General features: G+C 49.6%; 7 protein-coding genes and 1 pseudogene across 29 annotated transcripts in view; 3 read left to right on the forward strand and 5 right to left on the reverse strand.

Annotated features, from left to right (window-relative positions):
• Positions 1-117,777: 117,777 nt before the first annotated feature.
• Positions 117,778-123,733, reverse strand: MRM1 (mitochondrial rRNA methyltransferase 1). 2 transcript variants are annotated; one of them, XM_045986635.1, is made up of 5 exons: positions 123,009-123,733; positions 122,728-122,821; positions 121,001-121,133; positions 120,779-120,898; positions 117,778-120,541 (listed from the first exon to the last, which is right to left on the reverse strand). In XM_045986635.1, the coding sequence occupies exons 1-5, from the start codon at positions 123,575-123,577 to the stop codon at positions 120,405-120,407; spliced, it is 1,053 nt and encodes a 350-aa protein (XP_045842591.1). In that variant the 5' UTR covers positions 123,578-123,733; the 3' UTR covers positions 117,778-120,404. The 2 variants fall into 2 exon arrangements, with proteins under 2 accessions (XP_045842591.1, XP_045842590.1); XM_045986634.1 differs by having other exon boundaries at positions 117,780-120,566; positions 123,009-123,731.
• An 822-nt stretch (positions 123,734-124,555) lies between these two features.
• Positions 124,556-132,399, reverse strand: DHRS11 (dehydrogenase/reductase 11). 6 transcript variants are annotated; one of them, XM_045986322.1, is made up of 8 exons: positions 132,020-132,389; positions 129,738-129,803; positions 129,008-129,217; positions 126,786-126,880; positions 126,256-126,337; positions 125,581-125,673; positions 125,313-125,378; positions 124,556-125,189 (listed from the first exon to the last, which is right to left on the reverse strand). In XM_045986322.1, the coding sequence occupies exons 1-8, from the start codon at positions 132,206-132,208 to the stop codon at positions 125,148-125,150; spliced, it is 843 nt and encodes a 280-aa protein (XP_045842278.1). In that variant the 5' UTR covers positions 132,209-132,389; the 3' UTR covers positions 124,556-125,147. The 6 variants fall into 6 exon arrangements, with proteins under 6 accessions (XP_045842278.1, XP_045842277.1, XP_045842282.1 ...); XM_045986321.1 differs by having other exon boundaries at positions 126,256-126,385; positions 132,020-132,385; XM_045986326.1 differs by lacking the exon at positions 125,581-125,673 and having other exon boundaries at positions 132,020-132,399.
• A 1,885-nt stretch (positions 132,400-134,284) lies between these two features.
• On the reverse strand, positions 134,285-167,376 carry GGNBP2 (gametogenetin binding protein 2). 6 transcript variants are annotated; one of them, XM_045984759.1, is made up of 14 exons: positions 167,052-167,376; positions 165,683-165,881; positions 158,726-158,806; positions 156,998-157,251; positions 154,575-154,673; positions 150,368-150,481; positions 143,659-143,868; positions 142,436-142,610; positions 141,116-141,310; positions 138,953-139,100; positions 137,849-137,974; positions 137,618-137,766; positions 136,221-136,469; positions 134,285-134,930 (listed from the first exon to the last, which is right to left on the reverse strand). In XM_045984759.1, exons 2-14 carry the CDS (start codon positions 165,773-165,775, stop codon positions 134,727-134,729), a joined length of 2,097 nt encoding a protein of 698 aa, XP_045840715.1. In that variant the 5' UTR covers positions 165,776-165,881; positions 167,052-167,376; the 3' UTR covers positions 134,285-134,726. The 6 variants fall into 6 exon arrangements, with proteins under 6 accessions (XP_045840715.1, XP_045840714.1, XP_045840711.1 ...); XM_045984758.1 differs by lacking the exon at positions 167,052-167,376 and adding an exon at positions 166,478-166,569; XM_045984755.1 differs by lacking the exon at positions 167,052-167,376 and adding an exon at positions 166,426-166,554.
• Positions 167,377-173,139: 5,763 nt separating this feature from the next.
• Positions 173,140-196,186, reverse strand: PIGW (phosphatidylinositol glycan anchor biosynthesis class W). Of its 8 annotated transcripts, XM_045984766.1 has the most exons (4): positions 196,049-196,186; positions 186,441-186,568; positions 183,740-183,932; positions 173,140-174,966 (listed from the first exon to the last, which is right to left on the reverse strand). In XM_045984766.1, exon 4 carries the CDS (start codon positions 174,952-174,954, stop codon positions 173,446-173,448), a length of 1,509 nt encoding a protein of 502 aa, XP_045840722.1. In that variant the 5' UTR covers positions 174,955-174,966; positions 183,740-183,932; positions 186,441-186,568; positions 196,049-196,186; the 3' UTR covers positions 173,140-173,445. The 8 variants fall into 8 exon arrangements, with proteins under 8 accessions (XP_045840722.1, XP_045840725.1, XP_045840724.1 ...); XM_045984769.1 differs by lacking the exon at positions 183,740-183,932 and having other exon boundaries at positions 196,049-196,160; XM_045984768.1 differs by lacking the exons at positions 183,740-183,932; positions 186,441-186,568 and having other exon boundaries at positions 196,049-196,175.
• MYO19 (myosin XIX) lies at positions 177,318-209,389 on the forward strand. Of its 4 annotated transcripts, XM_045984750.1 has the most exons (26): positions 177,318-177,455; positions 178,142-178,298; positions 179,529-179,680; positions 183,030-183,168; positions 183,632-183,780; positions 185,525-185,638; positions 191,443-191,575; positions 192,264-192,333; positions 192,867-192,969; positions 193,615-193,711; positions 193,849-193,925; positions 195,644-195,734; positions 196,160-196,331; positions 197,978-198,051; positions 198,744-198,865; positions 199,019-199,132; positions 199,387-199,563; positions 199,868-200,020; positions 201,063-201,170; positions 202,078-202,148; positions 203,915-204,018; positions 205,653-205,825; positions 205,960-206,089; positions 207,231-207,316; positions 207,753-208,055; positions 208,960-209,389. In XM_045984750.1, the coding sequence occupies exons 3-26, from the start codon at positions 179,669-179,671 to the stop codon at positions 209,086-209,088; spliced, it is 2,901 nt and encodes a 966-aa protein (XP_045840706.1). In that variant the 5' UTR covers positions 177,318-177,455; positions 178,142-178,298; positions 179,529-179,668; the 3' UTR covers positions 209,089-209,389. The 4 variants fall into 4 exon arrangements, with proteins under 4 accessions (XP_045840706.1, XP_045840707.1, XP_045840709.1 ...); XM_045984751.1 differs by lacking the exon at positions 178,142-178,298; XM_045984753.1 differs by lacking the exons at positions 183,030-183,168; positions 183,632-183,780.
• Positions 209,390-209,522: 133 nt separating this feature from the next.
• ZNHIT3 (zinc finger HIT-type containing 3) lies at positions 209,523-216,913 on the reverse strand. 2 transcript variants are annotated; one of them, XM_045984771.1, is made up of 6 exons: positions 216,370-216,913; positions 214,046-214,289; positions 213,908-213,939; positions 212,533-212,619; positions 211,474-211,551; positions 209,523-210,090 (listed from the first exon to the last, which is right to left on the reverse strand). In XM_045984771.1, exons 2-6 carry the CDS (start codon positions 214,129-214,131, stop codon positions 209,909-209,911), a joined length of 465 nt encoding a protein of 154 aa, XP_045840727.1. In that variant the 5' UTR covers positions 214,132-214,289; positions 216,370-216,913; the 3' UTR covers positions 209,523-209,908. The 2 variants fall into 2 exon arrangements, with proteins under 2 accessions (XP_045840727.1, XP_045840726.1); XM_045984770.1 differs by having other exon boundaries at positions 214,046-214,353.
• Positions 216,914-226,287: 9,374 nt separating this feature from the next.
• Positions 226,288-227,357, forward strand: LOC123930160 (annotated as a pseudogene).
• A 21,267-nt stretch (positions 227,358-248,624) lies between these two features.
• Positions 248,625-255,005, forward strand: part of CA4 (carbonic anhydrase 4) — an 8,557-nt gene continuing 2,176 nt past the window's right edge. The window contains exons 1-4 of the mRNA XM_045985978.1: positions 248,625-248,818; positions 253,233-253,286; positions 254,054-254,209; positions 254,868-255,005. The exon at positions 254,868-255,005 is cut by the window's right edge and continues 8 nt beyond it. Of these exons, the coding sequence (XP_045841934.1) occupies positions 248,761-248,818; positions 253,233-253,286; positions 254,054-254,209; positions 254,868-255,005 (406 nt within the window). The 5' untranslated portion in view covers positions 248,625-248,760. The remainder of the gene's footprint in view (positions 248,819-253,232; positions 253,287-254,053; positions 254,210-254,867) is intronic.

A 255,005-nucleotide genomic window follows, 5' to 3' on the forward strand; every position in this document is an offset into this window, starting at 1 on the left:
CACATGTGTACATGTGTACATGCACGTGTGTGTGCATGTGTACGCGCATGTGTGCCAGCTCCAACAGTCCTCTCCTGCGCACAGAAAGCCCCGCGACTGCCCAGCCTGGGTTCAGCAAGTAAACCTGGCTTCCCGGTAAACCTGCAGCCGCTAAAATTAGTATGAAAATGGCGGTGTTCGGTTAAAAGGAAAGGGGGGTGGTGGGAAGAGATGAGGGTGCCCGTGAGTGCTATTTTATTTCTCAGTGAGAGGATAAAGTGATTTTTCCTACATAATTTTTGATGTAGAGGCTAAATTAGGCCGGAGGAGAGGGACAAAGCAACTTTTGCCCTCATTAGTATTCTGGCCGCGTTGGCCCAGCCACGGCAGTTATGTATTTTTGCAAGTATGCATATAATTTATTGTGGAGAACACAATTTACATGGTAGTCGATGCCTGTTTTATAGCCTCACAAATAGATGTATGAACTCAAGCATATAATGGCCCAACCAGCAGGCGCAAATACGTTCTAAATCTTCTAAATGTGCTTCACAAAAATGTAACTGAGGAATATAAAACAGATCAATTCTTGCATGTTATATATTGGTTTTTGATTTACAAATCTAATCTGGGACATTTCTTCAGAAATGAGGGGATTTTTCCCCCTCCTCCTCCTCCTCCTCTTCTTCCACCAACGACTCCGCGCACAGACCTCGCCTGCTGGTCAGGTGCCTGCTGGCGCTGCCCCCTCCGGAAAGTGCGTGCGCGCCCACGCGTGTGTCTGTCCCTTGCCCAGCTTCTGCAGGCGCGCCCCCGCTCCGCTGGGAAGTTGCACGTCTCAGGTGGAAGGGACAGAATCATCTTGGCTCCATCTGTGTGACTTCCCCCATTTGAAACTGAAAATCGGGGAGGAGGGCTCCTGAGAGGACCCCACGGGCACGTGGTATCTCTCGGATCTTGTCCCCCTGGGCTCCTCCCTAAGTGGCCTCTTTTCTCCGGTTCCCACACTGGCTTCATGACTGATTAGAGCAGACAAAGAAACCAAGAATCTCATAAATGACAATTAAACTCACGTTCGTGGAGTTCCATTTTTAATTTGTATTTTATTGAAAATATATTTGTCGATTTATCTTCATGTATGTGGTTTTTCTGTTTGTTTGTTTTAAAGCCCATTCCATTAGTAGTTGAATGGACACATTAATTGTGACATACTCCTGAAATGGAATGCAACACGGCAAAGAAAAGGAACACACTACTGCATGCGATGACCGGGGGAAATCTCAGACACACCACGTTAAATGCAAGAAGCCAGATCCAAAAGAGGTCCTGCTGTGTAGTTTGATTTACATAAATCCCAAAGCATGAACTGACCCAAACTATACTGTTTAGACCCAAACTAACTATCCATTATACCATTATACTATGTCAAAACTATCAGGGAAAGCAAGGAAGAACTTTCCATAAAACACAAGATGGTGGCGATCTTTAAGGGATGTGGGGTTGGATGAGGATAGGAGGAAGGCATCTGGGCAGAAGGCAATGTTCTAATTCTTGGCTGGGTGGTGGTTCCATGGGTGTTGCACTGGTGATAAATTTCTGAACTGAGCACTTCTCTTCTTACTCATTTTTCTGTACATAAATCATTTAACAGAAACAGCCCAGGAGGGCTTATAATGAAAAGTAAATGCCATTCCTCCCCCTCCTGCCCCCCTGAAGGCAACTACCGATGACCATTCTTGGTCGTTTTCTCTGTATCTCTAGAAAGGGCATACAGCTTCTTTTGAAGCTCTTTGTCCATAACATTTGGTCATCTTTTTGAGTTCTGTATGGTCAGTAGTAATGTCTCTACATCCATTCCTGATTTAAATAATTTGGGTCTTCTCACTTTCTTTCTTCTCCAGTCTTGCTAAAGGTTTGTCAATCTTGTCGATCTTTTCAGAGAACCAACATTTGGTTTGGTTGATTTTCACGATTTTTTCTTATTCCCTATATCATTTATCACCACTCCAATCTTTATGATTTTCATCCTTCTGCTTGCTTTGGATTTGGTTTGCTCTTCTTCTAGTAGAGTGGAAAGTTGGACCATTGATTGGAGATTATCTCTTTTAATGTAGGTGTTTACAGCTATAAATTTCCCTCTTAGGACTGCTTTCCTAGCATCTCATAAACTTTGGAATGCTATATTTTTGTTTCTGTTCATCTCAAAGTGTTTTCTCTTCTCCCTTGTGATTTCTTCTTTGATCTGTTGGTTGTTTAGGACTGTGTTGTTTCTTTTCCACACATTCATGAATTTTCCAAATTTCCTTCAGTTTTTGATTTCTGATTCTATTCCACTGTTGTCCGAAAATGTACTCTGTATGATTTCAATCATCTTTTTTTTTAATATTTTTATTTTATTTGACAGAGAGAAATCACAACTAAGGCAGAGAGGCAGGCAGAGAGAGAGGAGGAAGCAGGCTCCCTGCGGAGCAGAGAGCCCCGATGTGGGGCTTGATCCCAGGACCTTAGGATCATGACCTGAGCCGAAGGCAGAGGCTTTAACCCTCTGAGCCACCCAGGCGCCCCTGATTTCAATCATCTTAAACTTATTGAGACTTGATGTGTGACCTAAGATATGCTCTTTCCTGGAAAACATTCCATGGGCACTTGGGAATATGTATTCTGCAGTTGTTGGGTGGAATATTCTAGCAGATCACTATTTGAAAATAGTGTCTGTTAGGCCTGGTTGGTTTCAAGTATTTTCCAAATCTTCTGTTTCCTTGCTGATCTTTTATCTAGTTCTTTCCATTATACCAGTATATCTCACCTACATGGTACTTAAAATGGGCAAGTCACAGACTCAGTTTCAGGAGTCCACAACCCAGAAAGTGGGGAGAATTTCAATTTCAACTTCAAGCTGAGACATCCCATTTCTGCTCCCCAATATAGAATGTTCTCCCTCGCTACCCCCCACAGTCCTGCACGTAGGTCTTGAACTGCTGTGAATGCTTCCATCAATCTCAAATATCCCCCACATTCCCAGGGTTACTAATGCTGGTGGGGGTGAAGTAGAACTGAAAGACCTCTTGGAGACCATGCAGAAGTCAGTACCCTCCTGGTACAGATGGGAAAACTGAGACTCGGGGAGGGGAAGGGTCTTGTTCTTGGAGTCTTAGAGCTAGGTCAACTGGCATCCCTTGACTAGCTTGGCTTACACCACCATGACTAACCCACTGGTTCAAGAAAAAAAAGGGACCTGTCGAAATCACCCCCTGTGTTATTTCCATATGTAGTGTGGGCTGGTAATGAGCAGGGGTGGGGTCAGAGTGGGGTGAGAGGAGCCTGTGTTGAATGAACATCCTAACATACTTAGATCTATGCTTCCATGCCAGACTCACTACTCTGAGCTGTGTGACCTTGGGCAAGTCACTCTGAACTTCAGTTTCCTCTAGAAGCACCACGATCCCTGCCATCATTTACCGAGTTCCCACTGTCTGCCCCCTACCATATACATATAATCTCATTTGATCCTCCCAATAGCCTTGGGAGAGGCAAGTTCTTCTGCCATAGGAGAAACTGAGGCGCCATAAAGCAAAATAACCCGCCTGCCAAAGCCACAGCCATTCATTCACCCATCACTCTCTTGGGACTCCACAGCTAGAGCCCAGAGCCACCCCTGCCGCAGGTCTCCATTCTCCGGCGGAGCCTGGGTCCACATATTTAATGATGGACCTGCGGTTAGACTAAGATTCAGATAGTCATCACTGTGGTTACTGTTCATTTTGTTAGATGTGATTGTGGCATGGTCAGTTGTCAGTGAGAAGTACATTCTGAAGTATTTCCACATGAAACAGCCAGCTCTCCAGCATTTGCTTTCAACTACCCCGGGGGGGGGGGGGGGGGCGGTGGGGAAAAAAAAAAAAAGAAGGGGCAGCTGAAACAAGATGGGCAAACAGGCAAAGCTGATAACTGTTGTAACTGAATGATGGGCACTTAGGATTCGTGAAACTTCTCTCTGGTTTTTACTGTTCGAAATTAAAAACATTAACAATCCCCTCCCCCCAGTGTTTCTTATTCCATACCCCATGATGGGAGAGTTGGTGGCTATCAGAGAAACTGGGACAAGTCCCACGCCCCTCAGGGTCTCTGGGGCGAGCAGGGGTCTGGGCTCCAGGTGGAGTTGGCAGTGTTGTCTGGAAGGCACGTGTAGCTGTGTGACCACATGTGTTTCTCTCCCTACCTGCCAGACCTGAGGAAACAGGAACCCCAAATCTTGAGGCCCCCTGCTCCCCAGGAAGTCAGAGAAAGTCTTTTTCTTCCTTGACCTGGGGAGAGCTCTTATGGAGAGGAGAAGGGAGAAGGAATGGAGGCCTTTGCTTTAAATAACAGAGGGGGTAGATGGGATGGCCCTCCAGGCCCCTTCCCAGACAAACACACCCCAGCGGGGGGTCTCCACCTGCTAGAGAGGAGAGGGGAGGAGTTGGAAGGCTCAAGCTGGACTTCCAGGCCTGTATTCATAGCCAGTGTCCCCATGGCAACAAGCTAGTTAGAGGGTCCTCAGCACAGCCCCCTGGGGCCACTTATCTGCTCCCCCCACCAGGAGGGCAGCATTAATGGGCTACCCTGCCTTCCTCTCCACTCCCAGCGCTCGAGCCTTCCCAGGTGGCCCCACGCCCCCCCCCCCCCAGTCTCCCAGGGGTACAGAGCCCAGGAGACAAAGACCCCCATCCCTGGCCAAACACACACACACACACACACACGCACACACACACACACACACACACACACACACACACACACACACAGCCTGGCTCTGCTCCCCTCAGACTGCTCAGAGCTGAGCAGAGCTGCTCTGGGGTCAGTAGGAAGAAGGAGGCAAACATTTTCTCCCACACTCATGCACATACTCACATACCCACGGATTCACACAACAGGGCAGGTGTGAGCAGCCAGATCCTAGCCCCACATACACTTACAGGGAAAGTAGCTCCAGTCTGGGAAGGTTCTGGCTCTGCTGGTGTAATCTCGCCAGTGTAGCAGGCCTGCCCTACCAGGTGCAGTAAGGACACTGATGATCCTCTCTGAAATCCCCGTTCCTACATCGGGAATAATCAGACCAGCCACTTTGGCCAGCTCTAAAGGTTAAATCTGATCCCAGGATCGCAGCAGGTGCTCACTTCCTGCTTCCTTCTTCCTCCCACTGCACCTGGACGGCTCTGCCTTTGCAAAGCTGTGCAGGGTTCAGGTTAGGTTGGGGAGTCAGGCGGCCTGGAATGTGGCTCTGGGCTCGACCATGGACGGACCACCTGACCTAAGCGGTCACGTGACCTCTGGGAGCCTGGGTCTTCCCGTCCTCTGGCTGCTGTGTGGATTGAATGAGATAATAAAGCATTGCTTGGTTTGCCGTCGATGTTGTAATAGTAGGAGTAATAATAATAACAACGACAGCAAAACCATGACGCTGATGAAGGCCAACGCTGCCTGATGAGAGAACTTACTGTGTCCCCAGCTCTTCTGATGCATGAGCTCAGCTAGTCCTCACAGAGTCTGTGAGGGAGACAGAGCTCTCATTCCCGTTTCACAGATGGGAAAATGGAGGAAGCTTTGCAAAACTCACTCAAGCCACAGAGCTAGAAAGTGGGGAATCAAACCCCAGCAGCTGGGCTCTGCTTTAACCCCTAGGCCATGATGTAGTCACTCACCTGCCGAGAGGCAGGGAAAGGGGAAACAGGAAGCAATGACAGGGGCCTGTAAAGAATAGGTAAGGTGTGGTGCAGGGAGGGGAGATGAGAAAGCTTGGGGGCTCAGCAGAGACAAAGGCCTCGAGTTAAAGTCATTGCCAAGCACCGCCCATCCCTCCAGCCCATAGATACTGAGGCAGCTCTCTGCAGTGTCCCTGCCTCCCGCTCACCTAATGAAGCAACCGCAGAAATGGCATCAGGACGGGGTTTCCCGTGGGCTTGGAATGGACTGTAGGGTTTCAGAGGCTCCCTGGTCACAGTCTGGATTACAGAGATGAGGCAGAGCACAGAACCACCATTAGGAAAGGGTCTGGTACCCACCCCACACTACCGCCCCCCTCCAATTTCTGGAAACAGAAAAGGTTGAACATTAAAAAAAAAAAAGGATTGACTTCCATATTCTTGGGCTCTAAAAGCTAGAAAGTGTCTTAGAAATCAGCTTGTCCAATTCCCCATCAGATGGGGAAACTGAGGCCCAGAGACATGCACGCTGGGAGCGGCCAGCATCTGGGTGGGCAGTGCTGCTTGTGAGATTTCCCTGCAGCCCCTGCGTTGAAGGGCAAGGGTAGGTGATGACCTCTCTTTGTCCTAAGAGGGTGCCAGAAAATCGTGCTGGAGGCAGGCGGAGCGAGATTGGGGAAGGGGCCATATTAGCATCCTTGTGCTGTCACAACAAATCCCCACTGGCTTGGTGGCTCAAACAGCAGTCATGCATGTCTTCTCTCACAGTTCGAGATCCAGGAATCTGAAATACAGGTGTCAGCAGGGTTGGTTCCTTCTGGAAGCTCTGAAGGAGCCTCTATACCATGCCTCTCTCCTTACTTTCTGGTGGCAGTCAGCAATTCTTGGTTTCCAGAAGCTTCGATCCAACCTCTGCCTCCTTCTTTCTCTGTGTCTCACATCTCTCTCTCTCTTTTTTTAAAGATTTTATTTATTTATTTGACAGAGAGAGATAGATCACAAGTAGGCAGAGAGGCAGGCAGAGAGAGAGGGGGAGAAGCAGGCTTCCCGCTGAGCAGAGAGCCCGATGTGGAGCTTGATCCCTGGGAGCATGATCCCAGGACCCCTGGGATCATGACCTGAGCCAAAGGCAGAGGCTTAACCCACTGAACCACCCAGGCACCCCTCTGTCTCCCATCTCTTTCTTTTTCTTGTAAGGACACGAGTCACTGGCTGGGGGGCCAACCCTATGGGTGACCACATCTCAAGATCCTTAAATTCGTTACATCATGAAGATTCTATTTCCAAAGAAGGCCACCGTCTCGGGTGCTGGGGGTTAGGTTTTGGACACATCCTTTTGGGGTAACACAATTCAGCCTACTGTTGGGGCTCTCTGGGTCACCAGAGAAGAGGGGAGACCAGTAGCATCCCCAGATCTGACCCTCCCAGCTCCAGCCTATCCTCCTGGGCCTAGCCACTTGGAGTTTACACCCTGTAACCAGTAACCTGAGACCAATGCCAGCTGCTGGCCAGCGGAGGCTGAGCCCAGCTGTGCACCCAAGCGCTATGTGCTGGAGAGAGCAGGACATCATCTGTGTGCTTCCCACATGCTGGGGATTATGCTGGGCTCTGGCAAGAAGCCCAAAATGGAGCCCTGTTCCTGTTCACAGACTCTCGCAGTCTTGTTGGGGGAGGAGCCAGACTCACCCACAGGGAGGCCTGAGGGGGCCTGACTTAGGTTGACAGGACACTGGGGGCGTAGGGAGAGTGCCTGGGGCTGCCCAGGGACAACAAGGAGATGAGGGACAGTCAGAAGGAGAACAGGATTTGCCTTAAAGGATGAGACAGACTTCAAAGGAGAGAACTTTGCCTCCACCAACTTTGCCTACAATACATGCGACCATCATTACCATCTGTGATTGACTCATGGGGTCCTTTATGGACCACAGCCAACACATAGACACACACACACACACACACACACACACACACACACACACTCCAAACAAGGATCTGAGGCAGCTTGTAAGAAACCCACAATAAGGTAAAACAAAACTGACATAAGTGGAGATGAAATTGAGACCGAGGGAAAATGTGCATAGAGATATCAGCATGGGTACCCTCCACTGAGCACCTACTGTATGCAAGACAGACAGGTAATTGGCATTTCTCAAGGGAAAAGGGAGCCTGGCCAGAGAGGGACCCCCTCATTTTAGAATTCTCGAGTTTGCGATTTGGAAAAGCTCCTAGAAGTGCCTGAATTCAATCTTCTACACAAAGCCGAATGCCCTGTACTTCAGTCACTCATTTGTGGTTTATTTAACAAAATTCTTATTGAACACCTACTGTGTGCCTGCTGGGAAGAGCTGACAAGGCATCCAGGCCGGACAGAACCGTCACCACCCAGGACTGCTCCCTCAGTCTCCGCTGTGTACAAGGCACTCTCCAAAAGTTGCCTCCCCACTGGCTCCTGGCTGTGACCCTGACCAGAGGAGGATGTGGATGCTGAGACTGGGAACCAGCCTTTCCCAGCGCCATTTTGTGAGAGAGCTTGGAGCCCAGGACCAACCCAGTGTTTCTGGAATGGGGGAGGGTCGTCAGGAACCCTCTGTACTATCTTTGCAATGTTCCTGTAAATATATAATTACTCCAAAATAAAAACTGGATTTTAAAAAATTAGAAGGCCATCGTATGAATTTGTTGCAAGAAAGACATAGTCAGCACATTACAAGTATTGGCGATTATGACTTAATTGTCCCAGAATATTGGGATGGAGATGTAGTACTCTCATTTTTCACACCAGCCTCAGAGAAGCTCAGTGATTTGTCTGAGACCATACAGATAGCGTTAGGTGATGTTGGATTCGAACCCGGGTCTGAAACACGCCCAAAGCCACCCTCCTTCTATCACACTCTGCTTTCTCCAGTATTTTCAGACTTTTTGGGAGAAAGAAATGACCACCTGGCCAGGGGCAATTCTGCTTGTTAGGGTCTGAGTGTTATAATGACAAATGATCAAACCAGGCTGCCCTGGGCTTTCATGGGTTGATCTTCTTGTACCATTGGGATCGCCTCCCACAGCACAGCCAGCAACTCACGGCTCAGGCCTCGATTCCAAAGACCAAGCAGACGTCCACCTTCCCCTCCCCCATTCCGGTCTCCTGAGCTGACCCATCTCATCTGGCCACTGTCCCTCTTTACCATATGTTAGGGGCTCAGAATGGGTGGGAGGCTCTGGGTGGTGCCTTAGTGCTCAGCCATTCTATTCCTCTGCGATCTGGACCCCGAGGTGCTGCTCATGCACTAGGTGTCAGCTTTGGAGCAGATTCATCTGGCTGCTTGAAGGGGACAGGGAGAGCCTGGCCCAGGCCGCTGGGATGTCCCCAAATCAGAAGACACAGCATTCAGTCCTGGCTGCTCTGCAGGAGTGGGGTCGTGGGCAATCCTTTGGCCTTCGTATGCCTCAGTTTCTTTGCTTGTCACACAGGGAGACTGAAGACAATACTTCCTGTCCCAATCTACCTCGCAAGCAGAGTCACAGATGAGACAAGATGTCACAGCTCTGACCCGCCACAGTCCCTTATATGTCCCTATGATACAGCACATCCCACACAGGACTGTAACACCAATTTTCTGGTATCTCCTATCCCCATGAGTGACTGATTTTCTTCTAGGGCAGCAACTATGTTTTGTTCACCTTTAGACCTCCAGTGCCTAATGAGATTAATAGTAGAAAACACTTACATAGCATTTATTCTGGGCCAGGATCAACCCTGTGAGGTAGATGCTATTATTATCCCTATTTTATCGGGGAGGAATCTGAGGCACAGAGAAATGTCTGGAGCTTTACCTGGCACATAAAAAGTGTCCAATATCTGTTTTTGTTAGAGACATGGAAGGAAGGATAGGCGAGTTAATGAATGGATTAGTGGATGGATGGGCAGACAGATGGGTAGAGGGATGAGTATATGATGGTGGCTGAATGGGTGGGAATGGCTGGGCATGCGGAAGGATGAATGAATAAGTGGAAGGGTGGATAGATGGATAGACGGAAGGATGGATGGACAGACCAATGGATGGATGGATGGATAGGTAGGTAGATGGATGGGTGGATGAGTAAACTGATGAGTGGATAGAGAGATGGATGAATGGATCGATGATAGGATGGATGGTTGGATGGGTGGGTGGATGGATGGATGGATGGATGGATGGATGGATGGATGGGTGGGTGGATGGATGGATGGATGGATGGATGGATGGATAGATAGGTAGGTGGGTGGATGAGTGAATTGATGAGTGGATGGATGGATGAATGGATTGATGGAAGGATGAATGGATTGATGGAAGGATGAATGGGCAGGTAAATAAAATGATGAGTGGATAAATACATAGGAGTGGGCAGACAGATTGGTAGATGGGTAAGTGTAGGGTGAGTGGGTAGGGGTAGGTGGGCATGTGGAAGGATGGATGGGTGAGTGGTAAGGGTGGATGGATGGATGGCTGGGTGGATGAGTGGGTGGGTAGACGGATGGGTAGATGATGGATATGTGGATGAGTGAGGGAATGGATGCACGAGGGAGTGGATGAGTGGATGATGGCATGGATAATGGTTAAGAAAATGTTTAGGTTATCAAGTCCTGAGAGTGGGGAACTAACCCAGCAAGCGATGAAAGGGTGTAGGCATTTAGAAATAGCAAAGAAACCTCCTCACACTAATGGTGGGAGGACACTGGAAGCAGGAGTATCCCCACCCCGGATCCTTGGGCAGGTGCCATCTCCTCCCCTCCCCCACCCCCGCCCCAGACACCGCCCAGGGGCAGCCCCTCACTCTGCCAGCGGATGAAAGGTTGGCAGAAGCAGCGAGTGGGCGGCGCCTTGTTCCCTCTTTGTAGGCAGCGGTAACCTTCCTCCCGGCTGCTTGTTCTGTGTAATGTTACACTTGTCTTCCCGCAACACTTGGATACCCGAGCCAATTTTGTCATGCAAATGAATTCAGCCCATTGTAAATCCCGCGGAGGGAGCGGTCTCCCGAGCCAGCAGGGGCGGGCTGAGCTGGGGGCCCCGGTGGATTCCCCGCTGCCCCCTGCACTGCCCCAGAGGAAGGGGCTTGCGACTTTTGCTGTGGGCTCTGGCCTTTCCCCCATAGAATCCCAGACCCTTAGAGCCAGACCAGGCTTTAGAGATGGATCATCTCCAATTACAGGTTAATAATCTGAGGCCCAGAGAGAGTCGGTGATTTAACACAGACACACAGCCAGTTAGTGGGGGCTCCATCAAGCCTCCTGATTCGTCGTTAGAATTTTCTCCTCTGGGTTGAACTGCCCACCCATTTGCCTCATTCAGAACCCACTGGCCACCAGGATGGCCTAAATCTACCCCCTATCTAAGCTGCAGGATTCCTCTAAGGTGTTCCAGGCGCCAGGACCGCCCAGAAGCTAGCTCTGTCACAAGGAGCAAAACTGAAATGTGGACAAGGGACGGTCTGGTCTGAAGAGGCAGGAGCGTCGAGGGAACAGTCCATAGGTCCAGGCAGGTGACATCGGCCACAGCAGAGCTGGGCTGACAGGTGTTTGTGCTGGGAAGCAGGGATGGGTGCAAATGCCAGGTGTCCTGGGGGATGGGGTAAGCAGGTGATGGGCACGGAGAAGGGCACGTGATATAATCAGCACTGGGTGTTACATCTAACTGATGAATCACTGACCTCTACCTCTGAAACTAATGATATACTATATGGTAATTAATTGAATTTAAATAAAATAAAATTATTTTTAAAATGCCAGGTGTCCTGCCAAGGAGGGCAGGCTGGGATGATGCCAGGATGTCATCGCCAGCAAAAGCAAGAAAGGGCAGTAGGAGTGCTTGGACACAGGGGAACAATGAGTGATCAACACCATAGAGCTTCCTGGGGACTCAAAGAAGGGGAGCCCTGCAGTGTGAGCTCCCCTGAGAAGGACAAGGACCGAGGCACCACAGTACCCGGCCCCGGCCAGAACGCTAGCAGCATGTGGGGTTGGGGGAGAGGGAGGGAGAAATGGCTGGTGTTCCAAGGCTGCCACATGCCAGGCCCATTAGGCTATCCTCAGGTAATTCTTGCAGTACTTCTGTGACGTAGACGTTGTCCCCACTTTATAGATTAGAAAACTAAGTCCAGAGAGATTACATTCCTGGCTCCCAGGGCCGCGAAGCTTGAACTGGAGGTCTGAATCTGTGTCGGTGAGATCCAGGCATTCCAGGGTCTATCTTCTTTCCGCTGGGCATTCTGTCCCTCCTGCCAAATTCTGCTGTCAGTCAGTCTTTCACTGAACCAGTGACAGTTGAGGAAGGCATGGTTGATGAGGGTAGGAGTCAATGGCCGAGCCTGACTTTCCAGGTGGTGAGAGTTTCAAGCTATTTGGAACCTATGGGGACTCCCAGCGACATACTGGATAAGGCCCTGTCCCCTTCCCCTGACATTTAAGGCCCAGCCCAACCTGCCCACCGCCCACACCCAGCTCCCGGCTCAATGCCCATTCAACGCTCCTCTTTGCCTCCAGGTCTTTGTATAGGCTGTTTCCTCTGCTTGAAATGCTCTTACCACCTTGTCTACCTTCTGATCTTGAAGGCTTGATTCAGTTGTCCCCTGGACGCCCCTTTCCCTACCCCGACAATGTTGGCTCCCTCTCCTGACACTGGCAATCTTCCCCGCTAGTCCTAGAGTGCCAGGCAGTGTATGATCTACCCAACAGCGTGCCTCAGGAGTGATGGGAGCTTGGCAAGTGTTGCCTAACAGCAGGAAGAGGGAGGGAAGGGAGGACGGAAGGGTGTGTGAACCCACTGGCTCTAGAAGGAAGATATGGGGTGCGTAGAGAGTGATAAATCCTGACTCTGGAGTCAGGGAGTCCCGGGTTCAAGTTCTGGTTCTGATTTAAGAACCAGATTTAAGCCTGCTCTATGCCTCTCTGGGTCTTGGTTTTCTCACTGTAAACTGGGGGTGATGACGCCCTCCTCTTAGGGCGTTAAGGAGGCCCAAAGCTAGTAAGGATGACAGAGGACAGGTAGGACATGTGGCATGTATGGAGTGCTCGAAGGATGCTGAGTCCCTTAACCTACCCTCTGCCCCATCCTGACTCTGGCCAAGTGCCCAGGAGGGGTGAGTGGGGCAATGTTGGGGCTCCATTATACCAGGAGAAGCCATGTCTGGTGGTTCCCCATTGTCCACACTGCAGACTCTGTGACCAGCGCCCCTGAGGTGAGCATATTCCCCTGTAAGTATACCCCACCTGGGACCCCTCCTCCTGACCTGACAGCATCCTCCCCCTGCCCCCCATCACCAAATCCCTGTGCTGCTAACCCTTCTCAATTGGCCTGAGCCAACCAAACTCAGGAGATCAATCAACTGCTAAAAGTGTTCACATTCCTGGGCCAGGCCCACATCATTGCACACAAGCTGCAGACCCAAATGGCCTCAGCTATGGGTTCAGGGCCCCTGGGGCCAGGGCCTTGTGTCCTCTCTGCCCCCCCATGGCTACAAGCACCAGGACTCTCTCCTCCCTGGCCAGCCTCCCAGGCAGAAACAGAAGCCACTCCCCAGGAGCTGTGAGCTGCTGTCCTTTGTTCAGCTTTGCCTGGGACCTGCTGTGTGCCCTGGGCCGGTCCCTTCCTTCTCTAGGCCTGTTTCAAATCAGCCAACTGAGAAGAGTGGGGTCAGGAAACACTAGGGCCTCACCTTTTTGGGAGCAGGAGACAAGGATAAAGCATTCGCTTACAGCCAAGACACCTCCCCCCAGAGCTCCCTAAGGCTTGGCCAGATGCCTGAGGAAGCTCCAGGCCTGAGAGACACAGAGGGACAGCAACTGTGAAGGAAATATCAGGTTTACTGAGCACTGAGTATATCCAGGCATTGTGATAACAAACTTTCTTAAATAAGTATTCTCGGGGCGCCTGGGTGGCTCAATGGGTTAAAACCTATGCCTTCGGCTCAGGTCATGATCTCAGGGTCCTGGGATCCAGCCCCCCATTAGGCTCTCTGCTCAGCAGGGATCCTGCTTCCCCCTCTCTCTCTGCCTGCCTCTCTGCCTACCTGTGATCTCTCTCTGTCAAATAAATAAATAAAATCTTAAAAAAAAAAGTATTCTCATCAGTTCTTACAACCAACTCATAAGGCAGGTGACATTATTATCCACAATTTCACAGATGGGAGAAGGGCCAGAGAGAGAGCTCCTCCCACCATCCCAGGCTATGAAAAGCCCTCTTCCACCGACCCCAGCCTCCATCTCAGTATATGGCTTGATCCCAGCCTGGCTTTAGGACTTGGCTTAAGGACATATGGGAGCCTCTCTGCCTAAATGTGTCTGTTCCCCTTCACTGGCTTTTTTGGGAAAGAGGGAGGTAGAAGGAGGGCAGTTCCGTGGTAGATACGGGAAGAAGATGGCCAGTGGGTTTACACACAAAACACTCCAGCATCATTCCACAGCCCCTGACTCCTCAAGGGCGCTCCAAAAGAGTGTGCTAGAGGCAGGGAGGAGAGGAGAGCGAGAGGCCCACAGGTCCTAGGTGCTAAGAGAGTATAAGCACCCACTACCCCCCTGCATGGACAGTGGTCTGGGTTATGGGAAGCTTGCCTCTCACAGACTCCCTGTGTGAGGCATGGACCAAGGTAGAAGCTGCCAGAGTCAGAACTGCTCTGCCCTCCCTCCCTGGGAAGCCTCAAGCTCACAGCTTCCCTTCTCTGGACCTCATCTGAACCACACAGCACTGCCTCCACCCTCCCCCACCCCCACAACGAACACATACACACACACACTGTGGTACCACAAACCCCTACAGCTCGGGAGCCCTGGGCCACCCCCTCTTGCTGAGGGTGCCCTCCGAGTGCCCGGGGCAGCTGGGGCCCTGGGGACAGAGCCCCTCTAGGCTGCGCACACTGGGCTGCCCGCGGTCCTGCCGCCGCCTTTCGCTTTGGCTGGCATAATGTATGCCCTGAGCTACCGCCCCAGTCACTCAATCCCAGCCGGTCTGTGGAGGCAGAGATAGTCCTTAATGAGAAGGGCCCAGGCTTTATCTGCTTTCTACTTCAGCCATTATCTCCCCCAGTCTATAGACACGCAGTTACCTCTGACAATAATGCTCAGAGGCAACAAATGCTGATGAGTTTTCTATGCAGTCCGCACAATAAGTCTATCAAAACAACCTCGGAAAATTATGAACCCCCGTGACAGACAAATACAACCAGCTTCGGCGTGAATTTAGAGCCCCCAATGCTACGTTTCTTCTAATTCTTCAGGCCTCCCTTATCTCTGCTGTTCCTCTTCTGGTGGGGAGATAACAGTAATTCTTCTCCATGCTGGGGTTTTTTTTTTTTTTCTCTCTCTCCCCCCCCTTTTTGCTTTTTTTTTTTTTTTCCACCCACTGAGTGAGATGTTTTCCGTGTCTTTCTGCTTGCTAAAGATAAAGGGTTAAAGACCAACTTATGTTGGGTGCTGGGGAAGGGGGGAGGGGGCACGGGAGAGGGGGGGAAAAAGTAATCAGCATTCAAGAGATTGCTATCGGAGAATCCGCGCAGAGAACAGTAATTTTGCTGGCTTCGGCGAGGGCTCTCTCCACTCTCCCCCCCCTTTTTTATGAATGCACATAATGCCTGGAGTGTTGGGGGCAGATAAAAGAATTAGCAGCAGCCAGGGGGACGGAGGCCCGGAGAACAGGGGAGAATTAGAATGTCTATCTTTGTCTCTTCCGGCTCATCCAGCCAGCCGAGGCTCCCGGCTCGTAAACAATTTAATCTTTTTGCTACAGTTAAAATACAAAGACAGCAAGCCTCCTTCTTCCAAATGGAAAAGGGAGGAGGAGCAGGACAGGAGGAGGATTGGGGTGGGGGCTGGTGGGGGGGTGTGCGCAGGACGGGAGAGAGGCTGATAGGAAAGGGCTGACACCACAAACTTTTCTGCTGCCGGCTTAACCCCCTGGCCTTGAGACCTCAGAACTCCCCCCACACCCATGCAGGCCGATGGGGGACACAGCCTCGACCTGGTTTGGTTCTGCTAACCTCTAGAACTGGAGATGCAGCCATTGGGGGGAGGGGGGTGGAGTCTTTCTCTTGCCAAAGGTCCCTGGTCCTTGTCTTCCAAGGAGGTGACGGCCCTTGGCCTTGTATCCCGTGCTTCCACCTTAGGTCTTCCCACGGTCAAGGCCTTTCTTTATCCCTCCACCTCTCCTTGCCTCACCTCCCCCAGGCTCCTTCTAGGCTCTGAGGGGAGCTCTCAAGGCAAGCAAAATGAGCATGTCTTCCCTTGCCCATGGGGCTGCAAGCTTCCTGATGGAGAAAGGATCTACTGTTGGGGCTGGGCCGTTGTGCTCCTGCACAGGGCAGGGATGGGCTCTCTGACTAGAACGGGGGCTCCAGCTCTCTCCATCGATTCCCTAAGACCAGCGATGGAGAGAAGCAGAGATGGGATATAGAAGATGCTCCCTCTCTCTCCCTCCTGCTCTCTCTCCCTCACTCTCTCTCTCCCTCACTCTCTCTCTCTCTCACACACACATCTGCATGTACACCGGAAGGACAGAATTCTAGGGAAGAATACAGCCTACAAGGAGAAGAAGTCCTTCTCAAAGGACAGATCATTTCGAGGGGCCCAAAAAGAATCCTTCTGAAAGGCACTAGGGATAGATTGGGGGAGTGAGGGTCCCTGCAACCCAGGGCGGCCAGCGGTCCAGGCCACTGACCAGATGGCATCCTCAAGGAAATCCAGACAGCCCATGTCCCCCAAGTGCTACACTGTGGCCACTTCTAGCCATTCCAGCTGGACCCTTGTCCGGTGCAACATGAAAAGACCAATTTTCATAGGGCCTCGCTGGAAGCTGCTTCCTCCTCCTCTGTCCTTGTGTCTCCTGCAGGGTGCCAACCCCAGTGTGTTGGCATTGAATTCACTGCCCTTTTTTGCTTAAGAGTGCCGCCAGAGCCAGGTCCGGGGCCGCCAGGTCTTCCCTAGTCCTGGATGCCCATGCCAGCACAGAGCCTAGTCAAGCTGGGTGAATGTTTACTGAGAGATTTTGTGGGTGGAGAGATGAATGAATGATTTAAGTCAAATGGAATAGGGCAGTGGAAGAGAGTAGGGGAGAGGAGATCTTTTGTGGGCACCAGGCACACACTTGAAGAGGGACCACTCAGGAGAAGGATGGGGGTATGAGGTCCCAGAAGAGGAATGGGGTTGGCCCAAGGGTGGGTCCTCTCTCCCTAGCTTCCACCAGCCAGAGCCACTGGTCAGTGAAGGGAACCAAGGCAGTGATCCAGACTCAGCCAGTTGTATCCCTGCTGGAGCTTAGCCCACCTTGAGAGAATTCCCCGATCCCTTGGCTTGGGTCCTTTCTAGGAAGGCATGAGGCAAAAGCACAGGCCTTGGGATCAGAAGATCTGGGGTCACCTCTCAGTTCTACCTCTTGTTAGCTATGTAAACTCAAGTAGGTCAATGTCTCTGAGCCTCGGTCCCTATCTGTTTAATGGAAACAATTATGATCTGTACCTTACAGGGTCGAGTTAGCACACGGTAGGGACCCATTATGTACTGATCACTCCGAGTAGAAGCAGCAAAGCTTTGTAATGACAAGTGTAACAGACACAGTAAACCAGCAATGCCCAAAACAAAAACATCTCAAATCTCCACAAAGAAGCTTTCACTCATTCTTTTTTTTTTTTTGTTACTCATCCTACCTTTGCCGTTTACCTTAGTCCAGCCAAGTTGTGGGGGATAAAGCTGCCTTTTCCAACTCCTGTGTCCCCTGCCAAGGCTGGCGAGAGGGTGCTCTGGAAAAGCTCTTTGGGGGCTCTAGGAGGTGGGGGCTAGTAACTTGCTCCAAGGTCTACAGCTCTGCTGAGAACCCCCAGCCTGCTCACTTTCCCCATCACACTCTTCATGCCTGTGACCCAGACTAAATTCTCCCTCTAGTTCCAATACCAAGCCTCACTTCAATACTCATCCTTCCTTACCCTGACCCCAGTGTTACCCTGAAAATGACCCCCACTGTAGCTAAGGAGACATGGAAGTGAACTCAGGGTGTGCACGTATGTTTTTGCAAACAATGTTCAGATGATAAGATTTAGTGTTTATATCTTAAAGCAGATAACAGTTATTTTCTAATGTACATTAAATATACATAACCTTGGTCATGTCCTAGGCCAGGGTATCCCAAACTGTCCATGTCAGAATCATTTTGGGAAACTTTTTTTTAAAAGATTTTATTTATTTATTTGTCGGAGAGAGAGAGAGAGAGCATGTGCACAAGCAGGCCGAGTGGCAGGCAGACGTGGAGAGAGAAGCAGGCTCCCCGAGAAGGAGAAGGAGCCTGATGCGCGACTCGATCCCAGGACCCTGGGATCATGACCTGAGCGGAAGGAAAGCAGTGGCTTAACCGACTGAGCCACCCAGGCATCCCTTGGGCAACTTTAAAAAATACTGAATTCTGAACCCAAGCCTGGAGATTCTAAATCAATTTGTTGGCGGGGGGTTGCTGTGGTGGGATCCCCACCCCCACTGCCGCCCAGCCTCCAGCCAAAAACCCATCCAGCACTGATTTCTCTCCTACTGATATCTGTGGGGTTAGTGTCCCTTCTCCACTTAGGAAAAGAGCAAGAACATGCATGCACTAAGTGCCAACCACTGCATCAGGGAGTTAACTATACACACAAGTTCATCTAACCCTCATAAAACCTTTGTGTGGTAGCCATTATTACTTGTCTATTATTAATGAAGAAATAGAGGCACAAAGAAGCTGCGGAATTCAGTTCAGTTCACAAAGCTAGCACAGGTGGGGTGTGTCCCCCCCCCCATCACCCAGCTGTGAGCGACTTAAGTGCAGGGTCTTGGAATTCTATTTCTTTGTCATTAATCACAGAGCTTCTCACGCAATCATTCGGTCACCCACTCAGAACACTGATAAACCACCCACTGGGTGCAAGGCACTTAACTGTGGGGGATAGGGAGCGCAGAGAAGTGCGGAGTTTTGGAGGGGAACTCGGGCAACCGCACAAATCATTCAGAGACAAGGCTGGAGTCTCTTCCAAGAGAGGGACAGCAGCAAGTTACCAGAGTTCAGGGGAGACAGATTCCTTCCAGCTTCAGAGACTCAGAATGCCAGAAATCCAGAGGTCCTTGGCAAACACTGAGGTCTTATTTCATCAGAGAGGTGAAGCACCTTGCCCAAGGTCACACAGCTGGGTGCACCATAAATATGGGATGAATCGAATGAGATTATTCACTAACTCCAATTACATCTTAACCACTAATAACTTGGCTCTGGCTCCCTTAATGGGATTTCCTCCTTGGACATCAGCCTTCCCTTCCCCCTTCCGCTGACATGGGCCAATTAGAGGAGGGCAGGTGCTGTGATTGGGGTCATGGTGAGAGGAGATAGAGAGGAGCCCAGCTCGCCCCATGCACGGCTGAGAGGGAGGTGAGCAGTTTCAGGTGGTCACAGTTTCTTGTGATAAAGAGCCTGAGAGAAGCTCACTCAGGTGGAGAGAGGGGCAGACTTGGAAGTCCAGTTCACCAATGGGAATGCCCAGGGAGGACACCTGTTTTGCACACAGCACCCTTCGGGCTCCGTGTCAGCAAACAGCAGGCATGGGGCAGAGAGACATTTAGGCACACCAGCAGACCTGAGGACAAGGACCAGGAGAGGGGAAATACCCCCAAAGAAAACACATAGGCCTGAGAAACGGAGCCACAAAACTAACTTTGCAGCGATGCGCAGAGATGCAGAAGGGGGCAAGCATACACGAAAGGATTCTTGGGCAGAGTCCAATACCCACCCACTTATTCCGCAGAAATGTATGAGATGCCTACTATGCATAAGCACAGGGAGATAAAAGACCATCTTTGCCCCCACAGAGCTCATGGTCTGGTGGGAGAGAGCCAGCATGAAAATGGCGATGACAAGACGGTGAGCAAAAAACACCAAGATGAGGGGAGGGGGCTATGGACATTGGGGAGGGTAAGTGCTATCGTGAGTGCTGTGAAGTGTGTAAACCTGGCGATTCACAGACCTGTACCCCTGGGGATAAAAATACATTATATGTTTATTAAAAAAAAAAAATTTGGAAGGGGAGGCGAACCATAAGAGACTATGGACTCTGAAAAACAACCTGAGGGTTTTGAAGGGTCAGGGGTGGGAGGTTGGGGGAACAGGTGGTGGGTAATGGGGAGGGCACGTTTTGCATGGAGCACTGTGTGTTGTGCAAAAAGAATGAATACTGTTACGCTGAAAAAATAAATAAAATGGGAAAAAAAAAACAAAACACCAAGATGAAAAGAAGCCCAGAAAAGCACAAAAAGACAGCCGGAGAGAAAATGACACAAAGAGAAACCCAGAGGTGCTGAGGAGGAAGGCAGAAGCGGAGACACACAGAAGTGCTCCGAGAGAGCACAAGAAGCAGGCGGCCGCACATGGGCACGCGCACACACACCCCTGCGTGCACACGCCACCGCCCTTGCCTTGCAGGAGTGCAGACTGCAGACCCAAAGCTTTCTCCTGCAAGGAGGTGGGATTGGGGCTTAAGAAGAGCTAAGCTTTCTCCTTCATGGGTGCATCAGGCTCAGTTTGGGGGGGTGGGGAGGTGGAGCCAGGCCCTCCTGAAGGCAAACAAGGTCTGCAGATATGTGGGCAGATGATAGGGAGATGGCAGCTGCTGGGGCTGCCTCCCATCCCCCCAACCATCCTGGGAGCCAAGGCTGAGGGTCCAGTTCCTGCAGAGTCTCCGTGATCACCGTGCTTGAGTCAGCAACCCCCCTTCCCCAAATGGAGAGCCCCTCAGCGGACCCAGTGCAGAGTCTGGAGCTCTCCTGACCTTCGGAAAGTCCCCAGTCACCTGATCTCGAACCACGGAGTCCTTAGAGCCCACACTCTTTGGGTCTAACTTAAATCCCTCCTCCTGCAGCTTAGGTCCAAGTCCAGTGATACAGAGCAGAGTTCAAGGCCATGGGGTAGGTGTGTGCAGGCTTTCTACCTCATTCCCACGCTGGCTTAGAAGCCTGGCCCACTGGCACTCACCTGAAGTAGCAACCCATCCCTCCCCCCACTCCCAGCACCTGGCCCATAGTTCCTAGTAGGAGCTGGTTGTCCCTGGCAGACATGGACACAGCCCACACACATGGGACTGGAACTGGTTTGGGTGCGGTCTTAGGAGTGAGAAGGAGGACATGAGCCTGCTCCAGCCACCCCACACAACCCCACCTTACAGCACGGGTCAGACACCCAACAAGCAATCTTGCCCCTTGCTCGCCCCCTCCCACCGCCTAAGTCCTCCCTCCCCACATTTGCTTGGACTCCTCCTGGGCACCCAGTTGCCCTGTCCATTCAACAAATGTCTGTTGACGACCTCCTTACTGGGATGCATTGGTGACAAAAACCCACAAAACTCCAGCAAGGAGCTGGTAGGTGGGTGAAGGAGACCCACCCAGGGTAAAAAAAAAAAAAACCACAGAGGGCTTCATCAGGGCACCGCGAGAGGAGGCAGGCGGGCGACAGACACACCCTGCAGCTCTCCTCCATCCCCCACACCCCACACCCCCCACCCCCGGACCCTGCCCTCTGCGCTGCCCTCTCCTACCAGCCACCGCCCTACTGGGGCATCCTTCCCCCACAGCCCTTCCGACGGCGTGATTCCCTGGGCAGCCCGTGGGCTTCTAGCCCACCCCAACCCCAACCCTGACCCAGACCCTGGCCCTGACACCTGGACCCCCGCGCGGATCCAGCGCAGCTGGCCTCCACCAGGTCTCTCTCCAGCCCTGGGGGCGGCTCAGCTCCGCCTGACCAGAGCGCGTGCGCACGGGGTTGTTGGGTGGGGGGGCGCGCTGCGGCCTCCCGATGTGCTGGGGCGCGCAGGGCCTGCCCGGCGGATGTTAAGTGCGGGCCCAGACTTAAGTAGCGATTAAGGCTGCATAGGAAGAAAGGGAAGGCCAAACAGCCTGTTTATTTCCTTCCCTCCACTATCCCCATCACACACACAGACACAGACACCCTCCTACTTGGAAAGCATCAGAGAGAAAGAGAGAAGGGGGGGGGGGCAGGGGACACAAAAACTAAACCAAACCTCTCTGCAATTAGGAGAGCGGACTGGGGGAAAAAGATATGTATTAAATGGATGTTTCTGCACAAAAACCCCAGGCTGACAACATCTCTGGCCTTGTAAGGGGGAAATGACCGTGCCTCGGTGTTTACATAGCCGAAATCAGGGGGAATTATGCTGTCATACTGACAACCGTAGGAGGACAATTTTAAAATTACACCGTTCAACACCTTTAATGATTTGTAACAGAAGAGGTGTGGCTACTCCTATTAAATGTGTTGCCAAATCAATAAAAGGGATAATTGGAGTTGTTAGAGCAAATTATAGCAGCGTCTCTTCTGTTGCTGTACAATGTTCCCTTGTAAACTGCTATTACAGGCCGCGCAGTATTTCTCTCTTATTTGGCCGCTTTGTAATGAGGTGGCATTTTGCGGCATAATAGTTCCACTTTCTTTTATGGAGCTCTCACTTTAACTTTTTCTCCTTTGTGCAGCCTATAATTTCCTCGCCCTCCCAGCCTCCCTGCCTGTTTTCAGAGGTGGCCGCGCTGCCTGTCAGCAGCCTCTGGGCGATAAACTATATTATTTCACATTATTTTCAGGCCTTTTCCATTGGCAGTCGGATGGGGTTGGGGGTAGATGGGTCTGAGGGGTTGGGGCTGTGGAAGGGGGGGGGAGGTGAGAGAAAAGACAGGACCAGGAGGAGAACTGTAAATGCACAGAAATCGAAAGGAAGGGGGATGGAGGGGGCACAAGGCTGACCTCGTTCCCAGGGGCAGGCAGGGCCCTGGGCCTTTAAACACGGGATTTTCTGGAGGGTCCGGAGCTGAGCAGGGATTCTGGCTGGTGGCTCAGCTGCTGGCGTGAGGGGGTATGCAGTTCCCTGTCAGACCCCAGCGTCACCCTCAGCACCGCAGAACCCGTGCCTCCTCTCCCTGCTCCTAAAAACAAGACAGCTCAGGACTAAGGAGCTCTTGTTTCTCCCTGCCATCTGCCTGGGTGGAGGCCAGCACCCAGAGCTTGGGCCAGACCACAGCAGGAGCAGGGGGACTGCGCGGCTGGAAGCATGTTAGGACTCCCAGCTGGGCAGTTCTTAGAGGCTGGAGAAGCCATTGCTATGGCAGACAAAGACCAAAGCCCCCGGGAACTGGGAATTCGAAGGACCATGGTCGTGGCAGAGGCAGGGAGATGGGAACTATTCCAGACCTGTTCCTGGGGATGCGTCTGGAGTCCAGAAGCCTGGTTCCACTGTCTCCTCACATCGCCCACATGCAGGTCTTGGCCCCTGGCTGGAAAGGACAGGGTCCCTGGGGAGCTGAAGACCACCCTTCTTGTGTGAATCACTCCGATCCTGAGACAGTGATAGAAATCCTGGCCCGGACAAACCTCACTCAGTTAGTCCCTGTGTGGGACTACAGGGCGATCAATCCGAATTAGTGAGAGGTCTCAATGAGAGACAATTGGAAACGAAACGCCACTTTATTACTTGCACGGAGCTGCCATCCCCAGAACCCATCTGCTGCCAAGCAGCACGGCAGCAAGACCCGCTTAGATGAGCGGATAAGACTTGATGGTGAGCAAATAAGATCCATTTGCCATGAGCAGCATCCATTTGCTTGCCAACAATGAGCAAAGTCCTAATTCTCTTTGGTAAGTACCTTGTGGCCTTAGGAGCGCCCTCCTGTCTCCGGCTTCCTGGTACAAGCCAACTCTTTTCCCAAGTGGCCAAATGAAAGCGGACTTGCCTGGGTGCAGCCGGAGGAAGCCGTAGATGATTGAGGGTCGCGTGAACGCTGTTTTAGCCAGTGACTGATTCCCAGATACCTGCCACCGAGTTTCCTGATTTGAGCAAGAATCAGTCCCATAAAATCCCAACGAAATGAAAACACGAAGACAGTCCCAAAACGTCTGCTTTTAGCAGGTGCTGACATCTTTCTCTGTGCTGGTCCTTACTAACCATGCTTCAAGGACAGCTGCTGTCCTTGAACCATCATTCTAACTGATGTTAACCATCTCTGATACTCCAGGCACTGTACTGGGTGCTGAGGATCCAGCGGTGAACGAAACGGACCCCATCACCACCTCCTGGGAGCTGCCCTGGGGAGCTGATAACAATAGCAACAACAAAAATCATAACATAGTACTCCTTCCACTAGAATTGTGCAGAAGTGACCGGAAAGTGCTTTGTTTCATCAGAGGCGGTGGGGCATGGCAGCGGATAGAGCAGGGACTCTTCAGGAAACATGGCTCCTAGTCTCAGGTGTGTAACCCGAGGCCACCTTTCCTCTCAGAGCCTCAGCCGCTTCGTCTATAAGCTAAGAGTATATTTATTCACTCAAAAATTATAAATTGAGGACTTACTATATATCGGGCACTGCATTAAGCACCAGAGATACAATAATGAGCAAGACAAGTGCCAGGCTTCCTCCTATGAAGCTTCCAGTCTTGTAGCGGAGACAGCCATCAATCACATAGTCACACCAGTATATAATTATAGAATGTGTTGAATGCAGAGAAGAAAGACATGAGCTTATTTGTAATAGCCAAAAACTGGGAACAATGCACATGCCCAAAGGAGGCCAGGGTGGCTGGAGTGTAAGGGGAAGAATGGTCTAGATGAAGCGGGAGAGATGAGCAGGGGTTCTGGGCAGGTGCAGACAGGTGGAGGCTTGGCCTGCCTTGATCCAAAAGGCAAGAGAATGTCACAGATGGGCTTTAAGCAAGGGAGAAACATGATCCAGCTTACATGTTAGGAACACCACTCACTGCAGATGTACTGGGCAGGTGAGATTAGAGAGGTCCCAAGTAAAAACAGGAAGGTCTGTTAGGAGTCCTTCCCAGTGCTCTGTGACGTGTTAACTGTGGCTTGCAATGAACAAATGAATGGAGGCCCAACATCTTTAACCATTGGAGAAACACAAAGTAAAACCACCATGAGAGGCTACTACATAGCCATCAGAATGGCCAGTGTAGAACAGAGTGACAGTTCCAAGGTCAGGGAGGATGTCAAGTGACTGGAACTCTGACACATTGCTGGTAAGAATGTAAATTAGTACAACCATTTTGGAAAAAAAATATTTGGTGATAGGTATTACAGTTAAGTGTAAGTACACCTTATGGCCTGGAACAAGGCCCACCCAAAGACATGGGCTTTATTTTTAATAGCAAAAAGCGGAGAACGGCCCAGATATCCAACAACTGCAGAAAGGTTGCTTCCCCACAAGCAAACTGTGGGGAAGCCACACGCTAGAACATTATACAGCCATGAAAAAGAACCATCCACTGACACAACCATATGGACAAATCTCACAACGGAAGACAGACTGTCCACGTCTATTTATATGAAGCTCAAAAACAGGCAAAGGAATTCTATATGAAGAACAGTCAGAATCCTTGTCATCCTTGGGTAGGGGATAATGACTATGAGGGAGAAGGGAACCTGCTGTAAAGCTGGGAATGTTCTTCTTCTTCTTCTTCTTATTTTAAAGGAGACTCCACATCCAGCGGGGAGCCCAACACAGGGCTAGACCTCACCACCCTGAGATCAGGACCTGGGCTGAACTCCCATCAGTCGCTTAATCTACTGAACCACCCAGGTGCCCCAAAGCTGGGAATATTCTCTAGCTCATCTGGATGATCGTCACACTTGTGGAAAAATCATCTGACTGCACATTTAGGGTTTTTACACTTTACTAAATATGTTATACCTCAAAAAAAAAAACCTCGATAAACAAGTTGGACAGTGGCTGGAACTAGGAAGGTAGCAGAGGCACTGGAGAGAAGTGGGGGAGACAGAGAGATGTTTAAAAGGTAAAATAATGCTCACCTAGCTTACCTTATCAGAGCATCCTGAGGATCAAAAGAGACAACATACAGGAAAGGCTGTCACCCCAGTGGCTTTCTTGTGAAAATTCCAACTAAAACAAGAGATTCCCAGGCTCAAAGCCAATTTGTTTTGAATAGCCCTACAGCTAAGGCCAACCTCCCCACACCCTAGGGGAAGAGCATAATAGAAGTGTTTGCCTGAAATATGGGATACCTAGCTTTGTAGAAGTTGTATGTTCAAGCAGAAGACTTAGCACCAGCCTGGGAAGCAGCCAGGCTGGGAGACACCCAGGGCTTCTTGGTCGTAAAGAGGCCACTTGCTTGCCCCCTGCAGCATAACCACTAGTGGCCACCCCCAAGTCTGTCCTTACCCTAATTGAATCACACCATTTTCATGCGATAACGGGATTTCCACATGTGACATGGGGTCGCCACTAAGACTGGATGAAGCAGCCGTAATCGAAGAGGTTGAGAGATCTTTAGGGGAAGCCAAGGAGAGCTTCCCGAGTGCCCTCCCCACAGCCACGTGAGGGAGGCCTTTCTAACAGATGAGGGCACCAAAGCTCGGAAAGGGGAAGAGGGTTGCCTCACCCAAGCCGGCAGGAGCAGAGTTCAAACTTGAATTAGACCTTCCAGGGAAGCGACATCTCGCCACACGGCAGCCACCCTGTGGGCCCACTGGTGGTGTTCCTCCTCCCCACCTCCCCCCCCGCCCCCAGCCCAAGCTCTGGAAGCATCAACCATGGCAAGCCCAAATTCATCCTTCTTGTTAGGTGTAGGCTCAAATGCAAAGAGGTCACTGGTAAGTAACTTCATTCCACAGCATACCCCTCAACTTTTTTAATCCCTGGGTGGCCATTTCATGGCTCACTCATCTTGAGGGTTCCCCAGAGAGCAGTGCTGCTCAGAAGGAGACAGTCCACCAGGGCACTAATGATGCAGATATGGGCAACCAGTCATATCTGCTCTGAAAGTTTTTCAGGCCAAGATCATTCTTATCATGGTCGATGGTGTGGAATTGCAGGTCTAAATCAAGTTCTTGTTTGTAAGCATGATGGGTACAAGAAAGATCTATCTGAGGGAAAACCCTGAGTTTTCCCACAAGGGGGCCCTCTGGTCCACCTGCACACGAGGGAAGGGAGACTCTTCCTGGTGGGGAGAACATTTACCAATCTCCTTAACTTTTGTCCTAGGATGTCTTTCACTCTTCTGGGTTCCAAAGCCTGAGAACCTCCCCACCCTCAGCGGGTGATTTGAAACTTCAGGCTTCCCTCTGCAGGTTCAGAGAATAGTACACACTTGGGATGTGTTTCTCCAGCCCCAAGCAGATACCCAGCTGAGGGCAGTCCATAGCATCTCAGTCCCAAGACTCAGCCTAAAGTGTAAGATAAAAATGGGGTGGCTGGGGGCACCTGCGTGGCTCAGTTGGTTAAGTGGCTGACTTTTGATTTCAGCTCAGGTTATGATCTCAGGGTCCTGGGATCGAGCCCCACCTCAGGCTCTGTGCTCAGCAGGTAGCCTGCTTGAGGATTCTCTCTCTCCCTCTCCTTCTGCCCCTCCCCCTGCTCTCATGCACATGCACTCTTTCATTCTCTCTAAAATAAATAAATCTTTTTAAAAAATTTTTAAATGGGGTGCCTGGCTGGCTCGGTCAGTAGAGCATACAACTCTTAATCTTGGGGGCACGAGTTCATGCCCCATGTGTGGCATGGAGTTTATTTAAAAAAATAAATAAAGTGTAAGATAAAACTCTATTTTTCTTTAATGCAATTTAATTTCCATTCTGAGTCCTCATTCCACGGGCAGTGGAAAAAAATTCAGTCTCAGGCATTTCTGGGTTTTCTCCCGCTCTTGCCCTCATCCTGGACTTACTTCTGAGTCACTGGGGCTTTCTGTAGTGCTGAGGCAGAGGGGGTGCCCCCCACCCCACCATGGTATCTGTCCACCCAGACACCCCCAAAGAGGACACTCTTTCTTGTCCAAGAAGCGCCTTCAGTTCTGTGCTCTTCCAGGCCATGATGGAAGGCATATGAGCGATCCCACTCCTTTTATCTGGGCATGGGATTCTCCGTGACATCTTTTAGATGCCAACTTCCCAGACCCACCTCTCAGCCAAGCACTTTTAGCTCTCAGGATTCTGCCTGGGCTCGGGCTTCATCTTCTGAGGCAAAGCAAAGCCTAAACTCTTAACCAGGAAATGCTGTCCATTCCCTTGAGGGTTTGAAGACCAAAGGCCAAAGCCTCATGACTTCCACTCTCTGCCCTGCCCCAGCCCTCCATGGAGGCAATGGTCCAGAGGGATGGAGGGAAGGGCGGTTATGAGGGAGAAAAAAAAAAAAAAATCAATAAACATTTCAAAAATATCTTACCATAGAAATGATATTTAGGAAGTACGTTTATCTCATAATAGACCTTTATTAAACACCTAGAATATGCCAAGTACTACACGAGGGTAAGAACACTTACTACACGAAGAAAGAAAAGTGATGTAAAGGAAAACTCGGACTCTGGCTTCATGCTGCCTGGGGTTCTAATCACACTTTGTCGCTCCCACCGGTGACCCCACAAAAGTTCTGTAATTCTAACTATAACTTCTTCATCCATGGACTGGACCCAACACCTGGTAATGCAGTAATTCTGTATTTTTCTAAAGTGCCTAGCACAGTGCTTAGCACACAGTAGGTGCCTAATAAATGTAGTTTCTATGCAAAGGAAGCTCTGAGAGCTCAAAGGAGATGTGGGCACCAGGCAACGTGAAAGCGTTCACGACTTTTTTCTTTACTTTAAAAACGCACTTAAGTATAGAGAACAAAGAAAACAATCATAGTCCCCCCACCCAACCCAGAATTAACAATTAGAATCTTGGCACATCTGGGCATCTTGATCCAGACTTTTTTTTCTATTGTTTTTGTGAGCATTATCCGCACTCGTTATAAAGAATTCAAAAAGTGACTACAAAGTCCAAGCTGAGAACAAACAAATTCACCCCAAATGCCACCGCTTGGGTCACTGATGGATTTTAAACCTGTGGAGTATGGGGGTGATGATGGGGTCTGTGTATTAAAAAGAGGACAGGCTGCCAGGTGGAGGAGAGTCTGGAGGCAGACCAGGGAGGAGGCAGGAAATGACGAGGATCCACCCCAAGAAAATAGGATGGACTGGATTTGACAGACAGGCGGGGCATACGCTCCAGTGCGCTTTCTAACCCTTTCCTTCTTCCAGCTAAATCCCTAGGAAACCACATACCTGGACCACATTAGGTTACCCTCTTGGAGGATCACCTTCATTGAGTCTGAGCTTTCACGCTGTGCCCTCGGCTTTTATTGAGGGCAGATACAAGAAACAGCCACATGAAGATCAGGACCGCACCTGCTGTAAATCAGCAAGGGAAGGCTTTGTTCATTATGCTGCTCCAAGTCCCTGAGCAGGGCCTCGGGTGATGCCTGCCTGTTTAAATGTAATACCAGGGAACAGTCTGTTTCTCTTGAAAAACAGTGGCACACTTTTTTCGCCCTGACGAAACTGGCTCAGCCGATTGTTTTCTCCAGAATTCCAACCTCCCAGATTGGAAATGATGCAATCCAATATATTTCCCTTTTTGCACTGGTTGCCAAGAAGCTCAGAGCATGATTTCAGGTTACAGTGGCTCTATACCTAAATGCATTTACCTCATTGTTTTTCCATGTTCATTTCAATAACTTTGTTTGCAAATGTACCTCTTGAGAAAATCTTTTGTGAAATAAGAGCTCCCACCTCAGAAGCTGGTAGACAATAGGTATTCAATAAATGTCTGATGAATGAATGAAGTAGTAAGTCTTCAAAAGCCAAATTTTAACTCTGCTTGGATACCAAGTAGGGTGACTCGGAGACGGATAGCTCCGGTGACTCCGGGCAGAGCCTACAGGAAATGGTGGGGAATTGAAGGAATTAATAAGAAATGAATGGAATAATCTCTCCCGGATTGGGTGAGTGTAAGTGTTGCCCTCTTGGGGCCCAGGTACTATATTCAGGAGACACTGAGCCAGCGAAGGGAAGAAATAAAATTGGGAGGGTGTGTGTGTTTGGGGATGGGGTCGATCATCTGAACGGTCCTCAGCAACAACTACCTTCACTGGGTATCAAATTCCTACCCATCCTGTGGCAAGTAAGATAAATCATCCTAGAATCCCCCCCAGTGCATGATTAAATCAGCACCCATCCCATGTGTGTAGTGCCTAGCAAACTGCACACACATACAGCCTTTCATTCAAGTCCTGCGACATGCATGATATTAGCATTGTCTGCTTCACAAATGGAAAAGACACTGGGCTCTCGGGCTCTGCTGTCCCACGTGGTGAGCTACTAGTCATCGGTAGGTGCCGAACACTCGAAATCTGGCTAGTCCGCACTGAGATGCGTTCTAAGTGCAAAATACGTAACAGATTCCAAAGATAGTAGAAAAAACATCTCATTAATCATTTTGATGTTGATTACATGTCGAAGTGATAATATCTTGGTTAGAATGAGTTAAGTAAAATATACTCAACATCGTTTCAGCTGTTTCTTTTTTAAAATGCGGCTATTCCTAAACGTGGCATACAACGCTGCTTAGATCAGGGGTCGTCAGCAAACATTTTCTGTGAAATACTTCTGTAAAACCAGATAGTAAATATTTTAGTCTTTGTGGGCCACGTGGTCTTGTTGCAACTATCAGACACTGCCGTTGTAGTATAACAGCAGCCATCGATGAGAGGACATAAATGGGCATGGCCGGGCTCCAATAATTTCATTTACAAAAACAGCAGACTTTGTCTAAAAAATGGGGAGGGGCTCTTGGGTAGCTCAGTCAGCTAAGCGTCTGCCTTTGGTTCAGGTCATGATCCTCCGGTCCTGGGATCCAGCCCCCTATAGGGCTCCCTACTCAGGCAGGGAGACTGCTTCTCCCTCTCCCTCTGCCACTCCCCCCGCTCATTCTCCTTCTCTCTCTCTTTCTCTCTCAAATAAATAAAACGTTTAAACAAATAAATAAATAAATAATGAAGATAGATAGTCCAGTAGAAAGTGGACAAAGCATATAGATATGGCTGAATACAAATGGCTGAGAGGTGTAGAAAATATGTTTAACGTCACCGCAAGAGACAATGATGATTAAGACAATAATGAGATATGATTACTTCCCAATTGAAAAGTTTGTTTTTTAATTATAAAGTGTGCACTTAAATGAATGTCTCTTACATGGTTAGGGGGATGTAAATCGATACAACCCTTCTAGAAAGCAATTTGGCAATATGGATCAAAAATCTTTAAAAATTTATACCCTTTGACCCAGTAATTCCACTTCAAGGAATCTATCCTAAGGAAATAATCAGAGCTGTGGACAGAGATTTATGTATAAAGATGTTCACTGTAGCATTATTTATAACAGTGAAGAACTGGAAGCAACTTCTATAGCAATTAGAATAATGGCTCAATAAGTTTTGACATGTCAACATGATCAGTACCCGCAAACATAAAAATTGTGTTTAAAATATTTAGTAACATAGGGCACCTGGGTGGCTCAGTGGGTTAAAACCTCTGCCTTCAGCACAGGTCATGATCTCAGGGTGCTGGGATAGAGCCCCGCATCGCATCCGCATCGGGCTCTCTGCTCCGCAGGGAGCCTGCTTCCTCCTCTCTCTCTCTGCCTGCCTCTCTGCCTACTTGTGATCTCTGTCTGTCAAATAAATAAATAAAATCTTCTCAAAAATAAAATAAAATAAAATATTTAGTAACACAGAAAAATGTATCCTTTATAACGTCAGGTAGGAAAAAGAGTATAAGACTGTATATACTATGCTATGCAAAGAGTGGGGGTAGGAAGCACATATATTTGCTTAGGGGAAAAAGGGCAAAAATGCATCAAAAATGGATCTCAGGGTGGTAAGATGATGTGTGATATCTAGTTGTTGTTTTTTTTTTTATGATTGTCTGTTTCCAATGTTCTTCATTTAGAATGTGTTACATTTATACTCAGAAAAATAATGTTATAAAAAAACTTAAGGGGCACCTGAATGGCTCAGTTGGTTGAGTGTGGGACACTTGATTTCGGCTCGGGTCGTGATCTCAGGGTCATGAAACAGAGCTCCACGTGGGACTCTGTGCTCAGCGTGGCGTCTACTTGTCCCTCTCCCTCTGCTCCTCCCCCATTCGTGCATGCTCTGTCTCTAAAAAAAATGGATAAATAAAATCTTTTGTTTAGGGGCACCTGGGTGACTCAGTCCGTAGGTGTCTGCCTTTGGCTTGGGTCACGATTTCCTGGTCCTGGGATCAAGTCCCACATCGGGCTCCTTGCTCAGTGGGAAGCCTGCTTCTCCCTCTCCCACTCCCCCTACTTGTGTTCCCTCTCTGTGTCTCTGTCAAATAAATAAAAATAATCTAAAAAAAAATCTTTTTTAAAAAAAAAACCCACAACTTTAAGTCCTCAATCCAATAAAAAAAAAAAAAAATGGGTAAAGCATAGCCATAGATGAGATGTAAAAAGTAAAGATGCAAAGAAGATAGAAAAAATAGCAAATAAATACAAAGTTCCCCAGTCTCTGCTGTAGTCAAGGAAATTAAAACAACAAAGAGATTTTTTTTCATATATCAACTAAGCAAAAATGAAAAAAAAAAAAGATGTATGATAGCCATTTATGCCAAGGAGATCAGGTAATGGGAGTCCTCTCATGCTTGGGATGGGAAGCATACAGCCTTTTTGGAGGACAGTTTGGCAACAGCTATAAACATTTTAAAGACACATTCTGTTCCATTCAGCAGTTCCACATTAGGAATCGAGCACATGGACACAAAAGGCCTGTATTAGAATGCTCAGAGAAGCACTGCCAATTGCATTCAATATTTAAAAATTGGAAACAACCCACATGTTCATCAATGGAAGAATTTGGGTGAATCCATTTTGTCTAACATTAGGCAGAAGTTAAAAGAAAAATATAGATCTATATACATGACATCAAATGGGGGGGGGAAGCAAGCAAGCTATTGCACTGTACAACAAAATGATCACATTCACAGGGAAAAAATCTGTACAAATATAGATGGTGCTGGGAAAATCCTACCTCATAGCTCTTTGAGGAGAAGAGAGGGAGTGGGGGAGTGTGTGATGGGGATGGAGGGAGGCAACAGGGGGCTGACTTATCCCTTTGACTCCACAAGCTTCTTTCTCATTATTAAGAGCTTTGGATTAATAGCTCAGGTCCTGGAGGCAGACAGACTGGGCTTAAATACTGGGTCCACCACATACTGTGTAACTTTGGGCAAATAACTTAACCTCTCCCAAACATCAGTTTCCCTATCTGTAAAATGGGTATAATCATAGTACCCACCTCCTGAGGTTGTTGAGAAAACTAAATGAGGTTATGTAGCTAAAGCCCTTAACACAGAACCTGGCACATAGTAAGCCCTCAAATGTTAACTACCATTTTTAGAACCATTATGATCAGAAACACAGCACTTAAAATACCTTCATTAAATTTGCACCCAGATTTAAAAAAAAATTAAGGGCCAAAAATGTACATACACTTAAATGGGAATGAGGATCCCAAACTGGTGAGGGAGCCATGAAAAGGCAGGTCTTTGACACACACAACAGGTTACAAGCTTAAGAGCTTCGCCTCTAGGGTCAGTTCCAGAACTTTCCATGTGCTAGTTGGTCCAGTTCTCTGCGCTTTTACTTCTCTGCCCCTCAGTTTCTTTCATCTACAGATCAGTAGGTAATAACAGTACCTATCGTGTGAGGTTATAAGGATAAAATGAGCTTATGTGGGATAATGTTCTGGGGAAAGTGCCTGACGCATTGTAAGCACAAACTATTCTGGGTTGTTTCTAACAGTGCTCTGAGTAGCACTGTAGTAGCTGGGACACCTCAGCGACCTGGATTACTAAATGTCTTATCTCCCCCAAGTCCTCCGGACTCCACTGGGGCAGCAACATCTCATTCCTGGGAGCCCCTCCCCAGTGCCTGCCAGATAGAAGGCGCATGGATTTGCCAGATTGTTATCGCTGCTTTCGTTTGATGTATCATTTTAAAACAGAGGGAGAGGCAGCCTGAGGGAATAGGAAGAACACAAGCTTCAGAGTAGGGGGGCCTTGAATCCTGACCCTGGTTCTCACCACCTGGGTGACCTGAGGCTGGCTTGTCATTGACCGAATGTCCCTGATCCGCAGGCTCCTCAGTGAGATGGTTTAATATTAGACACCTCAGCTGGTCCTTGGGAAAAATAAACCAGGTGATGCACGTGACCTGCGGTGCTCACTAGGAGCCCGTGATGGTGGCTCTCTCCATGATGCTCCCTAGGCTGGCTAATAAGATGAAAAAGGCACACGCATGCTAAGCCTGCTTGGATGTTTGGACCTTAACTAGACATCACCACACACCTCCTCACAATATGCCACAATTCAGACCAACTGCCTAAGTGGAAATAGCCACTTGGAATGCAGAATTTGCAAACCTGTGGAGGGCTAGGCACCTCACAGAGGTTGGGTTGTGGAAAACAGGGGTAAGAAGGAATGAGGAGAATCTAAATCATAATCACGAGGACAGCAAGAGGGTCTGTACTAAGCACAGAACTAAGTGCCTTACATGTATTAACTTCTTTGTTTATAACATTCCCATAAGGCTTCATTCCCAATATAACTACCCCCAATAACCATAAGGAAAACAGAGGTCTGAGAGCAATGAAGAAACTCTCTCCAGATCACACAGCAAGAAGTGGCAGAGCAAGGACCCAAACTCAGCCCTGTGTTTCTCGGTCTCAAACTCCTCCCTTCTCCCTTTCGAAAGGGATAGGGCTCCTTCATACACATACACACATACACACACAGACACACAAATGCACTGGCCTCAGTGCCACCCATGGGCAAGGATGGATAAGCCTCTGCGAGGCCTCAGAGGTATTTGCTGCCTTCTTTGGTAAAGGGAAAAGAGGGCATCAGACGATATATCCAAACAGAGCTGAGGCCCTGAACCCCAACACCTGGGCTCCTGGTTCGGCAGGTACAGCCCTTGCGCTGCCTTGACCCACAAATTATCTACACCAATAAAATAATAATAATATAGAAACAAATCTATATCTAAACAAAACAACATTTTTATAGAAAAAATATACAAAGGTGGGGCGCCTGGGTGGCTCAGTGGGTTAAAGCCTCTGCCTTTCGCTTAGGTCATGATCCCAGGGTCCTGGGATCGAGCCCCGCATCGGGCTCTCTGCTTGGCAGGGAGCCTGTGCTTCCTCCTCTCTCTCTCTCTGCCTGCCTCTCTCCCTACTTGTGATCTCTATCTGTCAAATAAATAAATAAAATCTTTAAAAAAAAAAAAGATTTAAAAAAAATATATATATATATACAAAGGTAAGAATAGAGGCTCCAAAGGTTGGGGGACCAGGAGTCAGGCACTCAGGATCACAGACTAGTAAAAGCAGAGAAGACCCAGCTGTGCTGCCCTCTTGGGGCTGGCAGATGGAGGGGCAGGGGCAAGAAACCAGGGACAGAGCGGTTCCCTTTTGGTCCAAGCAGCAACCTTCACCTTCTCAAGACCCAGAACACACACACAGGCTCGAGGAGAACCTTGGCACTTGGCCTCATGGACAGCCCGTCGCCCTGACAGTGATGAGCTAGCTGGCTGACTGGTGGTTTTCCTTTCTTGCAGGGGGGATAGGGTCACAACTCCAGACACGAGGCGGTTGGGGCCATGACAGAGATGAGAAACCATGACCAGTGGGACCCATTTCTTCCCTTTATTAAATGGACAGAAGCTGTGCTTTGTGAATGGGCAAGAGCTCTACATAACAATTGGATGCGAGAACGCAGGAGGGACGACGAGAGCCACAGGACAAAGGCAGCCTGCCCGTGTGCGCGAGTCCACATGGCATGTGCAAGTGTCTGGGTACACGTACCCAACTGAGAGCTGCAAATGCAAGTCAGCCAGGCACTCTCCATGTACCTTTTGGTTTTTTCCAGGCCCCAGATCCGGAGTTTGGGTTTCAGAGAGTGGGGAGGAGTTAAGCAGTGAAACTGAGCCCACATCCTCGTGTGCAAGATGCAGAGAGGGAGCACTCAGAAGTGTCACCGGGGATGTGTGTTGTTGGGAGACAGAACCAGCCAGGAGAGGCCACCGCTCCTTTCCTCCCGAATCAAACCTCCTGGCATTGACAGAGGTGAATTGGGGGTGGAGAGATCTGCCTCACCATTATCTCTGCTCTCCTGGCACCTTCTCCTCCCTCCCCTCCTCTCCCTCTCCCTCCCTCCCTCCATCCCAGCTTTGCTCCCGCCTATGAAAAATCAGCAAATAAAAAGTTACATTAACCCCACCCTGACCTCGCCGACATAATACACTGCAGGCTGATGCGCTGCCTTTGGAGGCTCACTGAGAACCTGTCACTCTCCAATGTCCCGAGCACAGCCTGGGGAGCATTTACCGGATAATTAATATATTAAATGCATGAAAAATAGTTACACAGACTTCCCCTCCCCACCCAGGGAAGGGGGGTGGGATGCAAAAAAGACAGATTCAGGCTGTATACCATCAATATAAAAGCATCCCCCGAATAGCCGTCATAAAAACTGTTCATAATTTTATAGCTTCATTCCTGTTGGAGCACCATAAAGGCAAGTCATATTTTTTACACTCAGGATGCCCCATAAAAAAAAAATAAAAAAAAAAAAAGGAGCAAGCGAGAAAACGAGAACTTGGCAGGAGGCTCTTTTACTCTCACCTGAGGGTGAGGAACAAGAAGGTGCCCCCCACGTTTGTCCTCCCTGACCCCCTTCTTCTACCCTTTCCTTGGCCGAGCTGCAAATTCTGATGAGTCCATCAGAATAATTATTAATTGGATTACTTTATTACTTTTTGGGGTTTTTTTTCCCTTTTTGCTGATTCTATATTTGCCTTTTATGAGGATGGAGGCAGAGTGGAGAAGGGGTGTCTCTATGTGTCCAGGTCCTTCAAACTTTTCCTTTCTTCTGAGAGGCTGGGGAGGAGTAAAATAATAGGGGTCTGGTTGGACCACCTGGTCCAAGGTTCAGATGCAGAAAGGAGCAGGGGCCATGAACAGGTCTTTTGCAGAAGATGGTAAGGGCCATGTAGTGGAGAGAAAATGAAGGGGAAGGGCTGGGCACAGAGTAACTGATTTTAGATTGGCACACAATGAGCCCCTCAAGGTCCCTCACAGAAGCCAAGTGTCCTGCACAAGATTCTCCTAAGAATCTCCCCCCACCCACACACAATTCCTGATTGGGGGAGGGGAGCATTTGAGACCAGAGGCAGACCCAGGCTTGACATCCACCCTGTGAGCAGGGCAAGCAGAACTTAAAAGGAGACTATTCCTCTCCTAGTGGGCAGTGCAGTGTCCCCAAAACACGTGAATAGTAAGATGACCCCTTCAAAGTGACATCACTTCCACACACACCTAGACCTTCAGAGAAAACTGTCCTGCTCCTCTTGACCCCCAAAGGAAGCCTTGACCCTTATCCCAACCCTGGAGTGGCAGAGGAGGTGGGGAAAATGTCCCCCTCCTCTTCACAGGATCAGAAGCTGGCCCAGCTGCGCAGGAGGGAGACGCTGACACACACTCCCGACACCTCTGTAAGGAGCTGCGGACGCATGGGGGAGACAGATACTCACGGAGAGACGCGCGAGGGAGGTGCCCCATTGCCTCTCACTCACCCTGGCAGCCTGCCCCTCAAGCCCAGGGTCCCTGTGGATGGAGAGACATGCAGATGGGGCCGGTTACAGCTACCAAGCCCGGCTAGCAAGAGAATAATTGTGAGAACGAGCGCAGTGTGGTCGCTGGCCGTGGTGCTGAATTGGGAGAGATACTGGCAGTAGGAAGGGGGTCTGCCAGCCAGGCCCAGCATCCCAGCGTATCTGCCATGTTGATGGGGTTTCCCCAACTGAACCGAAAGGTGTGTATCTCCCTTTCTTTGGAGTTTCTGCAGTTTGCCTGCATTTACTCGCCTTACCCTCCCTGTCAGGGTAAAGCTGTCCCAGAGTGGGTTTTATGTCTCCTCAATAAGACTGGGAGATCTGTCACTGCAGGAAAAAACCTCTTCTTGATCATACTGGCACTCCCTGAAGCCAAGAGGTCTGTGTCCCCCAGTAGTCTGGGAGCTCCCTGAGGATGGTCTCTGCTACTCCCATCAGAGGTGCCTTCTTTGGGCTGTTACTCTCATCAGACTAAAATCTCTCCAAAACATGCTTTGTTTCCACCATTAGATTGGGGTTTTACTAAGCCAGGATTAGACATCTCTCACCAGATTTAGAGGTCCGCTGAAGTAAGAATTGTCTCCACCAGCAAACTGGGAGCCCCCACCCAGAGGCTATTTCTCCTCTATTAGACTAGGGTTTCCCTCAAGGGTAGGAGCTCAGCTTCCCTAACTAGGTTAGAAGCCCTCCACCTTAATCAGAAGCCGGGTTTCTCTGTTCCCCTAGTACCAGAGGCTGGAACTGTCTCATAAGACTGCCCCCCACCAAAATAGGCACTATGATACTTTCCTCCATTATGATTCCTTGAAAGCACCTCAAGATCAGGGGCTTCTTTCTCTGTCAACAAACCTGAAGTCTCTCAGATCAGAGGCTGAGTCTCCCATAAGACTAGGGACAACCAAGGTAGGGACTATGACTTCTTCATAGGAGTATGGGGACTCCTCAAGGGCAGAAGTTCTCCCACTGCACTGGAAGTTTCCACTCATCAATCTTTCTCAGGGCAAGAAGCGTGTATCCTTTATTCACCCCTGCACCAAGGAGAGGTGCTCAGTTCCTGCCTGGCTGAGCTTGACTGCACCATCTGTGAAGTGGACAAAAGAAACTAATATTATCAGCCCCCTTCATGTGCCAGCCAGAGCCCCGGGCCCTTCATACCCATTATCTCATGGCATCACCACCATCCTGCATGACAGATATTCTTATCCCCTCTCTGCACATGAGATGAGACTGACACTCAAGTCTCTCACTCTCAGTCCTGGCCTCCCCCACTCCCCTCCCCCACACTCCTGCCCAACCCTGCTGATCCATTCCTATAAAAGCAGCCATGTGGACCAACTCAGGGCCATAATCTCAAGACTTGAAAGAAATCAGGCTTCAAGCAAAGAAGAAGTGGTACAACAAGGGACATCTTTCCCTTTCCTTGAGTATTCAGGACTTGGGCAGTGGGGGGGGGGGGCAGATGGTGCAGTGGGAGGGAGGGTCTAGGCCTGCAGGTAACCAGGGGACTCACATTCTGTCTCTGTGATTCTGAATGTACTGGGAAATGGGGAGCTGAATGAAGGAAAGGAGGGTCACTGGGGTACCCTTTGTAAATCAGATTTTCTGATTTTACTTTTCTTTTTGTTTCCCCTAAACGAAAACCTAAGCCCTCCTTCTCTCTCTCATACCCAATAGTCTCTCAACATGTTGAGGTGAGAACAGCTATTAGCATCTTTGTATTTTACATTGTTTTTTTCTGTGTGTGTATATGTGTGTTTAATAAAAACAGGTCCACCCCCTTTTCTATACCAGAATTTAAAATGGGGCGGGGGGGGCGGATACGAACCCTCCTCCCCAAAAGGAAAAGCATCAACTAATTTGAAAAATATTTAAGAAACTCTGGGTCGTCATCCACTCGCCTCTCCCTGCTCCATAATTACACTGCAGTGCCTGATATTTTCATGGGACATTAAACCAGGAGTCAGGTGATGGGTTCCTTCCGTCTACGCCTATCCGTTAGCCGCCAGGCCCCCGCGGACCTTGACATTATTAATAGTCCTATTCATTAAGTATTACTCTTGTAGAATGAGTAGCATAATATTGGCCTGGAGATAGGAACAGGCAGAAGGAATAAGTCAAATTAATTTTCCGGAGCAAACGCCCCGGTTCTGTAAATGACATTCTGTACTGTTAGCATTTTAAATGTGGCACAAATGGCAGGAGACACAATTTGAAAGCAAAATACTAGAAGACATGGCTCAGGGTGGAACGTGGCAGCAGGAAAATCTAAGAGCGTCAGGGACCTGGGGGTGGGAGGGTCTGGCTCGTGTAGTGATGGGAAGAGGAGGATATTTTTTTTTAATGGCCATTTATTTAAAATGCAGTTGAGGGAGGAAAAAAGGTAGGAAGGCAGGTAGTGAGGTCTGTGTGTGTGACAATGTGTGAGTGTGTGGAGGAGTGTCTGTGGAATAGGAAGGAGGAATCAATCAGTTTTCCCTTCCCCTTCCCTCCCCCAAAAGGGAGAGTCTAGGGTTGGAACAGAGGGCTTTCTAACGCTCACTCCCCCAACAGGATGTTTTCCACCCCTTTCAAGCCTTTCTGACCAGGTCTAGGAAAGTTTACTTGTGCACTCTTACTTAATGTGAGGTTTGATAGGTAAGAACACTTACTCATTCACTCAATTCTCCATACATCTGTTCAACAATACATGCCAATTCTGAGATAAATCCTGCATTCGATTTTAGAGAGTGAGGTACACACAGACTGGTTAGACAAGGCCCCATGCCCTCCAGAACCATAGAGTACAGGGGTTGAGCTAGGAGGAGCCCAGGTAAATATGGTACAATGCAGTTTTTAATAAGGGCAATGAGAGAGGGAACTATAAAAGCTGTAAAGTGGTTAAGAGAGAAAGCCCATTCTATTAGAGGACACTTGCTAGAGGTGACGGTATTCGAGCCTTGCTAGAGGCTTTGTGGGGTAGGAAGAATTTGGACATGAAATAATTCAGATGAAAGGCACAGGATGAACCAAGATGGGAGGTATCTAAGGGCAACGTGAATGAGGGTCAGTGCTCTGTTTTTCTGGACAAAAGCCTTGGAAAGTGTCATTGTTAGTGATGAGATTGGAAAAGCCACTTTAAGAGAATCCTGTATATCACACATCTAAAACTACAGAAGATAGTTGGAGAAGATGGTATCTTCCCTGCAGTCCATACTCCTGCCTCATTCTTCCCAACACACAAGAGCAGGTGCTTGCCAGGAGCAGGTGAAGAGCACTGGGGACTATAGCCCATGCCTTGGATAGTTTCTGGGTCCATACCACTACATCCTAGTCAGTGGCTAGGCAAACCAGTAGCCTGTGGAGATAATATTGCACTTCAACAAAGTTACCCTATAGGCAAGTAAAAGATGAATGTACACTCATGTACCTTCCAACCCCATATGACCACAAGAAGCCAGAAGCAGAGCTCTATTTAATACTCACTCACCAGTGAGATTTTCTGAATGTAGCCACCATCAAATGAGAGTACCCATCTACTTAGGTGCTCTCTCTCAAGTGTTTCAAATATTCCAAGAAGACAGGCAGAGCTTTCATCCTGGAATCTGGCTGGCAAATGGGTTTCTACACAATTATATTCCTGTCCTTCTTACCCTATCCTCATCCAAGCTTCAAAGTTTTTCTTTTTCTTTTTGGGGAAGGCAATATCTGAACTTATCTGGGTCCCAAACTGGACCTGAGCCATTCAAGAACTAAGAGAAAAAAATCCCTGAGGTACAGACCCTAGAATCCATCCTTAAGGCACTTGAATAACATATATAAATACACAAATAACTTAATGAATTGCAGTCTATGATAGGAGCCTCAAGGGAGGCACATTTAAAATGTTAAATCAATGTAGCTATCACTTACATAGCAATTACTATATACCAGACACTGTTCTAAGTACTTCAACATGTATTAACTTATTTAATCCTTACATCAACCTTAGGAAGTCAGTACTATTACATCCCCATTTTGTAGGTAAGAAAACTGAAGCACATAGAGATTAGCTTGCCCAAAGTTACACTAGTCATAAATAGCAGGTTCAGGATTTAAATCAAAGTAGCTTGGTTCCGGGGCACCTGGGTGGCTCAGTGGGTTAAAGCCTCTGCCTTCGGGTCAGGTCATGATCCCAGGGTCCTGGGATCGAGCCCCACATCGGGCTCTCTGCTCTGCGGTGAGCCTGCTTCCTCCTCTCTCTCTGCCTGCCTCTCTGCCTGCCTCTCTGCCTAGTTGTGATTTCTCTCTGTCAAATAATAAAAAAAAAAGTAGCTTGGTTCCAAAATCCATGTTCTTCATGCCAATGGGTTGGCCAGGAATCACCTGGATAGGTTTCATAAAACACCAACTGTTGGGCTGCATCAGGGCCAACTGAGTCAGAATCTCTTGAGATATAACCACAAGACACTGGCATTTTAAAAACATCCCCAAGTGATTCTAATGCATGTTCATGGTCTATAGAACCCAGGTGCACTGGAGAACTAAAGCTGCATTCTCACTGTAGCCTAATCAGAGAGCTTAGAAACTGGTGATCTTGGTTGCAATGTTGTGGGGAAATGGTTTACAGGTAAAGATTCCACCCTGGTGGACTCAAGAATCCCAGAGTATTCCCAGGACCTACTAACAAAGCAGCCTCTCAAAAATGACTGGTTTGAATCAAACCACATCTCGTGGACAAGTGTCCCACATGAGGTCTCTTGAGATGGTGGCTCACCCCTCTTACTCCTGGCATTCCAGACCCTTGATGACTAATATCTCCCCCCATTTTTGAAGGTGTCTCCATAAGCTCCTCCCAGAGTACCGAGATTTTTCCTACCCCGGGATCCCACTGGGGCACCATCTTTTAAGAAGTAGTTTAGGTAGGAGGACCTCTTTCATCCAACACCAGAGGAGTCACATTTTTCCCTCACAGAACGGAATAAATACATTTAGCACCGCCTCTGCCTTTTTTTTTTCCCAATTTAGTATTGTTTAATATGCATTTAATCAGGCCATTCGGTATTACAGCGGCTATGTAGCGTGACTCCCCCCACGGGCACGGGGGGAGGGCGTTATAGGCCATTAGGCTAAAGTAATATGTATGAGGAGTCACTTTTCCCCAGGGCGCAGTAACTATTTTTGCTCCCCAGTCGTCCCCATTAAATCATTAAACCTCATGACTATACTTTCTGAACTCTACCATGATCTTTAAAAAGCCAAGCATTAAAGGGCAGCTGTCACCCTCCACCGCCCAAGCCTCGGCCGCTTTATGTATTCACAGCATTAAGTCCTTTGTCAGTCTATACATCATTGGTGCAGAAGTGGGGGGTGCAGGGGGTGGTTACAACGCTTGAGGAGTCCACATCCAGCACCCCCCCAGCTCTTCCCTGGGGGAGGGCCAAAGGGGTCTGGCGATAGACCCCTCCCCGGAAGAATGTCGGGGTTATGGAAAAGTGACCGGTGAGAGGGGTCTTGGGTTTGGAACTGTCTGTGGTGCTGAAGTCCCATCCCGCAGACGGACTTTACCTCTCCCCCATCTCTAACCAATTAAATTACATTTGGTTTTCCCAACTGGCAAGAGACATTTCATAACCAAATATTTCCTCAAAATCCCTCTTTCTCCCCCTCTATAGTGGATGTGATACTGCCCAAGGAAAGTTGTGGAGTGGTGGAAAGACCGAGGATTAGGATTTGAAAAGCTGCTAACTGACATAATTTGGGTAATTCCAAGCATCAGTATCTTCAGTGGCAAACAGTACTGATAAGGCCAATCACACACATTTAAATCATGTTATGTTTGTTAAAGTTAGTGGAAACCATAAACACTGCACATATAACAACATATTAATGGGCTCATGATAAATACTATTTGATAGTAATTTTGTTTTTATGATATAGTACAGCAAATATTTATTTTGTAATGCTAATACTATTTATTATTGTTGCTGTTATTGTTGATAGGTGTTACTCAACAGCCATTTTCCACTAATTTCCTTCTCCCCTAGAAAACCTGCCCCTACGGGAATGCAAAAGAGAACTATTACTAGTAGAAAAAGAGAACTGGTATGTTTTTATTTTCTTCCTATGAATTGAGGTGGAGAGAACCCTTGAGTCCCTTCTCCCAAGATTGAGTCCCAAACCTGTGGGGTCTTTGTCCAAACCTAATTCCAGCCCCCCAAACTTCACCCCTGATACACAGGTGCTTTTCTCACTCTGCATCCCCAAGCCAGCCTCACCATCAAAACCTGGGCAGGGAAGGGTTAAGCATCCTAGCAACCCCCAACAGGGTCCTCCTCACAGGCTGGGAAACAATGGAGCCATCAGTCTATATTTGACCTTTGCTCCCACAGCATTTATGACTTATTCCTCTCCTCCACAGCCTGCTGCGATTCAGCCTTCAATCTCCCACCCCTTGCCAGAGCTGTGCTGGCCCTCCCCCAACACCCTCTCAGCCTCTCAGGCCTCAATCCTTCCCCATTTCTCCCCTTCCTTCCTCATGTCTCCCAGATTCCTTTCTGCCTTATTCCCCATTCTCTTGTATTTTCTCCCTCCCCTTAGTCCCTCTTCATGCTCTCCAACCCAACTTCCATTTCCCTCTCCCTTTCTTTCTTGCCTTTTCTTTCCTTCCTCCTTCTCTCAGCACTCTCCTCCCCTTACCATACAAATGTAGCAGTTGGCATGTTAGATTTGGATGAGGGCTTTTAGAAAATCTCAGCTTGCCCTCCCCTCCCCCTCTAACACTCTCAAACCTACAGATCCCTCTTTGTTCCTCCCCCATTCCCTGGCACAGCTGTGTCCAAAAGTGGTCATAAGTTGGCACAATGGAAGTGTAGGAAATGGGGAAGATGCTACATCCATTCTTGGAAGGAGGGTCTTACAGGGTAGGGGTAATGCCACCCGGAATGGAGCAGAGATGAATGGAGGTTGTTACCAAACAGGAGAAACCTTGGTGTGTAGAAACAGGGAAAGAGCACAAAGTCCTGAGTATCAGATATAACCAGATTCCACCTACCAAGTGAGTGACCTTGGGCAAGCCTTTTATCCTCTTTGAGCTTCTTCCTGCCCTGCAAAATGAGTTAATAATACCTGCCTTGACCTGACTTGGAAGGTTTTTGTAAGGATCAAGAAATATAAGAGTGTAAAACTGTGTTGTAAACTGTAGAGGGTTGTATAAATACAAGGGGGTATTGTATTATTTTTTCTTGTAGTCTCTTCTGGCTTCCCTGCACCTCCCTCCTACCCCTCCCCACGCCCACCACCATCCTGGTAGCAGAATGGTAGAAGAAATGATCTCACATATCTATACAGCACCTTCCAATTTAAAAAATACTTTGATAGCATTTTCATTTTTAAAACAGCCTTATGGATGGAGGACTTATCATTGGCCCCATTTTAGAGATGTAGGCACAAAAGCTTAAGCATTAACATTATTTTATAGCACGTTTGAAGTGATTTATCTAAGCCCATAACACTAGTAAAGTAATAGAGCCAAGACTCAGGCCTAAGTTTTCATTCTCCAAGTTCAGTGTCCTTTCCACCATCCCCTGTGGCTTCTCCCTTGGCCTCAGGTCCCACAGGCTGGAGGACACCTGTCTAAGCAGACTGCTACCCTCCTTACACTATCTGTTTACATTCCCGCCTTCCTTTAGAAATGGTGTGTTCCTTGAAGGTCTGGTGGGCACCTAGTGAAATTGTTTGCCACGTGAATGAATGAATGAATGAATGAGCACCCCTCTCCCCCATCACACCGTGTTACCTGAGTGCAGAGGTAGGTACAACTGAGAAGGGGAACTGCAACTTGTTCCTTTTCTTCACAACTTCAGAGCACTGCTGCATGGCCACAGAGAGGGCTCTGGTTTCTGGCAGAGGCTCTCTGGGAGAGGGGTCCAACCCCCCCAACATCCACACATTGCTCAGCCCCTGCCCCCAGCCCTGTGACAGCGGCCTCTGTAATGAATGACTCTGCAGTGGGGCCCAGCAAAAGGACAGGAGGGCATGAGACAAATCATAGCTGCCAGGCGCTAATCTTCCCCTGGGAAAGTCACCTCCACCCCCCTCATCCATCACTGGGCACTGGGCTGCCACCACACGCTCCCCCCACATACAAACCCAAGACAACTGCCCAGGCTCTGTGGATGCATGTGGAGAGTGCACAGAGAGGCAGGTTGCCGCGTACACATGGGAGCTTCTGCACACAGGCAAAAACAAAACAAAACTCAAAAAGGCTGTTATTTCTCCCCAAAAGGCCCCTGCCTCAGATCTCCTACCCCCAGAAAGAGTAAAGTCTGATGATGCTAAATAAATCTGCTGAGCCATACATTTGTTTAATTGCCTAAGAAATGTTCGTTGGCAATCTATTTCAAGTAAAGCGATGTGGTACAGAGGACACAGAGATGAACAGAACAGGGTCTCACCCTGAAGGAGTTCACACCCCACCAAGGAACAGAAACAAGTCAAGGGACATTGGGGAGGAAAGGGACACAAGCCATGGAAAGGAGGAAGATGGAGAGTCAAGGAAGGGACACCTCCCAGTTGACAACGCAGGGACAACTTCATGAAGGAGGACCTGGAAGGATGGGTGGAGTCTGTAGAGTCAGGAAGAAAGTGGTCTGGGTGTAGGGAACAGGGCCAGCCAGAGCATGGAAGGTGAAGTGTGCATATGAGAGAGGGCAGTAGTTGTGCATGAAAGGGGGGGGGGGGCAGGGAGAGCAAGCTAAAATAAGACAGAACTGTTCACTGAATGGCACACATTCCCCCATACCCACTCATTCCCAAAATACACACATACAAAGAATCCCAGCCTCATGAAAGAGAGGAGCAAGTCCATCTCCCATCACAGGTCAATTACAGGGAGATGAACCAGCCACGTGTACCTCTTCTCGCAGACAAAGAGGAGATGTGCACCTAGATCTGCAAACCATGTCACCACAGAACCACTCCATACACAGCCACCTTCCTGGCCAGCACTCCCTGAGCCCCGTTCCAAGAGTTTCACATGCATTATTCCCACTAGACTGTAAGCCCCATGGGGCCGCGGATTCTTTCTCACGGCTGAATCACCAAAGCTCAGAACAGTGCTTGGCATATATAGAAGTTGTTCAATAAGCTTTCGTTCAATAAATGATTGATCTCATGGCCTCATTTAATAAGGTTGTTATGCCATAAGATAGACATAAATATTTCCCCCTCCACAGCTCACAGAAGAGAAAAGTTAGTCCTGGAGAGATTCGGAAACTTGCCCACTGGTCACGCAACTACTAAGTGAAGGACCCCGGGTCTCTGTCAGTGCAAATTCTCCACCAGCCACACTCTGGAGCCACAGCCCTGGGTCTGACTTTTATATCTCTGCAGGCATGGTGATGCTTCCAGGAGGCATGATTCGAGCCTGTTCTCTCAGAATCTGCATAATCATGAATTATAGTAACAAGGTACTAATACATACATGTATATGTTTCTATAGTTATACACACTCAGTTGGCCCACTTTAAGAAAGCCCAATACAGACAAAAACACCCAATTTCCTAAGTAGATAAATCTAGGAGGGTTCATTTGCTTTACAGAAAAATTCTTTGTGCTATTAAAAAAAAAAAAAGTCGTCAAAGTTCTTAAAGTACCAGAACTTCTCTACGCACTGCAAGGCTTACCCAAGGAGGGTAGGCGGGTGGAGGGAGAGCCCTGACATTTGCAGGTCACTTGCTGTGTATGAGACAATTCACTGCCCTGTAGAGGAGACATTGTCATCCCCATTTTATAGATAAGGAAACGGAAGATCAGGTTCAAAAGGACTGAGTCCTGCTCTGTGCTAGGAACCAAGGCAGGCCCCAGGGATTCAGATACCGATAGACCTGTCTTTGCCACTCCCACCCTGATGGCTTGCATTCTGATGGGGAGAGAAGTAATAAACAGGTAAGTGAAGAAGTGAGCAAATCTTGGAGAGAATTTCCTGTGATGATAAGTGCTTTGAAGGAAAAACACAGGGTGATGGGACAGCGGTGTCTGATGCAGACAGGGAGTCTCCTTGGCTAGAAACTGGCTGAATTCATCTTTAGCTCCTTAGGTCCAGCACAGAAAAGGAAGGAAAGGAGGATGGAAGGAAGAAAGGGAGGGAGGGAGGAGGAAGGAGGGAGAGGGGAAGAGAAGCAGTCAACCTGCTCCTTCCACCACACTCCCTTGGCAGGAACCCAAGTGGGAAGAGTTGCTAGAGAGGCAAAATGTATTAGAAGCCATTGTCCATTACAAACCCATCTGAAGTTAGCTCTGAACTACTGGCACCAACTCTGGGAAAACAGGAATGTGATTTGTAAAATTTCAGCTCCACCAGCTCGGTGGGAGCCCTAGAGCAAGGAGGACGGGGGCTGTGGATGGACAGGGCGATGCAGACCAAGGAAAGTGTGCCTTGGTGAGGGATGAAAGGCCAGGCTGTCCACACTCGGCTTCTGGCTTGGCCACTTCAGGGCGTGGAGCTTCGGAGGGGCTGTCCCACCTCTCTGCATTTTAGTCCCCTTGCCTAGCAAATGGGGATAATGGCTGTATCTGGTTCCAAGGGCCACAGGGAGGATTGATGGAATCGGCGTGTGCCACTGCCTCACTGGAGGGGCATCAAAAGGTCTCAGCATTTAGCCCAGTGGAGGAGTCAGAGGAGCTCTGCGGATGCAGATGGTGAAAGAGGGCGGGAGAAGAAGAGGCAGAAAGAAGAACTAAAGAAAGGTAGAAGGAAGAGGCACAGAGGGAGAAAAGAAAGCAAGTTGGCACGTGGTTACAAAGTTTCCCTTCAACTACCCTCAAAGCTTAATAGATTTTTAAATGGCTTATTATCACCACCTATGAATTCTTTTAAAGGACCTAATTATAAAACACCAAACTAGCTAATTGGGTGGCCTCGACACAGGTGCAAACGGGCTCTCTGGATGGTAGTCCTGGCAAAGCCTGCAGAGCCAGATCAATGGGGCAGGGGGTGGGGGGTAGGTCCTGGGGCCACAATCAAGCCCGCAATCACAGCCCCCTCCCGCCACTTCCAGGCCCCCGGAGATGCTCACTGCCTGACCTCTCTCACCTGGTGGTGGGAGCAAAGGGCTTGCAGGACAGGGCCCAGCTTCCCTTGGGCCCCTCTGGGCTTGGGGCTGGGGATGAAGCAAGAGTGTGTCCTCAGAATCCATTTAGGAGGGTCTCCAACTAGGGGCATTGGTCAGAGAATCGAGCCCTTGGCATTCTGCCATTGCTCTCTGGAACAGAAGTGCTTGGGTAGGGGCCATGGAAATGCAGAAGAAATGCATTTGTCTTACACATCGCTGGAGGGAAGGGTAGGCTTGGGGAGTGCAAAATGTCAGAGCTGGCTATATCCCTCCCGCATTTGCTCAGAAGGTCCCTGGGCTGGGGGAAGCTCAGGGTTCTCAGGTGCTGTGATAGTGGAGACACCACCTAGCGATTCCCAAAGTGTGTTCCCCAGGCCTGTGACAACAGCGTTACCTGGGACCCTGTTAGAAATGCAAATGATGGGGACGCCTGGGTGGCTCAGTAGGTTAAAGCCTCTGCCTTTCGCTCAGGTCATGATCCCAGGGTCCTGGGATCGATCTCTGCATCGGGCTCTCTGCTTGGCAGGGAGCCTGCTTCCTCCTCTCTCTCTCTCTCTGCCTGCCTCTCTCCCTACTTGTGATCTCTATCGTCAAATAAGTAAATAAAATCTTAAAAAAAAAAAAAAAGAAATGCAAATGATGGCACACACCCTTGCAGTGGGTCTGAGCAAACCATGCTTAATGAACCCTCCAAGAGATTTCGAGGCAAGCTCCAGTTTGAGAACCACCGTTCTCCTGTATCCAGGAGGCCATGAATCAATGAGGCCGCCATTGGTGGTGCTGCTGGCTAAAAGGGTGAGGGGAGAGGCCAGTTTCTTAAACTAAATGATGGCCACAAAGGGGGCACCCCCTGTGCATAATTATTTCTCCTTTTGCTAAAAGGGGCAGGTGAGAACTGGACAACTAATGATGATCACGGCGTGCCTCGCCCTCACTGCCCTGCAACCCTTAGCATCTTGCAGGGTCCTTCTCTTTGGGCCCCCCCGACTCAAGTGGGATTCCCTTTCCACGCGGAACCCCGCCAGAGTCCTATTTGCGAGCTGCATAGCGCTCGGGTCCCCAGGCTCTATCCCACTGTTCCTTCCTCCACTAACTCTGTCCTCGTCATCCAACTGCTCGGCGGTCATACAGGGTCCCAGGATCCCTCTCTCACTAGAGCATTTCTCCTTTTACTAGCTTGATATATGGAACCTGCGGGTAGAATTTTGTTTGCTGTTTAAGCCACAGGTGCCATGACTTGAAAGGGTGTAGAAACCCATGCCGCAGGCCTTTCCAGCCCTAAGACAGACCAGAGTCATGGGGCTCTGGCCTTCAGCACCTCAGGTCATCCTTTACTAGCTGGATGACCCCAAACAGGTCCCCTCCCATCTCTGAGCCTCACTTCTACAGCTCTCGGATGCGGGTGACGCCACCTATCTCTTAAGGTCATGGTGAGGATGAACAGAAACTCTACACGGGAAGAACTCTGCGCCTGTTATATGGCAGGGCTGGAGATGCCATCCCTCCTGGGGGTTCCGGATGGGCTCCAATGGGATTAGTTCTCACTGATCTGGGGATGTCTCCAGGTTGCACCCAGCCCACCCTTTTCATTCCATTAACAAATCCTGGAGTTCTGGTGCACAGCCAAGTTCAAGGCAGTTCAACAAACCTCTCGTGGGCACCTGTTGTGTGCCAGAGGCTGAAGATGCAGAGACAGGCTAAGAAAGTTCCCTGTCCGCTGCAAGCTCCAGTGCTGGGGTGGGTGGTGGGGGAGACAGGTGTATAATGCATCCTAAAGAAGAAGGAAGGGGGCACCTACGTGACTCAGTGGGTTGAGCCTCTGCCTTTGGCTCAGGTCTTGGTCTCGGGGTCCTGGGATCAAGCCCCGCATCAGGCTCTCTGCTCAGCAGGGAGCCTGCTTCCTCCTCTCTCTCTGCCTGCCTCTCTGCCTACTTGTCATCTCTCTCTCTGTCAAATAAATAAAATCTTAAAAAAAAAGAAGAAAAAGAAGAAGAAGAAGGGAGAGAAGATGAGGAGGCACAGAGGTGTCAGATAACAGGGTAACTTTGGAGACAGACATGGATTCCGATGCTGACCTCGCCATTAACTCACAAGGTAACCTTGTGCAAATCATTTAACCTCTCCGCATCCCCTCTGCCTCCTTTATAAGATGAAGAGAGAAAAAAAAAGAACTTTAAGGGAGGAGGCTTACAGATGTTGTGGATAAGCACCTCCACGTGCGGAGGCTCAGAAAGTGGTGTTATTATCAAGGCAGTGGACTTCCTTGTCCTCCAGGAGCCCACCCTGCCTCTGCAGGGTCAGGGTCCGAACGCTTCTGGTGGCCCTGGGCTTTGGGGTTAACCAGATGATCCGTGAATACACAAAGAAACCCCAAACAGCTTAACCTCAGCTGAGGCACAGAGGGCCCAGCCGCCCGGCGAATGCTGGGCCCGAATCCTGTGCTCCATTATTGCGCCTGAAAATCCGTTAAAATTTCACACAATTTCCCGCACAGCAGTGTGCTTCATAACGCTGGGAGCCAAGGCGGCCCAGTAATTGGGACTGGAGTGGGGCAGAGTCCAAAGCAATTAATCCAGCCTCCTTCCTTGTTTGCGCCAGGATAAGCCTGACGGGGTGGAGAGTAATTGGAAAGGAGCGGCCTCCATCCCCAACTCCAAATTAATATTTTCCTGTCCTGATTTAATTCCGCCCGGGAACACTGACACAGAGACACGCCGTGTCAAGCGCTAAGTAATCCGCCACAAGCCACCTGAGGGGGAGGAAAGGACTTTTCCTTTTCTTTGTGGTTGGTGGGGGGCCGAGGGGGATGGCAGCTAACAAGACAGGACCTCAGAGGTTGGAGGACCTTCCAAGGACATCTGTGGTCTGATTTCCCTCCCTGTGCAGGAACATGTCACAAAGGAGGGAAAAAATCAGGCACTTAAAAGGCAGACAAACCTGAGTTCAAATCCTGACTCTGCCACTTAGATGTCTGGCCGTGAGCAAGTCATTTAACCCCATTGTGCCTCAGTTTCCTCATCTGTAACATGGGAATAATAGTACCTACCACGAGTGATTTTTCATAAGGATTCAGTACAATGAATGTAAGGCACTTAGTACCTAGTAGGTGAATGGCAGCTATTTTTACTGTTATTCCAGATTTTCTAACTAAAAGCCAAGCACAATGCTGAGCATTGAGAATATAAAGGGAAATAAGACATGGGCCCTAGGCTTTAAGGAGCTTGCATTCTAACCCCGTATATCCAGGGTTGGTACACAGTAGGTGTCTAATGCATGCTAGCTCCTTGCCTTCTGCAGATGGCATCTCTGAGTAGGTGATCATTCAAACTCCTCTTGGTCACTGTTAATCATCCTATTGCTGACGCACTTGCCTATATGTCGGCCTCCCCTTGTCCCCCTTGCCTCCCTGCCCCCCCACCCCACGGGTTCCAGCTCAGGCCGGCTGGACAGAGGGGTTAGAACCCAGGAATCTGCAGATTTCTGTTGAAGATCACGCTGTCCTGCCTGGCCCTTTCTCAGCTCAACAGCCTTCTAGTGGGTCACCTGGGGACCCCTCCCTCATCCCCTGCAGTCAGGTGTGTTGGACAACCTGGAAAAACTGGGGTGGGATTGAAGTCAGCTCCCTACGGGGGTACCCTTCTCTGTCCCACATATCCCCCAACTCCCCAATACCTGAATCCTTGTCTTGAGATCTGCTTCCGGGAGAGAGCAAATTAAGACAACCAGGTATTCCCTAAACCCCGAGGCAGAGCAGCGCTGCTGGGGGACCCCTGCTGGCAAAAGGGACCTCACCGCTGGGCATCTCTAGCACCCTGAGGGTTTCGAGGCATTGGCAGAGGTACCTGGTGGGAGAGGCAGAGGGCACCCAGTGCCGGGGCAGGGGTGCAGATTATTTATAAGCATGCTTAACGCCCCCCGCCCCTCTCCCCCACCAACATTCAAACACTCAAAGCCTGCTAGGCAGCGGGAATCCTGGCAAGAACTAGAGAAATCCAGTTTTTTTATGTGCCCCTCCCCACAGCAGGTGGAAGGAAAAAGTTCAGGGTAGTGAAGCAAGAGGCCTCAGTGGGCTCCAAACTCCCCAGAATAAAACCATTCAAGCCAAAGGAGGGAGTTACCAGAAAAAACATGTGTTCGACAAAACTGCAGGGAAACCGTATGCAAATGTCAAACTGACGAGGAGAGGAGGGGGGCAGGGACAAGAATAAACCAAACACTAAATCAAATCAGTAGGAGAATAATAGCTAAACTCCTTCTTACTTGTAGCACTCAATTCTGTAGTCGATACGGTCGGGAATGAATGAACAGCCTCTCAGAGCCACATCTAAATTCCGTGTATCACCCCAAAGAGCAGGACAGGAGCCATCCAGGAGCAATTCTGCCCTCCCACACAGCACCCCCACACATGGGAGCCAATAGGCATGGGAGGGAGCCAAACCTAGACCCCCTCAAAAAAATGGAGCCTGGGGCACAGAGGGAGGAACCCTGCATAAGGTCCGGGTGACATGGGGCAAGTCACGTCCCCTCTCTGAGCCTCAGGGAATCAACACGGGGGACAGCTTGAGAGGCCGTTGGGCACACAGGGACACAGAAGCCTGTGGTCTGCACCCACAGTGCAAACAAGGGGGTGAAGCAGGTTGAATGAAGCCAGGTGACCTGTTCTTTTGCTGCCGCATACGAAAAGAGGTTTTGAATATTTGATGGTTTTTTGTTGTTGTTGTTGTTGTTTAAAGAAACAGAAGTGGAGAAGAGGGGAAGAGTGGTATCTGGAAGAGAAGAGAGAAGCCCTGTGAATGATGTGATTAGTTTGGGGTGTGGTATGTGATGTCACCTGCTCCCCTGTCTTCCCATGAACACCGTAGCATAATCCACGCTGCTCGCCCGTACGCCGGGAACGGGACGTACACGTGGTGCACGGGGCAGTGCCAGTAGAGGGGTAGAGCGGAGGCTGATGGGGCCCAGCTGCATTCAGGCTCCACCCGTGGAAGATCGCCCAATGAGACGCTCCGCATTGACTCTGCCCCATGGCCATTCCTTTTCGAGATCATGAGCCAGGCCCAGCGCCAAGGCTGGCAACAAGCACGAATGTGAGAGGGTCCTGCCCTCCGTCAAAGACCAGAGAGGACAACACAGCAGACAAACCAACTGAGAACCCCGGCAGGAATTCTGCACGCAAGGTCTAAGGCTGGAGGACAATCGAGTCTTACCTGAGCGGCTTCTAGGAGCCAGGGTGGGGCCAGCACATAACATTTTCTTGCTGGATCCTCCGAAACCGGGCTCCAAGAGTCAGGGAATGATTGGCTCAGGGTCGCAGGTGGGAAGAAGTCAAGTTGGAGGTGAACCCAGGTGTCGATCCTTAGAGCCCCGCATTGTTCACAATGCACCAACCATGCTTTCAAAGAAATGAGGATGCTAATGGTAAAAATGGGGCACTTTCGCCCTTTGCCCCAGACAGCCCCCATGCTCTTCTGCTGTCTCCAAGCTGCCCCTGACATGTGACAAGCCCAGCCTCGGGCTTGATCCTAGCTGTCTCCAAAGTTCCAGACGTGACTTAGCCCCAGAAGAGCCTCACCTATTCTGCCCTCACCCTGCCCACCACTACTGCCCCCGACCTCAGGGACTTTGGGGGACATCTATGGCATTTATCTGCCCAGAATCTCTGTTTTGAAACTGTACTTCAGATTTCTTTGGGAGCCTGCATTCGTCTCCCACACTGAGTCCATATGGTTCTACGGGGGCAGAACCCACTCCCTGGCCCCAGGGATAGCCATGGGCCTGAAATCCTCCCTCTGCCCCCAGCTGTCGTGACTGGTATATAAGTGCGCATGTAACCTAAGCTGGGCTAATGAAACTGAGTCTTGAGAATTATACCGTTACTATTAAGAAAAAGATACTCTCTTTGTTGAATCACAAGGATGTGGGCCCGGTGCTACTGGCAGCCATTTTGTCACCATGAGTAGAAAATATGACTGAGAAAGAAACCAGTCTAAAGAAAGATAAGAAGATCTGAGAGAAGAACAGATCTTTGATAATGTGGTCTGAACTTCTGGATCATACTGCATTAGTAACCATATTGCTTAAGCCAGTTTGAGTTTCTATCAGCTTCTTTCCCCAAACTGAAATGAGCTGGGACTAATACAGGTATCAATATCTTGTGGAATTTGTGCCAGTGTGCTAACCTCTGCCCATTCTAATCTTCTGAAAGGAATCTCAGATGGATTAAGCAAATCTACCTTTGACAGTGGAGGAAACTGAATCATGGATTAAAAAAAAAAAAAAAAGTCATTTTTCCAAAGCCTCTGAGATGGGCAGAACTGAGATTTGAACTCAAACCTTGAGATTCTTACTCCCATGTCCTTTCTGGATGATGGTGTGATCCATTTTGTCTAATTCTTAAAAGGTCTGTATGCAGAGTGTATACATACTGAGTGTGAGGGGGGGGGGAGGGTGTCCTCAGAGAGATACTGAGGTCCCCAAGGGCCAAACTTGTACCACTCACATCCCTGACAGTTCCTGGACCCAAGTCAATGCAGTGGGGTCTCCCCACCCCACCCCAAGTGATCTCTGCACAGCAAGTATAGATGGGTTTCATGAGAAGGTCACTCAGGACATGCCCAGAGCTGGGCAATAATATGATCCTGTCCATAACCCACTGTGTGTCCAGGGCAAGAGTTCAACCTTGCTGAGACTCGGGCTGATATGCAGTTTAGCCATACTAAGAACAGTACTAGTAAAAGGATAACTTCCATGAGTATCTCTTGTGAAAAAGTCAGACGCGGGTGAAAAAGAAAGCTACTGTGTGTTCCACTTTAAGAAAAATCCAATACGTAAAATCTAAATTTACATCCTGAACTTAGAGGTTAAAGGACATTTTTATAAGAGGATTTTAATTGTTAGAGCAGTTCCATCGAGGAGCCAGGGCCAGTGTGTACAGGCCTCTCCAGCAGGGGGGGCAGATACGAAGGAAACAAAGAGAGAGACAAAAGGCTGAAGCCAGGTCCACTGAGGACCCCCACGAGGAAGGCCAGGATCGCAGTGGGCAGAAGAAGAAGTCCACGGACAGTGTCCTGGAGACACGTGATTGTGCAGAATGAGCACACTTTGTAAAGCAGTGGTTTCAGTCCTAATTGCACTGGGCAAAACCCTACAGCTCCATCCGAGTAAGACCCGGGACCCCAGACCAAGCCAGGAGGGTATGGTATAACATATTACCGTCTCCACAGCCTCCTCTCCCAACCTGTCCCTCTGGGGACTTTCCCTGGTGCCCAGCCTCCCGTGAAAGAAGTGTGCTTTCTGCTACATTGACACTGGGCTTGAGGATATGACTCCTTTCCGCAAATGGAATAGAAACAGTAGTGACATATACCACATCCAAGCAAAGACTTCGAGAACATCACGGGTCTCTCTGCCACTGGCATAACCTGTCTTTGATTGGGACTGCTTTTTCAGTCTGAACCCCAGAACGAAGATATATAAACCTGAGCCACAAATGACCCACAGATGTACTGTCAAAAAATTAACTTTGTTCCGTAAGCCATTGAGATTTGGGGATTGTTTCTTACTGCATCATAAACTAGCAAAAACTGTCTAATACAGAGGGCACCTTTCACAATTTTAAGGCCACTTCTGACAAACCAAAGGGATGAGTGGGTCAGACACGTTGCTTCAGATCGATGGGTACTCGGTTTACATCAAACATGCATGGGAATCCCATGGGATACTTAGTGAAAGGCAGATTCCCAGATCCCCCTCCCAAGGTTCAGAGCCAATGCATCTAAGGAGGAGCCCAGCAATTCGTAATTTTGACAAGACCTGATGAAGACGTGTGGACGGTCAATGCTTCATACTTTGAGAAACCCAATCTAAGGAGTCCAATCTTTTTTGTATCCAGAGAGGTGCAGTGGCATGCCCAAGGTCACACAGCAAGATGCCCACAAGACCTTCAACTCTTCTCCCTGAAGCCTACCGTCCTCCCCCAGAGACACAAAGGGAAGGCAGAAGGGAAAAAGAAAAAACTCATAGTTTGGAAACGCAGCTCCAAAGAAAAAGACCAGTCGGGGGCCAGGAATTCAAGTTGAGCCAGAGTACGGGTTCCAAGCTGAGACGGAGGCTGGGGGGTGGCTACGTGACCCCCATCAGTCTCCCTGGAAGAATGGGGGTGGGGAGAAAGGAGTCAGATTTCAGAGCAGGGTGAGTAGAGGAAGGAGAAAGAAAAAAATAAATAAATAAAAACAGGAAAAAAAAATTTAAAAAAAGGTCTTCCAGCCCCGGTTAGCCCAAACATCCCCAGCTTCACTGCGGGAGCTGCCCCAGCCCTCTTCGATTTTGATGTACAGTTTGAAACAAATCAATAGCGGTATAATAATACTCAGCACGCTGTGTAATTTTTATATCATTAGTTTTCATTTTCCGCTCCCCATGCATCAAAAAACTTACAACGGGCTCGTAAAGTTTATTTAGTATTCCATGAATTCCTAATCAGTTTCATTTCATAATGATTCAGGAGCCGCCCGCTGCCTAGGCCCCCGTGTCAAAAAATCGATAAAACCAACACAGTTTTCCTGATGGTGGCTGCAAAAGGATCTATTGTAGGGGAATTATGATTTATGCCCTGGCCTGAACCGTGAGCAGCCGCCTCCACCCGGCGGCTCAGGGCTGAGGTCTTCGCCGATAATGATTTATGCACCTTCTGCTGGCCCCACCCGAGATCTCTCCCTGCCCCAGCTGGCCCCTGACACTGCCCAGAGGGGGCAGGGTCCGCCAGGAGGGAACGAGCAAGGAAGGAGGCACCAGGGGGAGGCCCACCAGATGTCTGAGCATCCCTGCGTGGGCCCAGCACCTGCCTCTAAGTCCACCCACCCCCAGGACAGCCTAGCAGAGAGGCGAGGTGTTGGGGGAGGCCCACCTGGCCCCAAGGGGTTGCAGAGGGAACAGGGCTGGGACAGAGGTATATGGGTGGAGAGGGGAGAACCCTGTCTCTCCAGTGGGAACTCTCACTCCCGTCCAGCCTTTCTTCCCAACCTCCAGAAATGAGCTTTGTCCCCACCCTGAACCCATGCAGTCACGGCCACTCTCAATACCCTTGCCCCAAAGGCTCCAGGGAAGCCGAATGGTAAAATCCCAAAGGTCATCGCAACCAAAAGGCCTCAGCTGGACCTCACAAGATGCAGAAGCAGCAGGCTTCTGGGAATTCAGAGGCTGGAACGAAGCTTCCAAGACTCCCAAGAGGGAAAAGGGCTTGAGTATCAGGCCCCTTCACTTCCTAAGGCTGCTTGGCTCTGTTTTCAGGATCCTCCCTCTGATCCCCCCACACACCTCCCATCCCCTTCCTCCACTGGTGGGTGATTAATGGGTCTAGGAGACATGTTAATGGGATGGGCATTAAGTCCAACAATTGGTTTAATTAACAGAAACTAACCCAGCGCAGAAAGAGAGATCTCAGGGTGACTTCGCAGGGAAGGGGATGCCGTAGGGTGACAAGCAGCCACCAGCAGTGGGGCCGCCGGTGTGTACCCCACCTACCGCCCAACTGCTAGGTCTCTTGGCCTCCCTCTGACGTGCAGAGAGGGCTGGGGGGCCCCGATTTAGCTGGGTTGAGAGGGACAGAGATTCAGAGATGGGATCCCTGCAGGGACTCTGTCCCCACTCGAAGGTGGCATTCCAGCCTTTGAACCAAGTGAGAATAAATGGGCTTCCTCCTCATACCTTCAGTTGCTTTCTCATTCACTCACTTACCAAACATCTGGGAGACACCTCACAGACACTCCCTCTACTTTCGAGCAGCTCAGAAAGGAGAAGGGTGCCACCCCACCAAACACAGGTAAGGGGGGGCAGAGCCAGGATTCTAGCGGAGGCTCTCCAGGTCTGAGACCACAAAGTACCTCCCTGCCCCCCTCCCCGCCCTGTTGCATGCTGGCAACCCCCCCATGCCCGGCCGGAGTCCCAGTTTGAGGATAGCTGCGCCCCAGCTCCCCCGCATGTCCACTCCGAATCCCATGCACAAGACAGCGTGGGAAGAGCCCAGGTTTGGAGCCAGACTTGGATTCGAATCCTGCTTTCTATCACTCACTGGTTGAGTGACCCTGGGCCATTTAATTAACCTTTCCGAGTCTGGCTTGCCTCTGGTAAAAAAAATGGGAGCAATAATTTCTGCCCCGCAGATGGTGATGAACCAAAAAGGCAGGTACGTAAAATGCCCGCCCCCAGATGGCCTCTGATAAATGCATCCTGCCCTTCCTCCACTCTCCCATTGCCTCTTAGCCTTGCTCACTGCCCCCCCCAGAAAGTCCCCTATGTGGTGTTGGGGTGAAAAGGGGGCTTGGATATGGCCCCCTCCTCCAAGAAGGATAACTAGGACCACAGCCCATCCAGGACTTGGCATCGGAGGATCCCAGGCCATGTCACTACTCAATCGCAGTTCAGATGAGCCCAACCTAAACCCACCAGGGCCTCAGTTTCCCCATCTGTATGTCAAGCCAAACTCTGGCAGCCCGTTGTCCTGGGAATCCTGTTCTTGGAACCCGAGGCTTCTCTGAGGTGCGAGCCAGAAGGTGGGAGTGGCTGGACTAAGTGAGTGAAAGCGCTTGGATCTGGACTAGGAGAAGGGGAGGGTCCCCAGCCTGGCCCCCTCCATCCCCAAAAGGGATTCGAGAGAAAGTTGGGCCTTCTCCCTGCAGCAGAGTCTAAATCTTCCCCACAAAAATGGAGACCCTGGATCCTCGCCTGGTCAGGCTGCCGCTGGGCCTCCCTGGTCTCTTTCCTTCTATCCCTGGGTTTCTCCAAGTTTCCACTCCTCCTGCCTCTTCTCCTTACACCGTCCCTCACCTGCTTCACCCACTGGGGAAATAAACCCTCCGTTCTGTAAAGGCTGAAGGGCACCGAACACCTCCCCCCCCGCCCCCACCCCCCGCCACAGGCAGTGCTAAAAGCCCACAGACTTCAAGAGAACAGCCTCTCTCCCCTGTTCCCCTTCTCCTGTTAGGTCTCCCTTGTCCCCGAGGTGGCTCTCTCACCTCTGGGCTCAGGGACAGTCCTGCTAGGAAGGTAGCAAAGTGGCTGGGGAGGCTGATCAGCGGCCGATACCACTGGTGCTGAGCAGGGAACACCAGCTTGACTCCAGCAGCTGAGAGCACTGGAAAGACCAGCAGATCTCTCCGTCCCCTCCTCAGACACCTACAAACACGCAGAGGGTCCTGCAGCCCCTGAGGGCCAGCTCCGCTTTGAGCTTCACTTGTTCCAGGCCCTCTCCCCCACCCTATTTGTCCCTGAACTCACCTCTCGTTCTGCCTGAGACAAGAGCCGCAGGCCCCCTGGTCATCACCTCAGGCTTCCGGACGACAGGGTCCAGCTCAGGCTCTCTGAGCCTCAGCTGTTTCATCTGTGAATTGGACTCAGTGAGAGTTTATGTGTCAAAGATAAGGGCCAAGATTGGATAAGGCACCATGGGGACTGTGACTCCTTCAACAATCCTTAGAAGTCATGCACAGAACTCGGTTCCCAGGACTGGGGCTCAGGCCAGGACTGTTCCCTCAGCAACTTGGTAAGTTACAAAGCTCCCCGAGTAGAGGAAAACTTGGAGATCAGAGGCTTGCTCAGGGACACAGAGGGTAGCAAAGAAAACAGGAAACTAGATACTAGGACCAAAGGCCTCTGTGTCCCACAGAGGTATCCCTGGGAAAGGAGGGAGCAGGGCTCTGGGGTCAGAGGCACCCAGATCTGGTCACCTGCCAGTAGAAGGGACCTAGACAAGATACTGACTCTCTGGCATCTTGGTTGCTCATTTGTAGAAATGACAATAACCCTACACTCTCAGGAGGGCCCTGTGGGGATCTGGTGGGAGGCTGGAGGGAGTGAGAAATGGAGCTCTGGAGGCAGGAAGAGGTGGATGCCGGCCTTCTTCTGCGACCTTGGGGGAGTCACTGAAGAGTGCACAGCCGTAGTCCTCCTCTGTACAGTGGGAGCCATCATTGTCCTCACCTCCAGGTCTCTGCAGGTTTCGGGCAGCCTTGCAGCATGCACAGAACTAACCCCTGACAAGTGCTGCTGGTAACATGGGCACAGAGCCTGGCACAGGAGGGTGAGGACAAAGATTATTTCGGGGAGCCCCATAAGGGATGCCGTGTGAATAGGGTGAGGGGTGGGCTCTGTCGCTCCAACCCAGAACCCCTGTAACACATTTATGGCCACTGATGTCTCTCTATCCCCAGAGGAGGGCAAGACTTGGGTCCCATCTGGCAGTTGTGGCAACTGAGGAAAATTCTATGGATTTTTTTTTTCAAGATCTCACAGAAGCGGAGACGCAGAACTCAGACAGGCCACTCAGCCCTGCCAGGTGGGACTCCAGACTGAAGGCATGCGCTGCTTTCTCTTGCCTTCTCAGGTAATTCCTGACGGTGGTTACCACGTGCTGGCTGAATTTTCTCATGTCAAGCACCTGGCTAAACGTTAGGAAGGGTTTTTCTCATTTAAGGCTTGCACCACCTATGAGGTTTTCTTCTCCCTGTTTTACAGATAAGGAAACAGAGGCACAGGGAGTCAGGCGGCTTGTCCAAAGTCACGCTGCTCACAAGCATTGAGGGTTGGAGTCTAAGTTCCAGGATATGGCGCCTGTGAACTTGACCAACTAGGTGCACCAGCCAAAGGAGAGGTGGCCTGTCCATGCAAATATAGGCTGGTGGGTCCCCACAGAGGTCCATCCGACAATACCACTGCCTCCCCAAAGGACAACGCTTGCCCTCCTCCCAAGCTCAGGCCGATGGCGTGAGAGGGGAGCCTAGCTCCTCACAGTCCCTGACGGCCCCAGCGAAGAAGTCCCCACAGGCTCCCTGCAGCCCCCTCAAGCATTCAGGACCTGTGTTCTTCCTGAAAGTCTAACCTAAATCCTTCAAGGGCCAGGGTGCTCCTGGACACCCCTCACTAACTCTACCATCCCTTTCACACCCGCCTCTCCCCTGGTGACAGCTTCCGGAAGGAAAAAGAAAGGAGGTCAAGGGCCCTATAGGGAGCAGGTAGAGCCCACAGCCTGGACTTCTCCCAGCCCTCAAGCACCCATGAAAAAGCCCAGGCTTTGCAGTCACTGGGCCTGGGCTCCAGCCATGGTTGTTCTGTATCCCTCAGCAGTGTGACACTGAGCAAGAAAGTACCTTAACCTTCCTGAGTTTCCGTCTCCTCATCTGTAGAATGGGATCAATCATCCTCATTGTCATGAGGCTTACATGCCACAATGGGCTGAAAATCTGAGCATAGCCCTCCTGGGGCATATGGTGGGCTCACCTCAAGGGCCGTTTTCTTCCTCCTTCTTCCCCTGCCCCATGGAAAGGAGAAGCCATTTTCCATAGAAAAGAAAGCATGTGTTCCAATTCTCCTGAAAAAGTTTGACCGGGGCTCATAAAAAGCAAATTTGCCCTCTCTTGGATGCCAGCCACCATGCAAGGCAAACTCCACGGGGCATCTTATTCTATCCTCGCACCCCCATGAGACAGGCATTATTACCTATATCTGATGACCAAGGCCCAGAGAGGGGCAGCAGCTTGCCTGAGGTCACACAGCAAGTAAGTGCCAGGATGGGGAATCAGTTTTGTCTGCAGATTGTTGGGAGTGCTGGGGAGCTCCCCTGCCCCAAGGCAGTCTCCCTCTCCCAACCTCACAGGCTACCCCAGCAAAGAGGCGCAGTGTGTCACATGCACAAGGCAGGAGACCATTTGCTCCTCCCCAGCAGAGATGAGAAAACGGAGGCCCAGCAAGGGTGAGAGGCTCAGCTAAGGACACAGAGCCAGGAGAGGCCTAGATGCAGCTGCAACCCCCAGCCCGCCCCAGCTAAAAGGAAGTCAACCGGTCTGCTTCCAGGGCCAGAAGCAATGTCCTCGGTCTCCGGCATGTGAACAGAGTCTCCATCCTGCTGGCATGAGCCAGCTGGCGCTGGGGAGGGCCAGGCCCTTGGTCTCAAATCCCAAAGCCTAACCAGCCAGGACCAACACTGGCCTCCTCCTGGGAATGTCTCCCAGGGCAGACCCTCCTTCAGCTCCGGTCCTGCAGGGGGACTTCACATTGGACTGACGTCTCACCTGCACAGCCGTAGGGCAGAGATCATCGCGCCCAGAGCCATCAGCCCGAGCCCTGGTGCTACGAAAACATCGCCAAAGCAAGGCCAGGAGCCGGCACCAATAGTGCTTCCTCCAAGGGCTGGGCGGAATGGTGATCTGTATGTTCCCATTCCACAAATGGGGAAACGGAGACTCAGCAAAGGTTCACAGAGAGGACGTTCTGAATGACCCACAGGGGTCTGCCCGCAAGACCTCTAAGGCTCTTTTCCTTGCCCCAGACCCCCCTGAGCCAGGCTCTGACCTGGGGATCTGGGGCACACACCCAGGTGCACAAGCACACACACTCACACGAGCACACCCGGGCCTCGGGGCTGTGGCGCGCACACTGGGGGATCTGGGGAGGTTTGAAATACACCTGTGTCCTGCCCCAGTCCTGGGGAAGCTTCTGGAATGAGTGTGTATTAGTTGCCTACTGCTGCATAACAAATTCCCCCCCACACACACACACACACAATGTAGCCCCTTGAAACACCACTCCTTCTCTGAGGTGGCTTTCCAGGGAGCAGTTGGCTGGGTGGTCCTGACTCCAGATCTCTCCCCGGGCTGCAGTCTGGATGGCGGCAGGGGGCTGCCGGCACCTGAAGGTTTGCCCACAGCCGGGTCATCTGCTCGCTCCCCTGGCTGTCAGCGGATGGCTTCGGTTTCTTGACACAAGGGCCTCTCCACAGGGCTGCTGAAGCGACCCTGGGCACGTGGCAGCTGGCTTCTCCCTGAGCCAGTGATTGAGGAGCGCGTGTGAAGAGAAAGCCACAGTGCCTTTTAGGCCCTCACCTGCCAAAGCACACTGTCACTTCTGCGTTTCTTTTGTTTGTTAGAAGGAGGCCACACTCTAGGGAAAGGGAACTGGATTCCATCTCTAGAAGGGAGAAGTCTCAAAGGATTTGTGGATAATATTTTCAAACACCCACAGTGTGGGGGAGGGCAGGCCAGGACACTGGAATTTTTAAACCCTCCCCCCAGGTGACTCCGGCATGCCATCAGGGCTAAGACCCACTGAGATGGAAAGTCGCCAACTGGAGGGGCTTGAGGAGGGAGAGCTGGTAGACCATGACTCGGTAGGGTCCAGCCAGCCTACTGGCCCCCCTTCTCCAGGGAAGCCCCAGCTGTGGCCTCAGCCCAAGCCCCGGGTCCCCAGCTTCCAGCTCTCGCAGGCACCTCCCTCCCCCCTGCCAGCCACCCCCACCCACAGGCCCTACACCTGGGCCCCAGCCCGGCAGCACCCAGAACTAGCCTCTCCTAGGTCTGTTTCAGGCCTGGACAAGCCTGTGGGTTGTGGGAGCACAGGTGTGTCTGCTCGCAGGCCACGGCTCCCTGACCAGAGGACCTCTCTCTGCCTTCCTCACACCCCTCCTCTCTCTGTCTGCCCTCATTCCCTCGCTTTCAGGGGGTCTCCCTCCACCCCCATCCTGTGGTCTCCAGGCCCTAACCCACCAGCAGGCAGGAGGCCTGGTGGCTCCTCTGTAATGATTTTGAAGGAACAGCCCAGAGGGAATGGGGAGAGGCCCTGGACTTCCCCACCGGCCTTCAGGAATTCCACAGCCCCAGGCACCCCAGGTGGAGCCAGGAGAGAGCCCAAGCCAGGGCCACGTCCACTGGCAAACGCCTCTGCTTCTCCTTCCCCACCAATGGTCTGGTCTGCCCACCGTGGCCCTGACCCACCGGCCCCCAGAACCCTCCTTCCTCTCCATAGAGTCTGGGCTTCTCTCGGCCTGTCTCTGTCTCTCACACTCCAGGTCTGGGTCTCTGGCTTTCTCACGAGAGGCCACAGGGGCCACAGCTCCAAAGGTTGCGGCAGGCAGCAAGAGGGCTGCCCCTCGTGAGGAGAGCAGTCCTGCTCCCGGAAGGAGGAGGCCCAAGAACTCTTCTCCAGATTAACTTAACGGAGACCACCAAGAACAAAAGAGGTGGCCAGCAGAGGCCAGAGAGGCGGGGCCCGGCTAAGCCGTCCCCGCAGAACCGCCAGCCGCAATAATAGAGTGAGGAAAAATGGAGTAGAGATCCCTGTGGTAAAAACTATTAGAGGAGGCGAATTATAAAACTATTAACCAGAATGTAACTCCCAATTAAAAGATGATTTAACACTGGAACCTGATGGATGAATTTTGATTAAATGGAGAACTATTAGGAGCCCAGGGATAAGGCTGCTCCTGCCAGTTCTAAAAGTTAAAAGGCAGTTTGATATAAAAATTTATAAATTAAGGTTAATTACTTTAAATAACATGGCTGGAAGCAGTGAAAGGAAATGTGTCAGAATCTCCAGAGTTTGGGGCAAGATGGATACAGATGTCCGGGCTGGCCCCAGGGAACCCAGAGGTCAGGACAGGGACAGTTGGGGCTGGCAAGAGGGCAGATGACATCAGCACTCTCACCAAGTCCAGCCAGAAGGAAGGGGCTGGCTGACGCACCAGACAGGGAGGCCCCCATTGCCCTCCACCCTGGGGCCAGTTCTAGGAGTTCTAGGAGTTGGGTGGGAAGGAGGCCTTGGGGTTCCAGGACCAGCCCCTGCCTGGCCAGCCCTCCCTCTGTTGGAGGAAACATAGTAGGAATCCTGCCCATGACCTGCTGTTTACTGGGCATTCAGCAGGGCTAAAGGACAAATCACACCACCTTGGTCCCTTCCCACCTGAAGGAGTCCCACCCGACTTGGCCTTCTTGGCACCCCCGTGTCCCCAACCCCGTGAAGCCCACCTGGCAAGACAGGGCCCCACAAGTCGGGGCTGCAGGATTTGGGCTGCTCTCCTCCAGTGCCCCAGGACTGGGGTATAGCCACCCCACAGGGCCAACCCCTGCCCAGAACTCAGAGTCTCTCCTGGGCTGGAGGTCCTGCTTCTAGGAGGCCCAGGCACTGCCTACACCCAGGGCAGTCGGAACCCTCCACCACCAGGCAGTCAGTCCATGCACTGCCCTGGGCATCCCCTCCCCAGAACTCCACCTCTCACCCCAGGAGGGTGAGAGGTGCATGTTGAGAGGGGCAATTCCGTGATTGACTAAAGATCCCACAGCAAAAGATGGTACCTGGCTCACAGTTCCAGAGAGCCCTGAGGAGGCTGTGGAAGGCCACAGCCCAGAAGACGTGAATATAGGCTGGCCCAGGTGTCGGGGTCAAGGGCACGCCAGCCAGACTCTGTGGCTTCAAGCTCCAGCTTCAGCACTGACCAGGTTACATCTTCAGGACTGACCTCTCCAGGCCTCGTTTCCTCATCTGGGGAGGAAAATGGAGGAAACCTCTCCTTACAGGGTTGCCGCGCAGATGAGAGGCAAAGTCCTAATACACACTGGGTGCTCCATAAATGGCAGTGGACGTCAGGGCCACAAAGTCCCATCTCAGTAAGAAACGTAGGGGGGAACCTGTGGGTGCCCTTGTGTGAGCGTCTGACTTTTGGTTTCAGCTCAGGTCGTGATCCCAGGGTCGTGGGATCAAGCCCAGCGAATGGCTCTATGCTCAGTGGGGAGCCTGCTTGACATTTCTCCCTCTGCCCCTCCCCCTGCTTGCACAAGGGCATGAGCACACCCGCGCACGATCTCTAAATAAATAAATAAATAAATAAATCTTTTTTTAAAAGAAGGAGAAAAGAAATGCAGTTATGCAGCAAAACCTTACTGACACTTCCCTCGAGCAGGTGCTCCATGAACGCTTCCTAGGCATAAGGTAAAAATACCTTATTTAACCTTTCCATCTCCCAGAGAAGGAGACTGAGGCCCAGAGAGGTTCAGTCACAAGCACCGGGCCTCAGAGCTGGCAGTGGCCAGTCTGGGGTCCAGGCCTTTCCCATCCTGACGCTGCCTCCCACGGCTTCACTGGGCACCGTGTGGCAGGCTTTCCCGTTCTCTCTTACTGTGTGTTTTGGGTGAGAGCTCAAATGGACGAGTTGGAAGGAGACCCCGGGAGTGGAGGGATAGAGGAAGAGGAGAGGCAGAGAGAAGGAGGGAAGGAGGGAGGGAAGAAGGAAGGAAGAAGAAAAGAAAGGGAAAAGAAAGTGTTGGTGAGTTTTGAAAAACCAAACCTCTGTGGGGTTAGAAGTTAGGAGAGGGACAGTGGGGGATGCGTGGGGAAGATTCTGGAAGCTGATGTTCTGATGCTGAGATGGGCAGAGATCACACTGATGTTCAGACTGTACAAAAAATCATCGCTCTGTGTACTGATTTGTGCTCCTTATGTAAAAAATTATAATAAACAATTTAAAATGAACATGACAATGGACAAATTTTACAGTATATAAATTATATCCCAGCAAACCTGTTTTTGAAAAAATCAAAACATAGGCCAAAAGAAAGCCCTTCCTTGGCTTTGCACTGCATACAATAGAAACTAGGTATCACGGAAGGAGAGAGGCCCTGGGCAGCCATGGGCTTGGCCCTGGGATGAACCTATGAGCATCAGCCTCTCAGAAGGGTGTCCTGTGGAGGTGAGCTGTGGATGCAGGGGACAGCAGGGTCCCCATCTTACTACACGCCCTTCCCTCCACCACATCACTTCCCTCTTCAAGCCTTTTTCATTTTCCTCATGAACAAGAAGGAGGGGAGAGGAAGAGGAGGACAATGGAGGGGCACAGCCCAGGCAAGGGCTTAGAGGTGAGAAGAGCTGCCGAGACAAAGAATAATGAGCCCCTACAGGCTTGAACTGCCTGAGCTCAAGAAAGGAAGGAGGATGCTTAGGTCTGGGGACAGGAGGGGCGACAACGAGAAGGGCCATTTTCTGAAAAAGCTCCTAAATATTATGGACAGAAAAACATCATTGCGATTGAGAAAATGCTAACATGATAGTGATGATCTCTTAAATAGGGTTACTGTTATTGCTATTGTCGTCACTATTGTTAGTTAGTAGAGTGATGCACAGCATTTCCCAAAATGAGCTCCAGGGAACCTTTCTCCCGCATGATTCTCCTCAACAAAACTTTTCATGGCAAAGAAGTTGATACTAGGGGCGTCTGGGTGGCTCAGTGGGTTAAAGCCTCTTCAGCTCAGGTCATGATCCTGGGGTCCTGGAATTGAGCCCTACATTGGGCTCTCTGCTCGGCGGGGAGCCTGCTTCTCCCTCTCTCTGCCTGCCTCTCTGCCTACTTGTGATCTCTGTCTGTCAAATAAATAAATAAAATCTTTAAAAAAAAAAAGTTGATACTAACTCTGCTCTTCTCCAGGAAGGACCCAATACATATCAATATAATAAAGGCACTGAGACGTCCTGCTGAAAAGGACTTATTTAACTTGTTGAAAATTGCCTTCCCTACGGACTCAGTCAGTAGAGCGTGTGACTCTTGATCTTGGGGTTGTGAGAGTTCAAGCTCCATGTTGGGCGTGGAGCCTACTTCAAAAAAAACAAAGAGAAAGAAGGGAAGAAACAGAGAAAGGGTGGGAGGCAGGGAGGAAGACAAAAGACTTCCCTAAACACAGTTGATCAGTTTCTGGGTTTTTTTGGCTTGGTTTGGCTTTTTTACATAATATTTATGGATGCCCGAGGAATTGAGGCTTTGTTTTTTATTGCTGTTGTTGTGTTCTTTATTTTTTTTTATATATTTTATTTATTGGACAGAGAGAAATCACAACTAGGCAGAGAGGCAGGCAGAGACTGAGGAGGAAGCAGGCTCCCTGCCGAGCAGAGAGCCCGATGCGGGGCTCCATCCCAGGACTCTGGGATCATGACCTGAGCCGAAGGCAGAGGCTTTAACCCACTGAGCCACCCAGGAGCCCCATGTTCTTTTTTAAAAGATTTTTTTATTTGAGAGAGAGAGAGAATGAGAGAGAGCATGAAAAGGGGAAGGGTCAGAGGGAGAAGCAGACTCCCTGCCAAGCAGGGATCCTGATATGGGACTCGATCCCAGGACTCCAGGATCATGACCTGAGCCAAAGGCAGTCGCTTAACCAACTGAGCCACCCAGGTGCCCCAGGAATTGAGGCTTTGTAATCACACTTTGAGGAATGAAGAGTAGCAAAAAAAAAAGCTAAACTTCAGACTCAGAGGGACTAAGTTCAATTGCAGCCTGTTTCAGCTGGCCGTGGGTAATTTTGCTTAAGCCCTCTGTGCCTCAGCTTCCCCAGCTATAACCCAGAGGAAATACCGCCAATCTCAAAAGGTTGTGATGAGGTTTAAACTAAATGTATCATATAAGAGATATTCAACAAATGCTTGTTCACTCATTTTACAGATGCACTCACTTGCCCAAGAATACAAAAGCAGTGAGCAGCAGCCCGAGGGAACTCCAGTCTGGGACTTCCCTCTGGGGGAGTGGAGAGGGCCTCTGACTAGAGTTTGCATGTGGGGGGAAATGAGATCCCTCTAGCTGAACAGCCATGCTCAGACGTGTAAAGGATTGAGGATTACTTCCTGACAGCGTAGCTCAGCACGCCTCCTGGACCACCCAAGATAGAGTCATGACTCTACCACTTACAAGCTCTGACTGCGGGAAAGTTATTCAGCTGCTCTGGTTTCTGCATCCCTATAGTGGGGATAAAAATATACCCTCTGCTTGGGATTGTCCTGAAGCAGAAATGGGCCAATCCAGGTAAAGTGGTTGGAATAGAGATTAACATAAGCCCTCAATAAATGGATGCTATTCTTTTTTTTTTTTTTCAAGATTTTATTTATTTATTTGACCGACAGAGATCACAAGTAGGCAGAGAGGCAGGCGGGGGTGTGGGGGGGAAGCAGGTTCCCCACTGAGCGGAGAGCCCAATGCGGGGCTCGATCCCAGGACCCTGAGATCATGACCTGAGCCAAAGGCAGAGGCTCAACCCACTGAGCCACCCAGGTACCCCGGACACGATTCTTTTTTAACTATTACTTTCCATTACTGGGCTCCAAGTCAGTTGACAGAAGCAGAGAGGGTAACAAAGAATTGTTTCTCCCACAGGGTCCTGAAGAGCAGGGATGACGGCCCGTGTCAGCCAGGATCCCCTCTTCCAGCTCTGTCTTTCCCCGGATTCCAACTATGGCTGGTCCCCTTCCTGTCCCTGTGGAGATCTCATTAATGACACCCATCCCAGTGGGGCGATAAATGCTGAGGGTGAGGCTGTGATGGGCCAGTCCTCTAAAGAGTTACTGTGACCCCATCTGTACCAAGCTTACATGAGAACAGTAAACTTGACCTCTCAAATCACCATCTCTTTTTCTTTTTTGTAGTTTTTATTTATTGGGGTGCCTGGGTGGCTCAGTCGGTTGAGCGTCTCTCTTCGGCTCGGGTCATGAGTCCTGCTTTGGGCTCCTCCCTCAGGGGGAGTCTGCTTCTCCCTCTGTGCTCAATCTCTCTCTCAAGTGAATAAATAAAATCTTTTTAAAAATTTTTTTATTTATTTTTTAAAGATTTTATTTATTTATTTGACAGAGAGAGACACAGAGAGAGAGGGAACACAAGCAGGGGGAGTGGGAGAAGGAGAATACAGGTTTCCTACTGAGCAGGGAGCCTGATGCCGGGCTCGATCCCAGGACCCTGGGATAATGACCTGAGCCAAAGACAGTCACTTGAGGACTGAGCCACCCAGGCACCCCAAATCTTTAAAAAAAATTTAATTTATTTACTTGAGAGAGAGAGAGAGAAAGCATGAGCAGGAGAAGGGGTAGAGGGAGAAGGAGACTTCCCGCTGAGCAGGGAGCCTGATGTCAGGTTTGATCCCAGGACCCTGAGATCATGACCTGAGCCAAAGTCAGATGCTTAGCTGACTGAGCCAGCTGGGCACCCCCCCAAATCACCTTCAGCTCTATGGCATCCTCTGAGGTGAGCAACATGGGCTCTTGTTGCTTATCAGTGGAGAAACCGAGGCAGACAGCAAAATTTCAGGGCTCTCTATAGCCAAATTTGGGGGTCCTAGATACTAGATTTGCTGACCTCCAAGCCCTGGCCATCCCTCCCATAGCGGGCTGAACCAAGTCTTCCTTCTCACCCCCAAATAAAGTTATTCTTAGTTATAAGGTTTCCCCTCCCCAAAGGAGTCCCACGCACTAACAGGCGAGGCTTATTGCCTCACGCAGTCAAGGTTGTTCACGGCCACAGGGCCTCACGATCCGTAACCCAGTTGCCCAGTCTCTCCCTCAGCACATCTCTCAGAACAACCTCCATGTTTTCCCATTTCAGGCTTCACAGGAGGGCTTTCCCCTGCTTGTGACTCCCATGTCATCTGGGCTCTCACAGCTGCAGAGACGTGGGCCTGGGCCCCCTCTTGACCCCACAGACATTTTCTAGCCTGATGAGCCTACTACATCTCCCACAAAACACAGCTTCAAGGCCACGGTGGCCCCATCCTACAATAGAACTGGGGGGCTAGAGGTCAAGGGTTAAAGGTCTAAGTCAGGGCCAGAACCTTCCCCTTCTCTCTTGCTCTCCCCTCAGTGTTTCAGTTTTCTCGTCACTCCTCTCACTGACCTTGCTGTGCTGCTCTGAGAACTGGGAACAATCCAGAGAAAGGTAGCTCCTGGCCCCAGGATGTGTAGTCTCCAAACCACAGCATCACCCAGCTAACCGTGGGCCCCCCTGAAGCAGGTCTCCGCGTGGTGTGGCCTTCAGAGGAAAACAGCAATCCATCGCCAAAACACATGGAAATGTGGTCCGAGCATCTCAAAATCCAAATCCAGATCCTCAAACGAAGTAGCCTTTCCCGGAGCCCTGTTCCCCCATTGCCCACTGCCCCCTGCAGCTCAGCCGTGTGCCTCAGTCTCCCCTAAGGCTCATCCAGCCCAGCCCCCTGCAGGTGGCTGCCCCTCCTTGCTCTCCCCCTTGTATCCTCTTCTGTCCTCTCACCAGGAGGGATGCTCTGCCTCTTCTGAAGGAAGTTAAGCTGAGATTTCTGAGCTTCTTTCAATTTCCCTTCCAACCCACTACCCCTGACAGAGCAACTGGGGCCTAAAGAGAATGACACACAGAAACTCCCCTGGCTGCAGAGGAAGGGTAAGGGCGGGGATCCTTGGGGGTAAACTTTGTTTTGGTCCTGTCGTGGGTGGGTGTTCCTGTCAGGTACACAGGAACATGACGATGGCCACGCACAGTTTGCTCCTCAAGGAGCTCACGGCCAAGTTCAAGAAATATCCGGAAACAACTGGCCAGCATAGGGATCTGAATGTGTCCCCGTGACATATGACAGACATGCTGTGTGGGCAGAACATCCGTGCCCACCCAAAATCCGTGTGCTGAAGCCCTAATCATCGGTGTGATGGTATTTGGAGGTGGGGATTTGGGGAGGTAATTAGGCTTAATAGGGTCACCAGGGTATGGCCCCATGAAGGGATTATGGCCTTCTGAAGAAGACAAAGCAATACCAGAGCACTCTCTCCACCACAGGAGGACACAGCAAGAGGGCAGCCCTCTTCAAGCCAGGAAGTGGACACACCCACCATGTGTCAAGGCTGGTGCCTTGATGTTGGGCTCCCAGAACAGTGAGAAACAAATTCCTATTGTTCAAGTCACCCAGTTCATGGTATCCAGTAAGGCACTTCGAACTGACTAAGACATAACCTTCTGGTCAGGGAGGGTGTTCCAGAGTGGGGAAAACTTGAGCTCAGCCCACCAAAAAAAAAAAAAAGGGCCTTTGGCTAGGGGATGAATGAGAGCACTCCTGGAGCGCACTCGGAGCCTGCCCAGGTGTGGAGAAGGAAGGACAGCAAGAATTGACTGGTCTCGGGGCGCCGGGGTTAAGCCTCTCTGCCTTTGGCTCAGGTACTGATCTCAGGGTCCTGGGATCGAGCCCCACATCAGGCTCTCTGCTCAGTGGGAGCCTGCTTCCTGTCTCTCTCTGCCTGCCTCTCTATGTACTCGTGACCGCTATCCGTCAAATATATAAATAAAATCTTAAAAAAAAAATTAATGGGGCGCCTGGGTGGCTCAGTTGGTTAAACAACTGCCTTTGGCTCAGGTCATGATCCTGGAGTCCTGGGGTCAAGTACCGCATCGGGCTCCCTGCTCGGCGGGGAGTCTGCTTCTCCCTCTGACCCTCCCCCTTCTCATGCTCTCTCCATCTCATTCTCTCTCTCTCTCTCTCTCTCTCTCAAATAAGTAAATAAAATCTTTCAAAAAAAAAAAAGAATACTGTAAAAAAAAATTTTTTTTTTTAAAAGAATTGACCGGTGTGAAACGGGATTAGTTGAGAGAGACGAGGCCAGAAAGGTAGTCTGGGACCAGGTCGTGTCGAGGGGGCCCCAGAGCAGGCTGGGTGATCCCCTGGGTCACAGGGACATGTGGAAGGTTGTGCCACGCAGGAATAAAGCAATCAAATCTAAACTATAGGAAGCTAACTGGTGGCCAGTGGAGGCAGGTGCAGGGTGGTCAAGGCTAGCCAAAGGCAGGGGCTGTGGGGCTGGCGGAAAAGGCTGGAGTCAAGCGTTGGCAGAGACTAGATGGGGGATGGAGGAGGCCAAGGGAAGGGGCTAGGTGATGGATGTCTCTGCAGCCCGCATCTATCCCCGCCCTTGCCACTACCCCCTACTGCATCCCTTTCAGTGGCCAACCCCCCCACCCCCCCACCCGACCTGCTCTTTCCTGCCCTTGAAACTCTGGGCAGTTGCTGTTGCTGGTCAAGTACCACTCCCCCACCTCACAAGGGGAAGTTGAGCTCATGGGTTTAACAGGTAAATAAAATCTATTTGTAAGAGTTCAGGCTAGGGGGGCGCCTGGGTGGCTCAGTGGGTTAAGCCGCTGCCTTCGGCTCAGGTCATGATCTCAGGATCCTGGGATTGAGTCCCGCATCAGGCTCTCTGCTCAGCGGAGAGCCTGCTTCCCTTCCTCTCTCTCTGCCTGCCTCTCTTGTGATTTCTCTCTGTCAAATAAATAAAATCTTTACAAAACAAAAAAAAACTTGCTTATAAAAAAAAAAAGAGTTCAGGCTAGGGTGTGGGCTTTGGAGTCTGACTGCTTACGTTGGGATCTAGACTCGACCCCCCTACTAGCTGTGTGACCTTGGACAAGTTAATTAACCTCCTAGGCCCTCAGTTTTCCCATCTGTAAAATGGGAACAATGCTGGTACTCTCCTCATAGGGCTGTTGTAAGGATCGAAGGAGTTAATAACATTTAACTCAATGCCAGGCACGCAATAAGTACTCAGTTAATGTCATGTCATTTATATATAACCGGTCCTCTGCTGCCCTAGGAAGGCACTCCCTGCACTAGGGAGGCCAGACACTTACACATTTAAGGCAGGGTCCCAGCTTTGCGGAGCAAACAAGATATGAAGATATAAATGCTTTTTTCTTTGGAGCAACAGACAAAAGAAATAGAAAATACAGCCGCACCCTCAGGGAACACTCAGTCTGGGGAGAAGTGTGCAGGGGCTCAGTCTCTACCTTCCAAAAGCTTGGAGTCTTGTGGGACACTCACAATCTCTTCAGGGAGTTTCCACCCTGCTGGGGAAGGGTGGATCTCTGCACATTGAGGTCTCTTCTCCTGGGATGCCTGACCCCTTGGAGAACTCCTACTCTTCCTTCAAACATCGCCTCCTCTGAGAAGCCCTTCTGGATCCCCTGCAGACACAAGGAGTCACCTATCTTTGACATTCCCAGAGCACTTTGCTCCCTCTTCCATTGGAATTCTTCACACTCTGCACCAAAGGAGACTCTGTGTGGGGCGGGGGGAGTGAGTATGCGTGTGTGTGGTGTGTGTCTGTGTGTGTGTGTATGTGTGTGTGTGTGTGTGTGCAGGTTTGGGTGTCTGTCTCTAGGCACCTTGCCCCTGGCCCACAAAGCCCCACATTCATGAGGGTGGAGACCAGGCCCATCCTTTCGGCAGGAGTCGTGGTCCACAGCTGGTGCTGACCCAGTATGCGATGGCTATGGGACTGAATGGATGGGTGGACTGGCTGATAATGGGAGACGATCGGGGCACATTGGTCAGCCAGGGAAAATGGACACTGGGTCAAACCTCATCTCTTTGAGACAGAAATAGGAAACCGATAACCTGCCCAAGGCCTCAGAGGAGGTCTAGGGTGCGAGACGATGGGGATTCTGCCATGTCTCTCTGTGCCAGCCTGCCCTCCATGCCCCCCTCTGGGTGATGAACAGCCCCAGTACTGGCTTTCTGCCCCTCATGGGCAGCATACTTTGGAAGAAACACTAGGAATATAATATCAATCTGCTGCCAAACAAAAAAAGCAGGACACATGGCCAGAAAATCACAAAACGTGTCCCAAATTCCTCCAGATGCAGGTTGGGGCCTCTCTGCCCAACCTTCGGAGGGTTCGCACAGATCAGAACCAATAGCAGACTCATCGGACCAGCAAAGGTTTGAGGGCCCAGAGGACAGCCGGGGCTGTGCTCCCTTCCTCCTGTAGGGGTTTCTCCTAAGAGTCCAAAGGACAGCCTACAGAAGCGCTGGGCTCCACCCCCACTAGGTGTGACCTTGGACAAGACACTGGACCTCTCTGAGCCTCAGCTTCCTCATCTAGAAAATGGGCATGATCGCAGCGAGGCAAAGCGCTGTGATGAGGATAACATGTGCGCTCGCATTTGGAAGAGCTTTGTGGAGGATAAAGGGCTGAACAGCCAAGAGGCTTAGACCATTAGAATTGTTTCAGGACTATTGTCATTAGAGTGGAAGAGCAGAGACTCACATCCGTGACCCTGAGACCAGCGCTCTGACCACCCCCACCCCAGGGGTCCTTGGTATCTGCTCTGAGCTGCATTTTCTGAAACAAGGTCTGCCAAGGTGTAGAACAACCGGGGAGAAGAGAGGGAGGAGGAAGACATGTGGGTGCGTGTGTGTGCATGTGTGTGTGCACACTGCATGTGTGTGTGCCCGTGTGCGTGTGTGTGTGTGTCTCTGCCCCGGGGTGGGGGAGGGGAGGGGATGGAGGAAAGAAAGATAGAACTGAGCAGAAAAGCACAGGGAAGAGAAGGACTGAGGTATTCGGTTACATGATCTAAATTCTAATCAAACATCATTTAAAGCGTGTTTTATTTCAGCCTCGGGAGAGCCGGTCCCTCCTGGCTGCTCACCATGGCAACGGGCCGCTCATTTCAGAAGTGTCATGCCACATTATCGTCCTGCCGCCTCACACGCTCTCGCCGCCTGACAACTTCGCTCTGCCCCTCGCGACAACCATCCCCGCTCCACTGGTTTATTTTTGGTGTCAGCCAGCCCCCCTTCCCTACCCCCTCTCCGGCACCAGTGGATTGAAAGACAACCCCAGCCCTCCAGCCGGTGAGCATCGCTGCCTGTTTAGTGATAAGAGATAATTTCAGGAGATATTTGCTTACACACATATGAACAATTTGCTGCATTAAGACAATTCCACCCGGTATGCGGGGAGAGGGAGGGGGTGGCCAGGGCTCAAGCTGACAACACCCCAGGAAATAGGAGGGCGGGGCACCCTCAATACTCAGGACCCCTCCAAAGTGGGGGCCCTATGAGATTCTCATCTGGCTGTCTTCCCTAGCATCATCTGGACACCTGCTGCTGACTCGCTGTGTGACCTTCTGCAAGTCATTCTCCTTCTCTGTGCCTCCCTCTCCTAATCTCTCAAAAGACTGGGTTGGACCAGCGGTAGTCCGGATCCCCAACAAGTGCGGCATGGGGCAAATCAAGGATTCTAAGGACCAGAGTGGGCCCAGCAGGGAGCTGAGGACCCAGAAGGAGAACCCTGGTCTCATCACCCATGTGAAGACCAATGAAAGGAACAGAAATTAGCCTGACACAGCCCACTTCCATCCGTGTGACTGTTCCATGTGGTGGGGTTGGGGTCATCCTGCGCTCTGGTGGGAGCTGGGAAAACCCTGGACCTAGGATCAGACCCTGCCCTGGGAAGGGCTTTCCAGGGAATATGCATCCCTGCCCACTGCCTGGTCTCCTTTTCAGGACAAGTGACACGTCTCAAACCACCCACTTCCTTTCTGGCATGTTTACACGCTCCCACATTCTCCCACATGCGTCCCCCCAGATCCTGGGCCAGATGGGGACACAGAGGCAGACTGAGAAAAAGTTGGGAGGGAGAGGTATACCCTGAAACATCAGGTAGGAAGTTGGATTCCAGGTGCTCAGAGCCGAGCCCAGAAATAAGGGACTGAAAGGCGAGAGGGTCCTGTCCTGACGTCATCACCCACTTGAAGCCAAGAACAGTAGCAGCTGTAACTGCCAAGGGCTTCCAGGAGCCAGGCTCTGTGCCGAGATTAAAAGGGTTTGGAAGCCCCTCTCTACATGCCGTGCCCTCCTGCCCACCCCCATGGGCGTTGAAAGCAGACCTGGGAGAGTCACAGCTTGAGAGGAGGCTGACCTCTGTTTACTCATCTGTCAGATGGGGTGAATAATAGCTCCTACCACATACAAGGGTGGTCAGGGTTAAGGGAAGGCTTAACCCGGGGCACATTGTAGGTATTTAATAAATGGTAGCTAGTAGAAGTCATAGCCATTGGGGTCTGAGGAACTAGAACTTTGAGACTGGGCCTGACTTCAGCCTGCAGTGCGGCTGGGTCCTGTGGCTAGTCTGCTCCTACCCAGGCCCCATCCTAGGGAGGATGGGTTCCCTGGGATGTCTACACCAGCCTTCCACCCCCACAGGATGTCTGCTTGGTTTCTTTGGCCCCTCTGGCAGTGTTTTAGACCATGAAAGGTAACCTCTCTCTTCACCCAGGCCCCTTCCAGGACATCTTCTCCTGAGACCCCAGAACCTACAGCCCCTCAGGTCACAGCCGGTAGACCCTATTCTTCTGTCCACCTCTGCCTCTTGTCTGCCCAGGGTTAAGGGTAACCCTTGAGCAGGAGCCCAGAGAGCACCTGAGAACTCGGACCTCACCCAATTACTCTCTGCCCTGACCAGAAGGTACATGCCAGCTTCCTTTCCCTTCAGGCTCTGGGTGGGCTCCCCCTCCCAACCCCCATGACACAGACGTGGAGGAGAGAGGCAGTGGGCTACAGAAAGAAGAGTCTCTAGGGTTAATGGAACCGGGTCCAATCCCAGCTCTACCACCTCTCAGCAATGGAGTGTTAGAACAAGGGACTAGTCTTCTCACCTATAGAATGGGGATAACAATAGGAACTTCATTAAAGGCGTACCTAACATAGCAGGTGCCCCCAGAAAGCAGCTATTATGATAACAACCAAAGTTGCCCCCAGGGGAACCCAGGGAGCTGTTTCCCTTCCACTGGCTTGAGGCCTCTGTGAAGGCTTCCCTGGCCAAGACCTTGAGCCCTGGACTTACTCTTCCCCCAGCTCCCCTCCATTCTCCCTTTCACTCTACTGGGCAGTAGTCCCAAGTCTGGAAAGTGAGGGGCTGGGGGCTCTCCTGCCATGTTATGCCCCAGCTCAAGCAATGCCCATGTACTCCCCGCTGGGTCCTCTTTCTGCTTCCCTCTCTTTTTCAGCAAGATAGCAAAGTGAATGAATTACTCATTTCAGCTCTGCTCTCACATGTGCTCCACGCAGAACTGGTGGGCTCAAGGGGCAGCACAAGGGGGGAGGGGCAAGGAAATCTGGGGACAGGCTGAAGGGTTACCTAATCACACCCACATTTCTGGATTTTTTTTAAACAGCAAGCATGTTAATTTTTATAACCAAACCTCCAAACAGCAGACGGTTCACTGGATGCCCCATTTCCTGCACCCTCATCTAGATCCCAGAGCTCTCGAAGGCAATGGGGGAGAGAGGGCTCCACGGGGACTCAAAAGTCCCCTGGACCTGTGCCCCCAGCCTCCTTACCGCTTCCCAGCTGCACAGCCTTCCGCAGCTCCCTTAACCTTCTGAGCCTCAGTTTCCACACCTGCACTGTGGACTTAAGGCAGGCCCTGCCTCCGGAGCCTCTGGAGGAATTGAGGGGGAGTATGTGAGCTCCCTGCACGTTAGCCAGAACCCAAGGGGTACCTCCCACCCACCCCTTGCCCAACAGAAGCAGAGCGGCCCAAAGTGGGGGTAGAGGAGCGGCTGGGGAGGCGGGGATCCCTCCCGCCGCAGCCTGGGAATTGGGGGCCGGGTCCAGAGAGGGTGGGCAGGAGGGCCCACCCGCACCCTGCCGGGGCCTTGGGGGAAGGGCAGGGGCGGGCGCTGCCGGCTCACCTTCTGACGGTGAAATGTGGCCATTTACCTTCACGCTCCAATGCCAGCACCTAAATCACTGTCGCAGCGCCCGCGCTCAAGGTTGCTCCCGAGTGGCCGCCAACAAAGCCGCCGCCGGCCCCCCGCCGCCGCCGGGAAGACCCGAGGAGGGCACGCCTGCGGCCCCACGGCGGCCCCCCTGCCCCGCCTTCCTCTCCGCGCCCCTTCCCCGTCCTCCTCTTCGTTCGCGCTCTCTCTGTTGTCCCGAAGCCCTATCTCGGGGACCGGGCGGCCACAGTGCCCGCTCCAAACTCGGCACGGGCGTCCAGCTTAGGTCGCAGCCCAGAGCGGGGCGCAGGACACACGGACCGGCGGAACGAGGAGGCCGTTGTGCGACAGCAACTTTCCGAGTGGGTCCCTCCGCCCCGCCGAGGGCCGGAGCACGCGGAATGTGCATGGGTTTTGATCCAGTAACTCCCTCGTGAATGTCACTCACAACGCAGCGAGCGTGCGTGCGGGAAAAGTGCTACTCTGCGGTAGGCGACCATTTAACCCATCTCAGTGGCTCTGTTCTGACATGGCTGCATTCGCCCCGCTCCCTTCCTTCACCCCTTTCCTTCCCTGATCTCCCTCGTTCCTCTGCCTCCCCTCTGGGATTTCCCCTGGTCCTCCCTCCAGAGGGGACAAGGACAGGAGGGGTGGGGGGAGATGCAGGCTGCCCAGGACATCTGAGGCCTCTTTGGAGAAGGGGGAGCAGGTGGGGCCTGCTGGCACCTAGGACCAGAGAGGAGGAGGTCTCCACACACCCAACATGGCCTGAGACGTCCCCATCCTCCAGTCAGTGGCGGGGAGGGGGTCAGCCCAAAGGGAAATGAGGAGGACATCTGCCCTGGAAGGAAGAGGAAGGCACTGAGCTGAGACACACACATCCTCACCCCCTGACCGTCCCCCCCACCCCTCCACCCGGAGGGCCCCTGCCCAGTCTGGGTCTGAAGCACCAGGCACGCCAAGGGGCCCAGGTCTGCCTTCATCCTCAGAGCACACTATTGGCGATGGCCATTCACTCAGCCTCGGATTTGTTCTTTTGTACCTTATCTCTGCTTGCTCTGTGTCGATGAGTGGGATTGGCACCGGCGTGCCCCTCATCTGACAGGGTTCCCCCGGGGACAGAAATTGCTTTCCTCATCAGACTGAAGAGCCCCCAGGACAGAGGTTGTATCCCTCCCATCAGATTGGGGGCTCCCCAGAAAATGGGCTGTGTCCCCTTTGTGTCTGGGAACGTTCCCTTGTCAAGGGATCTGCTTCACCATCAGACAGGAGCTCCCCAAATAGAGGCTTCTGTCTCGCCCATCAGACGAAGGACCCCCTCAGGTCAAGGGCAGTGTGTCTCCCCTCCAGACCACAGGGTCCTCCCCAGGACCCTACAGACCACAGCTGACATAGTATTCAAAGCCCTACCAGGGTCCTATCCCGCTCACAGGCACTGTGGTTCCAGGAGCCCTCAAGTCTGGGCTTGATCCAGTTTCATCAGGTCTTAGCTCTGTGACCTTGAACGAGTCACATGACCTCTGGAGAGAAGACTGCCACTGCTCAGAGTCTTACAAGGCTCCAAGGAGACTGCATTTGGTGAAAGGACCTAGCCCAGGGCCTGGCTAATAGCAGGCGTTCAGCAACTGCGTCTCATTCCCTTCCCCTCATCAGCCTGGGAAGTATGTTCCGAGCCTGCTCTGTCAGCCGGGGCTGTGAAGACAGAGGTGGGCCAGGGTTGGAAAGGAGCACCCACAAAACACACACACACACCCTCCCATGGAGCAACTGGGTAGTGGCCTCCTTCGTTAGGGGACAGGGCGATGGCAAGGAGTTAAATGTATTAAGCAATTTACAATTAATATAGAAGTCATTCCAGAGATAGCTACTAGAAAGAGTACAACAGGGCAATTAACCCACTAATACACTAGGCTATTACATCGCTATGTCTCTTATTTTAGCCCGAGGTGATTTGAAACGCATTGGATTAGAGGATATTACAGCAGATAGCATGAAAAATAGCTTAATGTAATGAGCCATCCCGTGATGTCTGCTATTAAAGATGATTTGCAGTTGAAAACTACAACATACAGTAGTTCAGCTATTTGAGGACCAAGGGGGTGGGGGGCTGGGGCGGTGCTGTTAACCCTTCCCTCCTTTCGGCTGCCCCACCCCCCACCAGGCCCTCTACTACCTTCACGGCAAGATCATCAAGTGCATCTTATTAGGCGACAATGGCTTCATTGGGAGATTGGAGATTGGGGCCCGGAGGTTGATAAAGAACCAATAATCTGCTAATAACCTTTAAAAAATAGATTCCCCCAGGGAACCGTGCTAATGGGCTGAGGCTAGGGAGGGAGGTTGATTGGCAACTGGGCAGCTAATATGGAGAAAGGTGTGGGACAGGGAGGGGGCCTCCCTGGGTAGGGAGAAGGTCCACTTCCCCACTCTCCGCCCCCCCAACACACACACCTAGGCTGGAAGGTGTAGGGGTCATGGACTGCTGGTTAGGAGCTGTGCCTAGGTAGATGTGTGTGAATAATTACAATACACAAAACTGATTTTTTTTTTTTTTTTCTATTTAGCCTGTCTTTGTCTGGCAGGTCGCAGCTTTTCATTTTCACTCATTTTAGTTCTCCGGGCTTTGCAGGCATCTGGAGAGGTAGGTAGGACTAATACCTTCCGTGTACAGGGCATCCGACCAGCAGCAAGCAAGTAACTTAGCCAGGGTTGACAGCCTGCTACATAATAAAACAGGAATCAACGAGAGGTTTTCTGATTTCAAAGCCCCTGCTTAAAACTATCCCACGCCAGCCATCACCGTGTTCCACCCTTTCGCTCTGCCTGTCCCAACATCGCGGACGCCTTCTTCTGTGTTTCCTTCCAGAAGCTTTACTGTTTTTCTGTCTTACAGGTAGGTCTATGCTCCATTTTGAGTTACCTTCTGTGCACGGTGTGAGGGGAGGTCTAATGTTCATTTTTTTTTTCAACTGGACCGTGAGCACATTTGCCCATCCACATGCATGAATGTGTGTGCGTACACACGTCTGCGGGGGCCACGCAGCAGAAGGGACCTACTCTGCAGTTGCACGCACAGAGGCCACTTAAGGCATAGAAGCCTAGAGACCCACTGAAGGTCCTGACTATCTATACACAGTGGGTGACAGGGGTGCGTGAGTCCCCAGGGCGGGCACATGGGCACATGCTTGTCTCAGGCAGCGTGCACATGTGTGGCGCCCGAGTACGTGCTGGCGTGTGTCCATCGCTGGACCTGTGTGTTGGTACAGGTGTGCACCTGGGCATGTGTCCAACCGTGGACATTCACGTGTGTGCAGGCAGCCTGTGTGGCATGTCATCGTCGTAGCTGAATCTGTGTGTGTGTGTGTGTGTGTGTCTGTGCCCATGTGTTGCTGTTTTCTGCCCCTCCCCGGGCGATGCCACCTCCAACAGCTGCAGGGCCGGCCGGGAACAGCCCCCCGCGCCCCCCTCACTGCTGTCTTTTATCATCATTTGCCACGAAAGGGAGCCCAGGAGGACGGTGATAAATAAGGACCACTTAAAATACGAGACGACCACTCTGACTTTGGGGAATATTTCTTCTGTGGAGCAGCTGGTGCCGCCTCTGTCCTTGTGGAAAGGGGTCCCAGGGGCCGCCAGCCCCTGCCCGGCTTCCGCAGTCTCCCTCACCTCCTCCTCTCTGCCCCCTCCCCCGCCCCGGCCCTAGCATCTCTGGTGTTGGAGGCCTTAGGAGCCCTGGGGAGGGAAGGAGACAGGGACCTTCCTGGAGGTCCATGCAGGCAGGGCAAGGCAGGCCCTGTTTGCCCTTCTCGTGGGCTCTGTGGAAGATGGAGTATCATGGAGGAACTATAACTAACTAACCCAATGGGCTAGGAAGGGACTGAGAGGGGATTGGAGGGCATAGGGCCTCAACCTCTGGAGGTCCCCTGCTAATTCCCTCTCCCTTCCAAGCTCCGGTGAGGGAATGGTTGGGGGTCCAGAGAGCTGAGATACACAGAGACACACAGGGACACACACAGACCAGTCACACGATCCTGAGCACGTCCTACACGCCAAGCCCTCAGAGACAGACACGAAAGACCCTCATCCCAAGAGGAGACGTAAGGTGCACACAAACTATACTTGCCCCACGAAGATGTACAGACACGCAAAAGACAGGTGTAAGACTTGTTCTGGGAGGAGGGGAAGAGAGAAGAGAAAGGAACTGAAGAAGGAGGAAGAAAGGGGAGCAAATACCAAACCACGGATGTGAATTGTACCACAATTTTATCAAGACAGAGGAGGGCCCCAAGGTGGGGCAGGGGTGCAGGTCGCTTGCTGCCCAAGGGGACAAGTGAGGGCTGAAGTCTAGCCTTCCCCACACTGGCCAAGCCATGGCCTGCTAGGAGGCTGTGCCCACCAGGCGGAAGGATGCCTCATTCACAGAAAGCACCCTCCACTTCCACGGATGGTCCCCCCAGGCTGGAGGCTGGAGCTTCCCAAAGGGGTCACCTTTTCCTGATTCTTACAGAGCCACGTTCTGAGCTAGCCAAGTCTGACCGAAAGGCTCTTCAACTCTGCCTGTGAGACATTATTTCCTTAAAAATTAAAAAAAAAAAGAGAGAGAGATTGGGATGCCTGGGTAGCTCAGGTCATGATCTCAGGGTCCTGGGATCGAGCCCCGCAACAGGCTCCCTGCTTGGTGGGAAGCCTGCTTCTCTCTCTCCCACTCCCCTTGCTTGTTGTGTTCCCTCTCTCACTGTCTCTCTCTGTGTAAAATAAATAAATATAGCCTTAAAAAAATTTTTTTTTAGAGAGAGAGGTAAGGAAATAGAAACAGAGACAGGAAAAAGAGGAAGAGGAAGGGAAGGAAGGAAAGGAAAAATGAAAGGAGAGGAAGGGGGAGAGGAGGAGTCTGGGGGTGGAGGGAATCATCCTCGGAGGTTTTTCTAATCAAAGAACTTGTCACTGTCACTCTGCTAGTTGAGACGCCAGGACCCATCTGGGCCCGTCAGCATCTGGGGTTGGGGGCGAGGGGTGAATCGGGCTTAACAGGTGATACACCCATACTTCCTCTCCCATGCCCACCTCTCTCAGCCCATCCCAGGTGGCCAGGGGCCTGTCATGTCTCATTTCCTTCCCCCGGCTAGGGATGGGACCCTGGGGTGGAGGAAGCCTGCCCAGGCTGACCTTTTCTCCCTCGATTTCCCTCCCAATGTTCTCAGCCGTCAGCCACCCTCACACTGACGCTTCATTTCCCATGAACCCCCTAAACACACAAAGCCATGTCCCCACCATCAGGGGCTGTCCCCAGGAGGAGGGGGGCGGGGCAGAGCTGGCCTCCTTTCTCACCCAGGGCTTTCAAGCCCCAGGGGGGCACCCGAAGCAAGTTTTAACTCAGAATCTCCAATTTACAGAGGAGAAAATCTCAGCCAGAGCAGGGAGAGCCTCACAGTTTATAAGGAGAATGGCAGGAGAAACTACACCAATCTTTCAACCTTACCTCCCTCTCTTTCCATAGGGTCGACTTGCTCCTCAAAATCTCACTCCACCCAAATCTCCCAGTTTGATCTTTGGAGGCGTACCCGGTGCTGGGCACGATGCTTAGCCCATTACTGCATTATCTCATTCAACCTCACACTCACCTGGAAGGAGGATTCTATTGTTAGCCGCATTCCACAGATGAGGATGCTGAGGCTCAGAGACGCTGAGTGACGTACACAGAGCTACACAGCATGGGAATGGCAGAGCCAGGACTCAAACCAGGTCTCTGGCCTCCTAATTAATGCACCTTGCCCAATACAAGGACGACACAATTCTGCCATCACCGCCTACAGCCCAGAGCCTGCAGCAGGACCCCCAGGCCAGGCCCCTCCACTCCCCAGGGCCAACAAAGAGAGATTAAAGGGTGGGGTGCTCAGGCCCCAGCAGACAAAGAAGAAGGGGTATCGGGTTGAGCACTACGCGTCCTCTATCTTCCCAAGAGCACCGGCCCCATTGTCCCCACAAGTGCCCTCAGATTGTCAGAGCCCGAGCCTCATCTGGCCCTCAGAATATATGGCCACAGAATAATATGACGATTGGGGGAGGAGGTCTGGGAGGCTGAGGAGGAGGGGCAAATGAAGAAGGCTCTGCACAGCCCCCAGAAGAAAACTTAATAGTCTGGGGGCTCCCTTGGGTCCTTCTCATTAAAAAAAAAAAAAATCTCTATTTAAATGCAAATTTGTGCTGTAGCTGGGTTGAGTTGGCGGGAGGCAGAGAAGCATCCAGACGCTCACATAGACCAGCCATTGGACCCTGCTCCCCAGTCTCGCCTTGTAATCTGGGGCCTGTGTTCAGAAGTTAGCTCCATCCTCAAAGATCGCCCCCTCCCCACCGCCCTGGAAAGCCCCGTTCAATTTAACCCTTCATTACCTCTCTCTCTTTGTGTGTCTGTCTGTCTCTCTCTCTCTCTCTCACACACACACACACACATCAGGTTTCAAACCACACAACAGAAGACAAACTTGGTCCTCAAATCTGATTCTTGGGGGAGCAGGGGATGGAGGACTTAGCAGCTGGGATTCACATCGGCCCAGCTCCCAGATCCCATCCCTGTCCACCTCCCACAGATCCCTCTGCTCCCTCAGCCTCAACAAACCCCTCATCCCGAGCTCCCTCCCACCCTAGCCCGCACCCCCACCCCCACCTCTCCAAGCCCATTACCTCCAGGGATAATTATGTGGGTGATTCGCTGGCCCTGGAGAGCTCTTCAGTGGCACTAACTCAGGATGAGGGAGGGAGAGGGGGGTTGCCCCTGGTTACCACCCTGAGCTCCCCTTCCTTCCCCACACCACAGAGGGTGTGATTTAGGGGGAGTCAAGGAGATGCTATATAAATCCATCTAGTACACAAATACAAATACCTGCCCCTGAACTTTCCTACTTGCACTTCTGGCAAGGTCAAGGGAAACTGACCAAGAACCTCATCCTAGGGGAGGTGCAAGGGACCCGCTGGCTGAGAACCCCCAACATTCCTGTGGGTCCTGCCTCCTGCACAGCCTCACTCCTCCTTCCTGTTTCTGTCCTCTGCCAACCTTGGGACTTTTACTGATTCTGCTCCAAGTTGGTGGGATGAGCTATCTCACCTTTCCACTGCATGGAGATTCTTAGAGGAGAGTCAGGAGTGGAATGGGTGTACCCAGGAGACCCCATATAGCTTCTAGACCAAACTCAGATTTGAGGCTTATCTGCTCATGGCCTTGGCAGCTGTTGAGAAGAAGAGTCATGGTCAGTTCACCCACAGCCTACTTTCCCATCCTCATGGCCTGCGCTGGGCTCTCCTCTGGACACCACAGGGTTCTTGGCATTGGGAGGAAAGGCCTTGGGGACCGAGACAGGTCAGAGGAAGCGTGGCCACATTGAGTGTCCCAAGACAGAGCAGGGGCTAGAGGTCAGGAAGAGGGAGAGACACCTCCTGACTGAGAGAGAAGCAAACAACATAGTAGAGAGAAGGAGGGTCACGGGGACTTGGGGCCAGTGAATCCCCTACTGAGAGAGAACTGGACCCAGAGAGGGAAAGGAGTTGCCTGAGGTCACACAGAAGGCTGGCATCTGGTTTCTTGACTCCAAAGCCAGGACCTGATTTCAATTTGATAGGAAGATATATATATATCATGTATCTTCTATATGTACACACACACACACACACGTGCAACAATGCCCTCCATGTAAAGGGCCTGTGTGCCTTTGTTTGCGTAACTGAGTCAGTGTCGAAAATGGGCAGTTCTAGGGCGCCTGGGTGGCTCAGTGGGTTAAAGCCTCTGCTTTCAGCTCAGGTCATGATCCCAGGGTCCTGGGATCGAGCCCTGCATCGGGCTCTCTGCTCAGCGGGGAGACTGCTTCTCCCCACCCCCTGCCTGCCTCTCTGCCTAATTGTGATCTGTAAAATAAATAAATAAAATATTTATTAAAAATAATAATAATAAATAAATAAATAAAATGGGCAGTTCATCTGCCTCCCTGTTTGTTATGTCTGTGGGTACGAGCATGTCTCTGGCATGGGGTTGGGTCACACATGGAGGCAGGTGTGCGCAGGAGGGCAGGGTGCAGCTCTGTGGGCTGAGGAGCAGAGGCCTCCCCATCTACAGGGGTCCCCGTGACCAGAGCATCTCCCAGGGCTGCCCCCTGGATGGCCAGCTCTCCCAGCCTCAGCCGAGCCCCAGCCTGTGCTGTGAGCAGCTTCCTTCCAAAGGTGCTGCCTGGGGTGTGGGGTGGGGGAGCAGCTCTTCCCAGCTCCTAATATGCTGGTAGAAACAATTAACTGGAAGAGACAGTTCATACCCAAAGGAAAACATTTCTAGATATGATATTACAACCTCGCCTCAAAAATGGGACTTTACCGTGAGGAAATACAGTTTGTGAGAAGACACACTTTCTTTTAATTTAATTATATAATCTTTGGCTTAAAAAAAAAAAAAAAAAAGGTGGTATGGAGTGGGGGGAGGGGCTGAGATGTTGGAATCAATCCTTTACATTTCCTTTGTGCTCACCGACCACCAGGGCAAGGGGGTGAAAATGAGAAGACATCTGGGAACAGGGCAGACCCTAATCTAGCCCCCCATAAAACACTGTCACAGAAGAGGTGGCTTCAGGCACCACAGGGTAGGGGAACTGAGAGGGAAGGGCTACAGGCACCTTGGGGAACAACAGGGGTGACCCATCTCACCCACTGATTCAGGATATGGAGTGCTCTCACTGCCCTCTCCTGACATGTGCACATACACACACACACACACACACTCACACCATGGAGTGGCCAGGCAGATCAGACAGAAACACAGGAGTCAGACTCCGACCCTATAAACGGTCCCAGGAGAAGGAAAATAAGGCCCTCCACTTAACGCACCAACAAAAGGCCCCATGCCCCAGTTTCCCCATCTTTCAGGAAGGTGGGTAAGATGGCTTTAAGACCCTTCCCAGCTTTAACCCTCCTTGCCTTAAGTCACTGTCCCAGGTACATGCCTCCTTCCTCCTGGGCTTCCACAAGTGCTAAGAAGCAGGCCCTGGAGTCAAGCAGTCACGGGCTCCAATCTTGCTAGGTGTGTGGCCTAGGGCCGGGCACCACATCTCTCCACACTACTATTTCCCCATCCGTAAAATAGGGAGAACAACTATCCCGTAAGATATCAGCCAAACCCTATGCCTATGCAAGGAGCTCGTGGTCTCTTTCATGCTCATTCATTCCCAGGAGAGACCATGAAAGGCCCACGAACACCCTCCAGGGATGAATCTAACAAATTCTGTCAAAAAAAAAACCCAGACAAATGAACAGGGTCCTCCTATTTGAGGATGGGGTCCTCAAAGTGCCCAGCATGACCTCTACCATCCTCAATCCCATGACCACATGATCACATGACCCCATGGCCAACTCAATCACCTCCTCCATTGCTCATCCCCCAGCCCAGGTCCAGGGGTCACAGCGCAGCCAAAGAAAGCCAAGTGCCTAAGTGTCTAGCCCAAAGTGCCTGGTGCTGCCCAGATGTGGGTTCGGGGGAGGGCGGAGGCGGTGAGATGGCTATGGCAACAGCAAATCTCCCCACTTAGGTACTAATGTAGTAAGTCCTATCAAGACACAGTGAAACGGGGCGTAATTTTTGCAGAAAACAATGCAGGTGATGTATGCCTGAGACTGGCACACAATAAAACTGTAGTAGAACGCAGAAAAAATGCACCCAGTCAATACAATAAAATCAGCACAAATACACCCGTGTAAAGCAAATAAATCTCCCAGTCCAAATATTTTACAGCAGGCACACCACAAGGAAGAAAGTGGAGAAACGTGTGTGTCTGTGCCATTCAAGTTTTTTTCCCAGAAATCTCTAGGAGAAATAAACAAAATGACCAGGGGGCCCCCCTCCCCCAGAACCCCCTCCAAAACGTGTACACACACACACACACACACACACACACACACACACACACACACATGCGGGGCTGGTTTGCATTTCTGGCCTCAGACCATTGTGGTCTGGCAGCAGCGACTGGGGGCTGGAGGCCCCCAAATTACCATTCATCTGGCCCTTGTTGTGGAAATTTTCAAGGGATTTGCAGTAATTATATGACAAAATGCTTGCAAATCTCACTCATTGCTGAACAGAAACAGGCGGGTCAGGGATTGAACACTTTCAGCTGGGTAATTTGTAAATGTCAATCAGGCACCGGGGCAGAGAGAGAGAGAGAAAGAGAGAGAGACCAAGACAGAGAAAAACCAGAAAAATACTGTAGCAAATCTCAGTGTAGGAGGCCTCCTCACCCTCCAGAACCCGGGGCTGGAAAGGCTCAGGCCAGAGGCAAGGCAGGAGGGAGAAGTGAAGGGAGCAGGGGAAAAAGACGGCGGAAGGGGAGGAGAAGGAGGAGGAGGAGGGGGGAAAGGGACAGAGCCCAGAAACAGCCACAGAAAAGAGGCTGGGATGAGAGGGGAGGAGGGGTTGCGGATGGAGAATGAAGAGAGTGAATCAGGAAAACAGTTTAAATAAGACCAGGAGAGATTAAATTAACTGATACATACATTCTAAGAGGTAGGTCGCAGGAGCAGCCATAAATACCAGCTCCCTATCTCCCCTGCTCAAGACAGCGGGGAGAGCAAAATAAAATTAAAAGATATAACAATAAAAATTACAAATGCATCTTGAGGGCCGTGTACCTGAGGTCTGTAATAGAGGCACCAAGCAGGCCTGGGCTTAGGGCACGGCTCTCGCTCCAGCCTGGGGAGGGGGCGGGGGGAGCGGCAAGGTGGGAGTAGGGGAGGGGGGACCAGTTCATTTTCCATTTGACTGGTTGGTCTATGTTTCCTATTTCATCTAACAGCCTTGCGGAGTGTCCCTGGCATACATGTGAAGAAATTGTTAAGGGTGACGGTGACCACATGACATTGGATTTGGCACTTTTTAATTTATAAGATTTCCCCCCCTCTGGTTATTACCACCCCTTGGAGCTGGGTTTCATTCCACTCATCTTACAGGCAAAGAAACCAAAGCTTGGGGAGGCCATGAATTGGCTCAGGATGACTCACTAGTTAACAGAGCAAGGATTCGAACCCAGGCCCCCTGACGCCACACCCTTTCCACCCACTGCCCTCCACAGGCTTATTCTTGCTAGTTTCATCCAAGAAATCGAGCATGCTTTCTGAGCACATACACATCTCAGCAGGGCCATGCCCCATGAGTAGTGACCCAGACAGGTGTGAACAGAACAAGACAGCATCCGGGGCGGCATCGTCTGAAGCAGGGCCGTCCACCGCTCCAGACTCCAAAGATCTTCCTTAGCATCCCGAAGTTACTGGACACCCCACCAACTTCATAAGAACACTTGTGGTTCTGCCTTGAAACGTCTGTAAGCTGGGAAAGGGCCTAATGGCTCACAGCTATGGTAAATCCAGGCACACTTTTAAAGGAATTTTAATTTTACTCATCACCATATTCTTGGGGGAAAAAAATAAAAACATAGATATAAATGAGACCGAATCTCTGTTGGCTGCAACAGTAGACATGTGTGGGAATCAGAAGGTCCCTCTGCAAAGATTCCTGGGCTCTTTCCCCCACTAAGGTCCACAGTCCAAAAGTCCAGAGACTCTGACCGAGAGGGGCTCTTGGAGCAACAGGGTCAGGAGGTTATGGGTTGGCAAGGTCCAGCCCAGGAAGACTCCCCGAAGGAGGCAGATCCTGCCCAAAGAAGGGCAGGGAAGGAAAGCAGTGTGCAGCACCAAAGCTGGTATGGGTCAAGAGGCGGGGCGGGGTGGGGCAGGGGCAGAGCAGCATGGCCTCAGCACTCTGGCCCCAAAGCCACCAAAGGTCTCAATTTGTCATGACCTCTAGATGGAATTGGTTGACAGCCACAGGGACTCTGCAGCATGGTTTTGAGAAGAAGGTGTTTCTCCTACAGCAATAGGCTGGAGCCTCCCTGGGGCCCCTCGCAGCTGGGGGGTGGGGATACCCTTCCTGCATCATGGAGCAGCAAAGACACTGGGGCTCCTACTGTGTGCCAAGCACTGCGCTCCAGTCTGGAACTCCAGCGGGGAACAAACCAAGGGACAGAAAGCCTGATGTCACGCAGCCTATCTCACCTTCATCATTTGCTCAGTCTTGAAATGACTTTTGGGAGATGCACAATTACACGCACCATCTTTTGTGAGTTAGAAGTGTTATCTTGTGAAATGCAAATCAGATGACACTTTGGCCACCATGTTCGGCATTTCTTCATATGTAAGTGTATTGGAGCTTTTACCGTGGAAGAAGCGTGCAGGCCCCTGGGGAAGTCTGTGAGCAGGGCGGGGGACTGGAACTCTGTTACTGTCATCCATCTCACAAAGAGTAGTGGCTACCCTCCTAGATGCCAGAGGTTCCCAGAGTGACAGAGACACGGGGTGGGGGGGACCCTCCACCCCCAGCTGACCCACCTCTTCCTCTGCCTTCCCACCTCCTCCCTCCACCAAGACCACAGCTCAGTAATGAAGAGCGCCCGTCCTGACTGCCCAGCAGACTATTTGCTCTTCCCTCGCATCTCCTCTCAACAAAAAGAGAGAAAAGGCATCAGGAAAATGTGTAAATAATCTACTGAGCTTTGATTGCACAGGTGTGGTCACTGCAAAGGACTCTAGCCTCACTGTGTCTCTTCTGCCTCATCTGTAAAATGGAAATAAATATAGTAGCTAGTGTAGCGGGGGGGCTGCTGTGAGGACTCAAGGACAGAAGGCATGTGCTCCCTATTGTTAACTATTAGAATGATACTCTCCCTCTGAGGCTATTAACAGGTGGTATTGTTTGGGGGGAGGAGGGAAATTGGGAGCTAAGCTGAAGAGTGTGAAGCTGTTGCTGAATCAGCAGAGACCAGGAGGAAGAGGCCTGGGCTGGGAGTTAGGGAGACTGGGGTCTGCTGTTCCTAATTCTGCACTAGCCTCTCTCCGGGCCTCAGTTTCCTCACTTGTAAAACGGGAAGGTTGGCCATCTGGGCTGGAAGTGTCTCTGGTTCTAGGAATTAGCACTGAAAGAATGAGAGGACCCAAGTCAGATCTCAGTACACGAGCAGAGGTGGGCTAACTCTGGACAGGGCACTCTCCAGGCAGGTTCTCTTCGAACTCCCAGCCCCCAGATGAGAAACTAAGCCAAGATCACCTCACAGACCCATCACCATCCCCAGCACCACCACCAGCCAGCAAAAGCCAAGTGTTTGGGGAGGGGAGCGGAAAGGAGGGGTGGGGAAGGGAAGGGAGGGGAGGGGTGGGCGCACCCTACCTGCTAGCCTGCTGTCGTGTAATCCCGTACCTGCTCCTTGTCATTAGCTCCACCCTCGGCTGAATTTAATGAATCTGAGAAAAATTATGAAGTCCCATAAAGCCACAAGTATCATAAAAAGTATAATAAAATTGAGAAAAGCTATTAAGTTATAAATACAACCAATGCATGCAACATCACTCAGTCGGGGAGGAAGTCGCTATAAAATAAAGTCATTCCACAAGTGACTAAATCTCTTAATTCACAAGGCACACGCTCCCCTTTACTGAGCCCAAACAAAATGAGACACAGAGGACCGAGACAGAGACCGAGAGAACCCTCTGACCTAGGTGGAGGTCAGGGAAGTAGGAAGCGCTAAAGAGTCCGCAGTGTGCGGTAGGGTCATCCCTAGATCCCAAATCTAGATCCTTAACTTTGCCAAGCAGCCTAGATGAAAGGAAACGAAAATTAAGAGAAGACCCTGCGCGTGAGGGATGTTGGTGCTTTGGTTTGCGGGCTCCGGGGATCGCCTGAAGCGAGCCGGGGCCGTGATCCCACGCACCCTCCCGGCTCTGCCCTCCTCCCAAGCCAGCGCTGCGCTCGGGGGCGCCTGAGACCAACGCCTCCTACCTCCGCCTGCGTCCAGGCCCCCGCGCGCGTCTCCCCCGGGCTTTTCCCCGTCCCCGCTGGGAGCCCCCCCGCGCTATGAATATTCATAGCTGTAATTAGAGAGCGCGCCCGGCGCCCATTACGGTGATTGTGCGTCCAATAAAAACAAACACGCTAATGAGGAGCTTTACCGCCGGGCGGGAGATGCGGCCCGCGAGCTCTGCTCGCGGCCCCAGAGCGCAGGAGAAAGGCGGGGTGCCTGGAAGGAAAAGGAGCGATCCCTGAGAGGGGGTCCGGAGGGCATGGAGTAGAGGAGCAACAAAGACCGAGGGGCAAGGGGTGAGAGCCAAGGTCACCAACCCACCCCCCGGCAGCGGACCCCATTGATGGAGACGTCGCCCCAGCGGGCGGGACGTGGGCTGGTTTCACAACCGGCCGAGAGAACTGGACACTGTCACATTCGGGGAGGGGGTCTGGGCATTGAGCAAGGGCTCCTGAGACACCGAGCAGTGGAGGCACACAGGCCCCATCCCAGGCTGAGACGCATTCCGCGCGGGTAAGCCCTGGCCTGGACCCGGTGGTTCCAAAAGACCCTGCATTTTCGAAGATTTCTGAGGAGAGCCCACGGCCTCGCGCGCCCAGGCGTGGCTCCAGCTCCCGGGAAGGATGGCGGGAGGCCGGCAGCGCTGAGGCGCAGGGGCCCGGAACGGGGCGGGATTGGAGGCGGCTGCCGAAGGGTGAGGTGAGCAGGTGGCAGTGGGTTCCAGGGCGGGACCAAGGACTAGGAGCAGGTGACAAGGCAGGATGTAGAAGCCGGAGGGATTTCAAGTCGACCCTCTGACCCCCTGAGTGCCCCCAAACTACTTAAGTGGAAAAGTGGGGTTGAGGGCGGGGAGCAGTAGACGCAATCTGCACAATATCCAGTGATGATCCGGGCATCCCTGCAGGTCAGCCCTAGTGCGCCCATTTTACCCGCTGGGCAAGTGGAGGCAGCAGAGGTCAAGGAAATGTACACAATCACACTTCCGCGAGTAGGTTAGAACCAGCGCGCAGGCCTGCTCAGCTTCTCTGAGGAGCTATGAAAGGGGCGTGGGTGGATGGACAGCTGAGCTGCGGGAGGGGCTCCAGTGGGAGGGAGTCCCAGGCCTGCTCTGCAGGGAGTTGGGAATGAAGGAGGAAAGCACCAATCTACTCTTATCCTGTTAGCCTCTGGCCCACCCTAACCTAAACCAGGCACACATAGGAAGTGCTGCATGAATGTTTGTTCGGGGGGATGAAAAAGGAAACCCCTGGAAGAAGGGCACTTCGTGGAGGAAGATGGGAGAGTAAAGGAAAGATCTAGAAGAGAAATGGGGGATGAGGCCTAGCACAGTGGTTCTCAAGTTCAGCAAGATCAGATTAAAATACAGATTTCTTATGGTCATGCATACAGAACTTGATGCACCAAATTTTCACAGCATTATTAGGAGAGCCAAAAACTGGAAACAACCCGAAAGTCCATGAGGCTGTGAATGGGTAAACAAAACGTGGCCTATTCATGCAATGGAATGCTATCCGCAATCAAAAGGACTAAACTATTGACAGGCCCTACAACATGGAATAGGCTAATTTATTAGAGACAGAAAGTGGATTAGCGATTGCCTAGGGCAAAGGGATAGGGGAATTTGGAGGTGACAGCTAAGGGATACAGGGTTTCTTTTTGGGATAATGAAAATGTTCTAAAATTGCTTGTGACAGGTGCACAACTCTGTGAATCTACTAAAAGCCACTGAATTGTACACTTTAAATGGGTGAGTTGTATGGTGATATGAATTATATCTCAATGAAGCTGTTAACAATTAACAAAACATTATGCTAAGTAAAAGAAGCCAGACTGAAAAGATCCCCCAGAATAGACAAATCTATGGAGACACAAAGTAGATTAGCGGTTGCCTAGGGCTGGGGTGGGGAAGGGATTAACTGTAAACAGACACTAGGGATTTTATTGGGGTTATGGAAATATTCTATAACTGGATTGGGGTGATTGCTGCCTAACTCAATACATTTATTCAAAAGGTATTGAACGGTATGCTTAAAACAGGTAAATTTCATAGTATGGGAATTATACTTCAATAAAATTGTTTTTTATTTTTTTGTTTTGTTTTGTTTTGTTTTAAAAACAAAACAACAGCAACAAAGAACACAAGTTTGCTGGGTCCAGCCTCCAGAGGTTTTTGGGATGGGATGTTTGGAGAATTTGGATTTCTAGCAAGTTCTCTGGTGACTCTGATACTGCTGGCCAAGACCACACTGGAGAACCTCCAGCCTATGGAGGTGAAAGGCCAAGGCCAAGAAGGGGGAGGGGCCTGTTAAAGAATAATAATAAGAAAGAAACCCTTTGGGCACCAGCTCTCCACACCCACCCACCCACTCCTCTAGAGGCACCCGGGCATATAACCGGGAAGGACTGTAATGGGCAGTAGGGAGCCCGTTGCTCTCCGAGCCTGGCCGGCATTCCTCCGCAGCAGACAGCGGCAGAGTTAATTTCGAGGCAGCCTCTCCACGATCAACCGAAATTGCCTGCGTAAATAGGAACCGCTGTTTATTTGCCACTTACCTCTGTGTTGTTCCCCTTAAATACTGAGGGGAAACCAGGGCCATTAAGGTCAGAAGAAAATACCCAGCGTCGCTGTGGGTGGGTGAAAATGATATTAGAGATTGGGGAGGGAGGGCAGCAAAAAAATAAATAGAGGAAGAAAGGAGGGTGGAGAGGGGAGGAAAAACTGCCTTGCACCAACAGACCATGAAATAAAATTAAATTAAATAAAGATCTGTTTGGTGGGTGGGGAATCTTCGTCCCAGGAAATATGGGTGGAGTTTGAGGGAAGGGAGATTTCTGGAGTTGTTTGTAAAGCCCGCCCAGGGAGACTGTAAATTCTGATTTCTGTTTTCCAGACGGATTAGAATAGTTAGGACTGATTCTCTTTCTGTGGGTCACCGGGAAACTGGCCCAGGGAGGGGACAAAAGCCCAAAGCAACCATCGCCCCCCCTTAGGGGGGTGTCTCCCCCAGCTCTGTGGTCTTGGAGGGTCCCTGCCCCTAGGCGCTTCACACCCAGAGGCGACCCCCCTCCCCCCCGCAGGCGTCATAGATTGGAGGCGAGAGGAGTTCCACATTTATTACCTCCCCTCCTGCTCCACACTAAATCTTGTGGCAATGCTTCTAAAAGTCAATAAAACGAGAAGGAAGATGCGATAAAATTAAGGTGGAAAGTGCGATGGGGAGAGGAAATGGGAATCTTCTTTTTAATTTAGCTTTAATTTTAATTTTTTGTCACCTCTCCAAACAACCTCCTTGCTGCCACAGCAGAGGGCACCTGGGGGGGAGAGGCTGGCCTTGCTTTTTAAAGACTGGAGAAAGCTGCCCACTGGGCCGGGTCTTGGGGAGCCGGGTGTTGGGGGGAACCACAGCTGGGAGGGAGCATGGGGGTGCGGCCAGGGGCTGTCAAAACCCTACTCCCCAGGAAGGAGGCACTGTCTTCTGGGGTGCCCAGAGCCCACTGTCCAGACCAGAGGGCTTTCCTACTGCTCATTTTGTACTCCCTGAGAGCAGGACCTGTGTCTCAGGCATCTTAGTCATCTCTTTTTTGTTTAGTTTTGTTTTTATTTTTATTTTATTTATTGGAGAGAGAGGGGTGGGGGAGGGGCAGAGGGGGAGGGAGAGAGAAGCAGACTCCCCACGGAGCAGGGAGCCAGTCACAGAGCTTGATCCCAGAACCCTGGGATCATGACTAGAGCTGAGCCAAAGGCAGATGCTTAACTGACTGAGTCACCCTGGTGCCCCCAACCTTTTTTTTTTTTTTTTTAAGATTTATTTTTAGGTAATCTTTGCACCCAATGTAGGACTCGAACTCACAAGTGGAGATGAAGGGTCCCAGGCTGTATGGACTGAGCCAGCCAGGTGCCCCCATCCTAGTCATCTGTTTATCCATAGCACCTGACACAGAACAGAAGGATCAGTGGTGAGAACACCTAATAGTTACTGAGCACGTGTCCCAAGCACTGTTCTAAGCCTGATCTGCAGTTACTATTTCATCTTATTCCTCCCATCAATATTATGAGATATGTACCATTATAAGAGCCCCATTTGACAGATGAGGACATGGAGGACGGAGAAGGGGAGCACCTTGCGCCTGGCCGTAGAGCCAGCAGTTTTGGGAATGCCACTCATGAAATAGATAGTGGCTAACGCTCATTTATGGAGTGGGTGGACACTGAATGAAAATGGCATAAGAGGGGCGCCTGGGGGGCTCAGTGGGTTAAGCATCTGCCTTCGGCCCAGCTCATGATCTCAGGGTCCTGGGATCGAGCCCCACATCAGGCTCTCTGCTTGGTGGGGAGCCTATTTCCTTCTCTCTCTTTGCCTGCCTTTCTGCCTACTTGTGGTATCTCTGTGTGTGTGTGTCAAATAAATAAATAAAATCTTAAAAAAAAAAAAAACGAAAACGGCAGAAGAGTTCTAACAAAGCGCCAAGTATGCATAGCAGTGGTCCTGTGGTATCCTTCTCCTTCCGTCCACGAAGGCTGGGGTTTGGGCTGATAAGCAATGCAGAGGTAGAGGCAGATGGCCTCAGAGCTCTGAGGAAGGGGCTGAGCTTCGTGGTGTTGGTTGAGAAAGCACTGGAGCTCAGGCCAACATTTGTTGTCACGTGCTTTCCCATTTTCAGGAAGGGTGAAACCACACTCAATCTCACATCTCCATCAAACCAGAAGCTGTTCTTTCCCCCAACGGTCCAGTCATAGGGCTGAGAGTCTGTGGCTCCCCCTGGAAGCTGCTTCTTGAGAACAGGACCTCTGAGGCTACAGCAGGATTGACCCTCCCTCACGGGGGCACCAGCTGGGCGTCTGGAAGCTCCCTAGCAGGGCCCCATGTTGGAGTTCAGAAGTCCTGTAGGTTTTCAGAAGAGACTTTGCTCCTCCTAGCTCAAGTTCTGACACAGCACTCACCTCTTCCTTGCTCCCCCACAGGGGCCCACTGAGCTACCCTGCCCTACGCTATTTCCTTCCCCCGAGTCCTGAAGATCCCCAGCCTCTCCAACTGGAAGAGACAGGAAAGGATGTACTTCTTTTCAAATGGAATCCTCCTTGCCCAAAATATTGTTCCTCTCATTTAAAAAAAAAAAAAATCATATTCTCAAAGACTAATCCCATGGGGAAGTCCACATGAAAGAAAAGATGGGCGCCTGGGTGGCTCAGTGGGTTAAGGCCTCTCTGCCTTCGGCTCAGGTCATGATCTCAGGGTCCTGGGATCGAGCCCCACATCGGGCTTTCTGCAGGGCAGGGAGCCTGCTTACCCACCCCCCCACCCCCCACCTGCTTCTCTGCCTACTTGTGATCTCTGACTGTCAAATAAATTTTAAAAATCTTAAAAAAAAAAAAAAGCAGCACGTTACCAAATACCATGCAGAATATAATCCAATTGTGTTTGGTTCTGTTTTAAAAAATAGTTTATGGCTATATTTATGTACACACAGAAGATTGGAAGAATAGACATCAAGATATTTATAGGGGTTTTTGTTTCCTTCTTGGTATTTCTGTATTTTCCAAATTTTCTACTGGGAATATATATCCTTTTATATTATATAAAGGGAAGTTATCAATGAATTTTAAAATTCTGTCTTATTAGGTTCCGTTTTTTAAAAGTACTAATACTCCTCGGGGCGCCTGGGTGGCTCAGTGGGTTAAAGCCTCTGCCTTCGGCTCAGGTCATGATCTCAGGGTCCTGGGATCGAGCCCCACATCGGGCTCTCTGCTCCGCAGGGAGCCTGCTTCCTCCTCTCTCTCTGCCTGCTTCTCTGCCTAGTTGTGATTTCTCTCTGTCAAATAAATAAAATATTAAAAAAAAAATAAAAGTACTAATACTCCTTTAGCTTGCTGGCTTTGCGGACGGAGAAGCAGCAGCCAAGAACAGTTCACATGTGACTATGTGTGTGTGTCGGGGGGTCCCAACTCCCCCACCCTCTCCCAGTGACTGCTGTTCATCATAACCAGGACAATTAACCATCCCCTTATTATTCACACGTCATGATTACTAATCACCCTTATTAATATCCATGCTTTGCAAAACCAGGAGGCAGCCTGGCTCAGATGCTTGGAACTCCACGGGAATCCATTCCTGACCGCGGCACGTCCCTTCCTCCTCTATGCCTTCGCCTCCCCCTGAATTGGGAAGATCTGCCCCTCCTCATCCGTCCACAGTGACCAGTGTCCTCTGCTTCCCTCCTGTGCCAGTTCATAAGAGCCTCACACCACAGAGGTGTTCCCGTCCCCATCCGCCACCTGAACCACAACCCTCCCTTCTGCTGAACTGAAATGAGGGTCTCTGCCTACAGCAGATCCCTTTGCCCAAATTCCCTACGTGGTTCATAAAATGTGTGCTTTACCCCAAACAGATGCATCATGGCTAAAGACTACACTTTATGGTTATACCATTTAACCATGTTCCGTCTCTAAATCTTGTTACCTGTTTTGGGAAATGCATTAGCAGTTCCGAGTTAAGCCTGCTATTGATACATTGGCCATTCAGCTAATGTTAAATTTCCTGGCCAGTGTTTGAGGCAGATTTACACTCAGGGTCACTTCAGCCCTTGGTTTTAAATGCGGTGCTGGCTCTGAGAAATGCCAAGGAGCTTCGCTATGATCGGGGAAGTGGGTCTAGGCTATACCACAAGGGCACGCCAGCTCCTAGAGGGGTGGTTGTAAGCTCTTCTGGGTGCAGGTGACTTTGCCATAGGAGGGGGCTGCCAGCCAGCTCTGCATTGGGCACACTCTGGGTCAGGACACCGAGCACTGACCACCACCCCAGCCCTGGTGGAGAGGCAGAGCCTGCACCAATCCCGAACCTACACATAGAACGCTGCGGGGTGGTGTGACGGAAATGATGGATGTAATTTGGAAAAGTGCAGCAGTTGCATTTATTACACAGGAAATCAGACACCTCTCACCCCACAAGAGTGACCAAAGTGACAATCAGCAACATGATGGGACACCATGTGGCCATTAAAATGACAAGACTATGGGCTTGGACCCTGAAAATGTCCATGGGAGTGGATGAGAGGGGAAAGCAGGAAACCCAGAGGACGGGCAGGCAGGGCACACAGCCCCTGGGGGAAAGAGCCCTGCATCAGAGAAGGGTGGAGCTGGGTTCCAATCCAGCCTTGGTGGTTAACAGTGTTCAGGAGCCTCAGGCATTCCATTTGTAGAGGGAGATCAGCAGCCCTGCAGCTGGGCTTTTGGAGAAAAGGCTCAAATCAGGTCCCTGTGCTCAGGACCTTTTAGGTACTCAGGAACAAAAATACCCCTGAAGGCAGTGATACCTCAGAGAGGACTGAATGTGAACATGTAGAAATTAAAGTTCTTCATATCCTCTTGGACCTGATTTAGGAGGACAGGCTCTGGCCCTTGGAAGGTTCCCCGTAGAGAACTTGTAGCCCATCCAAGACCGGCTGGGCTCTGGAAGAATGAAAGGAGAGGAATGTGGGCTCTCTACCTACCCCATGTCCCACAAAGGGTACGAAAGCCACACTCAGGAACTGTGCATGAGAAGTCCCAAGCTCAGTCTAAAATAAGAAGAAACAAAAATTTCCCTCACCCTGTGCAACTCAAGGGAAGCCTGGGGCCCCCTGGGAGTTCCCCAGGGACTTGCCTCCGGAATCAGAGAGACGGAGACAACACCAAAAGCAGGGAGGGAAGAGGGTCCAAGTTGCCTTTTCCTTTAGCTTGTGTTCTTGCCTGCTGCCTGTTGTGGGTTAGGGACAGGCTCTCCCACCCTTCTCCAGGAACAAGAAAAATAAAGCAGGCAGCTCTGCCGGTCTCCTCACCCTCCTCTTCTCCCTCCTCCCTCCCCCTCCTCCTTCCTCCTCTGCTAGCCAAACTCCACCCCTTCCTTCAGTAACCTAGAATGAACTAAGAGTGTTGTGAGCCCAGTTTAATGTAAATTACTTGACAGGAGAATTTCTGGCAGAGGATATTCCCCCCATGTACCTGCCTTCAGGGACACAAGCATGAAATGCGGCTCCGACACCTCCAACCAAGGCCATCCCTCCTCATTATCACAGGACAGTTTGGGGACCACCTATCTCCACCCTCCCCCCAATCTTTCTCCTATGCCACCTTCTTTCTTGGACGTGTGGAAATGGGGTTAAGGACATGATGGGAACCCAAGGGGGAGGAGGAAGAAGAAGAGATTTTTTTTAAGCCTGTTATTCTGGAAGGGAAGGAAAAAGGAAGTGGGACACCTTGAGGGAGCAGAGCGGATCCAGGTATTTGAAAGAACATTTTAGGAATTTTCCAAATAATTCGGCCTCCTGTGCCCTTCCCTGACACAGTGCACTCTTGTTTTAATAATCTGGGAATTTGCCACAACTCCCATTCAGCTTTGCTCTAGGAAAGCAGCCTGTTCTCAGTTTCCTGACTGTGGCCCCAGGCTTTCCACCTGTCAGGCAGTCGGAGTCACCTGAGAAACACTCCCTCTTTTATGAGACCTTTTCGGAATCCCTCAACTAGAAGAGCTCCTTTTCTTCTATGCTGTCCTGGGAAGGAAGCACACTCTAGGATTTTCTGCTCACATCCTATTCCTCAACTGGATGGCACCTTGCTTGTTCCTGTGATGCCTTTCACCTAATCCATCAGTCAATGAGCTGAGAAAAGCAGCTGGCGGCAGGGGGTGGGGGGATGGGAAGCCACAAAATTGCCCAAATTCCAGTTAAGTGACCCTATCGCAAGGATGCTTGAATTCACAGTCAAAGGCCCCTCACTCTGGTGATCTCATGCACGTTGCGTGTCCACCCTCTAGAGTGAGTCCTGTTTCCAGTCATCTTGCCTGAGACACCCCCAGCTGGTGGAGATTGGAACCCAGGCTCCCTGACCCCACCACCCGGGCTCTCCCCACTCGACCGCACTGCCTCCTACAGCTCTTTCCCCCCGGAAACGGGGGGCTGCCCCCAATCCTAAGTCTCCCAGATGGGAGTCTCCTCTGTGGATTCTTTCCTTCTTCAGCTCGAGTCCAAGCTGAACCCTGGCCAGGGCCACCATTCAGCCAGCTGGGTGGCAGGTGGGATAGGTAGGGGTTAGATAGCCCCAGGCACTAATAAATGTGGCAAAGAGGTAACAGGAAACCTCTCATCTATGTGAAAAGCCAGGAGGCAGACATCAAAAACCTCTGGGATAAAGCCCACTGTATTATTTCTTCCTTGTTGTTCTGTAGCTAGGCAGCAGAATTTCGACCTGGCAGGTAAGGGTCCACGGAGAAAAGGACACCCAGAGAAGGAGAGAGGACCCCTCCTGACCTCAGCAGACAGTCCTGCCCAGCTTTCAGCCCAGAGCTGGGGTGGGGGAAGGGTTCATCCCATCTCCATCTTTGAGATTTACTTCCAGACTCCCCAGGCTTTGGGGGAAATGCTGCAAATTCTCAGGCTGGCTCTCATCTCCACATCTCCCCCCCCCCCCCCCCCCCGGGGCCTCAGTTCCAACCCTGGGGCTCTAGAACAGATGTCCCAACATGAACCAGCGGGGAACCAAACATCCACAGTCAACTCTCCCCGCTCAGGTAGCCCGCAGGGTAGATGGAGCACAAATTCTGGGGTCTTACACACACACACACACACACACACACACACAATTAACATGCACCCTTCCCAGGCATCCTCTCAGTGGGTGGGTTTCGGTGCCACAATGGGGTCCCATGAGGTGGGCAGGGCAGATGGTGTGAACCCGTTTCTTAGAGAAGGAACTCAGGGTTTGAGGAAGGTAAGCAACTTACTGTCACAGTCTCTGAGCAAGGGACTGCCTTCATCCTGACCAAGGGCTCAGCAGTTCCAACCATTAAATGCCCCGCCCCTCTCAAGAGCACCTTTCCTGCGCCCAAAATCCACGACAGTCCTACAAGGAAGACATTTTATCTCCATTTTACAGATGCTGAAACAGGGACTTTGGGGTATTAGGTGCCTGGAATCAAGCCTTGAGCAGCCTGATTCCATGGACCCTCCCCCAGGGACTGTGTCCGGCTGGGCCCCCTGAGCCCCCAGCCCCTATAGGAGCCCCAGGACCACATAAGGTGTCTCAATGAACATCTGCAGAATGTTTGTCCCCTGAAGAAGTCTGTCCCCACTGCCCTTGCCCTCAACTTACTGCTCCTAGACTCTCCTGTCCTTTCTCCAAGCACCTCGCTGGTCTCAAGCCAACCACTTGACATCTCTCCTGAGAGTTTAGGGTGAAGACCCCTCCACCTTCCACCCCCACAGGAGTTCCCCAAAGAGGTTAGGACGTCATTCACCCCCTTGCTCCCCACGCCTACCAGCATTCAGGGATTTGTAGTTTGTCTCCGTGGTTCACCCTTGCCTCAGTTTTCCCCACCTGTACCAGCTAGAAGGGAAGTGGGGAGCAGACTACTGGAAAAGAGGCCCAGAGGCAAGTCTGCCCCTCTCCTTCCTTCCCCCCAGAGATTGCGGGGGTAGATACCATGGAGTCCCAGACAAGCAGAGAGCAGCCTGCAAGGGGGGGAAATGCTAAAATCTAAGGGCAAATGTCTCTGGAGGATGGTCTCCCACAGGGTGAGGTTTTGAAGGCCCCCTCTGGACTGCCTTCACCCCCAGACATTAACCAGTCAACATCACTGAGAACTGACCAAGCCTGCAGGCACCGAGGAGACCAAGATGCCACTTCCACAAACTGAGGAGACAAGAGAGATGCCCCATGCTGGGCGCTGTGAGTGCCTGTGTGACCTCATTCCAGTGTCCCAGCAACTTGGAAAATAACGCCCATGCCACCAAGAATGAAGCAGGGATCAGAGACTCCCCATAGCCACATGGGCAGGACACAGCTCAATAGGGACAGGAGTCCAGGTCTTTGGGGCCTGGGCCCATGTCTTGCCAATATCTCTCCAGGCTTCCTTCAGTAGTAGCTGGAGGCTTACACACACCTGGTGTCCCCCACCTTCCCTCTGAACCTGGCCCCGGGGTCCAAAGGCAGGTGATCTGGGCAAGTCCCATCTTTAGGGGAACCCTGGGTTTGGAAGCCTGGGCTTTAGCTGTCAATGAGAGGACAGCCTTCCCCATGCCCCCAGCGGCTCAGGCTCACCCACACACTGCCGGGCTGCCCCTCCCTCACCGGCACCCCCACGCCCCCTTTCCACAGCCCCTCTGATCCCTCTGTCCCTTCCACTGCTACCGTGTCAGCCCCCTTGCTTGAGGCCCCAGGAATGACCAGCAGTCATGACTGGGAGGAACAGTGCCCCCGACCCCTCAGGCTGGCTTCTGACCTCTCCAGCAACTCGCCATCCAGCTGTACCCCCTGCTGTTGGGTCCAGGGAGAGGGACTTCTGCCCCGCCCACCGGCCACAGCACAGCCGGGCACTCAGAGGATTGACCAATATCAGAGCGCCACCTAGTGTGCGCGGCGTGCGCATTCAGGGATGCCTGCCTTGGCCCGTCCGCTCACTTTGTCTGGGGCACCGCCTCTGGGGGGAACGGGGTGGGGGGCTAAAAAGGAGGAAAGATTTCTAGCCTGGGACTCACACTTACGAAGAGCCTCAAATCCAGACTGCTGACACTATTCTTAGCTATAATTTTGTTAACCACTCTTCCGCAAGTATAGTAACAAGAACCTAAACTGTCCAGCAGTGGCTAAAGCATCATTAACCATCCAAGGGGCCCCGTCCGTGTACGGTGACTGTGCTCCGTGCCTTGCTCGGCCTGTTTTGTGGTCTTCTCTCCCTCCCTGCCTCTCCCTTTCCCCCTCTTTCCCCACGTGGCAGGTGGCCTGATAGAGTAAAACAAGCACTGAGCATGGGCAGAGAGGTCAAGCAAATCTGGGCTTCTGTCCTCTCACTTTACCAGCTGTGTGACCTGGAAAAGTTCACCTGAGCTTTCTGAGCCTTACTTTTCTCATCCGTAAAATGGGCTCATAATGCGCCTCGCATGCGATGACAAACACGAGGCACTCGCCAAAGTGGCAGCCGCTTACCAGAGGCCCCCAACCTCCAGTCTTGTCCTCCTCATCCCCCTTGGGGTCTCCGTCGTGACATCTGCTCCCACAGCACCCCGAGCTGGGTCTCCATCACCCTCCTGCTCTCTGAGTGTGGGTCACAAGGCATCGTGCAGCTTCATGTTCTGTGGCTAAGTCCCTCTCTCCCTGGCCCTCTGGAAGCCCAGCCCAGTGGCCAGCCAGGGGCTGAACTGAATGTTCCAGGCCAAATGGCCACACGCTGGTAGGAGAGCCTGTTCTCCAGTTCCGAGGCCTGACCGGGATTCTGGCCCTGTCAAAATCAACGCTTTCTACGGGCTTCCAGTTATGGAACGTATCAGTCACAGGGATGAAAGGTATAGCGCAGGGAGAGGAGTCAGTGGTAAGACACTAGTGTGGTGGCAGATGGCAGACGCATTTGTGGGCACAGCATAACCCACAGAGATGTTGAACCACTATGCTACCCACCTGAAACTGACAGAATATTGTGTGTCAACTCTACTCCAATTTAAAAATAAACAAAATTAAAAAAAAAAAAAAGAAAATGTTTTCTCTCCCAGAGCCTCAGTCTTCTCTTCTGTCGAGTGGCACTGAAATTCCTGACGGGCACAGCTGTCACCGGGATTAAGGAGAGGACATTTGTGAAAGAACTTGTAAAGGTTGTAACACACAGCAGGCCCACAGCGAGTGGAATTTATTACTGTGTGAGCTTGGGAGGCCCAGTGGGTGCTCAAAGCCACGTCGAAGGAAGACGGAAGAGTCGTATTATCTCAGCTGCGCAGCTTAAACAAAGACATCCGGGGCAAGGAGGCAGAAGGCAAGAAAGGGAGGATGGGAGATGGTTTAAAAATCAGCAAAAATTAAAACCCAGTCAGGATCTCAGTCAACAACTTATTTAAGAGTAAGGCATCCCACAGGCTAGGGGTAATGGGGTGGGGGAAGCCAGAGGCTGGGGTGGGGATGGGGAACAGGCCAAGCGGGGTGGGGGATGAGGGGACGAACAGCCTCTTTATTAACACAATTATTTTATTTGCCGAAAGGTAATCATCCTAAGTGAGGTCAAGGCGGCTGGCACGGGAAGGCTCTGCAGGCGGCTGGCCCGTGTTGCCATGGTGACGGAGCCCGATCACTTCCAGCAGCTGCAAGGGCTGGAGGTTCCTGAGAAAGGCGCCCCGGGATCTCTCTTCTCCCCCCAGAGAGAGGCTGAACAGGACCTTTGGGTATCTGCCTTCCCCATCCCAGCTCCAAGTGACAAGTCTAGAGTCCCTGGGGGGAACCTCCAGCCGAGGGAGCCCATCCTAAGGGAGAGAGGCCTCTGCATCCAACCTCTCCTTTCATCCCATAATCACCATGAAAGAAGGGACTGAGCATCACCTGACCATCTTCCAGAAAACAGCAGCTCCAAGGAGCTCGTGATCTACCCACAGACACACAGCCCCTAAGGATCTAGAAGCTGGAATCTGAAGCCTAAGTCCCCATTTGCAGCTGCCTCAGAACCAGGGGCTGTGACAGTGACAATCAAGACCCTTGATTGGAAAAACTGGAGACAGAGGAGAAGTTGCTAACTGAGAAGTCAGGGAAACCTGGGTTTGTGTCCCAGCTCCCCCCACCCCCCACCCCACCCCACCCAGGTCACTTCATCTCGCCAAATGTGCTCCAAGCCTTGGTTTATCCAATGCATTCTGCACCTGTGACTTGCCAGTCTCTGCAAAAGTAAGCAATGACCAAGACACATTTCCCCATCTGTAAAATGGTCCAACTAAGCCTTACCCTCAGGGCCTGGGACGGCAGGGGTAAGGGAGCTGCAGTGTACCAACCTAAGAAGCTTGTTCTCTAATGTTCACCCAAATCTCGAAGGGTGTTATCTGTGCCGCAAAGGGAACAAAACGCTCCTTGACCTCCAATCCTCCAGCCCTCAAGTCCAAGAGACAGCAGAGCAGAGGGAGGTCCGAGCAAGGTGCCCCCGCCCCCTGCTGGGTCGTTTTGCTTGTGCCCACGGTATCTATCGCCCTCTGGTGGAGGAGTCTGACACAGTCACGGGGACAACTGTGCAAAGCACAGGCAAGTCAGAGGGGAGTGAAAGGGGTGGAGAAGGGCAGGTGCGGGGCTGGGGGGGTGGGGGTGGAGAAGGAAGGAGAGGGGTGACAAGGAGGGAGTCCCATCTCTGAGGGCCTGCTCAGCTCCTAGCCTTTCACTAGAGGTCCTGGTAACCCTAGGGATCAGTGCCCTGAAGTAATTATCCTTGTTCTACAAGAAGGAAAGCAAGACTTGATGACATGGTTGGCAACAGCCCCTGAGACCAGGACACAAGGCCAGGTGAGTCTGACCTCAAAGCTCCTCAGGCCACAAGCAGGAAGAGAAACTAAGGCTCCAGGAAGCAATGACACCTTCTTCCAGGAGTAGGACCACTCTGGCTCAGACACCAGGGAGAGGCCTTCTGGAAGCCCCTGTCCTCCTCCTGCACCCCCTCCCAGCCATCTTCTCCACCAACCACATCAAGGTCCCAGTGTCCCATGACACACACACACTCACACTCTTGCTTTAAGGGCACGAGTAATGAGGAATGTCCCTGAGGACATTCTCAAAGAAGCAGTTCCTCTAACTGCCCATTTTAGATTCACTCACCTCCCCTGAGGCTGCCAACTGGAGTCCCCATGCTCTGCCAAATGACATGGAGCAAAGGCAGGGGTTGAGAGGGGGACCGCTCAGGATGGGGCCCGTGCACATGGCCTGCAGATGCTCCCAGCCCTGGGGGTCCCCGGGGGGAGGGACTTGTCAGTCTGGAGAACTGAGCAAAAGATGGGCAGTGGAGAAGAAAGTTCTTGATGGGTTACTCTCTCTTCCCAACTAGTCACACAGAGACTCCCAGGATGGGCTCCTGTGGCGCGGGGACAAGGGCAGCAGGTTTGAGGGAGGTTTCTGGGTCAGAAGACAGAACCCGAGATGAGGTGAGAGACAGAGAGAGGAAGGGGATGGTTCTGGCTTCACAGGTGGACCCTTCCCAGGGTACCAACCAACATGAGTGATGGCGCCATGGCACCTTAAACTTTAATCCGTGGGTCTAAGGCTTGACCACAAACAGCAGCAAGGAAGATGAGCCCAGACCTGGCAGGGAAAGAGGAGGGGGGCGTTTGGCCAAGGAAGGGTTGTATGGATCTCTCTTGGGTCGGAGTCAGGGGCTCAGTGCCCCTTCCCACGAGGTGTGGAGTAAAAGGCAGAATCAGGCTATGTCAACAGGGAGGGAACAAACATGACCCACTGAGGCTCAGCTAGACCCCAAAACTCAGTCCCAACCCTCTGGTGCCCCAATCCTAGCAAGCCTCAAGTGAGAGCCCAGGATGCCTGAACAGGGCGGGTCAAGGTGTTCCTGCCATCCTTACTTGGAGGGGAGTGGTCTCTGCATAGGAGCTGTGGTGGCCCCATTCTCCCCTTCAGGCCAGGCTGTACAGAGGCCTGGAAGGAATGGGCCACATCCCCACCCCCAAGTGCGCTGGGGAGAGGGTGGAAAGTAGGAGGCTACAAATGGTATCAGCTGCCCAGCATAACTTATTAGCATCCAGGCGAGATTAATCAAGCCCAGAAACCTCGAGCAGACCCCTAATTAGTCGCCGCTGATAACTATATTTGTCATGCTCTCCAATTATTCCACTGTAAATTTCAGAGTTTAATTGCACCTTGTTCTTCATTGAAGTGTCACTGTTTGCACACGTTCCCCTAATTCTTTAGCAAATTTGACAAAATTCAGCATTAAATATAGATTATCTTTAGATTTCCATAATTAACACAACCAAACTGTCTCAGACCTAAATATTTCTCCCAGCGCCATAAATCTGGCCTGTCCCCAGAACCCGGAGAGCTGCTCCCAGCTCCCCGGCACAGGCCTCTGGGAGAACATGCATTCACATCCATGAAGATGACAGGCCTTGCAGGACTGGGGTAGGGGCAGTAGGCAAGACTTCATTGAAGGCACAAAGCCAGGGACCAGTCCACCCCCAAATTTATCAGAGGCCTCATTGAGGCTGCTCCCTGGGGTAGCTCAGCTGTGTCCCAGGGTTTAGAAGGCCGGTCTGGCATCATGGCTAACCTCCTGCCCTGGCAGGTGCGCTGGAGGCAAGTGGCCCAGCCTATGGCCAGGCCGAAAGTCACTTCACCCCACAAAAGCCAAAAGGTCCCTGTTTGTGACTTTTTTCCCCCATTAAGGCTGACCTTGATGTTTGACATTATGCTAGGAATATGACCTAGGCAGTCAAGAATGCCCTCCCTGACACCCTCACTGCCAATATTCTCTCCTAACCTACTCTCTCCAGACTCACCAGGTGAATATACATGGCTTCAATTCTAAACACAGCCCCCTGGGGCTTTTAGTTCAGACTGGAGGGGCAGGGGCAGAATTCACGACCTCCCTCCAACATTGGATTGTGAATCTTTTCCCCCAGCCCCCAAACCCCAAAACTAATACTGCAACCAAGTCCACACGATGCCCCATTTCCAAGATGACAAGGGGCTGTAGGGCTGGGTGGAAGAGGGTGAAGAAGCCTGTGCCCCCTCCAGAGGCCTATCCAGCCCTTGACCCCTGGGAAGAGAACCAGATCTTGGGTTTATCCCAAGTCAAGCCCCTTCCCCTTCCCCAGGCTGGCTGTCTCATGGGCAGCCTCGTATCCAGAGCTCAAATGCAAGCCAAGACCCCCACCCCCCCCACTGCATTCATGCAAATATATACACATATACAAAGATAAGTACATAAAGGTGCACAAAGGCATACTACTGACACCCACGGACACACACACAGACACACAAAATCACACGCCAACACACAAGGACAGACATACACACACAGAAACACATATCCCCCCCTGCATAGGCCCTGCAACCAGGGGACAGACAGACAGAGAAATATTTACTCCCCAGAATCCAGCTCCATGTCCCGAGTCCAGTGGCGCTGAAGGCCCGGAGTAGGCGGGGGCCTCCGGCAGACTCATGGCCACCCAGCCGCGCACTCGATTTCCCTGAGGAAGCTATGGTGGCGGTTGAGGGGCTGAAGGTGGGAGCCCAGCAGTAATATTGAGAAGCCTCACAGTGTACTCGCAGCATTTTGGAGGAAAATCAATGGCCTTTAATGAGATTTGATTTTTCTCCATGATGGGCTGGGCTGGAGGTAAAGTGAGGGAAAACATTTGCAAACCATCATCTGATGAGGCGTTAATATGCAAAATATATAAAGAATTCCTACAACTCAATAGAAAACAACAACAAAAATGACCCCATTAAAAACTGGACGAATGCATTGGGGCACCTGGATGGCTCAGTGGGTTAAAGCCTCTGCCTTCGGCTCAGGTCATGATTCCAGGGTCCTGGGATGGAGTCCCGCATGGGCTCTCTGCTCAGCAGGGAGCCTGCTTCCTCCTCTCCCTCCCACCCCCTCTCTCTCTCTGCCTGCCTCTCTGCCTACTTGTGATCTCTGTCAAATGAATGAGTAAAATCTTAAAAAAAAAAAAAAAAGAAAAAAGAAATTTAACAAAAACTGGACGAATGCATTCGCTAGGACATGGATGGAGCTAGACAGCAGGACGCTAAGGTGGCATAAAGCAGAGACAGACAAATACCATATGATTTCACTCATGTGAGGAATTAAAAAAACTGAACATATAAGCAAAGGGGGGAAATGAGCAAGAAAGTCACAAATCAAGAAACAAACTTTTTAAAAAAGATTTTATTTATTTAAAAGAGAGAGAGAGAGAGCACACACACACCCAGGGGAGCAGCAGAGCAGGAGGGAGAGGCCGACTCCCTGCTGAGCCGGGAGCCCAACGTGGGACTTGATCCCAGGACCCCAGGATCATGATCTGAGCCAAAGGCAGATGCTTAACTGACTGAGACACCCAGGTGTCCCAAGAAACAGACTCTTAACTATGGACAGCAAAGTGATGGTGACCAGAGGGGAGGAGCCTGGGGATGGGTGAAGTAGGCGATGGGAATGAATTCGGGCACTTGTCATGATGACCACCTGGTGATTATGGAATTGTTGACTCACTATATTGTACGGCTGAAACTAATATAAAATTGTATATTAACTATACTGGAATTAAAGAAAGAAAAAAATTGGGAAAAGTACTTGAATAAACATTTCTTCAACATTCATCAAGGTTAATACACACTGGGCCAACAGGCATAGGAAAATATGTTCGACATCACTAGTAATTAAAGAAATTAAACTCACAATGAGAGATGACCTCATACCCATTAGGATGACTACTCTCAAAACAAAACAAAACAAAAAACAGAAAGTAACAAGTGTTGAAGCATCTGGGGGGCTCAGTGAGTTAAATATCTGACTCTTGGTTTCAGCTCAGGTCATGATCTGAAAAGAGTCCTGAGATCAGGCTCCCTGCTAGGTGTAGAGCCTGCTTAAGATTCTCTCCCTCTGTCTCCCCTGTCTCCCTCTCTGCTCCCTCAACACTTGTGCTCTCAAAAAGAAAAAAAAAAAAGAAAGAAAGAAAGAAAGACAGTACAAGTGTTGGGGAGGTTGTGGAGAAATTGGAGCCCATGTGCACTGTTGGTAGAAGGATAAAATATATTAACAGTATGGAGGTTTATAAAACAATTAAACAATTAAAATACAAAATGTACAAAAATACAAAAAAAAAAACAATTAAAAATAGAGGGGCGCCTGGGAAGCTCCATTGGTTAAGCATCTGCCTTTGGCTCGGGTCATGATCCTGGGGTCCTGGGATCGAGCCCTGCATCAGGCTCTCTGCTCAGCAGAGAGCCTTCTTCCTCCTCTCTCTCTCTGCCTGCCTCTCTGCCTACTTGTGATCTCTATTTGTCTAATAAATAAAATCTTTAAAAAAATAAAAAATAGAATTACCGTATGACCCAGCAATACTACTCTTAGGTATATATTCAAAAGACTTGAAAACAGGATCTCAAAGAGGGATCTGCCCACCCACATTCATTGAACTATTCACCAAGCCAAGAGATGGAAGCAAGCCGGGAGTCCATCCGCCAATAAGTGGATAAATAAAATGTGGTATATACATGCCGTGGACTATTATTCAGCCTGACAAAGGAGGGAGATCTTGTCACATGCCACCTGGATGACCCTCGAAGGCATTAGGCCAAATGAAACAAGCCAGTCATAAAAAGACAAATGATTCCACTTCTCTGAGTATCTGAAGTTGTCGTGTACATAGATACATAGAAAACAGGACGGTGGCTGTCAGGGGCTGGGGGAGAGAACAGGGAGTTACTATTTAATGGATGCAGAGCTTCTGTTCAGTTTCACATGGAAAAGATCTGCAGGTCTGTTTACACAACAGTGTGAATAAACTACTCAACTCTATACTTAAAAATGGTTAAGGAGTGTGTGGGTGGCTCAGTTGGTTGAACGGGTCTGACTCTTGGTTTTGGCTCAGGTCATGATCTCAGAGATTCTTTCTCTCTCCCTCTCCTCCCCCTCTGCTCTTTCCCACCCGCCTCTGTTTGCACACACTCTTCCTGCCTTTCTCAAATAAATAAAATCCTTTAAAAAAAAATGGTTAAGACGGTAATGAAAAGAGACGGAAAAAGCAATGGTTTTGGAGGCAAAAAAACTGGGCTTAAATCCCAGCCCTGCAATTTCCTGTGTGTCCTGGGGCAGGTTGCCAGATGTCTCTGAGCCTGATCGTCCTTAGCTCTATACCAGGGAGTGAGAGAATCTAACCAGGTTACTGGGAGCGTTATCTCATTAACAAAGCAGTGAAGGGCCTCGGACGTTGGCCCTCGGACGTAGGCATGGAGTTGCAGAAGCAGCAGAACCATGTTCTGGAAGCTTCCCTTGGTGAAAGCTGCTCAGGCCTCTCAGACTGGAGTTGGGGCAGCTGTCAGCCTGGGCCTGACCGTCTGCCCCAAGCCCTGGACAGCCCCTGCTCCCGTCCCATCTCCCAGCCCTTCCCTCCTGCGTTCCTCATTCTTCACCTCACTCCCGCCACACTTGCCTCTCTGGGAGCCCACTGCCCACCAAACAGGCCCTGCCAGAGGGTCTCTGCTCTTCCTTGGTGTTTCTTCCATCTGGAATGCTCTCAAATGGCTCACTCCCTCCCTCTCCTCAGGTCTTTACTTAAAGGTCACCTTTGCAAGGAGCCCTATCCCTCAGGAACACATTTAAAATGTCACCTTCCCCCAACCACTGCACTCCCATCCCTTTTTCCTTGCTCTATTTCTTGCATAACACATTATATAATTTTACTTATTGCTTTTTGACTTGTTACTGCTGTAGCCCCAGCCGGCACATAGTAGGTGCTCAATAAATCTTGTTAAGTGACAGCATGAGCCAAGCCTTGGCCTTCTGTCCTCAGAGGCCCTCTGTTCCAGCCTCTACTCCCATCCTAGCTGGCGGGGTCTGCAGCTTTAAGGACTCCCACTCCCAGATCCTGGCAGGGGAGGGGAGGCCCCACGTCCCCTGCAGCCCCAGGCTCCCCAACTGCCACTCCAAGCAGCCCAGGCACCAATCTTGTCCATCAATATCGGCCTCCAGCAGCCACACTTGGACGCCCACCCCAATCGATAACCAGCGGCTGCCATCGATCAGTCCCCAGGGTATTGGGAGCCAGGGGAGAGGCAAGGCGAGGGACAGACAGGGTATGGAGACACAGCCCCAGAAAGGGAGCAGCAACAGGGAGCCCCCAGTGACATGCATACAGTCCAGAGATCATCAAGAAACAGGCAGAGCTGAGAGAGGGGCTCCAGACCCCAAGCTAGGAAGGGCAAGAAGGCAGACACAGAGGGGAGGCCTCTGAGAAGGAAGGAAGAGGTAGGCAAGGAAGAGTCCTTGAAGGCCTACTACGTGCCACGAGCATCTTTTCTCAAACCCCAGCACAACCCTGGGAGAAAAGTTACTGATGCCATTTTATAGGAAGGACACCAAGCTCAGAGGTTAAGAAAGTTGACCGAGGACCGAGCCTTTATTTGGGTGCAGAGTCTGGGTTCTCTGAGAGTTCAGGCTCTTTTGCTGCATCCCTTGGTACTCCAAGCCATCTACTCTGGTCTCCCTGCTGGGGCATATACCCCACAGCTGAGTGGGGGGCATTGTGGGGATGGTTCGGGAGAGGTGGAGCAGGGAGAGAGGCTGGGGTGTTGCGGGGTGGGGGGCAGGCTGGGTGTGGTGGGGGTGTGGGAAGGATGGCTGTGTGCAGATTGGGCTTGGCCTCCCCAGCTGCAGGCCTCCTGGTGGATGCTTGAGCTGGAGGTCTTCTCCTGCCAAGCCCGGCTCCCAACCCTCCATCCCCCACCCCCTCCAAACCCTTCAGATTGCCTCCGCATGAGTTTAGGCAAGTTACTTAACCGCTCTGGGCCCCAGTTTCCTATCTATAAATCAGAGGTAGTAACAGTGCTTACACCAAATCTTCATGAAGATTAAATGAGACGAGGCTTGTAAAATCGTTAGCACATGGTAAGTACGTGATAAACGTTAGCACCATCACCGTCCCCATCACCATCATCATCCTGCTGCATGCGCACGGCTTCAGGGTCCCATACTCACCACTGGGAGACTGTTTGAAGTATGCGTCTTGGCCTCAGGATTCTGATGCAAACCAGATCCAGCCCCTCGCTGTGCCTGACCTACCATTAGTCCCCCCATTACGGGAAGGGCATCTGTGCAAGACCCAGATACAGATGGGTCTCAGCAGGGCCGAGGGCCGAGGGGTTCCGCAGAGCATCCCCTTGCTCTCCATTAGCTCCTTTGTTTCGGAGAATCAAGAGCAGCTGCGGCTGGGGAACCATTTGCGTCTTGCCTTCTTGGAAAGTGGGAGGGGAGGGCCAGCTGGAGTTGTGCTGAGATTTGCCCGCAGCTGACAACAGCGGGAGATCGGGAGGCAGCTCATCTCCAACCTCAGGACCCATTCCTGTGTTCATTTGTGATTTTTAAACCTTCTGTATGTGCCTGGCCCTGGGCGGACACCAGGGAATATAACATGAGGAAAGCTCCTTCCTGCCCTGCTCCGTAAAGGGGGCTCCCAGAGGTTGGAGGGGCTTTCAGAGGTCTGCAGGGGGCCAAAGGGCTACTTGCAAGAAGAAACCAAGCCCCACCATCTTGCCGCCCTCCTAGCTGGCGGACTTGTGCCTTGGTTTCTCCTTTCCAGAGGAAACTGCTCAGCCCACTGACATTTTTTTGAGACTATGGATCAATCACAAAAGGTGACACTTTTCATGGAATCTCTCTTCAGACACCCACAAACCTCAGCGGGGGGGGGGGGGGAAGCCCTGAGTCTGAAGGGAAGGGGAGAGGCAGAGGTGGTGGGAGAAAGCAGGGAGGGCCAAGTTCAGCCAGCTGCGGGGGCCGGGGCAGGGAGGTAGGGGCTGGCCCACAGCTGGTGAAGGGTGTCCTCCAAAATGGAATACGGCGGCAGAGAGGGCACAGCGGGGGGCGAAGGACAACCATTTCCATAAGAATCCTTCTTGGAGTGTCTGGAGGGGGAACCTGGTTTAGAAGCAGCCTTCCCAGGGCTCAGGATCTAAATCTCCTGGTCCTAATTCACCGACCAGCCCCACTCCTTTTCCCAGTCTGGGGAAGAAACTGGGACAATTAACTGGGGCAGAGCTTTCGCCCTTTCCTGCTTCTCTGAACGTGGCGGCTCCCCCACCCCCACCGCCAGGCGGCTAAACAAGGTTCTGCGGTTTAGAAAGATAATTCAGAGAGCAGGTGTGTTTGCAAAGCAACAATGCTGCCATTATTGAGCGTTCACAGCTTCCTGGGCCCCGTGCTACCCCACCACAGGGATGGTAACCCTGTTGGATAGAAGCAGTTGCGTGTGCTAGAGAAGAAGTCATCCCGCTAGGAAAAGGCAGACCGGGATTAGAACCCAAGACCGTGCTGCTCACCTCGAGGCACAGATTTGAAAGGAAGAAAGCGTCCAGATCAGGATGCCCTGCAGCTGGGGGACTAGAACTTACCGAGGAGAGGTTGATGGGGGAGGGAAAAGAAAGGGGTAGCCTCAGGTACTGTGTACCCTGACCAGGCCTCCAGGACTGGGGGCTGGGATTGGGGGGGGACAGTGACAGCCTCCCGGCCAGTGGCCACCTCTCTGCCACGTAAAACCCTCTCTGTGTGCATGGGAGTCCAGAGCTCAGAGTGGGCCATATTGAGCTCCAGCTGAGTAGGGGGCAGTTAGAACTTTCTGGAGCACCTCCCCCAGTAGGATGAGCTGAAGACCACCAGGGAGGTGTTAATGAAACAGAGAAGCTGTGAACAGACCCAGGAGTGATTCCAATCTGACACCTCCACCCTAGCCCCCACCAGTAATGAGCTGGGACCTGCCCTTCTCCCCAGAGAGGAGGGTGCGGGGAGAAGAGGAAGCTCTTGGGCATCTTTGTAGCCTCAGAGGCCTCCCTTCTTCCTCATCGTCACCATCACCATCTTCATCACCATCATTTTCACTACAATGAAAAGCTCCCATTATTAAGCACCTACTGTGTCCCATGCACTGTGCAAAGTCCACTTCCTAAGTCCAGTAATGAATCATCTCAATGAGCTGTGCAGTAGGTACCATCCTTGTCTCCATTTTACAGGTGGGTTAAGCGACTGGCCTCAGGCAGAGCCAATGTTTGGACCCAGGACTGTCTGACTCAGAAATCTGCATTCTTACTGCTTTTGCTACTGGGCATGGACCCACGAGGTCCTCAGTAGGAAGGTGGGTGGAGTAGAAACGTTCCCCTGTCTGGAAACAGAGGAGCCCAACCCTTGGGACTGGGGGTCGGGGGGAGGGCGCCCTGGTGTGGGGGCTCCCACCTCCATGCAGGGAGGCCTGTACGCGTGGACCCGAACGAACCAGAGCTGGGGTGGTAAAGAAAGGCAGGGAGATCACCCTGTATCCAGGGATTCCAGAACCAAGGAGAAAGGGAAGAGCAGGATCCTAGCCCCACCACTGAGCCTCATCTCTCCCAGCCCGCTCTCTCTGGGTCTTCTTCCCTTTGTGGGCAAAGGGAGTTGGGCCAGGGGGCTCCAAAGAGGGACCTCCAGCTCTGCCCACTGCCTGGGGAAGGGGATGGAGAGGGACATTTGCCTAAAGCTAGTGTGTGTGTGTGTGGCGGGGGCGGGGGGGCTGTTAGGAAGGCACCCCCCCCCTCTGGTCCTGGAGGGAGGGGCTGAGCAGCTCAGAGAGCAGAGCGGACTGGAGTCCCATGTTTGTAAACATCATTAATCAGGGATTAGCAGATGGGCATGCTAATTGCACCTGTGGAAGCCAGCGACCTCAAGGTTGATTACATTTACAAACTGTGGGGATCCCTGGCGCCTGGCCCTGCCAGAGTGACGGGGAAGGTCTCATTTAGGACCTCAGCCTGGGGGAGGGAGCTGGCAATTTAGCCTCCTGCCAAAAAATAAAAATAAAAATAATTCCAGCCCTGCAGGGGGCTGGAGGGACTGGCCACAATTTGGCTCTTCTGGAATACCAACCTTCCGAGCCCCTTCCCCTCTTGGCTGGGGAGCCCCGACAAAGGAGGATCTTGCTAATGTCATTTCAACTCCCTCTCCTCTCCGACTCCCTCCAGCTGCTCTCAGGGGTAAATCATGTGTTGCAGCTGACACAGGCCCTGGACTCTCTGGGGAAACTGAGGCCAGGCTGGTAGCACAGCCGAGCCAGGGCCTTCAGGTGGGGCAAGAACAGCTGCCCCACTCCTCCAGGACCTGGCGTGCGCGAGCTCCTGGAGTCCGCACCCCAGTGCAATGACGCGGAGAAGTTAAGGGTATGTCCACACTCATGCGACTAGCAAGTCAGAGTTGGAACTCAAAGCAAGCACTACCTAACAGCCAGGGTCACGTTCTTTACCACCCCTGCTCCTCTCTGGCTTCATCCTGGCCATGCCCTCCAGGGTATAGGCCCCCAGCTGGCCCCCCTTCATGCTGGAGCCACAGCCTCCCCAGGGCCTGTGTATCTCCCCATGTTTGCTCTGTGGCAGGCCCCGGAGGCCACCCCAAGGAAATCCCCACCATCCTTGGCCTTGGAGTCTCAGGTGCTTTCTCTCTGCCTTCACGCCTGGTTTACAGAACTACATACCGATGAGTGCTCGGCGGGTAATTCTGGCCTCAGTACCCTTTGGTTCAAGTGAACCTGCCTTCCCAGAGGCCAGAGAGGGTGCTGCCAAGGGTATGAAGCAGGAAGAGCCCCCCCCCCCCATGCGTGGCTGGTAGCCCTGAGAGTGGCCCTCTAGATGGTTCAGACTCCTGGGACCGCAAAGCTGATGAACCCAGCATGCCCAAAGCTGGTTTGATCCAGACACTACACAGGAGTCTGTGGGCAGGAGAGCAGGCTGGGAACCCCGAGGAGCCCCAACCCCACCATCTAGGTTGCAGGCTGGGTTTGGCCCTAGAGAGCAGAGCTCGATTCTGTGCTGTTCGTGTATGTACCTGTACCGTGACATCTCCATTCGTTTCCCTCAAGCCCAGGAGTCTGGATTCTCCTGAGACTCAGAGCCGAGCAGTCATGTGTATTTATACCCCTATCTCCATCCACCCCTATCTCCATCCACATGTACACATGCTTACTCATTTATTCTGAAGACTTGGCTCCTGGGATTGTAAACCTGGAAAATCCCGGCTCTGCAAGGTGGGTCAGCAAGCTGGGGGCCCGGGACAGCAAGGATGTGGTTCCCATCCGATGGCCCACAGGCTCAGCACCAGGAAGAGCCAGTTTCGGTTCCAGGAGGGAAGAATTCTTACTCAGGGAACAGCCAGCCTTTTTTTGGGGGGGGGGGGGCACCTGTTCAGGCCTTCAGTTGTTTGAATGAGGCCCACCCACACTGGAAAGGGCACTCTGCCTCACTCAGTCTACCAATTTAAAGTTTATTAGTAATCTGTTTATTTATTAATAATCTCTACACCCAACGTGGGGCTCCAACTCACAACCCTGAAATCAAATGTCATGTGTTCTTCCAACTGAGCCAGGCAGGCGCCCTCAACTTCAGTGCTCATCTCATCCAAATACACCGTCACAGAAACACTCACAGTAATGTGTGACCGAACTATCTGGGGATCCCATGGTCCGGGCAACTCCACACGTAAACTGAGCGGTTCTATGCACGTTTGTGTTATCAGGTGCTGGTCCTGGGGTGCGCAGTGCTTGGGTGTCTGGACTGCATTTTACTGAAACTTTCATTTCTACAGATCCTGGTTGGGGAGGGGCCAGCAGGAGCAGGCACTGAGGGCACTATCCCCATCCTACAGATGCTGGGAAGCCGTCCAGGCCAGAAGTCACAGAACTGGGGCTGAACCCAGCACCTCCTTGAGAACCTTAGGGACAGAGGAAAGGTCAACCGGCCCAAGCCCTCAGACAAGCGCTCAAAAGCACGGGGGCAGAGGATTTAGATGGAGTTTCTTAGACATGAGAAGGCGGTTCGAAGACCGGTGATTCTTGACCCCAGTGGCACATGGTATCAACTGGGGAGCTTGAAGAAACACGGGACCGGTCTCCTTCCACAGAGATTCTGATTGCATTAGCTTGATGCCTCTGGGCATCTGGAACAGTAAAGGCGCCCCCCCCCCCACCACCACCGCCACTGCCATGCACACCCTCAAGCCCATCTAAGGTGTAGCCAAGGTTCAGAACCACATCAGGCCCGTGGCCAAGAGTGCAGCAGGGATGGGGGAGGCTGCATTGTGCCAGGAGAAGTCAGAACCTGTGTGGGAGTTGAGGCCGGACAGCTTGAGGGGCCTGACGTCGTAGAGAGAGGTCTGTGGAGTTCTACAGAAGGATTTCTTCCTCCTCGAGACAAAAAATTCTGACTTTAGAGCAATCTTAGGCCCTTTTAATGTCTTTCTAAACTGACATCCCCATCAAAATTCCAAGATAAATTCATTCCACAGAGAAAAGGGCGCTACAATTTACTGAGCATCTCTGTGAAGGGGGCGCTGAGCCAGCTCACATTGCGTCTCTGTCCTCGCACAACTCGGGAAGGTAGGGTGAACCCCCTTCCTGGACGAGGAGACTGAGGCTTAGGTGGGAAAGGAACTTGCCCAAGGTCACACGGCAATCAGAATTTGAACTTGGGTTGCCGGTCTCCAGATCCAGGCTCCAGAGCAGTGGTTCTCAACTAGGAGCAACTGTGTCCTCCGGGGTGGGGGTGGGGGGCGTGTGGCCATGTCTGTAGACATGTTTGCTTGTCACAACAGGGGGCAGGGCATGTCACCCGCATCCAGCGGGGGAGAACCTGAACATCCTACAGTGCACGGGACAAGCCATCACAACGAATGTCAAGTCTGCCGAGGTCCAGAAAACCTGTTCCAGTGGTGCTCAACCGGGAATACACAGCAGACGCATTTGGGGCCTTTAACAATCCTGATATCCAAGCTGCCCTCCAACCATTTACACCAGGTTCTCTGGGGGGTGGGTGCCCACAGTCGGTTGTTTCTGAAAGCTTGCCAGATGGTTCCAATGTGCAGCCAAGACTGTTCTAAGCCGCTTGTGCTGGGGGCTTCTGCTCCATTACGGGACCCTGTGGGAGGAGGAGCAAACCTGCCAGTACAACTGACAGGGACCCTGTGCTCACTACCTCACAGGACCAAAGGCCAGTTCTAGGGTTCATCGGTTCCTTTCTCAGAGGTGCACCGATAGGTCGCTGGGGAGGGGTTCTGGAGGGCCAGTGAGGAGAGAGGCATTGGCTAATCTTTCCCTTGCCTCTCTGGGGGCCATGGCCAAGCTTCTCCCCAGGTAGCCACAAAAGCTGCCACGGGAGACTGCGGATCGAAGAGCGAGGCTGCCACCTAGTGGAGGAATAGGACACAGCGGCCCAGGTGATTTTATTTGATCCTCACAAAGACCTTCCGCAAGTTAGGCAGGAAGGAGGAAGCCCCCACTGGGGCAGGGTTTGAGCCTGAATTTGTACCTGTCTCATCCACAAGAGGAACCCGGGCCTCTCTCTACATTCTCACACTGGTTCAAGAGGAACAGGACACCTGGACTGGGCTGCCCGATTCCCTTCTGATGTCTTGACATCCAGCCAGGGCCCAGGACATCCTGGAGATGAACAAGCCGCCACCGCCAACCACAAGGCCAAAATCAAAACAGGAAGCAACCTTCCTCTGGTCTCTTCTGCAGAGCTCCCTGTCCCCCAAGATAGTGGTTAGTAAACAGGGGCCTGGGTGCACACTCGGGTAAGAGACTCCAGCACATTGGAGGGTGAGGGTATGTGTGCCCTCAAGCACACACAACTCAGTCCAAGTCAGCTCCCATTCAGCCTCTCTTGTTCTGATCCTGAGGACAGTCCTGGGTGCTGTGCCAGTCCAGGCCCTTCTGATGTGGTGGAGGGTTCTCGGGGGTCTTGGAGAAGGTGCTCTCTCTTCCCTTCCCCAGGGGAAACCTTCCTCTGGCTGCAAATGGAGTGAAGAAGAATTCCTGCACCAACAGACAAAAAGGCCACGGGGAAGGGAGAGGATGGAGAGAAGGAAGGACCACTGGCTAGCAGTCCCTTGTTTTATCCTCGAAAGGATTCACTTTCACCCTCTGGCACAGAAAGTGACTGAGACAGAGAAAGAGAAACTTGTTTAGGGTGAAGGAGCTGCGCATGGGGGATCAGAGGGCAGGAAGCTGGGCCATAGGAGACTCACCTGCAGCCACGGAGACATTCAAGGACTCAAGTCCAGGAGGCAGCTGGCGGCCCGGCAGGATGGTAAGGAGAAGCTGGCAGGAGGCTTGAACTGCCAGGGATAGGCCAGAGCCCTCGTTCCCTGCAGGGCACAGAGACACAGGGTTAAGGAGGGCCCAGCTGGACACACAAGGTCCTTGGGACATGCATATCTGAACAAGGAAAAGCGGGGCCATCTACCTACCTAGCACTAGGAGAGTAGGCCGGTCCCAGAGGAACTCCAAGCAGCTAGTGATGGGGATCTCCGAGGACGGGGAAATCTCAGGCCCTGGGCAGCTCACTGTGCCAGCCACGAGCCAGCCCTGCCGGGATTTGGCCTGACAAAGAGAAAAAAATCAAGTTCTAGCTCACCAAACTTTCATCAGAGCCCCAGGTGAGGGGTTGGACTTGCCCCTATAGTCACTGATCCCTCAATTCAGTCAACAGTTACTAAGCCCTTAGACTTGGACAGGCTCTGTTCTAGGCTCTGGGGACAGGGCATGGAATGAAACAGGCCAAAATCCCAGCCACCCAGCAGAAAGGTGATTAGGGTGGGCCTCACTGAGGTGACAGTGGAGGGCAGGGGCGCCTGGGTGGCTCAGTGGGTTAAGCCTCTGCCTTCGGCTCAGGTCATGATCTCAGGGTCCTGGGATCAAGCCCCACATTGGGCTCTCTGCTCAGCGGGGAGCCTGCTTCCACCACTCTCTCTGCTCTGCCTACCTGTGATCTCTCTGACAAATAAATAAAATCTTATTTAAAAAAAGAAGGAGAATCTAGGCAGAGATGAGTAAATGCAAAGGCTGAGAGACTGGTCTTATGGGACATGTGTGAGGAACAGCACACCAGCAAGGTGGCGGCCTGCAGGGAGGGAGCAGCTGGGACTGGAGAGGGAGACAAAGGGGCACCTAAGGCAGGACTGGAAAGGCCACTGGAAGAACTTTAGCTCTTACTCTGGGAGAGCTGTAAAGGCTTTGAAAGGTTTTGAGCAGAGGTAAGATGGTCTGACATGTTCCAACAGAATCACTCTGCCAGCTACGTTGAGAGCAAACAGGAGAAGCCTGGTGAGGTCGTTTCTGCACTAATACAGGCAAGAGAGGCAGGAGTGGGAACTGAAGCAATGGGGACACTTGGTGGGAATACAAAAATAACTTCAAGGTAAAACCAAAAGAATCTGTGGGTAGGTGGGCCACGGGGTGGGAGAGCAGGAAGAATTAAGACCACCATGGCTCCAGGCCTCCAGGCCTAAACAAAGGGATCCAGTCACTCTGCCTGGACTGGGCAAGCCTAGAGAAGGAAATGGGGAGCAAATTTGAAGTGGGGAGTTTGAAAAGCCCCTCTGATAACAAAAGCAGCTGTAGAATCTGGGACTCACGAGTAAGATCCAGGCTAGGACGTCCACCTGGGAGGCATCCAAGTATAGATAGAATTTAAAGCCTTGAGAATGGATGAAACTAAGAAATGGACACATAAGGAAACAGACCCTAGGACTGGGCCTGGAATCCTTGAGGGGGTTGACTGGTCAAGGAAGCCGCCAAATGCAAGATAAGACTGCCCCCTTGTGTCCAACAAGAGAAGTACAGCTGAAGACCAAAACCTGGAGCAGGAGTGGGGTTTCTTAGGTTTACTCCTTCCTGGATATCAAAGTTTTTTCTTGCTGTTGTTGTTAGTGGTGGTGGTGGTGGGCAAGAGGTACGCCTGGGGAAGGAGTGAGGTAAAGGGAATGAAGCTAGGAAATCTCTAATTTCACATTCTGCTCTATTTGTGGTTTCGAAAATTCCAGGATCCCTCCCTTCCCAAAGGGATTTGGAAGGACGTAGGGAATGATGCCAACATCCTCCCCTTCCTCCATCAGCGGCTAGATGAGTGCCCTTGGAGAGACTGAGCTTGGCTCATTTCTGTTCTTTTACTCACCGCCCCCCTCCCCGCCATTACCTGTAGAAAACCGGCCAGGTCATCAGTGGAGAACACGTCCATCACCTCCATAGCCCCGGCGCTGGCTTTGCTGACTACCGGAGTGAGCGGGCAGCTGTAAATTTCCCCACGACCTGCTTTAAGCTGGGAAATCTCAACCCCGGTGCCCTGCCCTCCCTTGGCCCCCCAAGGGTTAAGGGTGAGAATTCTGGCGATGGGGAGGCCTGGCTGAGGGATCAAGGAGCTTAGAAACTCGGCTGTGCCCCAAACTGGGGCACATGGGGACTAAGGGACTACCGTGCCTGTTTCTCCCGGTGGTGATGACTTTATCCACTCCGAGGAAGTGAGCAGAACGCAGCACGGACCCAAGATTGCGGGGATCCTGAAGCCTCTCGAGGACGAGCCACAGCTGCTGGGGGTCGTCGCCTGGCCTCGCCTCCCCGACCTCTGTCCAAGGCCGAGGCTTCAGCGGGCTGACCTCCATGCAGACGCCCTGGTGGACCTGAGAGGGGCACAGGGCGTCCAGCTTCTGCCGTCTGAGCCGCAGAACGGGGATGTCCCGCGCCTCCGCCATCCGGAGCAGCTCGGCACGCTCTCCCTGCAACCCGGACCTGCCGGCCTGGAGCAGGAGCCTGGCCACGTGGCGACGGGCGGCCCGCAGGGCCAGGAGACAAGGGGACAGGCCAAACAGAAGTTCTAGTCCCCGCTTAGAGCGCGGGGTCGGCGCCAGGTCATCCAGCAGCAGGCGACTCAGCTCCTCCCCGCCTGGCCGCTCCTCACGCCCCGCCGCTCGGGAGAAATGACGCGCGAGGTGGCGACCCGAGTAACCCCAACTCGAGACCCCGACGGCCCAGAGCAGTGCCATGGCCATTGCCCCTGCAGCGTCATCAGGAGCTCTCACTCCCGCCGGTTCCCGCTCCTGGCTCCCCAGTACGGATAAGGGGACCAATGGTCTGGACTCAATCGAAAAGACTACCCAGAACCAGGGAACGGAACCACAGCGGCCCCTCCCCGCCTCCCACGTGGGCTACCGCACTTCCGGGTTCAGGCGGCCCGCCCCCTGCCCGCAGATGCACTGCGCAAGCCCGGCCGCCAGGCCGTGCCCACAGCACCTCCCACCGGGCTGGATGAGCAGCGTCCCCCCCGTCCCCCCCACCCCCCCCCACCCCCCCCCACCCCCCCCCCCCCCCCCCCCGCGCACCCGCAGCCAGCCGAGTCATCCCTGCGGGTCACTTCATTCCGCGCCCTTCCAGGTCCCAAGAGGTCCCTGAGGCTGGAGGGCCACACTCACCGGGGCACCAGCAAAGGCCAGGTGTTCAACGAGGTCACTGGGGGTGACTCCCTCCCCACATCCAGCCCACCACCCGGGTGCTAGTGATTTTCCTTAGAAACTTCTGTATCCCAGCCCCTCCACTGCCCTGTCAAGCCCTCAGCATCCGTCAGGGGGATCCCAGCAGTAGCTTCCTATCCCGTGGCGGCTGATTCTCTAAGTGACAGCTCTGTGCCTGTCCCACGCCTGCTGATAAGCCAACTGATGCCCTTGGCCCACAGACCACGGGTCATGGGCAGTCTCCTTGCTCAGCACTCAGACCTTGGCTGATCCCGGCAGGAGCTTCCTTTCCAGGCCCGTCTCACCCCCGCACTATGTTTGTTCCGTGCGGTTCCCACAACACTGCCTGCGCAGTCAGACTCCCACCCTGGTCTCCTCTGTTGTCCCCTTTCCTGGCTGGCAAACTCCTACCCATTTTCAAGACCCAACCCAAACCCACGTCTGCTACCTATTCTGAGGCACAACCGCCCCCGATCACAGACAAGGAGGAAGAACTGAAAGACACTCCGGAAGCCAAGGTAGGTTGTTGCAATTTTTCTTTTTTAATTCTCACAGTGAAATCCACTTGGGAGGCAGGCCCCGGAATTCAGCTGCCATAGTCAGTGTGGAGTGATCACCCCGGTGGGAGCCAAGAAGCCAAGACTGGGCTGGAGAACTGGATGGGGGAAGTGAAGGGGGCGATGGGGGTAGTAGGGCCGGGAGAGGAGGAAGCCTGGAGCTTTGGATAGCCATTCAGATAGAAGGTGAGGGCTTCTCTCTGCCACCTTCCTGCTGAGGGACAGGGGGAAGCCCCCTTTTGGCCACAGTCCCTTCCCCAGATCAAAAGGAAGAGATGGAAGAGAGCAAACAAAAAGGCCAAGGAGCCTAAGAAGGGGACTGAGAATGAGTTAACAGGTAAAATAATCAGGGACACCACCTCCTCTCCTCAGCTCACTGTTCATATTTGTGATAGGAACAATTTGATAAGATATAAAAACTTCGAATTTTCTAGGCCCTGGTGGGGTGGGGAGAGGAAACGGAATCCAGGAGTCCAGAAATCAACACCTAAAATCCAGAGGCAGGAGCCAAGCTGTGAGGGGTGGGGAGGGAAGGCAGAGCGTCCCACAGGAAACTAGATCACCTGCTCCGTGGGCCTCATCTGGATGTCTCCAATCTGTTGGAAGGCACAAGGCTTGAGGCAGCCGGGACATTCTCCCCACCCCCACAGGCCTCCCTGCTGTCCTCCTCTGAGATGGCTGGGCTCTTCCAGAGTGGGGGCAGTCAAGACCAGACTCACCTGGACGTGTGGAGGGGTGCTAAGGACGTAGAGGACAGCCTCAGCCACATCCTCAGGCTCGAGACACTGGAAAGCACCAGAGCAAAGGGGTGAGGTGAAAGCAGAATGGACCTCCTGCCTCTGACATCCTCTCCAGCATGTTCACCCCGACCCCAGCCCTCTGGGAGGGACGACAGGCTGGCTAGAAGGGTTGTGCTCTGAAGGCCAGGGTTCCCTCTGCCTTTATGGAGGGAGTGAGTGGCTCATCTGTCCCAGACAGAGGGCCCACCTTTATGCGTTCGTAGGTGGCAGCTGCCTTCTCAGGGTCCTTGTCGTGGAGTTTGAAGGCGAACTGTGTCTCCACCACTTCTGGAGAGATGCACTGCACCAACAGAGAGGACCTACTCAAGGGCCGAACCAAGCCCCACCTCCATCCATTCAGAAGCCAGGCCTTGGGGAGGGCAGGATGGAGACAGCTGGGCCCCCTCCTTCCCCATGATGGCTACTCAATGTCCAGCAGCCACCTTGTCCTCCCCAAGCTGCAATGATCACAGTGACACCTGCCACCCACAGAGCCCGTATCAGGTAAGGGTTTTACGACAGTGTCCCTTAAAACATCATAGCCAGGTAGGGGTCATTGTCTCCATTTTACGAGTGAGGCTGAGGCTTGGAGGGGCTGAGTGAGCCATCCAGGTTCCTGCGGCCTTCGAGGAAAGAGCTCAGAGTGCGGGTTGCCAGCCATGCTTTCCCACGCCCCTTGCTCTCCTCCCTCAGTCTCCCACACTGTGCTCCCTTCCAGTCAGCCCCCGCCGCGCTCACAGGCAAGGACTGGGCAGGGTCATGCAAGCAGTGGCACAGCACCGTGCCCCTCACGGTCCAAGCAGCGCACCCCGAACAGCATGCGTGTGGGGTGGGGAGGGCCTGCGCCCACCCTGTCCCCAGCAGGGCCAGGCCGTGCCCTCACCGTGGCTCGGATGTGGGTCTGAGCCTCCCGAAGCTCTTGCCTCAGTCCCTCTGTCAGCGCGGTGACGGCGTACTTGGTAGCACTATAGAAATGGATCGCGGAGTGGGGTGACACTTGGTGACCATACATGCTGGGTGGAGGGAGGGAAAGGGAAAGAAGAGAGTGAAGCCACTGACAGCAGCCAAGCCCCCTGCTGCTGCGTCAGGCAGCCCGGCCACTGGGATGCCGCACGGAAGCCTGCCCGGGGCGCCTGCTGGAGGCCATCCTGGGGGCCCGCTGTGGTAGCTTCTGGAATGCCAGCTGCTCCTGCCAGCCCTGTGCTCCCTGGAAGGCCAGCTAGGGGCCGGCACTCGATATACCCTTTTCTGTCCCTTCCCGTAACTGTGCCATTTGGCTGTTAACCGGGTATTCAGTCCCTACTTTACCACCAATGAAACTGACACCCAAAGAGGTCAGATAAGCTGCAACAGACCAGCTGGCTCAGTGGCTGAGTGGTGATCTGAGCATTAGCCCTTGGCCAGCTGCCTCACCTGTTGATGTTAATGATATGCCCGTCATCCACCTTGCGCTCCTTCATGGACTGGTAGGCCTCCCGGGCACAGATGCTGAGGCCCAGCACGTTCACCTGCAGGCCGGGGACGGCAATGGGGCGTCTCCAGATTGGGCCCATCTGAGCAGGAGCCGCAGAGCACCTCCCGCCCAGGGGAGTGGCATTCCAGAACAGTGTCTGGGGCCCATCAGAGACCACCAATGGCTGCAGGGTACCTCGCCTCCCCCTAACGCCACCAGCCCCAGCTGACCTGCAGTGCAGCTCCTCTCCCGAGGTGACCCTCTCTCCCTCCAGTTTCTGTAAACAGGCATGGAAACCCCCCAAACCCATGCATGACCCCGGAAACCTCCCTGTCTTGGCTGTCTCCTCTGCAAACAGTAGAACATCTGCCTTAGAGAACCAGCTCCTTTTCCTCCCCAAACACCCTACTCTTCTCTGGGTCTGTGTCCCTGGCCCTGCTCTCTTTAAAACGCCTACAGTCCTTCCTAAGATGGCTATAAAAATCTCTGTACTCAGGCACAGACCCTAGCCTCTTCCCGCCCTACCAAGGACCCTCTGCTCCCTTCCTGTCCCCTCCCCTGCAACTCCATCGAGAGAAGACCTGACCTTCCTTCCTTTTGCACCTTCCTTTACCCTCTGTTCCATCTCGGAACAGACTCGGCACAGAGGTTTTTTTAGGGGGTGGGGTCCTTGGTCACAGGATGGCAGGAGACGCCCCAAGCACATGGGGGCTTTCTGTCTTCCATGGCTTCTGCCAGAAGTGACCCCAAATCCCCACCCTTCATGAAACAAAGGCCTGAAGCTCCCGCCAAGTGTCCCCTCTCCCCCCATGAGGACAAACTTTCAGCAGGTCCTCATGTCTCTCCTCCTGAGAAGGAACAAAGCCAGCCAGGACATCAGGTAAGTTTCTGTTTATCAGGTGTCAGAGCCGGGCATCGGGACAGATCACCCGGCGTGAACCTGCTTCATGAGAGGCTTTCAGCCCTGTTTCTGGTCCTCTGAGTAATGTATGTTTCTGCAGAGAACTCAACCATGAGGACACACAATGGGAGAAACATGAATGGGAGAATGGAGAAACATGTTCCTTGGACCTGGGGTAGTGATTCTCCGAAGTCTGGTGGGGTGGGGGTAGAGATGTCTTGGAAGACAATCCTAACAGGCTTATATAAATAATTCACTCCAAACATGTGCTGGAAGGTTTCATTCACTCAAAAATTATCTATTGAGTATCTACTGAATATCTATTATGGGCTGAGGCTACATAACAGAGAATAAACCAGACGGAAATCCTTGCCCTAGGGCACCTGGGTGGCTCAGTCGGTTAGGCGTCTGCCTTCAGCTTGGGTCATGATCTCGGGGACCTGGGATCGAGCCCCACATCAGGCTCTCTGCTCAGCGGGGAGCCGGCTTCTCCCTCTCCCCCTGTCCTCCCCCTCTGCTCATGCTCCTGCTCACTCGGTCTCTCTCAAATGAATAAAAAGTCTTTATTAAGAAAAACATCCTCCCCCTTGGGGACCTGAGGTTTTGGAAAACGGGAGGGGTAGGATGTCCTATAAAAACCCTAGGATCTGGTCCCACTGGCCCCACACCGCACTACTGCAGCGATGCTGGACATCAGCAGCCACCCTTGTACTTGGCCATGTGCTCCCCCATTTACTGCAGACTCCACCTGACCCACCTCACTCATTTACATATTTACCTGGCCCCAGGGGACACTGGAGTTTGTGGCCCTAGATATTGATGGTATAGGTGTGTTCACCCCAATTAAACGCGACAGGACTGCAGCTCATAGAGGCCCGAAGCCATACGGTGACTGGCAGGGCTAGGTGAGAACCTCATCTCCTGTCTTTCGGCTCCTTTGCTTCCTGTAAGACCACATTCCCAAGCACTCAGCATGGTACTGACAGGCGGGGGCATCCAATAAACAGTTCTCTTCCCTAAGCCTTTCTTCCAGTAGGAGGAAATCAGCCCGGACTTTAAAAACTGCTCCTTCAAGGGGCTCAAAGGGAAAAAGAACAGAAAAGATATGCCACTCCTCCACTCCCTATGTAGGGAAAGAAGCAAGGTGGGGGAGTCAAGGTGCCCCAGGTAGGAACCTGAAGCTCCCTCTCACTAGATACCCCGCCCCAGCAGCCCTCTGGTTCACAGAGCCCCGGCTCCCCACCCTCCCCCAGCCCCTCCCCCCAGGCCTGCAGCTCTTACACTGAACATGTCCTTCCAGCCGCTGGTACTGCCTGAGAGCAGGGTGTCGGGCCGGGCCAAGCCAGCATTGTTGATGCAGATGTCCACACCACTGTGCTGAGAGCGGACAGCCGAGAACATGGAGAGGATGTCCTCCTCGCTGGACAGGTCACATCTGTGGGGGATCAAAGTCCCAGGATAGCCTGCACTCTTACATTCAGCAGCCAGCTCCTAAGAAACCCAACAGGGGGCTAGCTGGGGTGAGCTGCTAACTCCGACATCTTCCCGCCCAAGACAACCTTCCTCTACTGTCACCACTCAGACAACTCGATCCTCTGGCAGCCACCTTCCAGCCACACAGACATTGGGACTAATTGTCCTCTTTGGTCAAAGTCCCCCCGAGTGAGGGGCGCCCAGGAGAGTTGAGATCGTCCATGGGGCAATCTCCTGATAAACTGAGTCTTCAGCTCAGAGAAGGGGTCCTAGGCACAGTGTGGCCTTTCTTTCTTCTGCATCTCCTCCAACGGGAACTCCTTCTGTGCTCTTAGGTGAGCCGCACCCCACACCCTACCCCATGCTGCTTCCACCAGTGCCAAGGGTCACTGAGCCGGTTACTGCGGGATTCTTTCCTCTCCATTCCCTCCTCTAGTTGCTCCCAGAAGGCCTAGGTCTGAGCTGTCCCCCTCCGTCCACAGAGTGCAGCCTGTTGGCTTTCAAGCTGGGCCCAAGTGCCAGTCTCCCCTAGCAATACCTCTAGGAAAGGCGAGGAAGCTGAGACAGATCTTTTCCTCTGTCCCACATGGTACCATCCTCTACCCTAAAATTTGGGGGGATATGATGAGGCAAGTCAGGTGGCAGGTGACCTTGGGCAGCCGCAGTGTATCAACAGGGACCTCAGCACACTGAGGAGCCCAGAGACAGACCAGAGGAAGCAGAGCCACTAGGAGGTGGCTGTGAGGGATGGGGTCATTCAGAAGCAGGAAGCAACCAAGCTATGTGGCCTTGGAGGCCAGTGACTGGGCGTCTGAACCTCGTGAAGGTGACCGTACCTGTGTGGGAGGAAGAGAGTTGGGGGTAGGAGGTGCTGTAGAGGAAGGCCAGCTGGGCCAACTGCCCTGGCCTCAAACCCCTTCCTCCCCAAATCGAGATGGGAATAAAGGGCTGGATGAGGTGACCTAGAGATTCTTTTCTGCTTTAGTTTTGCTACGGTTCAAAAGGTATGGTCCTCTGGGACTAGAAGGCTCCCTTGACCCCCTTTCACCTACTCACAGCCACCTCAGGAGACAGGGCTTCTCTCTGTCGGAGGCCAGAACTCAAACTCTGTTTCAGTATCCATCGATAAAAACAAACTAAGGAAGCCTGGGATTCTCCCTTCCCCTGGCATACAACTTCTCCCTCCCATCTCCACACTCAAATCCCCACAGGAAAGCCAGATTGGAGGGCCTGGGGACATAGTGCTCCCTGTCACTGCCTTCTCATTGTCTCACCTGCCCTCATTTATCCTCAGAAATGACCCGAAACCATGTCTGCCCCCTCACAGCACAGGCATTTCTCCCTCATTAAAGGAGTCATCCTGGGGCTGGTGAGCAGCCTGGGATCCCCTTGGAGATTAGGGACCCCCCTTCCTAGCTAGTTTGGAGTGGGGGAGGAGGAAGAGAAGGCAGCAGTGGCTTTAGAATTAAGGAATCCAGCGGTCTAAGTCCTGGTCTGCTCATCTAAGCTCCAAGGCAGGGTTTGGGCCCTGAGATCCTCATATTAAGAGAAAGGGAGGGGTAGAGTAGGGACGTGGTATGGCTGGGTGACCTTGGGACTATCTAGGCAGCTAGCTATAAAGTGTACCTTTGGTCAGCAGCAGGGGAGGGACAGTCCTCCTTCCAGTACACCTTCTCCCTCTGTCCCCACCCAAGGCCTCCTTCCGCAGGGACTCTGAGCAATGGTGAAGGTAGTGCTCACTACCACACCTTCAGCTAAGCACTGGCCCAAACCCGGAGAGTGAGTCCTGCCAGGAGCAAATCCAAAAATGACCTCTAATGGAAATTTCTCATCTTCTTCCTTCCGGTTACAACATCATGGCCAACTTGATTTCATTTTTCTCTGAGCTCTTGTCCGCTCACATCTTGGGGCTCCCAACCCCAGGTTAAGAGAAAAACCGGGAGTTCCAGTTCCACACTACGTTGTCCCCTCAGGGCTCACATATTCTCTGCCCTATTTCTCCTACTCAGTCCCACCTAGGACAGTGAAATTGGAGAAAGGTCTATCTGTAAATATCCCCCCGGGTAAGGGTTAACCCTCAAATTCGGGGGTGAGGAGAGGGCAAGTCTCTTCTGAGAAGCTCCATTCCCACCCCAACCCCACCCTCAGTCCTGGGTAAAAAATAATCATGATCGGGGGTGCCTGGGTGGCTCAGTGGTTAAGCCTCTGCCTTCAGTTCAGGTCATGATCTCAGGGTCCTAGGATCGAGCCCCCACATCAGGCTCTCTGCTCAGCAGGGAGCCTGCATCCCACCCCCGCCTGCCTCTCTGCCTACTTGTGATCTCTGTCAAAAAAATAAATAAAAAATCTTAAAAATTCTTTAAAAAAAAATAATCATGATCAAAACCTCTAGCCCCTGTTCACTTGGCTGGCCAGCCACTTTGCTCTACTTTGTGGGTCAGGTCTGGGGACTAGAGGAAACAAATAGCCAATTTAGCCCCTGCGGCTAGAGAGCTTTCCTTCTCCTTGGCTTCCCCTTTCCTTAGCCTACCGGCGCAGGCAGATAGGGAGAAAGATGCCAGGTATTGAGTAGAGGCTGTCAGGAGTAGGTAGGGGCTCCTTAAAAGACGGGACTTTCTAAATGGGAAGGGAGAGACCTGCCCTACTAGGTATCCCTCCCTCCCACTCTGGTCCCGTTGCAAATGGCCTTGGGGTGGTGGGCAAGGAAAGACAGGGTCTCAGCCTGGCTCAAGTCACTCCGCCTCTCCCTCTACCCCCACCCACCCTACCGCGACGGAAACGACGCCTCCCAGAACGACCCTCTCCCCGGCGGGGACTTACCTCGATGTTGCCCACGGTGCGGGCACAGCCCACTACCTTCAGTCCCTGCTGGACCAGGGCCCGGGCCACAGCCGCGCCGATGCCCCCCGAAGCTCCCGTCACCAATGCCAGCCGGTCCCGCCACCGCTCCATGCCAGCCCTGGCGGTGGCCCCGAGCCGTGCGCCCACCTCGCTCCGCGAGCCGGACATTTGGATCGCGGAGCCTCCGTCACGGGTCGCAGGGGCTCGGCCGCTCTTCGATCACCGCCGCGGCAGCTACAGCAGCCGATCTAACCCGCTACGAGCCGCGCCCGAACCCGCCTCCATTCCGCGAGGCGGGGGGCTGGGGCTCCACCCTCCGTTCTACTGCGACCCGCCACCCGGTGACTTCCGCGGCCTGGCCGACCCCGCCCCCAGCCTGGAGTTACGTGGGAAACCACGCCTCCCGCGGCGCCCGGCCGCGCGGGAAGGTCCCGGGACCTTGAGGTCTTGCTTCCCATAGGAGCAGGGAAACCGAGGTTTTAGCCGGGGCTTGCTCCAGGCCCCAGGCTGCACACTTAAGGTGACTCCAGCGCCCCTGGTGGCTGATGGGAAGGGTTCAGCCCGGGAAACGATGAGTGTCTACGCTATCACCGCCCAGGTACCTTCAGAGACTCTCAACCCTACCTGATCCCTCGGCGTTACCAGAATGAGAACGCAAAGTTAGTAGTGGAAATATTCCCAAGTACACGTTTACTGGCCTACTGTCTCCAACTGTCCTAGGCGCTCCCACTCCCAGTGAAACAAATATATCACTATGTATACCAGAGATTAAGGCAACAGCTAGTATTTATTGAGCTCTGTGTAATGGGCATTTATAAGCACTTTAAATATATTAACAAATATACAGAGCAGCCCTATGAGATACTTACTAGTTTCACTTTATAAATGACTATTCGATACAGAAAGGGGTGAAGCATGGACTTTAAACTGTCCAGTCCTAGGCCAGGGAATGCGCTCCTCCTAATCTGCCTTCATGTCATTCTCCCCTTTGGGTCTCTTCTTGGGCTATTGGTTGTGCTCAGACGATGTTCACTTTGCTCTCTTAACTACTCAGGATGTTCCATCAAAGCTCTGGAAACTGCCTTCCTTACCTCTGCATTCTTAATATAGCCATCCTTCCAAAGAAAAAACACCTCTGCCTAAGGAATTCCTCCACTGCAAGCAATAGTGTAAGCAGTAAATGCGCTGGTTTATTCATTCACCAAGTACTCATGTGCTTGGCCCAAGGATAAAGATTAAGATAAAATAAAACCAGCCCTTGCTTTCAGGAATCTCAAGAGAAAATTCGACTGCAAAGATGGAGAAGAGAGGTTTGGGCTCAGACCCTGGGGCTGTGGGAGATCCTTAGTCATTTTTTCTGGATTCCCAGATGAAAGTGAACAAGTCAGAGAGTCTCATTTTAATTCTGCCCCACCCCTATACAACACTTAGATTTGAAATGGCAACCGAGGGGGTGTATCAAAGAAATGACACCATCTATAAATCTTAAGTTTTTGCTCTTGCCCACCTGAAATCTGATTAAATGGTAGAGAGCCCATAAAATTCACTCCAACCCCACTGCACAGAGGTACTGACTGTCCCACTCTGCCTGCTGCCCACCAAGTATTATCAACATGCAGACACAAAGCTCTAAGCACATGTTTACTGAACTACTGACTCAACCATTTTTTTTTAAATGGCAGCCAAATGCTAGTCCTGAGGGAATTTCTCTCCTTCAATACACACAGACAGCTTATGGAAGCAGTAAACTGTAAAGCCATAGTGACTTTATTGTTGGAAACCAGATAAGGAGCATGCACTTATACACTGCAATGTGGTTAGCTCTGGGTGCAGCATTCTAGTCCCAGGTCTACATGCTACAGTAATTCCTTCTCAGGCAACCCTTGGTGGAAATTCTGCCAAGTTCTGTTTCCATTCTTCTAGTTCAATACGAATCTCTGAATTTAAGGTGCTTTATGTTAGGTATCAGGGAATTTTTAATAATAGCAATTAACAATGTCATGAGAAAGATGCTAGCTATAGCCAGTATTTAAAGGTATTGCAGCAAATTTATTCTTCCAAACAGAAGACTGAAACTGCTTTTCTTGGCTGTCAACTCTGGTCAAGGGAAGAATTTTGTCCTCAACAATCTGTATCTCTATCCTCATTAGCACTTCATCTGATATAAACAGTGGCCAAGTACCAAGTTCAAAAGTGGCAAATATTAAAATACTGCCACACATTAAGTAGAAACATGTACACCAATTTTTACTATGCGTATTAATAAATATTCTTTATTTTAAATTTTGCACATTGCGCTTTAACATTACATCCAAACATTTCGCAAGTGGATGTCTACTTTGTAAAACCATATATTCAGCTCATTGTCATTTCTGTACAGAAGTATAAGTACAACATTACTTTTTGCCACTAAGTTGCTTTAGTAAGTCTCACAGGAAGAGAAACATTTAATGAAGAGAGATGGCTTAAATCATATGGCAGGCCTGCGCAGCCACGCAACTAAAGACACAAGCCTGAAGAAAGAACAAACTAATGAGGTTACCTCCACCGTCTCCCAAAACAAGAAAGAATCACATTGATTTAAGATAAAATTTTGCCATAAGTCACTAAATTAAGAGTTTTTTGAAAGAGAAGGCGCAGTAGTCATCTTGAGTGTTTCATTGAAAGACAGAGCTATTTTATTTATTTAATTTGCTCCAGCCGCTGTCAACCAGCCACTACAAATGGGCCTCTTGTGATCATTTAAGCGGCAGTATTTATTAAATTTCTCCTTCAGATGCTGTCGGTATTGTTCTCTATTGCTGTAGAAAGACTGGTTATTAGCCATAAATGACTGTATTTCATCTTGTGAGATAAAGATTTCCTCATCTGAAGTACATTCAGACTCATCCTGCAAATTAAAGCAGTAGTTAAGACCATGACTTATTTTAGGAATGCCAAATACTATGCTGATGGAGGACAGCTAAAAATTAAGGCAGTCTAGCCTTTTAATTTCAATTTAGTCACATAAAGTGTTTGACTGGACTGTTTACAGAACAAGCATCATGTCATTCTGTCTTAGAAAGTACTAAGTAAAAATAAAAATCTAACTCAACTCAGTTTGAAACTCTGGATCTGTAATTTGTCCTAGAAGACTTATGAGCCTGACAGACTACTGACATGTCTTTGCCTTAAAAAATGACTGACAAGGGGCACCTGGGTGGCCCAATGGGTTAAAGCCTCTGCCTTCGGCTCAGGTCATGATCCCAGGGTCCTGGGATTGAGCTCCACACTGGGCTCTCTGTTCAGCAGGGAGCCTGCTTCCCCCCGCCCCCTCTCTGCCTGCCTCTCTGCCTTCTTGTGATCTCTGTCAAATAAATACATAAAATCTTAAAAAACAATTACTGACTAGAGATGGTTACAACTAGTTATCAAATTTTAAATAACCAGACTGATCTGCTTTTTAACCATCTGGTCCTATGTTGAAACTTTTATCTCTACAAATTAAGTAAAATATAACCTTTTTTTTAAAATATAACCTTTTTAAAACTTATGAAATTTAACCACCATGTAAAAACAAAAAAACTGTTCTATAGGATTGGTTCCATTAGGAGCTGAACTACTATACAGAAGATATACCACCCTTCTCTTTTCTTCCCCTCCTCCAAGCTCCACACTATGTACTGGGTTGCTCATAATCAGGTATAATTCATCTGAAGTATCAAGATGTGGAGTCTGTATAAAAGATTTTCCAAGTTCAGTTATGCCTTTATCCTATATAAGCCGAAAGGAAGTAACCTAGAAGAGTGGGCTCTAGTTCAGATTCTACATATTTTCCTGGTCTGGAAGGCAGGCCATAATAAACTGCCACTCAGAAAGGCAGTTTGCTTACAAATAACCTTCTCCAAGGAGGCAGATTCCTGGACATGATGCTAACTCTACTCCCCTCTCCCAACTATTCTCTCCAATCTTGGAGACAAAAGAGGACAAGAAAATGTGCTCTAGAGCAGTTGCATAACTCATGAGGGGAAGAGCAGAAATGAAGTTACAGAAAAAAAAAAAAAAACAAAAAAAAACCCAAAGACTGCCCTTAATTTCTTAAAAGTCCCCCACCCAGTCCCAACTTCAAATTCTCAAATATTGCGCCCTCCCCTTTTCTACCCCATGAGCAGTTATTCACAGTTAAGATATCCTTACTTACAAGGAGTTCAACTAAGCTCTTGGCACCTTTTCCGGAATCAGGACCAAATGACGGTTCTGTGGATTCTGCAAACTGTGGTACGTTTTTCCTATGCTCAAACCAAGGCAATGGCTGCCCACCCTTTTCAGAACTGCAACAGCTTTCAGGATGTGCATCTTTGGTCTTGTCTCGGTGAAACACTGTGTGCACGGTATTTCCTGAGGTCTCTCGATTACCTGGATCTGTAATACAGCTTCCAAGCTTTTGGATCTGGAACCACAGCAAAGATGTCCCAGGTAAAAAGAGAGAAAATTACAGCAATTACTCTTTAAATAAAGGGGGAAAGGAGCATCTGGGTGGCTCAGTTGGTTAAGCCTCTGCCTTCAGCTCAGGTCATGATCCCAGGGTCCTGGGATCAAGCCCCACATCGGGCTCTCTGCTCAGCAGGGAGCCTGCTTCCCCCCCCCTCTCTCTCTGCCTCTCTGCCTACTTGTGATGTGTCAAATAAATAAAATCTTAAAAATAAATAAATGAATAAATAAAGGGGGTAGGAAGGTACATTAACTAAGAGTGTGTTAACTTTTTAGAAGTAATGGTGAGTAACAGCAGCAGCTGGCATTCAGTAGGCACCAACTACATACCAGATGCTATGCCAACCCATCAATACCATCTATCTCATTTCATCTTCTCAGAACTTAATCTGATAGGGACTAGTTTCTCCTTACAGATGGGACAACTAACATCCAGCAAACTGCTCAAGATTACAGAGCTAATTCATTTAAAAGCATTCAAAAAAATGGGGTGCCCGGCTAGCTCTTTTGGTTAATTGTCTCCCTTCAGCTCAGGTCTCTGTCCTGGAGATCTGGGATTAGGCCCCTCATCATACTCTCCCTGCCTGGCGGGGAACCTGCTTCTCCCTTTCCCTCTGCCCCTCACTCGTGCTCTTGCTCTCATACATACATACATAAAAGTATTATGAAAAGAATGAACTGGATTTATGACTCACATGGATTCCTGGTCAAATGACCATATCAGACACACATGCATACAAAACTCACAAGATGTTGCAGCAACCGATGGGAACTGCCTTTTTTTTTTTTAATATTTTATTTATTTATTTGACAGAGAGAGAGAGAGATCACAAGTAGGCAGAACAGCAGACAAAGAGAGGGGGAAGCAGGCTCCCTGCTGAGCAGAGAGCCAGAGGTAGAGCTTGATCCCAGGACCCTGAGATCATAACCTGAGCCGGAGGAAAGGCTTAACCCACTGAGCCACCCAGGCACCCTGGGAATTGCATTCTAAAGGTATGCATTCTCAAATAATAATAAATACTGTCAACTAAGCTGCAGACTTGCCACTCCAAGGAAAATCGGTTGCTCTCCTCTCAACAGCAAAGGTTTAAGAATTTTAACACTTACATGGTCATCACATTTCAACATCTTGCTTTTCTTTTTCTTTTTTTTATTTTTTCCTTTGGTGTTGTTCTCTTCAGAATTTGCCCAACATTCAACACAACTATCACCATCATCCTCTTTGTCTTCACAGTGATGAACACAAGAGTCGTCACCTGCAGAAATCAATAATCTCTTATTTATGTGCTTTAATCAGCCATGTAGTAGAAATAATTGGGAAGCTTCATCTGAACCTACCGTGTTCATCATGATTACAAATGCCTTCAGTGCAGGCAACATCCGAACCCTCCCGAGAACCTGTTTCACTCCCTTCCATGCTAGATGAATATCCACAATCACTACCATTACAGTGTGGTGATAAGCCTGTGAATCAATCAGTTGAGAGTTACAATTAAGATACCAATAAATACATTACAGAAAGAGTGAACCAACTGGAAACTACAGAAAAATTCCAAAATTGATGGCTTACTGAAAACAGAAAGTGAATTAAGTAAGAAAAACATGATTAGGGGCTTATAGTTTTTTGTTTTCATCAAAAAGTAACTGACTGAGCCACCCAGGCACTCCAAGAAAAAGGAAGTATTAAGTGTTTAAGTTACAGGATCTCTAAAACATTTTTTTTCTCTAAAACTTTTTATATCTATTTTATTTTTCAAGTTTTTTTTTGTTTTTTTCTTTTGCTTTTTTATTTTTTTAAGGAATCTCTATCCCCAACATAGGGCTTGAACTCATGAGCCCAAGGCCAAGAGTTGCATGTTTTACCGACTGAGCCAGCCAGGCATCCCATTTACATTTGAAAAAGAGCAGAAAGAAAGAAAGAATACTGGGGTGGGGGAAAACCTGGATGGCTCAGTTGGTTAAGCATCTGCCTTTGGCTCAGGTCATGATCCTGGGGTCCTAGAATCGAGCCCCACATTGGGATCTCTGCTCAGCAGGGAGTCTGCTTCTCCTCTCTGTCAAATAAACAAAATCTTAAAAAACAAAAAACAAAAAACTGTAGAGGCCCCTGGGTGGCTCAGTTGGTTGAGTGCCTGACTCTTGATCTCAGCTCAGGTCTTAATCTCAGGGTCTTGAGTTCAAGCCCCATGTTGGAGCTCCATGCTCAGCGTGGAAACTACAAAAAAGGAAAAAAGAGGCGTGGTACAGTCAGTTAAGCAACAGACTCTTCGTTTTAGCTCACATCATGATCTCATCGTTGTGCGATCAAGTCCCACATAAGGCTCCACTCTCAGCACGTAGTCTGCTGGATATTCTCTCTCCCTCCCTCTCTGCCCCACCCACTCGTGCTCTAAAATAAAAAAATTAAAATCTTAAGAAAAAAACAAAACTGTATCTGGTTACCTTTCTTTATTTTAGGGGATCCCAAGAGATTGCCGCTGCTAGGACAGGTACAGGACGTATTTTCATTGGTAACAATGACTTCTACACAACCATTACCATCTTCAGTGCTGCCACAGGCTTTGCAGCTGTTTTCTATGAAGTCTGTTTCCTTTAAGGATCAATATTAAGAGAAAGTAAAAAATATTACCTTCATAATGGATACATTTTAATTTCCTTAACATCAACCAATTAGACAGGAGCTAGGAGGCTAACAATTGAAAAAATTATTCTCATGAAAAAAATCTCTAACCCACTGATCAAGACTGTGAAACAACTAAAAGCAAGTTAAGAGTTAATAGTATCAGGAAAGTCTAGGAAAGTAGTTCTCAAAGTGCAGTCTGCTGATTCCCTAGGTCAAAACTATTTTCATCCAAATATAAGATTTGACTTGCTGTTTTCCACTGTACTGACACACTGATGGCACAAAAGCAATGGTGGGGAAAAGTTGCTGGTACTTAGTACAAATCAAAGCAGTAGCAATCAAAGTGTACTAACGGTCACTATATTCCTTACTTGACAAGCACCCTTAGGAAATCAGTAAGTGGATACTCAACAATGTCTTTGATGAAGACATTAAAAATATTTTTATTAAGTATCAATTCATGAGTATATACCTTTTTAATAGTCTCTGTGACAAAGAGGAAGTATGCTTTAATTAAAGCACTCTTGCTGCATACCAAAATACAATGGTCGTCTCAAGGAAGAGCACTTGAGCAACTGTTTGAGTTATAAACTAAACCCGGGGGCACCTGGGTGGCTCAGTGGGTTAAGCCGCTGCCTTCAGCTCAGGTCATGATCTCAGGGTCCTAGGATCGAGTCCCACATCGGGCTCTCTGCTCAGCAGGGAGCCTGCTTCCCCCTCTCTCTCTGCCTGCCTCTCTTGTGATTTCTCTGTCAAATAAATAAATAAATAAAATCTTTAAAAAAAAAAAAACTAAACCCGGTGTTTTTTTTTTTGTTTTTTTTTTTTATCCTGAAACACCAATTCTGCTTCAAACAATGAGAAACAAACTGTGGTTATTCAGACTTAGACACTTAAAAGACATTTTCTCAAAAAATGAAGTCAGCCCATCACCTCAAGGATAACAATGGACCGTATTTGTGGTCAGTGATTAAAAATTCAAACTTTCAAATCACAATCAAAATTCTGAAAACTTATACACACAAGCACAATAAACTTGAAGTGTCCCACTACTTAAAGACCTTTCTGATGAGATCAGTAGTGGTTTTAACATGATTATGTGATATTATGTAAAGAAATGTCAGTATCTGGCAAGATCTACATAAGTCAGTATATCCGTATCTTTCAAATGACCAATGCATGATGTTACAAAATCATGCATGAGTAAAAGATCTATTCAAAGTGCAAGACTAACTAATGGACTTTAATTTAACTGAGTTATGAAAAGGTCACTGATCGGTGCCAGGTTCCATATCATAACTAATCTTTAAGACACTACCTCTTGTTGAGTTGTAATGCCAAAGAACAATAGCCACAACTATCTGAAAAAGTTTATATTAAAATATTCCTCCCTTTTCTGAGGCCAGACTTTCTTCATATGCTTCAACCAAACAACATATGGTAACAGACTAAATGCAGAAGCAGATCTGAGAATCCATCTAATTCCTTTTAAACCAAATATTAAAAAGATCTGCAAAAAATATAAAATAATGCCACTCTTCTCACTTCTTTTTTTTGGTGGGGGGTGGGACATTAAAAAAAATTATTGATGTTAACATAATAGAAGGGCTTATTTTTAAAAATAATTTAAAATTTCTCCATTTTAATTTCTAATACAGTGAATATAAACAAAAAGCACATTGGGCCCTGTAATTTTTAAGAATTCAAAGGGTCCTGAGACCAAAAAGAACTGCTCTATGTCATGCATGGAGTTAATTTCCCCATTTGATTTAACAAAACACTAAGATCGGGTAAAAAGATAACTATTGAATATTATAAAAAGAATGCATGACATTAAAAATTTTGGCTTTTACCAATTATAGTAGGAAAAAAGCCAATATACAAGCTGCAGCTCATCACATTCTGGAAAAGCATGGTAAAAATGCCAAAATCTAGCAAAAAGCAATACTACATAATAATGAGTCAAAATTATAGAATATTACCTTCTCTTGGCTTACTTCCTTTTCATCTGCTGCTTGTAAGGGAGTAGGAATATCACATACACATTTATTTTTTCGTCTATTCTTCCGTTTTTGGCGTTTCTTTTCTTGCTTGAGTTCTCTTACTCGTTCCTCCTCTGAAAATTCTTCACAAAGTTGTTCTAATCGGCTAATACCCTGTACTTTTTCCACAGTCATCTATTAAAAAACAAAGTTGAGAATAAATATTGGTCAGAACTTCCTTTATTTTCCATGGAAATTCTCATTTGCTAATTCGATTTTCTGAACTCAGGGCTTTAACTCACAACCCTGAGTGAGAAGACCTGAGCTGAAATCAAGAGTCAGACCTTCAACTGATTGAGCCACCCAGGTACCCCTCACTTGCTAATTTTAAATACCACACACAGGTAATTCATGTTGCAATTTTACAGGGCATCCCCACCAAGAATCTTCAATTTTAATACTTTAAATGATGACATCTTAAAATCCATAGCAAGTGAATATACCACAAATCCCTACAGGAGGCAGACTTATACACACTCCTATTCCACACTGGCAATATTCTAGTCTCAAATTTCAAAATTTTTAACACAGCAGAGTAAATATTCATTTCTTCACACAATGAGAAGACTATATAACCTGATTAGATGATCTAGTTTCTGAAGTCACAAACATACAGAGAGAAAAGGAAACAGAAATGTGTTCACCAAGAACCAGTACAAATCTCCTCAGACTCCCCAGAACAATGTTTAAAGCTCATGGATGGGCTTCTGAAAAAAGGGTTTATAGCTTTCATACTATTCTCAAAAGGGATCTGTGACCCAGTTAGGGTTACGAACATGCCCTAGAATGTAACAAAATGTTCACTAGCCAATATTTTATGTGCTGACAGAGTAGAACCCCCCCAAAAGTTACCAAATCATAAGCACTAAACCCAATACCAGCAATATAAAGAGGCTACTGGACATCAGCAGGCAAGCTGAGATTCACTAAAAGTTTCTAATTTCGTTGCTTATTTTGGAGTTGCTTTTAACTTTTCATTAGATATATTTGATAGCAACATCTTGCTAAATAATCATAAACTTCAGTTTTCTACTCTGAGAAGTCTAAAAACCAAAGCTGGCAGAATAAGAGGACTGAAAAACAAAGAAAAATCCACGAACCTCTTCTAAATTCCAATTCCCCTCCCTGAACCCCTCCACATACATGACACTATCACTGGATCACAGGCCTCTGAGGTAAAATCAGACGGCAGCTTATATTAACATTCAGTCTAATGTGACTAAGCAATCTTAGACACTGAAGCAAGCCCACTGTTCTTACCTCAAAACTCTTGCGTAAAGCATCAACACCAAGATAGAAAAGCATCTGCCATGTTTGCTCCTCTGCTCGTAGTTTTTGCCAGATTCGATGCAGTCTTTCATAAAGATGAATTCCCAAGCAGGTCAGAACTTCCTCTTGAGCTATATCTATTGTCTTAGCATGCCTTTCTCTTCGCCTGTAAAGGAGAATAAATCATACATAATTCCTAATACCCTTTACTGAAACACTAAGAGACAGATAAACTTCTTCAAGTTCAGGTTTTAAAACACAATTTGCATATGTTATAACAAGCCAGTTATACATTCAAATTCAATACATATAAACATAGAAGCACACATGTATATAACCAATAAGAAATACACATGCAAGCAGAACTCAGTCCTAATATTGCTAAAAATAAGATAATTCAGGAACTGGCCCTGAAGAGATTCTTTTTTGCAGCAGAGAAGTTATATATGTGTCCAGCTCACAGGTAGGCATGACAGCTCCTTTCACCTTCCAATTTTAACAAATGCCTACTTGCTTTCTTTCTTTTTTTTTGAGGGGGAATGGAGAAATGCCAACGTGATTCAATCATGGACAAAAGCCCTCCAGGCTAGTCCTCAGTAGAAGTGTTCACGGAATTTCAGTTTTAAGTCTTCATGTTCTAAATGGCTAGCAGAAAGTAGGCACTCAAATGAGAGCTGATACACAAAACACAAAGGAAAATGGGTTCAATTTATTCTAGAACAACTTTCTCCGATATTATTTTCATGAAAAAGCCAGATATAAAATTTTAGGTTCTTATACAATTCAGTAATAATATACACAGTTCATGAATTACACTCAATAAAGTATGTAACCCCCTGCTGCAAAGACCTTTCTTTCTATGCAAAAACCATCATTATGAACAAAATTTAAACATGGAAATGCATGGATGGAGGGGGTAAATCCCTTCTAATCATTTTCTAGTGAAAATGATAATCTATAATAATGAAAGCCAAAAAAAAAAAAAGCCGATCTACTTCAAGCAACAAGGAGCAGAGGACTGAAATGAACACCACACAATACTTTCTCTCTATTTTTACTCAGTCAAATGCATACTTTAAAGAAAGCAGAATTTTCACAGGCACACTTTAATTTATACATGTATCATATGTACTGAGGCAAAAGGTGATGGAAATAAACTTTCAGTAATAAAATGAAGCAAAGCGCTAGATAGCCCATTCTAGCAAATTACATACTCATACCCTCCTGCGAACTCTGGCTCAGCACGACCCAAGAGATGTGCAATGAAGTCTGTTTCACAGCAAACGTGTATGTGCCGTTCGTGTGGACAGCACCGCAAGCCTTCATAAAGTGCAGCACAGTAGCCCTTCTCTTTGCTGCAATCAAGTTCACCAATAAGGATATTGTATGCTCGGAGGACTTTATTTTTGCAATCAGTGCAAAACCTGTTGAAAAGAAAAACTTCAAAATTAAGAACTAGCTGCGTAATTATTTCATGAAACACGTTAACAGTGTGCCAGACATGACACTCCTCTACCATGTGGAGCATTAAAAAAAAAATCCTCCAGACACACATTTAAAACATACACATGTAAGAGAAATACAAATTTAGGGATTACAGTATAGCTAGATCTCCATTTGCAAATAAATGATTCTTAAACAAGAGAGACACATGAAAACAGGAAGCCACAAACCAGTGACTCAAGAATCCTGCTCCTTTCTGCCTTTGAAAACAGTTGTGCTATCTTCATTCAGTAAACCTGAATCCAATGTTGCTATGACATTTTAATATCTTACTAGTTAAAATAAGAAAGAGGGTAGAGGCAAGAAAGTGGCACATGTAGTTTTAGTTGACTAGTAATTTCCAAAAGTCAAATTTCTTTTTAAAAAATGCATGTTTCTCTGGGGCGCCTGGGTGGCTCAGTTGGTTAAGCGACTGCCTTCAGCTCAGGTCATGATCCCAGAGTCCTGGGATCGAGTCCCACGTCGGGCTCCCTGATCCTTGAGAGTCTGCTTCTCCCTCTGACTTTCTCCCCTCTCATGCTCTCTCTCTCACTGTCTCTCTCTCAAATACATAAAATCTTAAAAAAAATGCATGTTTCTCAATACATAATCATAATATTGATAACATATACATAGAAATGTACTCTAAATTTGTTACAAAAGTGTAGGAGAAAAAAAAGTGTAAACATAGAGGATGAGGACATGTTAGAAACCAAATATTAGTCAATCAGAAAGAAAAATAGAACCTTGTTTCTTTTGCTTTTATTTCCTGAAACACGAAAGAACGTGGTCTGATACAAAAGATCATAAAATTAATAACTGCATCTCTGAGAAGATCAGCTGTGGTGGAATGAGGAAATTTCAATCTCTTTATATTCAACTCCCTAGCTAGACTCTTCTGTTACAATGGCTTCAGCCAATAGGTGTACCTCTCACCTCCATAGCTCTTGTTCAAGTCTTCTGCCCTTGCCTGAGGGCTAAACCCATACTGTAAAATGGGAGACATCACAGATGTACAATAGGCAACATGTTTTAACTTCCTCTCCAAAACCAAGGGCAACATAAATGTTCCCTTACAAACCTATTAAGAACATCACCATTCATACAGTCACCCAGGAAGAAAACCTCAGTTAACTTCCAACTTCTTCTTAGGTCCTCTTTTAGGGGTGGAGCCAACTGGTATCAATTTTTTCTTACATCTCTTATAGGTCTTCTTTCCAATTCCCCCTGCCTAGACAATTCACCCTGCTCCTAAACACATACCATATAGACAATGGACTACCGTGACCATAACAGATTATGCCCCTACTTCAAAGTCTTGTTTCTTCTGCTTCCTCCCCACCCCTTTCTGCATCCTTTTCCATCTGCCTAAATCATGTCCGTCTTTAAAGATGCCTTCTGCAATTCCCGTAACTAGAATTCAGCCTTCCTCTGTCTTCCTACATTTGCAATTTACACTTCTTACTTTATTTACCCTTATACTGCCACACATTAGTTGATACACACATTTGTTTCTTGAAATGAATACATGTTAAAATAGAGTTCCTAAGCCCAATTAGTAAACACAAGCAATAATGTTGACAAGTTAAATCACTGATGCACTAATACTTCAGTATGCAAAAATTAACACAAAACGGACTAAAGACCTCAACAGTAAGACATGAAACTACAAAACTCCTAGAAGAAAACACTGGAAGAAAAATTTCATGCACTGAATAGGTGATGATTTTTTGATAGGACATCAAAAACCCAGGGAATAAAAGCAAATAGACAAATGAGACTATATCAAACTTAAAAATTTCTGCATAGCAAAGGAAACAGAGAGAAACTCTCCACAGAGAGAAAATATTTGCAAACCACACACTGGACAAGCAGTTAATATCCAGAATTTATAAAGAACTCTTACAACTCAATAATAACAACAACAAAAAATTAAAAACTGGGCAAAAGACATCAACAGACATTTCTCCAAAGAAGATATACAAATGGCTAACAAGCATAAGAAAAGTTGCTCAACATCACTAATCTTCAGGAAAATGTAAATCAAAACCACAGGATACTACTTTATATACATTTAGCATAGCCACTATTAAAAAAAATAGAAAACAACAAGTGCTGGCAAAGATGTAGAGAAATTGGAACCCTTGATACTGGTGTTGCTGAAACTGTAAAACAGTACTGCCAAAAATGGCAAAGAGTATGGCATTTCCTAAAAAAATTTTAAAAACAGAACTATCGTATGATCCAGCAATCCCATTTTTAAGTATATATCCTAAAGAACTGAAAACAGGATCTCAAAAAGATACCTGCACACTCATGTTCATTGCAGCATTTTTAGAAATAGCTAAGATGTAGGGGCAACAATCAAAATGTCCACTGATAGGCAAATGCAGTACATACATAAATGGACTATTATGCAGCTTTAAGAAGAAAATTCTGCATCATATGCTACAGGATGGATGAACTCTTGAGGACATTATGCTAAGTGAAATAAGCCAATCGCATAAAGAAAATAAAGCCAATACCAAATGATTCCACATATGTGAGTATCTACAATAATCAAATTCATAAAAAACAGAAAACAGAACCCTGGTTGCCAGGGTTTGGGAGAAGGGATTGATGGGGAAATTGTTGTTCAATGGGTATAGTTCCAATCATGCGAGATGAAAAATTCTTGATATCTACTGTACAACAATGTGCATATAGTTAACAATACTGTAATGTTCACTTAAAAACTATTTTAGAAGTAAACTTACTTTTTTTTTTAACCACAATAAAAAAAAGTCTTCCCCTTGGGGGGGAGAATAAAGATGCAGAAATAACAAATTCTTCTGTGTTCTTGAGTTATAAAAGAGATGTCATAGAGTAGCAATAATAAAACTTGAAAATATTTTCCTCTTATTTTACTACTTTTTTTTTTTTAAGATTTTATTTATTTATTTGACAGAGAGAGATCACAAGTAGGCAGAGAGGCAGGCAGAGAGAGAGGCAGAGAGAGAGGAGGAAGCAGGCTCCCTGCGGAGCAGAGAGCCCGAAGCAGGGCTCGATCCCAGGACCCTGAGATCATGACCCGAGCCGAAGGCAGCGGCCCAATCCACTGAGCCACCCAGGCACCCCTTATTTTACTACTTTTAATCCTCATAGTAGTTTAATCTTTGTACATAATCTTTAATATTTGCACATAATCATAAGTAACATAAGCATAAGTAAACAGCAATTTAAAAATACTATATACAAGCTATAATAATGAAAATGATTTTTCCTGTTTTCAAAAGAAAACTTGCACATAAAAGTAAAAAACATTTTTTAAGGCAGAGGTTCCATAGTTTAACACTTTATTTCTAATAATTTACTACCATAATACTTAACTGGCCAGTGTTGTAAAATCTTTATTGTAAGTAGGCTCCACACGAAGCACCAAGCCCAGCATGGGGCGTGGATTCACACCCCTGAGATAAAGACTTGAGCTGAGATCAAGAGTCAGACACTTAACAGACTGAGCTAGCTGCCTCAGTTCCCCATCAAATTTTTATTATAAAGTACTCAAAAAAGTCCACTAAATAAAACAGAACTGTCAAAAAGGTACATTATTCAGATACTTTTTAAGATTTTTTTTTTTTTTTTTGACAGAGAAAGAGAGCGAGCAAGTGCACAAGTAGGGAGAGCAGCAGGCACAGGGAGAGGGAGAAGCAGACTCCCCACCAAGCAGGGAGCCCGATGTGGGAGCTGATCCCAGGACCCTGCGACCATGATCTGAGCCAAAGGCAGACACTTAACTGACTGAGCCACCCAGGTGCCCCCATTATTAAGACATCATAAATCATTTTCAGCTGATTATACATATCTCAAAAACTCAAACTGGACCTAAAACAAGAACTAGATACATAGGATTAACAAGCATTTGCAAATCTGGCATGCGAACATTCACTAATGTGCTTACTATGTGCCAGATATTGGGTTTTTAAAATATTATATATAATACATTCACATTTTATTTATATATTTTTTTAAATTATTATTTTTAATTAACATATAACGTATTATTTGTTTTAGGGGTACAGGTCTGTGATTCATCAGTCTTACAAAACACCCAGCACTCATCACAACACATACCCTCTCCAGTGTCCAACACCCCACCACCCTATCCCCCACCCCTCCAGCAACTCTCAGTTTGTTTCCTAAGATTAAGAGTCTCTTGGGGCACCTAAGTGGCTTAGTCGTTAAGCCTCTGCCTTCGACTCAGGTCATGATCCCGGGGCCCTGGGATCAAGCCCTGCAACGGAGCAGGAAGCCTGCTTCTCCCTCTCCCACTGCCCCTGCTTGTGTTCCGTCTCTCCTGGTCTCTCTCTGTCAAATAAATAAATAAAATCTTTAGGAAAAAAAAGAGCCTCTTATGGTTTGTCTCCCTCTCTGGTTTCATCTTGTTTCATTTTTTTCCTTTCTTTACCTATGATCCTCTGCCTTGTTTCCTAAATTCCATGTATCAGAGAGATTCTTTTTCTTTCTCTGACTGACTCTGCTTAGCGTAATACCCTCTAGTTCCACCCATGTTGTTGCAAATGGCAAGATTTCCATTTTTGATAGCTGCATAATATTCCACTGTGTGTTCCCCACCGCCCCCCTTCCGTATCTTCTTTATCCATTCATCTGCTGATGAACATCTAGTTCTATTGTGTGGAACCGAGCCAGATGTGGACATCTGGCTATTGTGGAATTCTGCCATAATCATGGGGTGCAGATACCCCTTCAGATCACACATCTGTATCTTTGGGTAAGTACCCAGTAGTCAATTGCTGGGTCATAAGGTAGCTCTATTTTCAACTTTTTGATGAACTTACAAACCGTTTTTCCGAGTGGCTGACTAGCTTGCATTCCCAGCCACGTACTATTCTAAGTAAGCCTGACTGTGTATCGTCTATCCCCATGACAAATTTAATCCTACAATTAATCCATACTATCATTATTTTTGTCTTAAGAAAGGAAGGCACAGAAATGTTAAGTAACTTCTACAAAGTTATAATTAGTAGAACCCAGATTCAAAGCAATCTTTCTTAATCATACTTCTCCCCACCCTTCAGATAGTTATTAAATAGATTCCACCTTCTTAGAACCCTAAAATATTGCCACCCCAATAAAGGAAATATCTACAACCATTACAGGAAACTCCTAAACATTAGCTCTTATACTAGTCGTTTATCACCCCAAAAAGCTATCTTTTGGATGGACCAATTAATGTTATAGGGATCAATTCATATTGAAAAAGGAAGCAATCTATAATGGACCTACATATTTAAATGGTTTTGTCTGTATGATCCCTCTCCGACAAAACTGCAAATACTTGACATATTCTTCACTCTCTTGGGTATAGTCAACCAAAAAGGCAAATAAACAAGGAAGTTTGTAACTGAAAAAAGAAAAACACTGAATAAACTTAGTATGCAGTTTAAGTCATTAGCTCATTGCCATATAAACATCAATCTTGGTAAACCCTAGTTTTTATCATTCACGTATGTTTTCTAGAAGTATCCCCAAAGTAAGTATTTATGTCCCAGGTCAAAGAACACAAAACCACACACCAAACATGTGATAAATTTACATTAAAAGAGTACAGCTCCCTCCTAGAACACCATCTCTAGATGGCTCCCTTACCAGTTTCCTTTCCTACTGCACTTTCCCTCCCTACAAATTTCCAAATGCTAATGACACTTAGAAAATTCCTTTGTAGGGCATCTGGATGGCTCAATCATTTAAGCATCTGCCTTCAGCTCAGGTCATGATCCCAGGGTCCTGGGATGGAGCTCCACATTGGGCTCCTTGCTCAGCAGAAAGCCTGCTTCTCCCTCTCCCACTGTCCCTCTGCCCCTTGTGCACTCTCTGTCTCAAAGAAATAAAATCTAGAAGGAAGGAAGGAAGGAATGAAAGAAGGAAAGAAAAGAAAAGAGAAAATTCCTTTGTAAAACAGTATTCTAAAAAGAAAAACCTGAAGTTACTTTTTCAGTACATGAACCACACAAATTCCAACTCTATTTTTAGGTCTTGACAAACGATTATAGAAGAAATCATTCAAAATATTACTAAATGAAAGCTGCTAATTTAAACTTTAATTTTGAAAATGACAACATGAAATGCTTCTATCATAAAAACAAGGAATACTAGAGTTTCTAAAGTGATTCAGTACTTTACTCAACTAAGTACACTTCACTGGCCTGGAACCAACAGGTAAAAATTACAAAAAGAGGAGATGCTGGCTCAACACAAGAAGGCTAACACTGACAGTCATACCATAAAGAACTGCTTATTCTAATATTAAGCTCTGTCTAACACCAGGTATTAATGGGAAGACTGGACTGCTATTACATGAAGGAGGTAACAGGTCAATCTGGATAACTGAGAGAGCACTACGGCACCTTCCAACTATATTGCAATGACCTTTAGGCTTACCTGTGTTTTCGCAGGTAAGTTTCTAGTGTTTCTAAAAGACAACTAGAGTCGATTAAAACTACTTCATCCCTGCATTCTTGGGACATTAATTCCCATACGTCCATCCAACAACCTCTGCAGAAAGAAACACATATTAGTGAAAGGAGGACTAGATAAACATTAAAACATTAAAAAAGGCAGAGTAAAGGATTGCTTGATTTTACCTGGCTGTTCCCTGGAAAGGTCCATAATGGAAAATGATCCTACACTTGCTGTCCTTCCTGTGGTCTTCACTACTTCTCTTATCTGTACTTAACTTCTCTGAACTGACACTGCTACTGCTCCCTTCACTGTAGTACAGTATAGTACAAAGCTTAGTGACACTCAGATCATCTGAAGGAGTAATTTCTATAGCCTAAATTAAAATCATGAACTCTTTAATACATTTATATTAGTATAATAAGTTTACAAATTTGTAAATAATTACATATTCATTTTAGCCATATTAAAATATTAAACATACGCTCATACTTTTATATAAAAATTTCTGCTCAACTATTAAGTTTATCTGACACAATTTAACAACATTTACATTTATCAAGGTACCAACTCATTAGATACTTAGTATTTCATAAGCAAATCTACTTGGAATGCTTTAAAGTCAACACGGCTAAAAGAAAGTATATTTTCACCTATAAACTTGGTCAATCTTCCACAAATTGAAAATTCTAATAAGTTTTGTTCTACTTAATGTGATTTTATATCTAACCCATGGCAACAAAACTCAATGTTTTGTACCTTCACATTTATAAATAGCTGAGGAAAAAAAAATCAGATCTAATTATAGTACATTTTTACATTAACTACAGTAAAATATTACATTTACTAAAATAAAGACAGCACACTAAGAGGAACATTTTACATTTTACACAGCCTATATCAGTAGTAAGTACTATATAATTAATTTTTTAAAAACTTACTAAAAACTTCCCAGACTCTCCCTCCCCCACAGGTTTCAATGTGGTGTTGGTCCTGCATTTTGCTTTGTTGGCAGAGGTACATTCCAAAAGAAATGTGTGTCTATATTCCATTCAATGATAGTCTTCTTGATATTTCATGATTCTGAACAACTGACTCCTGCCTGTTCCTCTGCAGGTCTGTCTACAGTCCCAGAAATGTTATCTTGGATGCTTGAGATGGAAAAACCTCTGAATCTTTACTTAACCTTCTCCATATAGCTGAATAGGTACTTCTCAACTCCCTGCCCACCATTTAAGTTCATCCGTACAATTCAGCTCCCTATTCCCTGAAACAAGACCTCAAGCAAGATTCAGCACCCTAATTTGAAACAAAGACCTCAACAACTGCTGTCTTCCATGTTCTATCCTTCAACTCTATGCCCGTATTTCCTCTCTTTCTAATTATGCGTGAGTGATCCATAATTTCCTAAAACTGATTAATTCTCAAACTCAAGTTCTCATAATTCAGCAAAAGGTTCATGAAATCAGAGTGGGGGAATGATTATTATATCATCAGAACACAAGATCATTAATCTAAGAAATACTTCTAAAAAATGCTTCAGTTGAAATTAAGACTTCATCCATAACCTCTCTCAACTTTCTATCACTCCATCCTTTCAAGATCAAGATTTCTGAAAAAGAAGTCTTTACACTCCTGTACTTTCCTCTCATAGCTTAATCCACCATAACCTTAGATTGCAATCACTTTTCTACCCATTCTTATCTGGATTGTTTCCACTCAATGACAGGTTTGGTCATCATAGATCACCAATTACCACAGTGTTGCTATATCCAATGGACACTTCTGGGTCCTTGATGATTCAGGAGCATTCAACACAGCTGAACACTCTTTTCCCTTGGCTTCCTCCTACCTCTCTGGCCACTCTTTCTCAAGTTTCTTTACTAGATTCTTTTCTACCAATAAGCTGAATTCCTCAGCATTCTTCTCTCTTACTCTCTCTCTAGGTAGACTTTCTATATTATTCTCTAAGATAATCTTCAGTCTTCAGTTACAGGCCTACAAGTAGCCTAGACTTTTCTTCTGGATCTCAAACTTACTCCCAAGCAGCCAATAACTTGGGTTTACTTGCATGGATACAAGAATACCCTCAAAAAGAAGGCTGAGCTGGATTGTTGCCATTGATTAGGTTGAAACCTAATCAACTGTTAACACTTCCCTGGAGAGAGTCTAAACAGAAAAGGGGGGGGGGGGGGAAACAGTGGAAATGTGTAAAATGGAGAGTCACAGTATCATACAATGGCAGTAGCCAACCAAAATGGAGGAGGGGGGAGTCTTGGCTAAGCACACTGTACTCCCTGGCCTGCTATCCACATGGCGTGTGGAAATACCTGAAGCTCCCTTAGGAGACAGTGCTCAAGATCAACTCATACTGATTTCATAATTCAGCAAACAAAGTTCTAAAACATTTGGCTTCCTATGCGGTGGGACTGTTGCTGAAGGGGAATGTGAAGTCTGTGGAGGTTTGTTTCTGTTTTTAGACTGAAAGATAGGAAAACAGAGCTGTATGCCAATTTAACAAGAGTGGGTAATTGATAAAGCAGTCACTGAGAAATGGAACCTGGAGCAAGGTAGAAGAACTGCTCTTTGAAGGAAGGTACCAACGAGCAGCTATGTAAGATGTTGAGGTTATCTGTTGCTCTTTGGTTCCGCAACAAAGAAAATTCATAACAAGAAAATCAGAAGGCAGGCTTTTTGTAATAGGTTACTACTCTTGTGGCTTTAGCCAAGAGGTCATTCAGGTAAAGATTACTGTCTCATGAGAAAACTAGACTGAATTTTACGTTTAGAAAGATAGAATTCTCTAAAGATATTTGTAAATCAGTTGCATAAAATAGTAATTTTCTTTTGATAACCACTTTAAGTTGTGTGGAGCTTTACTCCAGGTTCAGAGTACTCGCACATTAGGTACCATATACTTTGTGGTTCAGTCTGGATCCTGATTCTAACAAATCCACTTTTTAAAAAGGCACTTTTAGAGAAAGATGTGGAAATCTAAATTGGGTATCAGATTATTATAGTTAACTCTTTTAAGTGTTATAATGGCAGTGTCATTATGAAAGAAAATGCTCATGTATTTAGAGATGGATGTGGAAATATGCAGGAGTAAAAAAGTGTGATGCCTGGGACTTGTTTTAAAATACTTCAAAAATATAAAAAATAATAACCAAAAAAAAAGCAAATAAGCAAAAAAAAACAATAGTAATTAAAAAAATAAAGTACTTCAGCAAAGAAAAAGATGGATAAATAAAACAAATGTGACAAATCTTGATAACACTACTGAATCTGGGTGACGATATCTGGTAGGAAGGAAGGTTGCTGAATAGTCTAACTTTCCTATACGTTAGGCAGTTTTCATAATAAAATTGTTTTAAGATTTTGTTCCTGAGTATAGAAAAACAAACAAACTTGCTAACAGATTATCAACATACCACCAATTGGTCATCCAGGTCTTTTATCAGGAAGGAAAAGGTCTATACAACAATGGTGTCAGCACTACTCATGAAATATTCAAAAATTAATTTTTTAAAGGCAATCCAGTATTGTTTTATATCAACCATCCCATTCTCCTCAAAACACAAGTTACTTCTTAGAAGCCCCCCCCTTCAAATTCAATAGCTTTTCCTTACCACCGCCAACCTAAAGCAATTTTGTTGGGCAAATGTAACAATGTGCTGGGAGATGAGGGCGAAAGCGGCCTTGGACATTGTACCACCTAACCAGAACAAAACTGCAAATCAGTTACATAAATACACATTGCTACAACTAATCCAAGACTTTTTTTTTAATCCTTGATAAATTATTAGGGAGACCTAGAGATAAGAAAGACAAGAAAAATAATTTATACATTATGACTATTATACAGATCAAAGAATTATGTCACTACTTTGAAAAACTTAGTATTGGCTAAATAAATTTTCATAAAGATCTCAACTTCCTTCCTTTGAAACGTATTTAATATAAGAAAAAAAAAAACTCCGAAATAAAAATCAAATCTATACTGAGACCCTACATAGTCTCAATGCAAAAAGGCCTTACAGAATTAGGAGACAGATTTATTTTACCCTATGTTACAGGGTAACTAATTGATAAAGTAAAACTAACTGTTTCTTTTGTTTGTTTCACTAAATACAATCAACATTTATAACCTTAATAATTACTAAGGATCTTGACAGTCAATTCTACTTACCCCAAAGGTTTTGGTTTGTGCGTATCTAAGGAGTGCAACTGACATCTCTTGTTCTTTTTACTTTTTGGAATAGCATCTATCATGTCATTAAGTTTGGACCTAATCAAAAATAAATCATTAAAAGTTTGAGTAATATTCATTTTTCTTCAGAATTTTCAAAATCTCTGTTTACTACCTTTTAGTGCAAAAGTGTATTTCAAGTATTAGACACATCACTTACCTTGAAAATTTCTCATCAAAACAATTTCTAACCAGAAGAATCTGTACACTTGTCTTCTCCCTTCCATTCCCAGTCTGTCAGTATGTTGAAGGACACCTGTTCTATTCAATGTACTCATTCCCCCAGACTGCATCCGTCTCGTTCATCCCTGTATCTAGCAGTGTACTTGACACTCAAATATTTTATGACTGACTGCTACCTCTCAGTGATCTTGCCCTGTACAAACAATATCTAAATAAACACGATCCTTGATGAAGAACCATCAACAGAAATTTTACGCAAATACAGAAATGCCTACAGCTAATAGCCACACCCTACATGCAACCAATCAGCAAAGCCTATCAACTCTAACTTTTGAGTTATCCAGAATTATATCATTTATCACCTCCACCATTACCATCCATGTCCAACTCGCCTCTCTAGTTTAGTCAAGTGCAATAGCTGACCTCCCAAATGGTCTCCTTGCTTCCTATCCTCTTTGCCTTTACATTCTAGGCTTCACTCAGTAGCTGAAGTGATCTTTTCAAAACAAAAATCACATTATGTTCTCCATTCAAATACCCTCAAGCCTTTTCTCAGGCAGAGTAAAAATCCTAACTCTCTACCACCACCTCTAAACAGAAAAGCCTAGGGCTTTGGCTGTCAGACCCCTTCTCATTTCCTATTTATATTCAGACTTTGATGACCATTCTCACATCTCCCAGATTTAAATTATGTCCGTGTGTGTGAGTGTGTGTGTAGTTTATACATAGTTCAAATACTACATATTTACTGATGACACCAATTTTTATCTCCAGAGCAGACCTCTCTGAACTCCACCTGGATGCCCAATTGGTATCTCAAACTTAACAGGTCCAAAAGTGAGCTCTGCAAAATTGCTCCTCCCATTCTTATCCACCTCAGTAAATGGAAACCAATGGTCCTGTTCTTTAGATCCCAAATCTGGGGACGCCTGGGTGGCTCAGTTGGTTAAGCGGCTGCCTTCGGCTCAGGTCATGATCCCAGCGTCCTGGGATCGAGTCCCACATCAGGCTCCTTGCTCGGCAAGGAGCCTGCTTCTCCCTCTGCCTCTGCCTGCCACTCTGTCTGCCTGTGCTTTCTCTCTCTCTCTGACAAATAAATAAATAAAATCTTAAAAAAACACGTTTAGATCCCAAATCTGAGAATCTTCCTTGATGTCCTCCTTGCATAGCCAATCTATCCAAAAGTTCTACTGGCTCATTGCTCAAAATACACCCAGGATCCAACCATTTATTACCTCTGTGACCACCACATTGGTCACCATTATCTCTTGCATGGATTATTAAATAGCCTATGTTTCTTCCCCTTCCACCATCCTTCCACTTATTCTCAACACAGAGGTCAAAGTAAGCCAAACTTCAAGTCAGACCATGGCACTCCTCTGCTCAAAACACTCCCAAATCTTCCCATCTTACTCAGATTAAAAAAACAAAACAAAACAAAACCAACACTAACCCAAAAACTCAGGATGGCACTACGTAAGTAGGCCTTTTATTACTCCACCGATCTCACCTTTTATTACTATTCCCTTCAATCACCTGGCTCCAGCCATAATGGCTTCCTTACTGTTCTTCAAACATGCCAGGAAAACTCCAACCTCTGAAACTTTACACTTGCTCCTCCTTCTGTGCCTTCCTGCAGATATGTACATGGTTTATTTACTCACTTCATTAAAGTCTACACTCAGTGTGATTTTATCATAGAAGCCTTCCCCAACCATCCTCCATATTAATTCACCTAAACATTCTCATCTCTCTTGTAACTTACCTGACAAATCATATATTTGCCTACTGCCTGTCTCTCTCCATATGAGAACAATATGTATAGTCACTGGCACACAGAAGATATTCAATAAAATTAACGGTTTTGGGGACGCCTGGGTAGCTCAGTGGGTTAAAGCCTCTGCCTTCGCTCGGATCGTGATCCCAAGGTCCTGGGATCAAGCCCCCCATTGGGCTCTCTGCTCAGCGGGGAGCATGCTTCTACCTCTCTCTCTCTCTGCCTGCTGCTCTACCTACCTGTGATCTCTCTCTGTCAAATAAAATAAATAAAATCTTTAAAAAAAAAATTAATGATTTTGGACTCAAGCTTTGCCCCCACCAAATTTAGTAAAAGAGCCACCACTGTCACAAAGTTTACAAATTTTTAACAAAGTCATCTAACCCCTATTGATTATACTTACCCATGTACATAAAATAAGGTATAAAGCTTCTTTGCATCAGTCATGCAGCTTCGAGTTACAGATAGGACTCCCTTGGGCCCTACTGTCAGGGGTTCAAGTGCAGGATTTCCAGACTCTACAAGCTGGGAAAAGAGGCGCTCCACACTGCGACGACAACCAACACATGGGACAAGCTGAGAAAGTGCACTCAATACTTCACGTGATGTCACCACCATGGCAATACTCAGATCTTGCTGCTTAAGCATGCTATGTCGCTGAGAAAGAGGAAAAGAAAAATGAAGAACAGTCCTTAAGAAAGACATAAAATCTCTCTTCATTCCTACTCTGATTCCTGTCCTTGTGTAGTGAGCATAGTATGGGCAGGGCTTGCCATCTCTATCTGAAACTGAGTCAGAAAAACAAGTCAGCCTTGCCCACGCTGTACTGAGTTTGCTCCACAAAGCCCTCTGTTCTAGCATCTGAGGTCTAAAAAACTGCTTAGGATGTCAGGGCTAAGAAGTTACGTGCCTCAGCATACACAAAGAAGCCCTGCCTCTGGAAATTCAGTTTGTTCAGAGAATATTAAGCTTAGTACACTCACTTGAAATAAAAAAATTTTTAGAGCGCCTGGGTGGCTCAGTTGGTTAAGCAACTGCCTTCAGCTCAGGTCATGATGACAAGGTCCTGGGATTGAGTCCCACAGAGGGCTCCCTGCTTAGCGGGGAGCTTGCTTCTCCCTTTCCTCCCTGCTTGTGCTCTCTCCTGCTATCTCTGTCGCTATCTCTGCTCTCTCTTGCAAACAAATACAATTTTCAAAAAATTTTTCAAACAAAGAAAAAAGATGGAATGCAGCTTTGCCATGTCTTCCTCTCAATTTTTAACAAGAACACTATGTTTAGCTATTAGCATCAAGTTAGGATGGTGCTCATGCAAAGCGGCAATTCTCAACCTGGAGGTATGGACAGGTGTGTTAAAGATTAGTGGGAGAGAACAAGGCCTATCATACCTATGTAGAAGCCTGCAGTGAGTAACTAACAGGGTGGTACATATGAATGTTATCTGTTGGTTATGACAAGGTAGAAAAATGACTGAGAACCACAGCTGTAGAGAAATGGGCAAAACTCTAGTAAATAACTTCTATCTGGATGGAGTTACAGTTATACTACAAATAGTGTTTCTAGCTTTACCAGAAAAGATGGGTAAGCTACTCCTAGGAATTTCCTCATATTTACCATTAATCTTTCATTCAAAGTTTTCTCCAAAAGTAGAAATAGAATTTTGAAGTAAAGTAACAATTTACCTTCCATTATCTTGATTACATACAGGATTTTATAAGGTATCATACTGTTTAAAAATTAAATACAAATCATAAAATTCACAGTACCAGGATTTTTTTTTTTTTTTTTTTAGTTGAACAAAACAACCACTACAGAAGAAAACCAACAAGTTCTCAATGAAAAGCTGTATACCGTATCTTTCAAAAACAGGGAAAGATGGCTTGGTGAAATTAAAGCCATAGGGACATGTACAACACAACATCACCAAACTTCTTTCATATAACAAGTACATAAATATAGTAACAAGTACATAAATATGTAGCAATACTAAAAGAAAGCAATTTCAGTGTAATCTTAAGACCTAGAGAGCCCCAGATAAAATTATATTAATACTTAAAGCTAAAATTTTGAAATGACTCTTCAAAATACACACACACACACCATTTAAAATATTAATTTTAAAAAATATTACCTGAATAAACTGCTTTAGTTGTGCACCATTATTCTGATGCCCATCGAGATTTAAAACATTGTCAGGGAATTCCATCACCATCTTAATATGCAAAAGAATGAAAATCAATTACTATATGTTCTTTGAACACGTTCCACAAACTATTTTATACACTCCGAGAACAGAAATAGATCCCTAAAGCAGGAAAAGTACGTCCCAGTCCTGCCCCCTGTCAAAAGAAGCTAAGACAATCACCACCACCACCACCACCACCACCACCCACAAGTTTCTAAAGCCAGGAATGGTGTAGTTATTAGAAGCAAGGACACTGAAGTCAGACAAACAAGAGTTCAAATCCTAGCTCCTCCACTTACAAGTATGTCATAAGTCTGGGCAAGTTACTTAACCTGTTTGATTTTCAGCTTCCTCATTTGTAAAATGAGATTAAGTAATAATGTTTAATATCTCTCACAAAGTAGGATGTAAAGATTAAAAGTGTTTGTTGCAGTGGCCAATAACAGTAAGTAATAAGTAAAATAGCCTGATATTTTACATTAAATATACATACTTTCGGTTATTCCTCTTAATTATTATAATGCAAATGGCCATACACATACAGATCACACAACATATATGAAATACTCAGAACAATACCTGGCACATACTAAATGTTTGCTCTAATTAGGAACAAAAGGATACAGAGATATTTATTCAATTATCAAAATTCCCTACCAGAGGAAGAGGGATATAAAACTTAAAGATATTTCTGCATATCAGATAATGGAGAATCACTAATTAGCACATGTCACTGATCTGTGACACCACTCATTTTAGAAAGTACCACAGTCACATACCACTAGAAAAGAGACTTTGTAACTGTTAGATGTCACCATATAAAAGAAACAATCCAGTTTCAGAGATGGTAAAATGTACAGGCAAAAAAAGTATGCCTTTCAAAACAATGAAATAAAGTAACACATTTATATCTTAACTAAAACATTGCTAAAGGTATTAAACATACTGTGCTAGGACAACTTCTATTTCCAGATGACAAGGACCACAAACTCCTACATGCCCGAAGAGTGAAGTCATGATAAAGAGGCAAAAACAAAACACTAAAAATGCCCCAACCAGTTGAACATGATCTTTAAAAGATTTCTTCTTCAACAACCAGCACCACAAAAATCTGCTTTCTTAATAGACGTGACCATTCTTTTCTTCCACATTAGAAATGACAGCCCTAAAACATGCTTGTTCTAACAATACGTGAAGGACTGAACAATAAAGTATAAGCAATAGAGACATCTTCTCTTGATCTGATACAGGGGGAATACAGGATAAGTGAAGTAGAGACAAAGGGATACCAAGAACCAGGACACCACTGTATTTCACAGAACCAAAAGCTGCATTTACAAAATGATTCACATGTTTACATGTGGGTACTTTCTTACAGAAAAAGAAAAGACTTTTTCCTTCATGTGCTCCTACCTTTCCCAAATTTATTACAATGCACATACACTGTTTATTACCAAGGGGAAAAGTTAGTGTTCCTTGCTTCCAATTCTATGTTCATTATACCAAATTCAGAGACATGCTTCCAGCTCAAGAGCTTTTATTGTTCTGGAAGTTTCTTCTTCCACACACATAGACTATTATGTCCAAATCTCATGGGTTCAAAGATCAATTACCGATTTTCAGGTTCTCTCTAGTCCTCCCTCTTACAGTCTTATTAGTATCTCCAAAGACTGGCAGTAATAATAATAAAGACATTTAGTGTAACTTCATATATACTGGGTGTCGTTCTAAGCACTTTCGTATGTTAACCACTAGTACTAAGCAAAATTGGTCACTGGTCTGCTTTAACAAGGTGTTTCTAAATGACAGAAATAAGTGGGCAAAAAAAATCTAATGATCCATACTGTTCACTGTACTTAGTATTTAACAGAATCTACTCAAATTTTTAAAGAACTTAATAATCCCAATATTAGAAATGTTGGTCCATGAAAACGTATGAAACATAAAAGAAATTAGTAGTACTGTACAGTTAACCCATATGTTTTTTGTCAGCACTACATGGTTTAAAATACAAAGAAACTGAACTGTCAAGTCAGAAAAAAGGTATAGGATAAACTTTTAAAGCCATGTAACTCAAGACAACACTGCAGGTCAGTCCAAATCTACCACTTAAGCAACTAACACCTTGATTTGCATTCTCACTTGTTTGATACAAATGTACACCATTTTACTACATATCAATTGCCACCATAAAAAAATTAAGATAATTACCTGTACTATTTTAAGATCAAAGCTACCAATTTAAGGAACATTCAAAGAATGCTTCTTATTTAACCAAATCAAGGTTTCTCCAGTCTGGTTCATAGGTAAAATCTTAAATTCTGACTCTGTATAAATGAAATTTTATTCTTATCAAATATGTTTTATTGTTTTAATAATTAAAGCAGAGATCAAAGAACAAATCTAACATATTGAGATCTAAACGGCTGATGTTTAAAATACATACAATTTAATGGATAATACCTGCTTTAGGAATCATTCCTAAAAGGTACAACAAAGGACAGAGTTAAAAAATTTTTTAAATCCTCATTTCAGATCATTTGATTTTCCCCTAACCAGCAGAGATAAAAGTCAAGAATAAGTCTATTACTGTGTCTTTCCTGGGTTTCACTGGCTTGTATAATACTAAATTTTCTCTTGTACCTACTCTATACCACCCTGGTTACAAATTTTGCACTCACACTTATTCTGTTCTTGCCTTTCAAACACTGAGGACAATGGCTTTTTACGTTGGTGTTTTCTGGACAATCACAATATGCTCTTTAACACTGAGAGAGGACAATAAGAAAAAAGGAAAAAGGGAAGGCAAAGAGGAGAGTAGCACTATTTTTTCCCATTCTTGAAAACCACTTCCTTGACTTGATCTTCAGATTCTAGGTTACCTAAAGGAAGACAGTCATGAAAAGTATTTCAGGTGTGGTTTCACAGAGGAATCATTAGTGTTCTGCTTCATGATGAGGTTGCCTTTCCCTAGCTGGCCAAAAATAGAACCAGTCATTGTCCTACAATTACTGCTTTATAAAGTTTATTGAATCCACTACCCACTTTCACTCTTAAATATCTGTCCTGGTTTCTCCTGACCACAAATAATCTGTTTTTAGCACATTCTCACAATCTCTAACCAACAATATTAAATTTGTATTTATTAAAAGTCATTGTCACTGTAGCTTTACTTTTTTACTTTATCCTCACAGCTATTTGTAACATCTATCACCTTTAGTAAATCAATTAAATATTTAAGAATTAAAAGAAAACATTAAGTACTAAATTTAAAAATGCTAAACACCTAATCCCCAAGTGAATATGCTACCATTTACTATCTTTTAATGTCTCCATTAAAACCCATTATCAGAGTCTCTAGTCCAGTTAGATCATTTGAATTATCAGGAGAGTAAACTGCTTCCAAGCAATATTATAGCAATGTGACACTATGTATCAAGAACTTTACAAAAGGCTCTTCTCCTTTGATCCAGTAACTGTACTTCCAAAGCCTGAGGAAAAAATTTTTAATGCATAGACTTATGCATTATTTATATTCTTGTAATATTTTTCACAGTCAAAAGTAGAATCACCCCTATATGCACAAAGGAAGAATGATTAAATTATGGATGTCACACAACAAATTATTACATGGCCAATAAAGCTACTTAAGAATGACAAGCACAAATGTTCTCAGTATTAGATTTAGTGAAAAAAGCCAGATATAAACTGTTACAGTAGACAATACATCTCAACTCTGCGTCTAAGTGTCTATGAGTAGAATTACAGCAAATGCTTTATCCTTAGGTTTCGCTGGGAAGTAGAATTAAGGATAATTTTTTTCTTTGTTATAACATTATTTTTCAAGATTATTTTAAAAAGGGTATAAATTTTAACTCAATTTTTAAAAAATACTTAAAAATTGCAATTCTCCAAAAATATCTCTAAAATAAAATCCATATTCTGCCCATTTGCTATTTTACAATTCCAGTAACACCAGAAAGCATTTTGGCCACACAGCATACCACTTTCTTAAATATTCCACCAACTTACTTCTTTGGAATTTTCTCAAATACACCTATATTAGCTGTACTCAAGTATTCAAGCCCATTTAATTACCAAATGAGCCTTAAACGTGGATTTAACATACCACATAAAAGAGCAGAGTACTTCCTCCCATACAAGCTTCTCAATTCCATTTTACAAATCCAACCTAAAATCACCAGTAGAATTAAGGCTAGAGGGTTCAACTTTGTTACTAAAATGATACAACATTTATAACTGAACTGTGAACGCTGTAACCAGACTTAACAAGAAAGCACTAACAAGATTTTAAGACTACATGAAATAAAGATCACACGTTTTTTTCAACCCATTACCTACCGACCCTAAGAACAAAGACCAGATCAAATGTTAACTTCAGGGATACACTGCCATCAAACTATTAGTGGACCAGTGCAGAGCATAAACTTCTGCTACAGGTATCTTCCCTCCCTCTTCCCCAACAGGTGTTTGCTCTGCATTCTTCTGAGTAGTACTTAATAAAAAGTTCTGCAAGTTATTTCCATAAATATAAGACATTCTTGACAAAAAATTTCACTAAGCATTCAGTGACTATGCACAAGTTCCAAGACAAAGCAATAAATAGTCCCACTCATTCCTAGTGATAAAAACCCTTCTAGGGGCGCCTGGGTGGCTCAGTGGGTTAAGCTGCTGCCTTCGGCTCGGGTCATGATCTCCGGGTCCTGGGATCGAGTCCCGCATCGGTCTCTCTGCTCAGCAGCAAGCCTGCTTCCCTCTCTCTCTCTCTCTGCCTGCCTCTCTGTCTACTTGTGATCTCTGTCAAATAAAAAACAAAAAAACAAACAAACAAAAAAAAAAACCCTTCTAAAGAAAAACTCCACCTTTTCCTAAATAAAATGCTATTTTGAGATATTTAAATTAAATGACCCTAGATTTTATTGGCCTTTGGTCACAGCTTATAAAAAGAAAACTCAACCACCAAGTTCAGTCCAATCCCAATTTTCTGGAGAAATAAGTACAACAATGTATCACAGTACAAGGTTACATTTTTTTCCATGTAAAATTTTAGAAATCAGTATCATTGTACAGAGAACAGAGTATAAAAACAGCCACTGCTTTCAAGTGCTATATGACAGATGTGTCAACGCTGCACTCACAGGAAAGGTGGTTATGTGACCATAAGGAAGTGTCAGAAAGTGTCACTAAGTGTCTTTTAAAATGCTGTAAATATGCAAATTTATTTTGACATTCCCTATGCTTTGATATTATACACTCAAAAGTAATCTTATGTCTAAATCCATTAGATGTTTTTAAACTTCAAAGGCATTCTGGGACAATAGTCATAGAAAGTTGATACCAAATTATGTTCTCTAGAAAAGTGTGTAAGAAGAGGAAGAGAAGAAAGTAACAAATGAACTCATATTAAGAGTTTTCAAATGGAGAAATGCATCATTTAATTTGACCAAAGTGCTAGTTTTTCTTTTTAACTTAAAATACAACTCCATTATACTTTTAATGTAAAAAATACACAAATCATAACCAAGGTATACAAGCACTTTCTAATGCATCAACACAAATTCATCAACACAAATTCTATTTACCTTTATGTCAGGCCAAATCATTTTTACCATGGGAAAAAAAAAATGCACTTTCTTTCCATGGAAAAAAAAAAAGATGCTTTCACATAAAAAGTTCTAACAAATTAAGTCACCAAATGGCTCTTCTAATCCTTTTAAAAGTACTGCAGCTCAATCAAGTCTTAATTGAGACTGGCAAACAGAAAGGCATAGAGTGGCAGCTCTACAATGACTTGCATTTTATATAAAATTTGAAAAAGCTTCAATAGATATTTGCAAAAAAAAAATTCAAGAACAAAACAGAACTACCTCTGAAAAGCAAAAAGGCAAAGGTAATATAATGAAGAGACAGAGTTACACCTATCAAAATAAGCAACTTATAATCCAAAGCTTCAGCATCATCAAAATGCAAATTTCAAGATATTCAGAAAAGGTTCATTTCATTTCTTAAGAAATAGTGGCAAGCAACTGCACTCATTTCCTGTTCAGATTCAATTCAAATTTCTGCCATTTCCTTTCAAAGGAAATAGTACAGCAACACAGGGCAGAGGGTCAGTAATGCTGTACTACCATCAACTCTAAAAAAGAAAACTACCCAGAAGTGGGTTTTGACACTCGAGATGAGCAATCAGCTTTCTATAATGCTCTTCATTCAATAATTCTGCTTTATTAAAAAAAAAAAAAAAGAAAGAAAACGTTACCTGCAAACCAAAAAACAACTACTGCCAAGAAAACCCATTTTGAAGAGTCATGGCCTACCAATACAATCATTTCAGAGAGTTTTAATGTACTAGGCAATATGACACTATTTACAATGAAACCAAATCATTTTAGTGGAATCTTTACTGTGCGAGAGCATGTCATTCCGCCCTAAGTAATTAAGCTTCTGTAGTGAGCTACAGTATTGAGAGAAAAAATATACAGGTAGCAGTGCAGCTGCGACATTTCCAGATAATTAAGCTTCCCCGAGGGTAGGTGGATTCTGTAAAGGATAGGCCCTAAACGCCCGAGATCCTTCAACCCCACTCCGTGGCGCGTGCTTTGGCAAAAGCAGCGCCTCACTGAGACACGGGGGAAAGGAAGAGGGTTCCAAAAGGAAGGAAAATCTGGCTCGAAATGCTTACGGAGCGCTGGGCCAGGGGCCCGCAGAGGTTACCGTGCGACACACCGCAAAGGCGAGTTTGTGGGGCCTGCCGGAGAGAAGGCCTCGCCTAAGAGTTGCAACACACTCTTTCTCCAGTGCGCAGCGCTCGGCCTGGGGGAGGGGGAGGAGGGAAACAGCTGCCAGGGGAGCAGCGAGCCCGGCCCGGCCCGGCCCGCTCACCGTGAGGGTGTCGTCTATGTAGAGGGGAATCTGCCTCCTCTCGAAGGGGAACTCCTCCTCCCCGTCCCTGCACACTGCCACCAGTCGCGCCATCGTCCCCGACGCTGCCGTTGCCACCGTCACCACCTCCTCCCAGCTGCCGCCGCCGCCGCTGCTGCTGCTCCTGCCGCTGCCGCTGCCGCCTCCTCCCAGCTCCTGCCTGCAACAGCCAAACCCCGCGAGCGTAAGCACCCGCCGCCGCGCAGCACATTCGCCACGGGGGGGGGGAGGGAGAGGAGCAATAGGGCACGGGAGAGCCGGGCTGCGTTTCCCATCACCCGATTCCACACGCGCTCAGCCAATCAGCGCCGAGCAGCGCCGGGACCCGCCCCCTCGCGCCGCTCGCCCTCCCCAGCCCCCACCCCCGCCGGCCTCCAGTCAGGGTCCAAAGGAGAGGCGGAAGGGACCCGCTGGCCCCGGGGCTTCCCCAGCCCGTCACCGGAGTCCCAGCTCCAGGACCCCACCCAACGGCCTCAGCTCCACAGCCCACCTCCTGTTTCCCGCCGCCGGGGAGCCCTCAACCCCCAGCTGACCTCTTACTCCCCTTTCTTGGCGCGCCCCGCCCAGTCAGTCCCCGGGGCTGCAGTTGCCCAGCGCGACCCCGCCCCTGGGAGGGGTCGACCCCGCCTCAGCTCTGCGGAGTCTGTGGAGGGAGGCTCAGACCCTTTCCTCACCCTTCTCGGAGGAGGCTACTCGGTTCTGACCTTCACCGTTTTCGTGGTCGCCTCCCTGACCCCCACCTCTGCTCCCCGTTACCGGCTGACGAGGCCCGCGTCAGGGCCGGCCTGGGCGGGAGCGCGGCTCCGAATGCCGTTTCCTCTCCAGGTTCAGTCAGCCGCTCGCGCCACGGGGAGTGGGGGAGGGAGGGCGGGGGACGTGGGGAGGGTGGGGCAGGGAGGGGCCGAGAACTCCGGGCGGGGCCCCGCCTCCTCTCGCGAGACTGTAGACAGCCGCTCCCGGGCCGCCTCTTTCGAAACCCTGCTGGAGGGATGGGGGTGTTCCCTTGGGTATCTCGAACGCGCGATCGACCCCCTCCTCTGAGTCTAGCTACCCAAATAAATCCGAAATAGGGCTGCCAGGAGGAGTGAATAGGCCCGAACCTCTGTCCCTCTGCCGCGCGGGCCTGGGAACCGCTCTCCTGAGGGCGGAAAGGGTGCGGAGCCGAGCTGACTCCGGGCCCACCCGAGGGTCGAGGCCCTGGGAGGACTTCGGTAAGTGGGGAGGAGCTGAGGCGCTTTCCAGGTCAGTGGGAGCGGAAAGCGGGAGTGAGGGAAGGGGAGACGAGCGTCTGGAGGATGAGCGAGAAACTCCAGGCTTGGTTTCCACGTACTTGACGCCGCTTTCCCTGAACACCCTGATTCACCCGGAGCCTGCCGCATCACTGCTTCCTTGCCTGCGATTGCGTCAAGGTCCTGCTGAGGGAAACTACCGGAGTGCGGATGCTTTTGCGTTGTAGTTGCTACAGTAGAGGCGGATGGAAACCTGTGTGAGGAGAGGCTGGTCAACGCACTGCCCAGAGAAACTTCTTGGGCCCGGTTAATATTAACTTAGGGACTCGGGACACGGATTTCCCTGGGCAAAGTACTGGGACGGGCCAGAGGCCCTTGTCGCTGACCCTCTCCTGAGCAGCAGAGCCGCTGTAGAGGCAGTTCATCTGCACTCTGCGTGCCACCGCGTACTCCTTTCCTACCTTGAAGGCTTTGGGAGGCCTGTTGTAAAGCCGAAATAGTTGTTGGCAAGTACTTTGCCTATGAAAGGCCTGATGATTTTAGGGATAAGTCCATTTCCTGCTCCTACAGCTAACTAATCCTGATGACAGATCTGTATTTCCTGGTAGAATAGGCTAGAGCGGCGATACTGATCGTAAAAAGTGTTTTCGTCATCACCTGAAATCTTAGACTCGCAACAACAAAAAACCCCACAGTGCATCTTTAGCCATGTTGATTTCTGACATTGTGTTGTCACTGTTAGGTTAGGTGACATAATAAACTGGAAGAGCCATTGTTCAGTCCCAAAGGTGTGATTATCCCGCAAGTATTTATTATTTGTGTCTTTTGGGCATGTTTGGAGAGCAGAACACAGGATCGTTAGCTTAGATCCAAAAGGCATAGAGGACTAGCATGCAGCATCTGACAGGTTAGACTACATAACCAAACTTTGGGCTTTTGAGAGAATCTTGTGTTTTATGTAAAAATACTCCTCTAAGAAAAAAAGAGTACTGTGGCTTTTAAGACCTAAAGGTGCTTTTAAAAATACTAATGTACCTACTTTATATCTTTTGGGTTGTGGTTGGTAAAGGACATTGAAAATGACAAGCTCAATATATAGGTGCTAATTTAAATAACTTTGGTTATTGAGTATGCACTGGGTACTAGCAAAGAACAGAGTTTTCTCCCTGGAGGATTTGAATCTTAAGTTAGAAAAGGCATTAAAACCCAGATAAAAAACATAATGGTACCACAGCAGTCTCTTTCCATCTGAGGTTACTTTCCCTGATTTGGATTTGTCTTTTATGAAGTAATCTCTACACCCCACGTGGGGTTCAAACTCACAACTCTGGGATGAAGAGTTGTATGCTCTACCAACTGAGCCTACCAGGCACCCCTGGATTTGTCTTTTAAAAACTGAGCACGCTGCTTTGTGTATTTGGACAACGCATAGGTACTCAGTGAATACTCACTGTAAGGGTGTAAAGGTGGGTAATTTGCTACGGAAGTTCCTAAGGAGGTAAGGTTATAGCCTGGGTGCTCTAAATATGATAAATATTCGAGGAGAAATGCTTAGAAAATTATTTCACAGGGAAACAATTTTTAGAGGTTTTAACTATGTTATCTTAGTTTTCGAGCAGGTACTCATCTTCACTATTGGTCTAGCTTCTGCTAAAACCAAGACTGCTGCAGGAATTATTTCATGACTAAGTATCTGCCTTTAGAGAGCTTAACTTTCATCGACAAAATAAGTTATTACTACATAAAAAAGCCAGCTGTTGCCTGTTTTTAAATTTCGATACAAGCATTGTGAGAGGCAATGTTGAAGGATTTGAAAGGCCAGGAGAACATAGTCAACAGCAAAGGATATTTTGCTGGTATCTAGTAACACCTAGAGTGATGGAGAGATAATAAATTATCAACAAAATACCTTTCTTTTTCTTATTAGATTCCCAGTGTGCGAGAGCCAGCCACAAGACTCAAGCATAAAAGAGATAGGACTATTTTCCAAGCAACCTACGTTTAAAAGAAATGAGTACCTATTTATGCCTTACGTTACTTCCTGTATTCATAGATTATATACAGACACCTAAAAGGCAAAATATGATTTTGTATGATTTATACATCATATTGGACAACAATGCTCAATAAAAATAAAATGTTGTCCTCTTCTAAACACAAGCTATTGATACATATTGGTAGATAGGTCCAGTTTTTGTGAAGTTAAAGTCATGGGAATGAGTCACTTCCTGGAGGTCATGAGAAGGATAAAGTCATAGACCAAATTATATTCTTCCTTCTTTATCCTCTTCCCTTATCTGTCCCCAAAAACTGATAGTTGGGGCACCTGGGTGGCTCAGTCGGTTAGGCCACTGCCTTCTGCTCGGGTCATGATCCCAGGATCCTGGGATCGAGTCCCGCATCGGGCTACTTGTTCGGCAAGGAGCCTGCTTCTCTCTCCACTTCTGCCTGCCGCTCTGCCTGCTTGTGTGCTCGAACGCGCTCTCTCTTTCTCTCTGACAAATAAATAAATAAATAAAATCTTAAAAAAAAAAACAAAAAAACCTGATAGTTGACAGTGCACCTGGGTGGCTCAGGGGGTTAAGCCTCTGCCTTCAGCTCAGGTCATGATCTCAGGGTCCTCGGATCCAGTGCTCTGCTCAGCAGGGAGTCTGTTTACCCTCTCTCTCTGCCTATGTGATCTCTCTCTGTCAAATAAATAAATAAAATCTTTAAAAAAAACAAACAAACTGATAGTTGAGGGTTACGTGGCTGGCCCAGTCAGTGGAGCATGTGACTCTTGATCTCAGGATTGTGAATCCGAGCCCCACTTTGGGTGTAGAGATGGCTTAAAATCTGTTTTTAAAAAATTGATAATTGGAAAAGAAATTCGCCAATTAGAATACCTTTTGTTGTTTTCACTATGATAACCATGTTGTTTTGTGTGGTAGTAAAATCAATAGCAGAATGTTAAATTACCATGGTTGTCCAAATCTCAGAATCTGTGAATTTAAATTTCTTTCCCATGAGCTGACATGGGAAGTTTTGTTGTGTCTGTTAAAAATAGAGACATACTTTCCCCACTTAAAATTTTTCAAAGGGAGCACCCGGGTGGCTCCGTCAGTTGGGTGTCTGCCTTCAGCGTGGGTCGTGGTCTCAGGGTCCTGGGATAGAGTCCCCTATCAGGCTCCCTGCTCAGTAGGGGAGTAGGGAGTCTGCTTCTCCCTCTCCCTGCTGTTCTTTCTCTTTGTCAAATAAATAAATAAAATCTTTTAAAAAATTTTTTTTCAAAGGGAAAAAACATTTCTTTTAAGGGAAAATAATGTCTGCAAGTTAAAATGTAAGCCCCTTGAAGGCAGGGACTTTGTCTTATTTTCTGTTGTTTCCCTAGCACCTATACCTGGTACATTGGAGCTCAGTAATCTATGTCGATTGATCTTTTCTGTAAACTAGAACCAAGTCAGAATTTTTTTAACTAATTCTTCTGTTTTTATGAATGCTGTTTCATTAGCTTTCTCTTACATGATTTTCATAATTGGAGGTAGAAAAAACAGAGGGTACACTTTGTTCCTTTATGATTCAGTATCCGTAATTGTGAGACATTAACTTGTTGAGAGAGATTTAAGATCTAGAAAAGATGAAGGAGCAGTTACCGAAAAGCAGCAGGCCAGTTAGACAACATATTCATCCAGTCATCAAATAATTTAAATTACTTTTTTTAAATGAGAGAACAGTATGTGTAGTCTCCTCAGCCCTCCTCTGAATGCTTTAAACAGATAGGTCGTGGGGTATTAATCACTCTGACATAGCAAGAGAACAAATCACCTTTCCTAGTTATGCTTAATTGATAGGCTATAATCTTACTGGTTAAATTTCAAAAATCTTTTTAATTGAAAATAGAATCTGGGGGCGCCTGGCTGGCTCAGTGGCTTAAAGCCTCTGCCTTCAGCTCAGGTCAGGATCCAAGGCTCAGGTCATGATCCCAGGGTCCTGGGATCAAGCCCTGCATCAGGCTTTCTGCTCAGCAGGGAGTCTGTTTCCCCCCCACCCCCCCCCCCCTCAGCCTGCCTCTCTGCCTACTTGTGATCTCTGTCTCAAATAAATAAAAATAAAATCTAAAAAAAAGAAAATAGAATCTGATTTTTGTTTTTATAGCTGTATAACTGCTCAACGTACTGATTTCTTTAGAGAGAAAATTCCTTTCAGTAATAGATTGACTCCAAATATCATTGATTATAGTTGGCAAAAATGCCACATAAATACTAAATTAGCCATCATCAGTGTAACAAATTGAAGTAAGCTAATTAGTGTAATAACATGACTCTACTTAACAAGTTCGGAAATAAAACAAATGTTTAACTAATTTAGAGGCAACTGATTAAAACCAGAAATCCAAAACTTAATGTTAGAGGAGGTGCTACCTACACTATGCAAATAATCCAGATTCCTTACTAAGTATAAAATTAACTTGAGCATTCTGACCCTTCACTATTTCTGCAAAGATCAGATTTTTTCTTGAAAATAGAACACAACAGAAAGGCAGATTTTAGAGGTTTTTTGCCCACTTTTTAAATTTATTTTTTATTTTTTAAGTAGGCACCGTGCCCAGCGTGGAGCCCAACGCCAGCCCAAACTCATAACCCTGATACCGAGATCTGAGCCGAAATCAAGAGTGGGACCCTTAACCAACTGAGCCACCCCGGCACCCCTCTTTTTTGCCCACTTTAAACAATATACAGGGAACATTACAATAGGAAACTAAGGATTTTGTGGTTTCTGAATCTTAGATTTTGAACAACTGGTTCAAAGGTCTGCTTAGAACTTTTAAATGACTCAAATTCCCAGTAGAACTAATTAAATGTTAATATAGCCATCATTGTATTAAAGCAGCCTAGTACTTGACTTTCTCACTGGTTCTCTTTCCCTTTAACATGGTAGATTAAATGAGGTATGTCTGATATGGTCCCTGCCTGCCCTGTAGCTTATTACGCACCCTCTACCTTTTTCTGAGCTCCAGCCTTGAGTTCCAAGATGTGCAATTTTCCCTCAACTCAGGACCTTTGCTGAAGGATTCATTCTACGTAGAATGCTGTTTACCCCTTCTCTTACCACATTTTAACTCCTTATCCTGTCCATCAGCTGTAGCTAAAAACAAAAACCATCCATGGGTGTATGTATCTGGGTGGCTCAGTCGGTTGAGGCTCAGACTCTCGATCTAGGCTCAGGTCTTGATGTGAAAGTCTGTGAGTTTGAGCCCCCTGTTGCACCTCCCCCCCGCCCCCACCTGTGCTGGGTGTGGAACCTACCTTAAAAGAAAAAAAAAAAAAAAAAAGAGGCAGCTGGCTGACTCCTCTGCAGAGCATGACTCTTGATCTCAGGTTGAGTTCAAGCCCCCATGTTGCAGGAGAGATTACTTAAAAATAAAACCTATAAGAAAATAATCATCTGAGGGGAAAACTTTGACTCTACTAGATCAGCTCTTGGTTTGACACTCTTGATAACCTGTACTTAATGACTTAACACAGTTTATAATGGTTGTTTGGTGTCTGTTTCCCCACTGGATTACAAACTCCAAGGTATCAGGAAACCTGCTTATTCGTAGCAGAGTTGGCTAAAAAATTTTTAGTCTCAACGTATAACTATTGTCTTATAATTACTAGACATGTAAACTACATTGTACAATTCAGTCCATTCTTTGGAGCATTTGTTTTCTGACTTTATAATAGGTATTTAATGATATATCAACACATGCTTTTTAATACTTGGGATTTTTTAAAAGATTAAAATTGAGCAGTAAGTAAGTATTGACAGGGGTGTCTGGGTGGCTCAGTTGGTTGAGTGTCCGCCTTTGGTTTGGGTCATTATCCCAGGGTTTGGGATCAAGCCCTGCCTCCTACCTCTCCTTTTGCTTGCTCTTCCCCCTGCTTGTGCTCTAATAAGTAAAATCTTTAAAAAAATAAAAAATTAAGGGGCGCCTGGGTGGCTCAGTGGGTTAAGCCGCTGCCTTCGGCTCAGGTCATGGTCTCAGGGTCCTGGGATCGAGTCTCACATAGGGCTCTCTGCTCAGCGGGGAGCCTGCTTCCCTTCCTCTCTCTCTGCCTGCCTCTCTTGTGATTTCTCTGTCAAATAAAATCTTTTAAAAAAATAAATAAATAAAATAAAATAAAAAATTAAGAAGTTGACAATTTTATGATCATGCTGAGATGTTTTAATGTAAATTTTATTATAGAAGTCATACAATAAAAAAATACAGAATGGTTTGTGATCTAAGATGGAGAGTAAATCTCCTCCTCCCCACCACCCTCTAATCTTTCCGTGTCACGACTACAGTTTATTTAAAATTATATGGTGTTAAGATACACTATACAGTAAGCATCACTACTATTATGGAGGACTGAAACTCAATTCTATAATATGTTTAACACTGGGTTGCCAAAATCCCATTTCCTTCACATTTAATTTTCTCCCTCATTAAAGTAGTATTTTTGTAACACAGGTACTTTGTACCCATACTGGTCACCAAAATTTTATAGTCTTATCTTGCAAGTGTAACACATATATAATTAAACAGTTGGTAAACATATAGAGATTGAGCACAATTAAGGCCCACAAGGTGCTGCTGTGTAATGTATCTACTAACAGGTTGATCAAACCAGTAGTTATATTTGACAGCAAGAAAAAAATTAACTGGTTTCTGTTCATAGCTGTGATTAAACAAAGACTGGGTTCCTTTCTTTCAGCTTCAGAGACTAGACATTCTGAATGCTTTTTATTTGTGGCAGATAACTGGACTGGTTTCCAAGAACATGGTACTATAGCCCCTTTAATTAGAAATTTGGCAAAACTCAAAATTATATCACACAGTAATAAACTACTAAGAAGTATCAGGCTAGAAGCAATTATCCAAATACAAAAAGCTAAATTGGCCATTCTCCGAGATACTACTTCTACATTTACCTGAACTATGTAAAGAGATATGAAGAGGCTAATAGCTGTCAGCAGAATGCAGTATGTTCCTTTTACCCAGTCTTTGACATGTGACCTTGTTTTAAGCATATATGACCCTGTTTGCACACCGGCCATATGAATTGCCACATACCCCAAGGTAGAGATTATTCCTTCTCGGTTGGCATTTAATAAACCAATCCTTGTGCCACTACCATCAGTGCCATACAAAATTAACCTTTTCAGTGGGGTAAAGTCAAGGGCTAGCTGGTATAACACAATAATGCTAATGGCCACAATCCAGGATTTATTTAGAGGAAAAATAATTAAAAGCAGTGATGTTAACAGTTTCACAACTATTAAGGTAAAAAAAAAGTTCCAGTGAACTCCATACTCAGTTAAATGTTCCTGATAGCCTATGGATTTTATAATGACTAATCGTCCTACTCCTAGGAAGACTAGTGGCCAAACAGAGTACAATGACTTTGTAAGATAACAAAATCTGGACCTGTCAGTGTATTTTCTCCTAACCTCTGGACAAACCATTGCAGTCCCAAAAATAAAACCTCCTACTCCAAAATCCATTGCTCCTGTCCCATAGAGCTCAGTTTTGGCAAATCTTCTGGGAAAAAGTGGGAAGTCCACAGCCAAAATGGCAATAGCAGTAAATGCACTGTTAATTACACGGAAACAAGAGATGGCTGGAACGTATTCTGATTCTAGACCAATTTTCAAGAATTTTTCAAGTATCTTCTGGACAGGCATTCTGGCACAGCAAGTTCTCCTGCAGTATATTTGATAGAATAGCCCTGCCCCAAGGATAATTACAGCAAGGTGCTCAAGGAGGACAAATGAAGACAAAATGGTCAAAGTGGCCACCAGGGGAACTATTAGGAAAACAAAGTCAGTGAAGAATCTAGTTCTCCAGGTATGTGAAGAACACAAGTGCTGTGAGAGAATGATCAGGAGCCCTCTGCACAGGATACAGAATGCAGGTAAGCACAGGCCCTGGGTGACTTCCAGCACGCTGGTTCCATTGTGGTTACTGACAAAAGCTTCCTTCATCTGCTTTTGAGACATTTTTTCTTCTTCCTGTGAAAATAAGAGCAAAGGGATGCACTGGAAAAGCAATGTTCTTCTGGAATAGGCATATATACGTACAGGACTTGACTACTCTTTTTAAAGATTTATTAGCATGTACGTGTGTGCAGGTAGGAGCAGAGGGAGAGAGAAACTTAAGCATACTCCTCATTAAGCTCAGAGCCCGACAAGAGGCTCGACTTCAAGATCCTGAGATCATGACCTGAGCTGAAACCAAGAGTCCGGTGCTTAACCTCCTGCCCCACCCAGGGGCCCGATTTTACCCTTATTCCTAGATTTCAGAGCAGAACTTTAGGCCTAATGATTTCAAATCAGGGCAGGAACTAGAATTTGTGATTCCCCTTCCAAGGATTGTGGGGGAAAGCCTAACACCTCAGGATAAGAATGTCAGGGCACCTCGGTGGCACATTCAGTTACGCATCTGACTCTTGGTTTCAATTCATGTCTTGCTGAGATTGAGCCCCACGGCTGGCTCTGTGCTCAACCCAGAGTCTGTTTGAAATTCTCTCTCCCTCTCCAACTAGTGCTCTCACTCTCTCAAGTAAATAAATAAATCTTTAAAAAAAAAGAAAAAAAAAAAAAAAAGAGGGGCCCCTGGGTAGCTTAGTTGGTTAAGTGTCTGCCTTGGGCTCAGGTCATGATCCCAGAGTCCTGGGATCCAGCTCTGCCTGGGGCTCTCTGCTCAGCAGGGAGTCTGCTTCTCCCTCCGTGTGCGCGCTCTCTCTCGCTCTCTCTCTCTCTCGTCTCTCTCGATCTCACTCACTCTCAGGTAAATAAAATCTTGGGGTGGCTCAGTGGGTTAAAGCCTGTGCCTTTGGCTCAGGTCATGATCCCAGGGTCCTGGGATAGAGCCCCACATCCCGCTCTCTGCTCAGCGGGGAGCCTGCTTCCTCCTCTCTCTGCCTGCCTCTCTGCCTGCTTGTGATCTCTGTCAAATAATAAAATCTTCAAAATAAATAAATAAAATCTTTAAAAAAAGGGTAAGAATGTCATGCCAATAGTATGAAATTACTGGTTAATGAGCTGTAGCTATTCGCTATATAAGGCAGACTCACAAAGAAAGTTACTTTGGGATATAAATCCTGAAAATGGAATCAGTCAGAAACGAATTTCTATTACAAACATATAATATGCTATTAAAGTTTTGTAATGCAAACAAAACTAATGACTTCAAGACAAATCGAAGAGGACAGGGAGATAAGATATTTAAGTACACGCTGGAGTTGGAGACCCGGTTTGTGTGAACAGCCTCTCTGAAACCTATTGCCTCCAGTACAAAATTCTAGTCCTCCAGTGACATCCTGAGTCCCGTACTGCTCCCTACCTCATTCACAGTCATGCCTTCAGGTTACGGTGGAGATGGGTAGAGTGGATAGTAATCCTCGTGAAGGGGGCGAACGTCCAGGAAAGGTCTGGATGTAGAGCACACCCTAGTATTCGTGGTTTCAAAGAGCTGTAAAACACCTCTCTCATATTTCAAAGTCTTTAAAGGGGCACACAGAACACGTTTGTTGACTAAACCAGAACCATGTAGACAAATGGATGCGTGCATGCCTGACGGCCTGTCTGAGCCAGCAATAATTTCACAGGATAACAAACCGATCTGAATCGTCTGGCTTTTAGGGATAAAGGAGTCTTTTTCCTGACGGACACGCGCCACGGCCGCGCCAGCTCTTACACCTCACGTGCCTTCGATGTTCCGGCGCCCCGGCGGCCGGCCGTCTACTTGGGCCGGGCTGCACGACTCCCACCACAGTCGCAGAGCCCGGCAGGAGCAATCCGCTTCCGCCTCCCGAGCCGCGCTTCCGGCCGACGTGGGGCAGCCTGCGCTTCCGGGCCGGCGGATTCCGCGCACGCGCGCGCCCCTGCCAGGACCCGAACCCGTTTCCCAGACTCAGGCTCCGCGCGCCAGTTCTTGCCTGTGGTGGGCTTGCCGCGCCCAGGTCCGTCAGAGGAGTCCGGAGCAGGCGTGCCACGCGCTTCACCGCCGCCCCTCGAACCTCACGACGAGTCTCTCAGAGTAGTGGGGTCAGGGGGCCCGGCTCAGTGTTCGACCACGGCGTCCTCTACCGAAGGACCCCAGGCCCTGTGAGGCCTCGGAGGCCCTGCCTGCTTGCTGCGCCTCTCCCAGGGGAATACGGGAGGCCAGCGTCTCAACCCCATCTTACCCCAGGTTCTCGAAATACTTTGCCCCAGCTGCAACCCCTAATTCCGACCCGGGCATCCAGAGCGGGCCACGTGCGCCCGGAGCCCAGTGCGCGCCCCGCCCCGGGGGAGGAGCCGGCTGGCTCCCGGCCACTGGGCCCGAGTGGCGGCCGGCCGGTGCGCTCTGGCGGTCCCGGCTTCCTCTCCTCCCCGGCTCGCTCCCGCCCTCTCCTCTTCCCTCCCATCCCCGGGCTCTTCCCGCCGTCTCTCCCAGCCTGCCTTTCCAGTCGCGCCTGGCGAGGGCCGCGCACTTGGCGGCTTGGGCCGTGGGACTGGTGAGTGTCACCCCCAGCCCAGGTCCGAAGCGCTTCGCGAGCCCGAAAGGGCGAGGAGGCCGGTTTGCCTCCGGAGCGCCGAGGAACTGGGGGCATTTTCCTCTCCTTTTTCCAAAGCGCCTTTGCCTACCCTTTCTCATTTCCTTTTTGACTGGCTCGTTTCTCAGCAGGGGGTAGCCCAGCTCTTGGTTCTTGCCTAGAAAAAGAACTTTTAAGGTCCCCCTTCCTCTCTCCACCTTGCTGGCAGGCGGCGGTCCGGGGTCGGGAAAAGGTTTCAGCTGGGAGGCTGAGTCCCGTCTCCTGCCCTTTTTCCCCTCACTCCTAGGGACCGGGGAAGGGGCTGCTGGCCCGGATAAGCGTCAGGGCAGCCGCGCCCTTGGCTGGGGTCACATCCACCTTCCTGGGAAGGACACACTCTCTATGTACCAGGTGCTTCCGGAGCGGCATCCCAGCCCTCGTCCCAGCGGGCACCTCGTCCAAAGAGGGAGTCCTGGTTCCCACTGGGAACCCGGGGGCGGGTCCAGCTGGGTTCCTGGGACCCTTACCCAGCTCTTCTCGCTTGCCCTCCCACTGTCCTCCAAGCCAAGGACGAACCTGAGGCTGGGGAGGAGGAGCTAGTGATCAGGTTGCCTCTTGCCCTGACTCGGTGTTTCATCTGCGTGTTACCATCTTCTTTCTGCCCACAGTGGTCACACCCTTTCCAGAAATTCGTGGCTGGTAACCGCGAAGCTGGGGGAGTGCAGGAGCTGGGAGAACTGGAGAAAACCGCTCTAATCTGACTTGACTCTGGCTGGGAACAGAGGCTGCATCATAATAACCAATATTTGCAAAGCGTTCTCTGAGGTACTAGCCCAATTGATCCTTACCTCAGTATTCTGAGGTGTAGATATTAGTATGCCTTTTGCAAACGAGTAAACGGAATAAGCTTAGAGAACTCTTGTGATCTGTCTTGGAGGAGTTGTGGGCTTTTATTTCTAACTCCACAACCTATTATGCTCCCCCTAATCCTCTCTTTTAAAATGAGCTTCAAGTTGAGGGAGCTTTGTTCTCCTTGACTCTCTGGTTGCCCTCTCCGTGGCTGTCCCTTATATGGTCATGTCCCCATATGGTCAGTGTCCAAGGTGAATATGCCCACACATTCCTGATGCTCTTCTCTGTCCTTTTTCCAGTTTGTATGAAGTCCGTATCCCTGAAGTCTTTCACATGCTAGATGTATTCAGAGGCTCAAACAAGTCTCTGCCAGGTTCAGTCCATTACAGACACCCCTCATCCTCATCCCTCCTTGCCAGGGAGGTATAATGCCTGGGAAATTCTAAGTCTTAGGGTCTCTTAACAGTTTTTCAGAGATTGGCCTTGGTATAGCCTCACAACACCCCCTTCTCAGATTTTCCTCCTCAGAAATCTTTGCGTTTTTAAAGTTGACACTGGAATGTTCTACCTGATTAGTGTCCCCAGATGGATAATCCATCCTCCACAGTCCTTACTAGTAATAACAATATTCCCCCTCTGACTGAATATTCAGATTTATACTCCATGACATCATTGACCTTCACAACTACTCCTTGTGAGGTAGATTTTACTACCTCCATTTTCAAGATGAAGGATGAAGGTGGGCCAGGAAGGTGATCAGTGGCTTTCCTGTGAATGAGCTGTTGTTTTGCTCCCACACAACTGCTTGCCTAGAGCGTCAAGAATTGACTCCAGCCTCCCTGGTCTATCAGTTTTACTCACTATAAAAATAGGATCTTTCTGTTTACTGGAGAGGGTAGGGCATGAGACTCCTCTGTCTCCCAGTATCTCCATCCTCCACAGCATTGATTCAGAATATATGCAGCCCCACCCCAAACCTCTGTAGTAAAACAGGCCCTGAAGAGCCTGGGGAGCCCCTGGAGGCTCTCATAAAAGTTTCCCCTGTTCCCTAATTGTCAGGGTATAGGACAGACTTTCCCTCTCTGCCTGGGCTCGCCTTGACTCTTGTTTTGATTCTCCTTGCTTGGCGGGAGGAGCATGAGTGAGTCACCCTGAAGAAACCCTCACTCGTGTTTGGCCCTTGTCTTCTCTCTCATGTTGTAGGCTCTGAGGTGACTCATCTCAGATTCCTCCAGAACTGAGCCCTTTGCTGGACCTATGTTCCAACCTGTGCCTCCATGACCAGGTGGATAGCACTCCTCGTGTCTATGACCCAGAACCCTGGCTGACCACACTGAGGCAGGATGCTCCAGCAGGTAAAACCTCACCCTTAGGTAACCTAGGCCCTGAAGCATCTAAGGCACTTTCCATCTGTCAGTTAGGTGGCTGAATGACGATTCTACTTACCCTGACCTGGAAGGAAGGGAAAGATCTCTTAAAGGTCTTTCTTCTTCTCGCTCTTCACATAGTCACTCTGGTGCCTTTCACCTGTCATTGAGAGGCTTTTCCTGATACCTAATTTGAATCTCTCTTATTGTGGTCTTTAGCCCTTTTTCCTGGGATGAGTAAGATAAGATGGGATGGGAGAGGACTCCTTGGAGTACTTTGGTGACTTCACAAGCCTGAACCAGGGAGGGAGTCCTGAGAGATGTCCCTGCCAGCCTGAACTGTTGAGGTACAGTGAAAGCCTGAGGCTTCCAAGAGGAGGTATTCTTTGAAGCTGAACCTTAAAGAATATGTAGGAATTAGCCAGGTGGAGAAGAGAAGTAAGCAGTCCAAGCAGAGGTGTCAGTGCACAATGTGGGTGAAGATACCTACATGGAAATATAGGAGTCTGATGAATGGATCATGAAGCACATGGTGAGGGGGGTCCTATTGTGGCCCTTACTGCAGGCCTCTGCCTCTCTAGAAACTCTGCTGTGGCCCCAGGCCTTCAGGAGTCCAAATCACCCATCTCCTATCCGTATCATCCTTCTCATGCAGCTCTCGCTCCAAAGAGAATGCCGGTAGATAGATATTTGCTGCATTTTTATTTACAAAATGTGGCCAGGCACTGGGCTGAGGCAGATGTTTAAGGTAATACCTGCTCTCCCGAAGCTCACAGTCTGGTGGAGTCCTAGGCAGGTAAGTGCCTGAGACTTATTAGGATGACCAGGTGGAAAGCCAGCCAGCCAGCCTCAAGGGAGCCCTGGTAGACACTACTGCTTGATCATCTTTCAGACTTTTGTCTTATGAAGTGAGCTTGAGAAGGGGGAGAAGCTGGCAGGACAATTGTCTGCTCTGGGCTTTTTTGTGTTTAACTTTTTTCTTTTTTTCTTATTAAAAAAGCAGTAATGTTCATCATAACCATACTGGCAGCTGTTCTGTGTTGAGCCCCACCTAAGTAGTAGGTACTAGTCTAAGCATTTTACATGAATAATTTTGTTTAGTCCTCAGGTAAGTTACAGTGTTACATGTACAGAGCTACTATATCCCCATTTTGGAGATAAAGGTCAGAGAGGTTATGTGACTTACTCAAGGTCACATTCACCGTAAGCAATGTGGAAAATATAAGCAACAAGAACATTAAAATTACCTGTAAGTATACTAGCCAGAGATAACATTTTAGAAAATATCCTTTTTCCCCTAAGTATATATTTTTAAAATGTTTGAAGCTATCATACTTTTTTGTAACCTGCTTTATTCCTTTGTAAGGACATACTATAAATTGTCCACCATTAGGACATGTGGGTTGTTTTCAATTTTTTTACCATTATAGACAGCTCAATATATACTGAATATTCCTATGGCCTTTACATAGCGTCATTTTCTAAAAGAATTGCAGGCTAAAGAGGTGTGTGCTTTTCAGGCCTTGATATATCAATATATCATTGCCTAATTAAAGAACTGGTTTTTGTTTGTTTGTTTTTTTAAAGATTTTATTTATTTATTTGAGAGAGAGAGAGCATGAGAGGAAAGAGGTCAGAGGGAGAAGCAGACTCCCTGCCAAGCAGGGAGCCAGATGTGGGCCTTGATCCTGGGACTCCAGGATCACGACCTGAGCCGAAGGCAGTCGCCCAACCAATTGAGCCACCCAGGCGCCCAAAGAAGAGCTGTTTTTAAAAGAATAATAATAGCTAACCTTGGGTGCATATACCAGGTACCTTCTCTAAATACTTGATGTGCTTATTAGAGTCTGACGGAGGTGCTATCAGCATTCCCATTTTTTTTAAAGATTTTATTGATTTATTTGATAGACTGAGATCACAAGTAGGCAGACAGGCAGGCAGAGAGGAGGAGGAAGAGGAAGCAGACTCCCTGCAGAGCAGAGAGCCCGATGTAGGACTCGATCCCAGGACCCTGAGATCATGACCTGAGCTGAAGGCAGAGGCTTAACCCACTGAGCCACCCAGGCGCCCTATCAGCATTCCCATTTTATAGATGAGAAAAACTGAAGCACAGAGAGTTTAAGTAATTTACATAACATTATGCAACTAGTAAGTGGTAGAATCAGAATTCAAATCCAGAAAATCTAGCTTTAAGGTCTAGGCTCTTGACTATTATACTCAGCTACCTAACTAGTTGGATCAGAGCTGATCTTAAAATATGGCTTGGCTTGTGATTCCCCTACCTCTATCCCCAGAGTAGAGTGATTTGCATGGTTCCAGCCATGGTCTGACCTCAGCATTTATCCTGGAGGCCAAGAGTCTGCCTTGTGAATTATGGTGGGCCTACATTCAGAGAACAGGCAACATCTTTGGAAAGAAACTTGTTGCTGGGCCTCTCAAATGACACTTCCTCTCAAATGACACTTCCCACCTTGGGAACTTGGAACTTTTCGGGTTCACTAATCTCATTGAAACCTACACAGTCTGCTTCTCCAAAAGCAGATTTCAGCCAGGTACTACTGTCTTCTATTCCCCACCCTATCTTCACTGCAGTCTCCAGAGAGATAAAAGGAAAAATGAGAAATATGGAAAGAAGAAACATGTGGAAAGTGTTGGCATCAAGGATCAGAAAGGGCAAAAGAGAAACAGCCTTTTCCCCTTGGTGCCTATTCTTAACCTCATTCAACTTGCAAGTCAGGCTCCCTGTCAAGTGGACCCAGGGCAGAGGAAGCTAACTAAGTAGCCAGGCTAAATTTAAGCCCAGAGAGCCAGGTGATGAAGGCATAGGACTACCTCACAGCTGGTTTTTCATCACATGCTAAATGTTCTCTTTCAAAAAACGCCCAAACCATGGTTCTTTCCTGGGGGAGGGGTGGTTTGTGGCCCTCTATAGCAGTCCCCCGCCTTGGTCCTCACCCCTACCAGGCCCAGTAAGGCTGGTGACTGGCCAGCCTGGAAGCTGGCACTCATTTAGAGGAGAGGGGATAGCATTTTTTTCGTTTACTGAGTACACACTGTGTGCCAGGCACTAAGTGCTTTGGGTGTCTCTTTATTTTTCTGTCCAGTAGCCCTGCAAACTGGTTTTATTTTCCTTTATTTACAAATAAAGAAGCTGTGGCTCAGAGAAGTTAAGTAACTTAACCAGGCTCACAGTCTTAGTATGTGGCAGAACTGAAATTTTAATCTAACCAGATTATGGTAGTAGAAGCCTGTTCTCTTTCTTCAGGCCCTCACTCCTAGATTACTGCCAGCTGGTCTCATTCCCAGCTTTCATGGCCCCCTTCTCATGGCTTCTCAGGTTAATGGTCACAGTTCAGGCTCTGGTGCCCAAGGTGGGGAGTCCCTCAGAGAAGACCTGCAGGAGTTCCTGAGTGGGGAAGCCCCACTGCACCAGCTAGATGACCTCACCAAGGTGAATCCTGTGTCACTGGAGACAGGTATGGGCCTCCCTCTCCTCGACAATGCCGTCTCCAAAGCAGCCCTTGGTGCTTGCCTGGCTCAGTTGGTGGAGCGTGCAGCTCTTGATCTTGGGCCTGTGGGTTTGAGCCTCGTGTTGGGTGTAGAGATTACTTTAAAATCTTAAAAAAGATGCCATCTCCAAGAGCGTGGAGATGATGTGGGTAGTCTGCACAGCTTTCCCTGGCCAAACCAAGGCAGGCAGGACCTCGAGCCAGATAGACTGCTCCAGACCTCTGCCTGGCAGCTGCACACAGACTCCCCAGGGCAGACTTTGCTCCAGATTTGGGGCTCATCTTAATTAGATCTTGTACCTATTCATCTGGGAGCTGCTGGGATCTAAAGGCACTTGACTAATTGCTAGTAGCACTGTTAGGCCAGTGTTTGTGTGGGCAGTTGTGTCTGTATTTGAGCCAGAGTTTGCTAAAGGTGCCTCTGCCTCAGTCTTGAGGTGTTTGCAGGCTCGGTACGCAGCAGACACGTTCTACACCAATGCTGGCTGCACCCTGGTCGCTCTGAACCCCTTCAAGCCTGTCCCTCAGCTCTACTCACCAGCACTGATGAGAGAGTACCACGCTGCTCCTCAGCCCCAGGTAAGACTCAGCCACATCCTGGTCCTCAGGGCTCCGCCATATACCCTAGGCCTCCTTGCAGCTTCCCCATCATTATCCATCTATTCACTAGCCATGCGGTCATTCAGAGTCTGCTGGTGCCATGGCCCTGCCCACCAAGGGATTGAAGAATTCTGGACACAGGACAGGTGCAAAATGAGATATAAATAAATATTTGTTTAACTGAGTTTGGAACCTGAAATAAAAAGATAGGATAACAGATTTCTTTTTTCTTGTTTGTGACGTTATTAATAGGGACGGATTTATGAAGGTATATTTGTGTATTTAATGAACCTTTTTGGGGGGGAGAATAAAATTACGTATAATAAGGAGGGCCCTAGAAAATTCAGCACTTGTTCCTCTCCTCCAAAAGGAATGAGAGGAATAAATTCTGGTAGGGTTGGAGTTGGAGCAGGCAGCAAATAGGCTAGCTGGTGTTTAAGTGCATGATGTCCTCAGAGAGAGGGAAGAGCAAACTTGCTGGCAGGGAGGGTGCTGTTAAGGAGAGAGACAGCAGATGAGATGGGAAGATGAGATAAGCCAGGGCTGCTGGCGAAGGGTCTGAAGCACCACAGCAGGTGGAATATATCCACAGTGCTGCTTCCCCAGGAGTGGACGGACTGACTGGAGCCCGCCATAGGGATAATTACTCTGGAAGCTGGGGGAGTCAAGTTCAGAAAGGTGAAACAAGATATAGGGAGAACAGGGGCGGCTGGGTGGCTCAGTGGGTTAAAGCCTCTGCCTTCGGCTCAGGTCATGATCTCAGGGTCCTGGGATCAAGCCCCACATCGGGCTCTCTGCTCGGCAGGGAGCCTGCTTCCCTCTCACTCTCTCTGCCTGCCTCTCTGCCTACTTGTGATCTCTGTCTGTCAAATAAGTAAAATCTTCCCCAAAAAAGATATAGGGAAAACAGTTGGAGGCTTTTAACAGTTCAAGGAAGAGGAGGCTGGGGCAGAGGCAGGTGCAGAGAGGGAAGGCTCTGTCGCTATCCACAGCAGGGCCTTCTCTCCAGGAATCTGTGGATAGATGATGATTGGTGGGTGGGCCATGCTGGGCTGCCTAGGCATTGTGCAGTTGGCCTGGCCCCCCAGAAGCTCATGCATGGTTAAGTGTCTAAGTCTTCCCTAAGAGCCATATCTCACTGAGAGCCTCTTCAAAGGCAAAAGCCATGTCATGGTTTCCTGTTTCCCCAGTGCCCAGTTTAATGCCTAGCACATTGAGGATAATTAGTATTTGTAGATGGAAAAAAGAATAGTGGCCTTGAAATTCAAGTCACATGGTTACAATTACTTGCTGAGTGGCATTGGGAAGGTTATTTAACACCTCCAAACCTCAGATTTCTCGTCCATAAAATAGGATTAGCTATCCAACTAATGGATAGATTTTTTAGGCAGTAACTTGTAGGAAAGTTCTTTGCATGCTGCAGAGTATAGTAACAAAATAATAAGCAGCAGAATAAGACTTAAGGTAAGATAAAATGGGAGGACGAAGTGTTAAGGTAATAGACTGGTCAAGGCCAGCGCTGCTTCCATACTAAGAGAAGATGAGTGGATACAGCCATTGTAGGTGTCCCACAGTTGGATCTAACACTGTTACATCCAAGAGATTTTTCTAGAGGAAACCTCCTGTCACTGCTATTGGCAGCCTCCCTCTCAGCCGTCATTTGATCAACCACTCCTTAGAGACAGGCGTTCCTTATGTGACCTCTCACCCCTTGATGTTTTAGAAACTGAAGCCCCACATCTTCACTGTGGGTGAACAGACCTACAGGAATGTCAAGAGCCTGATTGAGCCAGTCAACCAATCTATCATTGTCAGCGGAGAGAGTGGTGCTGGGAAGGTAGGAAGGCCTCTTTCTTACCCTGTCAACTTTTTGACTGGTGGAGTGGGCAGAGAAGAAGGAGGTCATTCCTTGTGGAATCGTTTGCTGCCTAGTCATTCCCAGATAGGCTGGCTGAAGCAGGGACTCAGCATGCAGTGGTAAGTAAGCACTGGGCAGGAAGTCAAGAGACAGCGTTTTAGTCCAGGCTTTTCCACATAACCCTGGGTGATTACTGGGAGATACTTTTTCTCTCAGTCTTCATTTCTCTCCTCAAAGGTCTCAGCTCTGACACCACTGGAAACAAAAGTCAGCTGTTGGGGATTCCAGAATATGGTTAAGAGGTTCTGCAAACCTCAGTTCTTTGATTTGTAACATGACAGGGATAGGAGGACCAACTTGTAAATCATGGGACTCCTACGAGAGTTAAATGGACCAGTGCACATAGGCACTTAGTGGCACACTTGGCACACGGCAGCACTCTAGAAGTACCTGGGGTTACTGGTGGGAAAGGGTTTATTGGAGTATTCTACCCACTACATGGGTTGGCCATGATGGCAAGGACAGTGCATTGGGCCAACTGTGGGGAAGGACAGAATCATTTGATGCAGTCATGTGGCTCCCTGGGTGCCCAAACCACAACAGGTGAGACAGAATGCTACACAGGGCTGGTTCAGGAGTTGCACAGCTGGTCAGAGGAGGCCACCAGGCCAGGCCTCGCCACCTTCTTGCCAAGGCTCACCCAGCCACCCCACCCTTTCCACAACGCTTTTACCATCACAAGGGATTTTTTAGACCATAAACTGTCTCTGCCTATACTTACATGTGAGAGAATCGCTGAGCACTGAGCACCTGCCAGCTTCTAGGCCGTGGGTAGCCACTAAAGAGTGGCAGGGGAAGGAACAGAGATGAAAAATGCAACATACGGCTTCCAGGGGGGCTCTTAGTCCACTGGGAAAGACAAGGAAACAGGTGAAAATAGTAAGCTACAGGGATGACAGCTTGGACTTGGGTGTAGAGAAGATCTTCAAGAGCTCTTTCTAAGTGGCCAGTGCAGTGGCTCATACCTAGCTCGTAGAGGAAGCCCATTGTCCTCCAGAATTGCTCTGGGGAGCAGAGGCGGACCTGGCCTGAAACCCATGCTACCGGAGCTCAGTAACTTCATTGAGCAGCCGCTATGGTCTTTTGCTGGGTCTTGTGTTGTGTGTGTGTGTGTGTGTGTGTTTTTTTTCCCAATTGCCTTTTAAAAAAAAAAATTTTTTTAAAGCTCATTTTTAATAAGTAGTAGCATAATTATATAGTTCAAAGATCAAGCAATACCACAAGGCTTACAAAGAAAAACCATAGGTGTACCTGAGTGGCTCAGTGGGTTAAGCCTCTGCCTTCAGTCCAGGTCATGGTCTCAGGGTCCTGAGATGGAGCCCCGAATCAGGCTCTCTGCTCAGCAGGGAGCCTGCTTTCCCCCTCTCTCTGCTCTCTGCCTGTTGCTCTGCCTACTTGTGATCTCTCTGTCAAATAAATTAAAAAAAAAAAAAAAAAGAGCAGCCCTACCCATATCTACCAAGACTATCGCTCTCTTCCAGAGGCAACGACTTTCACATCTTCTAGCAGTTTATTTGGGCATTTGCATCAGTATTTTTTTTTTTAAGATTTTATTTATTTATTTGACAGAGAGAGAGATTACAAGTAGACAGAGAGGCAAGCAGAGAGAGAGGGGGAAGTGGGCTCCCCGCTGAGCCCCAATGCGGGGCTCCATCCCAGGACCCTAAGGTCATGACCTGAGCCGAAGGCAGAGGCTTAACCCACTGAACCACCCAGGCACCCCGCATCCATATTTCTAAACAACATCCTTTTATTAAGTTTTCAGTTTTTTACCTTATCATTCATTTTCGGGTATGATAAGGATTTAGCCCTATTTCTCTGCCCCCAGATATAGAAATGTCACGATTTCTAGTTAATATGCAGTATTACAGCCATGTATATATTGTTCATAGCAAAGCAATATAATAGACAATCCTTTCTTGTATAATTTTACTTTCCCTCTACTTCATAATTGCCCTGTTTTTTCACTTGTTTAGTTTCTGTATACCTATTATTAAGTTATTACTAAACCTATCACCAAAGCTGCATAACACCTGTCCACTGGCCAGAACTTCAGATCCTTTTTTTTTTCCTTGGTGATATTCTTCCCAGAGCTCCCAGATCTCTGGCTCCCACCTGGACTGGTGGCTGTCAGTGGGTGTTGCCACACAGTTATTACTTGGGAGCTTCTCTGCTTCACTCCGGGGATCCCCCAATTGCCCTTTGTCCTATGACAAACCCCCTGCCTCCAAAAAACCTTTTGCTGGAGACCATGGCTTCAGCTTCTTAACGGCCTTGTTTTTATGGAGCACATTCTTTAGTAGCTTTTTGGGAAAGGGACATGTGGGCAAATTTTTGAGTTTAATGAAATGTTTATTTTGCCTCAAATTTTATATGTTGGCTGGATTTTATAATTCCAGGTTGGAGACCATTTTCTTTCCAAATTTATAAGGTTTTTTTCCTTCCCTGTTTTTTGAGTGTTGTGACTGAGAGTCCCAATCCATAATGGTGATTTGTGTTGTGTTGTTTTTTTTTTTTCCCAAAAGTTTTTACAGTCTTAATTTTTATTCCTAGGTATTAAAACTCACAGTGCTGTGTCTTGGTATGGTTGTTTTGTTTTGTTTCATTTGCTGTGCTGGATATTTTGTGTGGATTTTTTTATCTTTTTTTTTTTTTTAAATCTTTTATTTATTTGGCAGAGAGAAATCACTAGGCAGAGAGGCAGGCAGAGAGAGAGGAGGAAGAAGGCTCCCTGCAGAGCAGAGAGCCCCATGTGGGGCTCAATCCCAGGACCCTGAGATCATGACCTGAGCCAAAGGCAGAAGCTTTAACCCACTGAGCCACCCAGGCGCCCCTTGTGTGGATTTTTTTAACTTGTTCTTTTGTTGGGGGAAATTCGTATTACAGCCAATAATTTAATAATTTCCTCCTTTCTGTTTTCTCTTTTTGGATCTCCTGTTAGAAGTTTGATTAATTATCTAATATTCTTATTTTTCTCACTTATTCTTTTGTCTCTTATTACTTTGTTTTACCTTCTGGGAGATATTCTCTACCTTCCAATTTTTTGGATTTTTGTTAAAAAAGGTTAATTCTGAGAGTTCTCTCTTGTTCTCTGAATATTATTCCCTACTGCCCCACCATCCTGGTCTTATTTCACAGATCAGTATTTTTATTTATTTATTATTATTATTTTTTAATTTATTTGACATAGAGAGAGAGATCACAGATAGGCAGAGAGGCAGGCAGGGTGGGGGTGCGGAGCAGGCTCTGTGCTGAGCAGAGAGCCCGATGCAGGGCTCGATCCCAGGACCCTGAGATCATGACCTAAGCCGAAGGCAGAGGCTTAACCCTCCGAGCCACCCAGGTACCCCTCAGTATCTTATTTTTGAGGATACTTCATTATTTTGTCTTCTGCTCCCTGCATTGACTTTGTTTCCTTCTAGTTCCTTTTCCTTCATTTGTTGTGATATTTGTCATTTGTGTAAAAGAGGTTTATCAAATAGTTGATGATCATTAAGTTTCTGTTCATATTTAAGAATAAGGCATTAAATGCTTCATTAAGCAACTGATTAGAATTTTCATGTTTATAGATAGGATTGTCAACCAGGAAGCCTCACTGTAGGTAGCTTTTAAAACCTGTGGGCCCTGAATGTCCACAACTTTTCTCATAAGCTTGTCAGGCTCCAGAAAAGATTCTTTTTTTTTAAAAGATTTTATTTATTTATTTGATAGACAGAGATCACAAGTAGGCAGAGAGGCAGGCAGAGAGAGAGAAGGGGAAGCAGGCTCCCTGCTGAGCAGAGAGCCCGATGTGGGGCTCGATCCCAGAACCCTGAGATCATGACCCGAGCCAAAGGCAGAGGCTTAACCCACTGAGCCACCTAGGTGCCCCATCCAGAAAAGATTCTTTAGCAGAGATATGGAAACTATAAAAAGAGTTAAATGAAAACGATAAAAAGTAGAAGTATGATGAATAATTGTTTCATGCTTATCAACAGACCAGACTTGCAGATGGATATATCAGTGAATTTGAGAATAAATCAATATAAATAATTCAAATTGAGAAACAGAGAGAAGCACATCTGAGAGCTGGTACAGTAGCCCATGGTCTACCATAGTTGTTCTTGGTGCACCAGGAGAAAGAGAACACATGGGTCAGAGGTGATACCTTACACAATGAACAAAAGATGACAAGCACAGATCCAAGAAGTTCAGAAAGCAAAAGCAGATGAATACAAAGAAAACAAATTGCTGAAAACCAAACATAAGGAGCAAAACTTTTATGGGAACCAGAAAAAAAGAAATATTACGGAAAGAGGAACAAAAATAAGAGTGACAATTGGCATCTTTCAAAAACTGCAAGCCCAGGGATGCGTGGGTGGCACAGTCAGTTGAGCATCTGACTTTTGGTTCCAGTACAGGTCATGATGTCAGGGTGGTAGGATCAAGCCCTGCGTCAGGCTCCACACTCAGCACAGAATCTGCTTCAGATTCTCTCTCCTTCCCTCTGCCCATCCTGCTCATGCTCTCTCTCACTCTCTTGCTCAAAAAATAAGTCAGCCAATCTTTAAAACAAAATAAACAAACAAGCAAAAAAACTGCAGGCCCAAAGGTAGTAGCAACATCTTTTAAAGTGCTGAAAGAAAATATCTGTTGGGGCACCTGGCTGGCTCAGTAGAGCATGCAACTCTTGATCTCAGGGTTATGAGTGTGAACCCACATTGGGCATATAGAGATTACTTAATAAATAAGAAAGTTGGGGTTGGGGTTTGTTTCGTTTTGTTTTTTCTTTTAAGAAAAAAGTATGTCAACCTAGAATTCTGTTACGAGGAAAAATACCAAAATATCTTAAAAATGTAAAACAAGGGATACCCGGCTGGCTAGTCAGTGGAGCATACAACTCTTGATCTCAGGGTTGTGAGTTCAAGTCGCACGCTGAGCTTTACTTTAAAATATTTTACTTTAAAATTTTACTTTAAGATTACTTTTAAAAAAATTTTAAAAAACGGAAATAAAGACGGTCAGACAAAAGTTGAAGGAATTCATTGCCAATAGGCCTATACTACAAGAAACATTAAAGTTCTTTAGGCCAAAGGAATATGATACCATGTGAATATAAGGATTGATACAAAGGAGTAAAGAGCATTGGGGATGTGATATTTTCTATCTCTAAAAGAAAACTCATTTTGGGGGGGCCTGGGTGGTTCAGTTGGTTAGGTATCTGACTCTCAGTTCAGCTCAGGTTGTGATCTCAAAGGTTGTGAGATTGAGCCCTGCATCAGGCTCCCTGCTCAGCAGAGCCTGCTTCTCCCTTTCCAGGTCCCTTCTGCTGTGTTCCCTCTCTCGCCGTCTCCTTCTGTGAAATAAATAAAATCTTTAAAAGGAAAAAAATAAAATGCACAGAAAGCATCCATATTAGCTCAGTGCCTGTCATAGATTGGTCATTATTAGCTGTGAGCCCTCAGAGACACTGGGTAGCCTGCCCAGGTCAGGGTGGGTTGTCCCTTCTCCTGGCTTCCTTCATTTCTTAAAGGTGTCCTCTGGAACTAGGAGCAGCAGAAGTGAGCAACCCCCCATTTCACAGATGGGAGAATTGCCTTGCCCAAGGACACAGTTGAATTCCGCATTTCCCCATTTGGTCAGCACTGTGCCTGATGGAGAAGAGGGCTCTGGTGGGCCCCATATCCTGAGGTACAGTGGGAGGGAACGTGGACTCGGCTCCCGTGGGGTTGTTTCTGCCACAGACATGGACATCCCGCTGCCTGATGAAGTTCTACGCTGTGGTGGCTGCCTCACCCACATCCCAGGAGAGCCACAAGATCGCAGAGAGGATTGAACAGCGAATCTTGAACTCCAACCCTGTCATGGAAGCTTTTGGTGAGCTTGGTGTCCTCTGCATAGTACCTTGATTCTATTTCCCCTAGGATTTGCCACCTCCCAAGGAGAAGGGTAGTCTTTGAGTCCGTCTGTGGGAGTTGGAGGATGAGAGTCTCACTCACTGCCTTGGACCCACAACCTCCCAGGTGCCCTTGGGCTCCTTCCGTTAGAGTCATCCCCTCCTCTCGCCTAGGCAGATTAACTGTGTGTTAGAGAGGACCTTGTGGCTCACCTCGTTCAAATTCTGTTCTTACATATGGTTTCCTGAGGGTTCAGAGAAGGGGACTTGTCTAAAAATGCTCATCAGTGAGTGTCCGTGTTGTGACTCGAGCCTAGGTGTGTCTGGCTGGGCCCACAGCTGTCCCGAGACAGAGTGGAGATAAGTCTGTTGTACCTAGATGTTGTCTAACTCAATAGTGACAGCTTGTTGGTTTTGGCCCTTTCCCTTCAAAGAATACAGTCCCTGACCACCTAGGCTTGCTCATTCCGGTTCATTGCCAAGAAGCTCTAACCCTCCTGAAACACATTTGCTGAAGCCCAAGTGCCCATTCCCTAGTCCTGTCCCCTGTGACATGGAAACCCATAAAGGGGCTGTTAGGTGACTTGAGGATAGGGACGTGCCCTCATCCCGGCCCACGAGAACTGGGTCACACCGGGGAATTGGCATGAACTTAGGTGTGATCTGTAGGGAATGCGTGCACCCTGAGGAATAACAACAGCAGTCGCTTTGGGAAGTTCATCCAGCTCCAGCTAAACAGGTAATGGCTGCTGCCACTCTGGCTGAGGGGAGGACGGGGATGGGGAGTCTGAAAGTGGCTAGGGCAGCTTCCAGCCTGGGCTGCTCCTCTGGGCAGAACCCTGCCCCTCTGGCATGTAATGTTTGTGGAATAAATGAACCTGGGGGTGATCTTTGAACCTGGAGAATTCTAGCTACTCCAGCCTCTAAAAGACCCTGAGGCAGTGTGCTTATCATGGCCTATGAGTTCCTCCTGGCTTCTACCCTGGTTCAGGGGCTTCCAGTTAAACCACCACCTCTCTGGATTGCACCCCTGAGCTTGAAGCAGGGGTTTCTGTTCCTGCCTTGAGTTGGGACAAAATGGTATATAGAGGCCTTGGCCCTGTCCACCTGAGCTGGTCACAGGGGAATGTTCTAGACCACCCAACGACCTGCCGAGTGGTCCCTAGTGCTCAAGACCCACTTTGACTAGGTGGAAGAGCTTTGGGGGAAGTGGCTAGGTTGCATTCAGGCAGACAGTAAGTCCTTAATAAATGCCTACCTGCTTGTGCCCAGGGCCCAGCAGATGACCGGAGCTGCAGTCCAGACATACCTCCTGGAGAAAACACGAGTGGCCTGTCAGGCCTCTAGTGAGAGGAACTTCCACATCTTCTACCAGGTTTGTGTCCAGCTGGGCCCACAGTTGCACAGATGTAGGGTAGAGATGGGTGTGAGCTTCCAAGCCTCCTTCTCTGCCCCCCAGGCCTGCCCCACCGCTTTCAGTGATGCCGCCACTTACTCCTGCAGACTTTCTGCAACTCTTCTGCCTCATGCTGGACCTTGGCTCCCAGAATGGTTTTGACCTGGATATGCATTTGCTTTCTCTATCAGACCAAAAGGTCCTTGACACTGGGACTGGGTCCCCCTCATCAGACCAAGGACTCTTAGAACGGCATCTGTCTCCAGCAGAGTGAGGGCTTCTCTAGAGCTGTGTCTGATGTGTCTCCCATCAGACTTGGGGTACCCCAGAGCCTGGATAGGATGTCTCCTGCTCATATGGACCTGGGGCTCCCCAGACAGGAGTCGTGCTTTCTTCATCAGACCACAGGCCTCCTCAGCAGGCTGTTTTTGCATCGGGTGGGAGACATTCAGAACTGTTGCTGCGAATTTTGTCCCTGGGCCTGTCCTGGGCTCTATGCCTTGGCTCTCTCACCTCTCAGCCTTGTGATACCAAAGCATTTCTCCTCTCGAGGCAACCCCGGGCTTATGCAGGCCTGGCTTCCTCACACCCTCACCTCAGCCGCCCGCCCACCCCTCCCCACAGATCTGTAAAGGAGCCAGCATGGACGAGAGGCTCCAGTGGCACCTTCCCGAGGGAACAGCCTTCTTTTGGCTGCCCAACCCAGAGAGGACCTTGGAAGGTAGGGGGAGCCTTGTCCAGCACCCTGGACTGGCCCATCAGTACCCACTCAACCTCTGCACAGGGCCTGCCTTCACCCCTCGATGCCCCTGCTGACCTCTGGTCCTGACCCTGGGCTGTGACTTGATTCCTTTTCAGAGGATTGTTTCGAGGTGACCAGAGAGGCCATGCTTCATTTGGGCATCGACACCCCTGCTCAGAACAACATCTTTCAGGTTAGAAGAAAAGGCACATCTCTTACGTTTGGCAGAGGTGATGATGGGCAGCCCCTTTCATGGGTCCCTTCTCTGAACTCTGAAGATCTAGGACTTAAAGCCCCACTGTGCGACCTCTAAGGAGTCAGTTACCCTTTGTGCCTCTGAGCCTAGACAGGGTGTCACAATGGATAGGGCATAGGGGACAATGATTGAGTGCACAGTGCGGTGGTTAAAACCTAACACAGAGGTTGGGGGCTCGGGAGGGGGAGGTGCCTAGGTCAGTTACTACTGGAGTGATCAGAATACAGAATAGAGAACTAACGCTATCACAGCTTCGTCTAAAGTATTCAGACTTTAAAATCATGTTCATACGTCTTAGTCCACTTGGTTTTTTCAGTAGTCCTACACATACGGAGATTATTCCCATTTTTATGCTTGAAAAGACAAGAGAAGTAAAGTGACCTCCCTAGCCCTAGGTCAGACATCACTGACGGTTTGTATCCGATGTAGATATTCCGACTTCCCACTTTTCCCTCCTCTCAGAGTGTTGACCCAGGTGAGCTGAGCCCACGAGTGGCCTCACTTCTCACCCTCCCAGAGCATGAGGGGGGATATATAGGGTGGGTTGGCAGCAGCCACAGGGAAGCCTTTGCGGGGAGATGGTGGTGAACTGGGAAATGACCTCTGCCTCTGGATGGGGGCTGCTCAGGCAGGAGGGGGTCGTGGCCTGTATAGGCACTGTAGGGCTAGAGTTTGGCCAGAGGGACAGCACATGGGGACAACCAGGGCAAGTGGACAACAGTTGGGTTCTGGATAACAGTGTTGGCCTTGCAGTATCCTGACCCTCTGCCCACTGGGCATGGCAGTCTTCTCCGAAGGTAGGCTGTAGCCTCAACTCTAGTAGCATGTAGGGACCCCCTGCCTGGAACCAGACAGGGATGGTAGGGGAGGTCCTATTCCCCCAATAAGGGTCTGAGAGTTTTCAAGTTGTTGGACTTGAGTCTCTTCTCTGTAGCCCCTGGGGACTCATCCGTGTGGATCAGTGAGTGCACAGTCTGCTGTACAGTGTGGACTGGGACAGAGAGCCCGCTACACAGTCCCAAATTCCACCCCAGGCTGAGCTGTCAGAAGCCCCACAGCTGAGAAAAGGCCAGAGGGAGCCAGGACCAAACCCCCACTGGCCACACAGCAGTGAGCCTGGCACGCAGGTAACAGTGGTGGTGTCACAGCCTGCCCCTAGAGAAGGGAAGACACAGGGACAGGCAGTGGGTGACTTAGGAGCTCTACTGGCTACCCTGGGAAGCATCTGAAGTGAGACTGCCTGGGTTCTTGTCCTACTTTTGTCTTTTACTAAGTCTGTGGCCTGTAGGCTTGTGATTTGAAGATTTTATTTTAAGTAATCTCTACACCCAACGTGGGACTCGAACTCATGATCCCAAGATTGAGAGTCACACACTCCTCTGAGCCAGTCAGGACCTCCGTATGATTGAACTTCTCCCTCTGTCAACCTCTGTCATGGGCATCATCACAGCACATTCCTCACTGGTAATTAAAAGGACTAAACAAGATGATGCCCGTAACTCTACAGAATTGTGCCGGCAGGGTCCCTTGTCAGGGGCATCAGTTAGGAGGTTCTCTTCTTATCCTGGTACTATTCAGCAGGAGACGGGCCCTTCCTGGGCGAGGCTCCAGCCCTGGAGAAGGAGCTCACACCGTGTCCTCTCCTGCCCGCTCAGGTCCTGGCCGGACTGCTGCACCTCGGCAATGTCCGCTTTGCCCACTCTGAGGATGAAGCCCAGCCCTGCCACCTGACAGGCGATGCCAAGTGTGAGGACAGGGTGGGGGCCTGGGGCTCAGGCTGCGGTCACAGCGCCAGGGAGCAGGGCCTGCCCTGTCTAGAAACGGGCCAGTGTGGGTGGGACTGGCGGGGAGGCCTGAGGGTGGAATTTGGAAGGCGATGCTCTTGATGAAACTGTGGATGTTAGTCCTCGCCCCATCTCTGGGAAGACAGCATCGTCCCTATCTTATAGATGAGAAAAAAGAGGGTTTATAAAGTGATTTGTCTCACTTGGGGCACTGTGGACTGAGACCAAGAATCCTGAGTTCAAGTCATGTCTCTGCCTTGGGCAAGTCCCACTCACCTGAACCTAGGTTTATTCTGTCCGGTTGGGTGGGTCATGGTTCCACTGTGATGAATCCACGTGGTCTTGTGAGGAGGGCTGTTTGGATGGAGGGTGATGTGTCCCTCTCAGGCTCTCTCAGGACATCAGCCTTGCTGCTGCAGCTTCCAGAAGACGCGCTGCTGGAGACGCTGCAGATCAGAACCATCAGGGCAGGCAGGCAGCAGCAGGTGTTCCGGAAACCCTGCTCCCGAGCCGAATGCGACACCCGCAGAGACTGTGTGGCCAAGCTAGTCTATGCACGGTGAGCAATCAGGCCCTGCCCTCCTTCCACATTCTCCACCTATCTAGAGCTGGACCAGACACCGTCAGGCAGTATGCCTAGGCCCCTGGTGAAGGCTTCTAGGTAAATCAGACACATTCTTCTCCCTGCTTCCCAGACCCTTCCTAGATCCTTAGGACAGCAGGGAGTGGCTCCTAGGTTTTCCCTGAGCAAGGCCTTTGACCTTAATTCCAGAGTCCTCTGCCTGGGGAAGTTGCCTCAGTCTGGGCAAGGTTCAGCTCATTATGAAAGCATAGGAGCCTGCCTTGCCCTTGGCCATGGGTGAGGAAAGCCTGCTTGACTCTGCTGGCAGAGCGGACCTGGAGGGAGATCTGGGGCCGTCACAGTTCGAGGCTTAGACTTCTGGGTGAATCGGCTCCTCTGTCTCCATGTGCCCTCGTATTTCATGTCTTTATGTTACCTGGGGATAATGATAGATGGTGGAGGCAGAGTGTGGCCCACTGTCTCGCACAGCATAGTGTGCTGCAAGTGCGAGCCCAGAACATGGTAAAGGTGGGGTCCTGGCCTTTCCCTGGTGGGTTATTTGGGCATCTCCACCCTCTGGCCATGTGGTTAAGGTTGATTTCTCACCCTGACTTCTGAGAACCTTGAGGGTACCAAGTAAAGGCGTGAAGGGCCCAGAATCCTCCAAAACTATGGGACCGAGTGTATGCATGTGCTTATGGGAACTCGGGCCCTGGGGAGAGAGGGTCCCCCTACTTTTGTGAACTTCTCAAGAGGCATTTCTGGGGAAATAAGATCCACTGAGATGAAAATGGCCCATGGCATCTGGGCTCTGGCTGACCCCAGTTCAGCAAGAGACTTCATTCCCACTGCCCCAAAGCTGATTTCAGGCCAAAGACTTTTAAAGCCTTTGTGTCAAGTCACTGCAAAATGAGCAGAAAAGATAAATATGATGACCACAGACAGAGTGAGCCTGTGTGAAATAGAACATTTCATACAGGGTTACTATATCATCAGGTCATTTGTGTCTAGTACCTCAGATGGGTACTTGAGTCCCCTGTGGCAAAAACAGAAACCAGAGCCTGATTGCAGTAAGTTGCAGAGCAGTCACTTTAAGAAAAACTATGAGAAAGAGGCCCCTTAATAGTACCGTACACAGTGCTGAACATGTCCCCAGGACAGTGACTGCCTTGTCTTCTAGGGGGTAGGGGGGAATGGTCCAGAGTACAGGATGCCACTTGGGGCCACTTGTGCGGGATTGAGTTGGGGGGATGTGGCAGGGTCTCGAGCTCTAGGCACTACAGGTCTAGTTTTGCAGGGGAGTCTAATGAACTTGGTTCTTTGCAAGCCTAATGCAGGCCTGCCCATCAGTTCCTTCCCTTCTAATCAAGACACCAGCTGAGTGTCCGGCCAAGTGACTGATGGGAGATGCACTCCCCATCTAGGCTCAGGGTCTTGTCCTTTGTTCAGCGTGCTGGCAAAATAAGACAGATTTCTGTCTTGTCAAGGGACAGGCACGTCTATGTTTGACCCTTTGGCCTGCCAGGCTTGGGATACGGGCCCTTCGGAGCATGGCACCCTGGCTGGAGGAGCAGTGCTGCTGCCCCTCAGGCTTACCTGACCTCTCACCGGAGTCCTCTCTCCCTCCATCCCCATCCCAACAGGCTGTTTGACTGGCTGGTGTCCGTGATCAATAGCAGCATCTGTGCAGACCCTGCCTCCTGGACCACTTTCATAGGTAGCAGGGGCTCACCTTTCCAGGAGCACTCCTTCAAAAAAAGAACCATAGTGTCCACTGTGCGACTCCGGGCAGCTCTGTTACCTTCTGTGCACTCCCTTCTCCTCAGCCACCAATGTCTGGTCAAGATGGCTCGTGTTCTCGGTGCCCACATCTGACCCATCGGTAGCTCTCCAGGCAGACTCGGATGGTGTCTTGTCTGTGAGGGCCTCTCCTCCCCTGAGACCCTGGTCCAGCCTCAGGAAAGCAGTGAGGGGAGAGGCAAGATAGCTAGATTAGAGGGATGTGGGGGACATGCCAACATGGTTGGAACTGGGGTGGGACAGTCAGGGAGGGGAGGAAGTCAAGCTCAAAGATGGGAAGTTTGCTCAAGGGACAGTGGCATTCTAGATACCAGCTGGGTTGGTGAGATTAAGGCCCTCCAAATTGGATTGGACGCAGAAAATGTTCTCTAGGCCGCCCCTCAATCCTCATTCAGCCTTTCTTCCTGCTCTGAATTCTGAGGGGCCATGAAGTGGAGATGGGCCCCACCCCAAGGTGGGGTGTCTGCTGTGCCCACTGCCGGGTGTCATGCTCATTCAACTCCCATCTCCAGGCTGCCAAGCGTGCGCCTTCGCCCCGGGCTTCCACAGTCCCCACAATACTCCTCCTGCCTGGGCAGCCGCTCCATGGGCTCTCCCCCATCCTCTCAGGCCTGCTGGATGTGTACGGATTTGAGTCCTTTCCCAACAACAGCCTGGAACAGTTGTGCATCAACTATGCCAACGAGAAGCTACAGCAGCACTTTGTGGCTCACTACCTGAGGGCCCAACAGGTGAGGGGTGGAGAGCTCCTTCCAGGGGCTTACCAGGAGCCTTTCGTTCCTTTGATGCCATTCTGGAATATGCTGTGGTATTGAGGCCAGCCATGGATGAGCCATCTTGGCCTCAGATCACATTTGCCTTCTCCTGCCATCTTTGTTCCGTAGGAGGAATATGCAGTCGAGGGCCTGGAGTGGTCATTTGTCAACTACCAGGACAACCAGACCTGCTTGGATCTCATCGAGGGGAGTCCCATCAGCATCTGTTCCCTCATAAACGAGGTAGGGTCAGCTAGTGTGCTGAGCACCAGAGTGGGGCCTTTCTGGGGTCTTGGAGACTATACTGTGCCCCTGTGCCTCTGTCTTCCCATCTGCCAAATGGGTTTGCTAGTCCCTATGTTCCTTCCCTCTCAGTGTCACTGTGATGCTTCTGTGACAACTCTGCAGTTGGTGGGAGCCACAGGGCGTGGGGACTGTGAGGGTTGTGGTGAGCCCGTCTCCTGTTTGTGCCTGACCGCCCATCCCATCCCATGCAGGAATGCCGCCTGAATCGGCCAAGTAGTGCAGCCCAGCTCCAGACCCGCATCGAGAGTGCGCTGGCGGGCAGCCCCTGCCTAGGCCACAACAAGCTCAGCCGGGAGCCCAGCTTCGTCCTGCTGCATTACGCGGGACCCGTGCAGTACCACACCGCAGGCCTGGTGGAGAAGAACAAGGTGAGGCCAGGCCATGGCTTGGGGAGGCCTGCATGAAATGAGGTGTTGAGTTACTGCTGCACATATATGGAAGTTTCCGGTCATGCACTCTCTCTCTCCTGAACATCCTCCCAGAATCCAAAGTCACTTCTTAGGCCTACCTGCCTGAGGTCCCTGATAATCAGGGATGAGCTGCCCAGAAATGACTCCTGTCACAGTGGGGCTCCCGTGAAGCCATCTTCTGGGGCCCTGGTGAGCAGGACTGGCACACCACATGGGTGCATGCCACCTGCCCTTACCTGCTGCCCTTACCCTTTTCCAAAAGGACCCTGTCCCCCCTGAGCTGACCAGGCTCCTACAGCAATCCCAGGACCCCCTACTCAAGGTGCTGTTTCCTACTGACCCCGAAGAAAAGGCCCAGGAGGAGCCCTCTGGCCAGAGCAGAGCCCCTGTGTTGACTGTGGTGTCCAAGTTCAAGGTGGGTCTGGGGGTGCTAATATGTGCCTGGTTCACTCATCAATCTCATATACTTACCAAGCACCTCCCGGGGTTGGTACTATGTGCTGGGGAGCACTGACGAGTCACGGAAACATGATCCCATCCACATGGAGTTAGTAGCCTCACAGGGAAGATCGAGATGGGAAACTGACAAAGAGACATATAATTGACATGATTGAAAGCCTAGGATCTTGTGGGTGGCACAGTGAGGGCCTCTCACCCACTGCTGATAGGGCGGTCATGGACAAGCAATAGTTCCTTGGACCTCTGTGCCCCGTTCCTTCCCAGTTCTCCAGCGTCCTGGTTCAGCTGTCCTTGGCTAGCAGACTGGCCATCTCCTCCAGCACCTTTTGCTTTCTGCCCCCTCTCAGCCCTTGCACATTCTGCTCCCCCTTCCTGGGACGCCTGTTCCCCTTCCCATGCCATTGCCCCTGAACTCCCACCCTGCATACCCCTTGCCCTAGTTGATTCCTTCTCCTCCTCCAAACCTCAGCCTGATCATCACCTCCTAGAGGAAACACCTCGTGGAGCCCAGATTTTGTTGGGACTTTCCTACCTAGCCTCAAACACGCCACTGAGGGGGGCCCACCCCATGTAGGTGTCAGACCCTGGGTTCTGAGCCCCAGATTGACCATCTCATTACCCCAGCACAGCTCCCTCGGCTCACAGGATGGGCTTCATGAGAACAACTGTTGCCTGAATGAGTGGCAGTGGCTTCTGAGATGGTGCTCTTCTAGGAAGATTGTACGGTGAGGGTTAGGGGAGAGGAGCAGAGACCAGCCAGGTACAAGATCGTAGGTCAGGAAGATCCCTGGAGGCAGGGGGTGAGGAGCAGTGGGAGGTCAGGCCAGGAAGGTGCGTAGACTCCGTGAGCACCTCCCATAATCGTCCCAGGGCCCGGGAGCATCCCCTTCTCCAGGCTGTGAGGACCGCCGGGGGTGCTGGAGGCCGTCACTAACCAGGGCCCAGCCGACATGCGCCAGCAGCCCCAGTCTGCCTGACCCACAGTCTCCCTCCTGCAGGCCTCCCTGGAGCAGCTTCTGCAGGTTCTGCATTGTACGACACCCCACTACATTCGCTGCATCAAGCCCAACAGCCAGGGCCAGGCACACAGCTTTCTCCAGGAGGAGGTAATTCACAGAGCTGGAGCTGCTTTGCAGCGAGTTCTACCTGGCCGAGGCCCCGAGGGATTGAAAGGCAGAACTTAACCCTCCAAATGGAGTGACCAGAGCGCGTGTCTCAGGCTGAGTCTCACATGAGGGGGTCTTGTGTTCCCTGCTTCAGCAGCACGGTCACATATGGTTTCATGGTCTGTGCACGGCACGAAGAGCTAGCCAAGATGTCCCCCTGCGTCTGACGCTCTGTGCGCCGGCTGTGCCCTGCTGAGACCGAAGCTGCCCTGTGGGACAGGGGACTCTTACGATTCGCTGAAAGCCTGCATCACCTTAGAGTCAGCACAGTGCAGCCATTTCTGTCAAGTTTTTGCTGATTTGCACGAATGCAGTCAGCCAGCAGCTACCCTTTGTTCAAGGTACAGGGCTCTGAGGTGTGGATGAGGTCTGAGTGCTGCACAGTGCTGGAGAGGGTTCCACAGCCAAGTGGTCTAGGGTTGAAGGCCAGGATCTCTCCACTCAGGTCCCGAAGAACCTTTACAGTATAATCTCTCCTCCCTCTCGGCTGTGATTTACTCTGTTGTCCGCAGAATATAAAATAAATAGAAAACAAATTGGGTTGGGCTGCATGGTGAGGCAGAGCCTCTGCACTGCCTGGAGGGCTGAGACAAAAGCAGGACCAGCACTTGCCTCAGCTGCATCCAAAGCCAGGCATCCGATAAGGGTACTGGGGCCGCCCGGACCCTTTCTAGCACGGAGATGATCTTGAGGTCCCAAGGAGTAGACCCCCAGCAGCCACACCTCTGGACAGCCTGCAGGTTCATACCAACCAAGGCCAGGGTAAGGCCTCAGAGGGCAGAAGGAGTGGTATTTCTGACCTGCTGGCCCCGTGCCGCAGCTGCCCATCCTGTCTCCACCCTTGTAGGTCCTGAGCCAGCTGGAGGCCTGTGGCCTCGTGGAGACCATCCACATCAGTGCTGCTGGCTTCCCCATCCGGTGAGTGGGCCGAGCCAGGCATGGGGCAGGGCCAGTGCTGGGGTGGAGCCTGGGACTCGAGCGGGACAAGAGCTGCCCAGCCCAGAGCAGGAGGTGGAAGTGAAGAGAAAGCAGCAGGTCTGCAGAGGTCAACCTGGAGCTCAAGGGGCTTCACTCGTTCGTTTTGTTTATCCGTTCGCTTTCTGTGTACTGTTCTGTAGCAGGCACTGTTTCTAGTGTCAGTGAATAAGGAAGGTGAGCCTTTGCCTCTTGGGGCATACATTCCTATGGGACATACAAGAAGTACAAAGTTAATCAGTGCTAGGGAAGAAACAAAAAAATGCTGCTCAGTAGACTAATGGGAGAAAAGAATCTTTGGGCTGTTGAGGGAGGGGCCCCTCTAAACAGCTCAGGCCTCTGTTAAGGAAAGGTTTGGGGGAGGAAACAGTAAGCACAAAGCTCCCAGTTTAGGAACTAAGATGCTAAGGTGACGGGCGCATAGAGACCTGGAGGAGAGCAGCTGCACGGACCCCACAAGGACTTGGCAGTTTGTCCACAGGGCCTGGAAGCTGCTGGATGTTGAGAGGAGAGAGTGCTATCCTCACATTCATGTTCTGTGGCTGCTGTGTGGAGGCTGGATGTAGGGGTAGGAGAGAAGGGACATGTCTGAGAAGGCTGTTGCTGGTGTGCAGGCAGGATGGTGACCCAGATGAGGGGGCAACCTTGAAAAATGTAGTGAAATGGGGGAAATTGGAGAATGGTTTCTGATAGAAACAGGATTGTGGGTTGGTTAACCATAGGGTATGGGCAGGGGAGCAGTCAGCTTCCAGGTCACACAGGAAACTTCCAGGCTTCCATCTGAGGCTAATGGATGCATCAGGGGGCAGTTCCCTGAGATAGGATGTCTGGGGAAGGCACAGGCTGGAGGTGGGATGGGAGGAGAGATAGGAATGTGACCTTATCATGTTTGTAGCGGCTGTAAGACAGGCTTGGGGCCCAGAGCTTTGGGAACTAGAGTGCGTGAGCATTTGTCCTCATCATGAGCAAAGAGGAAATCATGGTGGGGAGAGAGAAGTGCTCTGAAGCCGTTCCCTGAGGAACATTCACATTTATAGAGAGGGTAGGTGACAAGAAATGAGCAATGGCAACTTGTCAGGAGTCGTGGGTGAAGGAGGAAGCCAGGCTCACGGGGGTTTCCGGGGCTGAGAGAACTGCATGAAGACGGGGGCCGGCTGGGCACCTCCCTAGGCCAGTCAGAGCACTCCTGCTGGATTTGGTGGCATGGTGTTTGCTGATGGCTGCAACAAGAAGCACATGGGAACAGTGCTGGGGACAGAAGCCAGACTCGGGGAGGAGGTAGAGACAGATACCAGGTGTCACCAGCAGTTTAAGTTTTGCAGTGGAGGGAAACAGAGAAATCAGGAGGAAGCAAGGGAGGCTATGGGGTGAGAAGCCACAGATGTGGCTGACTGCATACGCGCCGGGAGCCATCCAGCTGGGGAAAAGCCTGCAAGCCCCTTTGGAAGGAGGCAGGCCGCAAGTTCCCTATGAACGTTTGGGCAGATCAACGTGGCAGGAAAAGCAGACCCAGTTTAAAATGGTCTCCACTGGCTTCCATGAATGACCACAGTCCTCCCTCCAGAACCACACCGCATCCATTCATTGTGGGCACTCTGAGGGCAGCACCTCGCTCCACTGTTGAGTAGATTAAATCAAGGAACTTCCTTTGGCCCCAAGCTCTGTGCCAGGCTCACAAATGAAGTCACTTCATTTCTTCTGGCTTCCAGGATCCCTCACCAGAACTTCGTGGAACGATATGAAGTACTGAGAAGGCTCTGTGCTCGCACATCCTCTGGCCCCCACAGTCCATCTCCTCCTGAAGGGCACTCCGGTGAGTGGGGCCCATGTGCTAGTCACATGTTCAACCACAGTTGACCGAGCGCCTATCCTGAGCCATCTCAAATGGGGCAGGGCATTCAGAGCAGAGGAAAACAGCCCTGCTCTCATGGTTCTTGGCTCAGTAGGGGAAACAGACTAGAAGAAGACAAACAGTGGGGAAAGTGGAAAGGCAGAGCTAGGAACAGAACGCCATGGGTAGTGCTGGGGAAATGTGAATCAGGGAAAGCTTTCTGGAGGAAGTGGTGTCTGAGGACGGATGGCATTGGCCAGGTGAAGAGCATTCCATATGACAGGTAATTGGATGGAGGGCTGCATGCAGGAGATAGCACTGTGTGTGTGAGGAACTCCAGGCCAGAGTTGCTTGTCCGTAAGGGCAGAGAGCAAGTGGAGCTGAGACTGGGGTGATAGGCAGGTCACAGAAACCGAACTTTACTCTCTGGGTAGATGGAGGCACCTCCGAGGAGGAAGAGAGTGACATCAGCCTCACGCTTTCTGGAGACCGCTGTGGGCTCCTATGGCAGGCCATGGGAATGAGGCTATTAATGCTGGCCAGAGTCAAGCTACAGGTGTGGGCACAATGGGCAGTGTTGGGAAGAAACTGGTCAGACTGTGCTTGGCCAGTGGGGAAGAGAGGTTTGGGGAGCTGTTGAGCCCCACAGGGCTGACTTGAGCTCCAGGTCCCTGGAGTCATCCCGTGGAGGCGTTTGCAAAGCCCTCGGCAAGCTCTAACGTCAAGGGAAGGTCTGGCGTGTGGCCCTGGTTTGGGGGTTGTCAGCATGTAGGGGCATGTAGGATAAGCCCCCTGCACAGGCGGAGGAAGAAGAGGCCAAGGACAGAGTGGGAGGCCCCTGCCCCGCAGCAGTGGCTCCCATGCACACAGTCCTTCCCTGGAGCCTGGCAGACCTGGGACACTTCTGCTTTCCCTCTCTCGGGCATAGTTTTGTCACTTGCCTTTCACTCTTTTCCCCCACTTCTTTGCTTCCCCTCTCTTCGTGAATTGCTCTACTGCTCTGTGTCTCGTGCCCAAAGCCCCCTTCGCCCCTGGTTGATTTTGCGGTTTCTCGTCTGCGGCGTCATCTTTGGCAGCCTCTGTCTCCAGAGAGGCACTGGGCAGCAAAAGGTGGTCAGAGCCCTCAGGTAAATCCTCTATAGGAGCCAGCCCTGCATGCTGCGGGAGGGCAGGCGGGGGCACCTGGTGGGCCTCCCTGGGACCGGGATTTGTTCGCCCTTTTCTCACATGGCAGGGAGTTGAGGGGTCAGGGACAGAGGGAACGGCCCAGCTGCCCTGCTCGACCCTCCGCATGTTTGGGGCCTCGGAACACATGCTGGCAGAGTAGCCTGGGTTTCCAGAGTGAGGTCCAGGCAGCAAGTGCCCTTTGCCAGCTTGCCCAGGAGACCCACGGGAATGGAGGCTGTGGGCCAGCCCAGGGCCCAGCCACAAGTAGGGATTCCTGTATTCCTCAGAGCACTAGAGGCCTCCCCCCAAAAAGGGTGGAGAAGTGGTTAGATGCAAGAACAGGAGCAGAGAAGCCTATGGAGTAGTGGGGAGACCAGAACCGGTTTCTCAAGTCCACAGAAGTGTGTAGATGACCAAGAGCTGATGGACCTCCATCTCCCATTCCACAGAAAGGTCTCCGTGCACCGAGGCGGCCACTCTGCAAGCTGTCCTCCAGGACATCCTCCAGACTCTTCCAGCTCTGACTCAGGCAGCAACCACACTTGGTGACCCTGCTAAGGCCACACCAGCCCCAGTCCCAGTTCACTGTGGCAGGACCAAGGTGTTCATGACGGACTCCATGGTAAGCTGGTTGATGGTGAGGAGGGGAGTGCTCCGAAGCCAGCCGCTTGCTCTCCTCAGTACCATGGGGTCTGGAACCACTTCGGGGCAGTGGGAGGAGAGGCTGAGGCCCTCAGCGGATACCCCTTCTCCCAGTTGGAGCTTCTGGAACACAGACGCGCCCAGGTGCTGGAGCAGTGTGCCCGCCGCATCCAGGGCAGCTGGCGGCGACACTGGCATCGCAAGCAGGAGAGGCAGAGGCGGGCGGCCGTGCTCATCCAGGCAGGTAGGAGGCGCATGGGCCTGTGTGCAGACCCTGCATGATCTGAGTTTCCTGCAGACCCTTATGCCAGGGCCGTGTCCCAGTCTCAACACATGGATGACACGACCCTGTGGTGCACTGGGATTCGAATTCCAACCCACCTCACCCATTGTCTCCCCAGTTCAGTGGAAACTAGGTCACACCACAAGTAAGGCCACTCTGTAGGCAGCAGAGACTAAAAAATGGCCTTTAAGTCCCCTTTCCTAGACCTAGGGAGTGGCTTATGCCACTTTCCTTTGCTTCCACGACAGATCATTATGTGCTGGGCCCAGGGCTTGTAATGAGTTTAGAAGATTTGATTTATCAAAGGAGGAGACATAGGAAGCACATTCACAGAAGTCTTATCTTGAAAATACCAGAAACCACCCATATAGCTGACCATAGTAAAGTCATGGCTATGTCATGAACCAACCTTATGATACAGCCAAGAAGTCTTTTTGAAGAGTACTTTAAATTTAATGGAAAACCACTTCCAATGTGATGTTCAAATCAGGATACCAAACTGCATGTCAAGGGCGATGTCACCTTCCTCAGGTGTGTTTCTGTGTTTACAGGCCTAAAAAAATCATGTAAGGAAACCGTAGAACTCTGCATTGGTCAGATAACAGGATTTGGATCTGTCTTTTTAACGTTTTAGTTTTCTAGAATCCAAATGTATTAATATTGAATGGAATAGCTCCTTTTCTGAATGTAAAAGAACGAGAAAATACTCGAAGTGCAAAAGAAGGAAATGAAAATTGCAACACGATCAGTCTACCATCATGGGCACATGGTGGGGTCTCTGTTTATGAATTCTTAAGGCCAGTAAGTAGCTTGAGCTGAGGATTTCCCCCTTGTTCCTTGGGCACTGCCGCAGACAGTGCCTGAGGTGGAGGCGAGCCTGCTTCCCGCTGCCCTTCCATACGTGGTCTGTCCCAGCCTGACGCTCCGAGCGGCCTTCCAGAGCTTTCAGAGGGCCTTTGTTCCCTCCTGTAGGTGGCAGCTCGGGCTGGCTGTTCACCAAGGAGGCGCGGATTCTGGGCAGCTCTGGCGTGGCTGCAGGGCCAACCTTGCAGAGTTCTAACAACATTTCATTTACTTTCTTGTTTCTGGGCAAACCTGCCAGCCATCCGTTCCTGGTTAGCTCGGAAACACGTGCAGAGGCTGCACACAGCCGCCACGGTCATCAAGCGCGCGTGGCGGAAGTGGAGAGTGAGTATAAGACTCCCGTGGGCAGGACGGGTGGTGGCCAGCTGGCACCCATTGGTCCTGGGCTGGAGCACCCGCCCGGCACTGCACTGGACACCACCTGTCCTCTGGGGCGCCTGGGGTGCAGAAAGGGCAGCATCAGGAACTCTGGGAGCATACTAAAAACCATGGAATTCTGCACTTTCAAGGGGTGAATTTTACAGTGTATCAATTAGATTTCAAGGCTTTTATTTTTAAAGTAGCAAACGTGAGGCCTGAGCACAGGTGCCTTGGGCACAAAGACGTTTGGCCACAAGGTGCCCATCTGGTTGAAGGCGTCCGGCTGTTCAACAGCCCTGTGCCCTTCAGGTCACCTTGTTGAGCTATCTTATTATAGTTTGGGTTTCCATTAAAAGCTAATAGATTGAAAGCTATAAAGTGGCATTCTCTTTTTTTTAAGATTGGAATGGCCTTCCTTGCTTCGAAAGAACTGGATGGTGTGGAAGAAAAACACTTTTCTCAAGTTCGCCTTCCCACGGGCTCCTGCCTGCTGCCACAGACACAGACCAGCCTCCTGGCAGCAATAATCCGCCTCTGGCCCCTGGGACTGGTCCTGGCCAACGCAGCTGTGGGGGTCCGCGGCTTTCAGAGGAAGCTGGTGGTCTGGGCCTGCCTCCAGCTCCCTGCAGGGAACCCCAGTAGCTACCTGGTCCAGACAGCACAAGGACAAGCTGGTGTCACATCTATCCGAGCGCTGCCTCAGGTAAGCTGTGTGACGGGACAACAGTCCTGCCCACACACCTCCTTGTAGAAGGCGGGAGCCAAAGCCCAACTCCATGGCAGGAGTTCTGTTCTGACCCTGCTCTGGAAGCCAGAAGCCTGAGCTTCCCAGCTGGCTGTAGGTTTGGGTGGTTTCCATCATTACAACTCGGAATTTTCCAGAGCCCTCCCACTTTTTAAAAACTGCCTCTAAGTGTTCTGGCTTCTCCTCTGAAATCTCCATTTAATTAGTCCCACTTTTTAAAAATTTGGGTTGTGATGACAGCTTATTGTCTCAAATAGTACTGAAGTTAATATCCTGTTATCCTCAAATTATTACTTTATCTCCTGCTCCAGCTGCACAAATGACAAGCAGGTTAAGTCAGTAGTCCAAAAGCTCTGTTTTTATAGTATGGGCAGCCGGAGGACTCAGCCCACACACATAATGGGCTAATGCTCAACCTGCCACATGGGGTCCCAGCAGGGTTAAGTGATACAAGTCAGAAGGAAGGAAACAGCGAGTTTCCGTACCTGAGGAATTACTGTAGGACGGAACCTAGAGATCTCCGTGACAACACACGGGTCAGCCAGATAAACAGCAATGGGATTGTTTGCCCGTTTTAAGCAGTCTTAAGACTGTGACAGGCAACACTCTTACAGAAGAGAGCTCGCTCGTCCATCAGACTGAATGGAAGTAAAATGTTGTATTTTAATTTGCCACTTGTTTAGAATGAGCAAAAAGCCTGCATTCAGTCCTGCTCCTGCTGGGACTATTCAGTCCTGCTCCTGCTGGGACTCTGCTGTCAGTGCTTGTCCACACCGCTGTGTTTCTAGCACAGGTGCTCGGGGGCACTGAGAGGGCTCGCGCTCCTGGGATCTGGTGTTCAGCAGTCTCTCTCTCTCCCTAGGGCTCGATCAAGTTCCACTGCAGGAAGTCTCCACTACCATACGCGGACATCTGCCCTGAACCCTCACCCTACAGTGTTACTGGCTTTAATCAGATTCTGCTGGAAAGACACAGCCTGGGCCATGGGTGAGGTCTTCTCACCTTCTAGCCTCACCTGGCTGGGCAGTCCTTTGGTGCCTTTGTGTCTACAAGGCCTTTTCCTGCCAGCTGCCTTGCCAAAGACATTTAATCCACACAAAGCTGCCAAACTACTCCCACAGCAACTCCAAGCACTTGTGACCAAGCAACATGTTGCAGCCCCTGCGTTAGGGGCCTGGGGCTCCCCTCTATATCTCAGGCCCTGATAGGTGTTGGGCTGATTAGCAAATCAGGACTAAGAAACCTCAGGGCCACAGAGGATGTCCCCCATTTTACTACCTTAATAGATCCAACACAGCAGGGCAGTCCATCACTACAGTGGGGCACCCTGATTCCCTGCAAACAGAACAGGTGGGTCAACTTGAAATTAGCCCCCAAATTTCAACTAGGATATTTGCATTTAGTTTCTTTAAAAAGAACAAAACCTATTTTTAATGTTGATTTATTTAATGTAATAATGTAACAGAAGGATGAACAATACAATTTACCACAGAATTACCATATCCTGATTTAGCAACAGTGAGCAAGTTTTAAAAATGGGTATGAAACTTGACCGATCATGTGATGTCTAAACTGTACCAAAATTAAAACATTTAAACACTACCATCTGAAGGTCAAGTTCTCCCTCCATCAAGGGTTCGTCACCTTGAGTATCCTCCTCTCGTCTGAAACCCATGCCCACAGTGCCGGAGGCACAGACCTTGTGCAGCCCGCCTGGAAGTCAGCACCGTGGCCAAGGGCCCCACACTAACTCTTCTGGGGGGAACAGGCAGGGCAAGCGCACGTGCCAGCAAGCAGCTCGGGAGTCCAGCTCACGAATCCTCCTCCCGGGATGGCTCCACAATCCGTAAACAGCAGTCCGCAAACTCCACAAACAAGGGCTCCTGCATGCAGGCTCGCATGAGCTTCACCTTGTTGTCGCCCTGATCGAGGTTGACCATTAGCTGTCGAAGGTGCGGGTTGAGCAGCAGGCTTCTCAGTGCTGCAGACTCGCCTGAAAAACGAATGAGAAAGTCGATGTGAGTTCAAGTGGGGACAGATGGAGAGCTAAAAGCTAAATGCGTCCAGTTTAGTACACGTCAAGAGTGCTGCATCCCCTAAACCTTTAAACCCGAGAATGGAACCCATGTTCCACGTTAACAAGGTGAGGTCACCAGAGCAGCTGAACTCCTAGTTAAAGGCGTCAAATTCTTGTTTTCAGGATCTCTATAATTTAACTTTATGCCATTTCAACTAGGAAAAAAATACCAGCACATAACAGAGAACAACATGAATTTGTTGGCACATTCTGTTTTTCATGGGCCTGAAGATTCTCCCGGGTGAGGAGAGTTACACCAAACAGTCTGAGCGCTGTGAAAGCCAGCTCGCGGCCCTGGCACTGCAGCCTTGGTAGCAATGAACAGACACGGACATCTGCCTGCTGCCTCACAGTTTATAAAACCGTCCGCGCCCGCCCTCGGCCTCACTGCCGTGCGACCGTGTGCACGGCAGGGTGGGCCTCAGGCAACGGAAATAAAACCTCCCACATGCAGGAACCACACTGGCCCGTTAATCACACACGTCACAAAACTGCTCCCAGGCCTGACCGTGCAGGCCTACGAAAACGCCAGGTGTTATGAACATCTGTGTCCCTCTAAAAATCTGTCTGCTGGAGTGACCAGATCACATACGAAGCACGGGGGAGGTGGGAGTAAGTGCAGGCCCCTGCCCTACAGGCCGGTGTGGGAGAAGTTACCATCAAGTACGAGTGGTGTATTTCCAGGCCCCATGGGAAGGTGAAAGTGCTTGCTTCTGAGAAAGACAAAAGGTCAAGTAAAGTTAAGGTGAGGAAGGGTAACCTGAACCAAGCCTTGAAGGAGAACTTTGCCAACCCACAAAACCAGCAGGATTCCAGGCAGGGAGGTGTGGAAGCCCTGAGTGTTTACAGAGTCAGGTGGCCAAAGGGCTCTGCATACCACACTCCGTTATGGGGACCCTTGAACACCACAGGTTTGAGCTGCACGGGTCCACTCCTACACAGTCTTCCCCAACCGATACAGTGTTGTAAATGTATTTTCCCTTCGTGATTTTCTTAACACTGTCTTTTCTCTCATTTACTTTATTGTAAGAATACAGCATGTAAGACATGTAACATACAGAACGTGTGTTAATCAACTTAAGTTATCGGTAAGGTTTCTGGTCTACAGTAGGCTATCAGTATATAAGTTCTGGGGGAGTCAGAAGTTACAAATTTTCAGCTGCAGGGCGGAAGAAGGGGAGTCCTAATCCCTGTGCAGTCCAAGGGTCACCTGTATTTAGTAACTTAAAAAAAAATCAGACTCTATACATTGAATTAAATAGATTAGTGGCTGATGAAGAAACAAGCACACACACTTACCTAAATTCTTTAAATTCTGCAAAGACACTCTGTCCTCTTCCTCATCACTATTGAGAAAGTCAGCTACAGAGTCGTCATCTGAGGAACACAGAGCAAAACTAATTGTGACTAGAAACAAGCCTGGACGCCAGACTTGAACAACTCCAACAGATAAAAGTGCACACCGGTGACAGCAGCAAGGGGAAGCAGGTACTGACAAAACAGAAATGACCTTGTCTGGAATTTGTGACTTTACCAACATTCCTCTTTTTGGAGAAGGAGGGTGAAGCCAAGAATTGGGGATTTTAACAAATGCACCATAGTGTGTGTTCACATGTTTGTTCTATGTGCTTGTCTGGTCTTTAGGCCAGGAGCCTGATTTTCCAATCCCTATCACCCCAGCTCTCCTCTCTATGGCTCCAGCCCTGTCAGGGGCCAAAAAATTTGGTGCTCGGTAAAAACCTGCTAACATGAATACCTTGTGTTTTCAGTATAGTCAGAAATATCTGACACTGCCTAAACCCAACAAGGAGGTTTCTCAAAGGGCAGAAATAGGCTATCCCATGCTATGAATGTTCAATACCTCTTTGCTGGCACCAGGAGGGGCTGCCTTCAGAGGCTGGCATGGTGCCTGACACCCAGGAGAGACTGTAGTCTGTAGAGATGGCTGGGATGACAGCGTGCTCCCACAGTAAGCTGGGAGGTGCCCCCAGCAGCAGGAAGGGGAGCTTGGACCAAGGCAGCCTCCCACATGAGCCTGGCTCAGGTGAACCGACGCTCTAGCCAGGCCCAGGGAGGGAGACTTGAAGCCATGACTGGAGAAGGGTCATGTCATTAGGGTCCCCCCTACCCCCGAACACCACAGCCAGCTGCCTCTCACACCCTTATTTCTTGTCCTTAACAGTGCCCTCAGGCTGCTCTAGACTACACAACAGGGGCCCCCACTCCTCGTGCTCTGGGCTACGGAAGCTGTTCTTAAGCCATCCTTCCTGACTCCCTGTCCCAACCCACATCTCTTTCCTTTCAGATATTACCTTGAAACCCTTTCAAGGTTAATTTTTTTGAAGTCAAGCAACCCACCTTTGTTTTCTGTGGGCTTTACAGTTTTTGCCGTAACAGCTGACCTTATTTTTTTCTCAGCAGGACGAGTTTCGGGGTTGCACTGCTCTGAAAGAGACGCAAACAGATGCACATCACCTCCACTTCGGTGACAAGGCCACACTGCCCCACAGAGCCAGCCTCTAGGTGGGAAATACGTATGTGGTTAGGGACGTGCGGGGGGACAGAGATGGATGCAGAGAAAGTGAGGGATCCTTTCAAAGGGCAGCACCGAGAAAACAAGCAACCCTGGGCCTGGCAGAGGATGGAAGAAGCAGGCCTCACGAACCTGAAAGCTGTCCCCATGCTCCCTACCCCGCCTAACCTCACTGGGCTCTCCCCAAGATTAAGTGACGCACTGACTTCAATTAGCGGAAGATTTTCTCAGCAGTTTCAGATACCAAATTTACATATACCACATGCCGCTGGGATGACACAGATGAAAGTCATCAGGCCTGCCTCAAGGAGTTAAGCCTTAGGGATGGCAGCTAGAGACCTAGATAAGAGTCCGATCCATGTCACCTGAGAGGACTGGAAGACAAAGGGAAGGTGCTGCCAGGTGGAAAGAGCATTGCTGACAGGTCTACAGCTGGACCAGAACCCTGGAAGAATAGGGTCACGTGCAAGGACAGTGATACGCAACTAGCAACTGACAGGGCAGGACTGGCAGGTGGCTGGGGTGCAAGTGAAGGAAGCAAGAGCAGAAGAGGGCCACGCGGGAGGCTGCCCTTTCTTCCCAAGACCAGTGTCTCTCATCAAAGGCACTGTGATGTTCAGGTTGGAAAGGTCTTTAACGGTGTGAGGCGGTCTCACACTCCACAGAATGTTTATTTGCACCAACACCAATTACCAGAAGTGCCCCCAACCCTCCTTAGCTACTGTCACAACAGAAACATTCTCACAATGTGTCTCCATACGGACAGCAATACCCAGGCTAAGAACCTCCGCCTCCCTTTGCTAGAGAGACTGGAGTTTTCAACAAGGGAGTGAATTACTCAAATGTGCATTTTAGAAGAACCCCTGGCTGCAGCAGGCCCACACAGTGAAGAAAGAGCTCCAGATAGCCCCGTACTGCAGCCAGCGCAGCTTTTGAGAATACTAAGAAGAAACTACTAGGGCTGACTTTGACGGCCAAAGCAGTCACCTATTTTTAAGGGGGCGGGGGGGGGGGGCGGTCTCTAGGAGGAAAGGCAGAGCAGAAGTTTCTGACTGGTCCAAGTCCCGGGAAGCATTCACAGGCAGAGATTCCCCCTGGGGCTCCGACAGGATTGGGGGAGGCAAGGCCGGGAGGGACGTGGGGGCTGCCCGCACGAGGAGAGGGGCGGCTCCGGGGCGCGGGGAGACTCCGGGGCCTTACCTTTGTGCTTCCGGAAGCAGGTCACGGAGCAGCTGTAACAACAGAGGCCACGGGCCGCGTTAGCCCGGGAAGTCGCGCGGACCCGCCCGGACCCCCGCCGCCCCGCCCGGTCCCCTTCCCAACGACCCCGGCACTCACTAAGGCACACGGCAGGCGGGGCAGCGGTATTTGGGTTTCTCCAAGCAAATCACGCAGACGACAGCGCTGCAATTGAGCGACGCCATAATCCCTCCACGGCCTCTTCTCACCGGACGCGCCAGTCCCTGACCGGGAGTCCCACGTGCACGCCCTTTTTTCCTCGCTTCCCTAACAGGGACCAATCGGCGCGCAGCACTCACCGGCAGTCAAAAGCAATAGACTGATCCTGCTCATTGCTCCAGTCCTGATAAGTAGAAAGTAGATACACTCGATCCCTGGGCTTCCCGGAGTAGGTCTCCCAGTCGTCCCTAGGTGGGTGGCAGGGAGAGGGAGAGAAGAAGACTCCCCACTGAGCAAGAAGTCCCACGCGGGACTCCATCCCAGAACTCAGGGATCATGACCTGAGCCGAAGGCAGACGTTTAACCCACTGAAAAACCAGACGCCCCTGACTTAGACTTTCTAATTCTTGCAAGGGCACTGGGTTCTCCCCCTCGACATTCCATTTGCTTATATCTAGCAAATGAGAAATCCAGACCCTGGTCCAGAATCGGTTAGATTGAGTGACACACACAACGCTCTTCCCTGCTTAAGGCCTTTTTCTCTCAGGAAAGAAAGCTGAGGCTTGGCCGCTGACAAATGTTTATTGAGCTCCAAGCATCAGCACTACACAGCCCAGATGCTGGACTGGGGGCCCCAAGGCAGTAGCAGGCACAGTCTCTGCCCTCTATGAGCTCAAAGCTTAGAGTGGTGGCAGGAGGAGACCGTCTTAGGGTCCTGCCGGTGCTAGCCTGCACTTGCACGGCCCAGAGAGCGAATGCCTCTTCCAATCTTGCATTCTAGGCTCCTCACTTAACTCAACCTAGTCCCAGCCCTGGGTAGGATGGCTTGGTCATGGAACAGATGAGCGAGCTCTGGCCCAAAGGAGGGGATCCTGGCCTAATGAGTCCAGATAGATGAACTGCGACCGGCCTTGAGTGGCACCTCAGGCTTTAGAAACAGTCATGGCATTAGCAGCCTGTGCCTCCTTGAAGCCCTTAACACCGCCCAGCCCAACCAGGGCTGCCACCGCACACCTAGGGCCATAAGTCATTCTCACTCCCAAGTCCCTCCTCCCTTGTGTCGAGCCTATTAGCCCTCAGGATTCCACTACTATAAAGGCTCCACACGATTGTCATTGTTTTTGCAGATAACCTGGTAGGACCAAAGCAATTGTTCGAGTCTTGGCTCAATCCCCTCCCTGGCTATGTGACTTCTACAGTCTCTGAGATCCCTCACCTATTAGTGTGGATGTGCAGGCCTGCTGTCCTGAGCTGCCGAGAAGCAGAGAAAAAACCATGTGTAAAAATGTATGTAATCAGAGCGGAGCCAGAGTCTCAATGATTGCAGGCTTGGGCCTGCTGGGTGGCATGAAGGGACCAGATCCCAGATTCGCTCAGATTCCATCCCGGTATCTACCTCCCTCCTTGGAGACACGTCTGACAGTGACCTCCACTAGCCTAGCCCAGCACTTAGCCAGGAAAACCAACAAACAGGTATTACCTTCAAAACAAAGTAACTCTGAATTATTGGTGGAAACAGGATCAGGGTGCCTGGGTGGCTCAGTCATTAAGTGTCTTCCTTTAGCTCAGGTCATGATCCCAGGGTCCTGGGATCGAGCCCCACATTAGGCTCCCTGCTCCGCGGGAAGACTGTTCTCCCTCTCCTACTCCCCCTGCTTTTATTCCCTCTCTTGCTGTCTCTCTGTCAAATAAATAAATAAAATCTAAAAAAGAAAAAACCCACAAAAAAACAAACAAACAAAAAAAAACAGGATCAAGGGAGAAATGGAGTTCTAGCAGGGTGGCAGAAGTGAGGATTTGTAACTTACGTGGAATATATATGTAAATAAATAGATTGAATGTTTTAAAACGTTTGTAATTTGAAGCACTACAAAGGGTTATTTGATAACCCAGAGTCTGTAACTCCTGGAGCTCAGGTACCAACCCTAGGAGTGCAGGTGTCGCCCCCAAGTCCCTCAAGGCCAGGGTCCCGAAGCTCAGGCCCCTCCAAAAGGGTTCTCCTGTCAGCCTCTATGGGCCACCCTTGGTGGGCCTAGGCCATTATCAATCCCTACTTTGGATTTGCCCAACCTTCCCGGGGATGCTGTTCAGGCCCTTAGTGCTGAAGTGGCATGGATCCTGACCTGCTCCACACTGTCCCTGGGTAAACCAGGACTCGCCTGAAATCTAAGACATGTCCACACTGACCCAATAATCAGCGGCATCCCCTGTATTCTTCAACACTTATGACCACCCCAGAACCATCCCAGAAGGTCCACGCTTACCTGGGAAGGCCAGAGAAGGTCAGTGATTTGTCCAGGCCTCGCTTGAATCCTGTGCCCTGTCTGGCACCTGGTAGAAATCTGCTGACTGTGGACATCACCACCACCCATTCCAGATTTTTCCTGTGAGTTGTGTTCGGAGGCTGAGGCCATGGAGAGTCTCCACAATTTTCAGGGCTCAACCCCATGTCACCCACATCCAAACCACGCTTATTCCTCTACCTTTGGGTCCAGAGATGGTAACTTCAGTGAAAAGAAAGTTTCTGGAATACCTCCCATGCACATTCCACACAGTAAAGGCAGCCTTCCCTCTACTCTGGGAGACCCCACAGTGTCCCAAAACAGCTGTACCCTTCCTGCTCCAATGTCCAGGAAAGAAGGTGGCTCAGCAGTGGTGATGAGGTTGGAGAACATCAAAAGGCCAAGCAAGGCCAGTATAGATCTTCTTGGCAGTGGCCAGTTCAGAAAAAAATGACACATAAGACTCCAGGCCCAGCAACGCAAGTCCACACTGATGTAGCCACCCTAAGCAGCACCCTGATTCTCCCTGGATCCCCCCCCCCAAGCCCATCCTAGAAGCTGTCTAAGGCTGCCTCGAGCCTCCCAAGCCCGACCTGGAGAGGGGTGGGATAGAATGATTTTCAGAGCTCTGCCAACCCGCAGGCGCTGTCCAGCACATTCCCGTGACCAAAGCCTGGTGCTGCATGTGGAGGTCCAGTCCTGCCGCTCAGCACCGCCAGAGGGCGCTCCAGGTCCAGACTGGCCTGGTGCCTTGGAACTCGAGCTGGATTGGAGTAAACACCCCCTCCCCGTCAGAGCCAAGGCTGTCTCGCTGCACAGGGGAGGGTAAATCCAGGCATTGGCCAGTATGTACCTCGAACATCGCCAAGACGCAGGAAAAGCGTGGAGGGCGCGGTGCTGAAGCCAGCCACCGGATGGGCAGGAGCGTCTCCTCCACAAAAGCAAGACCCTTATCAGCAGAGGGTTCCAACTGCAGCTGGCTGTCCAGCGGCAACTCCCTGATGCTTACGCCCAACGCTTCCTGGCATTTCCAAGGGTGGAGATCCAGCTGCAAGGTGGCCACCCACATTAACTGATGAAAGTTTAACCGTGCTTTGGGAGCATGGGCCTACGAACCAGGGCCTGAGCCACTTCCCTGCACCTTCCCCAGTGCCATGATGGGGTGCGCTGAGCGATCTAATCACCCAACCTAAGCTACATGTTCTGCTTATCAGAGGCAAGAAGTGCCTAAGGTTGGGCTCTCTGCTGCCTTGTCATATCTCAGCTGCTGCTGCTGCTTCTTTAAGATTTTATTTATTTGACAGAGAGCACAAGCAGGGGGAGCAGAGGCAGAGGGAGAAGCAGGCTCCCTGTTGAGCAAGGAGCCCAATGAAGGATTCGATCCCAGGATCCTGGGATCATGACCCTAGGGGAAGGCAGCCGATTAACCAACTCAGGCGCCCCTCAAATCTCAGCTTCTTGTTACAGCTGTAACACCTCTATCCCTCCCCAGGGCATGGGGGACCCAGGGTCAGCACCAGGAGGAGTGTCTGAGATTGGGGTATTTGAGGGCCTTCTGCCTCATTCTCATCTGCTCCTCCACCGCTATTTCTCCTCTGGTATCTAAGTAGTTCAGACGTTAAAGTGAGTAAGGTTGCTGGTGGGAACCAAATTAAGGAGGCCTGAGGTTCAGGTGGAATGGAGTGGTTGTTTCCAACTCTGAGTGTTATCTTACAGCAGTGAAGAGATATTCACTCCCAAATTCTAGATAGTAACAGTCTGACCTACGACTAGACTTCAAGGAGAACTTCCAGACAACAAAAGGGATAAAGAATAATTGCATTGGTATGCTTGGGTGGCTCAGTCAGTTAAGCCTCTGCCTTTGGCTCAGGTCGTGATTCCAGGGTCCTGGGATCGAGTCCTCCATCGGGCTCCCTGCTTCTCCCTCTCCCACTGTCCGTTCTTACACTCCCACTCTGAAAAATTAATTAATTAATTAATTTTTAAAAAGGAATAATTGCATTATTCCCAGTCCCAGAGCTGTTGAGAAGGCACAGACGAAAGAACTCACCATTGTTTCATAAACATATCCTACCACCCAAACCTCACACTTCTCTCACACCCTCTCCCACTTGCAGATCCACACAGATCCCACCTTGCACTCTGCAGGACAGAGATCAAAGGAATCAGGACTTCCCAGCCAGATTCTCCAGGAAGCCTCTCAGGGTCCCATGTGGACAGGGAGTGGATCTGGGCTTTGCACCAACCTCATATCCATGTGACCGAGATGCACAGGAATTCCGCTCAGTAACGAGCGGAGAAACTGAGACCCCAAACTGCCTTCCCCCCTCTCAAAAATAAAGACAGAATAAAGAGTCCAAACAGAAACCATGAGAATTCTTCACTAGCAGGTCTGCACCAGAAAGTTATAAAAGCCAAAGGAAAATAAGATCAGATGGAAATGATACCACCACACACCGAGTGGAATGACGAAAAGGAAAAAGACTGGCAATACCCAGTGCTGGCAAGGAAAGAGGCTGCTGGAGTCTGGATTTTTGTGCCCCGCCCCCCAAATTCATACTTTGAAATCCTATCCCTCAATGTAATGGCATTGGGAGGTAGGGCTCTGGGAAGTGGTAAGGTCATGAGGATGCAGGCCTCGTGAATAGGATTGTGCCTTTGTGAAAGAGACCCCAGACAGAGAGCTCTCTTGCCCTCTTCCTACCATGTGAGGACACAGTAGGAGGACGGTGGCCCGTGAAACAGGAAGCGGGTTCTCACCAGACACCCAATCTGCGTGTGCCTTGATCGTGGACTTCCCAGCCTTCTCCAGACCTATGAGAAATAAACATTTGTTGTTTAAGCCACTCAGTCTCTGGTATTTTTGTTATAGCAGCCCAAGTGGACTAAGAATTGGTACTAAGAAGTGGGGTGCTGCCATAACAAATACTGAAAAATGTGGGAGCAGCTCAGGAACTGCGCAACAGGCTGAGGCCAGAGTTCCGAGATGCTCGCTAGAAAACGAGATGTCTACATTGCTGAGAATGCGCCTTAACGGGCAATTCTGGTGAGAGCTCAGAGCGAAAAGAAGAGCGCTGTAGAGAAAGCCTCCCTCTTCTTATGGAATCCCTAGGCGGTCACAAAGAGAATGCTGGTAGAAACGTGGGGCAACGCAGGCCAGTCAGGTGAGGTTGCCCAGAAATGAGGAACGTGTTATTGGAAACAGAAGGAAAGGCGATCCCTGGTGTAACGTGGCAAAGAACTTGGCTGAATTGTTTTTGTGACCCGTGTTTTGTGAAAGGTGAATCTTGCAAGGGATGGACCTGGCTGTTTTGCTGAAGAGATTTCTAAACAAAGTGTTGGAGGGATGGCTTGGCTCCTCCTAGCAGCCTAGGGTGAAAAGTGAAAAGAAAGAAATGACTCGGGGCACATGGGCAGCGCAGTCAGTTAAGTGTCTGAGTGGGGAGTCTGCTTCTCTCTCCCTCTGCTGCTTCCCCTGCTTGTGCTCTCTCCCTCTCTCAAATAAATAAAACAAAATCTTTAAATAAAAAATTAAAGAGAGAGAGAGAGAGAGAGAAAGGAAGAAAGGAAGGAAGGAATAAATAACTTAAAGGTAGAATTGCCAAACAGAAAAGAGCTGATCTTAAAGATTCTCAGCTACACATACTGCAAAAAAGGACACACTAGTGGGTTGGCCAAGTAACCACTGGACCAGGAGGTCAGTGTGGGTCAGTCATCTCAACAGAAGCCAGGCACCCTTCTTCAAGATCCAATGGGACAATGGCCCCAAATGCGATTCAGAGATCAGCAGACTGTCATGTCCACCACGGGCCCAGAGTACTCAACCCATAGATAGAACGGACAGTTTCCAAAGGGTAGGATGGCCTCCCTAGTTCAGGGCCAGATGCTCCTGGACAGTGCCTCAGGGTGCCCTCCTACCCCCCACAGAGAGCCTCAGGCAGGGCATCAGCCAAAGGGGATCATTCTTAGGTCTTAAAGTTTAATGTCTGCCTTATTAGATTTTGGACTTTCTTGGGACATGTTACTCCTTCTTTCCTATTTCTCAATTTTGGGATTACATTAGCTCTGCCTTCTTTGGCCCCCTCCAGTCTCTTTGTTTTGTTTTGTTGTTGTTGTTGTTGTTGTTTTTACTTTTTTTTAAGATTTTATTTATTTATTTGACAGACAGAGATCACATTAGGCAGAAAGGCAGGCAGAGAGAGGGGAGAAGCAGGCTCCTCACTGAGCAGAGAGCCGGCTGCAGGGCTCGATCCCAGGACCCTAAGATGATGACCAAAGGCAGAGGCTTTAACCCACCGAGTCACCCAGGCGCCCCTTGTTTTGTTTTTTAAAAAAGATTTTATTTATTTGTCTGAGAGAGAGAAAGAGAGAGAGAGCACACAAGCAGGGGAGCAGCCGGCAGCGTGAGAAGCAGGCTCCCCGCTGACCAAGGAGCCTGATGTGGGACTCGATCCCAGGACCCTGGGATCATGACCTGAGCCGAAAGAAGAGGCTTAACAGACTGAGCCACCCAAGCGTCCTTCCTCCAGTCTCTTTGATCTTATGGTTTCTCTTATGTGGCCCTGATTTTAATCTTTGATATTCTTTCCCATCCATTACCCAACATACAGGCTTCTCACCTAGGTGCTGGCATGGTGAGAAGTACAGCCTTGTCACTAACATGGAGGCCACATGTGCCTGAGATTTGTGTCTCTTTCAGAGCAGTGCAACTCTAAAACTCCATCTCCTGTTGAGAAAAAGTCAGTTCAGCTGTTAGTGCAAAAACTAAGCTAAGGTAGCATCCATATGCAAGGTCCATCTCTTCCTGTTGGGTCTGCAACTGATGGCAAGGGATAGGACCTGAGAGCCCGCCCTGCCAGTCTCCCCACTCCATTGTATTTTTTTTAAAGATTTTATTTATTTATTAGAGAGAGAGAGTGCGCACAAGCAGGGAGAAGGCGCCGAGTGAGAGGGCTTGATCCCAGGATCCTGAGATCATGACCTGAGCTGAAGGCAGAGGCTTAACTCACTGAGCCCCCCAGGCACCCCTCCACACTCTATTCTAGACAAGGTTTCCTTTTATCGATTTCCATGTTTCTCGCTTTTAATCAAGATCTTTCTTTGAAAGCATCACTGATCAAGAGTAAGGTTCTCCATACTTAGTGGTTTGTCCCACAGCACCAGGAAGGACCTTCCCTGGTCATTCATGTCCTATATCAGAGGGAAAGTGCGTAGCAGTTGGAAACCACTTAAGGCCACATTTGAGCAACAGGGAAGATCAGGAGGGAGAACTCTTATGTAGCTTCCATGTAAACTCTGTATCTTCTCAAGGCCACAAGTGTCAGTGATCGTCCTGAAGCACTGAGCCAGCACCCGTGTATTGGGTACATTGTTGTTGTTTTTTATAGTGTGACAGGTAACAAAATACAAAACCTAAAACAATTATACATAATGGAAGAAGTAACATACCAGTTCCAGGGGTGCCTGGGTGGCTCAGGTGGTTAAGCATCTGCTTTTGGCTCAGGTCATGATCCCAGGGTCCCGGGATCGAGTCCTGCATCGGGGTCCCTGTTCAGCAGGGAGCCTGCTTCTCCCTCTCCCTGCTGCTCCCCATGCTTGTGCTCTCTCTGTGTCAAATGGATGGATGGAATCTTAAAAAGAAGAAGAAGAAGGAGAAAAGTAGTAGTAGTAGTAACATAACAGTTCCAAATTGTATCATAGTTCCGAACCAAAACTCTAGGTCGCAAAGTAACCCACTGAAATATTCGTTGGCACTTATTGAGGCTGAGGGGGACACGTCTGTCCTGTGATAGCAGCCCTGGCGTCCATATGTTTCCTGCTGTCTCTGCTTAAGAACGAACCAGGTGCGTATGGGAAGATTCGGGGCAGGTATAAACACGGAGCAGCAGCTAATGTACTTTTTGCAAAACAGCAAAACTTCAAAGACATTTTAAAGCACTATTGTTATCTCTGAGGCACCTGGATGACTCAGTCGTTAAGCATCTGCTTTCCACTGAGGTCATAATTCCAGGATCCTGGGATCGAGCCCCGTGTCAGGCTCTCTCTCTCACTGTGTCTCTCTCTGTCAAATAAATAAGTAAAATCTTAAAAAAAAAAATGCTATGTTATCTCAAAATAACTGTTTAGAACCACATGCATTTTCAATAATAGTTTGTAAAGATATAAATTCAGAAAATCATGAATATGAATAAGAATCCAGAGTCAGATAATAGTTTAGATGAAAGAAGACTTTCATGAATTCGGAACCTTCTAACCCTTTAGAAAAAGTAAGCGAAAAATTCCTTTGTCACGGGATCATGATGAGATGGTTTCCAAAAGGCTATGGTCACAGAAGAGGTTTCCCCCTTCCTTACGAGTTTGGGAAACACAGACAAGGGCATTTTCTTGCCACCAAAGAGACAGAAGAAGCAACAGTGAGAAAAAGGTACACAGACCTAGTCTGGACATCTCGGCAAAGCCGTGTCATCAGCTTCAGTTCCTGGAAATCTTTCCTTTCAGGTCATCAGACGGCCAGCAGGTCTCCAGGCCAAGTTTGGTGCTTGCTTTAGGCATGTCACGTGACTCCGTGAGTCTGTTCCCTGGTCTTCAGTGGCACAAGAGCTGGTAAGCAGTTCCTGAAAGGGGCCTTTCCAGAGAGATGGAAGAGTCTTTCTGGAGGTCTTGTCTTTACTTTTAATTTTTTAAACAGAAATTTGTTTTAAAAGTAATTTCTACATCCAGTGTGGGGCTCAAACTCACAGCCCTGAGATCAAGAGTTGCATGCTCTACCGTCTGAGTCAGCCAGGCACCCCAAAGCATGGTTATTTTTAGTAGAACCTTAATTTGAATCTTGATGGGACGTGCGCTGCGGGTTCTACCAATATCAGGTTTTTACCTGTCAAGAGGAAGGTAGCTGACCCAATAGGAATAAACGATCAGGGTCCCCCGACTCGGGTCGGAGATGGAGCAAGTAAGAGATGGCAAAGGGCCATTTAATTCTCCTGGTTTGGCTATTTTGATCACTGCCACTAAATTCTAAAATTATTTCCTCCTTTTGGGAGAAATTTTGGTGTGATACTTTTCTAAGAAATATCAGCCCAATAAATGAGTAGGGGTTAGAGGAACTAAGGAGAAAAGGATGTGTATCTCTCAAAGGGCCTAGAGAAAAGGGAATGTGTTCCAAGGCAGAACCTGTTGACGTTTATAGAGCCCTGCGCTCCTTGAAATGTTTTAGCCATTCAAGCCTTCACCCATCTCCCAGACATAGGGGGCTACTCAAGGCGACAAATTCCTTGTGGAAAGAAAACTTGACATGACATTTGCTTATTGCCAAATGGTTGTTTTTAAACATTTGGGGTTTTGGTATAATTAAGGTAAGCCACATAAAAGATTTTATCATTTGGAAATGTTTTCTTTATTAAAAACTAAGCTTTGGTTCCCTTTCAAAAGTAACTCAAATTTTGGCCTCCCCTGGGTGATCGCACTGTTCTCTTCCAAAGAGCTCATGGGGAATCTGTAAAAATGCTATCATAAAATCTCATGGAGAAATCACCCATCAATTAGAAAAACGTCAAAGAGTACCTAAATAATAGGATGCTAATCCTCTGTACCCAAAATGCCAATTAACCCCTAATTCACCTGAACATTCGTAGAAATTCTAATTAAAATGACCCCATGGAAAGTCTCTGGCTAGAATGGATCTCCATCGAATGGACCTGTGCTTTCCAAGTAGGATTTGATGTGATAAATCCAATCCCACTTTGGGCTTTGAGTTCACTGACACTCAGTGGACACAGCCTGTAAGGGACGCGGACAGAGGCCAGGAAGATGTGCAGCCTTAGCACAGGTCCTGGGAGCACCGCGGCCTAAGACAACTCCCAGAGGGAAGGCTGCAGGGTGGGTTGGATCCCACATACAGGAGGAACATGAGGCCCAAGAGGTCCAGTGACTCACCTGAAGTCACCCAGGTTTCCGTGACAGAGCCATCCTTCCAACTCAGGCCTGTATGGGGCCGAGTCTCCTCCCTGCCTCCCCAGGCCCGACAGTCAATACTCACTGCACTATGCAGAGTCGGTGAAATCAGCAACCACCTGCACCCTCCAAATATGTTTCCAGGTCAGCCAGGAACTAGCTGCTAATAATTTCAGCTTCAAATAGAAAAAAGAGAAAAATTTAAGTGTCATTAGAGTTGTTAGGTATCTCTCTGATCTGAGCCCAGCATTCCCGGAAAGGTTTGAATATATTAACTTTCTTCATAAAGGTTATATCCTAAAGTCAGCACAAAAGAACTCAGAAATGACCTTGAGAAATAACCCTCGAACCACTTGTAGCTTGAAGAGATGGCTGGCTCTTGCCCCCTTAACACTGCACAGGCTACTCCTATCATTCCTGCCTCTAACCATTTCTGTTCTTCCCTCTGGGCATTTTCTGAGGAGCTCAGGATCTGGCCATTCCGAGGCATCTTGTCATCCCACTTGTGGCTTTACCTGGACTGGCCTGGAGCCCCCGTTGCTGTGGGTTCCCCTGGGCAGGGTGGCGAGCAGGATGACCTTCCAACCTGGAGTCCCAAGCCTCCTAGTGAATGCTTACGAGGCCAGGGGCACCTGGCCCTCTCACCGCCACTATATAGGAGTAAAAGGTAGACGAGATCTGCCAGCCCTGTGAAGGCCCAGTGGATCCCACTGCCTGCCCTCCTGCATTCACGAGACCCACTCCCTCCAACTTGGAATTTACCTGAGTGCTCTGACCAGCTGCCCAGTGCCTCTCTGGAGAAAGAGGCTGCCCAAGGGCAGACTGTGGATGATAAATAGCAACAAAATCCATTATAAGCAGGGGTGCCTGGGTGGCTCAATCAGTTAAACATCTGTCTTCAGCTCAGGTCATGATCCTGGGGTCCTGGGATCGAGCCCCACGTCAGGCTTCCTGCTCAGTGGAGAGTCTGCTTCTCCCTCTCCCTCTGCCCCCCCCCCAATCTCACTCATTCTCTCTCTCTCTCTCAAATAAATAAATTAAATATTTTTTTAAAAATCCATTATAACCAGAGGCCAGAGGCCAGAGACACTGAAGAGGAAGTAAGCCGTGGAGAAAAGGGAGGTGGCAGGGGGCGGGGAGTGAAAGTGACAAAACTTTGCCCCAGACGCAAGAAAAACTAAGCAGACTGTCTCAATAGGGCCCGTGTGGGTGTCATACTATGTATAGAGAGGACTCACTTCCTACTTCCAAGCCCCGTGCCAAGAATCTGGTCCTCCTGAAGAGAGATCACACTGCTGAAAATGGTCAGTGGCGGTCAGGAAGTGGCAGCGGGATAATTCAGCTCCCTCCCCAGCTCCAGCCCCTGAATGGGAGCTGTTCACTGATGTAGGGACTAGAGCTGGCTTCCTCCCCTGGTTGGGCACCTTCCCTGACAGAGTTGGAGGGGGAGTGGTTACCTGCCTTTTGAGGGATACAAACAGCCTGCTCCACAGGCTCATTGAGGAGATGAAAACCATGAGATCCAGGCTCCCCCAGTGTCCCCACTAAATTGATCACTCTACTTAGACCCCCACGTACCCCATCAGGCTGATTCCCCACTGGGCTGTGGCTCCCAGCAGTGTCCAGTGACTGGGCTTTTTCACAGACTACAAGCAAGACCTATACAACTCACTGGCAAGCGGTTCAAAACAACAGTGATAATAACACATATGAGTGTGTGTACTCAAGAGACAGGGAGGGAAGGAGAAAATGAAAGCAGAGAATAGTAGAAACTTGGCAAAACATTAACAAGAGCTGAGGAGGAGCAATGGGTTTACTGAAGTTCTTTGAACCACCTTCTCCAGAAAGTTTCAAAGTATTTCAAAACAAGAAACTTTAAAAATTAGCACAGCGAGCAATCGGAGCTTCCAGACATGCCCCTCTCCTGGTTTTGTGGAGTTTCCTCACAGCATGGCCCCCAAACACCAGTCTTCGCTCCCGCCTCAAATGAAGAAACCAAGACTGCCTCCTGCCCCCAAGCCAGGGCAGACGTCGACATCTCAGCACTTGCGTAAGGGAGAAAAAGAACAGCAAGAAGCAACTGAACATATTGATGAAGTACAAGATGAAACAGACAGACTTAATGAACAAGCCAGTGAGGAGATTTTGAAAGTAGAACAGAAATATAACAAACTCCACCAACCATTTTGTCAGAAGAGGTCGGAATGGATCACCCAAATCCCCAGTTTGGGGGTAACAACATTTGTCAACCATCCACTGGTGTCTGCACTGCTTGGGGAGGAGGATGAGAGATGCTGCATTATCTGACAAGAGTTGAAGTGACAGAATTGGAAGATATTAAATCAGCTTACAGAATCGATTTTTATTTATTTTTAAGATTTTATTTATTTATTTGACAGAGAGAGGGGGATCACAAGTAGGCAGAGAGGCAGGCAGAGAGAGAGGAGGGAAGCAGGCTCCCTGCTGAGCAGAGAGACCAATGTGGGGCTCCATCCCAGGACCCCAGGACCATGACCTGAGCTGAAGGCAGAGGCTTTAACCCACTGAGCCACCCAGGTACCCCTAGATTTTTATTTTGATGAAAACCCTTAATTCGAAAATAAAGTTCTCTCCAAAGAATTTCATCTGAATGAGAGTGGTGATCTTCAAAGGCCACTGAAATCAAATGGAAATCTGGAAAGGATTTGATGAAACGTTCAAGTCAAACACAGAATAAAGCCGGCAGGAAGAGACAGCGTGAGGAACCAGAGAGCTTCATCACCTGGTTTACTGACCGTTCTGATGCAGGCATAGATGCGTTAGGAGAGGTCCTCAAAGATGATATTTGGCCAAATCTATTACAGTACTATTTGGTTCCTGATATGGATGACGAAGAAGTGGAAGGAGAATAAGATGATGATTATGATGATGAAGAAGGATCAGAAGATATTGATGAAGAAGGAGATGAGGATGAAGGGGAAGAAGATGAAGATGAGGAGGAGGAGGAGGAAGGAGCAGAGGAGGAAGGAGAAGATGACTAATGGAACACTGATGGATTCCAACCTTCCTTTTTAATTTTCTTCAGTCCCCGGGAGCAAGTTGCCATCTTTTTTTTTCCTTCTTTTTCTTTTCTCCTCTTGTGCTCATTTGCATTGTTTTTTGAAGTCTCCTTTTTCTCTCCCTTTATACCATGGTTGTCAGCTTATTGGGGCGGGGTGGGGGGGGGGGAGATACCTTAAGCCGAATTACAGTGGGAAAAGAATCTCTACCCCTTTTTGTTCCAAATTCATTTTTGTCCCTTCCTGTCTCAACAAAAACAAAAACTTTATGGAATCAACACCACTGTGCTCTGTGGGAAAAAAGAAAAAGCTTCTGCTCCCTTAGCTCTGCTGGAAGCTGGAGGGTGCTGGGCCCCTGTGTAGTAGTGCATAGAATTCTAGCTTTTTTCCTCCTTTCTCTGTGTATTTTTAAATTTTCTTTTTGTTTCACTGGAAAAGAAAGAGGATGCTCAGTTTTAAACGTCAAAAGTGTACAAGTTGCTTTGTTACAATAAAACTAAATGTGAAAAAAAAACACATAAAAAATTAGCATAGCTTTTAAAGAGTGACCCCTCCTGCATTGAGGTCTCTCCTGGGCCTTTCTGATCCTACGAACAGGCTGAAACGGCACTGCCTACAGGTCTCATCTGATGGCGCCTCTAACCGATCCCTCCGCTACTCGGAGAAGGAACAGTGCATATCTGTGCCGCTTCCTCCCAGTCACATCCAAACAGTTCTGGTTCTCCTGGTAGCTGAGAAACCACCACTCTCTCAAGTCACATTCTCCTCTTATGCCTCCTGAGAACCTGTCTTGCTGCCTCAAGGCTGGCTTTCTGGTAACAGCCACCCCCAGGAGTGTCCAAAAATGTACCCAAGGCTGCCAGGGCCTTGAGAGCATCTTTGGATGTCCTGGCTCGGCAGGATGATGCTGTAATAAAGGCAATTGATTAGTGGGGGAGATGACACAGACTGAGGACCCACAGGCCCATAGCAGGGGGGTAAATTTAAGGCTACTTGTTTGGTGGTTTTTCTCACAGGTTTGAGCTGAAGTAAGGTTTTCCCGATGTTTCAGGTCCTACCTAGTGCTGGCCCTCCCCTCGCTGTGTGGGTTGGAGCTATTCTCAGGCCCTCTCTGGGCCCGTCGCTGGTCGTAGCGTTTGCTAGATAGGGTGGCTTCCTAGGCAGGGATCCAGCATCCCTGGGAAGCCGCTTCTCGCGTTTGCATAATGCCGTAAGTCCAGGCACTGGCTAATGCGGATTGATGGCGCTGGGTCACGTGACACCTGCCTCGCTGCGCTGGGACAAGGACACCCTGCCCCTCACCCCAACCCCAGCTCAGGACCCACCCTGGAAACTCCGTCCTGTTCCTGTCTTGTTCCTTCCGCGCGAAGGTCTGCTTAAGAAAGGACAGCCGTTCTTGCCGCGCGCCACCGGCTCGCCCTGAAAGGCGCTGTCCAGCCCGCGGTGCTGAAGTGTGCTGGGCGCTGCCGCCGGAGAACAGAGAATAGTCAGTCAGTCCCTGCCTACAGCCACCGCTCCCAACCCAGCGGACTCCAGGCCTTGTTCACACGGGCCTAATAATCCACAAGGATGCCTGTTCGCCTCAGCGGGTTTAAAGAGAATCGACTTGGAGGTCCGAACTTCCCAGAGCGGGCCCAGGGAGGGCCAATGTTTTCAGGGGCTACTCAGCATAGAAAAGTGGACTGTACTCAATTCCCATGCTCCATTCCAGAGTAAGTAGGCATTCACACATTATGGGTATCTCCACTGACCTCTCCCAGCTTGTCCTATGAGCTGTGTGGGGAGACTGGGCCCAGGGGAGGGTCCCCTCACGTACCAGGAACTCGATTCTTCCCACGTGCATCCAAACCCCGTAGGCCTGCCACCTTAAGAGGATGAGGTGAGAATTCCTCCTGTATACATTCCCTGCAGTAAAGATGCTTCTCCCTCCACTCTGGATGACCCCCAACTTTTGTGGATGCCCACAACCCCTCCCCCCACCCCCCCAATGCCCAGGCAGGTGGGGGAGATCAGATGTTCCCAGCGAAGGGCTCTGCAACTTAGAGTCTAGAATCTTGTCCCCAGAGGAGTAAATGGCACACCTGCCCAGCATAATCACAATGGCAATAATGTTGGGTAGCATGAAGAAGCTGCATATATATAGCTCCTGGGGCAGAAATTAGTCCAGAAAAGAAGGCCAATAGAACCCCAGAAAGAGCAGCCAGAAGACTGCACTGGTGTTCATGACCAACCCCACATATGCCCTGGCTTGCCCCGGGATCCCATGGGTGGCCCTCATGGCAGTCCAGGGCCCAGTCATGCCTCCTTAGCATCAGCTGGCCTCAGTTCAGGCTGGAAGAGAGATGAGGTACCAGTTGAGGCAAAAGGGTTTTGAGAGAGTGCTCTAGAGTTGCTGAGCATGTGGTCAGCACCCATTTGGCAGAAGCAAATATTCTCTTCATAGATTCATGAAAGGACCCAGGTCCAGTGCCTACAAATACCAGCAACTCCAGTTTGAGGATTTCCAGGGTATTGAGAGCATTCTGGCTGGACATAACTTGCAGGGCCCCAGGGGACTGTGTACTAGTGGAAGGATGAATTCACACCAGGAGGAAGGGCAGGCAGCGACTTCAGGACTGTTGAACCATTCAAGAATGAGGATTCTTAAAATTGATTATTGCACTGTAGAGTGATTCATGTTGCTTGACTCATGAAACCTACCCCTCTCCTTATCCAGGGTGCTTGCTGGTACACCCTGGGTGAGTGTCTAAAGATGGTCAGTGCTGCTCAGCACACACCTGCAGGGGAGGGAGTGGACACTCAACGAGGAGATGAGAAGGTCTAATCCCACCAACACATGGGCTCTGCAGTGTGGCCTCCATGGCAACACATAATAACTAATGTCACCATGGGCATCATAATGACCCCAGTGGCAAACTGGATATTAGCAAATCAATTTTAGGCAGCTGGGAAGACAGAGGGGCAAGAGAAGGCATGGGACAGTTACCAAAGCCCCTGAGGAAGCCTAAAGACCAACTTCTGGTGTTCAACTCACCATGACACCCTCCTTCCTGTCCTCTGCTCTCCACTTCACCCATCAAGGAGTTGATGCTATCAGAGGTCCCCTCAGTCAGATCCTAACAGCTCTGGTTACCACGGTAATTAAAAAACCACCACTCTAGGCTCTCAACAACATAATCCTAGGGGACAGGAGGAGGGCCCATGCGGCCTGAGGGTCAATGTGCCACCCCTTGGCTGACCCCACAGCCAAGGCAAGGATTCAAACAGCGTCCAAAGAAGAAAGGATGCTGCTGGGAAGGCCATGGGGAAGGGTGAGGACCTGGAGGAAGTGCAAATGTCTTCCAGATTTGATTGCCTCCCACACGTTAGGCCCTCAGGCCTAGTGAATCACAGCTGGAATTTGAAACTCCTAGCTCCTTCTATGCCATCTCCCTGCCTTCTTCTCACTGGGACCCCCAACCTCTACTGGACCCTCTCCTCTGCATCCTCTGATAGGCAGTGATACCAGGAAGGCTCTGCAGGGACTCTGGGTACCCTAGGTGTCTGTGGAGGTTAAACCCAACAGAAAATAAGGCTTAATCAACAGCAATGGAGAGCAAAGACAGGAAAAGTTCTCTTCTTGCTAGGCCTGAAAAAGTTGTTGCTTCCCTCCCTTCCCCTTCACCCCAACACTACAAGTCCTCCATGGGCTACTGAGGGAATCCTAGAAGAGTGAACAAAGCAGGGAGAAGGCTAGAGGTGGTCACAGGAGTATGATGGGGCCTCCTCAGCAGAGTGAGTGAAAGAACATTTTGCCTTTAAGTACTTTGAAATAGCAGCAGATACAGGAAGTACAAATAGTCCCTACAACACAGATGGCATATGTTCTTCTCCAGCCTGGGGCTCCACCTCCCACAGCCCCACGCACATGAGCCCAAGCTCACACTAGCAGGAGGCTGGGACCAGAGCTTTTATGGCCTTCCCAAGTATGCTAACTTGCATTCCTGTGGGCCCCTGAGGCTCCCACTGAGGTTCTCAGTGTCTACTGAGGAAGAAAAAGCACAGTCCCTGACATTTACAATTGAGCTGACATTCACGGTGAGACCTCAGCTTTCTAGGAACTGGTCAAACAGAGCCAAGTCGTTTTCTTCTCCTGTTGGACATAAGCAATCAACAATACCAACCTCAGATAAGGTTACTCTGAGACCATGACAAAATGAGACAAAATAAGGCCACTTCATAATTTTTAAGCATAGACAAAAATAAGATCACTGGGCTGACACCCAGCAAATATCAAACATAACACTCTATTGGCTACAGTGAGTGACTGGCATATTTTTTAGCAACTCTATTTTTTTTAAAGATTTTATTTATTTGTCAGAAAGAGAGAGAGAGCACAAGCAGGGGAAGCAGCAGGCAGAGGCAGAGGGAGAAGCAGGCTTCCTGTGAGCAGGGAGCCTGAAGCAGGACTCGATCCTAGGACCCTGGGATCATGACCTGAGCTGAAGGCAGACGCTTAACCGACTGAGGCACCCAGGCATCCCTTTTAAAAGCAGCTTTATTGACATATAACTCAGATACTGTATAATTCATCCACTTAAAGTGTACGATTCAGGGCACCTGGCTGGCTCAGTCGGTAAAGTATACAACTCTTGATCTCAGGGTTGTGAGTTTAAGCCCCATGCTAGGCATAAAGCTTACATTCAAAATTTTTTAAAAAGCACACAATTCAGTGGCTTTAATCATATTTACAGAGTTGTGCAACCACCACTGTAGCAAATTTAGAACATTTCCATTACCCCAAAAAGAAACCAAAAAGAAACCCTGCACCCTTTAGTCATCACCTCCAAATCCTCTCATCCCTTAGGCAACCACTAATCTTTCTGTCCCATAGATTTGCCTGATCTGGACATCTCATATACATGGAATCACACAATATGTGGCCCTTTGTGACTAGCTCTTTCACTTAGCATCATGTTTTCAAGTTTTATGCACACTGTAGCAATGCATCAGTAATTCACTTCCATGATGGCTAATTTCATATGTCAATTTGACCAGGACACACACACACGTGTGTGTACATGTACATGTGCATATATACCTTACTGGATCTGCGACAGTGTGCACCAAGAAGCTTAACCTTAACCTTCATGCCTTTGCCCCCAACAATTCTACTTCTATGAATAAACTAATTCCACTCCTAATGAAATAACCAAATCGAAGGGCTTTATTTAGCATCATGCTCATAGCAATATTATTTTAAAAACTAAAAAAATCAGAAATGATCCAAGTATCTAATAGCAGAGGAATGACTCAGTCATGGTACACCCTTCATTCCATTTGTGGGTGTTCAGAAAAAATCCTGCAGGAAAATACAGCAAAAGCATGGAGGGGGTGAGGTTATAGGTGATTTTTAGTTTCATCTACAAATGCCAACATACTGAGTCTTATGTCATAAGCATAAGCATTTCTCATTTTTATACAAAAGGACCAGGTATACCTCCTCACACAAGGAGATGGAACCCTCATACGCTGTTGGTGGGAATGAATGGTACAAACACTCTGGAAGAGAGTCCCACGGTTTCTGAAAATGTGAAACATACACCCACCAGATGAGCCAACCACTGAAGTAATATTCTTTTCTATGAAGGTTGTGTTATGCTTCTTCATAAAGGTCATATTCTATGCTCAGCACAAATAGCAGAAGATATTTAAAAAAAAATTTTTTTTTTATAAGTAGGCTCTGCACACAGGATGGAGCCCAATATGGGGCTTGAACTCATGACCCTGAGATCAAGACTTGAGCTGAGATCAAGTCGAATGCCTAACCAAGTTAACCACCCAGGTGCCCCTCAAAAGGTATTTTTAAAAACAAACAAACAAACACCTCCAACTGCCCTTAAGCCTGGAGAAATGCCTGCACTTTAAGAGGTGTAAGGAGCTGGGATTGGCTGGGGGCCGGCCCTCTCCCCCAATCTCAGCCTCAGTTCTGGAATGGAAGAGAATGAACTGCCTGCACTTTTGAAATTCCTCCTCTCTTTTATTTTTTGTTTGCCACCTCCATTGAATTTATCCATGATATGACTCTACCACAGGAGAGAACACCCCACCAGAGCTCCCCGCCCCACTCAGCCCCTGCAGAAGCTAGGCAGACAGCCCGCATGGGGACTGGGATGGAAGCTAGGACAAGTGCCCCACCCCCAACTCTGGCAGAAACCTGCACTTCCGTAGCTTTAGCTTTGGATTATTTGTACCCATACAGCGAGGAATTTTCCAGAGTCCCATTACTTCTTAAAACCTCCCAGCGAAGTGTTCTGGCATCTCCTGTGAATTTTTAATTAATTTCGTTTCCAGAGAATTAACTAGTCCTATTTTTGTTGACAACTCGTTCTGTAAAATGGCACTGCATTGCGTAACACGGATTTTTTGGTGTTGCAATTTATTTTTCAAATCTTATTACTCTAATTTATCTCCCTCCCCAGCTGAAGAAATGGTGACGGGGCGGTGGGGGGAGGGGTTGGTAGTGAATGCTGCAAGGCCGCTCTGCTACTTACATTATGGGCAACCGAGGAAGAACGGGAATATGCTGGCAGGCAAACCCCCCGAGTTCTGGAGTGTAGACAGGTGTTCAGGAACCTAGACACCCCCCCCCCCCAACCCTGTTTTGGGCACACAGGGCTGCTTCCTGTTATTTCTTCCGAAAAACACGGCGGGGGGGGGGGCGGTGCTGCAAGAGCAGGTAAGACTAATGAGACCACTGAGCAGGAGACCACAGGGCCTCTGAGCATGGCCAGGGGGCGACGTAAAGGGCAGACTTGACCAGACTTAGAACCAACTGCACGGGGGACTGAGAGGACCCCTGCCCCCGCGACAGGACCCTGCACTCGGGCTTGGACCCGGCGCGACGCCCTGCATCCTGGGGACCCGCCTCCACCTGCTCTCTGCTCGCCCCGTCTTTTCCTTCCACGTTTCCAAAGCAAAGCGGATGCGCGCTCCGCAAGGCCTGGAGGGGATTAACCAATCAATTGTCCTCCTTGGTTTTCGAGACCCAGAAGCCGAGCGTCGTGCACTCGATGGGTGGGAGGTCCTGGGCCCCGAAGGATGCCTGCCGAGTTAGAGGACCTTGCTCTGTGGTTGCCTCCTGGGTGGTTGGGAGGTTGAGATTCCGAGTCGTGTTAGGAAGTTGTTCTGGAACAGTTCAGGTCCTAGAAGAACACCATCCCTGGGCCTCCCCTCCCCCACCCCCACCCTCACAGTGTGGCTTGGGGCAAGTCATCTCTTCTGTCTGGGTCCTTTGTTCCACCTGTACAACATGAATAGGACAGAACAGTATGGTCCCTCGTTCACGCAAACCCAAGATCAGCACAGGTGTCTCTTGGCTGATGTCAGTGGTCTCACCTTGGCCATGGCCTTCTGAAGCTCCTGGAGCAGTAACACACACAGCCAGGTTCTCTCCAGTTTGGGTGAAACAGAGGCTTAGAGGGGAAAAAAAAATGGGGGACTTGTTCATGGGCAAATATTTTGCTCCTGCTATATTTCTGGCCCTGGAATAGTGCTGGGTGCCCCGGGAGAAACCAGGGTGATCCTTGCACCACCAGTGAAGGGCCATACCTCCCTCATCAGACAATGAGCTCCCCAGGGTGGGAGTTGTCCTCTTAATCCAGGCTGCTGTCACCAGGAAAGAGGTTGGAAATCCCAAAAGTCTATATGCTTCTCAGCAGTGTCCACACTGACTGCCCCACAGACACTTCTAGAACTCTCCCCACACATTAGCTACACAATTTTATGCCTTCAAGGGCCTGGGATCCCTTCGGTCTGCCATTGGCTCTCTCCCACCCACAGACCTACAAGGAACCAGTGCCAACCGGAGGCCCCCGTGGCACTTCCCCACAGGAACTACCTTCTCCTGGCTGCCCAACCCTGAGAGGGAAGTTTTGGGGGGAGGCCCACGCAGCCCAAGTCAGCCACAATGCACCCGGCCGGATTGCCCGGGGTTCGCCCCTCAGCTGGGATTCTTTTGCAGAAGTTTGTCTTGAGCTGACCAGGCAGGCCATGCTTTCCTGAGCACCAAAGCGCCACCAAGAAGAATACCTGGAAGGCCAGGAGAGCGTCCCAGAGGCAGCTGAAGTAAGGTTGCCCTAGCTTCAAATCCTAGCTTCTCCTTCTGTGACTGTGTAGTCGGTGCTGGTGATTTAACTATTTCTGGCCCCATCGGTATGGTGGGCGCTGTTACAGCACACACCTCCCTTCTAGTCAGTGATGGATACAAGCTGCTTGCATTGTGCCCGGCAGGGTCCCTTGTCAGGGGGCGTCAGTTAGGAGGGTCTCCTCTTATCCTGTTACTGGGACTCTGTTCAGCAGGAGATGGGCCCTCCCCAGGCGAGGCTCCATCCCCAGAGAAAGGTCTTGCGCCGTGTCCTCTCCTGCCCGCTCAGGTCCTGGCCGGACTGCTGCACCTCGGCAATGTCCGCTTTGCCCACTCTGAGGACGAAGCCCAGCCCTGCCACCTGACGGGTGATGCCAAGTGTGAGGACAGGGCAGGGCCTGGAGCTTAGGCTGCGGTCACAGCACCAGGGAACAGGGCCTGCCTTGTCTGGAAACAGGCCAGCGTGGGTGGGACTGGGCGGGGAGGCCTGAGGGTAGAATTTGGAAGGCGATACCCTTGATGAAACCATGAATGTTAGTCCTCGCCCCATCTCTGGGGAGACAGACAGCATCGTCTGTGTTTTACAGATGAGAAAAAAGAGGGTTTATAAAGTGATTTGTCCCACATGGGGCAGTGTGGACTGGGATGGAGAATCCTGGATTCAAGTCCTACCTCTGACATTTACAGGGGCCTTTTGTAAGTCTCCTCACCTACCAGGACCTGAGTTTCCTCCATCTGTCTGGCACAGTACAAGGGGACAAGTGTCCCACTGGATGACATAGTGACTCTAAGAGGCCCATTCTAGGCAGACGGGAAGACAGAGGGGCAAGAGAGGGGGTGGGACAGTCACTGAAGCCCCAGAGAAAGCCCAAGGACCCACCTATGGTGTTCAGCTACCTGTGACACCCTCCTCCCCGCAGCTTGCTCTCCATCTCCTTCCTTCATCAAGGAGCAGATTTTGTCCCCTCTGTCAAATCCAAACAGCTCTGCTCATCATGGTAAGTAACACCCACTCCAGGTCATCAATAACAGAGTCCTCTTGGGGAAGACAAGAGGAGGGCTTTTCTCCCCTGAGAACCAACATGCACCCCCTTTGGCCAGCCTGCCAGACACCCAAGCACATGCACGACACCCCATGAGGAAAGGAAACTGCCAGTCAGCCCCCGTGGCTGTGAGGGGGGCAGGTGGTGGCTGGAGGAGGTGCAGGTGCCTCCCACACCTGCTGGGCCCTCAGGCGGTGAGCTGAAGCGTGGCTTCAGCTTCTCATTGCGGGAGCTGAGCCACAGCTGTGCCAAGCCCTTGTTGGGACGAACGTGGATCCAAACACCTCCAGCAGGCCTGGCAGAGGCACCACCAGAGAGGGTTTCCCCAAAGACCAAGGTAGGAGCTCTCCCACCAAATTGAATGATTGGCAGCCTAAACATCTACACTTGACCATCATGAACCAGAAGAAACCCACTATCAGAGTGCCCGAGGATGAGGCTGGGGAATGCGATGCTGGGCGGTGAACAGAGCAGTAACCTCTTCCCCGTACATACCCAAGGTGGTCCATGCCCTCCTCTGCCCCCTCTGTGAGCCCACAGCAGGCAGAAAGTCCCAATGATGAGGGAGAGGGGCAGCTCAGGGCGTCAAGGCCCATGCAAAGACAACCCAAGGAACACGTGAATAGATCATTAGGTGTAAGTGATCTCAGGGGCCATGGGTGACACACGATGAGGGGCCCCTGCCCACTGCTGGTGGCATGGTCATCGGGATGTCCTAATCACAAGCACTTCTGTGATCTGGCCCGTTCCTACCTGCCAGGTACATCCCCAATCTCTGCCTTGAGCCAGAACCGGTTTGTGGCTTCCTCCAATATCCCACATTCTCTCCTTTTCCCTGAGCCTTTCCAGGCACATACTGTTCACCTTCTGGAATGCCTTTCTTTTTCAATTTTTTAAAAAATGCTTTTCAACCACTGCCCCCTCAACTCTATCCTCAGTCCCATCCTCCACATCAGTTTCTTAGTTAATTCATTCTCCTTATAACCCCAGCTTTACCATCAGCTGCCACAGAAGGACCTCTCAAGACACCGAGGTTTAGTTAGTGCCCTGTGCCTGCCCTGGCATCAGTCCCAGGCATGGCCACTGTGACCCATTAGACTCTGAGCTTTAAGGGAGCAGAGATGGTTCAGGTGTAGTGCCAACACGGCTGCTGGCACACAGGAAGTGCGGTCATCCAATGGGGCATCCCAGGACACAGGAGGAACCTAGCCTGGGGACCCCGGTCACAGGGCCGGGAGGGTCTATCTAAGTGTCTGATCCAGTCAACAAGCTCCTGGTCTGTCCTCAGCTATTCCTGGGGTGCTTTCTCTACCCTCTGAAGGCTTCCTTGGCCCATGCCCTGCAGGGCCTACACAGCACCACACTCCCTACATCCTCTGCACCAAGCCCAACAGCTGGACAGGCACAGACCATACATCAGGAAGAGGGAATTCACATAGGACCTCGCCTCTGCACAGATACTAGCTTGGCTGCGGCCCTGGGGTGATAAGGAGCAGGACCATGGACACGGTGTAGTCTGTGCACTGCACAAGGGCTTAGCCAGTAAAGCAACGTGGGCTTCCACCCAACCTCCCCCAGAAAGAACCAGCTTTTCCAAGTAATAGGAAGACCCTCTCTCTTAAACCATTCATAGGCTCTGTGTCTGACTGGGGTGGGTGAGCCCTCCCATATAGACCATGCCCCCAAAAACCCAAAAAACAAAGAAAAAACCACTTACCCATTAACAGTCACGTCTACTTCCCCCCAACATTGCCTGCCACATGCAGTCATGGATCCACTTTCTGTCTCTCTGGATCTGCCAGTTCTGGACATTTCTTTTTCTTTTTCTTTTTTTTTTTTTTTGAAGATTTTATTTGTCAGAGAGAGCGAGCAAGCACTGGCAGACAGAATGGCAGACAGAGGCAGAGGGAGAAGCAGGCTCCCCGCCGAGCAAGGAGCCCGATGTGGAACTCGATCCCAGGATGCTGGGATCATGACCCGAGCCGAAGGCAGCCGCTCAACCAACTGAGCCACCCAGGCGTCCCTGGACATTTCTTATAAATGGAAGTATGCAATATGTGATCTTTGGTGACCTCTCTTTAGCTCAGGATTTTGAAGTTTCCTCCATGTTGTAGCATACGTTAGAATTGTCTTTTTATGACTGAATCACAGTCCACTAAATGGACATACTATGTTTTACTTATCCATTCGTCAGTTGGTAGACATTGGATTATTTCCGCTTTGTGGCTACTGTGAATAATTCTTTTTTTTTAAAAGATTTTATTTCTTTATTTGACAGCCAGAAATCACAAATAGGCAGAGAGGCAGGCAGAGAGAGAGAGAGGAAGGGAAGCAGTCTCCCTGCTGAGCAGAGAGCCCAATGCAGGGCTGGATCCCAGGACCCTGGGATCATGACCGGAGTGGAAGGCGGAGGCTTTAACTCACTGAGCCACCCAGGCGCCTGGTACTGTGAATAATTCTGTTATGAACAGTCACATACAAGTTTTCGCCCGAACATGTATTTTACTCCTCTTGGGTAAAGACTTAAGAGTGGAATTGCCAGGTCACATGGTAACTCCATGAGTAACCCTCTGAGGACCTGCCAGCCGTGTTCGTGTTTCCCCACAGCTCATGCTGACCTTGTGCTACCCATGCTTGGTCCTTTCCAGTGCCCTTTCTGCCAGTGTAAGCCTTTGACACGTGGGGCATGGGGCGCAGAACCAGTCTGCGCTCAGCAGCCCCCGTCTCGTGGCCGGCATCACCAGTAGGGCAGCCCCGTTGTTTGTCACGTCTTTGGGAGTAAGGCATGGTTGCACTTGACCAACACCAGAACCAGGAGACTACAGCTAAGTTTGAGAATTGTGTTTTCTGGCTGTGATCTGGGCTGCGAAAGGATCAAATTTTCTGTGGTCGTGGTGGTGGGCGGGGGGTGGAAAGTGATCTCCCCGATCCATTGATGTCTTAGAAAAACTCCGACATTGTTTAAAAAAAGAAAAGAGGGGCGCCTGGGTGGCTCAGTGGGTTAAGCCTCTGCCTTCGGCTCAGGTCGTGATCTCAGGGTCCTGGGATCGAGCCCCACGTTGGGCTCTCTGCTCAGCGGGAAGCCTGCTTCCCCTTCTCTCTCTGCCTGCCTCTCTGCCTACTTGTGATCTCTGTCTGACAAATAAATGAATAAAATCTTTAAAAAAAAAAAAAGAAAAGAGAGCAAAGAGAAAAAAGAAAAAAAGGAGAGAAGAGAAAGGAAAAGAAAAAAGGAAAAGGAAAAAAAGAAATAAAAAGCAAAGCAAAGAAAAAAACTCTGCTGCTGTTCATTTGAAACTTCCAGAACTTCCCCGGTGTAATCTGAAATAAGCCCCCCTATGCAGAGGGCAGGGAGAGAGGTTGAAAGAGGCAAACCACTCTGGTGTGATAAGCAAGGGAACTTCCATATGAGGCTTGTCTTGACTGGCTGCATGGTCAGTTTACCTCCGCACCCACTGACAGAATCGTAACAGTTTACAGAAAGGCCTTCACTGGGTTCAGTGACTGCACAATCGAGATGGTCTCGTCAGCACCTTAAACTCTCAAGGCCGTGTCTTTGGGCAGCTTCTGTGTGGGAAAGGCGAGCAGCTGCGGGCACATTCCAAGGACAAGGGAGGAGGTGAGGAGCCTCCCTCTGATTGTCTGGGTCTACCTACATCGCTGGGTGACTTGGGACAAATTACCGCCCCCTCTCTGGGCCTGGAGCCCTAGTTGTAAAATGAATTCAGAATGTCCCGAGATCCACCATGTTATTTTCATAACATTGCCCATAATCTTGCAACTGGATGAGCCTGGGTTTGTCCCTGCAGCTGGGTCCTAACAGGCACTGCACAGAAATACTCCTGGGGCGACCCTGAGCCACTGGCCTGTAGGGACCCACCTTTCTTCAGTCAGACCACCCACAGTGAGTAAAGCAAGACAAGGCTGGTTCACTGACCTGTATTTGCCGAGCTCTGGCTGCATAGCTCAGCTGTGGAAGAAGCCAACCTAGTTGGTTCCTGACCTGACTGAGCTCAGGGCCTCAGGGTTGGGAAAGACTGATCTGGGAAGAGACAAGAAGACCACACCCAGAGACATCTGCCTAGAGAGAAGGGAACAGGGGCCAAGGGCTCCAAGCTAGGGAGACCCCACCCAGCTGGAGGTGTTGGGACAGGGGCCTGAAGGGATGTACAAGCTTGATCGGGAAGGGTGTTGTGAGTAGATGGAATCAGGAATTCCAGGAGACTGAAACAGCTAGGAGGGGGCCCACAGATGGGTGCTGGCGGACTGCCTGGGGCGTGGTTGTGGGCAGAGATGAGTGGGACAGGTTGGGTGTATGGCAGTAAGGAGCGGAGGCTTTGTGTGTAGATGGGGTCGTGTTTAATGGAAGTCCAAGGCCTCATCCTGGTCCTGGGGTGCAGATGGGTGTGCCTGCCCTCCCATGACCATAAACTGCCGCCCTCAAGTGTCTCCCCTCTGCCTCTGTCCACTCATTTCCCTCTTCTGACAGCGGTGCCCCACGATGAGCCATGGAGGCTCTGGGAACAGGGTGGCTGCCAGGAGGAGGCCCAGGCTGGGACGCCGCTCTGCTCCCCTCCCATGAGACATGGAATCTGAACCCTATCATTTGTAAGTTTCCTAGAAACAGTCCACAGCATCCCCCTGTCACCAAGTCAGCACAGCTAGACCTCTCTGCCTCCCTCCCCCAGAACAGCCCATCTGCACCTCCATTTCTCCTCAGAGGTGCCCTCAGCTTTCCTTCCAACTTGAGGTGTGAGGTGGAGGCCACACACCTGGGCCTGCGGGGACAGGAGGGTTTGTCACAACAAGCACTGCAACCAGAGTCTGGAAGAGCCACCAGGGGTGGGACCACGTCTCTGCCTCCAGCTCCTGGCTCCACGGTCCTGGAACACCAGCCTCCCTCCTCAGGCTAGCTCCGTTCAGGCTCCCTCCCTCCCTCCCTCGTTCCCCCCCATCCCTGACCTCACACTCTGGCTGATCCCCTGAGCTCAGGCTCAGAGCCCCATCCAGCCTCTGAGGCTTGTGGTCCGGCCCAGGGGCTTGGCGCTACTGGGCCCACTCCTCCGCCTTGCTTCCCAGGGTAACCAGAGAGGGTGTGAGGCTGCCACCGACCCTACAGGGGCTTCAGCCTCCGCCTCAAGGGTGCTGTCCATTTCACAGTGCTGAAGCTCCCAACCACTCCCATCTCTACCAGAGGCCGCTTCCGCCACTGTAGCCTCCACTCACAGTCTGACCCAAACTCTAGGACATGTTCACACTGTCCAATAACCTGCATGATTTGAACTGAAAGCATGCGGAGTCCAGAAGAATGTGACCCAGCTGAGGGCTCCAGAAAGGGCTGCTGGTCCATGGGTTCTCTGAGGCACCACTGTCTGCTTCCTGACCAGCCCTAGGAGGGTGGAGGGCCAGCCAGAAGACTGCACCCCACCCCACCCCCACCCTGATATCTGCTACAAAGTGGAAACACAGAGCACCCCATTCAAAAATTGTCAAGAATGTCTAGAGCGGGGATGCCTGGGTGGCTCAGTCGGTTAAGCATCTGCCTTTGGCTCAGGTCATGATCCCGGGGTGCTGGGATCCAGCCCCATGTTGGGCTCCCTGCTCAGTGGGGAGCCTGCTTCTTCCTCTCCCTCTGCCTGCTCTCCCTGCTTGTGCTCTCTCACTCTCTGTCAAATAAAAAAATAAAATCTTAAAAAAAAATGTCAAGAGGGCCATAGTCGACTATTCAAACAAGTGCAGCTGCCCTGTGTCTACACAAGTCCCACACTCATGAAGCCAGCCCTACCCATTCCCGTCCCACAGAGGTCTCACTGAACTTGAACTATATTTCAGAGTTAACTTTGAGATTACTTACTACGGCAGCCACTCGCCCCCCACCACCCTCGGCTGCCGGAGTAAGGGAGGAGGCGGGCAGATTATTCTTACCATCCTGCATGTGCCTACACGTTATCTCCTACCAGAGGCAGGAGGTGAGCAATTTTCAGCCTTGCTAAATCCCAGCTTCCATCTGAGGCTTGCACACCTTCCTCCTGTCCCCGGGGCACCACGGAGCCGGGGCCACACCCGAAGGAAAGAGCTAGGGTGGGGTTCTTGCTGACATGTGCTTGAGGCCCTGTCTCAGTTTCCCTTCTGATATCTGAGTAGTTCAGGCGTGAAATGAGGTTGCTGGGGGGGGGGGGGGTGGGAAGTCCCTTGAAGGGGGCTAACGTTCTGGGAATCGGGTACAGGGTGGTCCTAAAGAGTTGTTTTTCCAACTCTCTGCATGCTCCCTCACAGTCATTAAATGATGCCCCCTGCCCAAATGAAAAAGAAACACCAGGGCAGGGCCGAGGGATCTAGTTAGTGGCCAGGAAGAGCTGGGAACTGTAAAAGGCCCTGATGGGTTGGAAGCACAGGGACAGCAGAGGGCGCCGTTGCTGTGCAAACACACCGCGGGGCGGAGGCACCCAGGGGCACACTCTTCCTCACTGCCTCTCTTCCCCCCAGATCTACGCAGAACATCCCCCCAACTCCCCACCCCCCTCGCACATGTTCCCTATCTTACAGGCACGCTGGAGGTCAAAGAGTTAGACTCCAGGCTCAGATTCTCCCGCTGGCCTGTGAGGATCCCTTGCCTGGGGTCCCTCACCAATCTTTTGCTTTATCCCTTATCCCACCTCCGCATTGCTCTCCCAAACTGATGGTGGTTCTGTTCAATGAGGAGCTCGGGGAAGGCACCAGGATGCCTGGTTTCCTTCCCCAGTCTATGGCTCTACCTCTCCGGTGGAAAGATGTCCCTGCAAGATGGCAAGTCAGCTGAGGACAGCTTGGGTACATTCTGGAACCACAAAATGACAGTTGGAAGGGCTAAGAGGTAAAGTGGACTCATGTTTGCACTGAAATGTGAAGGTTGAGAAGCGTGACACTGAGCTGTTCGTTCTGTCAACAGTGTTTTGCATATAGATAAAGACTGAAAGAGAAGACACAAAAATTAAACAGATTAAGGTGGGGAGATGATTACTTTATTTAAAATTTTTTTCTTAAAAAAATGTCAAATTGGGGCACTTGGGTGGCTCAGTCGTTAAGCGTCTGCCTTCAGCTTGGGCCGTGATCCCAGGGTCCTGGCATGGAGTCCCACATCGGGCTCCCTGCTCGGCAGGAGGCCTGCTTCTCCCTCTCCCACTCTCCTTGCTTGTGTTCCCTCTCTCATTGTGTCTCCTATGTCAAATAAATAAATAAAATCTTTAAAAAATATATTTTTTTTGTAAATATCAAATTGAGGGGTGTCTGGGTGCTCAGTCAGTTAAGCATCTGTCTTTGGCTCAGGTCATTATCCCAGGATCCCACATCGGGCTCCCTGCTCAGCAAGGAACCTGCCTCTCCCTTTGCCTGCCACTCACCCTGCTTGTGCTCTCTCCCTCTCTCACAAATAAATAAAATCTTTTAAAAAAATAATAATATGTCAAATTATAAAATAGTTGCCTCTGAGAGAGGTTTTTGGTGACTTACACACACACACACACACACACACACACACACACGCACACACACACACACAGCTCTGAAAGAGCCTGTTCTCCTCCCGTGGCTGCATCCTGAATCAAGGAGGGAATGTTCCCCTTTCCCCCAAGCCTGCCTTTTCCTCCCCACCTGGTTTCACCCTCATCATCCTCTCTGGAGTCCTTCTGCCACAAAACCAGAATGTGAGTGAATACACTTGGAAAATCCAAAGCAGCTCTGATCCCAGCCTCCTGCTGGTGTGAGCCTGGATTCCTGTGGTTGAGACACAGAGAGGAGAGGGGACAGCCCTGGGGGAGTTTTCCTGAACTCTCTGCAGGGCAGGAGCAGAACAGACGTCATCCCCACTGCTGGATCATGCCCCATGCGTCTTCCTGCTCTTACTATTTCAGAATGTTCAGCGGAAGAAGTTTCCACCAACCCGTCCACGAAGGAGGTTCCTACCCTGCCCCCATGAGAGCCTCCAGCTCTCTCTGCCCCCTCCCTCTTCTCCCCCTGGATTCTCCCCATAGACCAGAGAAAAAGGGTAGGCGTGAAGATAAGGGAAGAGGAACAGCAGCTTTCGCAGATGCAGGCAGGAAGGCTTTCTTGTCTCTGCTAGAATATGGCAGAGATCCAAGGCGGGGAGTGGTGGAGAGGAGAATATTGATTAAGCCTTCTTCTGCATGTGGGTTTCATCTTAATGTCCAGGGATACAAACCTGGACATGAATTATCTGCTAATCTGAGGAGGCCCAGAGGGTGCAGAAAACAATGGGAGATGGAGGCTGGGGGTCCCAGTGGGCGGGAGGTGTAGGTGTTTGCGGGAGGGAGGGTGAGATGGCATGGAGAGAGTATGGGGAGAGGAGCCGGAGACCAGCGTTCAAATCTCGGCTCTGCTGTCTTTGCTGGGTACCTTAGGCGAGTCATTGCTCTCTCTGAGCTTCAGCTTCCTCTTCTGTAACTCTAGTAATTAAGGATCACTGTCCCTTTCTAGGGCCGAGTGATACTCTCTGAAGAGGTTTCCTGACCTAGAAGATCAGGCTCTTAAGATCTACCTCCTCATCAAAGGAAGAGTAGTCCAAACTTCCAACCCTGACAAACAGGCGCTATCCATCTGCTGGCAAATACCTCCCCGATCCTATCTCTCTGCTCCCTTACCTCCTCCTTGGGAGTCTATCCACGGTGCTCTATGCCTCTTCTCATTCTGTTCCCTCTGGCTGGATTTCCCTTCCCTTTTCGGGCTCTGTCTTCTCGTCTTCTAATACTCAAATTGGATCTCATCTCCTCCAGGAAGCCTTCTCGGATTCCGCACCCACTGGCTGGGTTAGGCGCCACTCCTCTGGACTCCTATACAATGGAGGGCATTTGCTTACTGGCTAGTAATTACAGCTGAGGTTTACTGAGCACTTACTGAGTGCCTAGACCTCTACAAGGCTCTTTACTCAGCATCACAGAGTTGGAGCCTAACACACCATGCGAGGGAGGTGCGATCTGTATCCCGTCTTCCAGGACACTGGAGCCTGAGGGAGGTGAAGGGTGAGCGGTGGGGCTGGGATGCGAATGGAGGGCAGTGTTGCTCCAAGGCTGGTTCTACACTTCTGCCTTATACTCCATCTGCCCACCTTGCTGCCTGAACATGGGTGCGATGGTTTTCTGTTTAGGGATACGTGCTCGTCCTTCCTCTGACCTATGAACCCCCTCACACCAATCAGAGTCCCAGCAAGGGCTGAATCCGAATCTCATGCTCTTGTGTCCACGCAGTTGGGACCCAGCTTCCCTCTTCACCCTTCTTTACCAGCTCCCTGGGTCTTGGGAGTCCAGGAAGAGCCTTTCCGGGGCCTCGCTCCGTGTCCCCTCCCACCTGAGGCCACATCCACACCTGTCCAGGGTCAGATTTAATCCAGGTAAAGGTACCTCTGTTTAGAGGTCATGGTCACATGTGCTCCTGTATCAGCCTGGGCCAGCCAACCTCAGGCGCAGGTCACAGAATTCTCCCAACAACCTAGGGGGAAGATAGGGGTATGATTTTCATTTTGCAGATGAGGGAACCCAAGTCTCAGCTGTCCTCACAGAGCACGTGGGTGGCCCCAGAGGGAGCCCAGTGTGGTGTGTCCTCAAAGTCCTTCAGCTTGGCCACGGCCTCCGTCCCCCTCCAGACCAGGCTGTGTGGGTGCACATCCCCAGAGGATGACAACTGTGATTCATCTCGGAGGCTGCCAAGGGGCAGTGGCTGCACCCGGGAACCGTGAGGAACGTTGTGGAAGTCTGGGCTAGACTGGGGATGGCTCACAGCTGTTTCCCAGTATCTATTTATTGGCACAAGGCCAGGTGATGATTCCTACTTTATAGATGAGGAAGCTGCAATCAGAGGGGAGTTGGAAAGCTGCCCAAGGCCATGCCTGAGTTAGAGGAAAAGCAGAGACTCAAATGCAGGACACGTGGGGGAGCCTGGGCAGAGTAAGAGGAAGGAGGCTGCGCCGGGGCTGGGGCCAGTGGGCCTGAGCTGACGGCTTTATGGGTCCTGTAAGTCACTGAGACAGGACAGGACCCACCCCTGCTCTAATGACCCCTGCTTGAATGAGGGCTTTGTCGCCTCCAGGGGAGCGGGGCCCTGGGCCTGGACAGGGACAGGTGACTAGTTAATGGGAAGCCAGGGCAGCAGGGCTAGGCTGGGAGATAAGGCTGGGAATGTTACAGCTAGAAGTGGGGAGCCTCTTGCCCCGTCTAACCTTGGGGAGATGACAAGGCTGCGCCCTGACCTCCCACATTGCCCACATACAGCCTCTGGGGTGGCTCTGAAGGCACATTCGTGAAGTCTTGCCCATCAGGCTCCTCCCACATGAGCTTATGCCTCAGAGGGGACACCACACCAGAGCCTGGCTCGCCCCATCTCCCAGGCCCCCACCTAGTAGGGGGCACACTCACAGGGTGGGGCACACGCACAGGCGTAGAGCTGGATTACCTAGGGGACAGCTCCTCCCACCCATTCTTCTCCCTGGGAGGCCCCAAGGGGATGGACTTTGAGGTGGGTCCAAAGGTCACTGATCAGCAGCCCCTTAACCCCACCAAAGGTTTTCAATCTCTCCTGCCAGTCAGAGGCCTGGCCTGGGGTCACGCAGACCCCCTGAAGTGCATTTCATTCCCAGGAATAGGGTTCCTCCCCACTCCGTTCTTCAGTCCTGAATAGCCCTGTGGACATAAATCCACTCCCCAGAAAAGGCTGTAGAGTGTGGAATCCCTCCCCTGACTGCAGTGGAGACAATAGAACCCTAAACCCCAGGAGGTGGGTGCCCCCTCCCCTCTCTGTAGGATCAAAGCTGTTCCTTGAGGCTGTGATCCTGGGCCAGGATGGAGGTGGGGGTGCAGGCGGGGGTGGTTACAGCCAGGACTCTCACCAAGGAGGAAGCCCCTTTGCCTGGAGAGTTCTAGGGGAGGCAATCTCTCATCAGAGGTCCCTAGCCTAGGTTCAAAGGCTGGTGGGAGCAAAGAGGTTGGCAGCGGATGGGGAAGCGACTAGACCAGAAAACAGGGGCTTCCTGTTGATGAAGGGGGCCCAGGCCCACTGCCTGGTTCCCTGTCCCTCTTCCCTACCCGAGTCTGAGCTTTCCAACCCCCTACAGAAGCCCCCACCCGATGTGGGACGCACAGTACCTAGAGCCATCGTGGAAGAGTCTAGAGGCTCTGCAGCAGGGGGGTGGCAGCCAGGAGACTGAATACCCCTCCTGAGACCAGAAGCAGCTTCCTCTCTATGACTCCCCTCAGCCCTGTCCTCCCAAATGCTAGGGCTTCCTTGGAGGAAACTTTCCTTTCCCTGGACCCCTCTGAAGATCCTGGCAGCTGAGAGAACTAGGGATCCACTCAGACCCCTATCTCTTCTCTTCCCATCTCATCTCAGGGGTCTGGGCGCCTCAACAGGAGCCAGTCCGGTCCCTCTGACCCCACAAGCTTCTCTTCTCTCCCTGAGTCCCTTGGGATCTATTTCTCAGTCCGGCCCCTCCCCGTTCCCCCTTCCTGCTCTGGCCGTCGCAGAAATGCTCACAACGCGGTTTAGGGGCGTCTTCATTCCGTGTTGGAAAAAGAGTCTTTGGTCTGCTTAGAAATTAAGTTTGGAGCAGCCTGAGAGGAAACAGAAAAGAGACCCAGAGAATCAGCGACCACAGCCTGGGGGAGAAAAGCCAGCCCTCTCTTTGGGGACACCGGATTCAAGAAACACCAGCACACCTCCCTCATTTGCACCATCCTCGGGAGGCTGTCTGCACCGGTTCACCTCCAGCCCAAGGTCCTGGCGGACGGCTACTCAGGCGAGAGGGCTGCGCTGGGAGTCCAGGCCAAACCGATCAAAGGCAGGAACCCGGGCACCCATCCTCGTATGGATCAAGTACCTCGCGAGGTCACCACCCCGTTCTCAAACAGGAGACCAGGTGTGATGTGGGCGGGCGGCTCCGGAGGCAGGAGCGAGAGGAGCGGCGCTGGCGGCGGGGGCGGGGTGGCGGTGGTGGTGCGGGCACGAGGCACAAGGTGGCCCGGCAGGGGGTGGAAGCGGAGGATTTCGGCGCAGGGACAGGACGCGGGGAGGGGAGGCTCCGCCAGGGGGAGGAGCCGCTACCCCCGTCCCGCTGTCGGGGTTCCCTCCGGTCGCAGCTCCGCTATAAAACCCGGGGCCGGCATGATCGCGGCACCCCCGGAGGCCTCCTCGGCACGCGACCCCCGGCTCCGCGGCGTCTTCGCTCCTGTGCGGGATGCGGCTGCTGCCTGCGCTCCTGGCCCTCGCCGCCGCCCGGCCCTCGGCCAGCGCAGGTGACCGCGCGGGCTCCCGTCCGGTCTCCGGGCGGGCGGCCCCTCGGCGTCCCCAGCCGCAGTGCGGGCAGGGCCCGGGGCGCGGGGCGCTGGGCGTACGCGGGGCTCGGGCTGGGTGGGCACCACTGTGGCGACGGGGCGGGAGGGCGGACGGGGCGGATAGGACCGACGCGGCGGATAGGACCGACGCGGACCCCTGCGCCCTCCCGAACGGCCACATGCGGCCGCGGAGCGCTGCGTGCGCGCGTGTGCGCCGCTGCTGGGGTGGCGGAGCCCCGCGGCGCTCTGCCCGGCGAGCGTTCGAGTCAGTGATGTGGATGCTTCCCCGCCCCGCCTCGACGCGCGCCGCCGTTCTCGCCCTTTCTGGCGCTGCACGCGCCTTTGGTCCTCAGCCCGTCCCTGCGTCGCTGTCTGTCCCGCCGGGGCTCAGTGCTGAGGGGCTGCCCCCCCGCCCAGAGCACGGGAGGCCCTGGCTTTTCCGCTTCGCACCCTGGGTTCCTGGTCGTCCCCTTTCCCCTCTCCAGCGCCGCATTGGGAGCTTGTGGCCAGGGGAGACACTAGGAGACCCGAGACCCTGACCGAGCCGGTCTTTCCGGCCAGGGTGATTTTCGTTTAAAGATTAATGATGTGGCCGAGCTCTTAATTATTCGCCTAGGTGGGAGGTGGCAGGAGTTGTGTGTTAATATTTGATAAGGAGCTGAAAGCGCCTCCAGCCCCACTGCTGGGCACGGGGATCGGGGGAGGAATCTTTTCTGGGACCCCACAGGGGACCATCTCCTCTGCAGGAAGCCCCTATCTGCCAGTCCCCAGCTCAGCTACCCCCCCGTTGGAGTCCGATGGCCCCCCGTTGGAGTCCAGCTGGCCAAACGTTCTCTCCAAAGCTAGATGCTCCCTTCCGGGAGTCCTGGAGTGGGGGGTGAGGGTGCCCTCCCTCTGCAGCAGAGGAGAGAGTATGTGACTTTTGCAGGAAAGATTTAGCTGGGGTGTATGTGTGTGTGTGTTGTGGAGGGGATGAGGGGAACCTTGCAGAAATTACTCGCTTCTTCCCAGGAGAGGAGTAAAGAGGAGAGATGGGATGTGACAAAATTCATATTTAAAGTTGGAATTTGGAAACTTACCTAAGCAGCTGGGCTCAGAAAAAGAGAAACACTTCACAATTAATTCTGTTGCTTTGTAGCTGTGTGGCCCTAGCTAAGTAACTTCACTTCAGTTTTCTCACAATATAGAGAAAGTAATTCTGACTTGAGGGGTTTTAAGGGTTCAGGTGAGCTAGTGGGTGTAAGTGCTTGGTGTGGTACTTGAGGGGCGCATGGCAGACACCCCATGCCTGATGGCTGCCTGGGGCCAACCAGCCAGGAATCTATCTCAGCTGCCCCCTCCTACAACCTGTTCTCCCTTAAGTGCTGGGGCTTTCAGACTGGAAACTGTCTCAGGACCGGTCTCCCTCCACCCATTTCATCCCCTGGGACACTTGAGGCTGGAGAGGGACCAGGATACACATCCGACAACCCAGAACATCTGCTGTCATGGAGGGAGGAGGAGAGGAGAGGGAGAGGAGTCATAGGACTCTTTGGGGCCCCAGAACCCTGGCCAGGAGTTGCTGAGACTTTGCCAGGACATACTTGGGTTTTGCTGAGCTGGTTTCCAGGATTCCTTCTTCCCCACAGAGTAGGAATGTAGAGTGAGCGAGGTCCATCAGAGAGAACTTCTTGGATCACCAAGAAAGGTCCAGGGGGGGCAAGTGGAGGGTGGGGGACAGTGGCTGGGTGATTGGTGATGGTTGTGAGGTTTGCAACTGCATTCCTGGTCAGGGTGGGTCACCTAGGTAGAACCCGGAGCATGGAGCCAAGATCTGTCTGCGGAGAGCCCCTCTCCTTCCCAGGCCCCCTGAGACAGCAGGCTTGTCGCTATTTGCAAGGGCAGCCCTCTCATGAATACAGGAACCTGAGCTGGTTTGTGACCCTGCCACCTCAGCCCAGGGACGTAGACCTGACCCCTGGCCTCATCAACATTGTTTTCCTGGTTCTTGCCTCCCGAAGAGGGTAGTTACAGGAGCATTCAGCCACACAGGTCAAAAGTCTCCACAATTAAGACAGTGAACCAGAGGTCACCCTTACAAAACCAGGAGTTGTAGCCAGAGTCAGGGAAGAGCACATTCCTGAGAATGGCTCAGCCTGAACCAGATGGGCCCTGGGGAGGCCGAGAGGAGGGTCCACCCTTCAGGACTCTGACTTCAGCAAGGCTTCCCCTGGAATAGCTTCCTTTGGGGCCTCCCGTCAACCTTGGAGGCCCCTTCTGCCTTCAGGACCTTTGAGAGGGGAAGACATGGGTGAATTCTGACAAGGAGGCTTTCATGGTTGCAAATGGGCTCCATCCAACCATCGTCTCCTCAGACACTGAGCAAAGTCCTGGCTGGCCCAGTGGCAGTTCCCTCTGCCTGAGGTAGGATGGAGGGCTGGGGAAAGTTGAACTCTCCTTCGGAGATGAAGCAAGAGCCAGAGCCAGGACTGAATCAGGTGAGCGGGCTCCAACTTCCGAGCTCTGGCCACCTGCAGAGGAGGGCCCGGGAGGTGGGGAAGTGGCTGCAAAGCCCTGTCCAGGGCAGAGAGTGGACCATGATGGGGAAGAGAATGCAGGATCTGGCAGACTCTGAAAGAGGGGGGAGCAGCAGAGCAGGCAGCGGGGAAGCCTTTGACCCAGAGCCGGGAAAGCAAAGCTCTAGCTGATTCTGAGGGGCCTGGAGTGAGAAGGTGCCCCGTTTTCTGGGGATGCTCACTCTCCTGGTCTGGAACCCCTTGTCCCCTTCCCTCCCGAGAACCTGACCACCTCCTGGCTCCTGCCTCACCCTAGCCTCATTCCGGAGACCCCAGAGGAGGTGGACGGAGGCAGCCCCAAGAGGAGGAGGCGGCGGATGTGCTCAGAGGCCTCAGCTCAGGCTGAGTGGGAAGCTGTGCTTTTCTTAGGAATTTTCTCATCCCTGAGTTCTTTCCAGCTCACTTCATTTCTCTCCTCCCGGCCCAGCCTGAGCTTTGGCCATCTGCGCACTGATCTGAGGCCAGGAAAAGGAAGGACTCACTGGGGACTAACTGTGCGGCAGGCTGCCTGGACTACTCCACCGTCTCTCATTAACTCCCACAGCCCGAAGAGGCGGATGCTATTAGCTCCATTTGACAGATGAGAAAACTGAGGCTCAGGGAGATTAAGGTGACTTGCCCCTAAGTGGCCCAGCAAGAATTCCAGCTCTGGGTCTGCCACAGCCTTCCCCCACCACCTTAATCGATAGACTATAATGGTAGAGCAGTTTTAGATTTAGAGAAAAACTGAGCAGAAAGCACAGAAGGTTCCAAGGCACACCGCCTTGGCAGACCCCTTTGGTGGGTAAATCTTGCACTTAGTGTCGTGTTTGCAGTGCGACCTCTTCTCAGGGTCTCTGGCCCTGAACCACCGCTGGGATTAGAACCTCAATCTGAGGGCGCCTGGGTGGCTCAGTGGATTAAGCCGCTGCCTTCGGCTCAGGTCATGATCTCAGGGTCCTGGGATCGAGCCCCGCATCGGGCTCTCTGCTCCGCAGGTGAGCCTGCTTCCTCCTCTCTCTCTGCCTGCCTCTCTGCCTACTTGTGATCTCTCTCTGTCAAATAAATAAATAAAATCTTTAAAAAAAAAAAAAGAAGCTCAATTTGACCCCCATGTACCAGGATTGCAGGGTGGTGGGACAGGGTTTGAAAAGGCCCGACTACCATCCCTGGTGGGCTGTGAGAGTTTAATCCAGAACGGGTCTTAATCACACAAGAGCGTGCGTGTTCCAGGGAAGGGCTCGTCTAATCTCCTCCATCATCCCGGATCAAGTCTGGGAAGGCAGCCAAGCTGAACTCAGCTCTCTTGTCCCAGGAGGGGAGACTAGGACTAATCCTCCTCCTATCCTCTTGCCAGAACCTCCCTTCCAGGTTTGGGGAGGGAGATACAAGGGAGGAGGAGGAGGAGGAGGAAGAGGCCGACAGCAGCTGGAGGAGAGTGTCAAGGCCAGGCCCTGGGGTAGAGGTGAGGGCCTCAGAGGGCCTCCCTCAAGAGTGGCTGTTTTTCCCAAGGATCAGTGCCCTGGGCACAATAACCAGTCGATCAGCTCTGGGTCTGGACTTGTGGGGTCTGGCTGCTTCTACCACTTCCGTCCCCATTCCTGTACTTCCTCAAGTCTCCTTCCTTTGGGCCTCGGTCCCACACTGCAGGAATGCTCCATCCCAACCCAAGGGGTCTCTGACCCTGGGGATATTCCTAGTCTTTGACCCACTGTGTACACACACACACATATACACACAGACAGTGTTGCTTATGTGCACACAGCTCCAGTCTATTCCTAGACACACGTGTGCACAAGTGCACCGACACAGGCCTCGTGTCCTTCCTCTCTCTGCTCCAGAGTCACACTGGTGCTACGAGATTCAAGCCAAGGCCTCCAACTATACTTGCTTGGGTGAGTACAGCAAGTCTCGGGGACGGGTTTTCTGTGTCGGGGGACTGCCCAAGTCAAAATGAAAACCCAGGGAGGGCGGGAAGGATCAGGGTAATGATCCCCCCCAGTCAGCTATCAGTTACTCAAACACATACACACACGGGCACGTGTGCATGGATTCGCACATAATAGTCCTGGTGCTCGGAGGACAGGGAAGGTAGAGTGACCCGAAGCTTCCCTGGCATCTCCCGTCGCTGTCCCTAAGAGGGGAAGTGTTCTATCAAACAAATCAGCAGTTGCATCAGTTATAGAGACACTTTTTTTTTTTCAAGTTGGCTCCCTGCCCAACGTGGGGCTTGAACTCACAACCCTGAGATAGTCACATGCTCCACCAACTGAGCCAGCCCGGCGCCCCCTGTTTTGCTCTTATAATGAAACAGAGAGTTGGTTCTGTTCCAACGACTCCTCTTCGGGTGGACCTGGAAGGTTGTCCTTGGCATTTTTTTCAACTGTGGCACAATTTCCCTGCCGTCGGCTCTGCGGCTGCTTCTGCCGTGTTCCAGGGACTGAACAGTGCTGCCCCCTCCCCAAGTCCCAACCACACCCATGTCCAGGGCAGCCTTCCCCGCCTCCAAACCCTCAGATCATACCGTCAGTCAGCGCCCCTTTTCCCAGACCCCTCCAGGGGACCCCACTGTCAGCTGCCAAGCACTCTCCCTTCCCCCTCCTCGAATCCGAGGAGGGGGCGTGTGCCCCTGACTCTCAGCCGGCCCCTCCTCCCTGCTCAGGGCCTAGCCAGTGGGGTGAAGACTGCCAGAAGAGCCGCCAGTCCCCCATCGACATTGTCACTACAAAGGCACAGGTAAACCCAGACTTGGGACCCTTCTCCTTCTCTGGCTATGACGAGAAGCGGAATTGGAAAGTCCAGAACAATGGGCATTCAGGTGGGTGTCGGGCGGTGGGGTGGGGGGGACCTGGGCTGGCATGGGCAACTGGTCCGGGGACCCCTGACTTCCAGAGGACTGGGCTGGAGGTGCTCCTCCAGGCCCACCTTGGCTGCCGAGGGGCTGCAGAGCCCGGGGCTTTGGCGAGACGCTTCCCAGTGGCTTCGGTGCTTCAGTGGGGGACGAGCAGCATCCTAGGAAGAGGGAACAACACGGCAAAGGCACAGAGGCGTAGAGCGTCTTGGGGTGTTCAGAAGTCATGTGTGGCACTGTGTGCCTGGGGGCAGAGAGCGCAACTAGGGCGGGCCTGGGTCAGGCTAGGAGCAGCTGAACTAGGCCCAGGGGCAGGTCACCTCAGGGCTGAGGAGTTTGGCCAGTCCCTTGAGGAGGCCCGGGCATCAGGGAGGGGCTTGATGTCGGGGAGGGGCTGGGCTGAGGTGCATGTTTGGGGCCGTGGGGGGGGATGTGCAGAGGGAGAGCTGGGCCCGGGGGCCACAGGGGGCCAGCGACGGTCTGGGCTGTGCCACCCGTCCCATCCCATCCTGTCCCTGCCGCCCAGGACTGTTCCCTGTGAAGGGCGGGAGGCAGAAGAGAAGGCTCTGTGTGAGTGGGGCTCGAGAGGGTTGTTGGGGACTCAGCCCCGTCTTGTGCCCTCCAGTGATGGTGCTGCTGGAGGGCAAGGCCTCCATCGCTGGAGGAGGACTGGCTGCTGGGTACCGGGCCACGCAGCTGCACCTGCACTGGTCCGAGAAGCTGAATGGGGGCTCAGAGCATACCCTCGATGGCAGGCGCTTTG

Source organism: Meles meles, chromosome 18, assembly GCF_922984935.1.
Source record: "Meles meles chromosome 18, mMelMel3.1 paternal haplotype, whole genome shotgun sequence".
NCBI classification, from domain to species: Eukaryota; Metazoa; Chordata; class Mammalia; order Carnivora; family Mustelidae; genus Meles; species Meles meles.

Bases quoted from the DNA above. Each gene is read 5' to 3' on its own strand.
- ZNHIT3 (XM_045984771.1), bottom strand. From the start codon at position 214,131: ATGGCGTCGCTCAATTGCAGCGCTGTCGTCTGCGTGATTTGCTTGGAG. The intron at 212,620-213,907 runs GTAAGGCCCCGG...CGTCTCTTTCAG, and splicing joins CTGCTTCCGGAAGCACAAAG to AGCAGTGCAACCCCGAAACT. The intron at 210,091-211,473 runs GTAAGTGTGTGT...TTCGTTTTTCAG, and splicing joins GCAGAATTTAAAGAATTTAG to GCGAGTCTGCAGCACTGAGA.
- DHRS11 (XM_045986320.1), bottom strand. From the start codon at position 132,208: ATGTCCGGCTCGCGGAGCGAGGTGGGCGCACGGCTCGGGGCCACCGCC. The intron at 129,218-132,019 runs GTAAGTCCCCGC...TGGGTTTCTTAG, and splicing joins GCACCGTGGGCAACATCGAG to GAGCTGGCTGCTGAATGTAA. The intron at 126,881-129,007 runs GTAAGAGCTGCA...CCCGGCCTGCAG, and splicing joins GCTGGAAGGACATGTTCAGT to GTGAACGTGCTGGGCCTCAG.
- MRM1 (XM_045986634.1), bottom strand. From the start codon at position 123,577: ATGGCCATGGCACTGCTCTGGGCCGTCGGGGTCTCGAGTTGGGGTTAC. The intron at 121,134-122,727 runs GTAATGGCGGGG...TCTCTTTGTCAG, and splicing joins ACCTGGCCGGTTTTCTACAG to GCCAAATCCCGGCAGGGCTG. The intron at 120,567-120,778 runs GTGAGTCTCCTA...CTGTTGGTGCAG, and splicing joins GAATGTCTCCGTGGCTGCAG to GAATTCTTCTTCACTCCATT.
- MYO19 (XM_045984750.1), top strand. The intron at 198,052-198,743 runs GTAGCAGGGGCT...CCATCCTCTCAG, and splicing joins CTCCTGGACCACTTTCATAG to GCCTGCTGGATGTGTACGGA. The intron at 200,021-201,062 runs GTGGGTCTGGGG...TCCCTCCTGCAG, and splicing joins CTGTGGTGTCCAAGTTCAAG to GCCTCCCTGGAGCAGCTTCT.
- GGNBP2 (XM_045984759.1), bottom strand. From the start codon at position 165,775: ATGGCGCGACTGGTGGCAGTGTGCAGGGACGGGGAGGAGGAGTTCCCC. The intron at 141,311-142,435 runs GTAAGAACAGTG...GTTTTTTAATAG, and splicing joins CTTTACGCAAGAGTTTTGAG to ATGACTGTGGAAAAAGTACA. The intron at 137,975-138,952 runs GTAACCAGATAC...ATTGATTCACAG, and splicing joins ATCCCCTAAAATAAAGAAAG to GCTTATCACCACACTGTAAT.
- PIGW (XM_045984761.1), bottom strand. From the start codon at position 177,365: ATGGGAGGGAAGAGGAGAGGGCGGGAGCGAGCCGGGGAGGAGAGGAAG. The intron at 174,967-177,143 runs GTAAGATGGGGT...TTATTTTCACAG, and splicing joins AAGTATTTCGAGAACCTGGG to GAAGAAGAAAAAATGTCTCA.